This window comes from Zeugodacus cucurbitae, chromosome 4 (genome assembly GCF_028554725.1).
Source record: "Zeugodacus cucurbitae isolate PBARC_wt_2022May chromosome 4, idZeuCucr1.2, whole genome shotgun sequence".
Classification (NCBI taxonomy): Eukaryota; Metazoa; Arthropoda; class Insecta; order Diptera; family Tephritidae; genus Zeugodacus; species Zeugodacus cucurbitae.
The window spans coordinates 65,427,880-65,642,823 of record NC_071669.1 but is presented as its reverse complement, the minus strand read 5'-3'; the positions used below and the strand labels follow the sequence as shown (position 1 = coordinate 65,642,823).

The 214,944-nt window shown below is 35.1% G+C and overlaps 2 protein-coding genes and 1 long non-coding RNA gene across 3 annotated transcripts; all 3 read left to right on the top strand.

The window, feature by feature from the left end:
- The first annotated feature begins 1,924 nt into the window (after positions 1-1,924).
- LOC105214814 (uncharacterized) lies at positions 1,925-2,546 on the top strand. The gene is made up of 3 exons (XM_054229709.1): positions 1,925-2,086; positions 2,142-2,265; positions 2,340-2,546. The coding sequence occupies exons 1-3, from the start codon at positions 1,999-2,001 to the stop codon at positions 2,485-2,487; spliced, it is 360 nt and encodes a 119-aa protein (XP_054085684.1). The 5' UTR covers positions 1,925-1,998; the 3' UTR covers positions 2,488-2,546.
- Positions 2,547-26,729: 24,183 nt separating this feature from the next.
- Positions 26,730-131,293, top strand: LOC105215109 (dendritic arbor reduction protein 1). Its single transcript, XM_054228914.1, has 6 exons — positions 26,730-27,906; positions 89,078-89,657; positions 91,000-92,087; positions 92,718-93,498; positions 102,575-102,634; positions 129,487-131,293. Exons 1-6 carry the CDS (start codon positions 27,844-27,846, stop codon positions 129,672-129,674), a joined length of 2,760 nt encoding a protein of 919 aa, XP_054084889.1. The 5' UTR covers positions 26,730-27,843; the 3' UTR covers positions 129,675-131,293.
- A 76,791-nt stretch (positions 131,294-208,084) lies between these two features.
- LOC128921579 (uncharacterized) lies at positions 208,085-211,836 on the top strand. The gene is made up of 2 exons (XR_008471020.1): positions 208,085-209,104; positions 211,358-211,836. It is a non-coding gene; the product is annotated as an uncharacterized LOC128921579 (long non-coding RNA).
- Positions 211,837-214,944: the final 3,108 nt, after the last annotated feature.

Below are 214,944 nucleotides of genomic sequence, written 5' to 3'. Positions count from 1 at the left end.
TAGAGCAGAACAACTCGGGCAAGCGGTGACAATGCGTCAGTTTAGTTCAATTTCCTTTTGTTTTACTTTCCCATCAAAAGTCAAACGATTAAATGGAAAATTTGGAAAATGGCATTGAAGCAAAACAGAGAAGTAAAAAACAAACGCCGCACAATGCACTGTGTCAATAGGATAACAAGCATATATACATACAAACACATTGACAAAGTCACCCACAATCCAAGTTGTTCATAGAAAATAGAAAAAAAAAACAAAAAACAAAAAAGCAAATATTAGTGGAGCGTAATGTTCAAAGCACACACACACACTTACAAACATATATAGGCCGGCGAGGGGGAAAATCCCACAGCGGATGACGCGTTCGGCGTAGAAGAGACAAGCGAGATTTTTTACGCATTTCTATTTGCGCTGAGCAAACTAAACAGAAGCGACAGACAGCAAGCGTGTGACAGCGAGTCAATGAATTGTCAAATGGGTTAAATGCTTTTCACAAACACACAGCACTCACAACACAATAGGCCCGTAGGCCAGACTTCGCTTGTTTCAGCGTTGCTTTTCGTTCCGATCGCTTGCAGAGTTCAATGAGTGCACTCAAGGCGCCGATGCAGTGCTGTAAGGTGTAAGGTGAGTGGATACATATGTATACTTCAACAGATGAGCTGGCACGCGATTCAAATGGTCATCAATCGGTTCAGTTACAAGTATTCGGCTATATAATAACTGTTTCATGCCTGTGTTGGGAAATGAAGTTGGTCAGTTTGCACTAAATATATGTAGCTACGTGCATACATATATATTCTAGCTTAAATGGTTAGTGAACCTTTAAATTGATTTTTTCGAATATTCAGTTCGAATGAGAGCGGAAGTGTTAACGCATGGCTGGCAATATATAAAATCATTATTTTCGATGGTCTCAAAATTTTAATGGAAACGAATTGCAGATAAAGGATAGTGAATAATAGGTGAATAAATTAAATTATAAATAGATATATGTATATTATATATTTTCTAAAAATATATTTGCTCGATATAGTTTAGTTTAGATTTATTAGAGATCGCCCTGCGACCTACGGTCTATTATGCCCTTATAGCCTAGTTTAGAACGATAGATTAAATTCAACATTCTTCCAAGAACTTTCTTGCTTGATTATTTCACTGGTAGTCAATCCGTCAAAACAAAATCTTCTATATGGAAATCGAAATTAAAGATTAGGGCTAAATATTTGAGACGAGGGGTGTTTTGTGCTCTTATGTAGTCATTACTATTGCCTAAGGAGATATTGCTCATTTGATATGGGATGTTGAGACATCGAAGGTCTCAAGAACCTTGATGACTTTATCATAACCCGATTGTTTTGTTTATAGCCCGAGATTATATCGATTTTTTTTTTTATTATTTAATAACTAGCAGACTTCTCCGGCTTCGTACGGGTTTAAACAAACATTTCAAACATTACTCGGGGTGAATGAAGCTTTCCAATGGTGAAAGAATTTTTGAAATCGGCACATCGAACAAACAACTCCCATAAAGTAAATATATCAGTACAAGGTAATACCGCTTTAGTGAATGATCTACATCGAATACTAATTATTTGAACTGAGTTGAGTTCAAGCATAGCTGAGCAGAGAGATTGTAAAGCGTAGACTGCAATTTTTACTTGAAAATATCACATTGTATTTACTAGTAATTATTTCTCTCTTGAGTTTTGGTGATTAGTTTCGGAAATCAATAAAATGTTATAAAATCTCTCTTCATCTCAGCAGTACATCTATTAAAACTATATATGTATGTATATGAATACATTCATAGATATAGAAATTAAATCTCAGATCGTTCTTACCATATGTTCACATACTGTATTGAACAAATCTGAAACTAGAGAAGGTTGTTGATAACCCTACGACCTGAATATTTGGTAAACAAACAAATAAGTGGACAAGTAAACAGTGAGCAAATTGTTTCCAATTTAGTTGATTACGAATACTAGTAGTGACAAGATGTTTAGAACTACACTACTTATTTGCTTTTGTTTTTTAAACTTAGCACAAGCTGCTGTTTATATGGAACGATATTTTAAGGACCCATGTGAGTTTTTTCAAAAAAATAATTAACTTATTATAAATCGCATATATTTATGCAGCACATCCCGGCAAATGCGTTATACAGAATAAGGTGCTATCGCCTGGTCAAAGTATTAAGCATCCCGTTATGGCGTGTGCACAATTCACCTGTGATAACACACAAGGCATGGCCACAATCGAAACGTAAGTGATGACTTTTTGTATTTGAACTGCTATTTACATATACATATATATATCCATATTTAATTTTATTTCAGCTGTGATCCCATTAGCGCTTTACCTTCGCCGCTCTCAATGATTAAATACGATCCTCGGGATAAGCCCACATGCTCTTGGGGTGATTTCATCGATACGACTACACCGTATCCGGAATGTTGCAAACGGCATTTCTCTTGTGTGCTTTAAACTTTTAGAAATTAAATTAAATGAATTTAAATTGAATTAAAGAAAATTTACTGAAATTATATTCTTTTAAAGAAATACTATTTTTTTAAGAAAAAAAATAATTAGAAAATATATTATATTTATATTATTAAATTCTCTCTCAAACCACTATTTTTATAAGAAATGTGAATATGTAACTCTGTTTTTTTAAGTTTCTACCCAAAATATCTACTTTATTCATGAATGAAAACGGATACCTTTTGTGTCTCCTTTGATCTGCCGCTTACATTTAGTAAATTCTGCTAATTATTTATACTTATAATTATCAAACAACTATACAAATATTGCATATAATGATTAATTACCCACGAGTACAGATTATCTCAGTGATCCAGTATATATCGGTAGCCCAAAACAAACCGCATTCAAATAAAATGTGCACAATTGCAGCGAAACCCAAATCAATCAAGCACATACACATATAAATATATCTGTAGTTGTATGTCAAATAACAAAGAACAAAAGTTATGTGGCGTCAAAAAGGGTAAAAAAAGCTTTTTTTAAATGCAAAATACTAATTTCGATAAAATAAAATCATGAAAAAAAATTGTTATCGAAAAATTCAAAACTTCAAAGCCAAAAGCACAGAAGAAATAGCTTTTCATCCATCGACTACATGTATGCATGTTTGTGTGTGCTGCCACAGAATGTCACTGACTTTCGCTTTGTGGTAGCGCACAGCCTCCGAGTCTAAAGTATCTGTGGCTACTGTGTGTGTGACTGCATGCCTCTGTTGTATCCCAAATGCGACTGATGTGCCATTTGATTGTCGTCGAGATGTCGCCTTTTGAGCCGCGTTTGCACTGCTCCATTGACGTTGATTACCTAGCGGCCGGTGCTGTGGCATGTACTCGTATGTATGGCTATGTGTCTTTGTGCGCCGATCAGTGCAAGCCATCTCAGCGTGATCAATCACACTCGGCTCATCTGTCAGTTGTTTAATAGACTTCATTATTTATTTTATGTTGCATTGACAATTCGATGTTTTTTTGGTCTGTTTATTTTTGATATACTTTATTTGTAGCCAAGGCATAGGTAAGTATTGACAAATATTTAGCGATTTTGATGTGACAAATAATTTTATGAGGAGAAAAAAATGCAAAACAAATGATTATTGGTAACCAATTTATCTTCGATTGATTATCACTGATTCGGCAGGTTTTCTGTTGAATTTTTTAAGAATTACGTGCTACTCCATATATTAGTATTATATATATATAGAAGTTACATAGAAGCTACCATTTATATTGGTACACATATGTAGATTAATAAGTGGATATTGTTGGCGCAATGGGCAGGAAGTAAAGAAAAATTTTAATGGAATTTTCTCCTTAAAATATTTGGAAAATATTTTTTTATTAAGAATTTCAAACACTTTTCCCTTTTTGAAAATTCTTTTTTTAATTTTATAAGACCATACATCGAAGAAAGAGCTCTGAAGGTGAATCGAACAATCAACTAGTACATATATGATATTAAGTATCAATAAAATAACCTTTTGGGATTTAAAGTGGTATTTTCTAAGAAGAATGCATGCCTCTAGTTTGTCAATTGTCTAGCCATAATGAAAATCTTTATGGAGATGTTAAGTAAAAAATTGGATTGGAAGATATAATATCTAATAGCGGATGGTTATATGTCAGCAGTTACGTCGTATAGCAATCTAGGAAATCTAATTTTTAGTACACAAAAAGTAGATCCCAAACAGCCTCCAAAGCCACCAAGTCTATCAAAATACTATACACTTTGACATGTCTGAAGCGATCTTCAATGAATACCATCCAATGAACTATCGGATGAAGTTGATGACGATTTGGAGAGAAGCGTTCTTTGAGAAAAAAAAGTGGAGTTTCCCTAGACAATGAACCAAAATTAATAGAAGCTTCATAACAAAATTAGGAGTTCGCCACTCAAAAGCCTTTCCAGTCCAGTCAGTGGAAAAAATTTAATACTATTATATGGAAGGATTAAAGGCTAAAAATACCACAGTCAAAATGAGTAAAAATAATTCTTTATTAACAAAAGTCGGTGACTTATGCAACTACCCTCAAATATACCAAGGGGATATCTCTTACAAAGGCTCTACATACTCATCTAATGTCCAGTATGCAAATTACAATTTTCCACACTCAAAGGAGGAAGGAAGGACGATATGTCCTAAGCGTGCTTAAATTCATAAAAATACAAGCCACTACAAATACCTCCATTTGCATATACTTGTATACAATGTAACTGTTGTTGCTCATAAATTATCGAATTCTGTTGGAAAGTAAAACTTGATAGTTGTCAGCACGCACATACCAGCTAGCCAGTAGTGAGAGTGTATGCCAAGTGAGCAAAAATATATAAGTAACTGTATGCGATTGGTTAAGCATTAGAGAGTAGACAATCGAACAAACTGGCAGTATTTGTGCTGTAACCTTACGTTAACATGTCTTCTGACGAATGACTAATATTTGGTGGAATAGTACTTCAACGAGTTATTCGTATACTCTCTTGTATCGAATTCAGCTCGATAACTGTGTTGTTGTTTTTTTATATTTATTTATAAATGTATTTCTATGTAAATGTGTCAAGAGAGCACCTCGCGAAGATAGCGAACAGAGACGAATCGAATACAGTCATTGTAAAATTGTTCAGCGATGGTATTATTAAAGTCGCAAATGCTTATGGGGTTACTAAAAACACAAATTAGTAAGCATATATGGTACGTGTAGTTCAAAGAGGACACCTTTGATATATTGGTGCTTTTAACGTTTACCTTACAAAAGAATTTAGTTTTATTCTCTTCAAAATATTCAATTTAGTGCGCGTGTTCGTTTTAAGTACTTTTACACACATTTTTAAATTAACATAAATTAATAAGGACGATATCGTGAAAGCTTGTAAGGATAATATATTCAGATGGAAAATGTTACAATTATTTAATTCTGGATATTTAAGAGATATAAATGCGACTCATATTTTTATTACCCTAAAAATCAGAAAAAATCAGAGAAATTTAAACTTTATTATATGCTTCGCAGTCCGCCATGTTTATGTTATGAGTAAAACCCGAACTTCGAAGCGAGTTATAGCAACTACAACACTGTTCTTCTCTAGTCTTTTAGTGAAGGAATTTGTAGAACCTTGAGTGAAAGTCCTATTAGAATTATGAAGCACATATCAAAAACTAAAGCACAAATGTATTAGTTTCAAAGTATTGTGAAGGATTACAAATAAATTATGTACATATGTGTAGAATTCATAAAAAAATGTCTAGAATTATTTATGCTCCTCTAAAACCAGTGAACGTAATTTTTCGTTACCACTAAAGTGGATCAACAATAATCCCGAGGGACGTAGTATAATTTAAAACTTGTTATTTTCACACTCAAATGAGGGACTTACATATATGTAAATGTATATATTTATACTCTCGCAACAAAGTTGCTAAGTGAGTTTAATTATTTTGTTCACATATCTCGTAAACTACTAAAGCTATATTAAGGAAACTTTCTAGAGTCGTTTCTTTTAGGTACTAGATACCTTATACAGTCCAAAAATGGAGGAAATCGGATTATAACCACGCCCACCTCCCATAAAAGGGTTATGTTGAAAACTACTAAAAACCAGAGACCTTAAATTTCATTATAATTATGGAACAGAAGAGCTGCACTCAAAATGATATAAAAAATTTTAAATGGGCGTGGTTCCAACCACTTATGGATCAAAAACCATATATCCGAAACTATCGACCAATTTCAATGAAAATCGGTTCATAATATCTTTTTGGCTTCGCAATGATATTTTATGAAAATACCACGCCTACTTCCCATATACCAGAACTTTGAAGTCGATCTGAATCGTGTACTTTACAATATATAATGTAAGCACTAGTGAAGATATCGGAATAGAACTTTGCAAACATACTGCATTTAAAGAGTGGCAACGCCCTTTTAAAAATCGTCGAAATCGGTCCATAAGTTTTAAAGACCCTATATATCGAATATGAGGACCTCAGTGATTCTATTTTTTTTTTTTACCGAAAATATAGTTAAGTCTCTCAGATATTTAGAAAAAATTCAGAGGAAATATTTTTCTTCTAATATCTCCCATATACTTAATATTAGGGTTTTCAAACTTTTAATGGACTTTATACCATATATATGCCGAATATGTGATTCAAATTGTTTGTTAGACTATTAGTTGCCAGTCAATGTTGGCGTGACCAAAGTGTGAGTGAGAAGTGGCCATTTCGTTGGCGCTCCATTAGTTAATGAAACCTTCAAAAACATACCATGGATAAGTGTTTTTTTTTGCTTTGTCTCCTCAAAGTGCTTGTACATTTTCGTACTCGTACGTGCTATTTGTAGCGATTATTTTTCGTAATGTCCTAAAAAAGCACGAAAGTACATAAGTAAATATATAAAGTATATGCTTCTGTACTCTCTCAAATACTTTTTTCCATTTCATTTAACTGTACATATGCTCATTGCATACCGCCCACGCATACCCTAAATATGAATTATGGCAAATACTCGTAAGTAAATGAAAGATTTTGAGCAAAAAAAGGGAGAAGACTTGTTTGCTTAGCGTTTTATTATTGAAGCATTTATGTATTTCTTTGTGATTTCTATCACCGAATTGTACGAGTATATGATATCTGGTAGTGGAAAAGTTTCACCCTCTTTTTATTACATTTATTACTATTAGTGAAATTGTCTTCATTTTTTGTGTTGTAAATATATATTTTTTATTATTTCCATATGATTATTGTCATATATGTACATTAAGTAGTATTATTTACTTTTTATTTCTTCATTTTATGTATTTTTTGGGTGATATTCGAGTATACCAATTTAATATGCCAAAATCGGTTCATTTATTGATAGCGCTCATACAAATATACTCATACGTGCATGCAATGTATACATTCATATATACTTATCTATATATGTAAATAATATCAACTAGATATATATAATCTAATATTTGCGTAAACACTTGCAACAAAATAATATTTAAGCGCCAATTAGGCACCAGGAAAGTTTTAGCGGCTTTTTAGTGGAATTCTAACAATTTTTTTTCTATTCATCAATGATTTTATCATTTATATACAAAGTCACAAGTAGATAATAAAGTTAATAACAATTACGAGCATATGAAATGCAAATAATTAGATGAAGGAGTGTAGCCTTATGTTCAACACCGCAATTTTCCAGGCCTTTCTTTAATAATATGTATAAGAACAGTGCTATATATTAGGCAAATATCTCCCTTCCGCCTTTTTGCTCTTTATTCAATTATTTATAAAAAGTGTGACAGGCGTTACATGACGCTCGATAATCTGTTTCCATCTAGACGGAAACTTCTTAATACCCCCTCGTAGAAGCCCCCTTCTTATTTGCGAAGAGCTCGGACATCCACATTTCACAAGCCTCTTGCGAGTTCAACTTTATAGCACCAAGGGCGTTCGCCATGGACAGTAATAGGTGGTAATCACTTGGCGCTATGTCCGGGCTATATGGTGGATGCGATAAAACCTTCCATCCGAGCTCCCGTAGCTTCTGATGAGTTATCAATTAAGTGTCTGGTCTGGCGTTGTCCTGGTGGAACACTACACCCTTGCTGTTGGCAAGTTTTGGACGCTTCTGGTCGATCGCCTGATTCGGCTTGGCCACTGTTTGGGACGATTCACCGGCCTTCGACCACGACCGTTTTCGCTTGATATTGTGAATCATTTTTCGTCGCCAGTCACCACCCGCTTCAAGAATGGGTCGAGTTGGTTACATTTCATCAACATATCGCAGGCGTTGTTTTGGTCCAGAAGGTTTTTTTGCTTCTGGACATGCGGTACCCAACATCAAGCTTTTTTGTGTATTCAGTCTTCCACAGATGATTTAAAATGGTTTGGTGACTAACTCCGCTCTCCTGTGCGATGCTACGAGACGCCACATGCCGGTCTAGCTATGATTTGATCGGTTTTCGTCATCACAGGTCTTCCGCCGGCTGGCTTATCCATGGTTATCCATCGAAGTGATAGAGTACCATCAAAAAAAAAAAAAAAGATTTGAACAGTTGGTTTACTGTGTACGATTCGGCACTATTTAACACTTGTCAAATCGTGGACGTTCATTAAGAGACTCTTATATTCGGTATAGTAGAAAGGGTTCTCCGAGGATTGTTGGTGGTTAATAAGTCTAGTGTAATCCAATTGATACAAAAGCTTGAAAACCATTCCGGCTGTGTATTTTAAATACATAGATATATCGAAATATACAATCTATAACCATAAGTTACATATTTAACAATATTTCTCAGAACAATAATTTTAATATTGGATGAAGTCACATTTTCAAATCAAAATCATTATGCCACACACATGTAACACAATTTTCCAAGTAAATTTGACAACTGTCATGTGAAGTCCCAATGGCCAGCGGGTCAATTGACGGGTTGATTGTGATTGTGTAACCCATGAGGGCACATAATTTCTTAAAAAGAAAAATGAAAGAAGCAAAGAAGTGGGCAATGTTGTCTTTCCATGTCCGCTCTTATTTACATACAAGCCAGCCATTGAGTTAAATGTTAAAATCAAATCAAAGTGATAATAACTCTGATCCGGTGCCGCTCTAACGCGTCAGCAACGGATTGCCATGGCTACCGCCAAATGCTGACCTCATCGCCAGTGGAGAACCTGTTGCAGAGGGAATTTATTGTATATATATATGTATGTGTGTGTGTGCACCGCTTGGCAGATGATTAATTACAAATCTGTCGCATGACATTTTTTATAACTTCGTAAATGCATCGATCTTTTGCCGCTTTTTGATTATGCGCACGAGTGTGTATTGTACGCTGGTCGATTGTTGTGGTGCATTATTGTTGGTTGTGTGGCTACTTTGCTCACGCCAACATGATTCTTTATTTTTTATGCTAACAAAAACAACTACAACAGAAGTTGTTGGTGATAATGCGCACAGGTCCCGAACTTGGAAGCTGTGAGCGTGTGTAATCAATTTAAGCCAAATTGCCCCAAAATGCGCAGCGGTGGCACATATACAACCAAATAAATATTTCTGAACCCACACATCCTTAAATAATTTCTTGAACTGTGGCTGGAAAAAAAATGAGTTGCGATTGCCTTTGAGATTTCGCTTTAAGTGCAGTTCGTGATTGATTTTGAAGACATTTCCCTCGAGATATGTGGCACTTGAAACTACAATAACAAAGTTGTGTGAATAAAAGGCAATGGATGCGACAGTGAAAATGTCATATGTGTGCCTGTGGGTTTTCTGTTTAATTCGCCTATAAAAGAGTCCCACATTACTCTCACTCAAATAAAATTTTGTTTATTTGTTATTGCTGCTGATAAAGAAGAAATATTGAAATTCACTTGAGATTTGAGAGAGAATGCTTTGTGGCTTAGCGATTACAATGCAAATTTATTTTTTTTTTTCAAATAAAATATGAAAACTATGAACTTCGCAGAACTGACATTCAAGATATCGTAAATTTTTTTAAAATGTCATAAAATTATAAAGCATTTTTATAGCGCACTTATAGTAGTTTCAGCGCCAGTCATATTTTATGACAAAACAAAGATGGCCGTAGAAGTGCTTGGAGCTTAGGTAAATATTAGCTGTACTCGTGGACTTGAAAAAATGAAATATTTTTTTGTCTAAAATTTTTTTTATTTTTTTTTCTAAAAATTTTTGTTTTTTTAGTAGTATTTCGCTTATTTGTTTATTTTATCGCAAATATGCTACATATGTTGTTGTAAAACTATAAATTTTTCATTGCATCTCCTTCAAGCAAACACATAAATTTAGTCATCATCCGTTTGTCACATCATTTTTCACTCACTCGTTCACTCTGCCATTCGCCATTCAGCAGACACTAATTAACACACAAGCTTCGCACTTCCAGTTGCATCCATTTGCATCACATTACATGATAGACTGCATATTAACCCACATAAACATGTCGTGGCGTCAGTGTCACACACTGTCAGTTGTGTTGCATGTCGCCGCTACCGCCGTCACAGACCAGTCATTCGCTCACACGCTCAACTCATTCAGTCATTTGTTGAAGTCGTCAATTGTCAACTCTCGTTGTTGCTGGTGCTGCTGCGCTATTGCAGTTGCTTGTAGTATTCTTGCTGGTTTTGTTGTTGTTGTTCATCTTTGAACGCTTCATTAATTGCTTGTCTGCATGCAAATTGATTTTTTATGCGCATCCTAATGATAATTGAAATTTATTCCATCTTTCATAGCATTCCTCTCGTTTGCATGACACTGAGTTTAGTAGTTAACAAGTAATAAATATATTTACGTTGTTTAGTGTAGTTAGTAGTGTGTTAAGTATATTTTTATGCATTTGCATGGTCTTGCTGCAAGCTACTCAGCTTTCAATGGAGAACTAATTATTTGTTTATTTATAGCAACTTTGCCATTACTATATTTATCATATTACTATGGTTAATATGATGAGAACAAAAGATAACGGTATTTTTTAAGTAAATAAATATTGTAAATGCGGGAAAAATTATAATTTTTACTCAATAACTATTAATTAATGCTATTTAATGTTTTATTCGATGACTAAATAAATGATCCATGAAGAGCTGCCACTACAGATGATGTAACCAGGAGATTTATATTTGAAAATACCATTGCTGGAATGAACATTTGACTGAAAACACTCGACTTTTCAATGGGCTAGTAAATGAACATAAATTATTTTTTAGTGTTGCAACTTTGCATACATTTATTTGAAGATTTAAAAAAGAAGAACAAAATTGTACATAATTTTTTTGTGGTTGTTTTTTTTTGTGATCAAACAAAAGCCCTTCTTTTCGGCGGCGCATGTGATTTCCGCTAACTGGAACATCTAAATCCAAAAATTCCAACGGGATTAGAAAGAGTACATGTTTGGCTCTGGTATGAACGACGATTATTAATTTCGCACAAAAATTAAGAAAATGGCGGAACTTTGAATTTTTTTAAATCGCCTTTTTTGCAGCCACTAATCAAGTTAAAAAGTAAAGAAGGTCTTCCACGATTTGATTTCATACCATGGCTATATTTGCATGGAATAACGTATTAAAATTTGGAACCGATTGGATTAATAGGTTTTGAGTAACCTTTGTAACCTCTTGCGCCAATCGCAAATTCAATCTTCAATCGGCTATATCATCAATAGTTATAGGTTCGAAATAAAAAAAATCGATTTTTTTAACCGAGAATGGGGGCGGTCCCTTTAAATATATGTATGTATGTATATCTCTAGAAAGACACATTTTAATGGGTTTAGAATGACTGCTATGACCATTTGTTAAGAAGGGGTTTTCGATATGCAGAGAGCAACCTAAAGGATCAGTATCAAAATGACAGTTAAAGGGCTAATGGTAATTTTCAATAACTTTTTTAATATAATTATTTTATATATATTATAATTACAGATATTTTCTAAGAAAAATATTTAAAAAAATGAAGAAAAACGATAATAAAGCTACCCTGGAGGACGCCATTTCTTCAGACTATGTTCACAAAACTATTACCAGGATCTCGACTTTAATTTTTAAGATAATATTCGTGAGATTTTGTGGAAAAAGTAATTAAATATTAGTTAAGCGATGAAAAATCAAAAAGAAAATTGAAAGCAATATAACCGCCTAAGGCAATATGATTTTTATATAATCAGATCTCTAATGATCCCTGCATTTGAATTCCTGATTAAAGAAGCATAGAAGAATAACAACGTAACTAAAGAACCGGCGACCGCTAGTCCAATAAATTTCCAACTAGCGAGGGAAATTAGAAAAGAAAATCTCAAGTACGTTGCAGAAGAGTCCATAACGCCGTTGCTATTCATATTTGGCACCGCATAAGGCTGTGGTAGTGTAATATTGTAATAGTTTATTGAAAGATTATTATGTTGTTGTTGTTGTCGTAGCGACAGAAAACATTCTGCATGTATTTTTCACAGTTCTTGGGGTCGACTGTTGTGAAAACGGCAGTATCTCATTAGAACTTATTTTACCTTGGTTGATATTAATGGGAAGAGCTAAAACAATCAGTATAGAACTTTAGAGGGATATTGTAAGTTTTCTAATGATGTCATGATCTATATGCTTTATTGCAGGTATATCGCATGATGAAACACCGGACGGTTTTCTATGGAATTTTCCAATTTTACTTGGGAATTATAATGCCCGGTTTCACAGTCAGTACTTAGGTGGTGCTTAAGATAAAACAGAAATATTGCGTTTTACAGTTCATACTTAAGTTCTGCTTAAGTACTGAAAATGGGAGACTTAAGTAGTGCTTAAGTAACAGCTGATTTTTGTTTTGAATATTGACTTATTTGTCAAAAAAATAAAATAAAAATTATTTGCTGAAACAATTTTTGGAATTTCTTGCATTCAATGACGGTTATATGCTTTCCTGCGAGTTGCAATTGGTGCCCCCACTCGATTGCGGTGAAATTCGGTGTCCTTTTATTGTTTCCATCCATTTCCCAGATTCTAAATTTATTTGTCGCAAAGTTATTTTTCATCAACAATAATTTCAATTTGTCACAAGGTATTTGTAAACAAATGTTTTTCATTGTGCTGCCATATATCATAATAGAATTTTATAGAAAACAAGCATCGACTGTGAAACGCAAATGACTACTTAGTCAACTCTCTCTCACTATCTGTAATTTAATCCCTTATATCGAATATTGACAATGAATCGGTAATATTAAATTTTCTTAGAGTCCGTTAACAAATAGTTTTACCAACTAAAAATGTGTTAAATGACTGTTTCTGATTTAAATCTTAACAATAACTTCCAATGTTTGCTGTATGACTCATAAAAGCAACAAAAATAACACCGACGAACTCATCGCCAACAATAGATTAACAGCTTTAGAACAAAATAAACGAAAATTGAATAGAAAATAGTTTCAACACCACAGAAACTGACATTTCCTCCACTTCGTCTATTGTCTTCAAATACTTACTTACACACATATACACACAGGTGCAACACCATAAGTGGGCTCTTAAAGCCCGCATGCAAGCGAGTGAGCATGTACTGCAGCTGATTGCATGTCATGTGTGTGCGCGCTCGCAATGGTAACATGTTAGGTGTGCAACAGTCAACAACGCCAACACGCGGCCGGCTGCCAACACTTTGCTGCAGTTTATAGGCCCGCCCGCCCGTTAGCTAAATCTTTTCAACGCCAAAATCACCCCACGCCAATATAATCATCACCATCATCAACACCACTGTCATTGCCAACAACAAGTAATGAATTGGGCCAACAATGAACACAGCACAACAACAACAGCAAAGAAATCGATGGCACAAGCCACAAAACACTTATGTGTATTCTATAATGAAGCATCTGCAAAGCAACGCAGCTGACATTTCAAGTGCGCTCAGCATGGCAAACAAAGTCGAGCAAAAAAAAACTGTGAACAATAAACCAAAAAAAAAAAACAGAAAAAAATCGGATTGTTAATAATCGAGCAAGATTTTCGAACATGACTTCAATGAGTGCAACTTAATGAGTTGGTAACACTTATGCCCACTTACAACAACGCGGGGCGTCTGTTGGTTGTTTTTGGTTGCTTGTTGGCTGGCGGTAAGCGTCTATGCAACAGATTACAAATTTTTGTTGTTGTTGTTGTTTTTCTTGTAGTAGTGCTTACTCAGCATGTTCGACAGCCAGACGGAGGCAGCAGTTGCGTTGTGCTATACCGTTGTGCGCGGACTGTTGTCTTGTAGTCAAAAATTAATGTTTAGTGAGTATAGCCACAGCAAAGCTCTGTTAGGTAAGTAAGTGAAGCTTATATTAGTCTTATTCTGGGAATTGATTTGGTTTTTGTTTATTTTTTTGTTAGGCGGGCACAAAAGATATAGAGAATTTCTTTGAAGGGTTACATGGGTTCCACGACTTCAAAAATTCGATTTTTCATTATATTATTAAATTATTCAAAATATCTAGTATATTTTTCTAAAATTTCAGGTGATAGGAACTGAAGATGTTGAAATTTTAAAAGAGTTTTTCTCAAAACCCAAGATATCTCGAGAACTACTCAACAGATCTTATTGAAACCGACAAGTCTTCCAAATGCAAGCACTTGAACGTGGGTATTTTTAAAATAGAACTATTTAAAACAAGTAAAGAAGGGGCCTTGAAAACCTATGGCCCGATTTCGAAGCGCGATGCCACTCTTTAAATGCAGTATTTTTGCAAAGTTCTGTTTCGATATCTTCATACTACTTGAAAGTGCTTACTTTATATATTGTAATGTATTCAGATCGACTTCAAAGTTCTGGTATATAGGAAATAGGCGTGGTTGTGAACCGATTTGGCCTATTTTCACAACATATCATTGGGATGCAAGGAAAATATTACAAATCGAATTTCACTGAAATTGGTCTAGTAGTTTTGGAGATATGATTTCTGACCCATAAGTGGACGAAACCATGCCCATTTAAAATTATGTATACCAATTAGAATGCAGCCCTACTGTACCTTTTTTATGATTAAATTTAAAGTTTTTGGTGTTTTTTCTTGCTGAATTAAAGCACTATGAGTGGTTTTCAACATAGCTTTTATATGGGAGGTGGGCGTGGTTATAATCCGATTTCCCCCATTTTTGGAATGTATAAAGTAGTACCTAAAAGAAACGACTGTAGTTTGGTTGATATAGCTTTATTGGTTTACGAGGTATGTACAAAAAACCGAGAAAAATTACATTCGGATATCCCCCTTCCTAGTACGATCATTTTACTTTCATAGCTTTATTTATGACTTAGTTATAGCTCTTTATATATTTTCGGTTCTCGCCATTTTGTAAGCGTGGCAATGGTCCGACTGTTATGTGAAAAAAACTATAATACTCTCTTTAGCAACTTTGTATGTATAAAAAAAAAACCGAAAAAGTTTTGTAAACGTTGTATAATACTAGCCTTTATCAAAAATCCAATATTAACTTTCCCCTCCATCCAAGTTCTAGTTAAAATTTTTAACTAATCATGTTTTTATTCTGATTTCAGATAATATTGCTAGGAGTTATGTATCAAGAGCGCACCGTTTTTCCCTGGGCCCGCGTCGAATTGGCAGAGTTTATGAAAATTACCTAAAAGCTCTTTATGGCCCAAAAGATACTTTGAAGTTAGACTTTATTTATATTGACTTTATTTATACGACCAATATCTGAAGCTATGATCCTCTAAATGTTATGATTTTCGAGGTCTTCGAATTTCCGTCGTAAAATGTTTAATGGAAACTCAGTTTAAAGTCCCTTCTCATACCAACTATTACGCCAGCTTGTTCCTCAGACCATTTATTACAAAATTTTCTATTTTTCAATAGCAATCTTTTACTAAAACTTTGTTATTGTTTGGTTATGAAGTTGATATCTTTTTGTGTGCTTTATGAAGCTTAATTAATTATTGGTGTAGATATGTGTGGCAAAACATTGAGCACATACTCAATCAATTACTACGCTTACGTCCACTATGCAGCCACACTGTAGGGCTCAATGGCATCATTACAATTTCGCCTCATTTCAATTGAAATGAAATTAATTTTTGATTAATTTTGGTTTTTGTAATTCATGCAGCGATTGGCCGTGTGGCAGGCGCAGCATGATGTGGCATGCGTTAATGTAAATATCGATTTATTTATATATATGAGTGTCTATATATACATACATATATGCTTTTGAGGTAACTTTTTTGTAGACAAAAAGCTCGGCAGCAACAACAAAAACCATGTTACCGGCAACAATGCTGACATGATGGAAACAGTTACAACGGTGTTAAGGCTGTTGATGATGATGATGATGATGGTTGATGGTGTTGAAGCTGCCTGCTACGCATGTATTGTTTAATTTCGTACGTTGTACTGCTGACTAGGCGGCTGCCTGCTGTTGGCCTACTGTTGCTGGCGGCAGGAGAAAGTCATGACAACCTACGCTAATTAGCTGATGTGCAGACTCCACCACAAATTGAACACTACGAAAAAGGAGTGAAAATCAGTGCATATAAATCAAAACAATAAGCACACATAAGTATATATTGCAACAACATGATATACATGAATACATATATTACTGATGAATACATATGTGTACTTGTAAAAAGTGTAGAAAAAAATAATTAATTGTTACTTTGACTCTTCCATCGTTTGTGCTTGCGCTCTTTTATTTATTTATGAGTTGCGTTTATTTAAGTTTATTAACAACTTTGTTGTTTTTGTTGTTAAATCTCACACGCTTTGCTTTGTGAAGCCCATTGCCATTGCGCTTATTATTTTTATGGCAACTGTTGATGGTAAATACGTGGGTTGCGCTGTTTTTTTTATTTTCTTCACTCATTCATTTGTTGGATAGGAAAGCTGTGCGCTCATCCCTCAAATTTAAATGATTGATTGACCTGGCTATGTATTTATTAAGAAAATTAATTTTTTGTTCCATCCTTTACATTTATGTGGAAATTTCATTGATGAAATCATAAAGTATAGGCGCGTAGGCGTCATAACTGTGCAATTGTGGTTTTGTTTCATCAATTAAATGTTGGAGAAAAATTGTTTTTTGGTGGTTTCGAAATCTAGTTTTTATGATTTATTTTACCAAACTGCCTTTTGCCATTGTAAATAACGAAATGCTGAATGAGAGCAAGGTTTAGTTCCGTTCATTCGGTCACATAAATATCAGAAACAATTTTAGAATTTTTGTATTACAGGGTTTCATTGGTTTCGTCTGGGAAAATTAGCCTATTTTCAATTTTTTTATTAAAAAATTTTTTTTTCAAAAACTTTATAGCCATAAAGTTACACATTTAATGAAGGATTGTTGAAGTTTTAAAGAAAAATATTATATTTATTGTGACTATTGTGACTACATTTCTGGCGAGGCCTCTGGGAAAAAGAGCGCTCGCTTTATTAACATTACTGAGGATATTCCGATGTGAAAATAAACAATTAAGGAAGGGCTAAGTTCGGGTGTAACCGAACATTTTATACTCTCGCAATTTATTTCTTTAATTTTATTAATATAACACATAATGTGACCCACATATTCGTCATATATATGGTATAAAGTCTATTGAAGGTTGGAAACCCAAATATTAGGTATTGTGATTGTGAATCGATTTGGACTATTTTCACAACATATCATTGGGATCCATGGAAAATATTACAAACCCAATTTCATTGATATTGGTCCAGTAGTTTCGGACATATGGTTTTTGACACATAAGTGGGCGGAGCAACACTCATTTAAACTTATGTATATCAATTTGGGTGGAGCACCTCTGTACATTCTTTATAATGAAATTTAAGGTTTCTAGTGGTTTTCCTTACTGAATTAAAGCATTTTTAGTAGTTTTCAACATAACCTTTGTATGGGAGGTGGGCGTGGTTATATCCGATTTCCTCCGTTTGTAGACTGTATGAGGAAATGCCTTAAGGAAACGACTCCTGAGAGTTTTGTTTATATAGCTTAAATAGTTTACGAGATATGTACAAAAAACTTAATAGGGGTCACCCATCATTTCACTTGAATAAAATTTCCCGGTTTTTTTTTTAAATATTTGTGATTGAAAATAGATCCACATTTGTTATAGTATTTGATTTTATAGTGGCTGCTAAGTTGCCTGGAAACACGCTTCATTGGTCATGTAGTAAATATCTGTAATGGTTGTAAACCATAAATCAACTTCTCAAATAACTTCGAATCATCAGAATGAACTAAACATTTCACTCCGAAGCTTCTACTCAAATTTAATGACTCTTTATTTTAAAAAGGAGTACTAATATTACATCAACAACACGAACAATGTCAGCCTCGAAATCCAGCGCAGAATAACTCTTGCCAACAGGTGCTACTTTGGACTGAGTAGGCAATTGAACAGTAAAGTCCTCTCTCGACGAACCAAAATCAAGCTCTACAAGTCGCTTATCATTCCCGTCCTGCTTTACGGTGCAGAAGCTTGGACGATGTCAACATCAGATGAGACGACACTAGGAGTTTTCGAGAGGAAAATTTTGCGCAAGATTTATGGTCCTCAGAACATTGGCAACGGCGAATACCGCAGACGATGGAACGATGAGCTGTGCGAGTTATACGACGACATTGACATAGTTCAGCGAATAAAAAGACAGCGGCTACGCTGGCTAGGTCATGTTGTCCGAATGGACGAAAACACTCCAGCCCTGAAAGTGTTCGATGCAGTACCCGCCGGAGGAAGCCGAGGAAGGGGAAGGCCTCCACTCCGTTGGAGGGACCAGGTGGAGAGCGACCTGGTTACACTTGGGATCTCCAACTGGCGCCGAACTGCGAAGGAGAGAGACAGGTGGCGCACTATCGTCGATTCGGCTATAACCGGCTAAACGGTTGCAACGCCAATCACATACATACATACTAATATTACATTATTAGTGTTTATATAAATTTTAATAAAATTAACACGTGTCACATATGATAATAATATCTATTTGATAGAATCTATAACCTTACAACTCCAACCCATTGGAAAATTTAGCCGTTGCTTCTACACCTTTACTCAAATTGAGATAGTAATCAACACTTTGCTTATTGTTTACTTTGAAGGTGCCGATTTAGTAGTAATCATAGGTGGAAAACCTTGGAAATACAACTGTAATATTCGTCAAAGGGCTTGATAAAAAAACTAGGCACAATTTTAAAACAAAAATTCAAAAAGTTTCCACAGGTTACAATTAAGGTCAATTCTTACGTATGCAAATTTATGATATTCGTAATGGAAAACTTTCCTTTAAATTTTTAACTAGAAACGATATAAAATATTTTATGATATTAAATGACTTCACTATTTTAACAATAAAAGATAATACTGCGAGTTTACTTAGGCTGCTCTTGTCAAGACTGTTCAAATATTAAATATAATCCAAATAATAGTTTAATCAACGAGGTCACCCTCAATTTAAAATGTCAGCACACCCACATACGGGTACATATATCATAATGGATGCATGCAAAATAAATTCCGCTGCCAAAATATATTTGACGCGTCGTTACATGTTAGATGGAATGCGGGCCATCTATGTACGAGTATACGAAACTCATAGTTCTATGGCACTATATCATGCTGTCCTTCACATAAACGCATACACTATCTGCGGGCAAATCTACAAATGAAATAACAGCAACAACAACCTTTTCTGCAAAAAATAAAAAAAAAATATCAAAAAAATTCAACTCCATTTGCAGCGGGTGGCAGACTAGAAGTGTTGGGGATCATTCGTGAATATTGACTGCACAATTTATTAGTTTCAAAACGCAGCAGAACAAGAAACAAGCGTTACAAGTGTATATACAAATGTATATAAACATTGGAATGTCTACAAAGGAATAAAAGTAATAATGGAAGCATATTAGTCTGTAGCCTTAGAGCTTTGCTAGTGTATTTGTGTGCTATATGCAATTTGCAATTATTTACAGAAATGTCAAATGCAAATTACATTTTGGCGAGTACATGTAAAAACAACAATAACAATAATGTATACTATGCACTAACAAACATGATGGAGAACATGTAAAATTGACGGCGAAGGTAAAACTGCTAGAAAATAAAAACAACAGCAATAAAAAAACAACAACATAAGAACAAATTAAACAACAAACGCCACAACGGCAGTAGCAAGTAAATGAGAAAAGCAAACTAATAAAAATTTGTAAGTACATTGTACCTAAGTACATATGGCACTGTTGTTGTTTGTATGTACATATGTATGAATGGTATGTGTAAACAAATTGATTTGGCCCTGCTGTGCGGCGCGTAACACCGGTAGTCAACGTGTACAAAGTAAGAATACAATATAGATACATTCAGGAGAATGCATTAGCTGCATACCTCTGGCTATATGCATATACTAGTAACGCAAGTATGTAGTTACTATATGTCAGCCGTAAGACTGCACATTTGTTTGTGTCTGACGTTGCTGTCGGATGTTTAAAGTGCGAATGTACGTGCAACATTTTGAGCAATTTTTAATTTTTTAGTTATTTTGCTTCGTTTTTTATTCATTTTGCGTTCGATTCGTTAAGCTCGACAACAACAGCAATTTGACAGTTAACAATAAATTGCATACAGGCACGCAGACTTAATTACAAACCGGCGTAAATGTGAATATCTACTAGATTGCTACTATAGCATTCTGTTTTATAAATATGTATCTAGTATTCCATATTTCCCCCCTTTTACCAACCAACCAAAACATTCATTCATCCAATAGCACTAAGTAACTGTTGTTACTCAGGCGCATTTGTAGCTACAAATATAACTGTATATATGTATGTAAGCATATTAATTTGTATACAGTTAGTTAAACTACCGTTCATACTACCCTCAACTAACCTCCACACTAAAACCCCACTCTCCACTATCACACACACTCTCTACACAATACATTACATTTTCCGTATTTTCTTTCATTTTAATTTCATTTCACTTCCCCAATTGCCACCATCCATATTTATTTCAAAATCCACAACCGCTTTATTTCTCTACTTCATTTACGTTTCTGTCTGCTAAAAATTTTGCTTTTCGCTGCTTATTTCTCACTCGCTCACTCTCTTCCCTCTCTCTATTTGCTCTCGTTCTAGCATAGCCGTCGCGCACTTGTATCATTTCAGCGCCACCACAAGTCCACAATATTTAGCCAGACATACTAACACTCCCATGCATAGCTAGACATGTATGTTGAAGTGTGTGTGTTTGTGTCTACGCTTTACCGCCTCTCTCTCTTTGCCTTTTTCACCTTTACTGCATGTGTGCGATTCCGGTCGCTGCGATTGGTTGAGCGCTGGCGTGTGGCCACTCCCTTATTGACTTTTCCGTTGACTGCGTCTGCTCAGTGTAATTTTTTCTGCATTTATTTCGTTCGCTTTATTTTATACGTATTTGTTTTGTTTTTGCTTTTAAATGCTACCATTTTTCTTTCTCTGCGGCAATTGTACGTATGCATTTACATTCATAGATACATATGTATGAATGTATATATACAAAACAGCGCTTATTTCTAGTTAATAGCTCGTCTGATATGTAAAATGCTTGCTTTCACGGAAAACTCAGTTATTTTTGTAGTTTTTATTTAGTGTAGAATGTTGATTTGCTAGTTTGTATGTACCTACATACGAATAAGTGTTCATTTCGCCTTGCATGATTACAGGTAATTTCGGTTTATCGATTTTTTTAGTATATACTAGTATATTGTACTAGAGTATTTTTATATATTCAGACTACTTCCAATGACTGTAAAAATATTGGATGTGAGTAAAAAATATATGTTTAAGAAATTATCGGATTCCAGATTTAAAAATACTTAGTTGGTAACTAATGCTTAATAAAATACTTAGAAAGCATCCTATTTGTATTTTTCGAAAAAACATATCATCAAACAAGTATGGAAGAGCTAAGTTCGGGTGCAACCAAACATTTTATACTCTCGCAATTTATTTATTTACTTAATTTGATTATTAGATAACACACAATTTTACCCAAATATTCGGCAAAAAGTCCACTAAAATAACGAAAATTATTATACACATATAGTATATGAGGTTTATGATAATTCCTGGATCGATTTCATCAGTTTTCGCCCCAAACTATACCATATACAAGATTATACGCTCACTTAAGTGTGCTAAAATCTCACATATTAATCGTATATACGGCATAAAGCCGAGTGGATGTTTGAAAATCTAATTTTTTATGGAAAATTTCGGTAAAAAATTAGTCACAGGCAGATTTCTACGCCAGTCGAGAAGAAACTGAGGTCCCATAATCGCTATCTGTTAAATGGGCTAAGCTACATCTCGATTTCGAAATAATATTTTCGAAAATGCTTCCAAATATATGTAGCTTTGTTGCACGCACAACATTTGAAAATTTTCACATATGTAGATTTATTTGAAATCAAAATTTTGAGAAAATTCGAATTTTCAAAATTCAGCCTGAACAATTACCTTTCATTTAAATTATCATAATTTGCTCAAATTTTCGAATATCTTCATGAAACTTTCAGTGTTATCAAGTTTTTAAAACATATAATGGAAGCATTTGTGCCTTTCATGAAAATACTGAAAAGTTCAGTACTATCGTTTTTAAATAATCTCAATCTCTCTGCTTTATTGTCCATAACTCTGTATAAATTAAAGCTACGAGTTTTGAAATGATAGCAAATGGTTGCTGAGAAAATCTACTATAAAAATAAAGTAAGTATAATTTCTATTGAATTTTTTGGAATTTTTGAAAAATTTTTAACGTTTTAACATATCAAAAATTTTCATCATTTTCATATTTTTTTACTAGTAAACCATAATTCAAGAGACCCATCCAAAAAATCTACAAACTTAACCATCAAAAATCTCTTAAACTTAACAAAACTAAACTCAACCCAATCTTTCCAAATATAAACAAACCCCTCTCAACGATCATTGACCCCGACCTAAAGTCAAAATGTAAACAAACCTGACATCGCGAGATCCAAAAATGTAAACAAACCTGACATCACGTGATGTCCAATATGTAAACAATCCTGACATCACGTGTTCCCGAAAATGTAAACAAACCTGATATCACGTGATATCCAAAATGTAAACAAACCTGACATCACGTGATCTCCTAAATGAAAACAAACCTGACATCACGTGATCTGCAAATGTAAACAAACCCGACATCACGTGATCTCCAAAATGTAAACAATCCTGACAACACGTGATCTCCAAAATGTAAACAAACCTGACATCACGTGATCTCATAAATGTAAACAAACCTGACATCACGTGATCCACCAAATGTAAAAAAACCTGACATCACGTGATCTGTTGTTTACCTTTTGGGGCGAGGTCATAGACCTTTGACATGGGTTTGTTTACCTTTTGGGGTGAGGTCATTGACCTTTGGCGGGGTTTTGTTTTGATTTTGGTCGAGGTCATTGACCTTTGGCATGGGTTTGTTTACATTTCGAGGTGAGGTCATTGACCTTTGGCGGGGGTTTGTTTACATTTTGGTCGAGGTCAATGACTTTTGGTCGGGGTCAATGATCGTTGAGAGGATTTATATTTTTAGTGGACGTGGGGTTAGGTTTATTTACTTTTGTTTTTGGTTTTTATAAAAAAAAATAAAAAAAAATGAAAATTTTAGAAATTTCATCAAATGTATAAAAAATGTCAAATGTTCCAAAAAAAATCAATAAAAATGATACTTCCTTTATTTCTATAGTAAATTGTCTCACCTAACGTTTGCTATCGTTTTAAATCCCGTAGCTTTAATTTATACAGAGTTATGGGCAATGAAGCAGAGAGATTTAGATTATTTAAAAACGATAGTACTGAACTTTTCAGTATTTTCACGAAAGGGACAAATGCTTCCATTATATGTTTTAAAAACTACATGTGATAAGCTTGATAACACTGAAAATTTCATTAAGATATTCGAAAATGTGAGCATATTATTATAATTTGAATGAAAGGTGCTTGTTCAGGTGAATTTTGAAAATTCGAATTTTCTCAAAAGTTTGATTTCAAATAAATCTATGTGAAAAAACTGTGCGTGCAACGAAGTTTTTTTCGCAAGTTATTTTTCCACTTAATGCCATTTTGTGGGTAGTGCAATAGTCCGATTTCCTGCATCTGTAATACCAACACTGCCATTGCGCCAGGTAGTACGTGTACGATAAACACATTTCAAATTTTACGCAAGTTATGGGTTATTGCTTTTTCGAAACTTCCACACAGATTTATTGTATTGATCTCTCACGTAAGGTTCCTTGCGGTCATTATACTTAAAGCTTACAGCTACTGTTCTAGTGACGAGCTTATCTTTACTTCGCTTTATTTTATCTATAATATAAAAATGAATCGCAAAATGTGTTGCTAAGCGCATAACTCGAGAACCGCTGAACCGATTTCGCAAATTCTTTGTTTAGAATGTTTTTAAAGGTACCGGCATGGTTCTTACGGAGGGAAAAATTAGGAAAATTGCTTGAAAAAGTCTTAAATCCACAATTTTCTAATCACCCATACAAACAATTTGTGTCGTTAGTCACGAAAGAAGTCGAGAAGGGCCACAACGATCTGGCTAATTTTAGTTTTGAAATATTTATGGAAGGCCAGGGAAGGATTAGAAAGTAAGTATATATCGAAAAATTGTGAGGAAGATAACAAGAATATGATTTTATTTGAATTGACAACAAAATTATCAAAAAAAAAAAAAAAAACAAAACAAAAAATAATAATATTTTGAAAGTTGTCATTGTTGCTTTGTTAAAATATTTTTATCATTGTTCCATTGTATAAGGCTGTGTCGATAGCCCAAAACAATTTGCAACAGTTAGGGAAAGGCAACCAAACAATTTATACTCTCGCAATTTATTGATGTAATTTGATTACCCACAATTTGAAATAAAGTCCAATAGAATAACGAAAATCAACATATATAGTACATGCGGGTTGAGGTAATTCCTGAACCGATTTCACTAATTTTCAACGTCCAGTTATAATGGGAATAGGGGCAACTTGGCACTTCGGCCTTGAAATTACTAATAAATTGCAAATCAACGAAACACCAGTCTGCAAAATCGCCAAAAAAAAGAGCTATATGGAAGATTTTCCAGATATTCAAGTCGCTGGAGGTACTGCACAGGACTTTAAAAGATTTACGCGACAATGAAAATATTTTTGGTCAAGCCATGATTCTGTTGGCAGGTGATTTTCGCCAGACTATTCCTGCATCAACTATTACTGACGAACTAATCACATTCCTAAAATCATCTAATTTGTGGCGACACATAAACAATCGCCAATTAACAAATAACACCCGAGTGTTTTTCCAACAATATCAAACTGCGATTGTAGAAATAGTTGAAAATGGTAGCGTCGCAGTTGACACCTCGATGGATTAATAACATTTTTAACGGGTTTCTGTCACTTCATGGGCTCGAAAGAGGAGCTTATTCATCGTATTTTACCTGACATGAAACCATAATATAATAAACATAAATGGCTGATAGAATGAGCTATATTGGTGGTAAAGAAAACAAGAATCTATTTGATCTTAGTGCGACAATTTAGAATGACGTTAAAGGAGAGTTGACACAGCTACAAACCAGGATGACGTATTAAATTATCCCACAGACTATTTTAAATTACTTGCAATTAAAAGTAGTCTGATTGGTCATCATGCTTCTTCATTCTTCTCTGCATTGAAAGATTTACTAATTTAATGTATATTATACCTTAGCCACAAAAACGTGTGGCCGGGTCTGCTAGTAAAAAATAAGTTATGAAGTGATCCACCGTAAAATTTTTAACTTAAACTTAGGTAAAGCCGTTGGAGACGCATATATATTTTTTTTAATTTGTATGTATTTAGTATATACTGGAAAATACATACTCAAATTATTTCATCTCATCTGCTTCAGCTACCAATCATATCGTTCTCTTGATAAACGAACCTCAGCTTTGTCCAAATATGTAGAAAATGCTCAAAAATTTGCTCTGTATATATGTACATCAGTATATATAGTATCATTGTACTGAATTCTCTTATACCAAAAAGAAACCAGTTCGTCTCCCTCAAAGCAATACAGCTTGTACTCACTCTCTTCTCAAGCCTCGCATGCTGATATTTGCGCATTTGTACCACAGTACATCAAAACAAACTCACCTGGTGAGCAACTTTAAGCTTTAAATAGCCACTAGGGTGGTTGCCAAGACGGGCTTTACACAAGCAAGTTTACTGATCAGCGTGCTCTGCTCTGGCGTTTAAAAATATCGTTTAATTCTCTCATTATTTGTATTGCTGCTATTGTTGTAGGGTCACTCTCGCTCTCTACAGTGGTTAATATTAAAATGCTCGTATATGTGTTTCACCTGTATAAAAAATGGAAATGGTGAGCAAGCAACAACTAACAACAACTAACAACAACAACAACAACAGCGGACAGCAGAAGCGACCGAAGAAGAAGTAACAAAGCAATAATAGCAACAACAACAGCAGCATGTATGATACGAATACATACCTTAGTCAACCAGCCATGCAGGCGAGTACATACACATGTATGCAAGTGTGTGTGTTGACGGCAGGTAAGCAAACGGCAAAAGGCAACAGCAACACAACACAGCCAAGCGAGGTTCGTCTGCGGCAAAGCACCGCTGTCCAATCAGTCTGAACTCGGTTACCGACAACGATGAAACATACGGCGGCGCTTGAGTGGCTTACTATTCGGTTTTAGTTGGACTCGTTGGTTGGTGTTCTTCTTCGCACGTTCATTTCCTGATCGCGTCGCGTACACCTTTGACGCGCTCGCTTCACTCGCCAAACGACCAACGCTCCACACCAAACGCACTCGTACATACTTACGTATTTCATATTTTCTCGAAGTAAATTTTTTTTTTTGGTGTGAATTTCGTAAATTTCACATTGACATTCCACAATCGCCTGCGATATGTGCAACGTTTGCAAGCCGTCGTGTTTAAGAAAAAATAATAATAAATAATTAATTTCAACAACAATTTGCATAATTTGCATGAATGCCTGCGAAAGTAAAGAAAGTGAGTTATCTGTTTGTTGAAAGAGCTGGAAAAAAAATCTTAAGAAAATATTTATACAAAGCAAATGCAATGAATTGTGCAAAGTGACAAAGTAAACGCAGGAAGTCGAATGGGAATTTTTTTATGGCGTTGTGCTTTTGCGTGGGCGCGCACGGGAAGGCAGACACAGAGCCGTCGCTAAACAGCATCCAAGAATGAGAGTAAATATTTGTCGATCAAAATAATACTTTGGCGCGTTTATGGCATTCTTATGGAAAATTATTGAAATTGAAATATTTACTAATTATGTTGACAGCCACAACGCGAGACACGATTAAACGAAAACCCGACGCGCTAAACAGTTATAATCGTATGTAAATTAGTGTTTTCCCAACAATAAATGTGTGCCTTACAGTAGTGCCTTATATCGACAGTGGGTTGTGCATGTGAATTAAATTTTTTGACATAACAACGTTAAGTGATCTGAAAAATGTTTAGATTTTTTAAATAAATAAAAGTATTTATAAATGATCAAGTGCCTTTCGCATATGCGTTTTGATAAAAAAAAATTTATAATTGTACAAAAATAAAATAAGTCAAAGTGAAGACTTCGGTGTTAATATACTTGAAAATTTAAATAAAAATAATTAAAAAATAAAATAAATATTACTGATAAATTTATCAAAGTGGCAGCTTGCTGCTGCGTCGCTCAAAAAGCAAACGTATACAGTGTTTATAGAAAAGTGTTTTAAATGCATACGGATATTATAATTGGCGATCAGTTTGTGCCATCAACAAATTATTGGGTAATGCAGGTGAGCAAATAATTTTATAAAAATAAAATTAATAAAAAAAGTATTGAAAAAAATTAAAGTTTTAAGTCAGTGGAAAGAAAGTCTAGTAAATGATGACTATGAAGTTATGAGAAATAAAAATAAAAATAAAATAAAATAAAATAAAATAAAATAAAATAAAATAATATAAAATAAAATAAAATAAAATAAAATAAAATAAAATAAAATAAAATAAAATAAAATAAAATAAATTAAATTAAAATAAAATAAAATAAAATAAAATAAAATAAAATAAAATAAAATAAAATAAAATAAAATAAAATAAAATAAAATAAAATAAAATAAAATAAAATAAAATAAAATAAAATAAAATAAAATAAAATAAAATAAAATAAAATAAAATAAAATAAAATAAAATAAAATAAAATAAAATAAAATAAAATAAAATAAAATAAAATAAAATAAAATAAAATAAAATAAAATAAAATAAAATAAAATAAAATAAAATAAAATAAAATAAAATATTTAATGTGAGAAAAATAAAAATGAAATGGGAAACGAAAATGGCCAACATATTTTTTTTAAATATTCGGAATACCAGAACTAGAAGTCTAGAAATTTTAACCACAATTCCATCATCGCTGAAATAATACGCGTTCAAATTCTGAAATTCCGTACTAGTACTGCATCAAAAGTTAGTAGTACTAGAATTGCTTGACTTACTACGGGGTAATAACTTTATTAATCATTTACGAGTGTCAACAAATTAAAAGCATATATATGCCTGCATATTAGGAATAAACTCGCATTTATCACCATTAGTGCGGTACCTTGCGAACAGATTTATTTAGTCACCAATTTAATTGTGGTCATAAAGCTGTGAATATTTGTTTATTTGTTTGTTGTTGTTACAAATAGTAGATATTGCTTTTGATTAGGCGAAAAGAGTGTTGTGATAGTAGAATGTTTTATATTTTTTACTTTTTATCGTGAAGTGATTGTGCTTTTTTCGCGTATAAAAATACTGTGTCGATTTCTGCAAAAAAAGAAAGCGAGGAAATGCTGCTTTTATCTTTGCTGCAGCAATAATTTGTTTATATCAATGGAATTTTTTCGATTTAAATCGTACGTAAATAAACGTGAGAATTGCTGTTAAGATAAATTTGTTATTTTTTGCCACTATAAAGAGCCTACAGTTATGTACATATGTACTAATTAGTGAATTTATCTAGTCAAGATATACTCAAATATACTAATTAATATACTATTGACTGTTTTATTTACTATTTGTTTTGAAATCTGAAGCCGTCGGCAAAACATTAATCAAGTTGTAGGTGTCGACGCGTTATCGCTTGTCAGCGCATATCAACAACTTAAGCGTTGTTGCCAAGCAGGACCTATTTGTAAACACATAAAGTGGCTTACACACACATATATATTCATTGTTGCATTTTATACATGTTAAACCCTTTAAACATACAAAGTCAACATGTAAAACCTATGGAAGGAAGCAGAAACCTCTTCTATATATGTACGTGTGTATGTATATATGCCGGTTTTCTCCCGACCATCGAGTCATAAAAGGCAACTTGTTTATTTACACGTGTTGCTTGCCACATTTGCTTGCTAAGTTTTGTGTAAATGTTTGCTAGTCCGTCCGTCCGGCCAGCGGATGGACACAGGCAACGCAGCTACGACTCTGCACTTCTTTCGCAATCATCTGCGAAGCAGTGTCGAGTTCTTCATGCTTTTTTTAGTTCTGGGTTGCTCCATTGTCACACTTGTCATATTAATGTCGCTTTAATGCCAACAGCGATGTTGCAATGCGCACTCAGTTGTTGTTGTTGCTGCAGCGGACATCCTTTTGCTTGCTGCATTACAAGCGTATTGTTGTTGTGTTTTTTTGTTGTAGCTTTGTAAATGAAGCGCGAAAATAGTAAGAAAGAAAAAAATGATGAAAAGGCGAAATGAAATGCTGTAAGAAGTGTAATGCTTGAAGTTTAGCGCAAAAAAGGTGTCAATTTAAAAGTGTTAATATTTCATTTACTTATCGCGCTTGTTAAGCGGTTTCCTGTGACAAAAGGCACTTAATTATTTATTTAAATATGAATATGAATCGTATTTACAAATATAGGTTGCTTTCATGTATAAATGAGAGAGTATATACTTGCTGTTCGTATATGTATAGTATATGTCTGAGTGTATTTTAAATTTATAAGGCCACGTGACGTCTACAGTTGTACAAATATTGTCAATAATCAATATTTTAAATATATATTCATACAGTTTTTTCATAGCTTTCATACTAGCTTAAACAGGAAACTGTTATGAAGAGTTGAAGCAAAAAATATTTAAACACCGGCTTTTTAAGCACGAATTTTCTGTGAAGTCGCTTTAGAAATTTTTGGTTTATCGTTTTTGAGAAAATATTTTAAAAAAGTAAGAGTATTTCAACCAGCTCAGATTTTTTGTAATTTTGAGAATATCAATACATGCGATAATATTTCTTCTCATATGTCCTTTATAATAAATTAGTAGATCTGTGATCTGAATACCATTTTTTTAATTTTTTTTCTGTTTGGAAAAATGCGAGTATTAAAAATATTTAAATTGTTAAACCGATTACAGATCTCTGTGCTCATCTAAGTTTAAATAGAGAACGATTTTACTCATAACAATATTGAGTGCCGGTTTTCTAATATACTCTATAACGGTAATCTGGAAGTCGTAAGATCTAGTAGTTCAACATAATTCTCCATTTTTTTCCACTTCCTACTTCCTTTTTATGAATTGGAGCACTTCAAAATTCCAACCTAATTGAGCAGTTTTTTAATATCTTGCTTATCTACTCATGTTCCCGACCTTCTACACAGCAAATATATACAAAACTGCAACCTTTCTTTATAATCGATATTTCAAAACTTAAAATTTTTTCTATCATATGTCGAGGCTGAACTAACGCACATATGCATTAATGTTCTATTAAACGCGATTAGATGACTAAGCGATGGTATTCCCCGAAGTCTCTACGACATGTGCCACATTTGCCACACATACACACACACACAAATGTGTCATGTGCATATGTATGTTTATACGAACTCAATAAAGCAAGTAAATACAGAGATAAGCCACAGTTTTCTCTAGGCGCTCAGAATAGTACAAACTGTTTGTTACTAATTTCACATTGTCTTGTGTCACTTTTCCGTCGGAACACTTCCTTTACTGTGTCATATCCCGTTTGCTTGCTTGCTTGTCCGCTAAACGTTTTACAACTTCTTAACAATTGTTGAACTAATTAAGCGTTTTGTTGGCAAATATTTACTTTTGGTTTTTTGTTGTTTTTATTTTTGTCTTTTGCGTCGCTAAACTACAAAAGCCGTTCAATAAACGAAAGGCTGACGGATGGACTGAGTGACTGGCGAACTGTCCGTGAGGGCATACAAGTCAGCGTTGCAATATCGATATATATCTATAAACATATATACATTCAAGTGTGTATCATCGCTTATTTGCTTTGAGTTATGTATGTACAGAATGTATGTAGCTCTGCACTTGCCATCTGGTGTGTGTGTGTGTGTTAAATGTCAATACGACAATTGTCATTTCATCGTGTGTGGCGCTGATATGACCAATGAGCTATCTCTGCATTTGCCATTGCTTTACCATTGCTGTGGCGTTCTAAATATTGCACCAACGCGCAGCAGGCAGAAAGCTAATGAAGTGTCAATACAAACAAAAAAAATTTTACAAAAGTATCTGCTATCTACATGTATAATTTCAGTAAATTAAAATGTAGAGATAAGAAAGTTCCAAGCGTTTTACCTCATATTGTTGTTGTGTAATGTTAAGGTTCCCACGCCATACTTCCGTATATACATATACATACATATACACATATATATACATATGTATGATTATGACATTTTATTCTGTGTATGGAAATTCTCTTGTAAAGTTCTTGGTCTGAGAACTTTATGAGGGCTTTCCTGGAATTTTATGAAGTTAATTGTTAATGTGCTTTTCTTCAGATATAAATGACTGTCTACATATGTAATTACATATATTTGTACATTTTAGTGCGAGTGCTGTTTATCTATTTATGATATATGTCCACATTCTTCAAATTTTATTGCTCGCTATGTGGGTGGTTTTTGAGAGCAACTACTGATATGATGAATTTCATGAAAATACATCTGTACATCCATACACACAATTCGTGTTGGAAATTTTTAGTAACTGTCGGTTGATAATAAAAATTAGTTTTTTATGCTTAATTGCTGTCAACTTATGAGGAATTTCCAGTTCTTATGAATTAAAGCTAAAATGTGTATTAAATTTATAGTTTTCGGAAATATATAAATGTGCTTTAGATTCATTTATCTACTATATAATTAGTAGGAATTTAGTTGGAATATGATATATTTAATAGTTGATGTTTAACAAAAGTGGAGTAAAATAGAAACATTCTTCTTGGAAATCTGAGGTGATCGCTGTAAAAGAATTTTTTGAGCATATAACTGTTATACGGAAGGTCATGTGTTCATGAAAAAGTCGAATATTAAAAACAGAATTTTCTTTTAAAGCATTTTTATCTACTTTTCTCGCATGAAAAGGAAGAAGGAATTAACGGAAGATGTTGGGAAGTCGTGTAAATGATTAACTATTCACTTATTGATGGTTTTATAAAGGCGATCTATGGCATTAATTTATATAAGAAAATTTTCTAGAAGAAAGATATTTGCTTTAATGGTATGTGGACTAACAGGATGTATTAAACTCAACAGAATGTTTTTTTTTTATAAATAACTGAAAATCTGAAAAGTCTATGTCATGAATCAGCTGGCTTGGAATCTTTTTGATTCAAAACTACGATAAAACACTTAACAGATTTGTTCTCAATTATGCAAATAAATTATAAAATGGTCTTCTGAAACCAAGAACACTTTAACGCGTCCATACATACATGGATAACAAAAAATTACAATATAAATACGGAAAAATTAAAGTTCTGGACTCTAAAAATCTCTTATAAATTCTTTCACAATCTAAAATTTCTGCTCCGGCCAATAAAAACCCAAACCCCTTTATTAATTTCCATGTTATTTCTTCGCTTGAACGTGAATTAATTGCAAAGTAAAAATTGTCATAAATCCTAAACTGCTCCAATTAGAATTATCAAATAGCCAATTAATGTTAAATAGGACACTTGAGCATAACATGCAATAAACGTCATATATTTTGATAAATATAAATTATTTTTATTGCATACAATTTTTATTACATTATTACGAAGTTGACACATAACATACTCACAGCCTATGCAAATCATAAATTTATTTTAATTTTACAATAATATACTTGAAAATAAGCTGCTTTATTGCGTTGTTATAAATAATATCAAACGAATTGTCTTATTAAAAAATATTTACAACAAAAAAATTGCTCAATTTTGTCTATGCTGTTCTTACACTTGTCAATAGTGTCAAAAAAATTATATATTTTATGTCGTTGCCGCTAATAAAAATTACTATCTTATCTTTTATTTGTAAATAAATATATTTTTTGTATATTTTATTAATAAATACACTTGTTATTCAAATAAATGTTCACAAAGTAATTCCCCAAAAACTTTATAAAACAAAATGTTGCAATTAAGTTATTAAATATATATATAAAAAAAATATGTAAATAAAAATGTGTGTCACATAAATAATAACCATAGCTACAACGGTACTTCAGCATACACACTGTCCGCACCTAGCTTCAAATATTTTATTATGATTTTTATATTGTTATATAGTAATAAATTTAAAACCAACTCCACCCTTAGAAGTGAAGTTTTCTTACTTGTGTGGAGTGCTTAAGAAAATTGTTGTTTTAAAAGCTGAAGAATATAATGAAAATTTATTTGTGTCGTATGATAGATACCATACAAATTTGAATATGTTGTCGAAATTCTTAATAAAAATTAGGTAAATATAAAATTCGAAGTCATTCGAATCTCGTAAAATTGCGAATCGAACACACAACTGTCTTAAATCGTAAAGTACAGAATGAAATAAAGACAACAGAGAAAGAGATTAAGGCATTTTAACAAAATAAAATAAATAAATAACACACTCCTGACCTGAATTTTACTTTGTTGTTGCTTTAATCACCAATTTCGGCAAGCTCTACATAATGAGCAGTGGCAGAATGTCAGAAATAGTGAATCGAATACGACAAAATTTTTAATAGTTTATCAATTATTTGCTAGACATATTGATATATGCGTATAAATAAATATTTTATTATTTTAATAAAACATAAATTCAACAAGATGACACAATCAAGCATCACTAGATTGCCAATTAGTTTCGAATACATCACAAATCTTGTGTTTACACTTTATTAATAGTTGTCTAGTTCGCTTATAGTTATCGAAATACACATCTACACAGATCCGCTTGCGTTTAAGCTGTGGCAATTCTTTAAATTTCTATGCATTATGTATGGCGTTTACCAACTAATCGGCAATCAGCAATGTAACTATGCTGCTTAGAGCCGCAAACGAGTAATAAAGCATTAAATTGATTGTTTAGCAAATAAGTTTGGATTTTATTTATATAAATTTATTTATGTAGTTGTTGTTGTTTGTGTGTATTTATGAGCAACAACAAAACAATACATTTAATAATAATTTATGTATATAATCAGCTAGTAATAATCTAATAACTTTGATTTATAAGCAATGTGCGCGCAAGCAATCAGTTGCAATAACAACAACAATAATAATAACTAAAAAAGCATTAAATATTATTAGCACAGTAAATGCATAAAAATAACAATAAGAAAACCAGCTTGTTGTTGTCGTTGCCACCTTCCACGCCAGTTCCGTGTTGTTCACAAGCAAGTGTCCACCCGCAATTGCTTGCAGGAACGTTTAGTTCTGGAGCATTATTTAGCGTTAATTAACGAGCTGTTATGATTTTCTATAATTAGAAAAAAAATTTAATTAGCGCACTTAATTGTATGCATTGTTGGTTTTAATAATAATAATAGGAACTTTGTGAAATAGACTGCTAGCGCTAAATGACTTCCTTTAACTTGCAACATATACTTTTATTGGACGATTAGAAAAAAAATTTAATTAGCGCACTTAATTGTATGCATTGTTGGTTTTAATAATAATAATAGGAACTTTGTGAAATAGACTGCTAGCGCTAAATGACTTCCTTTAACTTGCAACACATACTTTTATTGGACAATAAACTTTGTTTTCAAGTCAACTGTATTTAAAAAATAATTAAAAATAATTTAAGAATAAATAAAATTATATAACGGTTATTATGTGGAAGCAGCTGTGCTACTATGTGGAGTGCTCTAAACTATAAATGAGCGCATTGTCTTTATTTTATTATTAGGGTGGTTTTTAAATGCAATAAAGATGATTTTTTAAAGAAAATATAAAAATTAGAGTAATAATAGAGAGACATGACATGCATTATGCAGTAGTTAGGCTGCTTCAAAAATACATTTGTCAATCAAAACATTAAGCCATTTAAGCCTACTGCGTTTACTTCGATTGCTGATAAGCCTGATTGTCAGTAAATATTCTTACTAAATGGTAGCGCAAACATTTGCGCGTATTATTAAGTTAAATTTGTAGAATCTACACATAAATATAGAATTGTTAGCAAATAACATGTCCGTATGATTGCGTTAACAGCCAAAATTTCCCATTACTAAAAATATTGGTATAAATAATTTTTGTAAACGTTCTGATATTTACTTTGTTGAATACTTGGTAGCTGTAAGTAAAATATTGAAATAATTTTCACTTGTCATGGTTGAATGAACTCATTGTATGTCTGAGTTTCTAAAGAATTACATTTTCGTTTATTTGCAGCTTGCGGTGAAATGTAAATGCTGTGATGCTAATTTTAGAGCAGACTATCGAATAAATAAATTACTTTGGGACTCAATTTTACCAAATACTGCATACTGAAAACTTTTGAGACCGCTTGATTTATGTTTTTGAAAATGTTATATTTACAGCCCTATTCTGTGCACTTGACAAAATAACAAAAAAACAAAATTATTTCAGATTTTTATCAAGTAAGAATTTTTTTGGTATTCTGTTACAATTTTGTACGGAATAATGTAAACAGAAACAGCTGATTTCTGTCCAAATATATTGAATTGCATTGAACTTTTTTTTTGAATTATTCTATAACGTAAGTTTTCACATGCATTTCAATATTTGTGGCAAAATAGTTAATAATTTAACTTCAATTTCACAATAAATTCTTTGCTCTTGGTCTAGACGTGAAGATTCTGAGAGTCGCCAAATATTCCATGCTCCGAATATGGCTTTATTTTTCATGCAAAAGGTCGTTATTTGGATGAGTGTTTGTTTTAACCGAGCATTCTTCATTGTCTCTTCGTTGATAAGCTTGGATTACGATTGATCGATTACACAGGCGTGCTGAATTCAAATCTGTAATCAGTTTGTCTCGATCAGCTCTAGTTTTCATGATATAGCTTTTTTATACCCTCCACTTAACTTATGACCTGAAAGAAAAATTTCACCAAAAAAAATTTTTACCTTAAATTTGTCAACTGATTCTAGTTAATTTGGGCAAACTGATTACAGATTTGAATTCAGCGCCCCCAAATTAACTAGAATCAGTTGATAAATCCAAAGAAGCAAATTGAGTGTTGGCCTGTGTTATCAGCCTATCTATAAGATTCTGATGTCGAGATATCGACTGAAGCCCCCCAGACCTGATGCAAAGTATTTGGTTTGGCTTTACAATCCCATTTACTCTATATAGATGATAAGGTTCTACCGCCTTTACTCGGTCGCCAGAGCCTCGTTAACCTCAAACAGGGAGTGCCGCGCGTAAATGAGTTTGATTGATAATCGGATGGCAGAGGCTATAAATACGCTTTATTGGCAAAATTTTGCTAAGCTGTAATCGCATGCAATATATAGAAAACAATATCGTCAAAGTTACCCTCATTATCTTCATTTTTCTTATATAAACTTCTTAATATAGAAATGGCTCAATAACGCGAGCCATCAACATGTTCATATTTTTCCTCATTGTATAAAAATAATGACAAAAGTAAAATATCTTCATTACATCAAATTCACTTTCACAACTATGCACAACGAGATAGTTTATTTGTAAAGAGCGCTGTCAAGAGCATTTTACTTCTTAACAATTTATAAAGAAAAAAGCTTTTTATTTTAGATACAGAATACGAAATGCTTGATAAATTTAAAATTTTTACAAATTAGAAATTTGTTGAATTTATAAAGTCCACGAAATAGGGCTGTTAATATATTTTCTAAGAAATTATAATGGAATCTATTGTGTAAGATAAAAATAAGCTTAATATTCAAAACTTACGTTCCGAGTATTCGAAGAAAAATGATACTACAACAATAGTTGAAGGTTTGAAAATCACTCAAAAATGCACTGTATATTTACATTACAATATGAATTAAAAAAATATATATTTTTTAATTTTTTAATTTCACACCAAATTGAAAACCATTGCCATTAACAAATGCGCCGTGGGTGCATTTTCACATACAACTACTCATATATACATGTATATTAAAATTTGCCAAAAAGCGCCACATCAATGCCATCATCACAAAATTGCGAAACACAAAAATTAAAGTAATGTACATATATGTACCATATACCACAACAAAAAAAAAATCCCGACTCCCAACAATCATCCATTGACACGCTTTCAATGGCAATTATTCAAAATCACAATGAATTAAATTAGGTCATAAGTGGAGAAGACAACAGAAATGCAAACGCGAACTCAAAAGCCAACGGCAAATGAAAATGAAAACAATAATCCGCCAGCAAGTGCACAAAAGGCAACAGTTTCACTTTTCATTAACGCCAGACAATAACACAAATTACATAAACCTCATTAAATTTAGTTTAAGAAATCCATCAAATTTTGCATATGAAAACAAGAGCGAAACAAAAACAAAAAAGCCGCAAGCAAAGAAGTACACAGCCTCGCGGAGGAGAACCCATGCACAGCAGGACACAAATCAATTAAATGCCAATTTTTCAAATAATTTGCGAAAAATAGAGAGAAAAAGGCGAAAATAACAGTTTGTTTTCATTTTCGTTTGAAGCACAAATAAATAAATTTAAGAAAAAAGTATAACAAAGCAATGTGTAGCAGTCTATTTTTGGCCAACTCATTGGGCCATGTCAAAGAGCAAGCGCTGAAATGCGGCAATGAATTAAGAAAACCCCGCTAGGCAGTGAACATAGAAAAAACAACAACAACACATATGGAAATTATGCAATAACAATAATCTAATATGATTACACACACAAAAAATCACTCTAAAAATGCTGACAAGGTTGCTTTGCATGCTGCGCGCTGTCACAGCATCATGTGCCGCAACAATGTTGCAGACTAATGAAGATCATTTACCAAATGTTGCAATGCCAATGGTAACTGTTTTATGAGAATTTACTGATGTTAGAGGTCAGTTAATTAAAAATTAAAAAATTAAAGCAACAAAAACAATTTAAATGTACAACAACAACAATAACTAAAAAACAACAAAAATAAACTAAAAAAATGCAAAACAGCTAAAAATAGCAACAAAAAAGCTAACAAATAATAAATTAATATTTTTTAAATAAATAATATTAATGCTCGGCATAGGTCTAGTTCAACTGTAGCAAAGCCATAAAAGCGAGTTAACTGGAATTCGTGCGAAAAAATTTGCTACACTAAATTGAAATATTTGAATTTTATTTTCCTTTTTTTTCGTAGTAATAAAGCAAAAACATCGTTAAGCTGCCCGCATTGCCAGAAATAATATGAAAATCAATCACTCACACTTTCGTTGCGGCCAACAGCTAAAGCAACAACAATAATAATATGATATATTGTGCATATTTTCAATATCATGATCTTGCAAAGTGATCTTGCGCCATTATTTCGAACGAAAGTAGCACGTGACGGTGACTCAGTTTTCGGTTTTCAATGAAAAGTTGGTTTTATGGGGGTTTAGTAGGCCAACAAAAGTACGTGGCGATTGAATGTTTGATTTAACTTTTGTTTTTGCTGCTTATATAGAAAACTGTATGGAATTCTTTTAAATTTTTTTATGAAAATAAAAAGAAAATTCAATAAATTATTTTTAAGATTAATCTAAATATTGAAAATTTTACTCTTATGTGTATATATATAACATATATTTCTGAAGTACATACTAGTTGCAACATGCAACAATCTTAAAGTTTTATATAACTATATTACTATGCCTCCAATTCACTAGCAACAAATTTTTGTGCTGAAAAGCCACTTCACCTGCTGCTCTTGCCATGAATTCAAAGTATTTAATTAGTAGCAATCTGCATCTAACAACTCGAATTTCTCACTGAAATTTTAACTAAGCGTTCGCTGAAAGCCTAGTAAACGAGATCTAAGCCACTGCATCCGATCTATTCATTATTTATTTTATTTATCACTTTTTAGTTTCAGTGCTACCAAATCATTGTATGGTTGTTGTTGCTGTAGCAGTTTACGTTTACATTTGATTGGACTTAACATTTTATCCACAATTTACGGTCACGTCATCTCGGCTTCAACTCTGCATGCATGCAGTAGTCCTCTAGCCGCCAGCTGTTGTGCTACCAGTTGGCGTTGTGTGTACCAAAAAAAGCAAAAACAACAAAAGCCACAAAAATTCCGATATTCTAGAGCTGCTGCTTGATTGCTGCTTGCTGTCGTCGGTGTTTGGGTTTATTTTTTGTGTGTTTTCAGCCAGCAACGTGAGCTGAAAAGTCTCATTTGACGCCGCATTAAGATCAATTATTTGATTTGGAAATCAAATCTGCATGAAATTTCTTGAAATCTAAGTCAAGAAAGAGACACGAAAATATTTTGCTGTGAATTTTTTTTTGATTCGGCTACGGATTTTTGCATTCATGCATTAATGGTGAATTCTTGAACGCAATCATACAATGAAACTATATTTGCATATAATCAAAGCAACAACCAAATTTGGCAGGTTGGTTTTGATTAAAAAAAAATTTGTAAAGTAGTTAAAAAATGTTATGAATCACATTATAAAATTTATTTTTATAAATTTAAATAAAATATATTTTTTGTTTTTGCTTCTCAACTCAGCTGACAACATCATAAAATATATTTAGAAGAAATAAATAAGTTCTTTTAGTTTTTATATTAATGTTTTCTTTTGCTTAATTCTGTCTTAAGGCGCAATTCTCTGCTCTCAGTAAGGACTTTTTTTATTAGACTACTTTAATGAGAGTAAAAATATACTCTCATAATTTCTGAAAGCCATTTCTTCATTTTCTTAATAAATGCCGCTGAAAACAGATGCTGAGCACCGTGAATACCGTTACTGAACTTTTTTTTAATCCCTGCTTCGGAGTGACGAAAGTCTATTTAAGTATATTAACATTGAGATGTATTGAAGTGGAAAAGGTCTGGCCTTTTTGGCACGCATACATACTTATAAACGTACTTATATATATACTCATATGGTTGTTCTCATATAAGGATCGGTAAGCTATGCTTGTCACGAGGCGAGAAAAACAATAATTTGAGGTCAGTTTCATTGGATTTTGAACACCTTTACACACATAAAAATGACCGTTAGATTTCAAGTGATTTGATTATGACAGCACTGTCACTTAGATTAGATAAGTGATGCGTAAGTGAATAATCACTTCTTTAATTTTGGTTGAATATGAAAATTGATTAAATCTTTTATGCGACGGCATTTGTGATTGACACAGATATCATATGTTGGTAAATATGAGTTCATGTGAATATACAAATGTATACCAGTAGTAGCCACAGCGTTCAGAGGATTTGTGAACACCAAGTATAATATATATAAAAAAAAAATATTTATATATTTATTGAAAACTTTATTATAAAATAAAAATTAAAATACTTGTTCCCAATTTTTTTAATTTTTTTGAGTTGAGAGGAAATTTAAAATATATTTCAAATACAATTAAATAACAACAATTTATTAAAATACATTTAAAATATATTAATTCATTCAAAGAAATAATAAATAATAGACACGAAAGGTGTACAGACAACCGAATGAATTCGTGAATTGTTGTCAAAAAGTAAAAATTTTGCAAAAAAAAGCAAGAAAAAAGTCGTAAACTTAAGCTCATAAACATAGTAAAAAAGTTCCTGCTGGAAACTTTTGCTGTCACTTTTTCTTAAATATATAAGTAAAAAAAATCATTACTGCATACAAAAACTAACTACAAAAACAAACAACAAATTTACATATATATTTACCTATAAGATGTTCATTGCTGCCGTTAATGTTGCTGCCACCATAAGTGATCGATCAAATGTAACAACAGCAAGCAGTTCAGCAAAAGCCAAACCGTCAGCGTCAACGCCAGCACCACAGTCCATAGCATCAGCATCAGCTTCACCGGGCAGCCAGCCACTCATTGGGTTTACTAAGGTAGACAATGGGCGAAAATCTATGAGCGTTCAAAGCCTGACTAGACTACGTTCATAGGCAAATGACCGGCATGAATGCGGCGCGCGTTTATGGCGATAGGCTTGTTTGGGTAGATGGCAGCAGCCACACGCTACTTTACTGCCACTTACTGCTCTCTTCGGTTTTTTGTTGCTATCTGTGTAGCGATGAGGCTGTTGCTGGTAGCGTCTACGCTGCCTGTTGTCCCCGGTATGTGCGCAGTTGTTGTAGCTGCTTTGGCTTTAAGCGATTTCTATTTTCGCTTTTTCGATTTTATTTTTCCCGATTTTTTATTATTTTGTCTTATGTTCATTGATTGGTAATAAAAGTTAAACAAGCAAATCAAATCAAACAAAATCTCCACAGCGGCGTTTTGGCTGTCTTACGCTATAGCATACTTAGAAAAAAGAGGTGAATGAAATTGAAAACATACAACAACAACAAAAAGTGTCTTAACAGTCGTTTGAATGCTGTGTTTTGAAAAGAAAGCGTTGATCTGACATGTATATTATATCTGTGTGTATACATAGATAATGTAAGCTTGTCGTATTGGTTGAATTTTACTTTCTTCTTGATTTTCCTGCTTCCTTTGTAGCACGCGCATAAAATGGCAATAAAATATGTAATGCCTTGTAGTTATTTAAATGGTGTGTCGGTGATAAAAAAATAATTGAAATTAGGTCGACCAATACAACAGTAGGTCAATAGTTGTGTGGTACAGTGAAATGGCGTTAACTTGAAATGAGTAAAAATTAAAAATAAAACAGAAAATATTAAAAAAAATTAAAATAAATTGAAAAAAAAAAATATTGTTAATAAAAATTGAAATAAATTAAAATAAAAAAAAATAATTTTTAATTTTTTTTAATTTTAAACCAATTTTTTTTTTGTTTGAAATATTTGAAAAAAAAAAAAATGTAGTTTGTTGTAGTAATTATATTTAATCAGTTTTTACTAGTTTATTTCGTCCAGTTTTTTTATATTTTTTAGATTTCCTATCAATTTTTTACGTATATATAAAATGTTTAAAGTTCGTTTTAACGAGTATTTACTGTTTCTATTGTTATTTATGTTTTAGTTTTTATTTTTCTTGTAATATTATTGCTTTAATTTCCTGGTGTGCCCTACTGCGCCAGCTAATAACTGCCCATGGCGCTAATACCACTCAACAATGATGATTTTTGATTTGATTAATGCATGCAATAAATTGAATAAATCGCAATTTTATTTAATATTTGCTATAATAATTACAAATTATTAATTAAAACATTGCTTAAGGAATTGGAAAACAAACATATTTTTTTTAATTGCTTAAATTAATTTTTAGGTTTTGAGTATTTAAGTCAAATTATTTAATTTTAAACTTATATTTCCGTGACTAATTTTCCACAGACAATCATAAAAATATATATTTTTTTTTACAGCTACATTTTAATATTAAAGTTTTTCTCAGTAAATTCCTTTACTTCCGTTGGTCATCAAAATTTACATGCTATCTCTCATAATTTCATCAATTTTAACCCCTGCCACATTTGCATATTAACGCTTTTTAGTCGGGTGTAATATCTTTTCTACGCGCGTCTTGATCGATGATCACTCAAATATCTCATGCATGACTTCACTCATCAATTAAATCGCTGTGTTCCATACAGCTGAGTTCTAAAAGTGCGCATTCAACAAGTTTTCCTGTGACCCTCTCAACAAATACTCGCACTCAGTGAAAAAAATAAATAAAAAACTATTTAGCTTTTACACAAATTAATTGCCCGCAAATCCTGTCGTCCAGCTCAGATATGCTCAAAACTATGCATAGTTCAGAAATGAACATAAAATTTTTACAAAGAAACATAAAAACCGTATAATTTGTACAGAATGAGGGAGTCAATAGAAAAACTTATTATATTCAGGAAAAAAAAATTAAAAAAGTCAACTGTTGCGCTCACATAATATGTTTTTTATTATATCTAGATACAATACTTTGGTCATTGCACACCACGTCAAGCTTCAATGAGCAGCACAGTTGGTCAACAGCGGCAGAGATCGATTAGTTTATATTCTTGTATTTTTTTATTGTTTTCACTAAAAGTGGAAATAACGCGCTTGAACGCAAATCGATTTTAATTGAACTGAGCACCAGCGACTCCCGCATAGTACTTCCGATCGCACCGGAAAATTATAATTCACATTTAAATTTCCATTTATTGGTGTTTAGTTGGCAAACATACAGACACGTAAATAACTATATGTATATATAGATATGTAAATATATAAGTTCCGCTGAATCAACAAGCAGTCGATATTTTAATGATATTACCAAGCAGTTAGCTGGTGAGAAAAGTTATTTTAGCCCTCTGTAATTCAATATCTGCAATATTCGCTCGTGTACTCGTATCGTATCGAGTAAGAAAGCCACCCTCATCTATTGTTTGACAACCACTGATACGGTATATAAATTATGAAACCTTAATTGCTGTTGATTTCTCTTCGTTTATTTATGCGGAAAGTTCGCTCAATAAAATATTGTTTGATTTTCACACACTAGGCCTAACATATTTACATAACTATTAATACTACGGGGAGGTTGAACAAAAATATAATATCATTGTAGAAGTGACAAAACATAGAATGAGGAAGGTGAATGGAGTTTATATTAAATAAAGGATGAGAGGAGAAGAGAGTAAATATTTTAATGCTGAAAATATTTTGACATAAAATTATGATAACAAAAGCAGTAAATTATTAAATTTTGAAAAATAATAATTTTGAAAAACTTTTTTTCTTTTATCAAGAGATATTCATATTACCTATGAGAGTGATTATCATTTTCTGAAAGAAATCAAATATTATTAAAATAGGTCTAATAAAGATTGATCCGTTTTAGGTGAAATATGTTCCAATTTATCTTTATTAAGAAATATGACTAAATAAATAAACTAAACTACACTGCCATCAATATATAATTGTCTATAATAAATCTTAACATTTTTATCATTTTTAATATAACTACATGTGGAAATATTAATTAATACAAAAACAAACTAAAATTTACAATTTAATTCAAGAGTTCAAAGAGTTCAAAATTTCAAATATACTTATATTCACTTATAATAATTTTCATTTAATTTCTGCAACACCCACAACAAGCAGGTGGCAAAATAGGGTGTTCAAAACAAATTCGATTATTGCATACCACCTCTTTTTCGCGAATTTCAATTAAATGCAGCAGCATTAAATTATTAAAATACTAACAAGTGAGTGGTTTGCGTATATGTACATGTGTGTGTGTGCATTGCGGCATTTAACTAGGCAGCACTCGCATTTACATGCATGAAATTTATGCAATTACTCATTTCAAATTCGTGAGTAGTTGAGTTGATTTATTAAATGGCAATTCATGCAGTTCAAAAAGGCTACCGCTATCGCACATAAATCTCAGCGTCCGAACAGCAGCAGCAGCAACAATACCATGGCCACCTGAACTGGTAGCGGCCAATCGAGATGCAAAAGTTGCCAGCAAACAGTTATGAACAGCAATTGCTGCTACTTACTAGCAACTAGCACGCTTAACGGCTAACTACCCATACTAGTGACTAGTAGTTGCGTAGTCCATCAGCTATGCGTCACCTTTGACACGGCAAAAAAAAATAAAAATAATGAGACTTAAGCGAAAATCAAAGCTGCCAAAGCGCAACAATTCATTTAATCAGAAAACAGAAATCATTAGAGAACCTTTACATGTAGCAAGCGAAAAAATGCGGTCACTTTACAAATAAAAGTCCGGCTTTAATCCTGCACACACATATGCATCGATTTAGCTTTGTTGTTGAGGGTGATGAATTTGTGCACTGGAAGCTGTTGCTTATTGCTGTTGTTGTATGGACCGCCTGCTCGGCGGCAATTACTCAAAGCGCACATCAAGTGTTTTTCTCTTTGAGTGCATGTGTGTGTGTGTGATGGTATATTGAAAGCGCTGATGAATACGCGTTTGAGTGAATGATGAACTGTCAGTCGGTATTGGCCAAGTAGCTGCACTTCAAGTAGCCACACTATTATGACCAACTATGGCTATAGTTGGCTACCCCGCTGCCAATATGATTGCATGATGACCCAACGCATGACCTGCGCTAAAATTAATCGCATTCGCTCAAACACATGTGCAACTTTATGCAGGTAGATATGTGTGTTTGAGTATATGGTTATTTGGTTAGTTGTTCGCCACAAAAAGTTTCAGTTTGACTCCAGTAAAGAGAAATACTTTGAAGTAGCTGCAGATTTTCATATATTTTTTATTTTAAATATGTTTGTGTGCTTGACATCGCTTTTGTGCAATTGAGCAGCCACATATCGGTTGCGCTCAAAACCATTTTCTAGATGCCGACGCTATTAATCATTTCAGCCTTCAAAGGAGGCCTACAGTTGTTGTTGAGCTCGATGGATTGCCTCAAATTAAAAATAAAAAAAAATATTTTAAATATAATACATATTTTAACTGTAGGAGCATTTGGTTTCATAGTGAAAATATATTAAATTTACTGGTATTGAACAAAAAAAAAATCAATCTAACCTTTATATTCTACAATTCTACAGGTGCCATTGTAATACTCATGAACTTTTCTTTAATCTTTAAAGTACGAGAGTGAAGATAGTAAAGAAATATTTTATTAGAGGCGTATATTCTCCCATTCTTACTGACGTAAAGGTGTCTAAAAGGTGCCAAAGGGTTTTTAGAATATTATTAGTCAGCATAATTTATCCACTAAAGATTGAAGCAAAACGTATACGAGTTACTATTATATGATATGCAAGCTGGTAAAGCTTCTTAGATTTGCCACTCTTCAACCATTCTACAAGGGATCAAGAAAATTAATATTTTCTTTGTCGATTTTTTTTTAACGAAAAAAACACTATAGTAATCAAGAAAAGTACATTTGTGTTTACAATTCAATGTAATTCCATACAATCGCTCCGGCTTCGCACGGGTTTAAACAAATATTTCAAAAGTTATAAGTTATAGGTTTCGAAATTTTGTTCAGCAAGCAGCTGCGAGCGCTTGTTCCTCTATTTTCTGGCACGCGATTGCGATGCGAAGAGATTGACTTGCAAGATGATTTTCAGTTTCAGATTAAGATACTCCATCACGGTCTTTTTGATACCCTCAGCTAGGAACTATTTCCAGAAAATAGAGATGCTAGAAATAAATATAGCCTATGTTACAATGTTTCCAATGGTGAAAGAATTTTTGAAATCGCCACAGTAGCTTTTGAGTTTATTCATTACAAACATATATACAAATCTTGCCTCCTTATAATGGTAGTAGATATATAGTGGTATATAGATAACACAGAAGACTCCATTTTCCAATTAAGGCTAACTACCCGAAAGCACGTACTGAAAGTGAACAAGAATTTTCAAAATGGCGCGGATATCGCTTGTGTTCATACTCCATGAGAGCAAGTACTATATATGTACATATGTCTATACAAAAGTTTTTCTCTTCATTTAAAAGTCATGCGCACTACACGGGACAATTTGCTGTGTAGCTGTAAAAAATATATATTATGTAAATATACATATATATACGAAATATAATATGTATATAGAACCATTAAATATTTATAAAAATAAAAAACAACATATGCATAGACCCATTTAAATGGAAGGTAACACGCATATATATATACATACATACATACGTATATTAATTTACTAGCTTACGTGCTACATGTGAACACATATAGCTAACAATTTGCATAAAAATATCTAATTTATTTAAATTCATGTCAGTAAATAATAACAAAAAAATAAATAAAAAGCAAACAAAAGCGCTTCATGGTGCTTAAGCGTTTTGCTGTAAAAAAAAAGCGAGCAAAATTAATGTCGCATTCAGACGCGATATGAAAAATAGAAAAATGGCGTGCGGAATGAGACTAAAGCGCAGCTCCCCTTCCGACAGACGTCAACAACAATCAGCGATGCCGACATTAATAGCGAGGCAGCAGAGCATGCAAAGCGGCAGCAAATCAAATTTCATTTTGAAAACATTACGAACAACAAAAGCAACAGCAACAACAACACAATAAAAAAGCAGCGACAATAATAGCAGCAACCACAGAGCGTGAAATATAAAATGCGGTAGCAAGCGCACAAACGTATGAATGTGTGTATATACATATATACAATGCTATATGTGGGAAAAAAAATTAGAAAAAAACTACCAACAACAGCAAATGACAGAAAATGTGAACCGCAAAAACAACGATAGCGGAAAAAAAGCTTAGAAGAAGCGAGACAAAAGTTGTCGAAACAAAAGTCAGCGGTTGGACGGAGTCATAAGCGAAGTGAATTGAGTATATATGTACATAAGTATGTATATTTAGTATATAGAAATACATGTATATATACAAACATGCTTACAAAGCTTTTGTTGCTACTTGTGTATACTTGTATATATATGTATATGCTTACATACGGAAAAAAACTCATATACAAACATTTATATATACATATATGTACATGATTGTGCTTGTGAATATTTTGCTAACGGCGACATACACATTTGAAGAAACAAAAAATGGAAAAAATAAATACAGTAACACCAAAACAACAACAACAATTAACAATAGCAACAACGCAAATATTGGCAAAAACACAAGTATAATAAAACAGACAGCGACAATGGCAATATCAATAGTAACAAATAGGGAAATATTAGCTATTAGCTATTGTCAATTTGTTGTTTTCACTATTGTAATGGTAAATAGCTGCAGTTGCTATTGTTGTTGCTATAATTAATGACGAACTAAATGCGTGCTTATACGCTTATACATACAATATGCTATATATATTTATACAAAATAGTTTATTGTATATATAACTGTATGTATGTGCACACTTAAGCCAATAAACAAGCAAGCAACAACAACAGAAAATCAATGACTACGATGGTGGTGGCGCTGACTGATGGCGTAACGAAGACTTTGAGCCCAGTTTTAATAAGCAATGGCGCTACTATAGTTGTTGTTGTTGCAATACAGTATTTTTATGATATTTGTTGTTGTTGTTCTGTATTATATGTGTTATTGTTTTAATGATATTTGTTGTTGATGCTACTATTACACAGTATAAGCAAAAATGCTTTTTACATTAGTGGTTGTAAATAATTGCTTTGGTTGCTTCGCATTGTTTTTTTTTTTTGCTGTTGCTGTTCTGCTTCTTTGCGCATGACGAGCGACCGCAATTTGAGAACATGCAGACACACATGTGCGAGTTATATGGCTAATAGACGTACATATATAAATTTTATATGCTATTTTATATACATATATACATGAAGCATATACCCTGTAGAGAAAATGATTCAGAGAGAGAATTTTCTTCTATACACTGAAAAAAATAATTGACATTTTCTGGCTTTGAACAGGAAAAAAGTTGTTGTTGGTGCTAATTTGTCATTATCAAATAAGTAGTTGTAAAAAATTAAACGTCCAAGCAGTTCACTAGTAAAAAATTAATAAAAATTTCAAAAATTTGTTAAAATAGTTTCTTTAGAAACTTTTAAAAATATATATATATTATTTATATTAAATACATTTTATAAAATATTAAAATATTCTAATAATGCATATTTTTATTTTATTTCAGGTATGTACACAACAACGATTATCTACTGCAATCTTCAAACACTCTACAAGTCCACCAAGTATGTAAATAAAAATTTTAAAATCAAATTCAGCACACAGCTGAGTATTAATACAACTGTCATACTTTTTGTATGCAGCAACTAAATTTAGAAAGCAAAAACAAATTGCTAAAATTAGCTACAATCGATAATTTGATTGCATACAGATGTTGCAAGTATACAGATGTTTTTTAATATTTAGACACCAAATCGGCAACTATAAACAGTGGAAAACAACACCCCCTCAGGGTAATTAACATGTGCGCACGATTTTCAAAACCAATAACACTCGCAATAAAGCATTTGCATACACAAAAATTGTGCAAGCAATAACAACAAATAACCAGAAAAATAATGATAATAAATTAGTAAATATGCGAATTTGCGAATTTGCAATTCTCCATATGCTTGCAACTAAAATTAGCGTGTGTTTAGTACGTGTTTGCGGGCACTAGCGTGACCCCAACCCCAGCCGAGTAGCGGTCAGTAAGATGGCGATGACGAATACACACCGTCGTGATGGCCAACAGCGAATTGCAACAAATTGTTGTAATACAACGAAAATCAAGTAAAAAAGCATAAATTTGCAAAAAATATAAAAAAATGAAGTTAAGGAATTAAAAACTATTTTTTTGCTAAGAAACAACAACAATAATGTATAGCTAGACAAATCAAAAATGAAAGTATGTAATATAACGGTGTATAAACGGCAGTATAGTTTATTTGACATAAGTGAAATTGTTTAGTGTTGTTGTTGTGTGTAGGTAGAGTTATCTTCAAGATATGCGCAATATTTAACTTCTTCACCTTTTCATTTTATATTTTTGACACTTTCTGCTGTCACACTATTTTGTTGCTAACAGGTTTACTTAACGAAAATTGGCAATAAATAACGAATTTTAATTTACTAGCTAACACAGAGGAAGAAAAAAAAAACAAAATATGATAACTGTGCTGTAGAATTGAACTTTTCTTCAAACGCCACTACTTTGTATAGAGAAATGTTAGAAGAAAGCTCCAAGCAACAACTATTTCATGCATTTGATATTTGTATGTTTGTTTATATACATATATATAAATTTGTATGTATATATATATATACATATATACGTATGCATGCTGAAAACAGTGTCAGAGCCATTATGTTCGGTTGACACTCTTTCTTGAATTGAAATTTATGCCGAAAATTTTAATAGTCAATATCAAAAAAACTAGCAGCCGACGGCCAAAAGGCGACCGTCCAACCCGCCGACCGACTGTGGTTGACTGGTCACACACCAAATGGCTGTGTGTGAGGCAAGAGCAAAGAGCCCAACTCACAGCAAGCGGGCTATACTTTTAATGGGGCTGCCAAGCCGGCTGTACAGCTCAACAAAGGCGAAAGAGACGCTTAAAAATCAATAAAATTATGTAAATTAAATATTGTTGTTTTTTTTCATTCAGAAAATCCACTTAAATTTTTGTATATGTGTGTGCCAATAGTCACATAAGCGCGCATAAGCAACTATGTTAAATTGAAAAAAATAAAAAAAAAAAGTAAAAAAATAAGAAATTAAGCAAACAAAGCAGAAACAACAACAGAATAAACAACGGTCTCTTCAGCCTTTGGCATTTCACATACGAAATTCATTCACAAAAATCTCAAACAGCTATTGAGGTGTTTAAACAACAACAATATCTTGACTGCGGACAAGAATTACAATCAAAACAATAACAACATTAAAACAGCAAGCAAGCAAATGGTTAAAGAACGATTACGAAGCTATTGATTATTTGTAGCTGTTTTTATAATAAACGCACAACAACACATGTGTATATACATATATGTATGCATGTATAGATATATAAATACATACATACATGTATGTATGAATGGTACGTGTGGCAATCTTGTTAACAACTTACGCATTGGCAACACGCTGTGCGTACGCGCGTACTTAAAACGCAACACGGACCAATAATACTAACAACAACAACATGCATATATATAAAAATAAAAAAAAAATATCACTCAGGAAAAAAAGGTGGCAAACGGGTTGAGCTGATACACAACGAGGCCTAGATGTACATATTGGACTTTTTCCGATTCTAACACAGCGTGAGGTGTGGTCATATTCAATGCTTTGGATGCGTAAGCTTAAGTTCATTCAGTTTCTTGAGCTTTACGCAGACAGAATTGAAATTCACAAATATGCGTTGTTGTTGGTGTTGAACAGTTAGCAATAATATTTAATAAAATGCCTACGGCACATGAATGAAAAATTTGAAAGAGAGGCGTGTATATTTCAATTGAAGCTTGTGTCTTTAGTAAATGTTGTTCTACTTCTTCAAATGGATGGTTCTAAGGTTTAGTATACCGTTAGAAGTTGACAGTTCCTATTAAAAAGTTATTAAATGAAAGAATAGTGCAAAAAGAGTTTCCCAATCCGTTATTTTGTTTCAGATAACACGAGTTCCTAGCATCACCGTCAGCTCATTCCAAACTAATTTATGTTTCAAAGAGCCAATATAATTTTTTTAGAACAAAATATATGTTCCATAAAGCAAATTTACATTACTTATTTACAAAATAATTTGTGAAAGTCTATCATTTTTGTAGGAACTAGATTTATTGCCACTTAAGGGGACCCTCCCCCATTCTCGGTTTAAAAAAAATCGATTTTTTTTAATTTAATTCGAATTTTTAACTATTAAAGAATGTTCCTTTATCAAGTGAAAATTTCAAAAACTCTTGAAGATAAAGCCGATTGAAGATTATACTTAGGTAGGTTTTATACCCAAGAATTCACTTCTCGAAACTTTAAACGCGTTTTTCTCGAAACAGTCTGTTTACGACTGGCGCATGAGGTTACTCAAAACCTATTAATCCAATCGGTTCCAAATTTTAATACGTTATTCTATACATATATAGCTATGCTATGAACTAGGATAAATCAAATCGATGAAGATCTTCTTTATTGACTTGATTTGTGGCTGAAAAAAAAGGTGATTTTCAAAAAAAAAAAAAAAAATTTCAAAGATCCGCAATTTTGTTAATTTTTGTGCGAAATTAATAATCTTAGTTCATACCAGAGCCGTTGGATTTTTGGTTTCAGATGTTCCAGTGAGCGAAAATCATATGCGCTGTCGAAAAGAAGAGCTTTTGTTTGATCACAAAAACAACAACAACAACAACAAAAAATTATGTAAAATTTTTTCTTCTTTTTTAAGTCTTCAAATAAATGTATGCTAAGTTAAAACCCTAAAAAATAATTTATGTTCAATTACTAGCCCATTGAAAATCGTCAAAATTTGAAATCGAGAATGAAATAATGGAAAAATATAATGAAACTTTAGAAACGATATATAAGTATATAACATTTGTGCGATATACATACAGTCATTTATATATAATCGCAGCTACAATGTGACTGGGTGTCACATTATCTCGTCAAAGTGCCAGAGCACACCTTGCCTTGCGCTAATTACGAGGCTGCATATTTTGACTGTCCAGTCAGCTAAGAGTAATTTAATTAGCAACGAGAAAGTATGTAAAACAAAATACAACAAAATATTTATATTATTATTAAGCCCATTTTTTAAATAATCTAAGTAATTCCGTTATTAGACTTATAGTCACGGCGTATGGCTGTCATATTAGCTTAATTCAATTTTATTTAGTTTATATTAAAGTTGAGAGCTTTGACTTGGCTAAGCATTCCAATTCCATTCCAATTGTGCATTTGTTAGATAAATAGATAAATACGACGCTGGCCCATGAAATGAGCTAAATTTCATTTGAATAAATTATTGACTAAGCAAATATAATGCACCCAAGTATCCAGTAAAATACACTTTTGCTTTAGTAAAATAGTTGGTGTTCGCTATTCAAGGTGAAACGCATGCAAATGCGCTCAGCTCAACTAATTTGTTTTATATTTAATTAGCTTCTTTGCCATTTTACTTAAAAATCACTAGTTAGCATGTTGTTAGTAGACTCGTCGTTACCATTTTCTGTTTGCCATTTTGCCCGGCAGTCAAATGACAAATTAATCGTTTAATTAACGGTTTCAAGTGCTCGTACAAATGGTAAGACAACTGAGTTCAAGTGAATGTGAATGCGCCGGCTGGCATTTGCACGAAAGTCGCTGACAGCTACGAACTAACAGTGAATGTGCGTTTGGCTTGTATTTTATCTCCAAGTATATGCATGTGTCTTCTAGTGTGCACTTCCCTTGCTCTTGGTGGCGCTTTAATTGAGGCTTCATTGCTTTTGACAACTTGAAGTGACTGAAGCTGGCAGGCATTGCTTGGTAGCGGCGATTGTCAAACGCATTCATCTAAACTCTTGTGCATTCGCATTGGCATTCACATTGGCAGTGGCATGAACTCTGTATATAGGTGTTCGAGTTTTGGTGTCGATACCATTGAGCGAGTGATCAAAATAGTGACTCAGTTAGTGCAATTCAAACTTAGCGACAATAAATGTGACTTTTATATATTTATATGTATTTACTTATATGTGTGTGCATGTGTCTGAGTGCGCGGGCGCTGCGATTGTCACTAGAATGCTGCACTTAATATATGCGTTTAATTAGCTGCGCAGCTAATAACAATGAGGGTGTTGGGGGTGTTGACAAGCTGGTGTACACATACACAGTTGTTAATTATATATGCAAATTGTAGTAGGAAAAAGGTTCCAGTCATCATTATTTGCATAAATAACTTAAGTAATTGGATGAACTAGTTAAAAAGTGGTTGCACATAATATTGTTTTATAATGCAGTGAACTAATGGAAAAAAATTATAATAAATAAAATTTTATAAAATATATATGAAGTTAAACATGCGCTTGTTTATTATTATTGCTTATTTTATTATTAATTATTTATTTTTTTGCATTGCTAAAAAGAAATTTGTTAATGCATATTCATAAATTTTTCAATAGAGGAATTATTAAAAGCAAAGTAAATTCCAAATATGCATAAATTAAGTAAATTATAAGACTAGATGACATGGCAAAATGCCTCTTGAAATAGTTAAACGTAAAGTTACTTATATTTTTATCAATCTTGACCTAATTAATTATTGGTTCAATAAAATATTATAATATTAATATATTTAGAACCACATTGTTGTGATTCTTACACCTCAGAGCCTAGCTACAGGAGATTCAATATGCGAAAACCACGTGATACTTAGCGAAAAAAACATAGGAAGTGATCGTCGTCGAATAAAGAATTCCTACCAAAAATGTGCAGTTTTAGGTTTTAATTAAAGAAGATTTTATGAAATTATTCTTTGTGAAAAATTAAAAAAAAAATATTTTATTTTTTTTTAAATAAAAAATAAATTTTTTGGAAAAAATATTAGGAGTTTTTTTTTAAATTAGAGTCACTTGAAATTTAAAAATTTTAGTTTTTTTAATTAAAAAAATAATTAAAAAAAAAAATATTAGGACTTTTTTAATTAGTGTCACTTGAAATAAAAATATTTTAGTTTTTTTTAATTAAAAAATTAATTTTCTGAAAGAAAAATTCTAGGACTTTTTTAATTAGTGACACTTGAAATAAAAATATTTTAGTTTTTTTTTTTAATAATAAATTAGTTTTTGGAAAAAAAATGTTAATTATTTTCACTTGAAATGTAATTAAATTTCAAGTTTCTTATAAATAAATTTAGAAAAACTCTTAATTTAATTTTTATATACTACATATAATTAAAACCATCTAACTCTGGTACCTCAAAATAGTAAATATACAACTCCGTATCCTTCCTTTATCCCCATTCACCAATTACTTGATATCAAATATTTTTTTCTTTGCTATCCTTTGTAGACTTCTTAGCGTGGGTGTCATTACTTTTCTGTCCAGATTCACATTTGCTCACACTCTGCGGAGGAAGACCATTATCCAGCTAAGCATCGCAAACAGAAAGAGTGTTTAAGTCATTAAGGACTGTTGTTGCGTAGAAACGGAAACAAACCATGCTTGTCAATGAAGGTTATTTAAAGACGGACTTTTCTACTGTTAGTAATATCTGTTGACGCACTAAACGCTTTTGTTTTTTCATAATCAAGTTGAACATTTTGCTAGCAAAAAAGCCAGTATTCGCATTTATGAAGAACCCTAGGTTGTAGTCGTAATTTCCTTTTCGCTTTAGTGCAGTGTTGTTGTTGTAATTGCAAATGTTTCGTACATTTATAAGTGACAGAGCGTGTGACAATTACATGACACATGTTGTACGCTGATCAAAAGCGGATGCTATTGTGTTGGTGGCTGGTAGTGATGATGGTGGTGGACTGTGGGCGATGGATATGGAATATAATGTTTACAGGTACTTGTTATCTTCCTTATAGCATTTGTTGCTATTGCTAATAGGTTGGAATTTTAAAATTTAAGATATATTTCGGGGTATTATATTAAGTCCAAATTTGAGTTAGAAAATTTTCATAATGGAAGTTTTAAAATTTTATTTTTAAATTTAAATTTTGCAACTAATTGTAATTTCATATTAAAATATATTTAATTTTCAATAAAAATAAATTTTTTCTTGCATTTGTTGTTGCTGTTGCTATAAGTTGCCACAAAAATGCTACCCAAATGCACGTGTGTAACCTCACAGCGGGCGATACACAATACAACAACAACATAAAAACCAAATTAAACTCAAGTCAAGTCTATCCCAAATTGTGTCAATATATTATAACTGTTTCACGGGTGGCTGTTGTAGTTGCTACAGCATTTCTGCAACTACTTGTTCGGTTTACTACAACTTGTTGCTGTTGTTCTTGCACATTTTTCATTTGTCTATAAATTTTTTTTCGTTTTCTTATAATCGTACGCACTCTAAAAGGACTTACATTTGCATAGAAATTGTTGACAACAACTTACAACAACTGCGGTGTTTTTCCTTAAACGTGTTGCATGAAACAACAAAAAACCGAAGCAACACAGCGAGTGCAACGCGCCTTGCACAGCAGTCGCTTGATTAATTGTCGTGCGTTTTCGACGATATACAGCCAAACCCACTTGCACTGTTGCACTTAGTAGCGCTGACGGCTTCACATTATATATAGTAAAAGCAACTGTTGTAATGGCAGTCACCAGCCAGCACAGCAGCTAACCTAAAAGTCCATCAGTCGAACAGCAGCCAGCAACTCGCCACAGACACTTCAGTTGTGGCAGTTGCATGCTACAAGACCGCTGCCGTTTTTGTTGTGTTGCCTTGTCAGCGCATGCGCTTTAACGTTTACGCTTTTTTTGTTGTGTTTTTTTGTGATTTTTTTGCTGGCAAAATGTTAATTAATGAAATCGCATCAAACTGTCACGCGGAAGCAGCAAATGGTAAACGACAACCACAACAATAACGAAGACGATCAACTCTACACTCCTTGCACGGGCTTTACTTTCGTCCGAGCACTTGTGCGTGGGCAACAGCGCTTTGCAGACGGTCTTTGCAAGTATATAAGTTTGTGTATATGTACCTATACTTAATGTGCGAACAATCACATCTATGCGTGATATTTTTGCTCGCCCATCGCCTTAACCACCAATTTGTCTCTGCAACTAGCGCGCACTTAATTTGATTGCCATATTTTAATGTTTTATAATTCTTATAAATTTGTATGCAAAACTGCCGCTCAGTGCACAAACAAGCAGTTATTGCTGTTGCCTGCTATATATGTAATAGTGGCTTGCGAACCCCATATGCGGACGCACAGTTATGGCAGGCTTAGTCGTCGCTTAATCGCTTTTTAAACGCCCACTTCAGCGGCTTAACGATCACCTGCTTTGTTGTTGTTGTTTGTAAGTAGTGTCGGCGTGTTTAGAAAACAGCAGCAACATGTTGCTGTGTGGCAGCGTCAACAGCGACACATTTAAATGCAATAAAACTTGTAATATTTTAATCAATAAAGTATTAATGATTTTATGTGTGTGATTTGGCGGTTGTAAAAAACGGTATTGTGTTACAAGCGTAAAAGATTGAAGGCAATAAATATTTTTTTTTAATATTTTTTATTTATTTATTACGGATTAAAAATTTAGTACGTTGTGTGGGTCTAGGAAGTATTTTGATTTAAATAAACGAATAAATATAAATTTTGGAAATTTTTGTAATAAAATATTACTCATACTAAACTAGTAAGGTTGCCACCTATATACAAATTTATTTATGGTAATAAATTATTTTAAAGAATGTGACGGAATTGCCATATTTAGAAAGTTATAATTGTTAATAAATTTTTTTTTCATTTAAAATTTTCTTCACAACAAAAAAAAATAATATTTTATGGAATATATTAACTTCAAGAATAATAATATTTTTCGCTATAATGTATGGAACTATAATCTCAATAAAAAGTATTCGAAATAATTATATTATATGGGTTGCCAGCTAATGAATTTTTTTGAAATTATATTTAAATTATATTTATGGATTGAAAAATATTTTTTTTATATAGTCTTTAAATAAATTTTAATTATAGAAGTAAAAAGAATTGTAGTTATATATAGATATTTGATTTAAAAAATATTTACAAAATATATATTTAAAAATAATTAAATAAATAAATAATAAATAAAATGTTTTTAGCCAAAAAGGTGTGATTTTGGCCTCAGATTGACCAATATAATTTTTTATATAAATTAAGACTTGAACAAAAAATCAATTAATAATTATGTAAAATAAAATAAAACTAAACAAAGGATATTAATGACAATTATTTTGTTTATATAGTTGGTATTTCTGTATAAATTTCATTTTAATTTTAATTTAAAAAAAATATTGCATTTATTTGGGTGGAATATTTTTAGTATCTTTATGTTTTAAAAATCTGCAATTATTTAACATTATATGACGACTTTCCTTAAAATAAACACAATCAATGCTTTAAAGAAACAATTTCCATATCTTGCCGTAACTTCCTTTATTGAAGTAAGTCGCACCACAGACTTCCCCTACTTCACATGATTCATATGAATGGCTTTCCCAGCCGCCATAACACTTATTTACATGAAAACTCACACCGCTGTGTACACATGACGAAAGAATGTTTCTCAACACTTAGCAAAACCTACACGCGAGTGCACACGGCGTGAATAGAACGACAAAAATGGTCATAAGCGGCACGCCAGCAAAACAGTGTGCCACAGACGTTAGCAGCATTTATGTTGCAAGTACACAACGAATAATAATGATGTTTTAATCAAAATTGCGCAAAAATCCCACACATTCTACGCAAATGCGCAAAAGCAGTGAAAAATGTTGTGCGCGCTTGCGACAAAAAGGATGTTGAGCAAAAAAGTTCGACCGAAAATCTTTGTAGTTTTTCACTAAGCAAGCATTGTAGTGTAAACACACGCGTTGCAAACGGCTATTAACCATGCAACATGGCAATTCAATAAAGATCACGGCAGCCACTGGTCCGCACACCGCCAACTGTGCGCCTTCCTGCATTTATAGCCAGTGCGACGCGGCGCGGTCAAATTTCAATTTCTTGTTTGTTTTGTTGCTGTTATTATTGTTATTATTATGTTGTTATGTCCATAGTCGCGCGCGCAGCCAACGCAATTGGGCAAAGGGTAACCCAACAACACAATGTTTTTCATTTTAATAAATGCGCCGCGGGGCAAACAATATGGCCATACAAGCGCGCCTTTAACATTTTTATAAAATTTACTTATTTTTCTCAAGTTTCCTTGGGTTGTTGGTGGCGGCTGGCCGCCACACAGACGCAACCCAGCGCGCGCTCGTGTAATTTGTTCTAAACGCACCAAAGCGTTGGCAGTTGGTGGCGCGTCAACGCAGCCAGTATTGCAAAACGCTTTTCAGCAACACAAGCGACCGCGCCATGTAGTCGTTGTTGTTTTCGCCGGGGAATATGAGTCACCCAGTGTGGTGCGACACGGCTGGCTGTTGGGTTGCACGGTTTTTCGCATATTTTTTGGCATTTTAAATGGCCACAGCCGCTGCCACACAAACAGCTATTGCTTTTTGTTGTTTTTTGTGTTTGGCATGCATCGTTATGTTGTGGGTTTTAAATGCAGTTGCGCTCTAGCCGTGTTGCATGTGCATTGCGCGCACTTAAAGGAAGCACAAAGATCAGCGAGTTCGTTGCTTAATTCTATTGATTTTAGCGCAGTTGCGCAGCTGCATGCTCAGCTGCCAAGCGCTAGTAGGTACAAATGTGTGTATCTTGTGTAGGTTCTATTGCGCAATACAATTGTACAATTGCGAAGATATCAACTATAAATGGTTACTTGCCTTCTGCCTTGTGTCGTTTAAGCTATTTTGTGTGTGTGTGTCCTACATGCGATTGAAATTCAAATTTTGCGATGTGCTTAATTTGTGTATTATTGCGCATGCGCGTGGTTACTAGTCAGTCAGGCGTGCTCTTGTCGTCGACTCCACGCTGTTTATTTTAGCTGTGTTGTTGTTGAAATTGTTTTTATTTTTGTGACTTTTTGGCGATTGCCCATAATTGAAAGCGGAAATTTGCAATCTTCCAGCGCGCAATTCTCATCTAACGCTTATAATGGCATAAATGTGGCACAGCTGTGTCGTTTAGTCAGCCATCAGCAACCCACCGCTTTCCGCTTGTGGTCTATTTATGTAATGCTTCATTTCATTTCGTTTTATTTCCATCTAAATGTGCGCATATTTAGTTGAATTACCGCAAAATCATCTACAATTGCCCCAATTAAATCGCCTCTATTGAACGCTTGCGGCGGTTGCGCACTCGTTGACGGTGAGTATCTGGTGTGTGTGTGTGGGCTGCAATTTTCAATCATTCGCGCTCTGATTCCGTCTCCTTCAATTTTCGCTTCTCCATTGGCATAGCACGTGATTGCCGCTGCGCTGTCAGCTGCTTTTGCTCGTATTCTTTTGTCGCTTAATTTGCATTTCTATATATGTGAAACTCTTGTTCTTTTTTGTTGTTTGCCTTAGCAGGCTTTTTATAGAAAGTGAAGTGCAGTCGTTGTCAAATACTTAACTGTGTGTCATTTGTTTCCTTTTAAAAATATAACTTTTATTTTCTTTAATTAATGCAACTGTGGTTTTTTCCATTAATCGCAAGGTGATTATGTAATACTTTCGCCGCCGCTGTGGTACACGGAGAAAAATTCAAGTTTTATAGGTTTTGTTTTAAATATGTTTTTTAAGGAAGAGAGAAAGATTCTGGCAGACCAGAATAGCTGTTAATACTTTATAAAATATTTTTTTTAGAAGGAAACATTTTTTATAATATTATTAGTCAAAATGTCTAATAAATAAAGAAATAGCCGTTATATTTTTTCTAAGAAACCAGTTATTTCAAAACAAAATGGTGCCAATCAGATCATATATCTATGCTACGATCTATGCTGTATTAGAATATTGGAGCTTAGTGTATTCCTATATTTTCAAAGATTTTATTCAATATCTTCTTCTGAATCTCTTAGTTTATTATATGTGCTCAAAAATTTGTTCAGTGTATTCTATTTATACATGAATTTTTCAAACTAAAAACTTATAATTTATTCACGGTTATCAAGCTGTATAATGAAGTTATAAATTCAGCATATTTTAAGGACTAATAACATGATTTCATTAATTGCTTCATATTCAGTACAAATTATAAATATTTGTAAGGCTAAGTGTCTATATATTTGTAAGGCTAAGTGCAAACGCGGATACTTTTGTTGCTCATAAAAGGTAACTACTCGTTTATTGCTCTTTTTGTAGTATTTTGTATTCATATAAAGTTAATTACTTGAATAGAACAACTGGGTGTCCTAACCACTTACACATTCGCTACTGGTTCTACAAACTTGAAGTTCGAGTTGCCGCAACAAAAGTTGCTCAGTGTGAACACAGCCTGCATTGATATAACTTCAATATTACTTTTTCTATATAAACTGCGGATTTTCACTTCAGTTTCCTGGCAATATCCATTGAAACGAAGTAGCTGGTTGGTTAAGTTCGCGTATGGACCTCACTAGCTTTCATTTTCACTCAATACTTAAGCGAGCAACTTACGATAGAGTGAGCGAGCTATTAAAAAGGAAGAAAGTTAAAAAAATATAAATAAAATACGGGTTTCGACAGCAAACTTGGTGACAGCGAAAAATCTCGTTAAACAGGAAAACAATGCCACTAAAATTCTTACATAACATGTAAAAATAACAAAAAAGAAATATAAACAAATTATAATAATCAGCCGCAAAACAATAAAAACAAACAACAAGACAATGCAAGCATCATTATTCCACTTATTGACCGCAAATTATCATCCAGATTGCACGCCTTTTGCCAGTGTGCAGCACTTTGTTGCTTATTGTTGTTGCAGTGCGGTTACAAACCGGCAGAAATGTGGATAATTTTAAATTGCGCTACAGAAGCTGTTGTCGCCAATCACTTCCACACGCCGGTTTAGTATTTATTTTAATTTAACGGTTTCAGCAAAAGGCAAGTGAGCAGCAAGCGACAGCGTGTGAGAGGCATGAGGGCTGGAGGAGGAAGACTTGCCAAGAAATAATAACAATAATCATGTGTGTAAAAATATTTGAATAATGAGTGCAGCGCGAGCGACTAAATTGCCAGCGTCAAATGCAAGCTTATTTGCATGCCAATATATCGCGTTTATATGTGTGTGAGTGTGTGCATGAAAAGTATATTTATATGTGTATTAAATATATGCATTTTTTTGCTGAAATTCAATTGTGTCAATTTATAATGAAATCTGATCAGACAAACATATATACCTTTGTTGAGCTGAACAGGTGTGCGCGCAGACGCATTTGCATATTGAGGCGCTTTTCGGAGTATTTTATTTATTTTTTTATATATTTTTTGTAAAAAGTACTTTAATTTACTGCTAAATTATTTAATTACTACAGTATTGCCATAAATAATAGTCCTTTTCGAAAACCCTACGGCATTTCTTAGCGATAAAATCAGCCAAACTTTGCAACATTTCCAAAGCGCTATTTAAATTATTCGTCAGCTTGACACATTACCCAACACTTGAGTGCCAACTTCACGCATATTAACTCGGCCAAAATATCAGCAAACATTGTCATTTGCGCAACAGCTGTTTTCCGCTTTTAGCGCGCTAATTTAATGTCTTAAAAGTCGTGATTTATGTTTATTACCCATTTTAATTGAAACTGTATTTTAATAAAAATTGTATAGTAGCGCCTTCGAAATTGCGCCAATTTCCATTATTCAACGTGGACTTTGACTACATCGCTTTTTTTCGTACCAGCTGCTTAACTGCCTAGCTGTCTATCATTTCGTCCGATTTCGTTCGCTGTGTGTCCACATACTCTGCAATTTTGTTGCGTTGTTGTTGATGTTGTTGTTGTCACTGACTGGTTTCTGGTGTTGCCACTGACAAAATGCTTGATTGCACTTGACGTTTGGATGTTTTTTCCTCATGCTTTTATGTTTTTTGTTTTTATTATTTTTTGCTGCCTTTTGACCAGTGCACAATTTAATGTAAATTTATGCGCAGCAAAACATGCTTGATTCTTTTCGCTTAATATTCATTTATGTATTATATGCGTATTTGTGGGCATGTGGGCGTGTTATGTTTGCACTGCAGTAGCATTTATTTGAATTGCATTTTTAGTTTAAACCAAAAATATATTTGGTTTGGAATTTCATTATTCCAGATTTTTAAAAGACCATATGGTCGGCTGTTATATATATGTATATTTAATAACATACACTAAGATAAATATATATGCATCACAGCCGGCTTTTATCTCTGGTCACTGAACTTCTTCTTTTATAGAATAATTAAATTCTAATTCCAGTCTAAGGTCTTCTTATTTTTGTACAATCAAACTTAGTAGTTTTGAAGACTACAACTCGTTGATGTTGTTGTTGATAAATTTAAATTTTTTACTTTATTTTAGCGTAGCGCACTAAGGTGGCGAGCAGAAAAGTGTTGAATCGATGATGACTAATCTCTCCTCGATGTTAATATATTAATACTTAATATTAATTAATATCCACTATTGTCAGAAAACTATTAAGCTTTATGGAATAAATATAGCTTCTTACCAACAAATTACCAACTGAAATAATTTTTTCCACAATGTTAACAGAGAAGAAAAGAACAAGATTTTGAAGAGGAATATGGAAATGGCCATAGTCAACATCAAGCTGCCAAATCTATACAAAAAAAACTTTCAAACTTTTACGAAAATTAAACAGAAAACCCCCTAAATGAAGCAGCTGCTGAAAAGGTGCTTAACTAACCGTATATTTATAATAAATAACTGTCTAACAAAAAATCAGTACAGATGTCTAAAGAACCACCAAAATATGGACATTTATAATCAAATTTGATTAGAACAATATTTTCAACACCCTACAAGGAAGTCTCATAAATCAGCTGCCCGTCAATAACCACTCAAAAACATCAACACCTAAAAACAAGCGGGTGAACTAACCTATTATTAAAGCATGTACATTAGTATGCTTTCATACAAATACTCGTAAATGTGAAAAATAACGTGTGCAGCAATTGAGAATCTCATAAAACTGCAGTAAACGGCTGCAAAAGTACTTGTATGAGTATGTATATGTGTGTATGGAGAAATGCAAAGAAAAGTGATAAAGCCACAAAGTCAGCGCACTTAAAAAAGAAGAACGAAAAAACTGGAAAGCAACAACAAGCATAGAGCTATAATAAGATTGGATTTTGTTTTTTTCCTTTCAACACAAATGGAATGCCAGCCGAGACAATGTTGAATGGAAGAACCATATGCCAAATTTTTCCTGACATTTCACCTTTTTACGGCTTTTCAGTGATTAAGTGTGAGTGTTTCTAAGTTGATTTCTGTTTTTACTATTCACCAATTTTTTACTATCAAATGTATGCGCACGCGACACAAACGTGCAACAATAGCATCGCGTGCCACAAGAGTGCTGGATAGGAAGCAGCATACAAATAGGAACTATTAGAAGTTGTTGTACGAATATGCGGCAACAACAATGCAACAACAGCTATAATCATGCCATAAATTCTGCAGAATGGCAGCGTTTAGGCCGAACCCTTAGGCTGTGTGCCACAAAGCAACGTGAAAGCACAGAAACAAAAGTTTAAAATGAAAAAACAAAAAAGAATTATAAGAACTCTGCACTGAATGGCAACCAGCCAACACCTACACATGAAAGCTTTGTGATGGCGCAGAAAAAATAAAAATTTTTCGCTGACGTCATGGCTTGGCTTGCTCTCTTACTGTTGCTCTTTCATTACTGTTGCAACATTTCATTAATTTTTTTGATGTACAAAAACAACAATTACCAACATCATTACTTTGGTTTTGGGGTCTTCTTCAGTCATCGTCGGCACCACAAAACCATATCCTGCCACACATTTAGCACCTTTTACGCCAATGAAACGTTATCCTGTCGACTTGCTATATTCATTTTTACCTTTTTCGTTGTTTTTCTCCCGTATCATTACTTTATTGTATGACTTTTATGGTTGTTGCTGTTGTTTGTGTTGTTGGCTTAGCGCGTGCAAATATTTATACGCTGTTTAAACGGTGTTAATAGCATTTTCGAGTTAGCAGCAGTCACAGTGTAGCACAGCACGAGAAGGCAGTGGAGTGCATGAAAGCCAACAACAAGGATAGTAGAAGCAGTTGATGACTGAAAGCCTATCATTTTGGAACAACAAAAATAAAACACAATTAAGTAATATACGTTTGCCAGTAAAGTTCAAGTCATGAAGTCGAACACATACACATACATATACATATGTACGAGCATATGTTTTTTGGTGCGGAATGAAAAAGTGTACCCTAAACGCAAAATTTATGTGAACTATAAACAAACGCGTAATGTCCGACCATTAATCGACTCATCCTTTTAGTGCAGCCGTGAATGACTGGCGTGCCAGTTGGCCAGCTACATACATATGTATGTGCGTTTGCCTGGATTTACACATTGTGCCTTATGGACTCTTTGCGGCTGTCAGTAGTTTTTCGCCCTCGGCAATTTTTTATAACCACTGAGTTAGCGGGGTGAGTGAGTGGACAGCCAACTAAAAGCAGAAAACAACAAAAAGTGTAAGAATCCAAAGGTATAATAATAAACGAAAGGTAAATCGTACGTAGGCACGCGACCACATAATTTAATTTGAACTGGTGTTACAGCAGAAAATATAGAGGGAGAGGGAGCAACACGAAAGGACACATGCGCAAAGGATAATGTGCCTGTTTAGTCAGTTCGTCAGTTTAGTGGTGATTACGCCGATAGTCATGTCGACTTGAGGTCAATTAGGGTAAATTAAATGTACACATACATACACAAGCGCGTACATATGCTACCCTACTTCTCGCTTTTGTGCCACATTTCCGATCTCCTTCGCTGATATGTGGCGCATATGACATACGGTTAATGACTTCGTTAACTTGTAACAATGCGACTCTTAGCCATTACATAGCATGCGTGCGACGTGTGATGAAGTGGACATATTTTTGACGTTATCATTAATTAGTGCAGCAGCGGAAAAATTGATAAATTGTTGAGTAGTTGGCGTATTGAGGTTAAAAGGATGAGTTGCCATATACGTGCAGTAGGAGTTGGAGTATACGGGAATTACATACATAAATAAACTCAGGACTGATGGAGGGATAAGATAAATAGCCAAGATTTGATACTTAAAGTATATTTTTTTATGTCAGCTGATATTTTTGTATAACAGTTGGTAACCTGGTTGTTAAAAAATGCTTTGAAATTAGTAAGTAAATATCATACGTTAGCTTTTTTAATGGATACAACCCTAGATCTGAAATTTTTCAGCTCAGGGTTGAATTTTTAAAATAATTTCCATTTAAAATCAATTAACATTACTTAAATTCAAATATCATAGTACAAAAAATTTTGTATATTAATATTTTTGCAGGATTTTGAAATAATAAAAATCTGTCACAAAAGTACACATTCTCTAAAGCCTTAATTCTATTTTCCCCTAAATGTAGGCAAAGAATCTAAGTTGAAGTTTATAGATGAAATGTTAAACGTGGCATACATTTAGGAGTAAAACGTTTAACCATCAAGAAAGGGTTAAATAATAGAAAAAAATATTTTTTAATAAAATATTTTCTTTATTTTAATCTGTTTTATATTTCTGCAGGCAGGTTGTAAACAATTTTCTTTTAATTAATTTTTATTATTCTAAAAATAAAAAAAAATTCTAATGAAGATATTTAAATATTTAAACTATTTTGAAATTCTTTAAATTTATTTATGGTAAAAAAGATAGAAATTCGGTTATATATATTTTTTTAATTTATTTGTATTATTTATACTAGATATGGTTTAATACTTCCGATAGGGATTAAGGAAAAATCCAACCTTTTCATTCAAAAACCAATGTGAAAATTTTTGTATTTTTTGATTTTGGAAATTTTTAATTTAAAATTTAATCTACGGAAAAGCAACAAATATTATGAATTTAAAAACATGCTCTAAATTATCCAATGCTCACACTATTGACCCAAAAGCCACAACGCGTGCATGTCTTAAAAATATTTATGTGCCTATTACCATGTTTTAAGCCTATTTAGATAACTGTTTAAATTAATATTAATGGATGGAAACAACAATACAGTTATAGGCAATGGTCATTCATTTTGGTGTTTAACACATGTTCTTTGACACTTTACTCGCCTATTCGTGAACTTTTAACTGTTCCCCACAACTTACAATATGCAGATTCCGCTGCTGACCACTGTTAATGTCACACGCACACACACACATACATTTACATACGTAGCGCATTAATGTACAGATATTCAAATTTGTTTATCTCCATTTCCCATTTGCTTACGTGTTAAAACCATTTAAAATAAAATTTATTACGAAAACTTTAAAATTAGTTGACACCTTTTGTTACGATCGCCGGTTGGACGCTTGCTAGTTCGGCTCTTTTAGTACGCAGTTTGTTGGTTCATGTTCGTAGTTCGACTTGCGATAAGATAAACGAGACAGTGAAAATTAATTTTTACATGTGTTAACAAAACTCAGTTATAATAAGTAAAAAAACACACACGCTATAAAGATATCGAAAGCAACAACAACAATGTACACATTAGGAGAAACCTGTATATTTATATAAGTCTCCGCTTGTTAACTCTTAGTGTCAAACAATAGCTAAATCGCTAAATATAAATATTTATGAGCAAATTTTAATTGATGACTAACATTGTGAAGATATTTCATTGATAAACCGAAAATGTAGCGCTTCAATGGGTGTGATGAGAAAATTTTAGATTTTTTTAAAGCTCAAGCGGAATTTGGCGACAGTGAACTGTTTCAGGTTTGGATATTAAAAGAGCGAGTTTTGGTTTTCATTTTAGTTACTTTGTTGCAATATATATTTACTTTAATTTTTCAGAAATATTTTATGAAATTTTTCTGAAGAAAACTTCGAATTTGTGTTAAAGGGTAAAGGTTTAGATTTTATATTTATGGGGTTGTAAATTTTCATTTTGGTTTGAAGTGTTTTAGTTTGTATGAAAAAAAAATTACTAAAAATTCGTTTTCAGTTTCCCCTAAATGCAAGCAAAGAATTTCAGTTGTTTATTACAGATCAACTATAAAATGTGGCCTACATTTAGGCGCAAAGTGTTTAACAATAACTATATGCAGAATTATTTGCATAACAAGTGCAAATAACCTGAAAAAGCCGGAAAATAATTATACTACTTTAATGAAAATATGTCAAAGCAAAATACCAAAAATTTTGCATGAACAAATACTATATGCGCTCAAAGTCATCGTTCCGCACACTTATTCTAATTATGGTTGCTCCGTTGCCGTTTGCTTTTATTACGCTAGTCATTAAACAAGAATCTTTGGCAAACATTTTTCAGGTCTACTTAAATAGTTGCGCTATAATTTATGCTTTTATGTAAATATGCGCACTGGAATGCACCATTACACACACACTATGTGCCAAAAATTCCAATATTTTACTTCTCATATGCATATTTTCCCATATAGCCTTCATTCTTTAGAGAATTTAGTTTACTATTTTTTGTTAGTTTTACTTTATTCCTTTTTTTATTTTTTTGCAACAATTTTCTCGACTAACCGTTAACAATTCACTTTTGCAATGGCTATCATTTTATATTCAAAATATTGGCATGCGCTTTTTAAATCTACATAAACTACAAAAAACGCTGACTGTTCGAGTGCAACAACGGCATTTCGACAATAACAACAATAGAGACAACTCTACTGCGTATAGAATAAACATTTGCAAACATTCGCTGTTGTTATGCGCATATCTGTCTATTGCAAAATAGACTCAAGATAGAGCACTTACTTTGCAAATGAATAATGATAGTAAGTAAAAATGCTAATGATGCACTTGGAAAAATCGCCTTTTAGTTGGGGGAAAATGTATTTTTGGATAAGAAAAAATTTTTGGTGATGGAAAAGTTTACTATGAAAATAATGGAAAATAATAAATATTTTTTTTTTTGGTCACTAAAGATATCGATTTAGGATTTATAACATAAAAAATAGATTAGAAAGTAAATTAACCATTTTTTCTTTTAGTAATATTTATGGTTTAATTTTTATTTACTTTTTGGAAATTATTTTGTAATAAAATAATTATTTATATATTAACATTTTTTATATATAAAATAATTTTTGAATATACCTACATACATATGTTTAAAAAAAAATAAAAATTATTAAAAAAATATATAAATAAAATTTTTATCTAAATCTTCACTAAATAAAATGTTTAACAATTTTCCCCAAAGTCTTTCTCACCGTGTTAAAAACCCACTACAAGCCGTGCATAGGCACCTACATACATACGCACAGGCGCAACTGCCTGCAAATAGTTGAGTACACTTCTTTATTTACACGCGCACAACCGCTAGTTCGAGTGGCGCATTGTAACAACAAAAGATTTACGATCGTTCAAGCCAATAAAATCATTGCGAATGATTTTTAATGAAAATTGTTATGTTCTTATTTATGACTCATACGATTTCATCTATACACACATTTTTGCGACCGCATAGTTAAGCGTAGTCAAACACTGTGAGGGGGCTTTTAATAGCGCAGCGCTGGTACTTTACGCTGAGTACGCGCATTTGTAAGCAAAACATACAAAAACAAAAGATAATAAAAAAGGAAAAAAACGGCATAAATAGTTTCGCATATACTATTCTTGTGTGCATATATCAAATTGCCTAGCAGCGCGCCATGCTCAGCCGTTATATGCGCGTTGTTGATGCTGCTTTGTCAGCTGGCTGTGTATGACCAGTTAGATGGATGGATGGCCGTACGGATGGTTGAATCGGTTTGAGTGGCTTAGATGTATGACTTCAATTGAGTCAGCTCTAGCTCTATGTTGTTTGTTGTTGTGTGATTGGTCACGCTGCTGTTATAGTAGTTGTTTTTGTTTTGTGACTTTTTTGCGATTCTGTTATTAATGTGATTTTCGGTTTTTATTATTGGTGTCGCTTGCTGATAATTTTTAGATACCGTTTTATTTTTCAATTCCACATATACAATCCAACGCTAAGGCCACATTGTCAGTAAATTTTTACGATTTTTAAATTTGATGAGGGTCGAAAAAAGCGCTGAGCCAGCAGTAATTGCGCACACTTTAATGCTGATTTTTGTGATTTGCGTGAATTTTTTGTAAAAAGAAAATATTTTAATGCGATTTTTTGTATACAATTTTTAGATGCTTAACTTTTGGGGTTTTTTTTATATACTTTTGATGATAATTCTACTATGTGGAAGGGCAGCCGCACGCAAGATGACGGTCGCTGATAACATTTGGCGGACTAGTAACAATTGTTCAAAGTGATTTTAATGTGAATTCCAAATAGTTGAATATGTGTCGTTTATGGTGGTTTGTTTTCAAAATATTTACGAGCTTGCAGGGGCTGACTCAGCGTTTGAGCGTGTGACCTAAGGGTTTTCCAAAAAAGAGCGATTGCATGAATTTTAATAAGAAAATTATATTCGATATTGAGATGAAAAAAATATTAATATTTTAGTTATTTTTTTTATTTAAATATTTGGATATTATTGCCCTCTAATACAAAATTACGATATTTTTGGTATACTATTATGTAAGGTACAAAAGACTTAAGCAACGAACTTCATTATAAAAATGTTCAAATTTCAAGACAGTATACAACAGTTCGCACAGTGAGTAACAAAAATAGTAGAAATCAATTACAACAACAACACCAATCCAATTCTTCCAAAAAATTTTTTTTTTTTGGGAAAAATTACAATCACAATTATTCATCTTTTGCCAAATTCCTACTTTTATTGATTTCAATCTTTTTTTCACCGGCTTTCACTTTCTTTTGCCAGTCAATAAAGTCGTTTGTTTAGTGCACGAATTTATCATTTCTACAAATCCAAAATAATCTCCGCAACCATAGCTGATTAGCATTTTTCTCGTGAGCACTTTTGTGTGCAGAGAAGCTTTGTGCTGTGGCTTTTGTTAAACAAAAGCGCGCCATTAAAATGCGCTTAGCTTAATGTACACAACAATTGCGGTAATATTTCATTAATAACGAAATGACAATAATCATATGTGGAGCTTTCAGCCGCAGTAGCCGCAACGAATTTGTCAAAAGTTGGCTTTATTTGAGTACTGAAGGTGTATATAATCTGTATGTATGTATTTGCGGTATGAAATAATGATGGATGTGTACAGTTTGAAGTGTCTTTGGGACTTCAATACTGTTTTTATGGGTTTTATCGTTTTCTGATTTTTGATGAATTTGTTTTAAGAAATTTTTGTGTATTTTTATTTGTTTTTTTTTTTCTTCATTGTGGCTCAGAGTTGCACATATTACCTATATTTGGTTGTCTTTTATAGCATTTTTTGTTGTTTTTATTACATATAATTAGTCTTCCCGAGTTCAGTGATTTTTATTATTTTTTTTTTTAATATTTGTAATGATAAATTTTGCAAATTTGTTTTTTACTTCATTGAAAATGTTTTCCGAAAGGTTTTTTACCACAGGCGATCTCACTTAAACCCTCACTAGGCAAATTGTGCGTACCAGTGAGTCTCAACTAAGAGACTTCTATATTTCTGAAGCCTATTCTATTACTCTAATTAACTTATAATCTGCATTAATAGCATTTGTCACGTTTTTCATGAATATCAGGCAATTTATTTTTAAATATCTAAGTGTTGTAACCTACATAAATTATTATAAAATTACAACAACAAATCCACCTAAGATCGTTTGAAACCACTCATTTAATTCAAAATAAAATTTACAAAGTACACAAAAATATATTATATATTTATTAAGAAAATTGCAATAAAACTCGAGGTGTCATACTTGACAACTAAATGTGAGAAAAGTAAAGAACTAGAACATCATTACAGCTACACATATCTAAACAGAAATTCGCAAATATGTATCTAATAAACAGCAAATTTGTCAAATCCACGCTAAGCTGAAATTGAAAATCGCTTAAACTCAAATGATATGACGATAAACAAGTGCTCGTGCAACTAATAAAGCGCACAAATATTGACATTTAACATTTTCACAACTTTGAATTTGTATACATTTGTACACGCATACCAAACCACAACAACAACAACAAATAAGTGAATAAATGGCTGTGCATCTACGCCATCGCCAACATCATTACTATAAAGATGTTTATCTCGCGCGCCACATTCCCCAGCAGCGAGAGGCAGCGCGCGTTTCCATTACAATGAAAACGGAATTATGCGCAATTTATCAGCGATAAGCGCGAGTGTTGCTGCTTGGGTGCCACAATGTATGCCACCGATTTTGTATGGTGTTCAGAAATATTGGCGCGCGCAATGCAAATAAATATCGGCGTGCTTGCCGTGCAATTGTAATTGAGAGGCCGCATTTGACGGTTGAAGGTGAGAAAAGGCGTGAAAATGATTAAAACGCTGCAGGCATGTATGAGCGCAAGCGTGCAAGTGCCGCGTAACCGCCTTCACAAAAGCGGCCTGTGCGCTCTCATCAGATATCGCTGATTGTAAAACATTTTTCTAAGAAAATTTTTGAATTATTTTTTGTGTTTTTTTTCGATGCGATTGCTGACTGTGACACATTTTACACTTGACGCGCGATTACTTTTCGGTGGTCTCGCGCATATATTCGCGTGACCGGTACGCGCTTGTATGGTCACTGGTTCGACCCGCTGACTGGCTGTCTGAGTGGTCTGTGTTGGCCGCATATTTGCATGATTCATGCCAATTGCAGCTCCCACCATAATTGCGTGCACGTCTCTTTGCTGCTGCGATTGCCAATGGCGAGCGTTTTAATTGCCAGTCGCGCGTGCAACGTGCAACCAACGATGAAATCGCGGTCAATGTACAAATCGCCATCAGCACGGCGCAGCAATGCCAGCAAACTTGAAGAGAAACACTTCGCCAACTGCTGTGGCCGTTTCGCCAACGCAATTGCCAACAAGAATACATATTGGCATTACTATTTACAGTGCACATGACAAGTGTGAGCTAAAAATAAAAGCAAATATGTACATATGTAGATTTGTATTTGTATTTATACATATGTATGTTGGTATGCGGGTGCGATGCTTGTTAAATCAAACAACGAAAGTAAAACATTTATTGCGCTAACCTTTTGCGGTCGTTGCATATTGGTGATGCGCGCAATTTTCAATTTGCAACATTTATGTATGTAAGCATATATGCATACATTCCTCTACATTTGAGTATATATTATATGTAACTTTTCGAACATTTTTTTTATAAGAATAAGTGTAAGAATTTATTGCTCCTCTAGACGGATGACGGATGCCAATAGGCAGAGAAGTGTAAGAGGGCATATAAATGTATTGTTTTTTTGTTTTTTTTAAAGAGATATATTGTACTTCTTTATGTTTTCTGGGCTTTGAAAAATCCTCCTCCTTCGAGAATATCCTTTCAAAAATATATAGTTATCAAATTATTTGTGTTATCTCTGAGTTGAGTGAATATTATTATTTTAAATAAAATCAGTTTTATTTGAGCTAAATATATCAAAACTTTACTCGCTGAAAAACTAAAATTTCAAGATGAACTTTTTTAACTTAATTAAAGAATTTCTCACTTCGTATTGGCATTAGTGGCTATTTACCGTGACCCCTTTAGTTAATTAGTTGGAGAAGTTCTGGAAATTGGCATTTGAATTTCACAAATAAGCTGTATGGCAGAATATTTGGCTTATAATTAGCCTTAAATATTATCTTCCCATTTCGCTGTTAAGATACACCTATCAGAAGTAGGTGAATGCCTTCCCTTTCATTCTGAACCAACTCGATTTTAAAATTTATTTTGATATAATTTTTATTGAAGTTGGAGTTCTATAAGTGATATATAACGTCACAGAGAAGAGAGTCTATGAATACCTCATCGATGTGTTATAAATTTATTACATATTTCATTATATCAGTTCTTGTGATTCATACCAGTTGAATGTTCGATTTGCTAATTTTGCCGAATTGAAGTGGTCTAATATTGTTGGCAAATTATATTCAGAATATATATATAAATTAAAGTATTTTCATTCGAATTTTCTATGGAAAGTGGACTATTTCTCAATGAATTGTTAACTCAAATTGATTTTAGAAAAAAATTGCTATATGAATTATCTATATTGGTATATTTAAAAAAAAACAATTATCTACTAGCAATGTATATTCTTACACATATCAGCAACTAGAGTAGGTCAATATTGATTTTTGCTAAAATAGAATATACAAATGTGACACACTTTCATTAGTAACAAGTGTATATATATATTTGTGGTTTTTGTTTGTATTTGGAGCAAGGCTAGTTTGTGACCTTTTTACAGCCGAATGAATCATTATTTGCGTAGACTGGAGACACACATATGAGTAATTTCATATTTAATTTTTCACAATTGTTATTTAACCGTTATTGTGTTTATATGCATACGTGCCTGTGCTCATTTCATGTAAGAAATTACTGAAATGAAAGAACGTTGGGTTTATTTATACTTGATTCAAAAATAAATTTGAACAATATATCGACTTTCAAAACAAAAAATGAGATAGTATGCACAGAGTTCAGTTGTAGAGTTTATAAAAAATATGGAAAAATGATTCCTTAAGTGATCTCAAATGTACGCACAGTACTTTGAAAATGATTTAGATAACTTCGCAGTCCAGGGAGTAAAAGAAAATTCAAAAAGGTTTTACAACAACAACAATGAGTTTATTAACATTTCTTTTGACTTCTTTTTTGTTAATGACAATAAATATCGACGCTTTGCATATCAATCACACAGAATCGAAATAACAATAGCAATATGAAATAAATAAAAATCAGACAAAAGCAACAATCGACTGTGAGTGGCATAAAAAGAAAAACGAAATTGTGAGAAAACTAAAAAAAAAACCAAAATATTAAAATACTTCCAACAGGAGAGAGCTAAATCGAAAATAAACAAAACCACGAAACAACTGCCAGCCGAATGTGAAAACAACAACATAAAATCGACATTTAATTTTTATGTTCGAATGTTGAGGCGATCGCCGCATATTAACGCCTTGCCAGATGACAACTTAACTTAAATTTACAACAAAACGAGCTATAAAGAATACCACAACAACAAAAATAACAACAAAAGTCACATAAAGCAGTTTTTCAATTTGTGTTCAAAACGCTATAAAACAACACTATCACAACAACAACATATATAGCTAAATATTTTCAGTTATGAGTGTAAACAGAAATATGCGCCTGATAAGTACTTCTACGTAAGTATCTACAATATGCTGTGGTGCTGAAGACAGCAAATGGGCAATAAAAGTGTTAAGCTCGTGCGCATGCGTAGAGTGTGTTAAAAGCCAAAGAGGCGTAGAAAGAAGTATTGCCGTTGACAGCGCTAATGTTACGCAGACACGCACATTTTGTGAGTTTGTCGATATTTTTAGAGGTTTCAGTAATAATTTGGCATTTTTGTTTGCTACAAAACATTTTCAGAAAAAAACATTACCTTTTTGTCCTAAATATTTGCGGCGTTTGGCATTTGGTGGCTTTCTTTCTGGTATGCCAATTTTTAAGCAAAATGAATGCAAAATTATGTTTATGATTTTTGCCATTTTTTTCATAGTTGCCGTAAGAGCATTTCGCCTTTTATCATTCTGCAATTGACACTTTAAACATTTTTAAATTGTTGCACTGAACAACTTTAGTGTTTATAAATTTCGGTTTGATTGTCAAGCAGAAATATTGCGCATTAATAAGCGGCAGTGTCAGTATAATTTCAAAGCTATAGTGTAATGATGTGAGTTGAGGTGTCAATGATTTGTTGGAAATGCATGCGGAAAGTCAATAAATCCATATGCTGTATGCCACGCATGTTGTTGCATGTTGTTTCTGGTTTCTTTGTGTTGCTTTAAAAATTCTTTCGTACCTGTTTTTTATGTTTGAAGTCGTTCGCTAGGCATGTTGACGTCAAGTACCGTTCGATATTCATCGTCATCGGTGTTTAGCATACATTGTAATTCTGGACTATGAAAAATGTCTTTATAGTTGACCCGATGAGAAATGTAGAATTGCAGATATTTTATCATAACATATTCTACACAAAGACTACTTCTTCGTTGAAAAATTTTCCGCCAGCCCCCTCTCTAACATAAATATATATTATTATATATCGGCGTTTATACATATTTATGGCTGAAATCGCAGCATAATATTCTAAACGTTCCAACATACGTGTGTGTGTATGTGCGCGCTCGCCACTCATTCCATATGCCGCATGCATCATTTCCCTACTCACGTGCTGCGCATGCGTATGAGGTCATTTGCGTGCGCGAAACAAGTGCAGACACGATACAATGGACAAAAATAAAAATAAAAGAACGGAGCTAAATATATATCCACTAGCAACTGCACAGCCATTCATTTGTTTATAAGTATTCATATGTATGTATGTGTGTGTATGTTGGTAGGCAAGTCAGCCAGCAAGCCGGTTGTGCTCATTGGCATAAAATTAAGCTAAATTATTTTTTTATAGGAATATTATGCAAAAATATTTCTATGCTGTCGAGCCGTAAGCGCTTGTTGTTGCAAACTTGTCACACTTGCTGTAACAACTGTTATCGGCGCTCGGCGCTTTGCTCTATTCTTGGAGATATTTATAGATAAATTCACATTTTTTAATAGAAATCGAATGCAGTAGTAAAACATTAGATTTCTATTAGAAAAAAAAAATTATGTAATTTGTATGCCTTGATATAAGCAAAAAAAAAACAAATATGGAAAAAATATAAATGAAAAATGGTGGCAACTTATTTTTAAGGCGCCGGCCTGCACGATTTCGTGTAAAATTCATTTCCAAGCTGCACACTTTGACTAAACCTGCGTTCGGCATGCAAACAAAGAATGGTTAATACTTTTTTGTCAAGTGAATTGAATTGAAAATGGAAATTATTTGCAATTATGCCAAACAAACAATTTATGAATTATTATTTGCGCTGGATTTGCATAATATTATGATATGCTCCGTGTGTTGCAGAGATGCGAATTGTTTGCAATCCACCACTAATATTGCATGCGCTTTGTTGTTGTTGTTTTTATGAGTAGAAAATTTATTGTTGGTGTTGGTCTCAGTGCTTTTTATTCAGAAAACTGCATTCAAATATGCGATATGCGGGTTATTTAGCTTTTAATTAAATGTAAATAATGATGACTTCATAATGTTAGAAATTACCAATTAATTGTCGAGATTATTTTGATAAGCAATTTACTCTTAAGTGATCTTTTCTACTTTTGTAATTTAAATATTAGCATATATACTGTTTTGTAATCAATTATTCGAATATTATATGTAGGTATATATTCTGCTGGTTGTAGTATTGGATGGAAAACGAAAGACTTAACCGACAAACTTGTTTTCGAATTTTAAATAAGAGCTTAAAATGTTGTAAAATCGACTGACTATTGAAACAAAGCTAACTTAAGAAAAAAATAAAAAACTGAAGTCGGTTACTTATAATTTTTTCGAAATCGAAATTTTTAGTCGAAGTGCGAAAATGAGTTTATGGAAAAATGAGCTAACTAATGTTAATGTTATAGAATTTACCAACTTTCGAACTTCGAAAAATATTTTTTTTCGATTTCGAAAGATAACATCGAAAAACATTTTTTCGATTTCGAAAGATAATTCGAAAAACAGAAAAAATAGTATATAACGAATTACACAATCTCACAAAGTCTGTTGCTAAACAGTGTTATTGAAGTTTTACTAAATATAATAAAACAAAATTTTTTAATATTTTTTGTACTTAAATAAAATTATTTCATATACTATTATGTCCATTTTTTTGCAATAATAGTACAAAACTTAAAACAATAACAATTTTCCATCAACTAACTACACCAAATGCATAAATTCTGCCAAGAAAATTACTAACAATTAAATTTACATAAATAACGGTATACCACCAATTATAAATAACAAACGGTAATACAATATATGCCAAAACAATGTAAATTTATGTGACTTAATGATTTGGTAAATCAATATCCAAGACTCAAAAACAAGAAAAAGGCTAAAAGCTAAGACTTCAAAATCACAGCATAGAATAGCAGCCAAATAGGCAACAAATTAAGCGCATAGTAGGATACAACAATATATAGAAACAAAACTTTGAATGCCATAAAATGCAATGTCAAGCGACCCGAAGCATATGCATGCATATGTTAGCTTAAGTCCTATACACACATATGGTATATGCTTCAAAATGACAAATGAACCAGTAGGAAAAACTAGGCGGAAGTCGGAAACATAAGAATGTGGTCTAAATTTTTATTTAAGACTAGCGGGTGCAATTAAGTATTATATTATCGAAAATATACTATTTAAAAATTATAAATATTGCATATTAGCTTGAAAATAAAAAAAAAAATGATGAAAAAATTTTATTTTTTGGAATATAAATCTGGAAAATTATAAAAATCTTGGCGTTATTCCTACGCTTATTTATATTTTGACTCAAATTAATTTTTATTTTTTCGAAAAAAATTTAATATTTGTTTTAAATAAAATATTAACAATAATGAATTGTAATGAAAATCTTATATTTTTACTCCACCCTTTGACTTTCACTTCATTTGCAATACCTTACTGCCTTCCTACTTTATTATAGTTCTATACCCATTACCTACTGGGTCTTATGTTGTGCCTCTAATGTCCATACACTTATGCTGTTAGCGGTAATAGCTGGCATTTCATATTCAATTTACGAACTGCGTTAAGCTAAAGCGTATTTAGCTTGTGTTCACGTGCTCTTTTGTATGTATGTGTGTTCATATGGTCGTCAGCTTACCAAAAATATATACAAATTCAGCGGAGCTAATGTCTCAAATATCACAACCATTCAAACGTCACTCCAAATAGCAGAAAGAATTTTTACACTCATGTGACATTTTCTGTCGATTATCATCATTGCCTGGTTATGGCACTGATTAGGCCCAAAGCTGCATACCAGCACACATACACACACAAACATACAAATATACCAGCAAATGCACATATATAGTTGCAGAGTCGGCTAATAATGTCAATGCGAGCGCTGATTTGATGTTGGTTTGCTGCGTTTTGCTGTTGTTATATTTGTTATACCGCTACACGTTGCCATTGATGGCATTAGCTGATGGGCTGCCGCCGCTGCCATGTCACTGCTATGCTGTCGTCACACAAATGAACTTCCATAAAAATTTTGAGCTTTTCAATTGCTTTTATTGCCACAAACTAAAAGCTGTTGCGGCAACAACAACAGCGCTGCCGTGCAGAAATAGACAGTAAGTGAAGTTGTAGCATCGTTGACAGACAGTCTCTTTGACAGTGCGACGCACTTTGGCATTCAACCAGCGCTGGTGCGCGCGCCCCTTAAACGCATACAAATGACAGCAATATCTTCTAAGTATTGGCGATTGTGTCGTGCATCATTTGAGCGTGCAGCTGCCGCCAATGTTGCGGGCGCGTGATATAGTGACTTGCCGCACGAGTGCGCATACTGGCCAACAAGTCCAATGCCGCGTCAGACATGTCCAGACTGAGTGACTGACTGAGTGCGTATATTGAATTTATTAGTTACAAAAATGGTGATACCGATGCCATTAATGCGCGCATTCATATCAGCCACGAAAAACGAAATAAAAATTTAAAGAAAAAAAATTAAAAATAATATATAAGTTGAAGAAATAAAAATTGTTTGCTGCTGCAAGAAAAATTGCATCATTTCACATTTCTTTGTTGGGTTGTAGTAGCATGCGCGCACCACTTTCGCATTTCGCCAGCGCTTTACTGCGCCGTGACCGCATATACCGTTAACCCAGCGCTTTTGATGGGGCTTGATGTCATCAGCAACCATAACAACAATAATAAGCATGCCAATAGTATGCTATATAAGCAAAAGCAATTGCAGACAGCTACTTAACGCGCCTGCGCGCACATGTGAAATGTTTTTCCCAAGCATGTCTGCGCCAGCATTGTTGCCACTCTAATGCGACTGCGCTCACATCATCAACTCTCACCTCAACTGCAACGCTTCAGCTGCCAAGTACCTGCTGCATTTGCACGTTCGATCGCATTGCAATTTCTGCGCACGTCTGGCATCTTTCGAATTACTTGATCTGGCAATAAGATGTAATGGTATGCCAGTGCGCCAACACCAACATCAGCTAACTAGTTGTAGGTAGCTCAGAGCAGAACCAACTAACTAGCAGACAACACATAGTTGCACTGACTAAGCATTGAGTCAAGTGCGCGCACTAGTGGCACACTCACTCGACCAACTGAGCGTGCGCGTCTACTTAAGTGGCTGGCGCGGCAGACAGTCGGTCAGTGTTGGTCTTGTTGTTTATTATTTTCCACTTTTCTTACTTCAATATTGCTGTTGTTGTTTTTTATGTTTGTTGTATCTTATTATGTGTACGTACGTACTTAAGTTGCACGCCTGTCCGTGGAATGCGGCTAGAGCGAATTTTTACGACGCAGCATCTGTGCAGGGTGTTCATTAGACTTACATTCCAAAATGTGTGCAGACACTTGCCAATACACATTTAGCTACACTAACAACAAACACCAGCGTTACAAAATCAATATGTTTACTGTTCTTTTCCAATTTTTTTTTTTGTTTTTGCATTGCGCTTATTATTTTCACTGCACTTGTGCAGTTATTGAACATACTTATAGGCGGCAGTGAGTTGTTGTAGCGCTTGTTTGGCATACTTTCTGAGTTTATTGGTCGCACTGTGTGTTTTTCTAAGTCCAAGTGTGTATTGTAGGATTTTTCTAACAATTTAGTTTGGCTTGTATACACGCGTACAAACTCAATCTGTGCTGCTTTCGTTGAATGGTCCAATATATTTAGTGATTTTCACTTAAGTTGGGAGGTTAGAACTAAAGTGAGTTTTGCTGGAGAGGAAATTCTTTAAAGCTATTATGTTAAATTGGCTTTCTCAATTAGTGCTAGATATTTCAAGCCTTATAATTGGATTCCCAAGAGCTTAAATAGTTTTCTGTGATTATTAAGATTTTATAGGTTAAAATAACTGAATAGTTTGAAGAACATTTTTAGGCATTAATTTTAATTTTTATTTTAAGACATTATAGCCTTTTTACACAGGAGCTAATTGATCAATTAACCGACCTCTGCTCGATTAAAATGCTTATTAAGATCGATTTACCACACGAAATAAAAATCTACATTAATTTTTAATTCAATTTTAATCCACTTGAAAATCAAATGCAACTCTGCAACAAAGACTGTATTTGTAATTATATATACGTTATTTGACTGCGATTGGCTGTATTTTTTTATAAAAAAAAGCTACGGTAGATGTCGCTGCTAAAAATATTAATCAACTGATGAAACTTACCAGCTTCTTACGAAAAGCAACAACAAAAATGTTAACAGTTGATCGGCTATCGAGTAGTTGGCAGTTTAAAAGGCATAAAAGGATTTCTAAATACAAATTTTCACTGATAAATTAATTTGGCTGTGTAAAAACGATATAATGCTTGCATTAATATGAGGTAAATAAACATCTAGTGGTTATATGTACATCAAGTGAAAAGCACCTTCTAAGCTATTTTGGTGACTGCTGATTTTACAGAAAATACTGAAAAAAATATGAGATACCTGTGACCTGAAACACCATGTACAACAATGATATTCATATATAAACTAAGAAAAACTATTAAGTGTGGAAGAGTCCTGAAAGTCCTGGTTCTGGTGTCCATGAAGAAATGACGTACTAGAATTATATAAATCCGCTCTGTTATTCGATATCTGCTTCAGAAAAGTTCTCTTTCAAAAAGAAAATCTTTATCTTAATGAAATCAAATTTTAAATCTTATCTCTCGTACTATTAATTAAATGATATTGCAGAACAGTCTTAATACATAGCTCACAAAGACTTCCAGAATATATTATTATATAATCTATTAAGTCTTATATAAAATAACAAATTTTTTAAACTCTAAAACATTATAATTTTAGAAAAACATATAATTTAATATTGAAACAAGTAAGGAAGGGCTAAGTTCGGGTGTAACCGAACATTTTATACTCTCGCAATTTATTGATGTAATTTTATAAAGACAACACAATTCGACCCATATATTCGGCATAAAGTTCAATAGAATAACGAAAATCATCATAAATAGTATATGGGGACTGAGGTAATTCCTAAACCGATTTCACTCGTTTTCACCACCAAGATACAACGTATCGAAGACTATACGCTCACTTAATTTAATATTACTTATAATTAGGTATATGGGATCTGGGGGAAGTTATGGCCCAATTTTTACCATTTCAGGTACAGAGAGAAACTGTTATAAGAAAAAAATTCAGAGGGAATGAATTACATTAAAATATCTGAGGGATTTACCTATATTTTCGGTGAAAAATTAACCTTAGGCACTGAGTTCTTCATGTTTGATATCAGGGGCCTTGAAAAGTCATGGTTCGATTTTGACAATTTTTCCACAAGTGATGTCACAGCCCAAATACAGTATTTGTGTAAAGTTTTATTCCGCTAGCTTCATTGGTTCCTTATGAATACATTATAAAGTGAACGAATCAGATGGAATTCAAAATTGGGTTATATGGGAAGTAGACGTAGTTGTGAACCGATTTCGCCCATATTCCACCCGTGTCATCAGGGTGTCAAGAAAGTGTTATGTACCGAATTTCATTGAAATCGGTCGAATAGTTCTTGAGATATGATTTTTGATCCATAAGTGGGCGACGCCACGCCCATTTTCCATTCTGTAAAAAAATCTCAGTGCAGCTTTCTTCTGTCTTTTCTTATGTAAAATTTGGTGTTTCTGACGTTTTTCGTTAGGGAGTTAACCCACTTTTAGTAATTTTCAACCTAACCTTTGTATGGGAGGTGGGCGTGGTTATTATCCGATTTCTTTCATTTTTGGACTGTATAAGGAAATGGCTAAAAGAAACGACTGCAGAAAGTTTGGCTTATATAGCTTTATTGGTTTGCGAGTTATATACAAAAAACCTATTTGGGGCGGGGTCACGCCCACTTTTCCAAAAAAATTACATCCAAATGTGCCTCTCCCTAATGGGATCCTATGTTCCAAATTTCATTTTCATAACTTTATTTATGGCTTAGTTATGACACTGTATAGATTTTCGGTTTCCACCATTTTGTGGGCGTGGTAGTGGACCGATTTTGCCCATTTTCGAAAGCAACCTCCTCAGGGTGCCAAGGAACATGTGTTCCAAGTTTCATTAAGATATCTTAATTTTTACTCAAGTTATCGCTTGCACGGACAGACGGACAGACGGACGGACAGACATCCGGATTTCAAATCTACTCGTCATCCTGATCATTTATGTATATATAACCCCATATCTAACTCTTATATTTCTTGGTGACACAAACAACCGTTATGTGAACAAAACTATGATACTCTGTGCAACAGGTTGCGAGAGTATAAAAATGAAGATTAAAAAAAAAATACAAAAAAACCCGAATCACGCTGCGGCACATGGTAATCGTAAATTAATGAAAAATGCGCGGCGATTGCTAATAAAACAAAAGTCAGCAGCCGCAAACGTGCAGACCATTTACACGTCTCACGATCGAATTCGGCCTTAAATTAGCGGAAAACATTTGCCCAAATAAACTCACTTTTCACTGTGCCCAAAAGGCAAAGGCAAAGCAGCAAAGCAACCTGTTGTACTAAATCATTAAATAATAGCGAAGTAAGCGAAGACAACAACAACAACAAAAACAGCAGAAGTGAACACCGAACAGCATAACCCATGTTGCACTTTTATTTTCTTGTAAAACTACAATTTTTCTTATTCAGTTTTATTTTCATTAGTATTGTTGTTTCCTTCTTGCCTTCTTTCCAATTTATTCTATTTTTTGCTTGTTAATCCACCGATATTCACGCCGCTAATCGAAATTGAAAAACTTCGTTGTTATGCCATCATAGAGGAAGATAGAAGAAGTGGGGGAGCGCCACAGCAAGGCTGTGGATGGACGGCCGTTTTGTTAAATTTGGCAGCTTCAACGTCAGCATCGGCTTCAACGTCGTGGAAAATCGTGCGCGCCATACAATTTATGTAACTTTTTGCACTCCAAACTTAATGACATTATCATCATCATCACACCGTAAAAGAAAATATGGTGTAATGCCAAATGACCCGAACAAAACTAACAATGCCCTGAGTGAAGTGGTAGACATTTTTTCTTACTTACTTTTCTTCCAGTGGTTTGTTGTTGTTGCTAGTCAATTGAATTGAAAGTCAAAGCTGCATAACGGTGCATAGAAGGCGCATAGAAGGTTGAAGATAAAGAAAGAAGTGACACAACAGCTCAAGTGTGTCTGTGTTGTTTATGTCTTTTTTCTCTTTAGTGTGAAAAGAGTAGACGCAAGCGTATAAGAATTATATAGAAATTAGTGAAAAAAAATCAATTTCTTACTAGATTGTTGCATTTCCAGTTTTTCAATACACTTTTCTCAAACTTGGTACTGTTTATCTTTTTCGAAACGATTTTGTTGCAACATCGTTCACATATCAATAGCGTCCCCTCCATATACAATTACACTAAAGTGGGCTATTGAATATTGTTTTTATTTTATATTTTTATTCTTGTCACTAACAGTGCAATGCAGACAAAGCGGTTGTTGTTGTTTCCATAGAAACTAAATCGAAAAAAGGAGACTCATTTTAACTATAGAATCGTGACGTAGCTGACCCATTGAACCGCAACACAACAATGCGTCTTTTTCACTTTGGTCTCTGTTAGCTGAGCTGTTATGCCGATCAATGGTCCGTTCACCCACATAAACACCAGTCTTTTGCGCGACTAGTGACTTCTGCGTGCCGCTTCCTTAAAAGAAGATGTTGACGTGCAGAGCTTTTATTGTTGTTGTTGTTTTTGTATGTATTTATTGCAATAAAATCTTTTGAATTTTAACACGAAATCAAAAGTACGAACACGGAAGTAAAATCAATCAATAGTTGTTGCTTTGATAGAAAATGGTTGCATGCAACATGATGAGTCAAAGCATGAAGTGCTAAACACTGATACGGCTCGAAAAATAGAGAGTGAAGCTTGTGAAAAAATGTATGCAAGGTGAATTTTTCCACAGATTTTGAAATTAATGGTATAATGGGTTAACACTCAGAGTATGCGTGTGGAAAGTAGGCGTAGAACTGCTGAAATGCCACAAAAAAAATAATTTTTGTGTTTGGAAAATTACGAAAAGTTTTGTTTTTAACTTAATATATGTATTAGACATATAAAAAATATAGAGCTAAAAAAAACTTAAAAAAATATTTTTTTTGAACATAATAGAAAAACCTTGGTTTTCTAACACCCACTATTAAATCTGTACAATATTCAAAGCAAATCAAGACTTTGGTTTTTTCTCGAACACCACATACGGTACCAACATATCATTCTGCGCTCATTCTGCTCAAACATCAGCAACAAACGATCAATATATCTTGCAACACGAGTCAACTGTCAAGTTTTGCTGTCTTCGCTAGTGCGCTTTTCGGATACATGTCTTTTTTGTTTTTGGAGAGCTTGTTTATTGCCATGCGCTGCATCTGACTACTTTTTTACCAATTCTTCTGACAAGCACAAATCTGCACAAGATTTGTTGCTTCTTTCAATGTGCTACCGTTCGACATTCGATGCTATTTGTTTCAGCTATTCGCTTGTGTATTCTTTGTTGTTGTTTTTGTTTTATTGCTCTACTATTTGCATGCAAATGATCGACTTAATGTGTGCGCCTGTGCGTTGTTTCCAATGCAATAGTGTTGTTATATTATTATTTGAATGGTTGTTGTTGTTGTGCGGCCATGTTTCGGCTTGCCAATGTCTTGTCTATTGTCTTCACTGATTTGGTGCAGAAATAAATATCTGTTTACCACCGAGTGAGTCAACGGCTGCTTGATATTTGTTGTTGTGTTTGTGCAGTAGCTACAACAAAATAACAGTAGCGTTTGCATAGCAGTTCAGCAAACAAATGTGTTGTGTTACTTGGTGTCTAGGACAACTGGCGGCGTCGTGTGGCACAGACATACAGCCACGCTTGAGTATTTGGACACAATGGCGTGTAAGAATTTATTACGCGGACGTCCAGCAGCAACACCGACAACAATAACAATATCAGTGCAGTACCAGCGCTGCCAACACCATTGCCATAATGCCCTAAAAGTAGTTTTGCGCCAAAAATGGACAATAAAATGCAACGGAAAACGAAAACTATTGTTGCAATGAATGCTAAAAATATTAGAATAAGCATGCAACTTAATTCAATTCATTTTTGTTTGGCTCGCTGGTGGCGTTCGCGAACGCAATACGCAACAATTTCTGGGTCAGCTGCCGCGGCTGCTGCACGACTTGCGCGGTGCTGTTGCAATCGGCAGCGTTGACGCAGCTGCATAAATTTATGCAACCAAACTAATAATCATAAATATGCGCATGTAAATTAATACATGTGCATGTAGATATAGCCTGGCAACTAAACAACTTCTGGCGCTTTAAATTCTATTCTATGTGAGCCATTTAAAATAAATAAACAATTTGTTGTTGTGTCAATCAACTAATTTCTATATAACTTTTTTTCTGTTGGCCACTATAAGTCCGGTAATTTGTCAACTAAACAAATTGCTGTGGTTTTTGCTTTATTAAATGATTTTAGAAGGCTTTCTTTTGTATACAATGACCTTTTGTATTGAGTGTCCAAGGGAATGGCAGGCAATACGGTAGCCAAATCGCTGATTAAATAAAAAAATGTATTTGCATATTTAAAGTTTTTATTTAAATCAAATATAGTTTCTAACAAGCTAGCTATAGTCAATACTGAATAAAAGTGATTTTTAACGGTCGTCATAAAATCAGGCTTAGTTGCCTTATTTGGTCGCACAAAAGACTTAAGCGCGAAACTCGCTTGAAAGAAACTATAAATATTTCATAAATTAATTGAATAATTTGTAATTTTGGTAGATTAGAAATATGAAAGTTACAAGAATTTAAATATGAATAGAGGGATTATTTTAAAATAAAAATTTTAGTAATCACAAAATATTATTTTTAACTTATTTAAGATTCATATACATATATAAATATGTTGTCAGATTGTTGAATAATCTGAATATAATATCCATTTTAATCCAGTATTATAAATTTAGTATTGAATATGAAACTAGGCAAATTTTAAATCCACAAAACTAAATTTATAAGTTAGGAAGAGGAAAAGCAAGTAAATCGATAATGATTTTTGAAATATATTAAATATACAAAAATCAAAAGTAATATTCAAAATTCATATAATAAATAAAGAAAAGTAAAAATAAAATCGAAAAAAAAATTTGTAAAATCACACGACCATCAGAAGTTGTCACCAGCTAAAATTACAGACACAGCTCATTTTATTAATGAAGCTGACTCGTTACTCAGTCAGACTCGTTACAAAATACCTCTTAGTTTATCTTACTATAAGCTTTGGATGCAGTTTCTTCAAATAATAACCCAGTAATGTCTATTGCCACTGATTTACTTTCCTGAATCTGGCGCACATATGAAATTTATCTTAGTAGACACACACGCTTCTAATTGCGTTTATTTATTATATATAAGTTACACTTTAATGATATCTGGGTCAACAAGAACTTAATAAAATTCCATAATTTATCTCGAACAACATAGACAAAGCTATAATTCTCTGAGCATTGCATTAATTGCGCTTTGCGTCATCTCGAACTCGATTTAATTTGCGTTAACAGCTTGAATCTATGCCACAAATGTCAAAAAATGCATTAAAGACATAAACATTTTAATTAATATTGTGCAGCCAGATAATCAAATGAGATTTCCAACACCAACACTTGACTCAACCGGCAACGGAAATGGGCGTTTATGCCCGCAGCAGCTGCGCCACGACGCTGAGATCGAGAGGTGCAACAGAGTAGAGGCTACTACTGGTGACAAAATATATAAATATACATATATACATCTATGTATATATATCAACATTTCAGTTGGTGTACCAAGAGGCCGTTGAGTCTCTTCCAGCCCGAGTTCAGCTCCAGCGATCTTGAGCATTTTGCTGTGTGGCACGCGTTTAAATGACGATAAAGTATTTCCAAACACACAGATAAGAATGTGAATTTATAACGAAGCGCGCTTTAGAAATCAATTAAAACAACAACAACAGCAATTTAAACATAAATAAATATTACAACAATAACATTAACAATAAAATAAAGAATATAGAAGTAAATGAGAAGGAAAAGAAAGCGTTGCCAGCACTGAGACAGAGTTGAATAAATGTTGGCTTGCAGAGTAACAACACAAGCAGAGAACAAGGTAAAAGCAACAGCGTAAAATGAAGAGCTCATAATTTACAGCACGTGGCACATTTGTCTATACAAATAAGTGCTTAAAGCGCATGCGTGTTCGTGCAACTGATGCTGCTGCAACACATATGTATAAATAAACATACTGTTATAATGAAATTTTTTTTTGTTTTTGCTGGCAAAAATCCTGTATTATGATTATAATTATTGTCGCTGTGCACATAGACACATATAAGCCATGTTGGCTGCCACATGAATATTTGATACATGAGCATCGTTAGAATCAGTGGCGCGGCGCAGCGAGTGCGTGTTGCGCGCACAGACGCTTTCTGAATAAGCAAATAAACTCAGCGCAAAAACAGGTGCCAATAAACCGATTTGACTTCAGCGCCAAGGAGCAAACGCGTCGCATGTTGCATGCTACAGCAGGTGAAGTCAAGCGAGTACTGCTACGTGACGTCGTTTGGCTGTATGGTAAAGTGTTAGTGGCGACAACAAATTACGCGCGCTGTCAATAAAGCGGATGGGAATAAAAACACTGAATGAATGAACTCCACGCAGGTTGGCGATCAGTGGCTGCTACGGCAATCTCTGTCAATGTTGTGGCACAAGATGGAAGCTGCCGACACCGATATTGACATGAATGACGCAGTCATTGAACACGCGAAGCGACGCATGTGTTGCCACACTGCGGATGTTATCGGCAGTGGGGTTGCAGCAAAAAGAAGTTTAACACCTCTGCTGACCGGCCGAAAGCTGCCACTGTTGCCGCACGGTCATTAGTAGTGACGGCCCAAGCAGCGACAACATTAATTGCAGCGCGCATTACCTTTATTAATGTGGCAAGAATGGCGTTTTATTGCTGTTGTTGAATGGTGCAGCATGTGGAATTAGTGGGAATTCAGGGATTTTTTCATTTCGCAGCTTCATGTGCTGAATCACATATATACATATAAGCCAAAAAAAAGCTGTTCAAAAAAAATGTTGTAAAAAAAATTCTAATTTATTTCTCTATTTCACATATTCATAATTATGAAGTATCATTATCATTATTTTTGAATTATATAATTAGTTTAACATTTTTTATTCTCTCAACTCGATTTCAGTCCCCCGAATTTGACTATCGGCATGAGCTGATGGGTCGTTTGCATAAAATCGAGCCAGATGTTGAACTTGAAGTATTATCCGCTGCGCCGCATCATCATCATCACCACCATCACCTGCACCATCATCAGCATCATCACCAGCATTTGCATCAGCATCCGCAACAACATCAAGTGTATTCACCGCAAAGTAATCACAGTGGCAGTAATACGCTTGATCATTGGCAACAACAACAATTACAACAACACAATAGCAGTAGTAGTAGCAATCATGAGCACTCTGGCTATGTGCAACATTCATCGGCCTCTGCCACAGTTGTGGTGTCAGCGTCGACCACAGTTGCTGCATTGCCACAACCATCAACCGCATCCACAACGGGCGGCACCGGACAAACTGCCACCTCATCAGCGTCAGCATCTGCCACTGCTAGTGATATACCCGCCGACACCTCGACCTCACCGCACGCTTATGGGGCGTACGATAATGGTGCAGCTGTGGCGTATGAAATAGCGGCGGCATATGGTGCAACCGCTGGTGCGGCAGCGTCGGCGGTGACGGTGGCCGATAAGGAATATTTATTCGGTGAGTTTTTAAATAAATTATATTTTAACTATAGTTAATGTGACAAAGATTTTAAGGTGTGACTTTTTTGGAAAACTTTAGTTATTTATTATATTTTATAATTGCGCCAAAAAGTAGGCTATATGTGATGTTATTCTTTTTGACATATCATATAGTTGGGATTTAAACCTTTGTTCTTTTTAGCGCGACTTCTGCTCGCATTAGTGTTTGCTTCTAAATGTTATGCCAGAAGTGGTGGAACCACAAATATTTTATGTGGTAGAATGTTTGATTACAAAAATAAGTTTAGAGGTTAGCTATTGCCTACTTATAGGCGAGCGCTGTTAGAAGGAACCTTTGTTTTAATACTAAGATTGGATTCTGGTTACTCAAAAAATTAACTTAAGTGGTTATTCTTTAATTAAAATTAGACAGTTTTTTCTTATTGAGAAAAAAAATACCTTAAAATTTTAAAATCAAAAAGTTCTTCTCTTCAAAGTTCAATATTCCCATATTGACACTGACAAACTGCTAATGTGACTGCTAATGTCAACAGTCGAAAGTAAATATTTATCATTATAATGTCTCTTTTGTCACTGTTATACAGTTGATTTGTTGAAAGCAATAACAACAAAATTTGAATGCTAAAATCTTTACAAATAAAATGCGACAAAATTGATAATTATTCAAAGCTAAGCATAAGCTTAAGATTTTTTTGCCACCTAACGACATAGCAGCGCACGTCACAACATAGCATAGCACAGCAGAGCTAACTAAACTCACAACAGCTCAGCAAATAAGTCACAAATAATTTATTCAGCTGTGAAATTTGAAACCAAAACTCAATGGTGGAATACAAGCTTCTACTTATTTTCACCAGCTTTGGTCCCTCTATATACCCATTTACTGCATATGAGTGAACATATAAGAGTATACAAATATGAATGATGGCTTCTCGAAATGTATGTTTTCCGTTATTATTAGCTGTTCGCACTGTGTTACCGAGCCGAATTGGCGTATGGAGGCTTGGAAATGATTTAAAGGGAGTTTAAGTTGTGTCTTCATGCCTTTGCTGCTGCTGCTGTGATTGCGTAACTAATGTTGTTTGTTAACTCTGCTTAACCATATTTACCTTGGCATATGATTAACAGTAGAAAACAACGGTTGAGTTTGTTCACGGTGTTTATTTTTGGCTATGTTTGCAAATTTTTTGGAGAAATAAGCTTAAGTAAGGGCTAAAAGCCTATTAAAATTTCCCATTAGCTACTAAAAGGAACCCTTACATTAAAACTAAGTATTTATTTAGTTGTTTTTCATGAGAAAGAATTTTTTAACACTTCAATCCCTCAACTCTCTCTTCCAGATACCAAAAACAAAGAGGCTCTGTGCAACCCCTACGCTGACCTCGACGATCCCTACCAGCGTCCGCCGCTGTGGGAGGACATCGCCAGCTCAATACAGAATATTGATCCCGAGAATGCGCTCATGCTAGGCAACAGCTCAAGTTCCACGGTGGCAGCGGTAACCGGCAGCAACGCGTCGCATTTAGCACTTATTGGCAGCGGTACGAGTGTAGAGAATGTCAACACACTCTTGCCGCAAGTGAAAATGGAGGCAATCGATGATACACTGTTGGAGACATTGTCCACCCCTTTGCTCAGTCCCATGGAGATCAAGACGGAGAAACCAACGCTACAACAACATACACACCTGCACGCACAACAACAACAACAGCAACAACATTATGCGCATTATCAACTGCCCGCACAACATCAGCCACCACACCATACGCATCACTCGCAGCAGCAACAACAACAACAACACCTCTACCAACATCATCCGAGTTTAGGTGGCAGTGCGGGTTGCACTGACGGTGATGATACACTAACGCTCATGCAACTGCATCAACAGCACCAGCATCAGCACCAACAACACCAACAGCAGCAGCAGCAACAACATCATCATCACCAGCAACAACATATCAGCGCCTCATTGAATAACAGTAATAGCAATAGTCCAAATCAACCAAATCGTTGCAGCAGCACCGCAAGCAGTCACAATGCTGAGCTGAGTGGGAACACAGCGAGTACAGGTGGCGGCGGCGGCGGCAACAACAACAACAACAGCGCCTTAAATGGCAGTGATAATAATAATAGCAATATATCCTATCAACAATATGCATCTCAACCACATTTAAGTAGCAATAACAACTATCTCAATGGCAGCGGTGGCGTCAATGGTGGCGGTGCTGGTGGTGGTGGTGTTGGCGGTTGTCAAAGCGCGCTCGTGGCCTCCTCCTCGGCGAATGTGACGATCAGCACGTCCGTTACGCTGACCAACTTAACGGCGGCTTCAACGCTGGATGGCAACGCGAGCAATAATAACAATAATAATGCAACAATGAACAACAACCTGAATGCGAGCTACGGCTACAGTTGGCACAGCAATCAGGTGAGTGCGCGCAGCTGGCGTGTGTAGCATATTATATTCCTAGGCTTATATTGTGCTGCATAGTATTTTAATACACTGAAAAGTGACGAAAAATGGTGGAAAACATTTTCTTACTCAAAGGTGTTTAAAAAAAATCTATAAATTTTCAACATATTTCAAAATCCTAACTTTTTCAAACAATGTCCAGATGACATTATAACTTATAAAATTGTAAAATTTTGAATTTTTTTTCAGATTTTTAATATTACAAAAATTATAATATACAAAATTATTAAAATAAAGTTTTGAAAAATATTTGGATTTTTTTTTTAATATTTCGATATAATACAAAAATTTATAATAAGTAAATTTGAAAAAAAATAGTAAAAAATTAATTTTACCAATTTTATGAAAATTTAAAAACAAATTTAAAAAAACTTATAAAAAAATAAATAAAAAAATGAAAACAAAATTTATAAAAATTTCAAAAATTTGTAGCACAGTGTAACAATTTTATGCAATTAAAATAATCAATGATATTGAGACCATAATAATAATTCATAAATGTAGTTCATTTCCAATACAATGCAATTATCTTTATCGCCTCCACGTTTTCTACATTGTTATTTTTGTTTCGTTTTTCCTCCGCAGTCGTACCACCCCAAATACCAAATACCGCCACCACCGCTAACGAACTCGGCGCTGCACCAGCAACAACAGCAACACCACCAGCCAACACAATCAAATCCGCAACTTTGCCCACCTGCTGCCCCAACCGGCGGCAATTCAATGTCAGCGCGACATATATTTGTGCCGCCATTAACGCCACCCAGCTCCGATCCCGGAAGTCCGGGTAGTTCAATGGTAGCGGCAGCAGCAGCGGCGGCGGCGGCAGCAGCTGCAGCCACGAGTGGCAATACACAACAACAACAGCAGTCAGCGCGACGCACGACACCACCGCCTCCTTACCAACAGCAGCAACAACAACTGCTACAACAACAACAGCAACAGCAACACCTTCACCATCAACAGGGTCGTCCACTTTCAAGTATTTGCCCGAACATTTTAACCTTACACCCGAGCACAAATGGCACAACGTCAGCAATGACACCACTACACTCCACCAACAACAACTCCTCACCCGGCGGCAGTTCCATGCACCACCTAAGTCCGGGCCGCACGTTGACAACACTCGGCGTGAATGGCGTTAGCGCTGGCATGGATATTGGCCACGGACTGCATGGCATGGGTGGTGGCAGTGTTGGCGCTGGCGGTGTGTTGGGTGTCAGTCGTGGGCGTGGTCGTGCCGCTGGCTCAAATGGTTCGGCGCATCTGGCCAATTTGATTGTGCCAACGATACGTACGATACGTTACAATCGGCGCAACAATCCGGAATTGGAGAAGCGGCGCATACATCATTGTGATTTTGAGGGTGAGTTTGGCGCTTAAGTCTTTTGAATTATTTGTATGTTCATATTGATACTTGTTTCATTGTGGCAAATATAGAATTGGTCGAAAAAGTGGTTTAGGGAAAATAAGCAGAAATTTTTTTTCTTTTTTAAAAAAAAAAAATATTAAAGAAAAATTGATTCTATTTTTTTATTTTTTTTTAATTAATTATAATTTTTTTAATTGGACATAATATTTATTTTTTCGTCTGGAGTTAAAAATTTTATGAAATATTGTATTTAATATTAAAAAAAAAAATATATTGAGTCCAAGTACCAACCAATCAGCCATGATTATACTGGCTATATATAATATGCAAAACTCGTGCAATGTAAATTTTTAAAAGTCAGTTTAGTTTCTATTTATTTTATTTCCATCATTTCGCACGCAATGCGCTTAACTTTTCAAATTTATATTTTTTTCAGTTTTCAATAATTATGATTAGTCTGCAAATCAAAAACGATAACATCGTTTAAAAAGCAATTAAAATACAAATCTGGAATATCAATTGGCGCCAGCTGATAACATATGCGCATTAATTATTTGTATGATTTTATAAAATTTATTCCAACAGATCTAACGTTTAAGCCTACCAATTAAGCCGCCCAAAAGCAACCACTTGTTAAATTCATATTTTGCATGTCCAATCAAGAAAAAAAGAAAACGAAGCTTTTAACACATTACATAGTTTGCGTTTTACTTTAAATGTTGAGTATTTATTTCAATATTGAGCTAATATACATAACCGGATGAATGGCGGTCATTTTGGTCAAACCAATAATTTATGAAAATTGTCACCTAAGCGGCTGGTGACTAGTATATGACAGATAACATTTTACTTTTATGTATATATGTATATGCATGTATGTATTTTCGTTAAACCGTTATTAAAACTAGTCACAGCAGCAGCAATTATTTGAACACCAATATTTTTTTTAATTTCAACTTTTTTCTAAGTGGTGTTCCCCGCAAATTGGCGGCTCCCCATACTACGATAGCACCTCTCTTTCGACCATACGCTCTTCTCGTCGTCTAAGCACCGGTTCAGTAGCCTCCAGTACTTCAGTGAAATAAAAATTGTATTCACTTACGTTTGATGTGCGTCTTTTTGTCAAAATTGTCACGTCGCCGGCTGTTGCGAGTCTAGCTGCCAAATAAACAAAAGAGCGTAGAAAAATTTAGTTATTTCAGCATGAGCTGCATTTGTGTTGACTGCTAGCTGCTAAGTGCTTGAGCGGATGCGTTCGCATGCCGTCGTGTCTCGAGCAATATTTAATGAACTGAGCTGTCAAAACCGTCACCGAGTTTTTCAAGTATTTGACTTTTTCTTTCTTTGTTTATCATGTTGCGCGTATTTAATTACGAATTCAGCTTGCAGCACTGGATTAATGACATATGCGCAGACAAGCGATAATAATAATTGCGCTCAAATACCGAGGAAAGCGATAATTTTCCTTAAAAAAGTGTTAGTGTTGTTTAAATAAAGTAATTTCAATTATAATTTTGTGATTTAATTGAAGTTGAGCAGACTTTTTGGAATAAAATATTTTGTGAGAACAGGTTGTTAACCAGACAATTGACTTATATAAAGGCAATAAATGTAAATTTCACATTTTTTTTAAATAATACATTATATTTATTTTGTATAATTTTTTTATAATCAAGTACATCATTTGAATTAACTGACTTACATCTATTTCTATAAAAAAATATTTCTTATAAAATGAATTATAAAAATATTTTTTTTTTTTAATAAATATTAATTTTTTTCTTGATGTTCTGAAGGCTATTCAAAAAATAAAAAAAAAATGAAATTTTTAATAAAAATGTTAGCTTTTTGTAATTTTTTTAATAATTTCGTAATTTAAAACAATATTTTTCAATAAGGTGTTTCAACATTTTTATTATACACACGAACTTGTTAACACTTCCTAGTGCACTAAACACTCTTATCTTAGCATTAGTATGCAACTAGCATATTGGCATTAAATCTACATGCCAACATAACCGCCGGTTAACCGTACGATTGGCGCTTAGCCAAACCGTCAAACGCTGACAAAATTGCTGATTTTTTAGCAGAACTTAACTAATTCTACGCACATATGCTGTTAGAAAAAGGCAATTTTCCAGAGAAAAGTTAACAATAGCAGCATGTCAATTTTACTGTTTCCGTCTCTATGCTAAAAGTACAAGAAAATATTTTATATACATAAATATATCTGAACGCAAAATTCCTCACATGCTTATGCAACTGCTGAAATTTCCCAAATACAAAACAATAACCGGACTGTACACCCACTAACTGGCCACTGCTAGTGTTGGATTTTCACTTTCCCACACGGTTTGCCGACAATTTGGCTTCGTTCGCCTGCTGGCTGCCTGCTTAAAATATGTCTGCTATATTTTTGTTGTTGTGTTGTGCCTTTGTACCTTAGTTGCTGTAACTGTCACATTGGCGCTGCTGCTCTAGTGGCAAACATGTTGCACATTACTGTCATGTCAGACAACACCACTGCCTTATTGCCACACTGCTGCCTGCTTTACGGGCTTGCTACTAAATACCTTGCAGTACAACTTTACTTTCTTTGCTTTTAGACTTATTTTTATTATCTTCTCTTTAGTTGTTGTTTTTGCAGTCAACTGTCTGCGATATACATGACATGCAACACATGAACAGCAACTGTGACCGAAATGATAAATGCTCGTAATAATGAAAAACTTTAATGACACTGCCTTAGTCAGGTTTTGTTGTAATTTCGTTACGAATATTATTGCTTACTAACGGTTTTTACGTTGTTAAAAAATTGTTTCACCAAATCAAGTAAAAGTGGATTTGGCTCAGGCTCACTTCTCGCTGAAAAAAGGTGCAAAACAAAAAACAAAAAAAAGATTTCTATTGCAAAACGATTTTAAACTCAAAGCCAAATGTCTCCGAATAAGTTTTTTCAATCCTTACTTTATCTGTAAATTAGCGCTTCATCTAATTCACACACCTCTTCCTGACTCAGTAGTCCATTTCCTTTTCGCTTACTCACTTATCAGATGCTCATTGCGCCTGCACATTCGTCGAATTTTTGTCCATACTTGTGATGCAGTAATTGCTTACCTTTTTGCGCCCGGCCATGTCAATCAAGTGTCCGAATGCACATTCATGCCAAAGCGTTCATGAGCAAATACATGCATATGTATAAGTTGAGAAAATAGCTTAAATACTTGTACGACGCTGAGAGTGCGCTTCGAAGAGCGTTCCAACAATGTGTGTTGGTTGCGTGCCTTTATCGCATAATAACTTCATTTGGTAGCAGCGACCGTAAAGGAGTCAGCAACAGCTGCACTTGACAATCATTTAAACACCACTGCTGTTACTGTTGTTGTTGCTGCCCATATACATATGTATATACTGTGCAAGTTTAACAGACTGCTGCTACGCTTTTTCTGCATTGAGCAACAACATTGTAAACAACAATAATGGCAACCACAGCAGTAGAAATGCGTGCGTGTACTGCGCCAAGTTCATTGCTATGTCACTGTTGTTGTTGCTTTTATTTGTTGTCCGTCCATATTGGTATTTGTCGTGTCGTTGTCGTATTTTGTGTGCTAAAATAGTAAAGTATTTATTTACTTCGCTTTTTTTGCTTCTCTAAAACGTGTCGCAGTAGCTTCTTATGCCTATTAACAACCTGTGCGCCGATGTAAACACTGCCGGGATTGTGTTTGTATTTGTGTTTCAGTATTTTTTTTTTTCAAATTTGGCCAGTTTTTTATTGCTGTTGTAGCTGTTGTTTGAACTGTTTGCGGTCGGTTGTCGAGATTTTTGTGTCTGTTTTGGCTAAAAGTATTTAACGCAAGTAATCACACTCGCACATACTCAAACATAGGCTTTGGTGTTTAAGCTTACTCTAAGTCTTGTATGCTTTATAGGCGTAATAAAGTGTGATTGTGTGTCTGTGTTTGCTTAGAGTACACTTACTAGGCACAATGTTGCTGGCCATGCCTCATTGTTGCTTACTGCCGTTGCCATTGCCAATACCACTGGGTGTTGCAAGGAAATTAACCCAAATTAGAAGTGAAAACATTTCTCGGATTTCTCTCGCCAACATGAAATTGCGCATTTATGCTTGAGTTGAGCAAATGTTTAATGGCTAATGCTGGACTCTGCTTCTTCTAAGTATATACATATATATGTTTATATACATTTGTAATAGTCTCTAGCCAAACAAAGCAAGTACAAATTAATACACAACTAAAATATGTTCATACATATGTATGTGTCTTTAGTTGTTGTATTGCTGCCGTTTTTTTGCAATTTCCTTTCCTTTTTTCAAGCAACAAAATTTGTTGACATCTTTTTTAACTAATTTTGATTTTGTGGTTATACTCTATTGGTTTCTGCCTTTTTATTTATTTATTTTTCATATGCTTCTCGTAATTTCATTGTATGAACGCGTGTACTCTATGCAAATTTGCATGCCTGTTGACAATGGTTGACCTCCCAGTCGCAATTGTTCAATGTTCGTTGGTTTTGCAACGCGTTTTATGTTTAACAGAAATGTTTAAATTTTCGATTTTCCACTTAAGGTACCGCAATAATTGCTTACAATTTAGCAGAATTTACATTTATGACTACTGTAACATTTCCATTAATGCGTTAAATATGCGAAGCGGACGAGGTTTATGGGAAAATACAGAAACGAAAAGACATTGTAATGTGTATATGATGTTGTATGAAGAATGGCCAAAAATGGTGTTTTGGTATTATTGGGACTATTTTCTATTAAGGATTATTTGTTTATTGGTTAAATTTTTTCGAAATGGCTGGTTATCCATTGCTTATATGGCCTTATACTGTCCCATATATTTATACACACTCACACATAAGCTCAAGTGCAAAATGATAAAGTGTTTATCTAGACTGTCATATTGACCTCTGGCTACACACATTCGCAGAGCAGTGTTTTTCTAACTGTTATCTATACACTACCACATCCACCACCAACATTTTTTTCAGTTATTTTAATCTAGTTATTTGCAATGCCATTCAGTTGTCTGTCTAGCTGTCGTTCTGCTTAGGCTTATTTATATTATGTTTAAGTATTCCTATGTCTTAAACTGTCCGGTTATTTTTATGCGATATGTTTACCTATTTGCTTGTCTTCTTATTTCACTCTTTTGTCAGTCAAGTTGTCTGTCAAGTCGTCATGCTACGTGCTAAAAATAACTTTTTACTAATATTTGCCATTTATACAGATATATTTGTGTAAACAAATATTTAGATGCATACCCTATACACTCTTAGAGCATACTTAGCAGTCAGGATAATAAGGAGATATTTTTTTCAGTTTGACTTCAACGCCATTTATAACCGCTTGTTATTCTATATGTATACCAGATGTATCACATTCGTACCATTTGACAGTTTGTTTCGCCACTCTTAAAATCTCGTAAATCGAATTATATTAGAGAAATAGCCATTAAGAATTTATCGTTTTGCATATTTGAACAAAATGTTTCTACAACTAATGTATTTACTAAACCAGTAAACATAAGTACCTACTAATACTACTTTCTATATAAATGCATACCTCTGAAATAACATATTTAATATCATTAATTTAATGAACTGCTAATGCTTCTCCTACTCATTTAATCTTTAGTAAAAGTCAGGAAAAAGAACTGTACCAACAAGCCCAGCCACCACCAACATCCGCCAATAACAGGTGCTAATAAGCGATCAATAACAAAACAAATAAAAATATGTAGCCATAACCAGTCGCCTTGGCAAGCAATCAAACAGTGTTAATTAGCTACAATTGCTACATATAAGAGCCTCCTGCTCCTACGAAAGTGCACGACCACAAATCAGTGTCGCTTCCGTTTGCAGCTTTTCAGCTTCACTTTGAGATTATAGGTACCTTGTTGGCGGCAAAATGGATGAAATGAGTGAGCAAATTACGGGTGATGTGGCAAGAAATCGCCATTTAATTTAAGTAATTGATGGCTCAACGCTTAGCTGCTGGCTAAGTGGCAACTCTTCATGAGATCGTGTTCTTCTTAACATTGTGCTTCCTCTTTTTATTACTTATACGACTGCTCACGTGTGTGAATGTGTTCATTTTCATGTGTGTGTGAATATGTATCACAAGTGTGTAAATTGCCTTATCAGCGCACGTTTTCCGTTCATTCAGGTTCTGTCTTGTGATGCGCGCGCACATTTCATATAATATGATGCAACAAACTTGTAAATTGACTGATGATTGAACAAATTTGAGGTGAAGCAATTTTATAAAGCATAAAAAAATCGGGATTTTGTTGTGGACTAGTTACAATATATTTACGATAACATTGACCTGGAACATCACAAATTATTGCTCCCAGAAAAAATTACTATAGAGCCATTACTGAAGAATCTTAATTTTAAACCTTATTTCTCTTCAGTATTCTTAAGTAAACCCTTCAAATATTTCATGTCCGAAGAAATTTCAAGACTTTGTACCGTGGCTCATAGGAAGCACACACATGTATAACACACATGTAACAGATTGTATGCAAAAACGTCTGCGCGTTCGACATCACGTCCAGTTGCATGAGTGAATGGCGACTACGACGAACAGACTTGCTTCATTGCAAGTCAAATGTCCGCGTAGAATGCTTTTGAAAGCGCAAACACAACGACGCAATGACTTTGAAGGGCGACTGGAACGCTCGATAAATAATATATACGTAGATCTATATATGTGTGCTGTTGCAACATTATGCCCGCAGGCTACAGCCTACACAATAGCTAACATGTTGCGATTATATTTATGCTATGTTTACATATGCAGATTTGCCTCTGCGAGCAGCATAGTTACTACTTTGTCTTGTGATGCGATTTATTATTAATTTTTTTGCTAAATTTTTTGCTATTGTTTTTGTTCTGTTGTCTATTTAGTGGCGCCTAGCACTAGACATTGTCTCAGACAGTTCCTGCTTGTCAGCTAACATAAGTGGTCATGCTCATCCACCTCAACCGCGCTAGTATCGTGGTACAACTGCACGCCGAAGGTACAAGTTAAGATTATTATTATTCATTTAGAGCAATAAAAGACTAGGAGGCGGGGTGGAGTGTGCCAGCTAGGCAAAAAGAGTCGAACATGACTTTGATATTATTATGCCTTGCATATGTCGGACATAAATGGCAGCTAATAGTTATGGGCTACTTGCACTGCTGACGCTGCCACATGTGGCGCTACACTGTGAGAAAAATGTTGCTAGGTGCTTTTTTGTTGCAAGTATACATATCTACTTATAGTATTTTTTTTTATTACTTAAACGTGACGTTCGTTAATATGTTGGCTGCAATCTTTCTCTTTAATGTCCACTAAGCTCTTCTTTCTTATATTTTTCGCTGCAACATACCACCAACAGGCTGCTGTGCAACATTTGCTCAGTAAGCCAGCTTTTCCGCGTTTGTTGTGGACTCATCATGCCAAACTTTTTGCTCATCTCAGTATATCTGCCGCTATTATTGTTGTTGTTCTCATTGCGCCATAAATCATCAGCTTACAAATGGGCACCAGCATTTTATGCCCTCAACCAAAACAAATGTTTAGCTACAAATAAGCGTTACTGGCACCGGTTAGCCACCGCAACCACCAACACCAGCACCAGTGAATGCTTCCCAGCAATCAAGCTTGTGAAAAATTACACCAGAAAAGCGGAGAGAAAAAAATGTGCTTAATCTAAAGGACAGTACGTGCAGTCAGCAAGCGAGTGGGCAAGCGGATCGTCGGCGCTTGTACCAGCAGCCGTTCACCGAGCGTTGAGCTGGTGAGCTGGTAAGCTGGCTAACAGCCGCCCAATTGACCTAATAATAGCATTAATCTGTGTTATTTTGGCGCATTTGGTTAATGCTCTTTACATAACAACAACAACAATAGCATGCGCTGCAAATAGAGCTACAAAACAATAGCAACAACAACACCAACAATCAGCAAACTGAACGTGTATCAAGATGCCTGTTGTATTTTTGTGCAATTTAACTTTTTTTCCTACACAAATGAGCAAAAAATGGGCAGCACACCAAGCTTGTTGCCCGACCGTGTTCAATAGAGCAAAAAATGAATAAATAAAGCGGTTACAATGACTAGGAAATAAATGAATCTTAACTAAATCCATTGAAATGGCACAAAGCACGTCGACATCGGCAACAGGTTGCTGGTTGCCACAACTGGCAGGCGTACAAGCGACAGCAATGTGGCATATACATGTGTAGTGTTTATATACACAGTGAGTCAAGGATAGGAATAAATAAATTAATGAAGAATTAGTTAATGATCATAATAATTAAGCATAATTTGATTTCTCAAATATTAAATTTTGGAAAATTGGTTGAAGCCAACACAACAAGATATCCTAACAAAATTTTATAACATTTAATGTCCCTTTTAACGACAACTCACTGTACTTTTCATCAACTAGCCGCAGCTGAGTTGTATTGTTAGCGACAGAAAGCGGAGGCAGGCGCATGTTGCTGGCAACCATCGCTGTGAATTTGCTTGCTGCCACACATAAATTGCATTAGGCGGCAAATGAACCACAACACCAACAACAACAGCAAGCGATAGCGCTTATTAGTGCCCGCTTTTGCTAGCCTGTCACAGCGCAGTGCAAAGGATAGCACTCGCTAGTTAAGTGTAATTGCCGAGCAGCACAAATACTGTGGCAATACAATCACAGCGGCAAAAAAAATTGAGGAAAAAATTTAGCAAATAATACTGAAATTTAACAAGTGGCAGCAACGAAGATTAAACATTTGCCAAGCAATGTGTTGCCTGCCAACACACTACCAACAGGCGAGCGACAGCACAGCATATTGCTAAAGTGGCAGCAACATTCTTTTTTAAACATTGCCGTAGTTGGACTCATTTGCCTCAAGGGTGAAACCGCAACTAATTTGAATTTGCCACACTGAATTTATTTGCGTAAAAATTATTTTTATTGTTGTTGTTGAAAAATAAATTTCACAAAAAATGTAAATTTTTATTATAATATTTGTAATTTGTTTTTGCATTTTGCAGGCTGTACCAAGGTCTATACGAAGAGCTCACACCTGAAGGCGCACCAGCGTATACACACTGGTAAGTGGAGTGAAGAAAGCTATTGTAATAACTTAGTGTTAATTATTACAGCGCTAACAACCTTTTGTATGGTTAATAAATTTAAAAAATAAGTATGCATATTAAGCGCTACATACACATGCAGAGTTGAAAAAAAAATTCCAGCTGAATTTGCCGCTTGTTAGGCCTTGACTGACGCACAATTTCTGATCGTTATAAACTATTAATTTAAATCAAACAACTTTTATAGACTCATAGACTTAGCAGCATAGCTGTACAAAGCCGTTACGTTATGTAGAAATATAAAACAAGAAAAAAATAAATATTGCCGAAGGCAAATTATGCGCGTTTGCTGACTCATAGTGAATAGCTGAGCGAAGAGGCACAATAAACTATGCCAAATTTGTGCTAATATGTGTGTATGTGGTTGTTTGCTTTTGTAAACAGTGTCGAAAGTGGAGCTTAATCGCTTTTCTTGTACAGTTATAACTTTTTGTTATTTTTAGGCCTATTTTTTTAATGAAAAAATGTGTGCTTAAAAAATTAAAAACAGCAAATTTAGTAGGTCAACTAATGATTAATTACTTTAGCTTCATTATTTTATGTTAACCTGATTATTATTATTATTTTTTTTTTCAAAATGTTATTGAATTTTATTTAATCAACGTTCATATGTTTAGTTTGCGTAATAAAATTCACAACTAGGCTAATGGAAATTAAAAAAAAAAACGTCTTGATTTTATTAGTTCAATTATAAACTTTTTAGTTTATTTTTTAACAATAATCCTAGTTTAATATATACTACATTTAGGAATTCATTCCGTCACCCTCGATTGGTTCATTTTAATTGAGATTAGTTAAAAAATAACGGTGGTTCAATGAAAGAATTAAATAAATTTATTTTTCCAGTTTTTATTTTCAGGGGTTAGTTCTCATTTTCAGCCATATTTTCTGAACATATTTTTAAAGAGATTATTTTAATTTCATGCAGGAAACCAAGTGACTACTGCGAGCGTTTTTCGAATAATTTATATATTTTGGAAGAAATTTCTTTATTGAATTAAATTTTAATATTTTTAATCAGATCCTACAACCAATTTTATTTCAAGCAACACCATTACCCGACCGCAAGATCCAGAATCGAAATTGAAAATGAATAAAAATACTTCTCCTTCAAAATTTAAAATAAAATGTGTTACAACTTAACCAAAAAAAAATTAAAAAAATAATACACTTTCAGACCAAACAGCATACATATCACATTTCAAGCGAAAAAATATGTTAACTTTGACATGACATGCAATGCTAATATTATGTTCCCACAGACGCTAATCACCGAGGTTTAGGCTGTTGAGGCGTTTAACTCACTAAACCGCTGGATTTAACAAGATTTCGCCATACAAAAATGACACTTCATAATCACTTTACCGAAACGATTTGAAGCTGAACTACTCTAAATCCCCTATGCGACTCTGATTTTGCGCCTTCTATTGGTCACATTTGTTTAATCAGAGCTGCTTTTCACTACAAACTGTCAAAAAATGTCACAGCTTCGGTCAACAGCTGCGAAGAGTGTTTGTTTACAGTTAGTAGGTGCTGGCTGCTGCTGGCTTTCAGAAGAAGAAGAGTACCAATCGTATTATATTTTTAAAATTTACCAATATAATATTGAATAAATCACTAGGGAAGATATTTAAAACTAAAGCCCTAACAAATAAAAATAATTATTTTTAATAATAACTCATAATTTGTGTTTTCATAGTTTCAATAGCTAACAGTACAGAAACACTCTTACGTATATGAGTCAAAAACAGCTGATTTGTAAATCTCCAACGGCAGTGAGAACGGGATAGTTTTGTGAAGCGTTTAAATGTAATCTAATCAATTCAAATTTTCTGTCGGAACATGATATAAGCCCCAAAAACGCCATTTATAAGCTATACACTATCATGCCATTCGCCAGGTTGATTTGTCGATACGACACGGTTCGCCTGCGGGCGATCAATTGAGTAATAACTTCACTAACTGCTGCAACCGAGACAATTGATTTATTTTAGTTAACGCCACATGTCGTTGGTGGCACACAAACGCGAAAGTGCAACACAAGTGTCTGGATACTCATACAAGCACAAACAGAAATGTTGTTGCATATGAAATCATATTTTTCAACTTGCTTGCATATGTGTTCCAGCAACATGTTGCACACATGAAATATCAATGACTGCCAAACATGCAACGGTAAGCAACATATGCATGTATATAAACTGCTGGCAGTTGGATAATTTTGAAATATGGCTAATAGATTGCGGTTAGGGCAGACCATAAGCGGCGAACAGCAAGTAGAGTAACAACAACAACAAACAACACATACACATAAAAGCGAAGAATGCCAGCATATTGTTGCAAGGCAATATTGTTACACTAGGTAATATCGATGTCAGCCACCAAAGCTATGCACAATAAACGCGGCAGCCTCCGTCAATAAAGCCAAGCGACTGGAGTGAGCAGGGTGCTCAAATGCAGCAAATGTTGCTAAACTCGGAGCATAAAGGCAGCCATTAAGGCAACGTTTATTATGTACTTAAAATGTTTTAGCGTTCAACTTAAGTGCCGCTAACATTAATATGCAAACGTAGCGGTACATTGACATGCATCTCTGTGTGTGTATGTGTGTGTTTGAGCGCATAAACGTTTGCTGTAGATTTATGATTTATTGGCATAAATTCGCATATGGAAATTGGTATTATGGCTAAATAACGAGTGGCAAATGCATGCCGCAATGGCTGATGGTGTGTATGTGGCGGCACTTTCATAATAATGTTGTTCACCGAAAATGCTGTCGTTACCACTATTGTAGCTGTCATACTCACACACGAATTTCGTGGTAAGCAAATGGTGATTTTACAAGTTGCACAGTTGCAATAGCATCGTTCATAAATCATTGAAATTAATTATGTATGATCCTAGAATTTTGCTACTAAATGTAGTGGGGCCTGCTTAAACTAGGATAAGGCTAGTGCGCTTTTAATAGCCTTGACCAATTTAGTGGTTCTTTGATTTAGGAGGTATGAGGAGTAAACTTTAACGTCAGGTGATTTTAGAAAATTGGAGAAACATGTTTAAGTAAGTAGATAAGTACAAAAAAATCTATATAATGATATATATATGATATAGATATATATGAGCTTTACTGTCCCCTAAAATACAAAAATTTCATTCAAAGGGTGTGATTTATAATTGTATTTCAAAAATCATTTAATTTTAAATGCTTATCAATAAGCAAACGGCAACAATTTTGGTGTGTGAGATGGCTAAAAAGGTGTAAAAAATTGCAATAACACCGATTTAACGGCATATAAAGCTTAATATTAGTAGCATTGAACCTTCAGCTGACCGATTTTGGTAGTAAAAATGGGAATATACTACCAATAGACTCTATATGTCACATGCTTTTACTCAGCAAATGGATAATAAGTTTTCCATACAAGCCCTTGATTCCGATCGTTCAGTTTCTATGGCAGCTATATGATATAGTGGTCCGATATCGGCAGTTCCGACAAATGAGAAAATAACATCTGCAAAATTTCAAAACGATATCTTATAAACTGAAGGACTAGTTCGTATATATACAGACAGACAGACAGACGGACATGGCTAAATCGACTCAGTACAACATACTGATAATTTATATATATACTTTATAGGGCCTCCGATGCTTCCTTCTGGGTGTTACAAACTTCGTGACAAACTTAATATACCCGGTTCAGGGTATAAATATATAAATATGTAATACATTCAATATCTGACATCATAAAATCCTTATATAAGTCCCGTACTCACGCTTTTACATTACTAACAAAACCAGTGAATACGAGTACTCAGGTCGCCAGCACATTTCCAACAACAGTTACGCCCTTAGCAAGTGTATTATGGCACACAATAGCCGCGTGTCAGTAATCATGATCACAGTGCAACTGCCAAAGAGGAAACAACTAACCCATCAACCAACAACTCCTGCAATATTTCAACTCGATTTTATTTTGCTTTTGTTGCTGTTGTTATACCATTCCATATAGCTGAAATGCAACACCATTCGGATATAAAAGATTTGTGCTCACTTCGCGGCGCGCATGCGCAGCTGATGATGCAACTTTTGCGGTTGCTGACTAAAGTCTTGCCATTTTATTTTATTTTTTCATTTTCTACCTCTTCTTTATTGCTGTTATTGCGGCTGCCTTACTTACTCGAAAGCACGATTGGCAAATTAAAGCGAGTGGACGGCATGCACTTTTGACCAACTCACCAGCTAATAAAATGAAATAAATCAGCGAATGAGTTTGCACATCTGCAACAATGTGACTGCTTCACTGGCACTTCTATTTGTATGTTCGTGAGATTGTAGTGTCTGCCGCTGGTAGCTGCACTCGGTCACAGCTGTAATTGCGGTTGCGGTTGACGCAAGTGTACGCGCATGCGCGGAAAATCACAACTCACGACTTCAGCGCTCGTAACGCCATCACCACCACCACAAGCGTCAACAACCATTACAACAACAACCGGCAACACCATTAACCGACCGCAAGACCCAGAATCGAAATTGAAAATGAATTGAATGAACTCGTTGTTGCTGTTGGCAACTGGGCAAGTTGGGGCGTAGATATGACGCTGCGGCTGGTGGAACGTGAGCGACAACCGCAAATACTAAAAACAAAGCAATGAGAACACAGCAGCCTCTCGCGCAATGATGAGGATGATGATGATGATGGAAATAATCATAGTAGCCCATCCCGCATGGGCGGTAATCTGCCGCACACCATAGCATTCATGTCTGCTTGCTTAGTGTGGTTAGCGCGGTGTTGGTTTGCACTTTTGGTCAGCATGTCGGTTAGTGCATTTTGTGGTTCGTTAATCCACTGTGGTGAGCTTTTTAAAGGTCTCGTCTTTGTTGCTCCTAAGGATTACAGTTGCTGCTGCTGCTATAGCGATTTTGTGGGTCACTGTGTTAAGTTGGTTTGCTGTTGAGCACGCGCACAAGTGGCAAGTTATTGTGTTGCCTTTAAATTGGGTTAAGTGGTAATGGTATACGGATCAGCATGCCGATGGATGTGCTGGTGTATCGCTTACGCGATAGCAGGAATAATAAAGCATTTTTCTGTTGATATGATATATTAACCTTTGCTTCTGGCGAAGTATCAGATTACTTAATTAAATTGTTGAGCGTTTATTGTGTTGAAATATTTCCTACCAGTGCAGTACAGTTACAAAGCTTAATGTATTTTTCCAAACATATTGTTGCTTGGTTTGGTTAATAAAATAAAATAAAATAAAATAAAATAAAATAAATTAAATTAAAATAAAATAAAATTAAATTAAATAAAATAAAATAAAATAATATAAAATAAAATAAAATAAAATAAAATAAAATAAAATAAAATAAAATAAAATAAAATAAAATAAAATAAAATAAAATAAAATATAATATAATATAATATAATATAATATAATATAATATAATATAATATAATAAAAATCACTGAGCAAATCAAACAAATCAATTGCCTACAAGTTTATTGAAATAATTTAATGGCAAAAATTAACGAATTTACAAATTTGTTGATCTTATCAAAGCAAGTTATCTACTCGTGTTTCATTGCGATTATACTGAACCAACAACAGCAGAGCGCTCAAATACGCTCAAGCACGCTATCTGCGTCGCGATCACTTGCAAAACATTGACAAATGTCACTATCGATTGCTCACCTATAGACAAATCTAAAACGTTTTGACAAATAAAACTACGCCTGGGGTTAACATGTACACTTCAATCAACTCAGCCAAATAAAAAGCAGTTTACAATAAAAAACAAATTTTCAAAATATTTTAAATGTGTTATGCCAGTTGAGTAACGGAACGCTGACACCCTTAAGCCCCTGTCATATAGCGAAAAGAACACGCACTCACATAGTACTAGACAAACAGCCGTCTCACCACTTGCAGCAGCAATTGCGGCAGTTGTAATTTAATCTTAATCGTAAATAAAATGCAACAGTGCCACAGCGACAGTTGCATGGCGCGTTTAACTCACCTCTACTCTCGAGCCGGCGCCGTAAATCAACATTTCAACTGTGCAGAAATCAACGTGCGTGTCTGTCGACCAATCAACTGAGATGTAATATGAAATAAACAAGTAAAAAGCGAATTAAAAATTATGCACAAAATATTAGAGATTTAATTAATAAATAAAGTTACAGTGCGAAATCAAGAGTTATTACAAAATATGCCAAAAAATAAAAAAATAAAATTTTAAATGTGCATTTGCTATTAATTTTGCTGGCGCTCACAAATGCTACGATTACTTTAAGCCAGTGGCATTAAAATATTGATTAACAATTCGAATGCGGCAAAAGGTTAAATTGTGCACTTTTCAAATTTAATTTTTTTTTTGTTTTTCACAAGCGGAAAATTCCGCGGAATTAGAAATAAAAGAGTGTAAATGAACGTGTAAGAGGAAACGACAGTGCATTTCCGTCGCCATTTGGTTTATAGGCAAATGCAGCGGTGCATGCGCGTGCGCATAACTCAATCAAGGCGACTGGTAACTCTGCGTCAAATAACATTTTGTAATGGCGCTTTTGCAGGCTATTTTAGTAATTTTTTGTTTATGCACTTGCGCTGAACTTTATGGTGCCACAGCGCAGCGGTATGTTTTTGAACACATTTTGGCATAGCGTAAGGCTTGGTTACATGGCAAGCGTGGTATGTGTGTCACAGCGGCAAAAAAGCTAAGCAAATTTTGTGAAATTCATATGCATTTATAACGGTATGTGTTTTAGAGGCGTAATTCAAAACGCTAGCTGACATTGCGCTCAGCACTGTGCCGCTAGCGCAGAAATGAACACTTAACTCGCGCATGTGGCACAATGATGCCGCTGCGATATGATATGCCGCTGAACTTTTGAGCTTTAAAAGCAGTTCGACCAGCATAAATGCACTAGCAGGGCAAGCGCTTGAGAGCGTGTGTACTTGTGTGTGTGCCGTCACAAAATGTAACCACAATGGGGCTATTTAAATCAATTTAGCCCAATCAACGGCGAAAATAAATGTGCGCACAGCCAAGTCAAGCGGCAAAAAATGAAGGCAAGATTACGGCACTGTCCATCGTAAACATTTAGCATATCGCCGCATTAACGGCTCATAGTCAGGTCATTCAACAATCGGCGCCTTTTTAACCAGCCAGCCAACCAGACATTTGAGAGCCCAGCCCGTTGTCTATCTATCGGAAATTCATTTAGCATTACAGACTAAGTAAGCAAGTATCTAGCCTCAATATGCACCTATCTATTATATGTGGTTATGCAGCAGGTCTCATGCTGGGTACTCATACGCCCCAGTGCACCGCCTCGTTGTTGCTTGCAACTTGGCCATTTAAACATTTAAATATGTCAAAATTTCAATGAATTCAGTTCGGCTTAGTTCTTATGATGTTCGTGTGCGTATTCATTTAAAGCACGCTCTAATAAAATAAAATATCCAAACTGACATAACTGAAAATTTAATTACTATGTATTCATATTTACTATTTGGTGTAGTTATGCTGGCAATAAAAGTGTTTAGCCGCCAAGGCAGTGTTTACTTTTAGCTTTCGTTTTAGTTTTTTTCGCTTGCAATTTGCACATTAATCCAATTCATGTTGCACTTAATCAAATCGACTTGTGCTCTATAACTATCTGAGATACAAACATTGCTGCGCCTTTAACTTTGAATGCGTTCAAGTAATTTTCAAAGCATGCGCGTGCTTTACTCGCTTATCGTCCCACTCAAAGCGTTTTGCGATTAAACTGACACATATCGAATTAGTATCTGTAACTAGCAATTTGGATGAACTCAGTAGTTAATGCTTAAGTGATTACATGGAATTTAATTTATGGCTTTCGCAGTGATTTATGTTTGTGCGAATTATGAACCTTGAAGAGGCAAATTAAAAATTGTAAGCAGCTAGTTGTATAAGTAAGATAATTTTCTATATATGAATAATAAATTTGAATGGATTTTTGAATGCTAAATTTCATGTAATTAATTATATATTATTGCTCAATGAGAGCCTTATATAAATATATATAAATATTCGAAAAAATATAAATATGTTACATATATGTGGATTGAGCACATTATTTGTAACCTTAGCTTTCGACTTTATAACCTCATCAAATATGTGTGGTGCATACTAGTATGTCTGTTGATCTTCTATGCATGCACAACCCAATAACATGTAAATTCCGTAAGCCAACCAGCCAAGTGAGCAAATAGACACATCAGCGTAACATGAAGTAGTCGGCAAATAAGTGCTTACTAATGTTGACATAAATCATATTGGACTACTGGAAACACTCCAAATACCCACATATACACATGCCAATAAATAAATAGATATTTATGTAAATATTTTCTAAGTCAACTTCGCTGTGTTTACGCCCGCATTACAGCCAACCGCAGCACAGCATCATTTTGCGGTCAGAAAACGTCAACATAATTAAAGCAGTCAATGAGTTGGTCGCGCTAATGTAAACATTGATCATAAAAAAATCGAAATTTTTGCAAAATAAACCAAAGACCAGCAGCAAAAGCGAGAAATACACTTTAAATGCGCAAGCTTACATGCGTGTCTGTCAGCAATCCATGTGCGCTGTATTTTAATGAAATTAAACATATTTTGTGTAATTAATTTAGTGCATGTAACTAAACGCCCACACGCTTGCGCCAAAATTACAAGTTAAATACACTACTTCGACATGACCATTCACCCGTTGAGTGAGTTGTTCGCTGCGCACTGATATCAGCCCACATTTTACGCATTTTGCCGTCAATCAAAGTGTACACATGTCAACTGTGTCTCGAAATGCTCTACAAGTAGCATTTAAGTGGTTATTAATACGGCACTTACAAGCTTTCAGACATATACTTAGCGCTGTATGATAGTAAATAAAGAAAGAAAAAAAAATTGGAGGTTGAAATACTAATATTTTCTTTACGCATGCGCTAATATTGGCATGAGTGTTTGTTTATATTAAGGTATGTATATTTGCTATCCCAAATGCTTCAGTTGTTACCGCACTCCTTGGCTGTGTGCCATATTCTTGTTTCTTAGGCATAGTTAATTATTGATGGTTTAAAATGATCAAAGATGGGAATATGCAATTTATAATTTATTTGATTTCTTTGCACTAAAAACAGTAAACTTTCCTGAATTTATTAAAAATAGATTATTATAAGCCATCTTTTTCAATTTAACATTATATAAGCTTGACCGAAGCCATATATGGAATTAGAGAGTAAATTTTAAAGATAGTACACATGGACTATTTTTAATGGCAGGCAATATTAAGTAAATATGTTAAATTATCTTCAAAAACACACATACACAATTTAATTCCCAGCAATCGACCGAATCAGTACACGTTAATTCATAATGTCCCAATTTAACTCACATTAAAACTCAACTCTGCACCTGATTTATGGCCGCGTGAACATATTAGCAATCGTTGCCACAATAAATAATTCACAAAACAACAAAAAAATATTTTTTGAACACTCGATTTCGTACTAGCAACGCAAGTTGCTGCAGATACAAATTTTCTATTAGCTCAGACCAAGTCGCCACAAATGGAAAAAAATAAATAAATAAGCCAAGATGATATGCACCATTTAAAGAAAATTTCGCACAATCGCATTAGAGGGAAAATGCATAAATTGTTGACCAGTTGGGCGAAAAGCGGCGCACATAAACCTGCCACAAATTGCGGCACAATCGACGCAGCTGTACGCTACAAGCCGTCCAGCGAGTGATATAGTCCGTTTGATCGCTTTCTGTGGTTGCCACAACTCGTTTCTGCTGTTGATTCGTGTGCATTTCCGCACTCATTTTTCTTACAATTTCGTTTTGTGTTTTCCGCTGTGTTGTTGGCCACCACCAACTTAGTGCACTTGTTGTGCGCGCGCATATCTGTTGACGCTATATCGCGCTTATTAACAACGAATAGCGCCAATATTTGTAGATTGCGTTATTGCTAATTCCAGCTTATTAACGCCAACATTTCAGCGCGGCAATAACTAACAGAACCTGCTTGAGCTTGTACCGGGAGTGGAGGGGTAGGGTTAGTGTGTAATCAAACAATAATCAGCAGCTATAATGAAATGTACACCATTACAAATAAATTACACTTAGAAAAGTGCATTCAGTTTAATTTATGTGTTTGTATATACATAAAGATAAGTCAGTTATTACTCTAATCTAGAGTGATAAAATTCAGTTCACTTACTTGGTGTAGAGTTGGCGTCAGCTACAGCTACAGCGTCAGCATTGGCTTAAAAAGCAACACACTCGCAACATATGACACAAAATGGCCAACGATTAACAGCATATTGCTGAGGAATAAACAGAATCAGCGAAATTTTTCAGGCGAAAAATATTTTCCGACTGCCAACATTTGTCATACATTTTTGCCATTTGCAATTTGCAAGCGACGCATTTGACAAAATATTTTAGACACGTTAACCTAATTGAATCACTAATGCATGTCAATTGCCTGTAAAAATGTGTGCGGCAATACACCAGCGTTTGGCGGGTGGGCACTTAGGAGCTACAGCGCTAATGGCGACTTGGTCATATTGGCAATCACCATTTGGCTGGCTGGCTGTTGCTTTCAAATGTTTGACAGCAATTTGACTTTGCGCTGATTACGCGCGCTGCCAAGCCTTTGATGATGACTGGCTCTTATAGTGATGCTGTTACGTTTCAATAGTGTTGTTGTTGCCGTCGTTGTTCTTTTTGTTGTTGCAAATATTGCTCCCTGGTGGCAATTGAAAGTGATACAAAAGCGAAATTTACATGCTACCGCATGTGGCGGCGGTGGTAGCCACAGTCTAAAAGTGCCTGTCAAGTGCTTACGAACATTTCACAAGTGATTTCAAGCTGATTTAGTCGTTGAAGGCTGGCGGCCGTCGTCGACATTTTTTTTGCAGTGATTGAACGCCATTAGCGCATGCAGACATGAAATCTTAAAGTTTTTTAATTTCGTTACTGAAAGCATCTGTGTGTTGACTTTTGGCGAAACGAATGGTTGCAATTAAAGCACGTTTTTAAGCTTAGATAGTTGCATTTTGTCATTTTGATTGAAAAATAGGTAATAAAAATATTTTACAACAACAGTTTAGTTGACGTTTGTTAAATAGTGGCAAATATTTATAAAAACATGTAAAAATTAAAATTTTTTTATATATTTCACATATTTATATCTAGGTGATTGGATCAGTGTTATGGTAATATTTCTTGGCTAATTCCGCACAACGAATTAATAGAATTAATAACAACTTTTAAAATAAAATATAATTTAAAAAAAATAAAAAGTAAATAAAAAATTAAATAATACAAATACAAATACAAAATTAATTCCTTTTTCTGTAAAGAGAACTATAATTATCCATAATACCAGATAGACTCCAGTATTTTTAATTAACAAAACATCTGATTTTGCTCCTCTTCCCCTGCAAATTCAATAACAAGGAATCAAGACAAAAAAAATTCTGTTATTTTTTGACAATTTTTTTTGCGTTGAAATGAATAGTCTTCACAGTTTCGAAATTTGGAAACTTCGTAAAAGCAATAAATTATTTACTTATATTTACAGAATCAGTTAATAGCCTTCAAAAGGTCATGTTATCGGTATAACTCATATTTGGCATTACTTATTTAACTGTATATTTACTGCTTATCTTTATTTAATTACGTTGTAGAAACTCGCAAGCAAAATTTTACCAAAAAAACCATGAAATATCTATTCTGCATACTCAACGAACACACGCTGTGCCCAACCATATGCATCAACGAAACAAGAAAATTTCAACACACTAATTGTCCATTTAATTTATAACGGCAATTACGCAAAATTACAAAATACCCACGCACGCATTAGCTGGGGCAGCGACGCGGCGATTGGCGATCTACATGCATGCAGCTTAGGTAAGCGCAGCAAAAATGGAAAATCTCAAAGTATTTAACGAAGCCAAACGCACTACTAAAGCACACACGTAAACAAGTATATAATGAATATGCGCCAACAATCACGCGTTTACAACAAACACAGCGCAGACACTGGTCCAACACATTACCACGTTGGGTCTTATCAACATCTGCTAATGACATTTGCATATTTTTTCAAACTAACGCTGGTCAGAAACACATACTTTCAAACATGTTTGTGTGTGTGCCTGGCCCACACGGCTTTGAAGCGCTTTTTGCGCGCTTAGATTTTATTATTATCTTCTCTATTTTTATTTAATTTTTCAAAAGCGTTGTCTTATAATTATTTCACAAATAGTTCCCACGATCAAGCAAGCGTTGAAAAATACCGATGAAATAGTTAAATAAAATAAATTTATTTATTATGCTCTCTTTGGAGAGTAAACAAATATGTGTAGATAATATATGCGCGCTAATAGATTATAGTTGTGGTTGTTATTGTTGTTGCTTGAAAATATTGCCATCACAGCGCTTAATCATAAATATACTAAATTGAGTAGAGTAAAGCAGGTAGTAGTACTAACTAGGTAGCAGCGAGACTACGAGTAGTTCAAGCTGTTGTTTATAAAGGGTGATTTTTTAAGAGCTTGATAACTTTTTTTAAAAAAAAAACGCATAAAATTCTCATCGGTTCTTTATTTGAAACGTTAGATTGGTTCATGACATTTACTTTTTGAAGATAATTTCATTTAAATGTTGACCGCGGCTGCGTCTTAGGTGGTCCATTCGGAAAGTCCAATTTTGGGCAACTTTTTCGAGCATTTCGGCCGGAATAGCCCGAATTTCTTCGGAAATGTTGTCTTCCAAAGCTGGAATAGTTGCTGGCTTATTTCTGTAGACTTTAGACTTGACGTAGCCCCACAAAAAATAGTCTAAAGGCGTTAAATCGCATGATCTTGGTGGCCAACTTACGGGTCCATTTCTTGAGATGAATTGTTCTCCGAAGTTTTCCCTCAAAATGGCCATAGAATCGCGAGCTGTGTGGCATGTAGCGCCATCTTGTTGAAACCACATGTCAACCAAGTTCAGTTCTTCCATTTTTGGCAACAAAAAGTTTGTTAGCATCGAACGATAGCGATCGCCATTCACCGTAACGTTGCGTCCAACAGCATCTTTGAAAAAATACGGTCCAATGATTCCACCAGCGTACAAACCACACCAAACAGTGCATTTTTCGGGACGCATGGGCAGTTCTTGAACGGCTTCTGGTTGCTCTTCACCCCAAATGCGGCAATTTTGCTTATTTACGTAGCCATTCAACCAGAAATGAGCCTCATCGCTGAACAAAATTTGTCGATAAAAAAGCGGATTTTCTGCCACTGATTTTGGTAATAAAATTCAATGATTTGCAAGCGTTGCTCGTTAGTAAGTCTATTCATGATGAAATGTCAAAGCATACTGAGCATCTTTCTCTTTGACACCATGTCTGAAATCCCACGTGATCTGTCAAATACTAATGCATGAAAATCCTAACCTCAAAAAAATCACCCGTTACTAGTGTGTGGCGTTCATTTCAATATTTGTATTTATGCGTGTACTCGTATATATATTTTTCAGTGCTCGTTAGTCGCTTAGTAGCAGCTGCTTATAGATTTTTTACTTTTTATAGGCAAATATTAATGAGCAGCCGACAATAAATAGAAGTTTAAGGGCCTTCGGGCTCCATTCAAATAAATTATCACTTTTAAGTACCTTCTCTAAATGCTATTAGTAAATATTTTTATTAATTTCTTATATTTTTTACAAACCCACTGCACTTGTTTCATTAAGCTGTTGATGTCAATTCAGCGTTACAACCTACTATCGATTTTATGCTTCATATTGTGTATCTAAACTACATGAGCTCTGCATTAGATATGAAAATGAAATGTATTGTATGTGTGCCACAAAGGTAGTAATTTTCGTACGATATTAATTTATGATAAATTAGCACCAGCAGCAAAAGCGCATGGCCAGTTCCTTACACGTTTAAATACTGTTGTAAACTACATATACCAAAGCCTTAAACGCGCAACTTGCACGCTGCCGCGACAATAAATAATGAAAACACACATTGCCGACAAGCGACAATTCAGTCCGTCACTGAATGCACGCTTATAAACTTTTAAGATTTGTGACGCAGATACACTTAAATTGCTAATCGATTTCCGATAATTACAGCCACACAATACAAATCCCACGCGGCGCCTACTTACTTGCAGCCACTCGAGAGCTACTTTTTTTCCTTTACTACTTACTTGTTTGTGTTCTTTAATTTATGTTTTGCATTGGCTGCTGCTGCCCGCTCTTGCACCGTGATATTTAAGAGCTTTGCCACGATTGAGCGCTAAATAAATGCAGCGCTTACGCCAATAGCCCACAGCTTTGCGGTGCGATGTACGCATAAAATTCAAATAAATCTCAAATGCCAGCTTTAAAACGCACACTTTAATTAGGATTATTGCGATTTCTTGCCGCTATTACAGCACTTGTAAGCTACAAGCAGGCAAGCGATTTTACGACGTGAGTAATTCGTGCTGGCGATGCCTACATATATTCAAAGATACACTTGAAAAAAGTCATATTTCTGGGTATAAGTAGTTCGGTTCTTAAATAATAGATATTACCTAGATTATATGAAAATTTCATAATCTTTCAATTAAAGTTTTATCCATATATAGGATCAAATATTTTTCTCGGGAGATTGAGTAATAAGTAAATAGAAATTACATTTTAAATAAAATAATTATAACTAGAAAAGGCAATAATAAACTTAATTAAAAAAAACAGGGACTATCAAAATATATTTTTTCCCCTAATACAAAAAAAAAATTGCCTTTTTTGTTTTTATTATTTTTTTATTTGTAATTTATTGAAAGTTTTTTAGTTTTTAAGATTTTAAAATCTTACCACTAATAAAAATATTTTTATTTTTAATTTAAAATCTGTAATTTTTTCTTAAATTATACAGATATTATTTTTTTTTTAATTTTTTTTCATTTAAATTTTTTAATATTTTTGGTTAGTTTGTTTTCAAAGTTTTTATTTTATTTTCGAGAGTATAAATAATATTGTGACATATATTTATCTGCACTGTAAATCAAGAAAATCACTAAAAAACAACAACTAGACTTGAGTAGAACACTACTAACAGCGTGCAATGCGATGAGTGATGCTGCAATGTGCAGCACACCGTCATCAACACATTGCCACAAGCTTCAATGTCGGCAATGAAGACTTCCCCAAAGCGAGGATAGTCTATAGCAATGTGCGCTGCATTTAATACAATTTATTTATGGTATGAACACGGTTGATAGATTGCAATTTGAGAAGTTATAATTTTCCAATTATGATTCACCGTTGCGTTTTATAATTTGTGTGAAGTCTCTGACTGAGTTACTTTTGCAGGAACACGTGCAGACAATCTGGCTTTCAAGTATATGTGGAGATCACCACTCTACACTAATTATAATAATTTATCATAACAATTTGCTTTATTTATTTATTCGTACTGTACATAATTATTTATTCGTACTCTACTTTTTAAGTTTCGCATTACATGTATTTTCTCCTAAAACTTAACGAACGTAACAATGTAAGGATGTAAAAGCATAAGCATTGAAATAAAACACAGTTCGTCAGAGGTTAGCAAACCAATCACACGCGTTCTTTAATTCGCTATCGCTAACGACAACTACAACAACGTCTAGTACCGCATCACCACTAAATTGGTGTCAGAATTTTTAAAGTTTTTTAAATTTTTTCAACCTTCGCCCACATAAAATGGACAATGGATTCCAACCGATGGAAATTGTGACCGCACCTGTCAGCGATGAAATTCCAGCAGGCCCAGAAGCACTCACACAATATAGAAGCAGCTGGAGCGCTAGTGACACCCAACCTCAAAATCAAGGTCATACGGTCATACATTTAGAAGCAGCGAGTGAAGCTTCGCGTCAGACAAAGCCAGCGCAGACAGAGGGCAGTGAAGTACCGCTTGCTCATCAATGCATTCAATTTGCACCGCTTCAACGGTATTCTGCACATGAAACACATGTACGAATTCCAATGCCTCGTATAACCCCTAATGATATGGATGCATGGTTCACATCGGTGGACTATTGGTTTAAGGCATGCAATATGAACAGCGATGCCCAACGTTACTACCATGTGATGGCCACCTTAGATCCTCTTACGTTACCAACAATTAGCCAGATCAGCAGAAGTGCGGAAAATGCACAACGAATTATAAGCTCAGGAATTGGCATGTATGACTTTCTCAAGAGCGAACTGTTAAAGTACTTTGGTGAAAGTTATCAACGAAAAATACAACGCTTATTGGAGGAGATGGTACTAGAAGATCAACGTCCGAGTCAACTCTTTAACGCCATGAGACGAGTGGCCGGAAATTCTTTTTCGGAAGAAACTCTTCGAGCCATGTGGATCCAACGCCTACCGGAAATAATACGAGCATCTGTAATTGCACGCGAAGGTACGATAGATGTCCAAATTGCAGTTGCTGACGCAATTATGGAGACATTAACCCAGCGACAAATTTGTTCATCATCGGAACAACAATCTAGTGCATCAGCTCAGACTCAACAGGCATCGATAGCTCAACTAACGCATACGATTCACGAACTTCAACGTAAATTTAATAATTTACAAACAAGACAACGCAGTCGCTCACGCACCAGTCGCAGATTTCCTCGACGACGTAGTCATTCGAGTGATCGAAGGTCTACCTCACGCAATCCGAACGAATGTTGGTACCACCAAACTTTTGGAGACGCAGCCAACCGATGCCGTAGCCCGTGTCTACGTCGCCAGCACAACACTGGACAAAATACCAACACTCATCATGATTGACTAGACGTTTCAGTCAGCGATGTAGATGTCAATCGCCTCAACGCTGAAATCAATCAACTTTTCATCAAGGACCGTTCATCAAACGTTAAATACCTCATAGACACAGGTGCCGATTACAGTGTTCTTCCAAACAACAGTTTCAAATCTATTCGTCCAACAAATGTCACGTTATACGCAGCCAACGGTACTCCCATTAAGACTTACGGTTTAATACGACAACACGTGGATCTTGGTCTTCGTCGCAAATTCACGTGGAACTTCATGGTTGCAGATGTTAATACATCAATTATAGGCAGTGATTTTATTCGTCACTACGACTTAATCATCGATCTTAAACGCAACAAATTAATCGACAATAAAACGAAGCTCGAAGCGCCGTGCACTATTCACACCGAGTTGAGTATGCAGATTAAGGCTTTCGACGTACGGTGTCCATTCGCAAAGCTACTCGAGGAATTTAAAGATCTCACCGAAATAAATCTTGATCGGAAACCAATAAAAACAGAGGTATGTCATGTAATTGAAACTAATGGTCAACCCGTTACAGCTCGTGCTCGAAAGCTCGACCACAAAAAACTTTTAGCCGCACGCTCTGAATTCGAATATCTAATGCAAATAGGCGTGTGTCGCCCATCGAAGAGCAATTGGGCTAGTCCGCTTCACATGGTCCGCAAACCAGACGGCAATTGGCGACCATGTGGTGATTACCGTTCGCTCAATAAAATCACCGTTCCAGACCGTTATCCTATCCCGTTTATCCACGACTGTTTAACAATCCTAAGAGGAAAAAGAGTTTTTGGCAAGATTGATCTTCAAAGAGCGTTTCATCAAATACCCGTTAGACCAGAAGACATCAAGAAAACAGCCATAATAACCCCATTTGGTTTATATGAGTTTACCCATATGACGTTTGGTCTACGAAATGCAGCACAAACTTTTCAACGCCTTATGCATGAAGCCTTACGTGGACTTGACTTCGCTTTTCCTTATGTTGATGACATATGTATTGCATCAGACAACATAGAGGAACATGCAAAACATATACGTTTGATATTCCAACGACTTCGCTCAACTGGCCTGACAATTAATCCGTCAAAATGTGAATTTGGTAAAAAAGAAATTAAATTCTTAGGCCACTACATAACACACAAAGGTATTCGCCCACTACCAGAAAAAGTTGAGGCTATTTTGAAAGTTCAACGACCTACCGTGGCCAACGAATTAAAAAGTTTCCTCGCATCTATTAACTTTTATCGGAAATTTTTACCTAATGCAGCAAAACGTCAAGCCGTTCTACAAAAGCTAATCAATGGAAACAAACGCAACGATAGAACTCGTATCGACTGGACAGATGAAGCAATCAACGCTTTTGAAGATTGTAAACGAAATTTGGCTGATGCAGCAACTCTAGCATACCCTCATGTTGGCGCTCAACTTCATTTATTCACAGACGCTTCCGATGTCGCAGTGGGAGCTGTACTGCACCAAATAGTAAACAACGAACCAGAACCACTTGGATATTTTTCACGTCGTCTAACCGAAACTGAAAAGCATTACTCAGTTTACGACAGAGAACTTCTTGCTATCTATCTCGCAATAAAACATTTTCATTTTCTAATCGAAGGCAACCAAACAAGCATTTATACGGATCATAAACCATTAATTTATGCCTTTAATAAACGCAACGAAAAAGGTTCACCTCGTCAGATTAGACAACTGGACTATATTAGTCAGTTTACAACAGACATCCGTCACGTACCTGGTTCAAGAAACCAAACAGCAGATATGTTGTCGCGTATCAACACAATAACATCAATCAACTACACTGATATGGCCAACGAACAAAAATCTGATTTGATCATCCAAGCTCTTCTTAATGGTAAGAGAAAACACTCATTACAACTTAAATATTTTAGATTAGAAGGCAGTAACGCTACATTGCTATGCGATGTATCAACGAGACAAGTTAGACCCATCGTACCACAAACGATTTGTAAGAAGATTTTACATAACATTCACGACCTCGCTCACGTTGGAGCCAACGCTACTCTAAAGATGATCTCTCAACATTTCGTTTGGGCAAATATGCGGAAGGACTGCAAGTCATTTGTTCGAGCTTGCATCCGTTGCAATCGCAGCAAGGTTTTACGTCACAACAAGTCTCCATTACAACGGTTACAAATGCCAGATCAACGTTTTCAAATTGTTCACGTCGACATAATTGGACCATTGCCTTTAAACTATGGTTTCAGATATTGTCTCACATTGATCGATCGCTTTTCGAGATGGCCCGAAGCGATACCTCTCGTTGACATTCAAGCAGAAACGGTGTGCAGAGCTTTTTTAAACGAGTGGGTCGGACGATACGGCTCACCTCAAAAAATAATTACGGACCAAGGAACACAATTCGAATCAAAAACATTTAAAGAAATGTTACTAACATTAGGTACGAAGCGTGAACGTACGTCACCGTATCATCCACAAACGAATGGATTAATAGAAAGATGGCATCGTTCATTTAAAAACGCAATATTAGCTACCGGAAAAGACTGTTGGGTAGATAATCTGGGACTTACCCTTTTGGGATTACGAAATGCCATTAAGGAAGATTTGAAAGCGTCCGCAGCTGAAATGTTGTTTGGAACCGCAACACGATTACCGGGTGAATTTTTTACTACAAAACCAAATTTGCAGCCGAACTCAATTTTTGTGGAAAAATTACGTCAACATCTTCAAAAAATTCGCCCTGTTGAAACTTCATGGCATTCTCCCAGCTCACCATTCGTGAACAAAAACTTATTTCAATCAACGCACGTATATGTACGAAATGATCGAGTAACTCCATCAATGACAGAACCATACGATGGACCATACAAAATTGTAACAAAAAACGACAAAAATTTCACAGTAGAAATAAATGGAAAAAACGTCGTTATTTCAATCGATCGCCTCAAACCAAGTTACGACCTAGCAGATGAAGAACCAGCTAACGTCTCTAACCAAACATCAAATCTTCTAGAAGTGATAAATATCGATTCACAAAAATCTAGAAGGGGGGTAATGTGGAGATCACCACTCTACACTAATTATAATAATTTATCATAACAATTTGCTTTATTTATTTATTCGTACTGTACATAATTATTTATTCGTACTCTACTTTTTAAGTTTCGCATTACATGTATTTTCTCCTAAAACTTAACGAACGTAACAATGTAAGGATGTAAAAGCATAAGCATTGAAATAAAACACAGTTCGTCAGAGGTTAGCAAACCAATCACACGCGTTCTTTAATTCGCTATCGCTAACGACAACTACAACAACGTCTAGTACCGCATCACCACCAAATATACATATAAGATTTTGTATATACATATGGCTGCCTGTCAGCTGGTGACTGCGGTAACTGCGATAAACGTGCGCAGTCGCAGCGCATTGGTACAACACCGTTTAACGGCTATATAATAACAATAATTGAAATTACAAGTGCGTGTTCGATTGCGGCAATATAAACTATGCACACAAGCAATCAGCTTGTGAGTCAAAGCTACTGTTTAACAGTGAAAAATTACACACATATTTCACATTTCATTGTTCATACGAATATGTGAACGCCAAGGTGCTGTACTCTTATAGGACGCGTTGGAAAAAAGGTCACACGTTGCCAAGTCATTGATGAGGTTCGGTTTTCCACTCGTCTGATAAGGCATTTAAATAAAAAATTTAAATAAAAAATTTAAAAATATAATAAAAGTGTAAGCTTTTATGAGCGAAGCACACTGACCATTATCTGGCAGTTGGCACGTAGGAGAAATAAGATACTCAAATTTACAACGAAACAGTTAGCAATTATCCGCGCTTGCTGCATTGTTCCACCATAAAGAAACAACAATGTAGTTTTACAATTATTTTGCCCCTTTTGATTTCACTTTAATGATTAAAAATAAAAAATATTGTGATAAAGCGAAACAAATAATAATAATAATAAACATTAAGTTTTAAAAAAGTTGTAGGAAAAAAGTCACCAATGAGCACATAAAACTGACATAAAGGATTTCGAAAATTGTGTCAATGCTCAAATAAAGCGTACAACAGAAATCACGCTGCTACGTGATAAACTCGAGTGAGCGTTGGGACAAATGTGGCATTGCATGCCTTCACATTGAATTTCTACGAAATCGCAAGCACAAAAGCTGCAAACGTTGTGTTGTTATTGTAGATGTGTGTAGCCAACAACGAGGCGAACGTTCGGGCTGCTGTTGACTTTATTTCTAGCTGGGGTGACATTAAAACATATTCGTCATAACGGCGAATGTAATCGAAAATCTCTGGCCACCATAGAGAAAACATAGGTAATACAATTAAACTGAAAACAGTAACACACAGCAACAGCAATAACAACAACAACATAACACAGTCGATGATGGGAATGTCGCTGGCACCTAACTACAACCATGTGTACTCGCGCGCCATTAGGCCCCTGGCGATTGAGATGCTCAAAATGTTGTGTGCTGTCACTGTCACACCGTTGTTGTTGTTCTCATTGCGGCGATGTCAGCTGAAAGTCGTGCTGGAATTTTGATTGGATCATAAACTGTCATTTTGAGCTTTAAGCTTTTAATCAGCTGGATCATTAAGTTTACAGTGTGCTGCGGCAGCCGTGTGAGGGTGGAGAATTCGAGAAAAGTCGCTGCAATGATGTTTGTTGCTGGAAACTGTTGTACGTTGACTATCCAACGAGTGGCATGTTCCCGTTTTTTATTGTTTACGAGCGTACACATGAGCATGTCTGTACTGTTATCAGTTGCACATGTAACGATGGTTGTTGAGCGTTTATGACTTCCATTATCAGTTTTCTTCAGCATTTACAGATTTTGTTTTGAAGTGCTTTGGGTTATGCGTTTGGCATACTTCATGTTGGAATGCTTTTAAAAATTGTAATCGCAAATATTTATTCTTACATATATTCTCTGAAAGAAAAAGAAAAAATATATCGTCCAAGTCTTTGCGATTTGTTTAGCGAATTATCATGATTGTTTGAGTAGTTATCGAGAGTTCACACAGAAGCTGTGGATATTTGCTTTTTTCTTTATTTATTTGAAATGATTAAGGACCTTGTCTATACAAAAATTAAATTACTATGCACATTTTGTTTCCAACTGTGTTTGACTCAACATGCGACTGAACTCAACTGCCTTATAACTTAGCAAACGATATTAAAATTACATGCAACATTACATTATTATAATACCTCATCCAATTCGCTTTGTCCACTTAAAAATTTAAACTGCCTCATTTATGTCAAATGCAAAAGACATCACTTTTCGTCATATTTGCCGCTAAAGCATTATAGATTACCATGGCCATGTATTAAACTACCAAAAACAACAAAGAAAACTACCGCCCACCTGTTTAACGCAATCAGCTGAATGTATCGTTGAATATGAGGTAAATGGGGCAAATCAACATAGATCAAAATAAGCGGCGTCGCAGTCGTCACAGCTGTCACATACATACTCTCATAAAAGTAAATAAGCAAGGACTCAAACGAACAAGCAAGCAAACAGGCCTACAAACAATGCTGACAGCTAGCCGAAAACAACAACAAAAATAGTAATTGTACAGCATTTTCGTGAGACAGTTGTGGCAACCAGCCCAAATTGAGCTTAGTAACAGATAATATATACATATTTTGTGGCACCCACATAAGCTGCAATGTGGCAAGGAGCACTTTGTTGCTTTAAATTTCGTTTTGTTAGTTTTGTTTAGTGGCGCACACTTTGTTTGTTTACTTAGATTTGAAAATTAGTCCCGAAATGGTTTAAGTGACGCAGTCACTGCCACCGTTAGATGTGGCAACAAGCAGCACTTTAATGTTGCAAGCCGGCGTAGTGATTACTGGCGTATTTGAATGTGATTTTCATTTTGCCTTTTTAGGTTTTCCAATTTTCAGCGCGATTTTTTTATTTTTTCTCTCTTTCGAAATGATTGAAGCTAATGTGCCGCCCACACGTGGCAGCCACAATTTGGCTGCACAAGGGTGTTTGTATCTGTGCAAACATGGCAGTGCGCACTTGCAACAAATCTGACGGTTTGCCTAGTCAACTACTCAGCTCGTTAGTGTTGCCACAACCGTTGTGGCCCGCTTAATACAATTGATGCTGTCAGCTTGATTGTTGTTGCATGCTTGTATTTGTGTGTGTGTAAATATTTGTTTGATTCCATGCGCGGCATATTTAGTGCATTAATAGGCGTATAATTGCAAGCTCGAAACAGTATTGACGGTAATAATAACAACAATAACAAACAATGCACAGTAGCAAATGGCTGCAGTTAGCCGAAATATATGACTTCGCTGATAGACAGTCATTGTACTCGCATTTACTGGCGGTTGAGACAGATCGTCAAACGAGTTGCCAACCATTTTGCTTGGCAAGCAATTGCCTAACGAGCCTCTAATAATAATAATAATAACAATAAAATTAACAAACTCCCTAAGCAAAGAGATACTCGTTAAGTCTCTAATAAGCACAGCAACTGCATATTTTCTGCACAGATCACTAAATTTGCCACAAAATAAGGCAATATTATTATTATTGCCAACTGGCTGCAGCAACTTGTGTGGGTGTCTGATTTATCATAATGATCGATGCTTGAATAGACGAATATGCGTTGCGCACCATTGTTTGATGGGGTGCTCAGCTAAATATATGACTAGCGCTGTTGATAAATATTCGTAGCGCCGCTGGTGCTCGCCTTTGGTTGCCGGGGCTGCTTGCAACAATAATATATGTGGGTATTCAGTGTGAATATTGTAAGAATTGATTGGCTGCTGCGTCGTGGCAGATATTTATGAGCGCACAGTTGTGTTGCATGCTACATATTGTTGCTTTGCGTTGAGTTGTGTATGATATAACGTGATTAGCAACAGTGATTCGCTGTCCGATTAGATCACTTTCGGCTTTAATCAAAGTGTAGTAAATGAGCTATTTTATTAATTGTGGTAAGGGTTGTGTATTTTTTTTCATTTTATTTTATTTTATTTTATTTTATTTTATTTTATTTTATTTTATTTTATTTTATTTTATTTTATTTTATTTTATTTTATTTTATTTTATTTTATTTTATTTTATTTTATTATATTATATTATATTTTATTTTATTTTATTTTATTATTGTTATTTTACTTTATTTTATTTTATTATTGTTATTTTTACTCACATGCTCTGTACAACTCAGCAACTGAAAGGTGTTCGATTGTAAATCCATCACTCACACGCCTTTTGTAATCGAATTTAAAATCTATTCATCTTGTCAACTGACCGTAAAAATGCTGTTAAAATAACAACAACGACCAAACGAAACATATGTAAATTAATTACATGTTTTACTCCGCTGGAAATATTAATCCACATTCAGCAGCACGAGGTTTGTCGCTTAAGTCTTTAGTTTCAGTGTACACACCAAATAAAAAAATGTTCAATTTGCAACTGCATGCAGAGTATATACTGCAAAAAACAGTTCACGCAAATCAATCAAAAGTTGTGTAAAATGTCGTTATTGGCATGACAGCTTCTAATTCTAATGCTAACATTAATCATATTAGTCATAACCCGCGTGGCATGGCGAAACAATCGCAAAATATACGAAACACACATACACGTATGCATTAACAGTTATTCAGATTCTAGAGCTGTCGAACAGAAATGAAACACAAATGTCAACATAGAATTGTCGTGTGCCACAGTCAGACAGACCGACAGCCGCATAAAAAGATTGCCATTAGAATGCTTTAAACACAACAATGTGTTGAAACTAACACTACTCATGGAGACGAAAAGTGGTCAGTGCGGAGAGTATTTGTCGTAGCTGCACAAATGTTAAATGGTTGCTGCAACGCAACTGTCAATTGTCTGGTGGTAGTCGGTGAATGCGTTGTTGCATGCAATATGTAATATATTAGAATCAATGATAATTTCGTACGTTTATACATGTGTTCGGCGACGTGCGATAATACGCAAATAAATGAAATAATAAGCGTACATAATGGCTTTGGCTGCACCAGAGCGACCATATAGCGGGTGTTGAAAGTGCGACACTGTGGTGTAATTTTAAAGATGTTCAAAGTAGTCGGATTTTTTGTAAGTTCATGATTTGGTAATGCACATTTTGCTTGGTGCGTTGGTCGTGGATGTCGGCGGCGACTTGCATCGCTTGCAGCGTTAGTCAATACGTCGTGTATTTACGTAATTGTCGCTTAAATTAGCTTCAGCACTTTTATTCCACAAATTTACCAGAAATTTCAAAGATTTAAAATAATTGAGCGATGAGTCGTGTTGTGACGCGCTGACCTACTGGCATGCGGCAGTTCAAGTAGAATTAACTGTAGACTGTTTCATTGTGCGTCCGCCTTGTGATGCTAATTTTCGATAAGACATCGCTGCATTTCTAATAATTGGCTTTTCATTTACTTTGCTTGATACCGACATTTAATTTTCGTTTTTATCCAAAAAGCGATTGTTCAGCCTTGTCTGTTGTCAGCTCATAAACGCTCGCCGGCATTGCTGTCACATGTCTGCCTTAAATACATTTCGCATACAACCAGTAATTTGTGGCAGTTCTTCATTGAAAGGCGCGAAGAATAAAAAATATGCCGAACGTTCCTATGTGCAAATCTACGAATGTGTCATAATGTGGTGTAATGTGTGCTGTTGTTGTTTTTGTTGCATGAGTTGCATGAAATTATGACAATTGCACGCAGGTTTGCAAACAACAACAGCAAGGCATAAATTTCTGCTAAGAATTGTCGGCGGTCGTTGTGATTGCTGCCAAAGCCGCCATCGGCATCTCGCCAAAGTCTCGCGGCAAACGTAAAGCAATCAAAAATTTTATTTATTCAAGTTCATACCAACAGACATACCGCGCGGTTTCATTTAATGTGTACGTGCGACAATTCTTTGTAAACGGGCGTTTGGGGCACGCGCAATGCCCTCTTATGTACATATGTATGTATGTATGTATTTGCGAAAAGCGTGCTAAGTGTCACTGCGAGTTTTGATGGAGGCGGCAGCTGTGGTCTTACAATTTGTTGCGGCTAATTTATTTTGCTTTGTTTCTTGCCATTATGGCAACCAAAAATTTATGAAAATGCTGCATTGCAAATAATGGCGGTAGCCTTAGAACTATTTTTCGGTGAGTGATATTTAGTGTGCCGCGTGATTCATGGTATTGCGGTATTTTTCTGGCTGTATGCGAACAATTTAAATTTAAGTTAGAAAGAAAAAATACAATTATAATATTTACCAAAAATTTTTTTTCTTTTGAAAAATGAATCGATGGCAATTTTGTGCGAAATGATTTAGAATAATTAAAATATAATATTTTTAGTAAAATTCGTTGTCTAATGGGTGATTATCACTATCGATTGAGACATATGTTTTTTAATTATACACTCAAGACAGTAGTCATAACATTCATATGTGGACTACTGATTTCCTGAGACGTTTACAAGAATATTGAAAAAATAGTGATCAAATATAATCAGCGCCTACATGTAGGCAATCGATTTTGTATTTAATAAATTCTTGTATTTTGAACTCAAGCTAAATTGTCAGAACTCTTTGGAATATGTCAAGCAGTTGTCCCTATTATAATAAGGTTTGTTTATTAAAAATTGTGTGCAACTTGGCTATGATTAGATAGTTGATTAATGAAAATATATTCTAATTGTAGCAACATCTATTAATTTAGTCCATGATTTTGATATAAAAAATACTCGCTGATATCAGTTAGAGTTAACAGTGACACAAATATTTTAATTAATCATAGAATAAGTTTCAGATATCTGAGAAGTCTATATAAATTGTTCATAAATATATATATAGTGCTCAAAATAATAGTATTTATATTTTTCAAGTTCTAAATTATTTATTTTTTTCCTCCCTTCCAGGCGAGAAGCCCTATACCTGCCAATGGCCTGAGTGTGAATGGCGTTTTGCGCGCTCCGATGAACTGACGCGTCACTATCGCAAACACACCGGCGCCAAACCATTCAAATGTGTTGTCTGCGAGCGAAGTTTTGCGCGTTCCGATCATCTGGCCCTGCATATGAAGCGACATTTGCCCAAAAATAAGTAGAGGAAGCGGAAGCTAAGAAAACTAAGCAACACCAGTGGAAGCTGACAGACAAAATAATAAAAAAATTAAACAAAATAAAAAACACAACAGCAAGCAACTATTAGCATTTAAGTAATAAGAAAAAAATATTCAATATAACTCATACAGAGTTGGGCGAATTCAAAACAAATCCAAAGGACTTTAGTTAATACGATTATTGCAAAAAATTAAGATAAAAAAATAAAAATAAATAAGTTAAAAAATATTATAAAATTGAATTGACGAATTCAAACAACTTAAACCAACACCGCCGCCAATGCCTCAATTGAACCGTAATTATTAAAAAGAATTATAAAAAAAATAAATTAAAATAATTAAATTCAAACAAACAAATTCTAAGCAACCGCAAGCCTTATCAGTTTTAAGTTGTTAATACATAGAAAATTCTGTAATTATGTTAGACATATGTATGTAAGCAGTTTATTTACATATACAAATATGTAAATCTGTATGTAATTAAAAATTAAAAATTTATTTTTTAAATTTAAATTTATTTAGTAAAATTCGACGAATTGGGCATATAAGTATGCCTTTGTACCTACGAAACCAGTGAATAATTGTTATTTGTTTTTGTATGAGTTTTTAAGTTCTCCTGAAATGTGTATTACTTTTGCCATAATGTAAAGCGTAATTTCATTAAAATAAACAAACCTTAATTCGTATTTCCTTAAACTAGTACTTAAACACTACTTTTGCGATAGTTACTAAATAAATGGAAGATCTGTGAACCGACTCCGAGATGTTAGCGAGCACAAAAGTCCTTACAGTATACTTAATTAATATTATACTTCGCTGTAATTAACAGAAAAAGATTACTTTAATTAAGCAAAGTCAAGTACTTTCCTTTCAAATACTTTTAGCAACTAAATATACCTACAAAGCTGGTTACTAACCTTAATGAGAATACTTTAAATGTAACCAACTGCTCCGATATCCTATCAACTAAGCTGAAATACTGAAATACTTGTGTATACGTTCCATTCTTTAGTTTATAACGGTGAATATGTAATGTAATCTGTAAGTCTCTACTACTTATGTCTGTACTTAAAAGCATACAATTAAACTCTAATGAATATATGTATAATTTGTAAAGAGAGCGCATTGTAATCTATTCTTCTAGCTGTAAATTACAACAATTAATGCTAATGTAAAGCATTCACTTATGTTAATCATTGTTCATAAAATCTAATGTACAAGTTGGTATGCATATGTATTAAAGAAAATCTTAAGGACCGGAAAGTATTGTAAGCGCTTGACAGCTCTAAATTAATATGTAAATGCATGATATGCAGATATAGAGTACTTATGTCTGCTAAAATGCCATCTATTGACGTTGTCAACAGTTGCAGCGCCGTCTACAGCATCTGCATATCATTGCATGTCATTGGTTTAGAGTCTGTAACTAAGCGAAGTTACTGTTCGTTCTATATGCATATGCATTAGTGTACTTAATTGTAGTTGCGCAAACAATACTTTAAGCTGGTTAGTGCGCATTTTAAGCGCCACAAATTATTAGTATGAATAAACCACCAAAGTGCTGGCACAAACATTTTTCGAAAATAATAAAACCAAATTGTTGTTTTTCTTTCTTTATAAATATAGTTTATTGACAAGTATGGAATCTAAGATGAAATTGACTAGGTATCTTACCATGACATACTATTAGCATAATCTTGGAATTTTCTTCTCTTAATGTCGAAAGAGTGACCCCCTTTGTTCCAACATGTCATTATGTAAGTTATATGAAGATTTCTTTACCATTCTCACCTGAATGAAACTCTTTCTGTCAGATAATTTCAAACCTTTAAGCGATAACGAATTAGAACTCGTTTTTTTCGTATATTTCGTATATTTATAGAAGACTATAGATAGTTTTCGAAACTCTTCAAATTCTGGTATAATTGGACAAATTGTTCGAAATATTAATTATTGTTGTTGTTGCAACTTCAATATTTCTCAAATGATTTTGCGGAATGCTACCAAATTGACAGTTCTTGGTCGGATGGAAATTCCCGTGCGTCCCGGTTGTGTTGACCCGACTATTGTGGGGACGGCCGAAATATTTGCCCAAACTCGTGGAGTAGGTTGAGTAACTAAGTTCTATTGGTCCAAAACGGTATTTATGTTGGATACACAATGTTGATTTTGAGAATATGTTTGAATTGTAAACAACAATGTTGAGAAACGTGTCACATATAAAATATCGGTCATGATCATGCCTATCGGAAGAAGGTCTAAAGCGATGTATTTGAAAAACACTAACACATTAATAGTTAAAAAAAGAAAAGAGCAAACGAAACGACACAATTATTTTTTCTATGAACGATCGATCTCCAAAAAAATTTTCGTTATTAAGAAATGTCCTCACACAACTGCTAGCAATATAAGTTCTTGCAAAAAAAATTTGATTATAACTCTAAGAAAAATCTAAAAAAATATTATTACAAGCGCTGCTTAGCTCAGTAGCTAAACAAAACGATAAAAATCGACTAGTAGTCGCTGTGGCATGTTATGTTGACTGCCCACCAGACACATTAAAAAATAATGTATTTTACTCCTGATTTGATTTTCGTGTTTTGCTGTGTTCAAACCTAAATGTTTTTCCTACCTTTTCGTGTTTTCGAAAATTGTTTAGCAGAAACTTCGAATTGTTGCGCTGCAGCAGGCCCCTTAAGCGGCAACTGGGTGCAGAGCATTTTGTCGCCACTGACAGTTCATTAATAATCGCAACTGTTGTTACACGCAGAGCAATGCAATATTACTCTCTTTTGTTTTTGTATTATATACGAGTTTGCATTAGAGACACCAGCCATCCAGCAATTGCAGGGAGAAGACAATTGTAAAGGCAAAGAAAAATCAGTAGTTTCAAAAATTCAATTAGAACTTCGAGTACTGAACACACACTACTGCAATGGATTAACATCAAACATACTTTTGCTGTTTTTGTACGCTGCACAGTCGCAGCAGCTTTGTTGCAATGAGCATGACTAACACAGCTGCCAACTTTGTAAGCGACCAACCGCCAACTGCTAATTCAACCATAAATTATGCAAAACATCATTACAACAGCGCAACGCAATACAACATGAACAACAACAACAATGTTAAAACATGCGAATATTAATCTCTGCGCATATCATATGTGTGTGGGCAGTTATTTGTCTGGGAAAATTTTCGAAAATCGCATTTTATGAACGCGCAACGCTGTTTTATGATTATCTTTTATTTATTATTTCTAACGGCATTTAATTATGTGCTTAGTATATACTTGCGCTTTAATAATATTCATTTTAACTTCAAATGTTGACACCTCGCCAGTTTGCCGAAAATCGTGGCTGCAGTTGGCGTGGGCTTGAGCACCTGCAAGCACTTTTAATGCAAAATTAAATTTGGTGCGTTGAAATATTTATTGCTTGGCCACTGCTGATTTTTGATTTCTAATTAGCGAATAGATTTTTTCTAATTAACTGCAAGTGCCAATTTATTTCAGCTGAATTCATTTACTGAGTTGTTGACATTATTAATGTGATTTGTGGCTGATTTGGCCAATTTGTTAAATAATTAGTGTTCACGTTTATGTTATTGTGGTACATTATTGTTTTAAATTTGGATATTTAATGAGCGTTAAATAGCTATATAAAAATTAAAAAAAATAATAATTTTTTCGAACATATAAGTTTGACTCCTTACAGCATTTGTGAATAAAGCTTGATCAGAGAATGTTATATATAATAGAAATAATAGCAAAAGGGTGTTCATATACATATTTTTGAGTCTATTTGGGAAATTTGATTAGGGTCCTAACCTCAAAAACAAAGTAATATAATTTTTTAATTATCACACCATCTCCCGAAAAATAACAGTTTGGTCCAAAACACAAACGAGTGTTGCATAGTGATATGATTGTACCGATTTTTCATTTCTGTAAACCCCATATTAGCAATAAAATATTACCGATGACCTTTTATATTAATTCATATTAGACAATATTGATTCGTTTTTGTTTTTTAGAAATATCTATGTTTTGTGTAGAACAATAGATTTCAGACGGTAATATTTTTATATTAAAAAATAATAAGTGGCTCACAGTTATCTATAATATAAAAATGAATCGCAAAATGTGTTGCTAAGCGCATAACTCGAGAACCGCTGAACCGATTTCGCAAATTCTTTTATTAGAATGTTTCTAGAGGTACCGGGATGGTTCTTACGGGGAGAAAATTAGAAAAATTGCCTGAAAAAGTCTTAAATCCCCAATGTTCTAATCACCCATACAAACAATTTGTGTCGTTAGTTTCGAAAAAAGTTGAGAAGGGCCAAACCGATCTAGCTAATTTTAGTTTTGAAATATTTATGAAAGGCCAGGGAAGGATTAGAAAGTAAGTAAATATGGAAAAATTGTGAGGAAGATAACAAAAAGATGATTTTATTTGAATTGACAACAAAATTATAAAAAAAAGAAAAGAAAACAAAAAATAATAATATTTTGAAAGTTGTCATTGTTGCTTTGTTAAAATATTTTTATCATTGTTCAATTGTATAAGGCTGTGTCGATAGCCCAAAACAATTTGTAACAAGTAGGGAAAGGCAATCGAACATTTTATACTCTCGCAGTTTATTGATGTAATTTTATTAAACACAGTTTGAAATAAAGTCCAATAGAATAAAAATCATAATCCAAAATCAGCATATATAGTACATGAGGGTTGAGGTAATTCCTGAACCGATTTCCCTTATTTTCAATACCCAGTTATAATGGGAATAGGGGCAACTTGCCACCTGTTAGTGGGCAGACAAACGGCAATTCGGCATTGAAATTACTCCTAAATTGCAAATCAACGAAACACCAGTCTGAAAAATCGCCAAAAAAAAGAGCTATAAAGAAGATTTTCCAGATATTCAAATCGCTGGAGGTACTGCACAGGACTTTAAAAGATTTACGCGACCACGAAAATATTTTTGGTGAAGTCATGATTCTGTTGGCAGGTGATTTTCGCCAGACTATTCTTGGATCAACTGTTGCTGACGAACTAATCACATTCCTAAAATCATCTAATTTGTGGCGACACATAAAGAATCGCCAATTAACAAATAACATACGAGTGTTTTTCCAACAATATCATACAGCGATTGTAGAAATAGTTGAAAATGGTAGCGACGCAGTTGACACATCGATGGATTAATAACATTTTTAATGGGTTTCTGTCACTTCATGGCCTCGAAAGAGGAGCTTATTCATCGTGTTTTTCCTTACATGAAACCACAATATAATAAACATAAATGGCTGATTGAATGACCTATGTGGTATTAAAAACCAAAGATGTCAATGATCTCAATGCGACAATTTAGGATTATGTTCCAGGACAGTTGACACAGCTACAAATCAGGATGATGTAGTCAATTATCTCGCAGAATATTTAAAATTGACTTGACTATCACCTCTCACTTTGCAATTAAAATTAGTGTAAGTTGTCATCATGCTGCGTAACATAAATCAACCTCGACTTTGCAATAGAACAAAACTGGCTATGAATACGGTAATCAATATCGTCATCGAAGCAATCTTGGCTTCGCCAACTTGCAAATTTGCTAATTTGTTAAATACTTCAATATACGACAAAAAAATTCAAACTTTAACAAATTATTATGATTAATTTCAAATATATATAGCTATATTGTAAAAAATACTAATGTAATGTATATCTTAGCCACAAAAACGTGTGGCTGGGTCTGCTAGTTATAGAAATAAATACATGAAGTATCATACTGACTTTTTTTCAAATTTCAATATTCCTTCAACTATATAACACGAATATGTGTTACTTCTATATGCTAATGCATTCCACTACAATGAAAAGTCAAAGTGCATGCACGCTTTCGAAAGAATTCTTCCACTTTTTATTTGAATCATAAGCAAAAATTCCTTTGCCATGCAAAAAAATGTTAACACAATGTGATTTATTTCTTGCGAGTACCAGCATTCTAAATAGCAAATTAATTCTAAAGAAAACTGAGTGTAGGTGTTTCATTTGCTGCACACAATTAAGTGCAATTAACAGAAAGGTGGCGCCGATTGACAAAAGGCTTAAGCGACAAACTCGGACATGACCAGTGGAATGAATCACAAGCACACTTTTTGAAAAAAAAAAAGTGCAAAAGATTAAAATAAAATTTAACACATTTGGAAGCAATTAACAGAAAGATAATTATGTAAAAAAAATATTAAAAATATTTGATTATTTATAACATGCATTCATTGCATTTGATATGTCGTTCACATTCCACGAAAAGCCGCTTAGTAGCAGCCACGCAACCATTTTCATTAGTTTTATTCAGCTCCACAACTTAGATATTTAAATTTTTCACTTCGCTAATTGAGTAGCCACACATATGGTGCCAAAAGGAATTCAACAAAATCGCTACTCAGCTGAGCTGCGGTCATTTTTCTTAGCTCATTTGTTGGGTCACTTTTTTTGGATGCAGGCGTGACAAGGTTGCAGTGCAACAAAACGCCAATAATTATTCACCGATTAGTCGAGTTAAGATTTGACTTTTATGTCGGCAATTCGGTGAGTATGTTCTATATATTAGTATTGTATATATGCAATTATGAACATGTGTAGGTAGTGCGCCTCCAAAAACGCTTAGTCGTCTGTTGCTGATTTGCATATAAAATTTCAATATTTTCCACACACGCCAACAATGCTGCTTGCCTGACACACAGTTCTTTTCATAAACATTTGAAGTATGTGTTCAAGACACTACGCCAATGGACGAACGACAATGTGACACTGAGCTAATAGCTGGCGCGCATACATATTAATTTATGGCAATTTAAATGCCTTCAGGAATTTCATGGAATCGCATTTGAAGCAAAAAGCACAGACTCCAGCTTGAGGTTTCACTGAACGCGGCCACCCGCTCAGCGCTTAACGTAGATTTAATTTACACCTGAACCCGAACATGAATATGTGACTTTAAACCTCGCGCTCTGCGACCATGCGGAGTTGGCGAACACTTAGTATGTATCTGAAACTGAAATGAAAAGCACTGTCGTGTACAAACAAATCGCGTGTACTTTGTGTTATTAATGCTGCGCACACAAATGCGAATGTACGAAAAGTATGTTTTATATGTCGGCCTGAACTTGAGCTCAATTCGCTTGGATTCGCTGAATACGCTGATCTGTAGTTTATTAACTTTGAGGTTTTTTATTCATTCGTATATACACAAATTGTTGTCGCCTTCGAGCGTCCTTTATAGTGTTTTCACACACTCAAACATAAATTTGTGAATTTTGTATGTGCTCATCGGGCAGTGGCGTAGATATGTAAAAGCAGACGGGATGTACTCAAAACTGGCTTGGAAATAGAAATGCTTAAATTGTGACTTAAGTCATTTTTAGTGGATCTCGATTAACTTTTTTTCGTTAATTAGTTAGGTTAAGTTCTGTTACTGATCCCATTGACTGCTGAAACATTCCGATAGTTGGACCTCATCAAAAAAGCGACTTGATATCGTCACAAATCTGCTTAGGCATTAGCTTCTGAACGTGTGACATATCCTTCCAAGCAGCATTTGCCACTGGCTCCCAGATGAATTTTTAATATAATCACATGGTCAACGATTGTGACATGGTACAACTACAGATAGATCCACAGGATTTTGCCACTCGCCGATCTCACCTGGAGAAACGTCGATAAATAGCTCTGCTTTAATATGTATTGGTCTGAGTTCTTTCTAAATGCTGGCAAACAGAGTCTCATTCGTTCATTTGACTGAATTTTCCAAAAGGTCGTTATCCTCCATCAGAACAACTGTACTTAAATTATTTTGATAAAACTTATATTTGTGAAACCTCGGGAATTGTATTAAAATAAATGAGACAATATTTTTAGCAACGCCACTGCAAACTCTAGCCTTATAAACATTAAAGCAGCTAAGTAACAACGTTTGACATCACCTACAAATTATGTGGCACATTAATGAAGCTGCGCGCCGCACCGCCAACCAACACACATACACAGATCCATTGGCAGGCAACAAATGCAAGCAAAATTCGCAACAAACAACAACAAAAATATAGAAATTATGCGAGAACACACAAAAAATGTTGTTGGAACAACACTTAAGTAGCCATAAATTAGTATTCAGCGCTCAGAAAAAACAAATTCGCAAAGCGCAGCGATATTTTTCAAGTTCAAATTCAAGATTTGTGTGCGCATTTTCGTTTTCATTGGCGATTGCATGAAATTGAAACATTTGTTTTGAGATTTTTATTTTTAGGCATTTGCTGCTACTTTTTTGCATAGTTTAAGTTGTTTTGTGTGGTTTTTGCAATATTGTTGTTGTTTTAAATACAATGTTTGCTGTTTTAACAAAATTTGATTGCTTTTGAAAAATAAAACTTTGATTTTGTAGCGTGTTGCTTGCTGGCGATGGCGTGGTGAGGCGCAGAGATGCTACGAGATGCTTTCAGTGTATCTGTGTGTGTGTGATACTCGTCTGGGGCAGCTGGAGTTTCAGTAAAAGCAATGCATATAAATTTAATCTCTCAATGTCGTGCCTGATTGTCGTTTTTTCGAGACTACTTTCGGTACACATACATATACGAATATACAATTAAATATTTGGTTTTTAATTTTGTGCTGATTTAAAAGCCTGCAATTTATACATTTCACATTCATTAGCACATAACAATAACAAATTAAAAGCGAGACAAATCTCAGTGAAATGCCAATCGGCCATTAATTTGCCATAAACTGCCGGAGTTTTCGGAGAATGTTGTAAGTAGGTACATATATAATATTGCAAAATATTTATGCCGGCCCCCAGCCAAGAGACTGCGGTCAGCTTAGCTAACTGAACTGTTAGTCAGCACTGAACCACCCACAGTACTTCATAGTTTATACATATGCACAACCAAATACTCAATAGACGCTTGTAGCTGCAGTCAGCTGGCTGATTGTGCGCACCATCAAAATACTGAAGCAACATACCTCCCCTTTGATTGCACGTTTTCTGGCCAGTTGCATTTAATGCGCCATTTACTTACATAATTCCCATATATAACCCTAAAAGACGGTCTATTAAGCAAACAACCGATAGCAATGATAATCTTTAGAGAAATAATTTGCCACTAACTAAAGCAGTTGAGCGCATAGAAAATATATTTTTTTCCACTGTTTTGGAATCCAGACGCTCGCAGCTTTTTGACCAAAAACCACACAAGTTGCTGGGTTTCATATTATAGCCGCACTGAGTGGACTCATAAAATAGCAGTAAAGGCTAAAGCTAAAAATCGAAGCAAAAAAATCAATGAAAATCGCCAAAAAACTAGCGAAAAGCTGACAAAGTGCAAAAGGATGCTGGCGCGCATCGTTATTATTTCGCCATAGATTGACCAGCCGAATCGTTAAAGCAAATCTCTATTATTTGCAATAATTGCGGTGACTCTTCGCTACGGACCAGTGCTAACTATAAGCGCACTATAGCGAAAGTAGTCAGTATGTGTTGGCTTTGCTTTGGGAGAGCAGCTGGCAGTTGAAGTGAGTGAATGGACTTACGAACTACACTTTATAAATTTAAATATCGAAAAAAAATTGAAAAAATGTAAAAATTTGGAAAAAAATGTGGTTATTGTTGCTTTTGTCAGCGCCATTGTCAGCTATTGTTGGACTCTGCTGCAATTTGCCAAGCTGCAAGCGCTCGCATTGTTCCAGGGCCACTGCGCAGTTTGAAAAGAGAGGAGCAGAGTTCGAAAATTCGTTTAAAAGAAATTATAATCAAAAAAACGTTTTTGTAGGCATAAAGTTTTAGTTTGCCCTGGGAAACTGCCTGTAAGTTTATTTTTTATTTTATTTTTATATTTATTTTTTATATTTCTATTGTATATAAGGCAGCACTAGATATCCTCTGTTAGTGATGATGCAACACTAACGAAATTTTCACTGCTTTTTCTTCAAAATTCCTTTTTTCGTGCAATTTCACATTTTATATAATTTGATCAGCGATCGATCTACTACTTTACGTGCACAGCGCAAACACAGCTATTGCTGCAAGTCAAAGAAAAAAAATTAATTTTATAACAGTTAATATAGTTAAGATCAACTGCATTGCAATATGCAATCGCTTCTCTTTTATTTATCCCTTTGTCGCTCACCAGCTCTCAAGCAGCATTCTACTAACTCACTTCGCTCTTATCCTATTCACTTTATCTCCACACAATATAATACAAATTAAACAAATTCACAACCTTCTATCAGCACTGCGGCCAATCCACCTACACGCATCACATCCGCACGCTCGCCATAACATCGTGGTGGTCTTTAAGCGCTTTATTTTGAAGCGCTATGTGGCAGGCAGGCAGTCACAACAACATAGTTCTGTCGCATTGTTGTTGCGATAAACAATTGGCGATTAAATTCGCGCTATCAACACAATCGTATCGCTGAATTGTTATGCCAGGCTCTATGTAATAACTACTTTGCAGCAGTAACAACGCTCATCAACTTCAGCGGACCTTTCGTTAACTTCCTGTGCCTGAGGCCATGTCAAGGCAGTTATATATATGCAAAGGTGCCCGCTTTCCCGTCAGCACAGCGACAGGAGATGCGATAAGACGCATTTCTCACACAGCACAGAGCAAATATGCCTGACAGATCTGAAAGGGTGTCTGATCAAACATACCAACATTGGTATACGGAGCTTACATTTATATGATATCGTCCGATGTTGTTCTTTGGACCACTTTGTTAACCAAGCGTCGTCATAGCCGCCAACGACATAAACCTTGCCATTGTGTTTAGAGAGCCTCACAATCGTCGTTGTTTTCTCTGACAAGTATGCGTTAATAATATGTTGCATGCCATATGTTTTCCATGTTGACAATTGCAAGTAATTTCATAGGTATTCGACAATGAATGAAATGCAAAGATAATCACGAATATGAAGGAGTTTAGCATTGACTGTGGAAGTGAGATTTTTTATATTATTATTTAATTTAATAGCATACTCACATATATAAAAAGTAAGAAAGTCTAAGTTGGGGTGCTACCAAACATTTTATTCTCTCGCAATTTATTGATATAATTGAAGCTCTGCTCTGTTCCAATGTTACCGGAATCGGATATGAGATATCCGATTATGATGTTACCACAACCGATGTTACAGGAACCGGGAATGAGGGGGCCGGATATGGGCATCCGGAATCTGATACAACCGGATATGAGGGTACCTGATGTTACCGGAAGTGGGAACACCTAACCGGAAATGGGGCATCTGGATACGGGAACGGGGTAATGATTTTACCAGAACCGGATATTGGTTAACTAGATATGATGTTACCGGAACCGGAATGAGTCAACTGGAACCAAGGAACATGCGTACCAAGTTCCGCGCTGTACGGACCGACGGACAGACGGACGGAGAGAGAGACATCGGGATTTCAACTCGTCTCGTCATCCTGATCATTTTGATATAATTAACCCTGTATCTAACTCGTTTAGTTTTATGACTTACGGACAACCGTTATATGAACAAAACTGTAATACTCTCTTAACAACTTTTGTTGGGAGAGTATACAAATTTATAGTATGCAAAAGCCTGGCAGTTGCTTGAACTGTAGTTGGGCAATGAAGCAACCTCGTTGAAGTAGTTAATCCCGAATTTTAGATATAAAAGTTTATTGTTTTTATGCTCCAACACTTTTTCTCGGATTATATATTCCTGAAAAAGACCTGGATGGCTAGGAAACGCGTTAACTTAATCTAATCTGTACATCTATATAAATACTGGTTCGAAATATTCGACCAGAAGGATTGATGTTCTAATATATATCTCACTATGCAGAAGAACACGTTGTGCCACATGTTGCAAGAAATTCAATTGAGACATAAAATAAAAACGCAAACGAAGCGAAGGGTGCGGGTAGCGCTCCGTTCCACAAAAACTGTTCAACGACAAAACAACAACAGTAACAAGCCAAATAAGCCAAGCGTATGCTGCATAGAAGTAGTGAGGTGAAAAGATACGCATTTTCACCCCTCCGTATGGCGGTATGGCTGTCTCTCTACCGTCTACTACATGTATGTTAACAAATGTTACATGCCACAATTGTACTAAATAACTGCGACAATAACAAGAAAAACAACAGTACAAAGCACAAAGAAAATATTAGACCGACCTATAACCGGGAAACTTGTTATCGACCAGCGGCAGCAAATACAAATTAGCGTAACCACCAACGCAGCCACCGCCGCCGCCAAACAGAAGACTCAAGCAGCGAACTTGTAGGTGAAGCAACGGAGCGCACCGACTCGCGATAGCTGTTGCACAGAGATTTTCATGTTGCTGCAACAACCCCATAAAGGACTAGCTTGCCATAAGAGTGTATTGCTGTTGTTGCTGTGTTGTTGGACAGCTGTTAAGCAGTCGTCAGTCCATATTTTAGGCAGCTTAATTAGTTACATGTGTTAGTTAGTTGTTAGCCACAAGCAAAAGCGCCGCTAAGTGACACTATCTAATTGAACGCGACTGTCACCAGCTGCGAGGTGAGCAGAAAAACCATCAAATACATAATTGTAGCTGTTGTTGTTGTAGTGAGTTGAATCAGGCTGCTTGTTTCATTCTTGATTTGTGTGGTTGCCAGTTTCGTTATATTTTTTTTAATTTTTATATTTTTTATTTTGTTGGTTTGCGCGTTCGCTGAGTGCTGCCACTTGCTGCTTGCGCCAACGCGCCATTAATTTGGCGTCAATTTGGATTTATGACGTACATACTTCGCGCATTACTCATCCGTCGCGTGACCCAAAAAGCAACAGAATATCGCATAAATGAAATAAAAGCACAAAAGATTGACAAAAAAATATTAAGTTGACGATGAAAACATTAGCAAGAAAAATAAAACAAAAACATACAATACTCTTTGCCGCCAAGTTAATTTAGCGATTTGTCAAAGTCATAATAGAGAATTAATTCTAGCGCGCCGCTCAAATCTTTAAGTTCGCAAACGTCGTCCCCATAAAGACCACCACCAGCGCTGCGCTCTAATGAGCACTAATTCTACAGCGATTTAAGGCGACGCAAGCGCATGAAATTAAACCAGCCGAACAAACAGACAAACATCATTTTATGCAAATCAGCTAAGTTGAATTTGGCATAAGAAAACATTCGAGAACCCACACATACCGCTAGACTTTATACAATGGAAGCAACAAAAAGCTTTTACGTTTATGTCTGAGTTAAAAAGTTATAAAGTTTTATGCAACATAAAACTCATAAATATGCCACATCTTGCCTCTAAATTTGTACAAAGCAAAACGAAATTTAATGAATCACTTATGTAAACGATAACACTGGTTTCAGACAATATATCATTCGTTTAAGAATATACTTCAGTCAAATAATTATATGTGCATTTCGGCTTTTGTTTATATTTCATATTCACTGTTATTTTTTGGATTTCGGTAAATGTGGAATAAAAGGTTGATATGTTACCGTTACTATGCAACGAAAATTGTTTCATACTTTTCTCGTTCGTTGTACAGTTACATTAAGAATGTGCTTGTGAATTGGGTATTGCATAGAAAATATTTATATGTGCAAAATCAGTTTAGCGGATCTTTCTTACTGATAGTGTCGCAGCAAAAACTTTTTTTTGCTAAAATTTGTTTTCAAAATTATTGTAGGTGCATTAACTTAATGAATTATTAAAAATTTGAATACCTTTATTTAACTTTAAGCCTAAAATGCCTCGTGGTACTAGTTTATCAGCCAAGAAACAAGTAATAATCATAGGAATGCATGAAAGCGGTTCCAAAATGGCTCTAGACCAAAGCGACATCGGAAGTGTATCTCAAAATTTCTTAAAAACCCCACTAATTATGGTATAGTGCGACGCAGCGGACGAAAAACAACATTGATGAGCGGTGCGAAAGGATGATTCGACGGCTAGTCGTTGCGGACTTGATAAGCAGCGATCAAATATGGACCTAGTTAAGACAGAAAATCACAATAAATATAATTTTTCCAATTATACATAAAAATCTGTTTCTGAAACACACTTCCATGGCACCTAAACCAACGCTAAAGAAAGACACAATAGAGCACATTTGAGGTTTGCAAATAAATACCAATTCTGTGCCAATGAGTGATAGAATACAGTCTGTAATGACGAAAAAAAAATTAAATTTGGTCGGCCCAGGTCATTGCAAGAAATATTGGAGAGATTCGCACCAGAAACGACGGTCCTACTACAAGCGATGTTTTGGAAGCGGTACCTTGATTTTATGAGCTGCATTTTGCTGCTGTGGAAAGCTATGTTTTATATTCACTCAAATGAATGCAAATATCAATGTAGATGTTTTGGACAGCGTGTTAATAAAATTTGCTGGAAATATTTACGGCATATAACTGGACATATCGAAAGGATAACGCTTTAATCCACACGAAGACCATCTTTAACGACCGGAAAATTCCGGTATTACAATGTGCAGCATTGAGTTCGAACCTAAATCTCATTGAGGATCTCTGGGGGAACCTCTCAGCTCCTGTTTTCCAAAACGGAAAGCAGTTTGAGACAGTACGTCACCTTAAATTAGCCATAAAGCAAGAATTTGCCAATATTTACATAACTATTCTACAGTCAGTAGTTAATTTTCTGATTAAGCGGCTTAATTTGGTTTTAAAATATAAGGACAATTCTACTGACTATTAAAATAAACATTTCTTTCAGTTAAACTCAAATTTATAGGCTTTACTGGTAAAAATAGTAAAATGCACATATAAATATTTACTATTAGCCTAAACTTCAATTCTGTTTTATAGTTTAAAAAATTTTGAAATTTGTTAATTTTTTGTTTTTTATATCGTATACATTAATAATAACAAACCAGTATACTCAGAAATATTCTTTAATTTTTTTTTGCAAAAAGTTCATGCACATATAATTATTTGACTGAGGTATATTGAAAAGATTTATAATTTTTGCAACACTTTGCATAAATAAGTTCGTCTATAGTTTGTGTTTGCATAATTTATATGCCATACAGCACACAAAAAAAAAATGTTTAAGATCTCGTATTAGCTTACCGCCGAAAGGTGTTCGAGGTGCTCGAAATACGACGTAGATCATATTCTGTATGCAATATTGGAACTGATAAAGCTGTATTCGTGATAGGTACCACATTGGCTCATCCCTGACTATAATTATACCCAAATAAGAAGTGGAATATTTGTATTTCAGTATTCGATGTAAATAATGTAACAATTCCAATTGAACTCAATTGAAGATCACCAAGTAAGCCCGTATGATTGCTTTGAGATTTCACACAACTCAAAATTCACACAAAATATCAATTTTCATTGCATAAGAGTCAGAGTCTGCAAACACAACTATTACAGAAGTACAAAAAGTGTAGGCGTAAATATCTGCATTTGAGTCAGTCATGGCCACTTGATTGGCAAATTCAAGGAATTTTCTATTTCCAAGCGCAATTATACACATTTGTGTTGGCGACAATGAAGATTTGCTTGTACTAAAAAGAAAATAATTCCAAAAAAGTAGATCCGCAGGTAAAGCGACGCAACTGATTTGCATAGATTTGTCATACAATTTACTATTGTTCATAATAAAAGCGCGAGCATTTATCTGTTGTTGTTGTGATGTTTTTGCATTTACATGCAATGTGAGTTACAAAGCGGCTTTTCTGTGCGCACATGTAAAATGCTAATATAAATTTATTACATTTCCCACAATGACACCTTATTCGATTTTGCAATTAAAATTCTACAAGCCGACGCTCACATACACACATCTATCATATATTCTATAATGATTGTACATGAGTCTAAACAAATGTTGGTTTGAGGTATGTTGACACTGCTGAGTCATTGTCAACGGCGACGCCGACTACTTTATTGCAGCCACAGAGATCATGTGAAAATGTCGTTGGAATCGCAATGCACTTTGGAAATTGTCAAATGTCGCTGCGAAATATGTTCTATTGCCGTTGTCACAGAACACAAAACGCTGCTCCTTGAATTCGCGAATGCTCAGAAATTCTTTCAGTTTTTGCTACAGATTTGCATTGACACTGGCAAATGACATGACTGCCGTTCGTTGGCAGCTAACTGATGGCTGACAAGCACTGCGCTTTCAGCGGAAATCTAAATTAATTAGCCTAAGTCGCTGATCGACACTAAATAGGCGAGCAGAATACAAATAAAGACCAAATTTAAAAAAAAAAATACAAAATAGAATAAAATAAAAAAATAAAAAACGATTAGTCACAGGCGATTGCGCTTGTGTGTGTTAGTACTTCTGTGGTCCAAACTTTGCCTCGAAATTCTTTATTGTACTGGTGATGAGGATTTAGGTTGAATATGTTCAGTTCATTAATTCTAATCGATCTCATTAAAAAATTCAAAAATCACGTTTCGGTGCAGAGTTCATTGGCACAAATATACACTGAGCGAAAATGATAACGTAAATATATTTTTTTTATTTAATACTTTATCCAATAAATATTGTGATCCCTAAGGAAGTCTAATTTTATCATAACAGATCACTTAAAACGACGGATCCAACCAAAAACAATACATTTTAGACCAGTTTTACTAATGTCAAATTACAAGCTACTGTCTAAATTTGATTTCATTGATTTGAAACTCTTAAAAATGGAATATGTCTAATTATGTAAATTTCATCGCAAGTGCTGGCAGTCTGTTTGAACTACTGGTATAATTTGTTCGATACGATAATGCTTGGGAGCTGAAGACAGTTTATATATGTGTAGCTAGAAAGAGTTCTGGATTGTAAGCTCTATAAAAGAAGAAGTTTGTCCCTTGTAGACATTCAGGAAAACATTACTATTATAAAAAAAAGCATTTTTTCAAAAAGGTCTCAAGGGCAACGACGAATACAAATACCTAGAAATTAAATGAAATAAAAGAGGTTTCGTTTTTCAGATCTAGAACTCTACCCAAGATTCAAATCGAAAAGCAATAAGTAAGAAGCAAATGTAATTTTATTATACTAAATTTCTCAGTGTAAAATAGCACTCATTACATTACAACAACAATGCGTTATTTTTACAGTTCTCTACCTTCAACTAAAGTGAACTTATTTAGCACATTCAAAGCGCCACCGAACATAGAGCATATAATCACCAACAATGTTGAACCGCCAACGCTGGCGATGCATCGATACCGGTGTCAGGGTCGTCACCAGGTTGGTAACCATTACCACCATTGTTAACTGCTAACTGCCACTGATTGTTGCCTGCAGACGATTTCGCAATGAAATAAGAGTCCGACCAAGAGAATAATATTTGGCTGCGGTGCAAGATAATGATGTTGCCACTGCCACAGAAGTGCAGTTATTTGTTGTTTCATATACAAACATAAACACAGAGTCTAACTGTAAGTACTCATTTTACAATAGTGCCGGTTGATTGTGTGTATGAATGCATTTATGCCACATATTATTTTGCTTGTTTCTGGGTTGAGTTATGTTGGCATTGGACGACCTTGATTCCTGAACCCCGAGCTGAGTCAACAAATTTTTGGGTGAATTGCAATAAATTTGTCAGCCAATTATGTTGGTGCCAATGAGACACCGGAGTGGCCATCGAAATGTACGCTGGCTTTTGGCCAACATTGCAACAAAAGTGTGGCATGCCAATTGTATATCTAAACTTTTCATTGATGCTGTACACTTGAAAAAATTAGATCGTAAATTATCTGCAATTTATTTGCTTTCATTAGCACACAAAAATATTTTCGGTGCTTGCAACTGCCACTGTCAGCGAATACATGGCGATAAGTCAAGTACGTTGATGGAATAAATTCGCGATTGTTATAGTATATCTATTGCATTTAATTTTTAATTTTTATTTACCGTTGCATGCCACCACTTCCAAATTTTTTTTCCACTGAAGATGACTTTGGCGATTTTGTAGCCGCTGGTAGCTAAGAGCACTTAAAATTGGTTACTAATTTGTAGCGCCGACAGCTGGCATTAGTGTGGTTGTTGTGTTGCTGGCATTCAACACAGGAATCATAAATTATAGGTTTATTGCATTGTCGTTAGCAGCACTAGCCAGTCAAGAATAATTTTCAATGTTTTTTTCTGAATATCAATTTGTTGCAGGCACCATCTAATACTACGATAGCACGCAGTTAATGTCACCAATTTTAATGTAACCACCAGTAACAAGGTCATTGCGGCGTTTTTATTGCCGTTGAAGGCTCTGCAATTAGTTGATTTATGGCGGCAAGATAATGTGGTTATAAATTAAATCTGGCAACACTGTTGACAACTCGGAGTTTTTTGGAGGTACGAAAAATTTGTGGAAAACAGTAATTATGATAATAGAAGAGGTAATAATTTTAATCATGAGACCTGAAGTGTTAAACAGATCATTCTAGACCACTTCATAATACGTCGCCGAAAGCCACACGAAGATCAGTTCTACAAGGCATAAGGTTTCAGTATTGGATCATAATATAGAAAATTCGGATTTCGAATCCAAACAAATTTTCTGCTTATTTCAAAACCCGAAAAAGAGTCCTCCAACCAGTAACTGAAAATGTGTGTCATCACAGCAACGAAACCAATAAGTGATGTAACCTGCACTATAGACCCAAAAACACACAAATAAAAGCAAAAGAAAACACCATTACACTCACATATACATACAAAGGGTCGAAATGCCGCCATAAAAATTCACTTTCGATACATACGATGCCGAAATAAGCAAATTTCTACCACCACCACTTCATCCGTCTGGCAATATTGAGTCTGAGAAACCTTTGCATCCACCTCCGTTTCGTTGCAAGCTGCTGCTGTTGTTATGCAACTCACGACAATGACAATTCACGCCAGGACCTTTGGTGTGACCTACAAGCGTGTCACCAGCGTGTACGGCACCAGCGCGGCTCATGAGGCAATGCCACATAAAACAACAACAGCAAAAGTGATTCAAATGAGCAACAAATGCGTTGCGGCGGCTCATCAACTGTGTCCAACGGCAGTACAAAGAAACAGCGACGATATACGAATATCGGCAAGCAAGCAGCGTCTGTGACAAATCGTTTGCCGCACCAAACGACACTCACATATAATTTGAATAGACAAAATATTTATAGCCATGCATTACCCTCACATTACGACGATTCGCTGCGCTCCAGCACTGGGGCAAGGGCCTTCACCCTATTTACCGTTTCGGTGTAAAATAAAATAAGCGATTTTTCATTGCATTGGCTTAAAATTGGATGATGGATTTTTGTTTTGTATGTTAGCTGAGCACAACAAACTCATATCACAGCATAGCAGCACGGTGTTGATTTTTTATTAATTTGTCATGGTTGCGCAAAAACAATGGCGTAGGTGAAACTAATTCGAAGCAGTTTTTTGGAAATTAATTCGTTTTCACAAAAACGTTCTGGAATGTTAGCCTTCAGGTGATGGTGGTGTTCAAGTTTTTGAAAGTGAAAATCGTGAGGTTCATATTTTGACACTGGGTTACATGGGGTTTTTTGAAATTGTCATAAATATTTGTCTATTGTCCTGTTGTAGTCGTCTAGTAGGAGATTAACTGATTCCTTTCCCTGGTCTTAGAATGCTGATATGTGCTGGTGTAATGTTTTGAGAATTGTTTCGAAAGTAATTTCTCAAAAATTATGCACGGAGTTCTGTTAAGTTATGCACAAGCACGGTATATAATCTAATCCTAGGGCACGGCTATATATTATATATATTTCCCAGTTCTTAGAAGAAATGCCATTCAACTAGTTTCAACCTCAAATCTGGAGAAATACCGAGACCACTTTCAAAGACCAAGCTTAACATCTGTAAGCACCCTACCACAGTAACATCTTTCAGCGCCTTAAATGCTGATAGTTGATCATCCAAAAATAACGCGAAGTCCAGCGATATATCCGCAGACCACAATAAAACAGCGGACCATCGACTCGTGCCTTGCCTGTTTACAGTTGTCTCTGATTCCAAAGTATATAATGATAATGAGGCCTAACACTCACTTACTTATCATAGAGCTCTAGACCATCGCTTCTAAATAATTCTAGCCCCACTTAGTAGTAGATAGGTTTAAACTTCTACTTAAACTTACATCTGCTGTTCTGCTGCACTCAAATTTTGTCACTTCGGCCGTGTTTAGAAGGTTTAGAAGCATGACCGCAGTATCGAAGGTAAATATCAAAATCAACATATCTGCTAATTATTTAATAGCAATTATTTATAAGAAAAGTGCTTGATATGCAATGTAACGTATGTTCTTAAAAATTTGCCAAGTAAACATTACAACAAAACGAAATTTGGTCAACACGATTGTGATATCACTATGTTGCTATGTTACTGAGCTACCAACAGCGCCAGCCATTATCTGACAACTGAAGCTTTTAAGGCAAACTATTTGGAAAATGGAATAAAAATATTTGCCAAAAGTATTTAAAAGAACGCAGACAAAATAAAATAGGGAGCTAGTATGCACACACAAACTTCTATAATTTATTACAATCGGCGCACTATTATCAGGTGCGCCATTCAAACTCAAACACGGTCCACCAAATATTCTCACATAAAATAAAAGCAAGCATCAGCATCTCACCCCTTTGATCTTTGCAGTTGAGATCGTGAAAATTATAGAAATTCCTAGAAAACATCACTTTACAATTCTCCAAAATAAACCGATCACCCTGCCACAATAGAATGAATGGACCCACACACTCTTGGTGCAAATAAATGTTGCCACAACACCATATGTAGCAGCAGCAGTTGGTACGAACATAATGATGTTATCAACATAGCAGAGGCAGCACAAGACATCCATAGAAAAACTCGCAACAAATTGAAATGAAAACGAACGTGAAAACGCGCTAAATTGAAACTGTGCGAGATGTATTATAACTGTAATTGTGTTGCTGCATTTTTATTGTAGCACCAACTGCGTGCCACTGCGATTCCTATTGTCGCCACGACGATCATGAAAAAATTTGGTTTGGAAACAGCAAACAATGTGACCGCAGTTAAAAACCGTTTTAGATTAAATGCGGACGATTTGTGATTTGTTGCGAATGCTGGCAAATGCTGTGGCGGTTTGCGAAATTCATGGCAATCCATGTTAAGCTATGTTATTTGTGGAATTGCCGGATTGTTGTGCTCCGAACCGCTGACCTGTCGCTGCAATGCAAAATCACACATGTCTACATATGTAAACGAGGCATCGCCTTGATCACTCAGTCGCTCTTAGTTGACCCATAAAAATGCCAAGAGGTCGGTGGTTGTTGTTATGCAACAAACAATAAAATATTTACATATGCTTATGTTGGTTTGTTTTGTTGTAATGTTGTTTAAGGGTTAGTTATTATTTTTTGAGGGTTAGTTACTATTAGATATTAGGAACATTTTTGTTGCTGGTTGCTATTAGCAGAATGGCAATGATATGTAAATGTGGCACAATGATTTCTGCTTCTGCTTCTGCTTCTGATTCTCTTCTTTTGCAAATGCTGCTACCACCAACTACAAGAACAACTGTTGCGGCTCCTGTCGTTAAGCACTCATTTATCATTTTGTCAAATTCGACATTCAACTGTCAACGATTACTACTGTTAGTGCAACAACAACAAAAGCGACAGTAGCATAGTTGCTGTGCACTTTTTGCTGCAAACGTTGCTGCCACAAAACATAATTTCGCTTGCAGCTGTTTTGCGCCGAAGGAATTCAGCTCGTAAATTTAACCAAAACAGAAAAATTAAATAAGATAAATAATTTTAGTTTATACCTCAACTAAAAAAATTTCTGCAGCACTTTATGCCTCTTTCTACGCTGCCATGTGCACCCACTCTGGCTGCCTCAAAAAGATATATATATTTATGTCTACAAACTTACTTTGCAAATTACCTTTGCCGATTTCAGTGTTTATTGACTTACTCGAATCGCCCATTCACCTATTGACTGACTGACTGACCGACCAACCGAACGATCGAGCAACTATTGGGGCATGCAACACGCTGAAAGCATTGCCAGCGCTCAATCAGGCACTTCAACATCTGCTCATTGCCCAACAGCCAACTACTGACCATAATAGCGGGATTTGTATCTTATTCAACTGCTTTATTCAATATTTCTCTTTATATTCCGCTTGTTACCTGTTGGTCGGTTCATTGGTTGGATAATTTTGGTTCATTAGGTTAAATTTGTCACGAATGTGACGCGTCGTTGGGCAATTTTCGGACAAATGCACTTTTCATTGCACTTGCATTAGTTTTTATTGCTTTTCTCGGTATTGTGTTGTAAAACTTTGGCTATTATGTGATGGTGCAAGAGTTCACACTGTTGTGGGTATGTTGCAACGTTTTATATTAATAATAAATTGTAGTTAATACTCTATTAAAATTTTAAAACACATAACAGAAAAGCACTTTTTATTGCTCAGTCTCAGTATGAAGGCTTTCTGCGATCCATGATAATTTTATTGTCACTCAATACTTTAAAGAAAGTCTTCAAGATGAAATTTACAAGACATTGGTTATAGTCAACTTTATTCATAAAACTCTCCGATTCATCAATTGCCAGTTTAAGAACTCATCATTCTTATTCAAAAATCATTATTCAGACTCCTTTGTCTCTAAAATTTTGTTTAGCTAAAAGCGCTCAGTTTCTCCGTGTATAAAATCGCCACTCTCATTCAAAGCTTCAATTAATCACCCGCTGTAGTACAATACGTTATCCTTTCATGCGCTTCAAAGCCTCCGCTTCACTCTCCATTTCAGTTTGCTAAACCAAATCTAATGCCCAAACACATAAGCAGTGAAATAATAGTGGAAATTTCGAGACGAGCTTGCATGCCGGTATGTGGGTATGCACAATAGGTGAAAAAAACGGGCAAATATTTGAATTTCTGAACAATCTGTCTAAATTCAACACTAAAGATTCATGTTCAATACGTGTAAATAAACCAAATTGGTCACGATTTTGGGATTTAGTAGCGTTTTTCGGACGAAGGCCGGCTTAGTTAGTGGATAACGACTGCGACAACAAAGCTGCAAATGGGGCTACAGCAGTCGTCGCTAATATAGCGAAACGTCTTTTTTGTTGTTGCTGCAATTGTTGCTGCAATTGTTGCATTTTTCCGTTGTTGTTGCTTCGATCGCTTCACTGCCGCATTGCTGTCGCATACCGACTCGTTCTACTGGGTTTTTATGCATGGCAGTATAATATCAACCCTTCTTGCTGTTTCTGTTTTTGTCACTGTTCCTGCTCTGCTAATATACAGACTCTTCTAATATAATATGCCAACAACACTTCGAGTGGTAAGAGTTGTTGCATTTATTGATGATATTCTTGTGGCATTGCTTAGTATTGTAGCTGTTGTTGTTGTTTATGTTGCTACTGTTTTTTGTCTTTGCTCTTGTAACGAACGCATGCACGTCGCATGTAGTGCTTATAAAAATTGTTCGACAACTTGGTAGCATGAGACACAACAATACATTTACGTGTTACGTTAACTCGTTTATTGACATGGACGTCCAACAGCAGGAGCCAACTTGTTGCATGTGTCTGCTGCTGGCAATGTGCAACATCACTATGTACGAGTATGTGGTGGAGGTTGCTCACGTCTGAGAAATTATAAACCAATTAAATTTTAATATTTTTTATGGCTGCGCAATTTGCATGGTACATTTTTGAATAACAACGCCAACAACAACAAAATCATTATAGCGATACAAAGAATATAGTGTGGTAACAACTAAGAGGAGAGTCGCGTGACAGCGTCTTAAGAAAATTGTTCACTGACAATATAAACATACAAGTAATTTGTTAACAAATTATGTGCTAAATGCAGAGGAAAAAGTCAACAAGCACTTCTAGATTCTTTTGAGAAAGGACAGATTTATTGGCTCTAGGATAGGCAGTTCTGCTAACTAACAAGTCATAAGAGCTTTTATAAAACATTTTCTGAACATTTTCTGATTTGTTTCCTTATTGGAGTTTATTGGAGTGTATAAATATAGCGATTAACTGAAAAGGTACCATTAAAGAGGTGGATCCTTGATTTGTCATGTAAAATCATTATAAATATACACGTATATAAAATTAATTTAACTTAAGTAGTTCTGGAAGTTAATATCCCAGCTCTTGATAACAATAGAGTTTCGAAACAGAAATATAGACAATTTCTAAATCTAAATACATATAAACATTTATTTTTTATTGTTTAAATTCGTCTTCCGTGCATGCCTTTACATACTTTTTCTGATATTTCTTTCATTGCCAACACTGATTGTTGTATAAAATTATGCTTGTAATTCAAATGCCAACAACTATGGACACATTTCGCAGCAATTTCTTACGATGAACTGCTATGCCGACCTATGAGTGTGCATGTGCGGGCATACATACATTTCCATTGAATGATGGCACAGTTGTGGCGGTGCTTTTATGTATATGCAATATTGCATGCTATAGTCACAGCCGCAGCAGCAACAGCAGACGACGCATAATAAGGCGAAAAATCGTCGTACGTACTAATTACCCTATGGGGAATACGCGCGTCCGCCGCGTCAGCGCCCACCCGACGAAACGGTGACGTTGCATACACAGATAAATCGTTGCAACGCGATAGAGGCGACAGCGAACAAAACGAAACAACAGTGAAACAGCAACAAATGTTGAAGCAACAGCCACAATATGGCCAATGAAGTTAGTTTTTTTCTCGCTCCTTATTCGCCTCTCTTCTGCTTTTCGTAGTCGCAGCCAGTTTTTTTGTGCGAATGTTTTTGTAATTATTTTTTGTTTTTGTTGCAGTTTGCTTTTCTCAGAAGAATTTTGTTGCTGCTGCTATTGCTTTTGCAGATTATTGTTGTAGGCGATTGGCCAAACAGTAGCAGCTGTCGCGATACGATTAGGCTGTCACTGCATTAGGCATGCCGCCGCTGCATATAAACTGGAGCACCTGTGGAGCACAACCAGGACCAGCAACAAGCAGCAACAACTACAGTAAAAATCGCATTGCCAACACAGTAGCAACGAGCCAAAGCGAATGTCATTGCTTTTGAGAGTTGCAGCAACCAAGCTGCCGGTGTTAGTGTTGCTGTTGCCGTTTATGTTGGTGTTGGCAATGTCGGCGTCGGCAATCCATGGTCCATACACTCAAAGTGTCAATATTTGTCAAAACGTCAATTTCAGCAACATATTCACTTGATCACAGCGTGTGTGTGTATGTATGCTGTTGTTGCTGTCGTTGCGCTGTGTTTTGCTTGAAGGTACATGCATGAGACTACATACGAGTATAACGGCAATGTTAAGTGTAAATCTGTGCCAAATGTTCAGCATGTCCGAGCGGTCCACACTATTCCAACAATAAAAACAACCACTATCAGCATATCATGGCGTGACTATAAGTTAAACGAATGACTAGGGTAAGCGGACCAAGCGGCTAGTTTTACTTGAATTGTTGTTGTATATGTTACTTTAGTTGTTGTCGCTGGTGTCGGTGGCGGTGGACAGCGACATTTCTACGGCTAGTGTTGAATTGACATTTGTCATTGTAGTTGTATTCGTCGCAGTTGTTGTTTTTTCTTGGTGTTACTGTCGACGCAGTTGTTGTTGTTGTGGCTACCGCATTTCCAACTGACGCTTGCTGGCAACAACCTCTGCTATCCACTTGCCACCCATTGACGTTGACGAAGGTGTTTCGCCGTTTTGTGCGCAGCAATTTACTCGCTCTAGATAATGAATGCGTCCGCCTAATCGTGAAAATGTCACTGACAGACAGCACTCGATTCAGCAATTATTTATTTTCCTCACAATTAGTGATATCAAATAGAGTCCAACTTAGTCGTCGCTGCATTTTGTGAATGGTAATGGTGCTGTAGTAGCTGCTACAACAACAACAACTGCCATTATGAAATCTTTCAATATTTTTTACATGTGTGGCCGATTAGTGGTGGACCTAAGCAACTATCTCTGTTCGAAAGGTCTATAAATATAAGCTTAAACTTAGTTATCTGTAGCAAAACAGCAAAAGACATTAAGAATTCTGCTATAAGGTCAGTTTACGTATAAATTCATCAGAATTAAAGACTTCGTAAATAATATAGTTTGATTAGATTCGCATAGTTATCAAGGCTCTGAGAGAGTTTGGTTTCAGTTTGACTAACTAACTTTCATCTCCATGAATTCATTCTTTGTTAGTGAATGAACATGTCAAAGTCATAACCATTTAAACTAATGCAACTTGCACCACAACCATGTATCTAATGAAATGCATGCGGAAATATATACACGTCGCTCGGTAATTAGCGACATAACTAATTTTGAATTTCCATGAATTTTCAGCAATTTGTTAATTCGCTTACTAATTACAATTATTTTAAAGCAACTACAGCCACATAAAACCGAACCAAGTGCCGGCGGCTAAACATTTAAACAATTTGCGCTCAATCGCTTCACATGTAGCGGAGTGAGGGAATTGTGTGTGGCAGAGGGGAAGGAGGCAAGGAGTCACCGTTAGCGAGCGTGTAATTTATTTTGTAATGGCAAAAACTTATTACCCACAAATGGGAGGCGGAGCGTCAAAATGACTTTAGTACAATAAATACGTGGAAACTGCGAAACAAACGCCTTTAAACAAAAAAAAGGAAATAAATTCGCTTGTATTTGAAGCGTGAGTATGTGCATGTGTTCACAACAAAGGTGCAACAGTTGACTGTTGTGGCGCATCAATGGCGTATTTTGTCCAGCATGCTTAATGCAACAAACTCTCAGAGCGTCTGCGACTGCGTGGGTTGTGTGTGGCAATTAATGCACATCGCCAAGTATGAGATGTGCGTATGCTTGTGCATAAATATGTGACTGGGTATGCGAAAATAATCACACGGGATGTGAGACTTATGGCTGCTGAAATTTTCAAAATTGATGCAGGTGTTCCCAAAACTTAGCAGTCTATTTACAGAGTTATCTCCATGAAGTTGTTTAATAAAATTAAATTGTTTTAGGCATAAATATATTTCAATTTCTTACTCTAATTTATATCTTCAGCACATAAACTTAAGCTAGCAAATGGGCTAAAATAATTGTATCGAACATAAAAATGTGCTACTATAGAAGATAGGCGTATATTCGTAACAAATATTTGAGAATCTATGGAATTTAGTTATGTATGTGTTTATACACAGCCTTATGTAGCGTATAGCAGGAAATTAAGTTATTAAATGGAGGTGGGCACTTACGACTACGTTCTTTTTTGTAGTTGCTTAAATAAAAAGCTAAATTGTTTCGTCGCGCCGGTGCATCTGGCGCAAAAACAACTTAAAGTGGCCTCATTCTACTATAAATGTATCAACAAAAGTAAATAAATAAAAAATATTTCCACTAAAAACAAGTGTGAAAAAATTTATGGCAATCAAAGTACACGCCCCCACATAATAAAAACGCTTGCAACAACCAAGCAAAAGAAGTCATATGAGTCTGCATAGAGTACGGTGCGCTTGCCTGTGCTTCGAGCAAAATAGTAACGAAAGCTCAGAGACGGCCTTAAAATGGATTATAGTTGCACATGCGAGCATTATTCGTATATTCGAAGCGAACAGATAATAAGTTATCTTGCGAAGCTTTTGACTAATAGAGCCAACTACCGACAATATACAGCGATATTACTAGCACACATACAAGCAAGTGTTTAAGATTGGCATTTAAATGCTCTGCCAATAAGTTGCCACAAAGCAGAAGGTGAGCACATTAATATGCGCAGCAAAGGCCAAAATCATACATTCAGCGATATTAACTATTAAAGATATGTAAACAAAGAGCAACATGTTGCATACACATTTACACTCATGTACACTCATATGAACGATCGGTTGGTGCGCCTAAAAAATTACTTAGCATATAATTGCGCAAACAAACAAAGACCGTGCAGCATTTGGCGCTAATCTCGCTTGCGTTGCACGGAGAGCTTCCTCACTGTGGCACTTCCCGGCTAGTGCGGTTGCATATATGTTGTTGCTCTTAACAGTGTTGCTATATTATTTAAGCCCACACTAACTAAAGCTTAAGTTTTATATTATAATTGCATATACCTGTGTGTGTGTGAGTGCACTCCGGCGGCAATAATTGATGCGTTCGCTTGACCTGTAGGAGTTGCTAAAATCACAGATTATCCATGCAAGACAATCTCACAGACGCCCTTTGAGGATTTGTTGCATGCGATTATAGTTACATTGTTGTTGTTGTTGGTTCTATTGAATTTGTTTTTTATAATATCTTGTGGCTTGAGTAGGGTGTGATTTTTCTACAATAAGTTCGCTCGCAGACGGAAGTGTGTTCCAGCTGTACGCTTAGCCCTTGGGTGATTATTATGGGGATTACATTTTTTATTTAATTTCAAAGAATAAGTGAAATTCGAAATTTGAAAATAATATAAAAATTATTACTTTCTCAAAAATACTAGTGTGACTGTTATTATTTCGAAAAATACTGAGAGAGCGGTCTCAAACAAATGGGATTACATTAAGGATTACAGGGTCGTGTATCGAATGCAAAATAATCTTAATGCTCCTTGAATGCCGAAGAGCACGTAATTTTTTAACTTTTCTGCACCAATATTACAACAACACAAGCAAGTCGACTTGGCTTGGAACCATTGAAATAAAGCAGGTTAGGGTTATTTGAGTTGGCCGATGATTTCTGAGACAAGAATTACTAATATAGTCTCCAAACACAAAAAGTCCAGCATTTAATATCGCCAAAATGAAGACTAGCAGCTTAAAAACTGCAAAGTGAAATTTCGAATATGATGAGTCACATTTACATTCACTGGTTTCACAAGGGTTAAGTTTTATCGAAAACATTCGCAACGGCTTTCGCTGCAATCCTGTACGTAATAACCATAAAAATTATGGGTTATTCATTTATTTATTTGAAAATAACTTCTTTCCACTCAGTTGACAACGCCATTAAATCGCTTAATTAAAAGCCCATTTTTGACGTTAAATTCAATAAGTATCTAACATAACAAGAAAATGAATGATTTACAAGGCTATAACCCATCAAAATGTTTAATGTGGTTTAACTAGTAGAAAAAAAAAAAAACAGTTTAAGAAACTATGTTACAATTCTCTTTTAGAAGACAAGTGATATCAATATGGTCGATATAAGTGTTTGTAACTGGTATTAAGGTTCAGTAGACTGAACTGAGTTCACAGTTTAAAAATAAAAATAATTCAAATTGAAAATTATAAATATTTTTTATTTCTTAGCTGCCCATAAAAATTTTAGTTTAGTTTCGATGTTGTCAAAAATTGTCGCATAAAATCTTGCAATAACTGCCGGCAATTAAATAGAATCAACGATTAATTTATTTATTTAAAAACTACATAAATTCAAGCTGCTGTTGACTTACATATTTTTCAATTGATATATTAAACTCAAATTGCATGCGCTTGCGCTGGTACTCGTTGTAATTGCTTTTGAAATGATCAACACTAAAGTGATTTCTAAATATTTTAAAGCGTTTTAAGCTGTTAAATATTTACCACATAAAAATAAATAACGTGATTTAGCACATAATCCATAACCTTTTTTGTTCGACCATTCCAATTATAGACACCGCTCCCCTCCTTGGTTTCCACCAATAATGTTGTATGCGCAAATGGCACTCCATCAATATCCTCAATCCGGTTGTTAAACGGGTAGTTCATGGACTTTTTACATTTAAATTGAGGAGGGGGAGCAAAACTGCTGAAATTGTTACAAATGAGCATGGCAGTTTGCAGCCATTTGCAGCTACTTTGCTGCTGTTGCCACCAATCAAGTAACGATAGCAACAACTACATGCACAATTAAGCCGCAACTGCTAACAATACGCTCACTAAAAAAGAATTAAAAAGAATAGAATGAAACACACCACCCAGTTGACAATAATGTGTTCAAGTAAACTCGTTTACACTGATAATTTAATTTGCATAGTGCAAATTTATAGCGCTGTTATCTTTAAGTATCACCTAGGCGATAGCGCCAATGTGCACGACACCGCCTCCCACCGCACATACACTCAGCATCATTCAACCAGACAGAGCCAGCAACGCGCAGCATGTTGCATGTTGCACTATCATAGGTAGACCAGCAGATTGTTGGAAGTATTTGTAAATCTTACCAGTCAGCATATCAGCATTCACGGATCTCCCAATTGCAACGACGTCACCGCTGACGCCGAAGTCGCTGTCGTAGTCGCCGCCGCTTTAGACGCTGTGATAACAACACACTCACACTAACTTGAGCTCTGTTCAGTCAAACGCTAGCGCGTTGACGTACAGATTGGCAAACACGACATGCCAGCAATAAATTGCGCACCAGTGCCGGCGCTGTGTTGCCTATTGCACGCGTTGTCTGTTGTGCGGTGAGCGTCAGCGTGCAGCTCGCTAGGTTAGCTGACTGACTGTCATTGCATGGCGCTTATCATTTTGAATCTGAACTCGTGTTTATTTATGCACTATTTGTGTTTGTTTGATCGTTATCGCTGCCAACTTGTTCATTGTCGCTGCGTCGCAGTACCGCATGCGCATACGCTGTGCTCTAACTTACTTTTCGCACACACACCCTCAATTGAAGTGCGCTGTCTCCCATTTGTATGTTTGTATATCCATTCATCGCAAAAATAAAATTCTAGCTCGACGTCGTCGACAAATTACCAACACCTCGTCCTCATCTATATGAATACAAGTGAATGAGTACAGTTGACTGCCCCGTACTTTTTCTATGTATAAGTGAATTAACTGACGGCGGTTCGCCATCTCCAGTTACTTTGTATAATTTAATTGTTGTTGTTATCTAAGTCTATATTGTAGGTGATGAGAAGATTCAATTTGTTTGTGAATTTGCATAAATGCCACCCAAGCAGCTTTCTTATGGGTTCTTTACAATGCTCATAAATTTAAAGTTTATATGTTTTTTTATTACAAATAAGCTTTACAGTCGGTTTTTTAGATGAAAAATGGATAGGACAACCTCTCTTTTCTCCACCCGATATTTATGTTATGTTCAACAAAAGACTTAGGCAACGAACTTGTTGCGTAATCACCACTAGGTTGACTGGCTGACATTTTAATAAATTCGCTAATCATGATGCTACGCTCAGTTCAGTAATACCAACATTCTTTTGAAACATACTAACTTACATATACAAACTCATCTACGACATAGTTCTACCACTAATGAGGTTTAATTACCATAACCGCTTGCTACCACATTTCCTCGACATACTTTGCACTTCCTCATAGCGCTCTGACTTCTTCGCCATTAATAAACGATATTAAGGACAAATGGTTAACTGCGGCGCAAGCAAATGTGGTATGCCATGAATACAAATACAAATACAAATGTATGAATGAAATATTAAGTCGTTAACACCGCACGTGCATAAATAACAATTTTTAATTACATTTTTTCGCCATTAAACGCGGTCAATATTTATTTGCCTTTTGGCTGATTTTGTGCACGCGACACTTTGCTTATAAGCTTTATTTGTGCAGCACCAACACCACACAGGCGCTGTTGAATTTAATGTTTGCTGACAAAATGACACTTTCAGCAAATTTGTTGCAGTCCTTACAGTACGGGTAAGGCCTGTAGTAGCAAATAACAACAACAATAAAAGAAACAACTCTGGAGCTGACCATGTAGCCGATTCGCCTGAGCTACATACGACTTGCTCGATTGGCTGCAATGTCACCCGTTGCGCTTGTACAGTTACTACAAGCCTGCAAGCTTTTCCATGCAACATTTTGTGGCACTTGTCAGTAGCAAGGCATAGCAGACTACGAGCAAATTTTTACACTCCAGCGCAAACATACCTTCATATATACACGTTGTCTATATCTCTGAAGCCGGAGAATGATTTTACTTTAACATGGCCACGCTAATTAAAAAACACTCATTTCATAACGATGCGCATTAATTATGACATTTACGAGTGTTGGCACATCCGCACAGCCGGTATTTGGTCAAGGCGCTTATGGCGCTGTTTTCTCTGCCTTTACACTTGTGATCCCATATGTGTACTTACCTAGATTATCACCATATTAAATGCAGTTGCTAATTGCATCATAAAAGTCTAATGTGACAAAATCTATTTAGGCGTAAGCGAAATTTGTGGTAAAATGGTACACGAGCTCCTTTAAGTAACTGCAACAATGTGTGGAGTTCGATGTATTTTTATATATTTTTATATAAGGAGGGAATATCCTTTATAGAAAAGTATTTAATTAAATTTTTCGTTGGCTTAACCTCTTACTTTGTATATAACCACTACCCTATGGACCAGCCGCTTCGAAACTGCTCGTTTTCTAGCCTTATTATTGGATAACATCGATGACAATTAGCAGATCTCAACTCCAAACTGAGTTTTAGATAACGATACAAGAGCAACAACAATATTCATCATTCTTAATACTAGTGTAATGCTTTGGAGAAATATAAAAATGAAGTGGCACAAGGTTTCCATATTGTAGGACACTTAACTTATAAATGATCCATCGTGCTAGATTTTATGAGGATTTTTATTAAAAATTATAGTAATTTTGATCAAAAATTATTGTGTTAACCTAACGTAAAAGAGATAGCAGTGATACTCACAGCTCTTTTCATATAGGTTGCAGCGAAGTTACTTGATACAACAAAGGAACCAAAAATTGCTCAGACTCCCCATATAACGTTTTATTCTTGCTGACTCATACAGAAGATTTCCTCAGTAGTTTTGACTTAAAAAAAAAAAACAAAATTTACCCAGACTTGAAAGAAATAAATTCTATAATAATAATTTTCAAACATTTTGCACAAAATGCAAGCACAATAAAAACCAACTTAACTAGCCGTTAACACTGCTATTATATTTAACTGAACACCAATCATAATTCGGAGTAATATATTCATTTTATGTAAGCTCATTGAAGAAAAATCATTATTTATACACTTTAGTCCATTGATAGGTACTAATTCCGTGCTACCAAACCATTAATTTAGTAGCAAACGTAACGATGTGCTTTTTTAGAAATCCATACACCAAAACGGATCTACTTGGTGCGCCACACTCCATTCCGGGCACTCACATCAATGCAACCAGCTGTATATATTTATGATTTGTGTTGCTGGTAAACCTTCAATCACAAGTATATCCCCTTCGGCGGCCAGCTGATTTCATGTTATTGACAATTTAATTGCAAACAAATAATAATAACTGTTGCGGTGGTATGCTTTACAAGCGAATAATAAAATTAAAAGCAAATAAATCAAGCATATAAATATTGGCAAAGAACAACAACAAAAACAAAAAAACACGCGAAATAAACTACAATTATGCTTATTCACGGTCAGCAATTGACAATTCTATTGTTATGCAGCGCGATTATAATAGTGGCAATGTGGATAGACGGCTAAATGTTATAATAATAGGAGGTTATGGAGTTCAATGTTCCTGGTAAAAGAATATTTTAAAAATATCTTCATATTAATCTAAGTCAGGAAACAGAGTTTCGTATTACCGATGGTCAAAAATTGATAATTTAGATCCCCGAGTCCGGCTGTAGTTACAACCAATTTTCACACCACCTTGGCTACATTTTTTCTCAAAGAGGGTAATTTACTGCGTATTTATTATTTATGATTCTTTGAAATATCATATCAGTCATGCACATAATTGTATTTGCCAGCCACTTCGCAATTTTTGCATTTTTTTTAACTTTTTTCGCATTTTGCAACAACAATCACTCTCGCTTATCGCAAAATTACAATGCGGTGCAGTCAGAGCGACCACGAGCAGCAATAAAGGTATTAATAGAAAATTTGTTGGTGTAATATTGAATTGTCGTGCCACCAAGGAATTATAGCCTTGTTTATTGCGCGCCGCAGCTGCTACCAAAACATTGTTGTTGTTATATGTATATGCTGCAGCCGACAATACATTGCTGTTACCGCTACTGTAGTCGCTCTGCTACGGTAACGATGTGTTGTTCCTACTGTGGGGGAGTAACGCCAAATGGTTGTTGTTGTTCCGAGACTATTTTTGTGGCACTTACCGCATGAATTTATGAGTTATGATTTGCTATGATTATTCCTTTTTGTTGTTGTTGTAAGTGTATATTTTCTTTATTTTTCACATGAAGTTTCACGCGCTCAAAAGCGTCACGTTTAACTCATTTCGACTAAACATCAATGCCGCCGCAGCTTTGCTTTGAACTCTCCAGCTGAGCGTTTGACCAGAAAAAGAGTGCCAAATAGCAACGCACGGCATGGCAAGTTTCTGTTTATATGTGGCATGCAATTGTATGCGGCATGTTTTTAAGAGCTTGATAACTTTTTTAAAAAAAAAAACGCATAAAATTTGCAAAATCTCATCGGTTCTTTATTTGAAACGTTAGATTGGTTCATGACATTTGCTTTTTGAAGATAATTTCATTTAAATGTTGACCGCGGCTGCGTCTTAGGTGGTCCATTCGGAAAGTCCAATTTTGGGCAACTTTTTCGAGCATTTCGGCCGGAATAGCCCGAATTTCTTCGGAAATGTTGTCTTCCAAAGCTGGAATAGTTGCTGGCTTATTTCTGTAGACTTTAGACTTGACGTAGCCCCACAAAAAATAGTCTAAAGGCGTTAAATCGCATGATCTTGGTGGCCAACTTACTGGTCCATTTCTTGAGATGAATTGTTCTCCGAAGTTTTCCCTCAAAATGGCCATAGAATCGCGAGCTGTGTGGCATGTAGCGCCATCTTGTTGAAACCACATGTCAACCAAGTTCAGTTCTTCCATTTTTGGCAACAAAAAGTTTGTTAGCATCGAACGATAGCGATCGCCATTCACCGTAACGTTGCGTCCAACAGCATCTTTGAAAAAATACGGTCCAATGATTCCACCAGCGTACAAACCACACCAAACAGTGCATTTTTCGGGATGCATGGGCAGTTCTTGAACGGCTTCTGGTTGCTCTTCACCCCAAATGCGGCAATTTTGCTTATTTACGTAGCCATTCAACCAGAAATGAGCCTCATCGCTGAACAAAATTTGTCGATAAAAAAGCGGATTTCACATTTCGAACCGAACACTGATTTTGGTAATAAAATTCAATGATTTGCAAGCGTTGCTCGTTAGTAAGTCTATTCATGATGAAATGTCAAAGCATACTGAGCATCTTTCTCTTTGACACCATGTCTGAAATCCCACGTGATCTGTCAAATACTAATGCATGAAAATCCTAACCTCAAAAAAATCACCCGTTACATGCCACAATCAAATGTAATTAAATGCTTAATTTCTTAATTTCTTAATATGCCAGCAGCTGCTGACAGGTTGCATTGATGGCTGCTCTTTTTAGGCACTCGACAACAACAACAACATGGATTTTTTAAACTGTGAAAAGACAATGTGGCAGTTATGTAATTAATGTTAATATTTCTTTAGTAAAAATTATTTTTGTTATTGTTGTTTTCTTTTTATTCATGCCTTGATTAGTTGTCGTGCAAATATGCCCGCTATCGATTAATAGCGATCGCTTACGTAATTTGTTGTAATTTTCACACTGCAAATTTATGCATAACTCCGGTCGACTGCTCAAGCACTCACCCTCCCACATCGCAGGCAAATGTCACTTGGTCGGTACTTGCCAATTTACCTTAATATATATTATAAGTTTATTTATTTATTTTGACTTTTCCGCCAAAGTTTATGCCACTTAGTCAGTAAATTTATTTTTTTCGGAACGTTTTTTCAGCGCGTCGAAATATTTTTGGCTGGAAAAATGCAAATTCCGTTGGCAAATATTGTAATTGCGACCTGTTGTCGAGGTGAACTACTACCCCAGCCACCGCCACCCTCAATCCCACCATACAGTCGTGATTATGCAACACACAACAACAGTGATGCGAAGCAGTTTGGTTGAGCCTACGGCGGCATGTTAACCAACAACAGTAACAATACTAGGACAATCACCAGAAGAAACAACTACATTCAAGTGTCGCATCACCGTCCACCAACGCCACGAACGCAAAAATAGATTTAGGCAACAATATGCTTAACCGAATGCACGAAAGTGAAATTACATAAAAAATACTGCAGTCCAAATTTGTTTTGCATTATTTATGGCTGCAGTCGCCAAACGGTGTGTTGCAACAATACCATCAACTTTTCACCAACGGCCAGCATGTAAATAACAGTCTCGTGCAACGACAGAGATAGCAGCAGCAGCACCCACAATGCCCTCGCGTTGAGGCAACGGGCTCAATAAGCCGTCCACAATATTTGGGCACCGGCAGCAACATGCATTCAACTGGCACCACAAACACGTTCCTACACCGACTTCGTCCTCGTGAGCGCACATAGCAACTGCAATCATAGCGAATTGATCGCAATTGGAGTTCAAAGTGCACATAGACAAAATACTCTGTAGCAACAGTTGCCATTCACCACAATCGATGCTTTTAACCTGTGTGACTGGAATTCGACTAAGTAATCGGAATTGTCGGTTAGTTTATTGCTGGTGTTGACGTAAAACTTCTTCAAGAGTTCAGTATTTAGATTTACTATTTTCTATTGGTGTTATATCTGTTTGGAATGTGTTTGTATGTATTGTACCATACACATGTAATGTAATTAAATAATTAATTTATGACATAAACATTTGTAAACTAGAATAATCGGACAGTTGTCGATAGATTTTATGGCAATTAAAAAGGTAAAAAGCGCCCACTCAAAGGGTGCTGTCTCATAAAAAGCGTATTTACAATCGACTGCGAGTATATCACATGAGCGCAGGTCAGCGATAATTAGGTGACAACGGGTTAATTTCGTTGCAATAAATTTCCGCTTCAACCATCAAAAGCAATAAAATGCTAAATGAAACACCCTATACTGGTAATTGCAACGTAATCGCATTGTCATGAAATCGATTAACATTCCAGCTCATTCATGCGGTAGCAAGCAGTGGGAGTGCAAAAATTAACAACTGCTTTGACATACGCTGCAGCACAACGTCAACAATAACAACAACAATAATGGCAATAATAGAATGCCACCAATCACCCACCCAAAGCAGCCATAAATGGGCAAACGTTCAACGGCAGCCAGCGGCGCTTTTATGCATATTAACCCAATGACAGCCGCGTCGCTGACAGTTATCCGCATCTGCGTCGGAATATGTGTGTGTATTTGCATGCGTGGCCCTGTGTCAGTGTGTCAGCGCTTCGAAGGCGTGACCGAAAATCGATTGATAAGATCAACAGCCACGGCGCAAATCAAATGCAAAAGGCGACAATTAAATGACAAATGAAACAGAAGTGACAAAAGCCGCGAATTTTATCGCTCAATTGGTACGGCACAAACGTTACATACACATAAATAAAATGTAGTAAAAGAAGCATGAAAATGCGCATATAATCAATGGCTCAAAATCGAAAATATCGCAGCTTCCGCCGATTGAGCAATACAAATGCGCTTCAAATATGGGAATTATGCATCTAATTGAACGTGGGAAAACCGAGAGGTGCGTTAACGACCCCACAATGTGGCACGCTCATACACAGCCCCGCGGTGGCGACACGACCACAGTCAGCGCTCGCTCGCACACTAAACGACATCATCTTGGCAATCAACCGCCATCGCCATGCTGTCAACATGTTGCCAAAGAACCGTCAACTGTCTGTCTACAATAGCGGCAGCATTCACGGCTAGAACGCCAAATTTGTGTGCCACCAAATGGTGTGAGTGTGACTCATCTGGTGACAATGCGCGCGTTTTGTCTCTGTGTTTGCATGCAAATGTTTGCGCAAATGCACATTTACAAAAGCAACAAAAAGTAGTCAAGGTGACGACAACTCGAGTCAACAAGCTAAACCCAATTCTTGTAGTTTAAAAATAGAAAACGATACACATTTTCTAGGTACCAGGCGTTTCTATCAGTTACGGTGTTTGGTATGATACCCTATAGTTGATTTTATAATGTTTGCTGAAGTATTCTAAATATCCGAAAATATAAAATGAGATATATGGATATTATTTAAAGAAACATTATTGAAATAAGAAGTTCGGGTGTAACCGAACAATTTATACTCCCACAGTATATTTATTTAATTTTATTAAGATAACAGTATAAGTATAGAGAAGCTCCTGGATCGATCTCAGCTATAACTAAAGACGACTGATACTGAATATGAGGACCTCAGTGGCAATGGATTATCGTTAACCAAAAATATATCTAAATCTCTCAGATATTGTAAATAAATTCAAAGGCGATGTGTTTCTTATAATAGTGTGCCTCTGTACCAAAAATGGGTAAAATCAACAGGAACGCAACAACAACTCAAAATGATGCGTAGACATCAGATTAATACCAACTCCGCAATAAAGTTAAAAAACATATTAAAATCAACACTTTAGTTGCGCAACTGAGTTCACACACTATCCCACACCGCACACCGTGCCACCTAGGCTGCTGTCCGCACTTGAGCCCTCGATCAGTGGAGTAGCGGATGCGACAACATTGAAGACAACTGCTGCTGATGTCAAGAAAAACCAACAAGCGGAAGTTCTGCAACTAAATGTTTCTACTGCACAACAACAACAATGTTGGAGGAAAACAAGCACTATAACCAATGCAACAACAGTCATAATTGTTTTATTAAACAAACAATAGGAACGTGTCAAACTCAAAGGGGGAAGCAAAATGAAGAATCAGAAGCAGCAAACATTAAACAATTACCAACACCTCATCTGTTGATTTAGCGAAACTGCGCTGCGTTTATATAGTAGCCGAGTTTGTGTAACCGCGAACCAACTATAAAGTTAATAGCGACAATAACATTAGCAACAACAATAATAACAACAATGGCAAACGTATGCGATTAGTTGGCGGAAAAGCAATTATGCGCCTGCGCATTGAGCCTAACAACTATAGGAAAAAAGACGATCATGAGAATCGAGATCGCTTGCACAACTGATGAATACAGTCAAAGCAATAACAACCATTGACTACCACAATAATGGCTTTAGCACAGCGGTGGGCGCAAGGAGCGTCCAACTAGTGGCAACAATTGATGTGGTGCTCCAACTACTGCTAAACTACGCCAATATTGTTGTTGTTATTGCTTTTCTTGCCTTTGCTGCTGCTTCAACGTTTGCCGATGCTCGTCTTTTGCGCACGCTGATAGCCAAACAAGGCAAATTAAAATTGATGGAAAACACACGTGTGGGATGTCCTCCTCCTCCGCCTGCTGCACAATTATTACAACCGCACACATCACACTCACACCCAAATAAACAAACAAAATGTACACATGTGAACACAATGTTGCTACTCGAGTAGTCAGTTGGTGAGTCGTTGCTTCTGCAATGGCTCATTGTTGCACGCTACTTAATGTGTTGCTGTGAGAAATTACAGAAGTTACATTTGACGCTTCGAGCTACAACAAACACATTTTCCGTTACAACAACAACACTTCATTTTGGTATATTGATGTTTACAGACAGCTGCCAACGGCATTTTGCATAGATTTCGCAAGCGGTTTGCCTTAAATTGGTTATACTCTTTTGGGTATTGGTTGCGATTGTGTAACAGTTGTGCAAAATTATGACCTGAAGGTTAGGCAGTGACACTTTTATAACTGTAAAATTAAAATATTATTTATATAAATATATATATGCATCTCGGCAACAGAATTATTATGTTAGTTTTATGCGTCATCTCTTGGTATTGGTAGGCAAGCAGTAGTGGAAGTATATAATTCATGCCAATGAAATTCTATAAATTAAAATCCTCAGTGGTTTCAATATCTGTATGTTATATTATAGTATAATAGTATTTAACAATTAATTATTATCCTAGCAAATAGTCCAAAACCTCATTCAAATATTAAGCCACCATATACCCTACAATGACTTAGTCAATTAACAACATTTTCGACATTCATCCGAAAGACAAATACCGAACAGAAATGTGCGCAATATTTTGTGATTTATTGTCACATTAAATGCGCATTAATAATACAATACGATATGTGTTGACTGGCTGCTTATTAAATTATTTGTGGACTGCATAAAAATCGGTAAAGCAAGCGCGTGGCATAACGATAACAACAAATACAACAACAAAATAGAATTACTACCACTCTTCTAAGGCACGTTGAAGCACCTGAATATTTCATTTAATTTATGATTTGTATTTGAAGCGTTGAAAGCATTTGCGGCAACCGCAAATTAAACGTAATTAAAATTTTTGAAATTTTTTTAAAACTTTTCGTGGCTTAGTGGTGATTAAGCAGCAGCTCATAGGTGTCCATGTGTGTGTGTAAATTTTGTTCATTAATCCAAAAGGCATACAATTTGCTTGAAATACCCTGTAACGAATTGCTTATATCTGTGTATTTGTTATTTTTGTTGTATGTTAATAAACAAGATATGACTCGCAGCAATAATAACTCGTTAAATGCTGACAAAACGATTTGAAAAATTTATTTAGCAATTCCTTGCATTGCTTCCATTAAAAGGCGCTCGAAAACGCAGACGGACCAAACAACCCATATGGAATGTCAATAGGAACTTATGCATTTTACTATGCACTCACACATTCATAGCCAGCATTAGATATTTCATTGCTCTTGCCCACCAGTCAGCTGACCAATTGAGGCAGTGTGCCAAGTGCTTCATAGCTTTGCTTGTAATATGTTTTTAATAACTTAATCATTGGTCTGCGGCAATGCCGAGTAGCTCCACGCTACCTTAGTCTCCTAGCTGACAACATACACGACCAAGTTAAAGCAGGGAAATTAAATTTCTGTCAGGCACTTCAATTTATGTATGAAACCAGTTTAATTTGTTGTTTTTATTGCCCCGGTCAGTTGGCCACACGCCAATATCTTGTAGTCCTGCGGCTACCGCATGAGGTGTACAGAAATTTCCCGTGCCGCAGCACCAATTGGGTCATTAAAAATTCTTTATGCATTAGTGATTTTTTCAATTGAGAAATGCGTTATTTAATGGTATTTGATTCTTTTTTTCAAAAGATCTGTATTATTTCTCTGCCTCGGTCGCGTAATTATTTCTGCTCTTAATTTGACAGCTTCAGCAACTGGCTGAGTGCCTGTCAGCATTGACGAAATCGTCGGTGTCATCGGCGCAGCTGACATGGCACGCAATCGCTGATTGAATTGCTTCTGTTTGAATTCGTTTAAAGATTTTGACATGTTGCAAGTTGTTTGCGTGCCACACTTGTCATACAACAACTCTACACTCACGATATTGTTTTTATGAAATTTTAATTGCTGTAATTAGTTTGTTATCTGCAAGCGAAACCATATCTACCATATATATAACCATCTGCCAAGCGAAACAATATATCTATACAAATTTTTGCATATGTAAGTGTTTATGTTGAATGCAACACTTGCTACAAATTAATTAAAAATCAATTTCTGGTCAAGTTGCTGTCGCTTCTATGGCTTCTGTGGCGGCAGCACAAATCTTGTGCGAGCAACATGAATTACTCCACATTTTTGTTGGTGAAAAGCAACAAAAAAGTTTGCTGATTTAAAACTGAATTTATTTTTTGTCTCTTTGTTGTTGTTTTTCTTTATTTTTTTGCAATTGCTTGCGCATATGAATCACAATGCGCTGCACGTTCGGCGCATTTCATGCATACTATCAATTGAAAAATGTACATTTGGACAATTTATTTCACTTCATAGCGGTTTAACTGAATTGTGTTATACGATATCGTTACATATGTGGCTGCAAGTGGGTTTATATGTATGTGAGTTAGTGTTATATGGTGTTGCATGTGCATTATAGCATGAACAATGCATTATAGCATGAGCAATGAACATTTATTTAGAATTAACACTGTCTAGTGAATAGCGCCGCATGCGACTATTAAAAAAATTACGTAGTTGAAAATATTAATACAAAATATTTATGAAAAGTTGAAATCTTTGGAAACAAGTCGAGAACGCTTCAAACGACCAACAATCATAGCTCGCTTAACTATTAGTTCAACTAGTTAGATCCGACTTCAGCGCCATGCACCAGCGTACTTATATGAGTATGCATTCGTGTACGTATATTCCTGTGCAGAATGATGCGGGTGTGCGTAGTGTCCCGCAGTGAATTCTTGCGCCATAATTGCATAGCATTTTTAGAAATAAAGAAATCCATTAATCTTCCTCTGCCAGCATTGATGCAGTTAATTAATTAAATCATTTATTATAAATTGGCTAGTTAGATTGAAATCAGTGCATTGCAAGTGACATAGACCACACTTACACATACATGCATATGTATGAGTGAACTGCGGCTGGACATAGTATGATGAATTGTGCAACAGTAGCACCTACAACTATTTACTATGAAAGGTGCGTCGTAAAGAAACAATAAATTTCGAATTTTTCCAATACAAAACCAACACGTGATAAAATAAATAAATCCAGTTAAAATAAAAACTACTCAGTTAAGTTTAAAGTTTTTTTTTTCCTTTTACTTGACTGATGTATCTGAATCGAATCATTTGGTCATTGCCATCTTTTCAATTCTTAAATGATGGATCTAGCTCACTGAACTACATACCATCAACCAACACGCTACCAATATTATGCATCTGAGTTCAATATAGCACAACATACGATGAACAAGAACTATAAGCAACCAACCAACCACCGACCAAACCGATCAACCACAAAACAGTGACAAGTGTATGACAAGATTTACTCTTCAACAAAAAGAAAAATGATAAATTAAAGCATATAATTCGATACTAATCATTGTAATGCTTTGTGACAGAAACAATTTCACAGGAAATCATTTATGAAATGAAGTAATGCTGTAATCCTGCTTCCTGCCACACAGATCTTAAACGCAAACGCCTTCGCAGAATCCAGAACTATAAAGGAATATCAGTCAATACTGCCCACACTAGTGGCATGCAGCAGGCAAGGGCCGTAAATAAAATAATGAAATTATCAGCGAGCCATTATCTGAAAGTCACAGCCACACAGGCGGGGGCAACATTAGTGAAGATGGAGCACGCGCACCACCACGCACTTGACACACAGCCACGCGAGCACCTATGTACAACCAACAGCCTGGCAGGTATTTCGAAGTAAAAAAAACACAACACTCATATCTTGTATGTATGTATGTAAGTAATATTGTAACTTGCGACCATGCAGGCGGTAAGTGCCAACAAATCTATCAATCTCAATTAAATCGCTTTCCGAGTCAAACATCTTCGATCATTTTGGGTGACAAAAAGTGCTGCAGTTCAACTAAACTATTCCATGCCACTCTGGTGCAAGCTGCTGCTGCGCCTACAAGAAGTGCCTCACACATGCTTACTGCTTACTCTGCGCTATTTCGGTTTTTGTGCGTTTTTCGTTGAATTTTTTATGCATTTTTTTTTTTTAATTTATATTTGTAACGGTTTTTGCAATGAACACTTTGTGCTTCACGCTGTTTGCGGAACACATTTACTACTCGCTTTTGATATGTATTAAGGAGTATGTTTGAGACTAGAGCTTTTTTAAACCACCTAGCAGGCAATTAGAGCAAAGTGTAGCATTTTGTTATCGCTGTCATAAAACTGTTTACGCCGGATAGTGAGCAGTTCATATAGACATGCGGCTTTAGAGCGTTGGAATTATGTATATGAAGCAAATATTTATCATAAACGAAGTATTTTAACTAAATACAAGATAATGTTTATTTTATATAAAAAAGTGCTTAAGTAATATCAAGCGAGCCAAAAAAAACCTAAAAATAATAGTTTTATATATTTGAAGTTTTGATGTCACAGCAAAGCTTTAGCTCCAATAACTGGACCGTATATTCGTAAATTAATAAATTATCCATATAATTTATTTATTTATAATTTATTTATTTTCATCATAAACATATTGAAAATGCAAAAACAAACATAAAATCTGCATTTAAACAACAACAAAAGCAATGCACATTCAAAACAATGCTAACAAATGCCTGCCAACCCCAAGTCGTCGAGTTCGCCGCTTAAGTCTTTTGTTAGCTTCACACTTAATACGGCATGCTTGCCGCGGAGCACGTTTTCAAATGCATTTATTCAACATTTACTACTGCATTTCTGCGTTATATACGTATGCTTACAACGAACTAAGTAGATTTCCCACGATTTAATAATTTAAAGAACAAAAACTATAATATTCGCTTATTATATGCATTACATGCAAACAGAGCGCATTTATGTTATTGGTTTAGTTTTCATATTACAATTCGTTTTGGTCTTGTCAAGGTTTTGTTTAACTATATATAACTATAACTACAATTTTGCTTTTGCATGTGGCAAATGCTGGCGGCAGCCAATGTGTTCGCATGTAAAGTAATCATTATTGCGGCAATAGCAGAAATAAGTAAAACCAACTCGTCGAAATACCAATGCACAAGCAATAATAGTAACAATAATAACAATAATCATAATGGATGAATAAAATGTGAAATTAAGAATAAAAACTGGGGTTGAAATCTGATTAAGAAATCTGAATCTGAAATCTTTAAGAATTCAAACACCCTGATGATTTTGTCTTTAAACTTTTTTATTCTTTTCTGGGTGATCACCATGTGAAGATCGTCTCTTAGATGATTCTTCAAGTAACACCACCGTTCATGAAAGGTTTTAAAATAAAAATGATGAAATGACCAGTGGCAAATTTATTTAGCTCACGAGACACTAACATTGAAAAAAGAGAGACAAACAAACAAATATAAAAAATTGCAGCAAACTACCGTTTGTTTTAAGCACCAAAGACAGCAAACGCAATTGCTTAGCAGTCGTCGCGCAGCCATCTCAATAACAGCGTGTAATGCTGACCACCAACGAACTCGTTGTGTGGCGCTTGATTCTGCCAACCCAAGTGTTGTTGTTTTTTGTCATGCAGCTGCACACCACAGCCATGGACAAGCAGAAATGTTGCAATCGGTTGGTTGTAATTTATATTTGTAGGTGTTGTATTAAAAATGCAACATGTCGTGGAACTAAAAGCACAACAACAAAAACAACAGCAAGAATTAAATAAAATTGTGCAGAAATATAATTTGTGCAATTTTGAAAAATCCAACACACCACTTTGGTGTGGAGGCTGAGCAAAGCTCAGTATAGCTGACCATTGTAAAGAATAATAGAAAATTTGTTGTTGCTCTTGTTACTATGTTTGTAGCAATTATTTTTGAAAAATAATGTTAAATTGCACATGTAAACCGGTGGCGTTAAGTTCAAAGTCAAAGCGTTGCAACGATATGTATTTTGCATCACCAGTGGCAAGCGCCGCGGCTGGCCGCCATGTTAACGGTTTATTTTTTTAGCTGCTTGTAGGTTCTTGCGATTTTTGTAATAAGATAAAAATTCACAAATTTCCTGCTGTTCTTGTTGCTTTTTATTAATTCTGTTTGCATCAAAAGTTCATTGCTAACTGGTCAACCGCGCTGGGCTCTTGGGCGCTGAGTAACTGCATCTCAGCGCAACAGCTTGTTATCCAGTTGCTGGTTTTGAGCCTAACTGAGCCGCTGCACCCCCGTTAGCCACCGTAATGGTATTCATTACAGCGCGTCTGGTCGGTCCACAAAGTAGGTGGCAACATTGACCGCCCGCTTGTTGCTACCAAACAACAATTGTTGCGGTGGAACTTACTGCGTGTTGAGTGCCTCAAAATCAACACAATTAAGAGCCGAGCTCTGTCAAATTGTACTTTGTTGTTTTGTTGTTGTGCGCACACAGCTGATTGCTGTTGATAAGAATTTATTAACTCGTTGCTGGGTGCGAGTGCGCACACATAGCAGTGGGGTGAGGTGGTGTGGCGCGCTATTTTTGACACCTTAAAAAGTGTTGCGCTGCCACATTGTTGTTGTTTTAGAATTATTTTGTTGTTGTTGTTGTTTGTTGTATTGTATGCGCACAAGAGTTTGTGCAAGAAAACATGACTTATTAGTGCGCACTTACAACTTATATATATGAAAATTTGTCGTCGTTATTAAAGTTGCAGGCATATAGATAACAGTGTATGTGTTTGTGTATGTATTTATGAATATGCCGCTATGTTGTTAATTAAATTTCTCAGTTATAATGCCACTGGCGATATTACTATATTCATAAAGCCACAAAACATCAAAAATTATAACAACAACTACAACTCACACTTTGCTCTGTTTCTTGTCTCTTTTTTTATTATTTCTGTCATGAATGTTGGTTTACAGCCTTTATCTTAGACTTGTTGTTATTTTTTTCTTTTGAGCTCCCAAAATGCTGATATGCTTTGATATGATTTATCAATTACTCGCCACTGACATTTAATTTGTTTGAATTTTGTATTTTATTATTTGGTTTATTTTGCATCAATTTAAGCTCGGTTCGCGGAGTTCGTGTATTTTGTTTGTTTCTGTTGTTGTTTTTGAACACACGCTAAAAAATAGGTTAATTAAAAATGCAAACCTTTTGACCTGCAAATTGTGTTGCGCTCAAGTGTGTTTACTGGTTGGAGGTGGGTGAAGTGCTCATGTGTCGGGTAGGTGACTTTAATAGAAATGAATTTCAGTTTACAGGCTATAAAGGAAATTTCATTATTTTGGATAAATTTCGTCAGCAATGGACAGTATTATTTTGGGCAGAAAGAATTCATATGTATATATTTCCAGATTAATTTTTCTTCATCTCCTAAATGGGGGGGCCATATTAAGTTAGTCACAGACACTGAGTTTCAGAAGAGGAGTAGTTAATAAAATTACATATATATATTTGGTTGAAATTGCTCAAATATTGGTCAAAGTAGGCATTTAAAGAAGTTTTTAGAGCAGCTTAAGGATGGTGTTTTCTTGGTGGAAAATTCGATTACTAGTCTAGTCTTTTACGATAAAATTTGACTTTGCTTTCAGATCTCTTTCAATATCTTAATATCCCTTCTTCAACAATTTTCTTATTAATTTTACACCCAACGTTTATCATTTTTGCCACTTTTTCGCATCAGTTCAAATCAATTTTCCGCTCTGACCTTCAATTTGTTTATTTATATTTATGCGCAAATATCTGCAAATAGCTGCTTTGTTTACAACAATAGCAAACACAGTTGTTTTCTAAGGTAATAACAGCCCTTGTATACCGATTTTATGGCCTACAAGTTCATTAATCATTGCACAATTACAGATTCATGGCATTTTTGCTACAGAAAAAGTTCACGGCAACACGCAACACTTATTTTTATTGATTATTTGTTGTGGGTCGCGAAAGCCCCAATTTACATTTGATTTGTGCGACGACGATGACGCCAACATTCGAATGGATATGAATCAACACTTGAATATTTTGCGCTATGAAAATAAAATAAATGAACTTCACTGAACTGAATCGCTTTTAGTACCTTTGCGAATTTGCGGATTTTTTATTTTCTTTTTTTTTTTGTTTTTGTTTTATTCTCTAGGTATCTTGGTGCGCATTTTGCAATGCCGCAATTAGGTCAAGACAAGGCCTGAGTGTCATATCGGCACCGAAACACATCGCGCACAAAACGAAACTGGAGTGCGCTGGTAGCAACAACAATAAGAGTAACTACAGCTGCCACAACAAACCAATTCAATGAAGTATGTACTAATGCCGTGACAAAGTCGCAAAGACAACACTCAAATCAAATACTTGCGACAAAGCGCCGCAAACAAACACTCACACTAATATATAACTGCAATCAACCAAAGTGATTAAAAGAGGGTGCAAACGCACAAAAGCGCCGGCGTTCGCTTTAAATTTAACGCTTAGATTTACGTCAATTGTCCAACTTCGTTTGGCTTGCGGCTGACAATCGCGTCACTAACAAGATTAATCTAGCCAAACAAATGTCAATTAAAACCCTCATAAAAATCTAGCCGTCAGCATAGCTCAGCGGCAAGCGGCAGAAACAACAAAAACGCCATGAAAAATACTACAATGCGGAGATTTTGTATGTATGATGTGTATTTGAATTGAAAACTAAATATTCGACTCAATCGATCTATTTGTAGGTTATAATGTCATAAGGCCTATGAGAATATTACTTATCAGAATTTTTGTATAAATTAACTGTCAAGGTCGAGCCTTCTATTTCTGGAATCAGTAAATTTAGAAATCACGTATTTCCTTTTCTTAACCATTGTTTCTTATTCGAAGTAAAAAATTGGTCAATATAAAGTAGATCTTGCCGTTCAACACTAGATTTTTAGTTCAATTCCAAAATAATATTTTATAAATTCCACAAGCGTCTCATATTATCTGCAGCCACCACGCTGCCAACATATTACACAAGTAAATTTGAACGTCAGAGATAAATTTCATATTTATCAAATTTTAATATTGTAATCACTATGAGCTCAGACTACACGTACTAGCACTTATATGTAAATGCAATAAAGACTTCCATTACTATTGAAATATACTAACAACTGCAGATAGCACTAACCTGAGCCCGACAACAGTCGACCGACGACATTTCCATCTAACTAATGATGTTTAGATTTTTATCTGTCATATGAAAATGTGAATATTTGCATACAAATTTCGAGATTTATGCAAAACTGAAAATCCTCGTAGCTCGCATAGTAGAAAAAACAGTAATAACAAACGGTTACCGAGACCATAACAACAACAACAGCATTACGTGTAAGTCTCTCTGCTGATTCACTCAGAGATTTAGATACAGTTACGAGTTGCAACTGATAAAAACGATGATCAGACGCCTGGCTATGTGATGTTGATAAATCGCTTACTAACGTCGCTGATATGCAAATTTTATTTATTGATGTTGCTGTAAGTGTCTCTTAACAGCAGTTTTATAGCAAAAATATATTACATAATCTTTTAGTTGTGTAAATACAAAAAAACATTAATATGTACTTGAAATCTAGAATGTGAAATATGAAATACGGAATATGGATTATAAAATGAGAATAATAAAGTGTTAAATATGATTAAAAAGTAATTGAAAACCAATCCCAACAATTGTCACATTTATTATAAATATGTTATGTAACTAATTTTCTCGATTTTGCAACTAGTATATGACTTATTTTCATTGCTTCAATTTATTGGTGTAAACAAATAAAATATAAATTAGCCAATATCTGATTAGATGCAATTTAATAGCCAATGATAAATTATGGCACATTAAAGTGAGTGAATTAAGCAATTGCACCATTTAGCAAGTAAAAGCGAATTGTACCTTTACTAATCAACTAATTGCTAGCATAAATTAACAGCAAATTGTACAAAGCAACAACAATAAATCTAAATAAAATATAGAAATGGTACTACATACTTATTTACATTTATGCCTGTTGTACATTACGTTTTCGTTTAGAAGTAAACTGTAGAATTAGACCGTAGAGTATCGATTACTTGCATGTCGAGTTCAATTTTCATAAATTTCACATTCAAAATGACAATAATTATTTAGATATTTTATACGCTACTTTACAAACTTAATATCTCCAACTAATATATGCACAAGTGAGTACCATATATGCAATCTCTAGGGCAAAGTGTGTGGGTAACTAAAGACTTAAACGACGAACTTGTTTCGTTTGCACTTGCAATTCTCTACACAGACTCAATATACGAGTGTATAGCACATATTTGTGTGAAATTAAAGCAAATTCATGAATTCCTGCATTGGCTATCAATTGGAATTGTCTGTGGTGCTGATTGCTAGAACAATTTGCAATTTAGCGAAACAACACTGAAGAGAATGAATGCTATGTAAGTGTTATGCATTAACAGTCGCACACATACATATGTATGTACATGAGTGTTTTGACTGTTGTTGTTGTTAAGCCACCCGCCTGCCGGCTGTGGGTCGAAATGAAAAGCGTTTTTGCCTTAGATTACCGCTAAGTGATTGCCTGTCGCGACTACAACGAAACATCGCTATAAACAATGCTTGGCAGCAGCAGCAGAATAGCAGCCGATCAGCGGCATAAAGTACCAGTTTATATACAACGAACTGTAATGGTGACAATGTGTCACATGCTGTCATGTCAAAAGTATTCGTTGTTCCTCGCTTTCGTCGCTTTACTACTGTCAGCGTGCTGTGGTGCGGGCACAGGTTTTTCCATTATTGCAATTTTTACTGTGCAACGCCAATTGTAAATGTGTAACTGTAACACTGTAAGTGCTTTGTCACTTTGTTATCGCATTGGCGCGCGCTTTTGGCGACGAGAAAAACCGTTACCGATTGACGGCCAGTGGCTGCTGTAGTCGTTGGTGCCACTGCAATTGTATTCTTGCTCGTTGGTTGTTTTTTGACATTTTTTTATTTCTCAGCACAGCATTTCGCGCTTTGACACTTTAACAGCCGCGTTGGCAGCAGCGCCAACATCTGATGGACCGTTTTGCTGGTGCTTTGCCACTGACGCCTGCCGCTGCCATTGTTGTACAGCGCGCTGATTAATGCTCGAAAATGATTTGATACTGCAATTGACAAATTGCTGCAATGAGTGCAAATGTGTGTTGAACATTCGTCAGTGTTGAACGGAGAAAAATTTGCACAATCTTGTAAGAACAATAAAGAGAACTATGCAAATTTTTCGAATGCCATAGCTTGTGGTGCTTTATAAATGTAACTAGCAACACCCACATCAATTTGTGTTTGGCAAACATTTTAACCGCCTGCCTGGTACTTGTAGCAGGAACAGCAATTAACTCGGATGCACGTGTTCGAGTTTCCATTTTAGTTCACAGTTCATAGATTTCTTTCATTTCTAATCGTTCAAAAGAAAGGGAGTCTCAGTAACATTTTTAAATTTCCTCAAATTGTCCACATACACATATGCATATGTAAATTTATGTATATGCGTGCCTTTTTAAACAAATTTATTTATTTACTTTAACGCACTTCCACCATTTTTGTCTCTCTGAACGTTCACTTTTCTGTTGTATAGTTTATACAATTATGGTTTTCTTAATGTTGTTGTTGCTGTTGTTGATGTTTTTAGTGTTGTCGACATTCTCGTTACTGTGGGTAAAAACGCGCGTGCGTGCTGTCGATAGTGATCAGCTGGTAAAATGATTTATATCCCGGAGCAATTAAGTCGGCTTGAAGTAACCAGAAATGAAATTAAATTATAAACATGAAAACAAATACCTGCGAAAGAAATAAAGGGTGATTTGATAGGAGAATATTCAAGAATGTTATTTGAATTAGTTTTGATTCTAAATTTACTATTTATATAGACAGTAAAGCCTTATTTAATTATTGATTCATTAACAGCATCAACAGGGCTCAAAAAGTGTTATAAAAAATTAAGACTAAAATCAAACTAATAAAAATAATTTGCAATTTTTATTAATTTAGCGTTCAATTTTACAGCTTCATGTCACTCTTGCTTCACCCTGTATTTGGGGGTAATGTTAATTTTCGAAAGCACGCCGCTCTACTATCGCTGTCATCGATACACCTAAATCATCCAATTAAGATGTTAAGAGCTGTCACAAGTACAAACCGTTAGATAAACACGCACAACTTGGTATGTTGATCTACAAAAACAAGTCATACATAAAAATTCCATACGCACAGTTTGCTTTCATAAAATGCTTGTAAAAAGATGTGGTCAGAAAAAAATTAAAGTGGTAAACGTGAATATGTTTTGCTTCCGTCGTATAAAAATGAGTTAAATTAGAAAAAAAATCCAAATTTTAAAAAGTGACAAAGATTTTTTTTAAAAACCAACTGCTACTAAAGATAGTCTTAATCAGGAGTAACTTGAGTTGTAATTATCAAAAGCCGCAATAAATATCTTTTATATTATAATTCTAGAATTCCCGAGCCGAATACCAACAACCTTTGATTGCTTTAATGTTGGCTTTGTACACGTACATTTTTTATCTTATTGAAACCTTCAATTAACCCACGCAACCAGACAGAAAGGTGGATGGATTGTAAGCAAACAAAAAATAAAGTAAAATAACAATGGAGAAGCGTCATTGTTTTCAAATAAAATCATACGGATTCCAGAGTTAGCTTTCCTCATACGTACAATCTTTGAACTCTTGGGAAAATAGTCAACTTCATTGCAGTGCAAACAACTAACAAATATTTTAAAAATCTTAATCAACAACATGTGCAAGACTAAAATCATAACACTCCAGACTCCACAATGTACGTGCATAAATGACATTTAGCAAAACCAAACACTCACAACATCATCACATGCACCTAGGTAATTAGAGCGACTGAGTATGATTCATTCATAAATTTTACGCGGCAATTCACACGTACCTCAATGCTCCAGCACGTTTCTATTCGCCAACTTAGCAAGTCAGCAAGTTTAACTGACACGCTGACTGACTGACTGACTACCTGACTAGTGTGAAGCTTGTTTGTCTAGCGCTCTACGCTATTCATAACCCATTCATACGGCTGTCAGCACCTCGCTGAACCGAGCACCAGCAAGCAATTCTCACTCGCAATGTCAAGGAGTCAGAAGAATACACCAACTTTCGAGAAACCAAACAACTTCATAATGAGCAATAAAATAACTCGGTACACCGTTGTGTACCTCACGTGCGGCAATCTGCTGCTTGACAACGTCAAGACACACTAGCCCAGCTGCACTTGAAATCATAACCCCGTCCACAACTCATTTGCCACCTCCTTGCACGTTCCAACACAAAAACAACAAACCATCAGCCTGTTAGTGTGTGTGTGGAAAAGTATTATCAGAGCGCAAGATTCTAACAAATTCTTCCGCTTTCACTTGGCCACTCAGTTGTTCACACACACCAGTCGGGCAGTCCATTTTACGTACTGTCAGCAGTCAACTGTAATCGCTTTTTGCTCCCCATGCTCGTCGTCCAGATGACTACACGCTGATGCGGTCTTTATTTATGAGTGTTAGAGATGTCGTGGCATGTGCAGCTTGTTATAAATTTCCTTTTCTGGTTCAGTTTGGTTTGACAAAAAATGGGTTTTCATTGAAATTATGCACACGTACAAAGTTTAAACCAAATAGCAATTAATATAATGAGATTTTTTTCTCGTCAACATTTCAGTTCGGTTGCCCATTTTTATGAGCATTCGAGCATTTGGTGAGTTTCAAAGGCATCTGCGCTTCATCCAACCAATTGAGTTAAGTGGAGAAGGTAAAGTTGAGATTTGTTTGGTGTGGGATACTACCATAACAATATGTCTATATTAAAACACCCGTGTATAGTATATAGGGCTGGTGTAAATCGTGAACCGATTTCACTAATTTTCGACAGTAGAAAGTTTGAGAATCTTGTTATAGTGAGAGTTATGGAACTTTTGACGGGATTTTATATATTTTCTGTACAAGGGCACAGTATTTCCAGAAAAATATGCACTTTATATTTTTTTAAGTTATCCTAGTGATGTATCGACAATTTTGAGGCAAAGGCTCCTATTGAAGTATATATATTTGGTATGTTGCTTTGAAAAATTAAGATCGGACTTCGACAATTTTTTTCGCGATAATATAGACTTAAATACTTTCCCTATGCTCTTTTATTCCTTTGCATAAGCTGGAAATATGTAATACAACTTATCTAGTACAAATTGGTCGATGTTGGCGTAAAAATGTGCAAACGTTTGGTCATTTTACGCCACAACACCATCTTGATTAAACTATTTCGTCCACCCACCGAAATATATGTTGATTTGGCACCTATAATCACAATCCACCGGAATGGTGTTGAACAATAACAAATGTAATTGAGTCAATTCCCAAAGTGACCACAAGAGTACCATGCAGCAGCAGTAAAACCTACAATGCGACTGTTGCTGGCAGCCAAAAGGCAATTGCAATGATTGCTTATGCGGCGACTACAACAATTGATAAATTCACCGAAGGCTGAAGGCTGTGAAATAGCAGCGGCAATAGTACCAACTACAAAAATAATAACAAACATAACAATTGCTGTAGTTACGGCCAGCAATGGACTTGGGGAGTTTATTTCCCTTTCTCAGGTGTAAAAATTGAAATGTTGCACTAAACATTTTATAACAATCGAACTGGTGCAACTACCGAGTACATATTGTTGCTTTGCTTTAGCGTTAGTTTCGTTTTGTTCAGAAAATCTTCTGGAATACAACGAACCACGGAAATTTTCGGGTGTTAACAACGCGACACCACCAAAAGCCTCGGTCAGTTCATTCGAATTGTTTTACAAAACACAACTCAGGTGCTGCCAGCATTGCAATAGCAACAACAAACGAGAAGTGGCATGCACTTGCAACACAATCGCCAACGCCTGGCGATGGTGGTCCGCTGCTATCAGCGTAAATCAATACAAGCACAAGTGTGGCGTGCTCGGTCACAACAACAATAAAAGCTCACAATTTCGTTACTATTCCTTAGCGCATGCTCACCAACACATACATACTCACACACCTGTGTCACTTATTTATATGCTTTTTGTGGCTTTTGTTATTTGCAACAACTTTCACGAGTCACCAAGAAAATTTTGTTGTGCATTGTAAATCTTTCGACGGCGGATAAGAAAATGGGTATTTGCTGTCGCCACAATACACCACCAACAACCATATGAACAAAAAAAAGAAGCAACGAATGCAGCTGAAAATCACCGAGAGCGCTTTATTTTTGTGTAACGGTATATACTACAATAGAGAGAAAAATTGGCCAGGAAATGTAAATCTCTTCAGTCATATTGCACAATCGACTGCAATTGATGCCACCGAAATAAAATTGAAAACTTTACTTGTGCAACATAAGGCATTGGTGGTCTTACCATACCGCATACACAGATACACACATACTCAGAAATATACACATCTTTAGAGCTGCACTCACTTGCAACAAAACAATGATCAATAGTAGCTCCTGGCTGCCTTGGGCTCATTTGTTTTATTTTGATGTCTTTGTTTGTTATTTCGGCGAACAATCTTCTATTTAGGGTTTTCGTTGCACAAACTTACTTGTATGAGCGTGTTTGGATGTAAATAGGTGTACCGGTGCATTCAGCGATTTGTGCAATTTTTGTTATTAATTTGAAATTTTTTTCTAATTTTCATTACTTGATATTGTAATGTTTGTATCTATTAGGTCTACAACTTTGCTTCGCCGTTTTTTTTTTGTAAATTTAAGGCTTTTTTTGTATAAAAACGGTTAGAAAAATGTTATTCAAAATATTGGTCGTCACTAGCTATTACTTTTGACCATCTTTCTGGCAGCATGCGTATTCCATGCAAATGTCGAAAATTCGGTTCAAAAAGTGACATTTACAGTTTTGAGAATAAGTTTTTGATGTAAACAGATCTCTACAAATATTTTGTTGAGTTAATGTTGACACAAATGTCCAAGATCGATATAAAATGATTTAATCGATTTAATCGACCAGTGCTTGACCCTAGAGACATCTATTGGAAAACGGGTATTTGGGTTTTATAAGAATCTTTCTGCTCTGCGACTGTTTTTAGTCATATATAAATTATATAACTTGAAAATTTACTAGTCCCTGTAAAATCGGACGCATACAAGATCGATAAAAAGCGATTTTAATCTTCTTCAAAAACTCTCCGATTTCAATTCGTATATACACGTTTTAAATTCTAATATGTATACGGTTTAAGATATATGATATATTTATTAAGAAGCTATGTAAATTGAGAAATTGGGATATCTTACTTCAAAAAATCTCTTGAATAGTTATAGTTTCCTTTCTTCTTCTTTTTAGTTCCTGTGGTTGTTTTTGTATATTTTATTTTTTAATTTTTTTCATTTATATTTTTTATTGCTTATTATCTTTATTATATTATATTAATTTGTTTTTCTTTTGTTTTTATTCTTTCTTTTTTCATTCCTTTGCTTTGTATTTCCTTTCCATTCCTGCTATGGATTTCCTCCATATAACTTAAAACCATCATCTCCACAGTTTTAAACATATAAACACTTCTACACCTAAGCACATACCTATTTACAGGCAGTGTTTTCTGTAACGATTCGGAATTCATCTACACCAAATCGCTTGATGAGGGAAATAAAATTAAAGTCACGGCTGGCAGCGTGTAAATTGTTGAACTGCTGCTATTGATTGCATTTTCCTATTTCTCTTTCAGCTCAGCGCCGTGTTTGCACTTGTTGTAAGTGGCAACAGTTACTATAACAACAATAAACCCATCCGCTGTTGTTAATGAAGCGACTGAGTGCACATTTCGTAGCGATAACGACCGAGTGCCGACGAATAGTGACGATTTCGTGCTTTCATTGCGCGATATTATGTTAACGGTGCGACATTGGCGTTCGGATGACTGACATTTTCACCTTACCGAGGAAATTAGTTTCGCCTAATTACTTAATAGGAGTTTCCTTATTCATAGATTATTGGCATATTGAATGTGTTGATTTCACAGACCTTTATATTAATTCATAAGGTACATAAATAATTGAACACTTAAACCTTTCAAAACTTAAAAAAAATAAATGAAATATTTGTTTTAATAACAAAAAAATATTAAAATACGAAACTAATTTTTTTTCATTAATTAGCTCATTTTGATGAACATAACATCGTTACCTTCTTCGCTTCTCTTCAATACGGTTTTCAACATCTCCTGCTGTAGCCTTTCACTAAATAGCCAAACTCGAACGTTAAGCAAAAAAGAAAAAGAATCTGCACGATTTCAATTTGATTAAAATACAAATGGAAATTGATAATTTATCGGCTACCAAAAACCGCAACAAGTGTCGGCAAAAACACAATAAAACAGCGCAACATAAAGGAGCAACATCAACTGACAGCGCACAGCTACTTGCTTTACCGTACAAAATCCACTAAAATGTGAGTCCATCAGTCAGTGAGCGACACATATAAAGGTACAAATATAGACATTTTTTTGTACAAGAAAATTATATAAAGAGCCAACGCCAGCCGTAATTGACTTGACGAAAACACACCCATTTGCAGACTGTCAGAGCGTATTGCTTTGTGTTTGTGTGACTTTCTGTGTGGCAAGTAGCATAATAAACTGTTCGAAATTGGCGAAAATTGTTGGAGTTTTTCTACAAAGATTATTTACAGTTGTTTTTGCAACAACAGCACTTGGGCTGGTAAAATAGCTACTACTTGTAAGTAGAGACATAAAAAATGTCACCCGGCTCAGTTTCTGCTTATGTTTTGCTGCTTTACTGCCATTTAGCTGCAGCTGTGTGTGTGGTGACTTGTGTTTTCTTGCTGGTAATTGTCACTTAACATTCATTCACACTATTTAACAGTTCATTACGGGTTAATGCAATGGTAAATTTAAGCCTACTTTAAGTTGCAAATACAATGCTAGGCGATTAACAGGTGACCATGACAACAACCACTGTCACTTATATGTATGTATAAATATATATGTATATAGAAATAAAATAATACTTTGTTCACACTTTGGCTGTGTTTTTGCAACAAATTGTTGCACTAACTTTTTCATTTTACGCGTTCTCCAATTGCTGGCATTTTCGATTTTTTCCGTTACATATGTGTGCCTGTAGCTGGTAAGCTGCTTTTCTTGTAAGCCAGGCTATCAATTTACTGTTCCTTTTATTATGTGTGGTATTATATTGCTTTTATGCGCGTTATGGCAACACAATTAGGCGCTTGTGGCTTGTTTTCGCGCGACACCACCAAAAATTGTCAAAAACACCACTCAACTCTCAACACTAAGCCGCTAATAGTAATAAAAAATACAAATACCAGCCTGTGAGTTCGCATTTAATCTCTGCTGCGGGTGTCCATTCTAAAAATGTGCTTGTGTCAATTGTTGTTTTATAACGGGTAAGTATTGTAATTTGGTTGCATGTGTTAATGTGACAAGTTTTAGATTGCCTTTTATGCAAGCGTCATTTGGCATGTGGCATGCGGCAAGTGGTGCGCTGCAACATACTTACATATGTTATAGTTTACATTCGTTCGTATATGCATGTTTGCAGTGTCAATATTCGCCTGATAAGCATGCGACATTTGGTGTTTAAGGAAATGCATGTTAGCATTTAATTGAGCAAATGAGGTTCGTTACTGAAGTCTTTTGTTTCGCAATGACAGCAGACTTATTAAATACGAGAAATACGTTGGAATTAAAAAATAAGTGGCAAGACAATGAGTACTGCATGCTTGCATGGTTGAGAGGAAGGGTGGAGATTTTAAGGAAAAATAATATTTAAAATAAATAAATGATAAATAAAATAATTTTAGATACAATTTTTAGGGTTTTGATTAAAAACAATAAATAAAAATAAAATATTAAAGGACTTTTTACATCTTTTAAATATTATATTTACTAAATTTTTTTTAAGAACGAAAGAGGATTTTACAATAATTTTCCGTGTTTCTTATGAGCAATTGTTGCACTTGTCGTGTCTAAATACAATTTAACATTTTTTTCCAAAAACGGCAACAGCAAACTTAAATCTAGATTAGTTTTAATTTTCAGTAGACACCAATTGTCTCATGGTGTAGCATTTATCACACCTCTTTTACAATAATTTTCCGTGCTTTTTATGAGCAATTGTTGAACTTGTCGTGTATTTATATAATTTAACATGTTTTCCAACCGCAGCAACAGAAATGAAAAATCTAGATTGGTATGAATTTTCAGTAGACACCATTATCAGCATGCAAAAGCACTACACTTTACCTCCTTAGTGCTAGCAAAAGCCGGAGGCACAGCAACACCAGTGCTGGCAACACCACCAAATTTCTGCTAGTTTCTTCTGTAATATTTAGTCTTGTTGTATTTATTATGTCAGCACACAAATCGATTACCATGCGATGCCAAAAAAATTATGATTTTCCATAAATTCGCCGACGCGTTGCATGCAGACAATCTGCAACAGCAATAAAATGTGGCAAGCCGCAATATAAATGCAACAACAACGAAACAACAAATATATGGTGTCCTACACATAAATGCAGGCGTTTATTTTTGCGTTTAAAATTTTCTATTATTTTCGTAATTTATGGCATTTCGGCGCTTTTTGTAGTATTACTACCACCAAGCACTTGTTGAACCAGCCTACCGGCCATTGCCTGTACGCCATGTTGTACTAGTAATTATTTGTATACATACATTTATTTACCTACGTAGGTATGTACTAAAATGCCTGCTACATGCATGTTGCTGTTGTTGTGATTTATTACTAATGAAAGTAATTAGCTTAAATTTGGAAAAAATATCAGTTGCACGTTTTGGCCATACAACAAAACATACGAACAACAACAACAAGCTACAACAATTGTACAAAGCTTATGACAGCGTGGAATTAGCCAGACAGTCAAGCTGAGCAGACACAAGCTGCCACTTACTCCCTACCCACTACTAAGGAATGACACGAAAGATGGTTTACACATACACACATTCTCACACATAATTGTGCATAAATTTGTAATGTGATTGTTATTTCTGCATGTATAAGCCATTATTATTATTTCATGATTTAAGTGACAGCAAATATATTAACTCACTAACAATTTTTACGTTTCTCACTAACATTTAGCATGCATATACTATAGTATGTATTGCCGCGCCGAGTCTACCTGCAAAACAGGTGTCATTCGACCTTTCCTTTGGCTCTCTGTCTGTAAATATTTTTAGTTTCAATTTCAGTCGGATAGATTTTGCTTTTTTGCCTGGTGGGCGCCAAAACTGTCGCATGACGTGTCACGATCTTGGTAATATGATGAATTTAACACTTACGTGCATGTTAGTGTAAATAGCTAGTTTGGCACTTGAAGCTCGCGTCTTGATGTTTTATCATATCTTTTTTCCTTTTTCAAACACAAATATGGCTGTGGGTCTCTGTGGGAGGAGATGAATATACCCCGCATGCGAGTTTTAAACACATTATCTGTCTGTTTTACACCGAAAGGAGGTGCTCTGTCAACTAATGGTGGCTTGTCCACACATTTTTTTATTTGCTGAGAGCAAGCACGTGATATGTTATTAAGCATGAAATAAATTACAAAATATTTCTGTTGGCATTCAGAAAAGCTGTTGGTGATTTATTCAAGAAAAAAAGTACCAATTGTTCTAGAATTCCCTAACTGGCCAAATTTTTGTATAAAGTCATCAAAAAAGACTTTCGAATATCCCCCTTCTCAGAGTATACAAGTTTTTCCAAATCTATAATAATGCATTATAACCCAGAATACAAGCGCCAATCAATGAAATTGATCAAGCTAACCGGGGTGCATGAGATAATCAAGAGTTTATTATGTATCTCTACATCAGCACACCCGCCCGCCTGCCACATTCGATCTGTCTAGTTTGGTAATTTGAATGCCAATATTTTTACTTATCGATCAATCTAAACCGTGGCAGCACTCAACTCACCATTTTGCCATATAATTTAATATATTATTATATAACCATAAAACCGCTAATGATTGCTTACATTTACCGTTGCACATGCCACATGCCACACATACGCTTTTACTTATATAGAGTTATACTGATATGCTTCTGCAGTGCAAATATGGCAGCGATGTGGCGCACATACGCAACAAATGTGAAGCAGGAGGCGTTTCAAAGCGTTGCAATGCATGTTAATAGGATTAACGCTTAATTTTTTGTTTCATTTTTTGCTCAATACCCAATTTTAGCATGGAATGATATATTTCTGATTTTTGTAAATTCTTTTCCATAAAAGCACATTTTGAATCATCTAATTTTCAAAAAGCAAATCTCCTCATTGAATTTAATTTATGTATATGTAAAAAAATATTTCATTTCTCCGCCCATCTATTACAAGCAATAATCCGGCACCAATGCTCTATTTTCAAGCACTAAATTAAATTCACTAATTTCAGCGCAGATAATCCAGCTGTGCGCATTGCTTTCATCTCATGTATTTATGTTTCATATTCATTACTGTTTACACAGCGTCACACACACAAACACTTGCCATCTTGTGCTGATAAATTTATGGCTTAAGCGAGCCTTAACGCTTGTGTGCGTGCAAGCTAATCAACAACTAGCTCCACCAATCAGCAGCAGCTAAACAATAACCAACAGATGCATAGTTGCTTATTCACTTGCTTACACAAACAAATGTAAATACATACATACAAACAAATAGACGTATGTACGAGCGAAGTCATTCATTGTTGGCGTAATTAGTGTTTGCAGTTATTGGTGCATGTTCAACGCTTTCAGTGCTTTCATTATGTTGGTTAATTATATTGTATTATGAACGCTATACGATAACGAAACAGCAATAAAAAGCAACAACAAAAACAAATGACAACAACAACGGCAATAATACTAGCAGCTACAATAGTTGTAACAATAACGTGTACAATAAAATCAGCATATACAACAACAACAATGACAAGAAAGCGCAGAATGCACACATTGGTTGCACATGCGCAACACTGCAAATGGTGGCTGTTTAACGTATCGATTTCACGTTTCTCGCATTGTATAGAGTGATTTTTTAAGAGCTTGATAACTTTTTAAAAAAAAAAAACGCATAAAATTTGCAAAATCTCATCGGTTCTTTATTTGAAACGTTAGATTGGTTCATGACATTTACTTTTTGAAGATAATTTCATTTAAATGTTGACCGCGGCTGCGTCTTAGGTGGTCCATTCGGAAAGTCCAATTTTGGGCAACTTTTTCGAGCATTTCGGCCGGAATAGCCCGAATTTCTTCGGAAATGTTGTCTTCCAAAGCTGGAATAGTTGCTGGCTTATTTCTGTAGACTTTAGACTTGACGTAGCCCCACAAAAAATAGTCTAAAGGCGTTAAATCGCATGATCTTGGTGGCCAACTTACGGGTCCATTTCTTGAGATGAATTGTTCTCCGAAGTTTTCCCTCAAAATGGCCATAGAATCGCGAGCTGTGTGGCATGTAGCGCCATCTTGTTGAAACCACATGTCAACCAAGTTCAGTTCTTCCATTTTTGGCAACAAAAAGTTTGTTAGCATCGAACGATAGCGATCGCCATTCACCGTAACGTTGCGTCCAACAGCATCTTTGAAAAAATACGGTCCAATGATTCCACCAGCGTACAAACCACACCAAACAGTGCATTTTTCGGGATGCATGGGCAGTTCTTGAACGGCTTCTGGTTGCTCTTCACCCCAAATGCGGCAATTTTGCTTATTTACGTAGCCATTCAACCAGAAATGAGCCTCATCGCTGAACAAAATTTGTCGCGAAACACATTTCGAACCGAACACTGATTTTGGTAATAAAATTCAATGATTTGCAAGCGTTGCTCGTTAGTAAGTCTATTCATGATGAAATGTCAAAGCATACTGAGCATCTTTCTCTTTGACACCATGTCTGAAATCCCACGTGATCTGTCAAATACTAATGCATGAAAATCCTAACCTCAAAAAAATCACCCGTTACAAACATACATTGCTTTGGTTTCTCAAGCGTGTTGTTGTTCTTTTTGTTGCTTGTGTTTGCTATTTATTCGCCGCGTTTTGCCATTTTGCAATACACAATGCAAGCTAATTTAATGCTTTCAATTATGAATTGCAAATTGTAAATTGCTTTTGCAAATGGTGTTCACAATTTGCATTATTTTACTCGGTCCTTACTCAAGTACCGTTAGATGTGTATACCCACATATGTTTGTAGATACGACAATCATCTGCGGGTACCTATAATCACCTATTTATTTATGTATATAAACAAAGGTATGTGATTTTTGCTTTTTGTATTGCATGATTATTAAACAATGTTGTTGTTGCTGTTTGAGATAAATTTATTGATTAATATAACTGACCATGAATGTTGCGCAGGAGTTGCTATGTAGCCAATAGCAGTATTTGTTATATGTTTGTTGGAGGTACTTAACTTAACATCCGTTATTGGTTCAAAAATAAAATTTATCAAAAATCTGATTAGGAATATTGCTAAAAATAATTTGAAATTATCCATGGATTTTTAATACTGAGATTTGAAATCCATTATTACATATTATTGGTCTTAGCATTTTCCATGTAGCATAATAACGTACGCGTTATCTAATATTTTCATGTTAACTAACTACACGAGTCATTTTTCTCATTACGACACATTTGCATATTCTATTATTGCATACAAATTATTTGGAATTGGTTGGCTTTAAATACAAATTAATGTTATTGTTTGTGAGCTTTAGTGATTTTATGGGGGTTATCTAGCTGTGGGGATATGAATAAAAGCGATTTCTGCAAATTTTATATTCATTTTTATCAACATTGCAGCCGCCAGCGCCATTGACCACAGACGACCATTTGCCATTGTGGCAAGAGGTAGGCGAAACAGTGAACGGGTGACGAGATAAGACAAAATCCGTGAGAAAAGTCAACCCAGCGCTGAAGACAGCCAGTCAACGATATCAATTGCGAATTCATATGCATTCGAATGAAAACAGCAGGATACAAACTATGAAAACAACAATAACAAATACATACAATAAAAGTCTTAAAATTTAGAAAAGCTCAAATGTAAAACCTAGTGACTTGCAAATGCAGGTGTTTTGCATAAGAGATAAGGAAATACTATTTTATTGGATTGTTGGCTGAGGCTATAGAAAATTTTATTTTTATAATATCAGATTGTATGGGTGTTCCAGGTCATTTATGCAGTATGGTAAATAATAAGAAAAATAATAATTTTAATATTTTTTATGACGAATGCGAAGTCGCATCATCTCTTTTTCATCACTTTTAGATGTTAAATATATTAAGAAATGCTAATTTCCTTTATAAAAATTCAAAAAAGTCACATTATTGCTCACCCCCATAAAATTCTAGTAATGAATAGTTGCGACCGTTATCAAAAATAAAGAAAATATATTTGTAATCAAAAACCAACCTATTAAGCGCCACATATTGTTGCACGTAACACCGCAGCTATACACGACAACAATTGCTAACCCGCATACTCTGCACACACTCATCCATTGATTTTCCATTGCCGACAATTTCTGTGTACGGTGTTGCTACTGTTACGGCGTCTACATATGTTACGCGCAACTTGTATGCTGGCTGGCTGACTGGCGCAGATGATGATGCCAATCGGCGACAGGAACATTTTGCGTTTTTGACCTTCAGAAGATAAAGGTTAGCATACTGCCGCATTACATTATGTGGCAGGCGGCTACTGAGGAGTTTCGAACTCTGAATCGGAAATATCAGTCTTTGGTCGAATTTTAATCTCAGGGCTACTCATAAAGTAAGTTTCTTCACAGAACTTGTGAGTGCCAAGTTTATAGGATCTAACATAAGACGCGATACCGAGAGAGTACACAGTACATCTGACACATTTAAACAAAGATTTGACTCTGTAATGTATTAATTATCAGAGCATGATAGTAGTATTATTCTATAATATCCCTAGTATTATATAATATTACTTTAATGATTACTCCGAAAATGCAAAGCAAATCTCCAACTAACTCGATGGTCTTCTTTACTTTGATTCATATTAAAATCTTTTAAAGCTGTAGCCTAATCATTCGGTATCACCAAACTTCTTCTAAATTATTTTAAAAATAGTATTTTAAATCATTATTTTTTGTGTTCGAAAAATTCGAATTTGAAAGTTTGAGGTTATTTTTGAAATTTTTCGTATTGTGTTAATCATTCTAAGCTTTAAATAATTTAGGTGCACAGCACACTCGTAAATGTTGCTTAAGAGTGTGCCACAATCATACCAGCGCACCACCTCAGCACTGGCCTACATGCTGTTAAGAGCATACCAACATGAATGCAACCTTCACTGCAATTGCTGCTACCAATTTCAACATCAATAGTATTAATGTTGTTGTTGTTGCTGTTGCCGTTGCTGCCTTACATAATACCCTCATGCAACTGCAGCTAAATGTCTCATGCAAAGGTGTAAACTTTAGAGGTTGCATTTAATTTCGTACATAGTATTAGCATGTTTGTGCAACAGCACTTGCAACGATGTATATGCGTAACTTGCAACTTAGTTGCACCAACGACTTTCATTTGGACAGCATTTTGAGCTGCCAGCCACGAAATCGAAACGCGTTGCCACAGAGCCACGTTGCTAACATGCAACATTGTTAATATGGCATGTAATGCAACGTTTATTGTTGTCGTTGTTGATATTATTGGTATTGGTGATGTTGCACGCCTGTGTTGCTTGGTGTAACTGGAAGCTTTAAAATACTAATTTGACGTCATGATGCCGTCGTGGTTCGAACGTTCGAGGTTTTGGACGGCGCCTCTTGGGTTACGCTAGCACTACGAAGGCAACTGAAGAACAAATACAGAAACACAGTGATGTATATAGCAACATGTACGTTTGTGCCTGCCACTTCATCACCATTGTGCCGCAGTACGAAGGCACGCGTGCGCTCATGTACTTGCCACTATTAAGTCCGTGCACATATACATAGCCACCGTTCGTATGACCTAATGGCGTCACCCATACACACACATACAAGCATACTTGGATGCTGGAGTTGGCTCATTCGCTGCTAAAAGGGGGCATTATGTCAAGGAATTTGCTAGTTTGGTAAATTTTTCAAACATTCACACACACGCATTGAAAAATTAGGTTGTATTTGTTAATAGAGATTTAAGATAAATGATGTTAATAGGAATTCAATAACCATTTAAATAATCACGTACGCGTATATGGTTACTTAAACAACAACAGCAAACACAAACGGATATGCACGAGCATAATTGGACTCACCACACAATTAGTTCGATTCAGATTGAATTTTACGTTCAGTTAATGAGTTCAGAGAATCAATAAAAGCCGGTCCTATTTTGCTGTGCGCAAAATATTTGAAGTAAATTATGGTTAATGAATTGGTGGACGAATAAGTGTGTCAAGTTTTGAAAATATTATTCACACTGAATTTGCAATGGAGAGGGTGTGCTTCTTAGTTGCTGTGCTGAAAGAAGAAAAGCAGCTTCCGTAACACATTGAGCGTCATTTTGATACAAATGGTCCCAAGATCATATTGCATACATTACATAGTGGCCTGAGAACTTTTCAATGTATCACAAAGGATCTATTAATACTACTTGTAGAGCAGATTTTGTAACCCAACCTGTACAAATAAATATTCTTTTCGTTTTTTCAAACTTGGTTTTAGGTGGCTTCGTAGTTGAAAATATTGTTCGGACAGAGTTGCCACTTTAAAAAAAAAATTTAAAATATATAAATGTAATCCATAAATTAAAGGAATTTTTTCAACGTGGATATCAAGTTATATAAGTTTTTCAATGCTTTAAACTCTTCTTCACGCTTCAAACGTTATAGTGACCCCTTAGTATTATGTCTTCCGACTTGTAAAAGTAAAAAGTTATCGACTTCCCTGTTGTACAAAAATCCAATGAAGATTCTCATCATTAATTACCTCAAAATATAATAAAATCTAAGTTTATTTAAGACATAAATGAGTGTAATTGTTCCAAAAATATCCAATATCCACCTCTACCAGTCCAATCTAAAGCGTCTCTCCAACGATTTTTAAAATTCAATAAAACAAAGTTCAAAGATAAAATGTCCGTACGCACGTACTCTCAGCCATTGAACACAAATTATTCCATAGACGTAACTGTGAGCTGAGTTTCCAACATATTGTCTGAGTCTGGTGTAGATAATCTGTGATTTAAAAACTCCCACAGGTCAGGCGAGCACATCAATTATGTTGGCGCTACAGAAGAGCTGCGGAAACACCAGAACAGGAAAACGATGCTGTATGGAGATGCCGAAGTTCCCGATCTTTCATCGGGCAAATGGACACAAGCACAGCAACAATACTAACAACTAAACGACAGTTACATAGCGTACTGTAGAGATGAGTCTGTCTTGCCATTCTTGGCACTCGACGTTTCGCTTCAGCCAAGAATAACATACAACAACATTAAAATACATTGATGTATGTATGTACATAAGGATCGGGACTCCTACAAGTGACCTCTCAATTTATTGTACACCCTTAAAGGCGGTGAACGGCAATCATAAGCAATTGTGGCAATAGTGTAGGCCGTATGCACAATGTAAATAAATGCGATTCCAAAAATGCATTGGTAATATGAACAACTACAACAGCAGCAACAACAACAATTACTGCATCAAAAACGCTTTAGTAACCCTCTATAAGCTGGCTAGTCCTTGTGTCTGCACACACAATGCGTTGATTGTTTTATTATGATGATGTTAAATTATTATAATCCAGATGGTGCACACATGCAGCCATTAAAATATATATGTACGTGCAAATGATGGCAATTGCAATTGTCGTCGACGATATGCAAGAATGTCTCACATGCGGCGCAGGTTCAGTGCGGTTTTCGCTTGTAACTTGCAGAGATATCAGCAAAGGATGCTACGATTGCTGCTAAAGATTGCTTGCAATGCTCAATGAACGTTGATAATATGGATAAAAACAAACAAACGTAACATTTAATTTAATGATTACGATCGAGAACGGCGCACAAACACATGCACAGGAATCGATTATTTTTTCCTTTGAGCGCCTCGTCGGATCGCTGGTATTGCGCGCCAATGTGTTGATGCCCTATTGTGATAATTTTGGGTTGTACTTACTTAATATGCGAAATTTTACAAATGAATGGTGAGAAATAATTTTCATTCGCCATTCATGCCGGTCGCAATTGCTTGCCACAAAGCTTTATTCGCCCGCTTGTTGAAGGAGAGTTTTCGACAGACAACTCCAGAGCCGGTGCGCCATCCAACGCCTCCGCATTTGCATCGTTTTGTAGTATTGTATTTTACTCCCTTTAGTACTCCAGCTATGTACTAGTGTTTGTGCAGCGCTTTGGTAAATAAAATGATTTTTATTGATTTTTGGTTGATATTTCTTTGCGCAGCTAAATCGTTGTTGATTGTTGGCGCTGCCGAAATTAAGATAGTATCAGAAGTTTGCACAAGGTTAAAGGGTTCTAATAGATGAAATATGGAATGAGGCAGCATGGAAAAGAACTCAGGAAGTACTATAGTAAGGGGTGTTGCACTTCGCGTATATTATGGCTAGTTATTTGTAGACTGAATTTTTGATGGAAGAGTTACACTTCTTCTTCACATTCAAGCGCCAAAATTTATAGTTTTAATATAGAAAAAGTACAACAGCTTTATAGTTGTCATGAATTTTTCCTTATCTTTAACAAATTAGAACGAAAAAAATATCGCAATAAAATTAATACCAGGAAAAAAACTAAGTAAAAAATATTAAAATTTTATATTTTTAATTTCTGTGAACAAATAAAAAATTATGCCACATAAGCAATAAATTGATATTTTTAAGCTTCAAAAAGTAAATTCAGAAAATCACAATAAAGAAAGGTTCAATATTTCAGCTCTGCTCTCTACATGACAAAAGAATAAATTTATTATTAATTAATATAAGCACAATCATACATATATTTTTGTATCTCTTCATGAACTATGATGAACTATGAAGACATTGAGTTCTAAGCTGTTGGCCGTAGCCAAAAATGTGTGGGCGTCTCCGGCATTTATTATCAAGCACACATATAAACAGTTAAACAGGAATTTTAAAACTTCAAAAAACTGGCAAGACCACATGAGGAGTTTACTGAATCTTTCGTTCATTCCAACGATAAATTAATGTATTTATAATTGGTTGTATGTTGTGGGCTTTCGACATTCATTAATGCGCTCGGGTTAACGCGTTCAATTAATTTTTATTAATAATTTTGAGTTAATATTTCACATATTAATTAATCTAGAATGTTGACCCGAAACTGCCTTACGGTCAAGTTTCAATTTAATGGGCATTTATTGAGAAAAGCTTCACTAGAATTGAGAAGAATTTATTCCACTGCGATATAACTTTCAATAAGGAAAGAGAGAATTTAACAATTGGACACATTGGTTTACGCAGTATGCACAGGGAATGCTAAACAGTGAATACACTGATAACTCTGTTTTTGAACCGGGATATCCATATATATATATGTATATAATGGAAAAAAAATTAAGAAATTCTACCAAATTCAAGAAGTTGTTGGACAGTGCTTAGTTGGACTCCATTTGAGTCTGTTATTGTTACCCGTTATCGTTTCTACAAAGACCAAAGACCATTGACATGACTATACTCGTACTTCCGACAGCCAAACATAAACATAAATGCGCCCAGTGAATTGTCACCGAAAAGTAAATATTTGGCCTTATCGGAAATTATAAATCTTTAATTAAGCATTATTTCTCCCAATGCAACAGTTGCAACAGATGCAATTACTATTGCCCATATCAAATTTTATTAAAACACTGCACATCAACACACTCACAAAGCCACTCAGCGAGCAACTAAAAATAAATGCAACAACATTGTTTGTTGACAGCAACAGAGCGGCACACATTCATTTGCGAAAAAGAAGAAAAAACATATTTCAATCGTGATATGAATAAAATTTTTCCGATTCATATCTTGTCAGTTTGTGTTAGACAACAAGGACCTGTTGTCAGTTGCCAGCGCCGCCACCGCAAAGGCTGCTGTTAGTGAGCTTACCACAAATATTGTTGTCGCCCGTGCGATTATGGCCCAACAGTTAGTGTAATGCAACGCCTTTGTTGTTGTTTTCGTTTTTGTTGCAATTATCATTGCCATAATGAGGCGGCGCTGCTGCCACTGCAAATGGACGCTTAACCGCGGCGCTCCAACCGTGGCCTACTATCATTTGTTGCTAACAACAAGCATTATTACCGCTGCTATTTGCGGCCCATTCGCGGGTGATTGGCGTCGGTTATGGCAGCGCCACAAAGAGTGTAGTAGCCACCTTTTCATGTTACCGTAAAACGATAATGCTTTGTGTTGTTGTTGCCTCATTGTCTGCATTTCATTTTTGCTAGTCTGTAAGTGACGCCGATTGCCTTATTCCAGCGACACACATGTACGTACACATTCATACAGACAGACATATTTGTAAGGTGCATTGTTTTTGAGCGGGTGGCTTCCACTTGTCGCAACTTACCCATTTGTACGGATACTTGTCACCACTATTGGTTTATATATGGAAGTCATATGATTTATAGAGATAGCCCTGCATGTAGTTGATATACACATGTGGTTATATGTGTATATGTTTAACAGGTGTACTAATATATTGCATGATCGTGTATTTTCCCATTTTTTGCAACTATTACGTTGTAGGAATGATATGCGAATTTAATTTACTGAAATAATTTTAATTAAGAAGCTTTTTTCGATAATTAAGGGTTAAATATTCAGAACTAGTACTACTTTACCATAACTCGATTCAATGAGGCATGCTATTAATTGACGTGAGGTTTTCATAGTTTGTTTCATACATAACGTAAAATTAATATTTTTTAATAAAGTGTCTTTAGAAAAGATTTGATATAGGTTCACTATTGAAATCTACTGTTTACACCAATTACTTCTCCAATATTCTTCTCTTAATGCTTAGATACCCACAACTACATCCGTCGTTACTTTAGCAACTAACTATTCTCCCTTTTTATTATTATGATTATAAATCATAGCAAATCATAGTTGAACGTATCCTGAGCCTATGGCTTATTCGATTGAAGTACTATACTTTGAAACTTACACCACAATACACCGATTATAGCGACATTCAGCTCTCCTTAAACTTTACGATACAATGTGGTACCATTGGTCTTTTCCTAATAATCCAACATTTCTCTTGAGGACTGAGAACACGAATTAAAACAGATGCTAGATCCAGAGAATAATATGTATGTGCAATCAATTCCATCGGTTCCCTGTTATAAACTCTAACCATTCAACATGCCTTGCACATCTAATACCTGAAATACCGAGTAGCGTGAGAAAATTACTACTTTTTTCTCACACAAAACCCATTTTAGCATTAAAAGCCTGGAAGAAGTTAATCAAACCGCAGCAAGCCATATTTGGTCGTCAAAGCATTCGACTGTTGGTATGTACAACAACGAGCAATTACTTTAATGAATAACACATGTACAAGCGCTTAATAAAATTAAATGTTTTAATTACCACCAAAGCTGTGGCAGCACCAAATGTGGCCGTCGATGATAATCGCTGTCAATCGCAACAAAACAAGCCGTTGATTGGACGACTTTTGGCAGCGGAAGGTGCCAGCGCCGAAAATTGGAAAAGCAAACGACAAGCGCGTGCCGCAGCTGACGACAACAGACAGCGGCGCTATTGTAGTAATTGTAATTGTATTTGTTATTTGTAATTAAACTCTACTTAAAAGACACAGGCAGAGTACCGGAACGTATATGGCTACAGATACACGAGTCTCACCACGCACAGGTGTCTCCATTTTGTCTGTCATTAGCGAACATTAATATGTTTATAAAGCTAAATGCTGAAAAGCTGTTTTGATTTGTTTTCCATCATGGCTTTAGACGCTTTAGACTATTTTATGGCTTACATACACACAATGGACAAATATGGCAACGTTGCCGCTGTACTGGCGATCACCAAAGTAATATGGCATGAAATTATAGTCAGCTACTTAGAAATAACACACATATTAGTATATAAAAGGTAATATGAATAATTTAGCTAATTAATTGATCGTCTAAATTGTTGTTAATGTCTGTATATATTTCTCTTTACCTCTGCTTCGTTTAATTTTATGCTCGCGTCTTCCAATTCGTTACGCTAATGCTTGTATAATTTGCTTCATTATTTTACCATTTGTTGTTGTTGTACTACATAAGGTGTTACTATTATCGCTGATTATCAAAAGTTCAAGCCGAAATCGAAACAAATTTCCAGGCACCATAAAAATGCCGTGTATCTGTGTGTGGGAAGAAATTAGAAATTCAACAATGTGACAGTCAGTGATCAATACGATCACGCCAACGGAAATTTAATTAACTAATTGGACACAATTATTCTGTTAGCGTTAAGCTAACAGACGGTGTTTATGATACTGACAGAAGCTGTTGAGTTTTTCAACGGTAATTGTGTCCAATTAATTAATTAAATTTCGTGAAATGTAGTTAGACTTGTTTTCTTCCGAAGTTATTAATACATTCGTAATATTATATGTAGCGCTACTGGTATTTAAATTTTGCTGTTGGGATTTTTGAAAGAAAAAACCACAAAAACCCAAGATATTTGATGCTTTACGTGAGGTCAGTAGTAGTGAATATATAAAATACTTTGAAATTAAGTCTTATTAGACATACAGTTTTTAATAAAAAATAAAGAAGAAGTTATAAAAAATAGCATAAAAGTGAATAGAGATTATCGAGGAATCTTAAAGATTCTAACTTACCTCTTGATAAACAAACTTGAGGTTCTTCCAATAGGTATTTTCTTGATTACCAGCCTCTTCTCCAATATTATTTTACATAAATCAATACAATCACCGAATAATATTAATTTATTAAAATAACAAAAATATTCGATTCCAAACCATTTTCACACAATCAAATGTATTAATTAGCCAAAAAGTGAAATTCGCAGAGCGCTACACGATTCAATTTCATAAAATGTCATTAATTCACCAAAGCACAACTGTCACTTGAATTACAAATTTATGCCATCAACGCCACCAACGGCAATGCCATGTGCGCAACGAGTACACCATTTACCAGGCGATTTATGCCAATTAAGGTAATGATTACACTCCAAGTGTCTAATTTTGCGCAAAGAGGCGCAAATGACTCAACAAAATACCATTGGCACGAACAGACGTAGGCCGCTATTAACAGCATAATAAATGCGACAAAACGGCAACCGAACTGCTTCACTTAGATAAAATACATTTATTGACGCCCAAACAAAGTCAACAAACGGGCAAACAGAGATGAACCAACAGAAACAGGAGAACTGGTTAGCTGACAGCTGAAGTGTTTACAATTGCGACGCCGCTGCGGTTGAGGATATGAATTTTGATTTCAACATCGGCTTCGTCTTGGCTGCCAATGTGACTGGCTATGACGAGCAAGTGACAAGCATTTCAGCGTTTTAGCCAACATTTTCCGACGACGAATAAATAAATGTGCTCTAGACACACACACAAACATACAGTTAAAGCGCTGCAGCTGAGGTTGACGAATGGTGCTGCCGTTCGCTTTAATTTAGATTTTCCAAGCGATTTTTTGGCTCATGGCAATAGTCTGGCACAGATAGAGTCAACCAGATAGGGAGTAAGATGGATGGACAGACGCAGACAGGCCTGCCATGCTATGCGCATGGATATGCAGGCGTTCAAGGAGACACGCTGGCGACCGCACTCATTGCATTGTAACGCTCACGAACGAACGCAAAGAACGAGCTCACTGCTGGCAGTCAGTCAGTTGAACCGACCATAATCAATGACAGCTTCTTGATTATCATTATAAATGTAGCAACAACACGAAAGACACAGGCATTATTGCCAAATGGTCTCGGGGAAGGATCTAACGTACAATATCTGAGCTTATTGAGTTTCAACATCTAACTGCACTCCCATCAAATGAAAGCGTTGAAATCGAAGTCAACTTAAAGCACCGAGCGGAAGGGTACTTAACTGATGGCAGCTTGTTTGATAAAGTCAGGCCAAGAGCGACAGTGTCTCGCCATATTTTGAAAATATTAATTACCTACCGTAAGCTCAACGAGAGCTAGTTCAGAATAGGGAAGTGTCAATATTGATTGACAATTGATAGTTTTTTTTTTGTTTTTGTTTTTGTTTTTTTTTTTTTTAAGAGAAAAGGTTTTGAAGATTAGAAGTTAGATTTATTATAGTATTCTAACTACTGTTTAAAGATGAGAGCTGAAATTAAGTATATTAAAAGTCATAAAAATATATTTTCGAAAATCTTCTTTCTAGAAATTTAGGTTAACCTAAGTACTATGTAAACTCAACCATAAAAATCGATCCATTATAAGAAAATATTTTTGAGAATATTTTTATAATTACAGAAATACTAATTAAAATTCCATAATATCCAAAAATTAAAAAAAAAAAGTTTCAAAAATAATAATAATCGACTTTTAAAATCAGTGAGAATAAGGAATCAAAAGCTTCTTTAATTAGGCAGACATAAATGCAGCTATTGACGCAAATATCATATTCGAGTTGACTAATAAGTCAGTTTCTATTTTGTCAGAAAAATAACAAATTACTGGTAATAATCTAATATAGGGCCATTGTACACTCTGAAAATTATTATTTTTTTCAATCAAAGTTTAGGCTTTGCTTCCAAATTGTACTCTATTACTTTAAACTGAAAAAAATCGAAAATTGATTCATGGAGTGCGTTTGCATGCAAATAAAATTTCAAGGTTGACCAGTACGGTTGACTAGTTTAACTGGCGGATCATACCAGTTGAAAGTTAGTTGCATTCCCTCCTGGAGAAGCATCTTCACCTATGTACTCATCTATGTGTATGCTCATTCATAATTGTGCGCGTGACTGCTTGTCATGTTTAAATATTTTGATAAGCATCAAACGAATTAATTGAATTGATAGATCATAAATCAATGGCTCGTGCTGTGGACTTGTGTTTTGTACAACAAATTACTAATAATGTTAATGCTAAATAAAATCAAGCAAAAACCTTATGTGACAAAAATATAACATGATAGGTTTATGATTTCAGAAGAAGTTGAAATTTAAAAAAATAACTTTACTTTAAAAATTGGCTAGATAAACAATATATCTCGCAAATTCTTCGGAAACACTTAGCTCAAAAAGATTTTGGATTTGTTGATTTTTTTATGCATTTGACGAACTCTCATTCGTTGTCTCTATACTCAGACATATACACGTACATTCGTTTTTCCCCACAAAACAAATTCAAGCGGATATCATTGAGTTGACACAATTTTATTAATTACAATAAAAGTACAAAACAACAATCGACGACATAAATAAAGTAATTTAACAATAACAATAAATTCACATTTATAACTGTACTGAGTTCACAACAATGCAATGCTCAATTCAATTAATGCAGAACTTTAATATATTCATATTGTAGGAAATTATAATTTCAGTCAGAACAATTAGTGAAAACGTTGCGATTGTCATGTTGATATGATACCACAATGTAATAGATACACACACAAACGTATGTGTGTTTATAAATAACTGCATATGATAAACTCAGTTGTCACGTACACTTCCTTGTTGCCCGCCATCACCCACATAAGCGACTGCAAACGTATAAACATGCATATGCAGATGTATGTATATATTTACCTGCTTATAAATGCATTGCTATTAAATACAGAAGTGTTATTGTGACTTCCTAGAACGAAATGCAGAAACCGTTGAACGTGTTAGTGACAAATGTCAATTGTTGAACGCCACCACCAACAACAACAACAACAGCGCCAATTTTTCAACACGATCACCTGACTGACTGACTGACTCCGTGTCTGATTGAATGTGATTTTAACTACGAATGCGTTATACGCATTGAAGCAACATGCCGGTGGCAACAGGTGAGTTAATGTGGCAGACTTGATAATGCAGAGGATTTTTTTCATCCAGTGAAAATTTTTATGAACGAATGCTTTTGTGCTCACCTTACTTTTGTTTTCGTAGGTATGTAGGTATGTATATACAACAAAAGCAATATAAAAATAAAATACTAAATATATAAAATAATGAACATTTAACGTATGCGACGTGAAGATTTATAAATGAATGTACAATAAAGAACCCGAAAAATGAGCACTTGTCAGCTTTGAATGAAGTCTACTGAAAGTGGTAGGAAGGCGACAAGTACGTATTAATTGAATATCCGAATAGTCGGACAAATGCTTATACAAGTACTACATATACCATATGTATATATATGAGAGTGTATTTGAGAGGATCTCGCGGTGTCAGGTTTGTTTAAATTTTGGTTAGTCACATGGGGTTAGGTTGGTTTTCATTTTGAGTCGTCTCTTGAGGTTAGGCACAATTAAATTTTGAGCTTGAAATGATTATTCCCCCAAATATTTGCTTGTTTGTAATCGTTTCACAATTTAATATGATGTATCCGATCTTCTTTATTTGGTTTTAACTGGCTTTAGGCTTCACTGTAAAGAATTCCTTAAGACTTTTCCATTAGAATGTTACATATACATATGTACATACAAACATAAATATTCAGCTTATGTACTGCCACATGTCTGACGTTTGACAAACGGTCTATTTGACAAACGGTCTATTTGACAAACAGCTGCCGGTACCTGCTTTGCATACGAAATTCCACATAACGCCACATTATTGCCATTCCACTTCCCCCATTAACTAGACATTATCTGTTTTGCCCATCTATTGCCTAATGAACTCATAAGTATCCGGTGCTATTTTTTTATACTTTTGTTTTTGTTTTTGTAATATAGATGTTGTGTGCTTGTGTTCTTTAGTTTAATTTGCTGTTCCTTATCTTGTATGTGTTTATTTGATTGTGTCTATGTATAGCATATATTTGCATATATTTTTGTGCTTTCTTGACACTTACTTAATTCCTATTTTTTATTTTTTAAGTATTTGTTTGCTCTTTTGCATCACGCACGTTCATATTATTTATTTTATTGTATATTACCTCGGTGGAATGTTGTGTGTCAAGATATTTGACACACGTACAATTTAGCGAATGCACAGCAACAAGAATAGTGCGTGGCAGCACTGTGTTGGCTAATTAAAAATTCAAACCTCTTCACCTTTATGAATGGAAGTTTTAGTGATTCGAAAAATTGAAAAAAAAAACAAAAAAAAATTTCAAAACAGCAAGTATCTGTGGCAATACTAAGCAACTGAAAATTTAATGTCTGCAACATTTATCATACAAATATATACATAATTTCCTCCAACCAGCGTCAATATTCGTTGGTGGTGTTGCCCAACTACCATTATGCGTCTATATTATACATACAAATACATACCGTTATTACTCATGGGTTGGCTTGCAACATGTTCCAAATTAAAACTGCCGCCGGCTGATTCATTCTAGCCCCCACTTGTTTCTCTCTCTTCTTTGATTTGGTGATTTTGAATGGTGTGTTACTAAACCGAAGAGTGGTGAACATTTAATATGCCATTTTTCACCTGTGTGTAATTGTCAGTGCCATTGTAAACGTAATTGTAATTAATAGCCGCCGTTGTTGCAAGTGACGAAAACGTTACAGCATTTTTATGAGCTGCCCACGTTTGCGCAGGCGTCCGCACTTTATACTCGAGTATAGATATTTATTGGACTATTAAAGCTTTTGCTTTGCTTTTGCAAGCTAATATTTTGTTAATTGTTGTATGCATGTTGCACTAAAATTCTGAATCTTCTACTACAATTGCCAAATAAGAAATTACCAATCGACAGAGTTGCATTTCGAAATATAGCTAGAAAATCTGGAGAAAATATAATATAAATTATATGTATTATTATTAAAGCCATTTGCCCGAAGCCACAAAGTTTGAGTCATAAAGAGCCGTTGCAAAGTCAATCGCCACAGTGCAACTTTTTATCGATAAGGCGTGGGAAATTTAGAATCCCATCTGATCCTCCTTATAATTGATATGAAACGATATTTATTGAGTAAACAAATACCTTATCGAAAGAAAAATATATGATTCTTACTCAAGTATATGCAAATAATTTGCACAGAGCTGTCGCTTACCGCAATATTCCATAATATGGCTTTCGAAGTTCAATAAGATATTTATTTACATTTATTGAAGAGGAAAAAAAGGGGTATAAGTAAGGAAGATCCAAGTTCAAATGCAGTCGATAGCTATATATTCTTGAAATTGATAAGAAAAGTTTAAATTTCAAATAAGCTTTAGTAACATATCTTGCTATAAAGAGAATAAGGGTAAAAAGTTTATGAATCACCAAATTGTAAGTACTAGTGCTGGGTGGCTGAGATTCTCTCTTACGAAGCTTTCACTGGATGGATTTGGAATTCTTATTCTGAACAGAAGTAATATTAATTTGTATCTTAAAGTAAGGCCACTTGTAAAATGAAATTATCTCATTCAAGTTAGTAGACACTAGCGCTAATATCAAAATTGATCTCCCGATGAAAGATAAATTCGTACACAGGTGTCTTGCTGACCAATTTTATATCCCTCTTTTACTTGTTTCTATTTTGTTGTGGTTGTAAACAAATCAGAAAACAGATCAAAATGTGTTTGCCTTTCATTTTGTTGTCATTGACTGCTCCCAGGTTGTATGTAACCCAATTTATGTGAATCATTATTGTTGTTGTGTGTGTGTGTATGTTATTGTTGTTGTAAGCCAATTTTATTTGATCAAAAATCCTGTGACAACATGCAAAACGACATGAACACATTTGAGTATACAAAGGCAACGGCAACAGTGACAACAAAAACAACAACAATAGTAACAACAACAACAACCAGCGACAACGACATTGAAGCAGACAAACAATCAGTCAGACCACAAATAAATAATTGTTAAGGCAAATAAATGACAATAGCAACAACAAAAACATCAAACGGAGTGTACTTGCAAACAATTGTTACAATTGCAATAAAAATCTCCTCTGAAATGTGTTTATGAATGCAAGCATGTGGGGAACAACAGCAACAAAGCACAGTGGTGGCAAACAAGCAAATTGCAACACATACAGACAACAACTGCATATTGGCTGGAGTGACATTAGCAATAAACCATGGACAGAATGACAATTGTTGCAGCCACAATAAAAAAAAAGTTGAAAATAATTGGAATATAATAAAATAAACAGCAATGAATATGGTATATATGTGGCAAAGAAGAATTTAGCGAGTGGTGAGGGGTGTTGGAAGAAAAATAGTTAGCATTTTGTCACCCGAAATGATCGAAGAGATATAACTGAAAAAGTGAAGCAATTGAGATTGATTGCTGCAACAAAACTGAGCAATAACGGCGCGCATGTGCGAGTCTGTTTGCCACAGCAGCGTGTGTTGCACGTTGAACAAGCGCGACACAATCAACCCGGGCTGGTTGCTAGCAATTCAACGGCGACCATTTCTACATGAAATTTAGCAACTACTGGCAGTGGCACACACAACTACTAGTTACAGCAACAACAACAACATATATATAATAGCAGCGACAGCAATAAAGCATGCAACAACAACGATGGAAACGATAATTTGTCACAGCTGCGTGGGCAGTTTGCTTTACGAAATTACTCCTTTCTTGCCTGAGACGGACCAACAAAAAAGACAGCTAGATGATGCAGCTGACATGCTGCCTAGTGTTGTCCGCCTGCCACTCAGCCGCCTTTCAGGGCAAAACTGTGTGCTTGCCACCAACCTCTGATCTGAATTTTATGTTTAGGCGCTGCTGAGGTCTAATGAAATGCGTTCAACTTATAAATTGTTGTTGGTTTTGCAGTTGTTTTGACTTCAACTTTCTGGTGGTTGTTGCGAATATCTTGTTACTGCTGTTGTTGGTGAGTACTTGGCAATGGATTGTCATGCCATATCAATTGTGAAAATCAGGTAAACAGGCCGAACTGTCCTATATACAGTCAATTGTATATAAAGGAATTCAGTGGTATAAAGGGTTATAAATTTAGCTCTTTTTTCAAAAATTTTACTTTAAAATAATATATGTATATATTAATATAATATCAAAAAAAATATTTGAATCATCTTTTCATGCTATCCACACATACTTACTATTAAATATGTACTTATTTGTATATTCACATTTTTGAATTGGCAATTGATTATGTGGTTCATTAGTAAAAGGCAGTGAACTCTACAGTACAATAAAATCAAACGAATCGAAGCAACAATGCATTTAACTCAAAGTCATTTATCAAAGCTAGAAAGTCTTCCAAAAATAATTTTTGTACTGTATTCTAAGAATTTTGTGACCATTAGTGATAAAGTGAGAGCGATATCAGCAACAATGTTCCGCAGTACCCACATACCCAAATATATACATACTCGCATACATTTGAACACTTAAAAACCCTCCATATACCTGAGGTTAATAATTCGCTTAGCCCATACTGCATATACATATGTACATTACACAACGTTATCCATGAATTTGTAGCAATCTGTGTGACACACCGTTGTTCCTTTTGCGAATTCTCGCTTTGAAAATAAAAGTGAATTTATCATGCATTCGTGACTAATTTCAATTTATAAAAAAAGCGCACCACTCACACACAGAAGAGGGGCTCGCGAGTGTGATACAATGGAAGTAAATAGGCTTGTGTTTGAGTATGTAGATAACCGATTGCCCAGCTGACCAGCAAACAATAATTTGTATTTTTTATTTTTGGTGTGAATTACTATGTGTTTATGCAGTCGAAATTATGATGTGTGCAGTCACATTTGTTTCGGTGTTAAGTTGCTGATTTCATGCAACATTTCGATTGCTCCAACACTGTTCAGTGGAGACGTAAATTGTGTATTGACATTCTATGAGATTTGTGAGTGTATTCGAAATACCTTTGTACCATATATTAATATATTTTATGTCTAAGCACTTTCATTGCCAGCATAAATTCATGAAAGAGTAAATATGAATAGTCATTAAATTATCAGTTATGTCAGTTTGGATATTTTATTTTATTAGAGCGTACTTTAAATGCATACGCACACGAACATTATAAAGTACCAAACCAAATAGAATTCATTGAAATTTTGACATATTTAAACGGTTAAATGGCCAAGCAGCCAGCAACAACGAGTCGGTGCACCGGGGCGTATGAGTACACAGCGTGACACCTGCTGCATACCAAAATATAATAGATAACTACATATCGAGATTAGATACTTGCTTACTTAGTCTGTAATGCTAAATTAATTCTCAATAGATAGAGACCGTTACTGGGCGCAGTTGAGCGCAGAAATGTCGGTTTGGCTGGCTGGCTGGCTGAAAAAGATCCGATTGTTGAATAACCTGACTATGCGCGGTTAGTGCAGTGATATGCTAAGTCGTTACGATGGACAGCGACGTAATATTGCCTTAATTTTTTGCCGCTTGACTGGGCTGCGCGCACATTTATTTCGCCGCTGATTGGGTGGAATTGATTTAAATAGCCTCATTGTGGTTACATTTTGTGACGGCACTAAAGCGCATATACCCAACACAAGTTCAAACGCGCTCAAGCCTTTTGCTTTGTTAGAATATGTTGAAAAACGCAACGCTGCGCTGTGACACCATAAATTTTAGCGTTGGTGCAAAAACAGAAAGCAAAAAAATTTTAACTTAAATTGCCTACAAAAGCGTCATTACAAACTGTCAATTGACGCAGAGAGGCCAGTCGCCTTGATTAAGTTATGCGCACGCACCAGAACCGCTGCATTTGCCTACCGACCAAACCGCTCATGCGAGCAGCCAAATGGCGACGGAAATGTACTGTCGTTTCCTCTTGCATGTTCATTTATCTCTTTTATTTCTAATTCCACAGCATTTTCCGCTTATGCAAAAGCGAAATAAGAGTGAAAATGTTGAAAAGTGCACAATTTAACCTTTTGTCGCATTTTGGATACGAATTAATCGCTATTTTAATGACACTGGCTCGCAGCAAATGCAAATCTTAATATTTATTCTGCTTGCTTTTACTTTTTTTTTAAATATTTTTAAATTACACTTGGTATGACTGATTGGCCGTTACGCAGTCTCACTTTGTTTATTATAAAAAACTCAATAATTTTTATTTGTTTTTCATATTTCTTCTCAGTTGATTGGCCGACAGACACGCACGTTGATTTCTGCACAGTTGAAATGTTGATTTACGGTGACTGCTCGAGGGTAGATGTGAGTTAAACGCCCCATGCAATGCTGTGGCACTGTTGCATTTTACATTACAACTTCCGCAAATGCTGCTGCGAATGGTGAAGCGGATATGGTCTATGAGGCGTAAGGGTGTCAGCGTTACATTGCTCAAATAACACATCTAATATATTTTGGAAATTATTATTTTTTGTTGTTGTAAACTGTTTCGTCGCAGTCAGTTGTTGTGTACATTTACCCCCTGTTATAGTTTTGTTTATCAAAATTTTGTGGACTTGTCCATAGGTGCGCGCTTGTTGGTAAACCACTTGTTGCTTAAGTATAATCGCAACGAAACACCAGCAGATAACTTGCTGAGATAAGATCAACAAATTTGTAAATTCGCTAATATGTGCAGTTAAATTATTTCAATAAACTTGTAGGCAATTTATTTGTTTGATTTGCTAGAAAGGTTATTTGATGCCACAATGAGACGGTTATTAAGTGAAGTACATGAAAATAATTAATTTCCAACAGCAAAGGTTAATACATCATATCAAGAGAAAAATGCTTTATTATTCCTCTTATCGCAAAAGCGATACACCAGCACATCAATCGTTATACTGCTCCGTACGCTTTTGCCACTTAACCCAATTTAAAGGCAACACAATAACTTGCCACTCGTGCGCGTGCGCAACAACGAACCAATTTAACACAGTGACCCACAAAAGTGCTACAGCAGCAGCAACTGTAATCCTGAAGAGCAGCAAAGGCAATAAGTTTAAAAGGCTCACCACAGTTGATTAACGAACCACAAAATGCACTAACCAAGACGCTGAGCAAAAGCGCAAACCAACACCGCGCTAACCACACGAGCCAAGCAGACATGCATACTATGGAGTTTGGCAGATTACTGCCCTGTGGGCTGGGTTGCCATGATTATTTCCATCATCATCATCACCCTCATCATTGCGCGAGAGGTTGTTCATTTGCGGTTGTCGCTCACGTTCCACCAGCCGATGACGCTTCGCTTCTACGCCCCAACTTGCCCAGCTGCTAACAGCAACAACGAGTGCATTCAATTCATTTTCAATTTCGATTCTGGGTCCTGCGGTCGGGTAATATTTGTTGTCGTAATGGTTTTTGGCACTGCTGGTGTTGGTGGCGAAGCGAGTGTTGAAGTCGTGAGTTGTGATAATGCGAGCATGCGCGTGCACTTGCGGCAACCGCAATTACAGCTGTGACCGAGTGCAGTTTGGTAGCAAGCCACAGTCACTACAAGCACAAAGGCATATATAGAAGTTCCAGTGAGGCAGTCACTTTGTTGCAGATGCGCAAACTCATTCGCGGATTTATTTCATTTTATTACCTGGTGAGTTGGTCAAAAGTGTATGCCGTCCACTCGCTTTAATTTGCCAATCGTGCTTTCGAGTAAATAAGGTTGCTTTAACAACAATAACAACAATGTAGTGAACGAAGAAAAAAATAAAGTAAAATGGCAACACTTTAGTCAGCGAGCGTAAATGTTGCATCATCAGTTGCGCATACGCAGTCAAAAGTAAGCACAAATCTCCGACAAAAGCAAAATAAAATAGAGTTAAAATATTGCCAGTGTACATCAGGTGCTTACTCATTAATAGTTTCGCTGTGACCATGATTACTGACACCCGGCTAGTTTGTGCTACAATTCACTTGCTAAAGGCAGAAATAATGAAGAAAATGTACTGGCGACTTATAGACTTTTTTCTCCTCAGACTTACTTAGCCTTCTCACAAACTAAAAATGTGTCTGCTTACTTATTGATAAGCACTTGATGTTAGATAAATTTTGAAACACTTGCATCAATCACCCTTTGAATGCAATCTTTAAATTTTAGAATACAGTAAAACTGATATTATAATTAACAAATTTTAATTAAATAAAAATATGATTAATATCGAATTTTTTGATTTATCTATGTAGTTAATTATGTTCCTACAATTTTTCTAAATTCACTTGCCGTAAAAATTTATTCCTCATTCCGCCTAAATCAAAATCAAAGAACCACTCAATAGCCCAAGCTGATTAAAAGCGCACTAGCCTTAGCTTAGTTTTCGGCATGCCACACTACATTTTGTAGCAAAATACTAGGTACATACATAATTAATTTCAATGATTTATGAACGATGCTATTGCAACCGTGCAACATGTAAAACCACCATTTGCTCACCGCGAAATTCGTGTGTCAGTCTGACAGCTACAATGGTAGCGACAACAGCATATTTGACGAACAACATTATTACATGCTACATATCTACACACAGCCATGGTTGCATGCATTCGCCATTCGTTATTTAGCCATAATATCAATTTCCATATGCACTTTTATACCAATAAATCAAAAATCTGCAACAAACAGCAAACATTTATGAACTCAGGCACACACACACAGTTGTGTTTGGGGGCACTTAACTTGAACGCTGAAATGTTTTAAGTTCACAATAAACGTTGCCTTAATGGCTGCCTTTATACTCGGAGCTTAGCAACAATTGTTGCAGTGCAGACCCTCCAACTCCCTCTTCTCGCTTAGCTTCACTGATCCAGGCTAAAACTACCGCGTTTATTACGTTTAGCTGCTGCTGGCTGCACATTGTTTTTGGCTGCTATCGATTTGGCCCCTTGCAACAATTTGATGTTTGGCATTCTTCGATTTTGTGCTTATGTGTTGTTGTTGCTCTTGTCGTTGTTCAGCGCTTATGGTCTGCCCTAACCGCTATATATTAGCCATTTTTCAAAATTAATCCAACTGCCAACAGTGTATATACAAATGCATATATACAGGCATATGTTGCATGCTCAGCAGCCATTGATATTTCGTGTGTTGCTAGACCACAGATGCAAACAAATTGAAACATTTGTGTTTGTGCTTGTATGAGTATCCAGGCACTTGTATTGCATGTTCACGCTTGTGTGCCACCAACGACATGTGGCGTCAACAAAAATAAATCAATTGTCTCGGTTGCAGCAGTTAGTGAAGTTATAACTCAATTGATCGCCCGCAGGCGTTTACACTAAGTGAAATGAGTCTTAAATTATTTTGCGATGGAATATTTGTATTTTAGTAAATATATAATATTTTTTTTATTTGAAGCTTCATCTTAAAACGAGATCTAACTTCAATATGTGAATGCTTTTTATTAAGCATAGGCCTTAAAGTAAAACTAAAAGGTTTGATATGGAATGTTGAGACTGAATAACCAAGCCCATAGCAGATTATTACAACTTTTTGTAAGAAACACTTTTTTCATGAAACATTCCGTTGGAATAATCCTCTTATGAATATTATTGCTCTACAGATATGTATATTAAATTACTAAACAGATTATCGTTGATTAAATAAAAACGAAATGTTGTCTTTTTTCTATCACGAGCAAAAAAAAAATAAGTTTTAAGCAAGTAAATTCAATGTGGCAACTTCAAATTAGTATCGGTTTCATCCTTGGCAAATGAGTCCATAGCTTTAAACATCATTTGCTCTAGTATAGCAACAAATGACACTGCCACTTTAGCAATATG

What these genes read in the sequence shown, in the direction of transcription:
- LOC105215109 (XM_054228914.1), top strand. Translation starts at nt 27,844, where the DNA reads ATGCATACGGATATTATAATTGGCGATCAGTTTGTGCCATCAACAAAT. An exon ending in CGATAAGGAATATTTATTCG is followed by an intron (nt 89,658 to 90,999) that starts GTGAGTTTTTAA and finishes TCTCTCTTCCAG; the next exon opens with ATACCAAAAACAAAGAGGCT. An exon ending in ACAGTTGGCACAGCAATCAG is followed by an intron (nt 92,088 to 92,717) that starts GTGAGTGCGCGC and finishes TTTCCTCCGCAG; the next exon opens with TCGTACCACCCCAAATACCA.
- LOC105214814 (XM_054229709.1), top strand. Translation starts at nt 1,999, where the DNA reads ATGTTTAGAACTACACTACTTATTTGCTTTTGTTTTTTAAACTTAGCA. An exon ending in ACGATATTTTAAGGACCCAT is followed by an intron (nt 2,087 to 2,141) that starts GTGAGTTTTTTC and finishes ATATTTATGCAG; the next exon opens with CACATCCCGGCAAATGCGTT. An exon ending in GGCATGGCCACAATCGAAAC is followed by an intron (nt 2,266 to 2,339) that starts GTAAGTGATGAC and finishes ATTTTATTTCAG; the next exon opens with CTGTGATCCCATTAGCGCTT.